Source organism: Dunckerocampus dactyliophorus, chromosome 10 (genome assembly GCF_027744805.1).
Source record: "Dunckerocampus dactyliophorus isolate RoL2022-P2 chromosome 10, RoL_Ddac_1.1, whole genome shotgun sequence".
NCBI lineage: Eukaryota > Metazoa > Chordata > Actinopteri > Syngnathiformes > Syngnathidae > Dunckerocampus > Dunckerocampus dactyliophorus.
Genome location: NC_072828.1, coordinates 5,003,032 through 5,245,000, shown reverse-complemented (window position 1 = coordinate 5,245,000; position 241,969 = coordinate 5,003,032). Strand labels below are relative to the sequence as shown.

The window sequence follows — 241,969 nt, the reverse complement described above, 5'->3', positions numbered from 1 at the left end:
CTTTTTTTAAATATTATGATAAAAATATAAATATAACAAAACAAAATAAATGTGTCATTTTTGGACAATTAGGTTGGGAAAAAGTTATGGGAATAAGGTGAAAATATTATGGGTCTAAAGTCGTAATATTATGAGAAGAAGAATATTGAAATATTGAAACAAAAAAATCTAAAAAAAGAAAAAAAAAAAAAAAGCAACAACAGCAGAAATGGAAACAGAGAGAATAAAGCCAAAATATTACAAGAAAAAAGCTAACGAGAGAAAAAAAGTCACAATTTTATGAGAATAAACACGTAACATTAGGGAGGAAAAATAATGTCATTTTTGTAGCATAGAGTAATTTTTTTTTTTTTAATCTTTAAGTTGTAATATTATGAGAAGCAAACAAAACAAAATAAAATAATTAAAAAAGAGGTGTGCACCAATGAAGTGAAATTGGAGAATTGATGATTTCTCACGGCACGGTGGCTGTGCTTGCTGTGCTGGCTTAACACACATCCAAACACAGGGAAAGTCACGTTTGTGGCGAAAAACAAAACCCACTAACCTCTCGAGGACCTGTCAGATTGTCGGTGGTCCTTACAGTGCAGGTTTTTGAGCAGCTGCATGGACTTCCCGGCCATGATGATCTGCTTGAGGACGGGCTTGAGGAAGGACACCATGGTGAGCTGCCTGTTGCCGGTGCCGGCAGCGTCGCCTCCGGAGCTGCCGCTGGCCGCGTCGTTCATTTCGCTCTCCACTGTCTCGGATATGCTGTAGAGCGTGTAGGTGGCGTACCAGAAGTCCCTGTGGTTCACCGGCACGTCTTTGTTCCTGATGGAAAGAATGTTTTTTTTAATACCATCCAGTCCAGGGGTTCCCAAATTGTTTCAACCTGGGACCCACATCTTCCGACGGTCATTTAGCCACTTTTATTGAAATCATTTTATTTAGACAATTTCTTTTTTACATTTTTTATTTTTTTTTTAAGTCCTTTTTGTTTGTTTTTGTACTCATCATTGACTCAAGTCATTTTTATTTGTAGTTTTTTTGGGGGTTTTTTACACGTTAAGTCATTTTTATTTTATTTATTATTATTTTTTACGCTTTTATTGAAGTCATTGTTGTTTTTTGTTACATTTCATTTAAGTCATTTAAAAAATATATAATTTTTACTTTCTACACTTTATTGATATTTATATTATTTTAATTACTTTTTTAAAATTTTATTTTAATTATTGGTATTATTTATTTTTATATTTTTCCTTTTTTATTTGCATTTATTTTAATCGTTTTTTACACTTTAATTCTTTTTTATTTTAATTTATTGTAATTCTTTTTTAAACTTTTATTTAAGACATTTTTGATTTTTTTTACATTATTAAGTCATTTTTATTTGTATTCATTTTTACTTTTTACACTTAAGTCATTTATATTTCTATTTATTTTTCTCTAATTGTTTTACACTTTTATTTCAATAATTTAAATGTTTGTATTTATTTTAATTTTTTTTACACTTTTATTTAAGTCATTTTTATTTCTTTTACAAAATGTATGTTTTTGGGGGGTTTTTTAATCGCCTATCATCTTTCGAAAAACACGAATAGACATAATTGCATGTCCAAAGTGCTTTTTAGAGGAATTTATTAAGGCATTTTGTCAACATAACTTGATGCATACAAATAATGCATAAAGTAAAATGAAATATCAAAAAGACCAGAAAATCTGATATTCCACTTACAGCTGTACAATGTACATATACCAAGAAGGAAGATGACTAAAATATTACTCAATTTGACGTCAAAGTACATATTTTTATGTTTTTTTTGACAAGCTGTCTGCGAGCCACTGCCGGGTCCCAACCCACCAGTTGAGAAGCCCTGATGTAGTCGCACAAATGCATTTGTTCGGTCCTACCTTTGGATAATGAACTCCTTGGCGGGGTCAAACAGGTGGCCGTGGACAATCCATTCGTCCACTATCTCCAAGTATGGTCTGACGGTCTCAGTCCACAGTGAGAAGAGTAACGCCACCTAGTGGACAATCATGCAAACTTACAAACTACAGTGTTTCTTATACGTTAATTTGTAGCGGCCCGCCACAAAAAAATTTGGACCGCACTGCCCATTTAATAATAGCACATTATACGACGTTACAACGGCACACAGTAAAAGGCAGGTGTGGCCAAACTGCGGCCCGCGGCTGTTATTATATTGTCCAGAGGCACATTCTAAAAATTATTAAAAAAAAAAAAAAAAAACAGCAAATATGAAAAAATCTGAAGGAATTTTACGAGAATAAATTCAAAATATTATAAGAAAAAAGTTGTAATCCAGTTGTAATTTTACGAGAATAACGTTGTAATATTATGAGAAAAAATATATAATAAATAATTTTAGTGGCATAAAGTTGAACTACTAAAGAAAAAGTATGTTTTTTTTAAGCCGTAATATTATGAAAAACCAACAAAACAACATTTTTGGGAAATTAGGTTGTGGAAAAAGTTATGATGTTGCAGGAATAAAGTCATTATATTATGGGAATAAAGTCATAATTACGAGAAGAAAATTTACAGGAAGAAGTTGAAATAGTAGGAAAATTTAAAATAAAAAACAGCTGCAATTTTATAAGAATAAAGTAAAAATATGGAAAGAAAAAACTCATATTCAAGCGACGGAAAAAAGTCACAATTTTATGAGAATAAACTGAGAAAAGTAATGTCATTTCAGTAGCATAGAGTTAAAATATAAAATAAAAAATACGTTATTTTTTTAAAAGTCGCAATATTATGAGAAACAAACAACAAAAAAGAAAGTTGTCATTTTTGGAAAAGGATAATATGAGAATAAAGTCAAAATATTACAGGAATGAGGTATTACATTTACAAGAAAGGTGAAATAGTTGGAAAATAAAAAAAAAAAACATCAGAAATGAATAAAAAAACAACTGTAATTTTACGAGAATAAAGTCAAACATTAAGAGAAAAAAAACATTAAAAATGTATTTAAACAAGAAAAAAAGTCGCAATTTTACGTTAAATATTATGGGTTTTTAAACTTGTAATATTATGAGGAACATTAATGTCATTTTAGTAGTATTGAGGTAAAATATTAAAATAAAACATTTTTAAAAATTGTAAAAGTCAATATAACAAACAAAACAAAATAAAGTTGTAATTTTTCAAAAACTAGGTTGGGGAAAAATGTGTTATGCTATGGAAATAAAGTCAAAGTATTATGACAATAAACATGACGAACATTTACAAAGAGTAATTTAATTAAAGCTGTCAAACAGTTAAAATTTGTAATCAGATTAATCACAGTTTTTAAATTAATTAATCATGATTAATCACCAAATCAGCAACTATGTCTGAAATATGCCCATTTTTACTGTATTTGATGAATAAAAAGATAAATGGATTATCTGCTGTGTATTTGTGTGTATTGACAGCCCCAAATGAACTGAATGTGTCAATCAAGCTAAAAGATACCACACAGGTCTACAAATCTATTTATCTAACACTAGTCTCTTTCAGTGACGCACGGTGGTCTAGTGGTTAGCATGTTGGCCACACAGTAACAGTCTGGGTTTGATTCTCCCTTGGGCATTTCTGTGTGGAGTTTGCATGTTCTCCCCGTGTGTGCGTGGGTTTTCTCCGGGTACTTTGGATCCCTCCCACATTCCAAAAAGGTTAATTGGTGACTCTAAATTGTCCATAGGTATGAATGTGAGTGTGAATGGTTGTTTGTCTATATGTGCCCTGCCATTGGCTGGCGACCAGTCCAGGGTATACCTGAAGTCAGCTGGGATAGGCTCCAGCAAGCCCCCGTGACCCTAACAGAAAATGAATGGATGGATAGTCTCTTTCACAGTAGCAGAACATTTAAATCCCACTTTGAAACGTGTTATTATGAGCAATGAGGGGTTGCGTTTCCAGCATACTTAAATGTAGCAAATATGTTTATCTATTTACACACGCACTATGAAGCCGTTTATATGATGTTCGGAGTGTCCCTGAATGCATCTCGCGTTCTTGTAATGCCAATGGGGAAGTGCCGTTCCCAGGAAGAACAGACTAGAGACGTGAGATATACACATACATATACGTGTACGTACATACTTCTGGAATTGCACTGCTGTTGATGTGTTCAGGTGAGAATGAGGTTAGAAAACAGCGTCAGATTCTGTGTGACTGTGTGGGGACGTTGTGGTCATCACAGAGACGCGTGCTTGCTCTGGTACGCGCATGTGCTAATTACACTAAAAATATGTAAATAAATGAGTTCCCGCCGTTAACGCGTTATTTCTGACAGCCCTTTTTATATTATGTTATTTAAATACTGGATATCATTTTACTATTTAAGGTGAAATATTTGAAACATTTTTAAAAACAGCAAATATGGGGAAAAAAAGAGCAAAGGTCAAAGTTATACTATACTAATACTAATACTAATAATACTTTTTCACCTCCAGTATATCACAAAGCTGCAATTCGGTCTGTTTTTTTGTTGTTGTTTTTTTTAATATACCCTGTACGTAACTTCTTAGCATACTGCTTTACAAAATATCAAAGCGGCAAAGTTGCATGCTTTCATTTTTCACGATGTGGCCCTCACTGGAAACAAGGTTTAGTAAAAGTCATAGAAACACTGCTTGTTAACACACGTCATACAAACACAGTGCAAACTCACGGTACGAATAAAAAAAACAAACATCACACCAGGCAAGACAGCAACAATGAACAACCGTTCTACATGGGTAACAACAAACACATAACTTGAAATGTAATTTACATTTTAAGTGCCCACAACACCCCTGGATGCTACAATAAAGTGAGATATTAGATGTACAATAATGTGTACATTATCTTTAAAATCAGCGCTCACTTACATGGCGCTAACCTCATCTTCTGTCGTGAAAGAAGTTTGAAAAGCTCATTCGACCATGACGGCGCCGCAACCCACCGCCACAGATAGATCGCAGTCCTGTGTGAACCACTGAGCTACAGTACGTTGTGTTGAAGCTGACGAGAAAAACTCACCGTCTGCTCGGAAGCTTCTCCGACGCTGTCGTACTCGATGATGGCTTTGTACAGCGTGTTGAGCAGGTGGGACGCCCGCACCACGTTGGGGGTCTCGGGGGGGACCTCGGCGATCCCGGTGCAGAAGACCCTGTGGAGCACTTTGATTTGAGCGAGGTGAGGGTTGAGGCGCTCCAGAACGGCCGACAGGGTCACCGTCTCGTCTGTAAAAGAACCGCATGGTATTAAAGTGATGACAGCACACCAGAGGAAGCTAATTAGTAGTAGTAGTAGCAGTAGTAGTAGTAGTAGTAGTAGTAGTAGTAGTAGTAGTAGTAGTAATAAACACAAGTGTACTTGCCTTTGCAGACGAGTCCTCTCTCGATGGTTGTAAGCTCCTCCTTGAAGCTGGTGAAGAACTTGTTGAGGGCCCACACAAAGGCCTGGTAGGTCCTAAAGGGAGGCTCCGAGCCCCTCTTGGAGGCGTGGGCGGAACAAGACCCGGCCGGGCCGACCTCCGGGCTGTGCCCCGTCACCTCGTCGATGAACCTCTGCAGCCGCGACACCGCCTGGCCGTACACGGCGATGTGCTCCAGCACGGAGCGCAGGCAGTTCTACGGCAAAACGGGAGAAGAGAATGCTCATTTTTATGCGAGACAAAGCAAATTACAGATGCACTGTTGTTTGAACGTACACCGGTGAGATGAGTTACCACCACGTTATTCCTGACTGACACTTTTCCATCGTGATGCTGGAATAAGAAGTGTTTCTTAACCCCAGACAGAAGCCTGCAACACAATTTGACGTAATAATAATTCAAGTAGCATTCAGGACAAGTGCTCCCCCTACTGTCATGAAGTGGAATCTACTTTTTACTGCGATTAAAAAAAAAGAAAAAAAGACAGCAGTAAAGGACCATTTGAAAGTTTGTACAAGCACTCCACACAACTCTAAGCAGCAATGTTAGAGGAAATGTTGGTAGCAATGACAGGGCGGCAATGTTGCAGCAGGCAATGACAGCGGCTACGTTAGCGGCAATGTTAGCGGAAATGACAGCAACAAAGTGAGTGGCAATGTCAACGGTAGGCAACGCCAGTGGCTATGTTAGTAGAAATGTTTGCGCAATGTTAGCAGCAATGGTAGCTGCAATGTCCATCCATCCATTTTCTATGCCGCTTATCATATTGGCAATGTTAGTGGCAATGACAGCGGCAATGCTAGCTGCTAGCGACTATGTTAGCGGTAATAGTAACAGTGGTACATGTATGTGCTTTAAATTTGACCCGTATTATCACCTATTTATACATGATGGTGACTTATGGTGTGTACAAGAAGATACAAAAACACACATTTCTGGAGAAAAATAATAACTTTTTGACCAAAAGTCCACAAATTTCCCTTGAATGACCAATGTGAACCCACTGTATATCCACTTTATTTTCTATAGTACCAGCCGTTGAGAAAATATAAAATAGGTGTTGACTTTTTAAAGATAGTGTATGTTGTGGATGCTAGCAAAGAGCAACACCAAGCTACTCACCACAGTGTTTCTCTGATAGCTTGTGTCTCTGTGACAAAGGCTTTTTCTTCAGGCAGATACAGGGGATCCGTGTTGTACAGGTGCTGGTCCCTGTGGAGGCGGACACTGACATTTTGCAATATTCCATCCGTGTCTTTGAAGTGTATCCTAAAACACAAAAATGTGCCGGGGTCTTACCAGACATTGAGCAGGTTGGAGTGCAAATGGAGGCTGTGGGCGAATCGAGGGCTGTGCGGCACCCAGTAGGGGGTCACCACATGCCGCTCGAGCCAGGCCCGGGCATCGGGTTCGCCCACTGCAATGACACGTGTCGTCAATCAGGGTTCATATTTGTTAGCTGGGGATTGGCTCCTACCTGTCCACGTGACTGGGACTGTCTTGCTTGCATTGTCTTTGTCCTCCTGGGGGGTTTTGTCCAGCTGGATCCCGGAGTCCTCCCTGCTGATTGGCTGATGGCCGTCCTCATCCTCGCTCTCCTCCTCAGACCACTCCTGAAGGTTCCACATGGAACAAATCCCGTAAAAACCCAAGAAGAGAACTTGATCTTATCCGTTCCAAAGCTCTATTACTGTGCACACAACATTCTTAACTGTCATACAAGTGGAAAAAACGTGGACTGAGCCATACTCTACTGAGCAGCCAGCTTTCCTGTCGCATTAAGTGCCATTTCCTGTTCTATGGTCGTCATCACGTTTCCTCTTTCGCCCTTTTGTGGCGGCATCACAACACAGCCGAACATAAATGGAGGTGTGTTTCCCCCTCAAACAACACAGTTTAATTCCCAATGGATTTAACCTCAGCGCCATTTAACTTTAATGTCCGACATTATATCACAGAAAATACATTCAAAATGAAGCATAGTGTTCATGATTGTCCTTGGGGATGAAGTCACATGAGCCATGGTTCATTTTAGGAATTGGATGAAGTTCACAAGCAGATTTCGGTAATATCTACCGTACGGACGTAGAATTTTCACCCACAATCACCCACAATCCTTATGCGAGACATGAACACTTGTTTACTTTTCTTCACTTTTCTCTTTCCTGTGCGTTCTAAAGACATAAAAAGAGCTAAAAAAGAGGCAGCTAAGAATGCATGTGATGGGAAACAACTATTCCGCCTATAAAGCCTTCTGAAAAAACCTCCAAAAAGCCTCCATCTCCATAATGTGGCCTGTGGCTACAGCAACACTCTTATTATTATCGTTCTGAACATTGTTACGCTGAACAACTACATTGCTGGCATAGTGACACCTCGCCACACCACACCTTTAACGTAGGAATTGTTAGCATCGACCGCCGCAAATCGATTGGGCTCTACTTGTTCCCCCTGGCTCATAAACACATTACATATGAATGTTGCAATTATACAAATTAGACGATTACGTGCTTATGGCATCCCACAGCCACCACAAATAGATCGCAGCCCTGTGGGAAACACCGTGATAGGGATATTACTCACAGGCGTATCTGGGAACGGGCCGCGGTCTACGTCCTCTCCCTCCATCAGATATGTGGCCCAGTCAAAGCTGTCCTCTGGCTCTGCGGAGGACGCCGTTAAAACTGAATATTTAAAAGTGAAAATGAAGATGTGCTGAAACGCCAACCTACCAGCCTCCTTCACACGGGGTCTCTCCGTAAAGTTGGTGTTGGAGGGCGAGCCCGATAAGCATAGCAGCAGTGACAGTATGCTGTAGTGGGCATCGGTCTGCAACGCAACACAATGACCGCATGTTGCTTATCAAGCCTTGTGGGATTTTCAAAGATATATATGAGCCATGTTGTTGTACCTTTGTATCGTTGGAATTAGATAAAGGTGAGTTTAGGAACTCCTCAGTCAGCCTCATCCAGCTTTCGGCTTTACTCACTTCCGAGTGGACCATGAGTTTCTCATAGATTCTGGAAAAAGATGTTTACCAAAGTTTTCTGTTACTTGTATTTATTGTATAAGGCGCACGTTCATACAGTGGATGCCAACTCAGCATTCGCAATAGGTATGGGGCCGATCCGAACCCGTATCGATATCGGGTTCTTATTCCAGCGTAATTCATGTCGATACCAACTGCCGATACCAACTGCGGAGGGTTCCAATCCATGAGCTATATCTGTGCTTTAATGTTGTCAACGTGTTGTTGTCAGCAAACGAGGCTAGAAGAACATCAGCAAATTTAGCCAAAAGAGTAGCAGCAAATGCACCTAACAGAGCATCAGCAAACGCCGCTGGAGGCCGAGCAGCAAACGTAGCCAAAACAGTATCAGTAAATGTGACCAAAAGAGCATCAGCTAACATGGCTAGAAAATGCAGCTGGACGACTATCAGCAAACACAAATACAAGAGTATCAGCAACCGTAGCTAAAAGCGCATCAGCAAACATAGCTTGAAGAATATCAGCAAACATAGCTGAAAAAGTATCAGTTTAATGTAGCTAAAATTAGCTATTTAGCTATTAAGCTATTTTTGCTAATACTCTTTTGGCTACATTTGCTGATTGTTTTCTGGGTACTTTCACTGATATTCTTCTAGCTAGGTTCGCTTATGCTGTTTTAGCTACATTTGCTGATACTCTTTTGGCCACGTTTGCTGATAGTCTTCTAGCTACATCTGCTCTTTTAGCTACATTTACTGATACTTTTTTGGCTATGTTTGCTGATATTCTTCAAGCTATGTTTGCTGATACTCTTTTGGCCACGTTTGCTAATAGTCTTTTAGGTACTGTACCTTCACTGATAGTCCTGTGGCTCTTCTGGCTATGTTTGCAGATAGTCTTCTAGCTACGTTCGCTGAGAGTCCTGTGGCATTTTTTGCTGATAGCCTTCTAGCTATGTTTGATGATGTTCTTTTAGCTACATTTGCTAATAGCCTTTTAGCTACAGTACATTCGCTGATACTCTTCTATCCGCATTTGGCAATAGTCTTCTAGCTGCGTTTTCTGATAGTCCTCTAGCTCCATTTGCTGGTATTTTTTGGCACGGTTGCAAGCAAACAAGTATTGTAATTGTATGGGTATCGGCGGCAGACAATTTTTGATCAAAAAGTTGTATTTGTGGGAAAACTCACCCATTTGCACTTTTTATCTCCAAAAATAGGCACTTTTAGGCAGAAAACCCATTTGATTTCCCCTAAGTTGGTAATAACTGACAAATATACAGTATAGTGATAAAGCATAAAAAGTCAGCATAGCACATAAGTCATTATAATACAACATACTGTGGCGAGCTTGAGTGGCATAGGAAATGGTCAGAGGCAAACTACAACTTGCTTTAAGGAAGTGCTCTTTTTATGCTAATACTTGTAGCTTAGCAAACATTCGCCACAAAAGAACAGAGGGTCATCGACTCAAACCACTATCTCACTCACTCTTTGCGTCCAACCTCAGCAGCAATGCAAAAGCCCTTTGGCCTTTGCCATCAGGAGGCCATGACGATGTTAGTCTAGTGGATGCCACCAAGGATGGCTGTGCCTGCTCTGGGGCCTTAAGAGAGACCGAATTGACAGTTTGGGCTTTTAGCTCAATGCTTTGCGCTCTCGACTCTCGGTTCGAGTCCTGAGCGTGTGCAGGTTCTACCCGGACGGGTTATGTTATAATGTGACAGGAAACGACATGAAAGTCAGATTTTTGGACAGTCTGGTCACAATCCACCAGCACAAAATGTGAATACTTGTCATGTTTCCCCCACGATCTTAAGACTTAGTGTATAAAAGACAGTCCCACTCACCCACTGACGCTACGCTGCACTTTGTGACTGTCCACATCCAGGAAACGATGGAACCTGACAGCAAAGCACACACATCAGACTTTGCTACTACTATCAGTACTCCTGCTGCTGGGAAACAAATGAGCAGATAATATAAATAAACCGTGCAATAATTGTCTCACCTGAAGTTGGACCAGGCAAATTTGAGTGCCAGCTGGAAGTTGGGCTCCTCCTCATCCTCCGCTAGACTACAAACACACCTGATCAGCTTCTTGGTCTCCCTCTCCGTCTCCTTCTCGAAGGTGCTCCAGTGAGCCATGACCAATATCTGTCAGGTTGGCCGCTAAATAACGCGCTAATATAACCAGGGTAATACCATCATGCCATAATACCACAATACCGCACCGTGCATTTCTCTTGGAGATGAGTAAATTATCTGTCTATTTATGTATTTGTTTGATTGTTTGTGTGTTTCTGTAGCCTAAGCAGCCTGAACTGCAGCACCATCTTCACCCAACAGCGCGCGACGATAGCTTCCTGAATAGGGTTGCGCATGCGCGGAACAAAACGCGGATTTAAATGCACTTTGTAGCTATTTCTTTATTGTATTTTACATGTACTGTTGATTTACACTTTTAAATTAACGCAAAATGAAATAAGAGCTACAATTATGCAATGGAAGCAGGGTCACGGCATTTTATTTACCTGTTTCCCACAATTCACTACGCGGTTACGTCACGAACAGGAAGTTATTATTCAAGCCTTTTTTGTAACCTTGCACATTTCACCCCAAATAAACATCAATTTACAACAGAGGTGTTATAGTTTGATTTTGTACCTGGTCTTTTGAATCCAAAGCTGATATGTTAAGTTTAAACTCCAGCAGCTAACGTTGCTCGGTTACAGAAGATGGCAACACTGGGCAATCTTCCCTGTAAAAAGTCTCCGGCACTTCTCTCTCATCCCAGCAACGCGATTTTAAAGAGTTTTCCATCAGATGCACAATTAAAAGCGACATGTATCACTTTAAAGTGCTCCAACATTACATTAAGTGCAACACTGAAGCGTGTGCGTGGGCAAACTTGATAGATTTGTGTGCGTGTGCGTGTTTTTTTGCAAACGGGGCGTGGCTTATTCGTCCCCACAGTCCCAGCCGCTTCACTGCCGATCGACCAGAACTTCGCTGCAGCCGTCACAGCGCTTTGACTGCAGCGACCCGTCCACAACCAAGAGATGAAGAGGAGGCTGCAAAAGAAATACTTGATTCTGATCCTCGCCTACTCGGGTCTGCTCCTGCTCATCCCGTATGTGTTCGACTTCGGAGACAAGTCGCTGCATGGCGCCAAGCTGCTGCAGCAGCAGTCCCGCTGCTCGGACCTGAAGAACGCAGTGGCGGTGCTGTGGGAGCGCGGCGACAAGGTGGACGGCGCTAACGCCACAGAGGCGCCCGGGAACAGCAGCCGGCCCCGCACGCACATCTACTTGCACGCCACCTGGAGGACCGGCTCGTCGTTCCTGGGGGAGCTCTTCAACCAGCACCCAGATGTCTTCTACCTGTACGAGCCCATGTGGCACATCTGGCAGGCTTTGTACCCGGGCGACGCGGGCAGCCTGCAGGGCGCCGTGCGCGACATGATGAGCGCCTTGTTCCGCTGCGACTTCTCCGTGCTCAAGCTCTACGCCGGCACGCAGAACCTCACCACCGCCTTCATCTTCGGCTGGAAGATGAACAAGGTTGTGTGCTCCGAGCCGCTGTGCGACGCTCACAAGCGGCACCATGTCGGTCTGGTCCAGGAGGACCGCTGCGCCAAGTGCCCCAAGCGGGACATCAGGGATCTGGAGCGGGAGTGCAAGAAGTACCCTGTGGTGGTCATTAAAGGGGTGCGTGTTTTGGACCTCAACACCCTGGTGCCCCTGATGAAGGACCCGGCCGTAAAGCTCCACATCGTGCAGCTCTTTCGGGACCCTAGGGCGGTCCACAACTCCCGCCTGAAGTCCAAGCAAGCGCTGGTGAAGGAGAGCATCCAGGTGCTGAGGAGCAAGAAGCAGAATGACAAGTACAAGCGTCTGCTGGTGCCCAACAACCGGATGAACCGGGCCGAGAACTACGTGTCCAGCGCCATGGAGCTCATCTGCGACAACTGGCTGAGCGACATGATGCTGGTGTCCAACGCGCCGCCCTGGGTGCGGAGGAGCTACCACCGCATCCGCTACGAGGACCTGGTGCTGCACCCTGCCCAGGAGCTCCAGAAACTCTACCGCTTCTCCAACCTGACCTCATCGGCGGCGCTGGAGAGCTTTGCTCTCAACATGACCCACGGCCGAGGCTACTCCTCGGACAAGCCCTTCCTCATCTCGTCCCGGGACGCCAAGGAGGCTATCTACGCCTGGAGAGAGCGTCTCAGCGTGGAGCAGATCAACCAGGTGGAGGCCTACTGCAGCGAGGTCATGAGGCAGCTGGGCTACCCGAGACACGGCGTGGACAAAACCACATGACCGTGTCACGGTGAGGAGAAAACTCTTTGCTTCCTGGTCACTTGTTGCTAGGCAGAGTTCATGGGGTACCCTTGCGCCTGCCCCAAAGGCCGCAGGCAGGCAGGCAGGCAGGCAGGCAGGCAGGCAGATGAAAGTAAGAAACTACTCGAAGGTTTACAGCCGTGTTCTTCCGTGTAGACTAGGGGTGGCCAACTAGTCAGAGACTAAGAGCCACTTATTTTTCTGTGTTACTGCAAAGAGCCACATCATACACATGGGTACACATGAACATCATATGCACGCATACACGGACCTATGCCACGGGTTCTGTCTTTTAATGGCACAATATCAAGGAGTTCTTCTTTCATCATACATTCATTTGACACAGACCGTGCAAATATTGCCAACTGAGGCTTGTCTTGTATGTCACAACCCTCATCCAATGCCACACTAAAATACTCACATGCCTGAAGGTCAGAGTGCAACTTAATATCCGATATTCTGCGTTTAACACTGTGGCGGGACAGTTGAACGTCTGATACGCTCCGTTTTAGTTTGTCGTCTCCAGGAGCCAAGATTTCAAAGGCGTCAATGAGGCATTTTTTAATGAAGTCCCCTTCGTTGTATGGCTTTTTAGCCCGTGCTATGTTCCAAGCCAGCTGATATGATGCAAGCGTTACGGTCTCCGAGTGTTTTGTAAATTTTTGGAAAAACTGCACCTGCTTTTCTGCTTGGCTTTTCAAAGCGACCAACTTGTTCTTGCGAAGTTCAGTCCCTTTTGGAAATTCCTGTTCGATGTTAGGGTGGAGTGAGCTGAAGTGACGCTGAAGATTTGAAGCTTTGAAATGCGCTAATGCTGCGTGACATATAAGGCAGATGGGCTTGCCATTACGTTCAACAAAAAAATATAAACTCTCCCACTCTGGCAAAAACGTCCTGTGTTCTTCTTCATATTTTCGTTTGGCTGTGCTTTTTTTCCCTGCCATTTCAAGAGGTAACTTGACGGAAATTGTTTACAACACAAATGATGTCACACCAAAGATGCTCTCGTCGCTCGTTTGACGTCACTCAAACAGGCTTGCATGGTCAGTGTGCCATCTAGCTGTAGGGGGAGTGAATGACAGCGCCAGCCAAGCATTTTTGACGCATGTCATGTGACAGCTCCTGAAGAGCCGCATGAAACTAGTTAAAGAGCCGCATGAGGCTCGCGAGCCGCGGGTTGGCCAGGCCAGGTGTAGACCCTTTCGCACTGTGCATTACTCACTCGTGTTCTGTCTACAATGCACCAACACAGAGCCAGACATGCCATCGCAGATGAGTCTATCCCGCTTTCATGTGGTTCTGTGTAAAAGGCACAAGCGGACAAATGCCAGATCTGCCGTTATCTGGCTCCATTTCTGACTCATGGAAGTTATGTTTTGTTTTTGCTCTCCAAGCTAAACACACCCTGAAACAACATGACACGGTTTAGGAGACGTGCTTATTAACAAACGCAAATGAATCGCTGCTCTACACTCGCAATAAACTCGGTCAATGAGAGCGGGAAGTCGTGTTCTTTGGTAGAGCGCTGCATCCTTTGGGCTTTTCAACAAAACAAGATTCAAGAGTTTTATTGTCATATGCACAGTAGAACAGGTAGTTCTGCTATGCAATGAAATTCTTGTTCTGTTCATTCTCCCAGCAGAAGGAAAGAAAGAAAAACACAAGAAAATGAATAAGAACAGAAGAAACATTAATACCAATAAAGACATTAGCTTTTTCAAAATGGGGACTTGGAAGAGCCTTCACAGCACCTTTCATGTTGCTGTAGACTTGGTCCAGGATGCTATTTGCCCTCGTGGGAAAGCCTACATGCTGCTAACATTCAGGGAGAACAGTCCCGAGGCTCTGTGTCCACAAGACGCCGAAGTCCGATCGCCCCGGCAAGCGGCAAATGTCCCCAACCGGATCGCCGAGTCCGGTAAATCCTTCGTCCAGCCAGGCCTCCGCGAACACACAGCACTCTCCGATCTCCCGTAGCTGCAATCCTACATCACGCGAACGAGGTTATTTTTCACTGAATGTCTTCAGTGGGCGTGGACTGGTATGACATTCTGGCGGTCTGATAACTTTGGGCAAAAATATCACCATTTGCCGCTTTCACAATACTCGAATTACACCTCTAAAATGTCTTATTTTGAAATATCTTTAAAGAAAAGAGAAAAAAGGTCAAGTTAAACCATATAATAGAACACGATGAAAATGGAGCACCCATCCTTTTTAATAGGGTCGCGGGGGTATGCTGGAGCCTATCCCAGCTGACTGTGGGGGCGACAGGCGGGGTACCCCCTGGACTGGTGGCCAGCCAATGGCAGGACACATATAGACAAACAACCACTCACATTCATACCTATGGACAATTTAGAGTCTCCAATTAACCTAACATGCATGTTTTTGGAATGTGGGAGGAAGCCGGAGTACCCGGAGAACATGCACAGAGATGCCCAACGGAGATTCGAACCCAGATCTTCCTGACTGTGTGGCCTGAAAGTGGAACATATGCATTTAAAATAAATCAAAAATAAGTGAAGCGGTTCGAAATAAATCATCACTAAAGCGCAAAATGCAGTTGTCTACTGCGGCTAATCCTGCAACTCAAGTCACAACACAATGAATGTTATCTTAGGAAATCCAAAAACAAAGCTAAATGCAATCAAGTGGCCCAAGAAGGTCACAAATCGTTTTTTTTACTCGTGATGTTACGTTCTTTCATCATGGCCGGTCACACTTTTTTCCACAAACTTGCGTTTCTGGGTCATGTGATTGTTGGACGTTGTTAAGTGGTTGTTGCTTGTTGATCAGTGGAGAGAAAATGGCGTTTATCCTCCGCTCCTGTCTCCTCAATCACATCTCCACATTCGGTGACCCGCGACGGGAGTAACATGTTACAGCGCGGCCGTACCGGCGCCACTCAATGCTAACAAGGCAGCTAACAACGCGTGCGGTATGTATGTCAGACATACGGTAATGCAACACATCGAAGCCCAGTTCCGACCGCGAGGAATAAGGCAGGGCGTGACCTGATATTTCCACGTAGTGGCCACGCCTAGTCGTCTTTTCTTGCAACTCGTGCCGCATTCTGAAAATATAATTGAACAAGAAAAGTAAAAAAAAAAAAAAAAAAAACAGCAAAAATGGAAAATCAGCACTCATTTTTCAAGGATAAAGACCAAATGTTAAGAGAAAAAAGTTATCACATCTAATGAGAAGAAGTTAATAATAAGAATAACAGAATAACAGTGGGGGAAAATGTCATTTCAGTAGCATAAAGTTGAAATATTCAAGAAAGAAAGACTTTTTAAAGTTCTAATATGAAAAACAAATAGTGTTGTAATATTTGGAAAATGTAGGTTGCAAAAAAAGTCAGAATATTATGGGAATAAAGTCATCATTGGAAAAAGAAAAGAACATTCACGAGAAGAACTTCGGAATGAAACAACAGCTGTAATTCTACGAGAATAAAGTCAAAATATGAAGAGAAAAAAGTTGCATTCTAGCAGAAAAAAATTGCAACGTTAGAAGAACAAGCTCTTAATTTTATGAGGAAAAATCATGTCATTGAGTTGAAATATTAAAGAAAAATAGGGTATTTTTTCAAGTTGTTATGAAGAACAAACAAAGAAAATAAAGTTCAAATTTTTGGAAAATTATGTTGGAGAAAAAGTTAATATGATGGCAATAAAGTCTAAATATTATGGGAATGATCTCATAATTACATCATTAATATTATGAGGAAAAATCATGTCAGAAAAGTGTTAATATTATGAGAAACAAACAAAACAAAATAAAGTTGTCATTTTTGGAAAATTAGGTTGGGGAAAAAGCTATGATATCATGGGAATAAAGTCAAAATATTTGGGGAATAAAGTCAAAATATTTGGGGAATTAAGTCAAAATATTTGGGGAATAAAATAAAAATATTTGGGGAATAAAGTCAAAATATTTGGGGAATAAAGTCAAAATATTTGGGGAATAAAGTCAAAATATTTGGGGAATTAAGTCAAAATATTTTTGGAATAAAGTCAAAATATTTGGGGAATAAAGTCAAAATATTTGGGGAATTAAGTCAAAATATTTGGGGAATAAAATAAAAATATTTGGGGAATAAAGTCAAAATATTTGGGGAATAAAGTCAAAATATTTTTGGAATAAAGTCAAAATATTTGGGGAATAAAGTCAAAATATGACAAGAAGAAAATTTACAAAAAAATATTTAAGAAGAAAGTTGAAATATTTGGAAAATTAAAAGAAAAAATGGGTAAAAAAAAAAAAAAAAAAAAAGGGGAAAAGAACGAAGTTGATACTAACAATGGAGTATCTTAGCGTGTCTACATGTGTTGCAACATGGGATGCCCCCGTCGTAGACCCACCACCTGCGGGAGCAAGCATAAGGGTCCGGTCGAGGGCGGGCGCCTGGGCGACCTGGGGCCTCATCTATAAAAAATAGTGCGTGGAATTCTGACTAAAAGTCTGCGTACGCCAGAAACCCAAAATGTGCGTACGGTCAAAATTACTCCGACCTGTAAAAAGTGGCGTACGCACACATTGACGCAGTTTGTGGTTCATAGACTCCACCTCGAGGACAAGTGAGCGAACGCAGCTCCGCCTCAAGTCACGCCCTTTCCACGCCTCCACTTATTCTTCTTATATTTAAACAGCTTTTATTGTGTTGGCGGGAGGCCACGAGGGTGAAGAAGCGGGCTTTCACGCAAATGGAGGTGGAAAGCCTGGAAAAAGACGCAACAGTGGCATCACAAATAAAAAAGACTTTAAAAAGCAAGTGGTCCAATATGAAGGCACATATTCCATTTTCAGTGAGCACGTTTCTACATTTTTCTTCATTGATAGCACACTCTAGATCAGGGGTGTCCAAACTATTTCCACTGAGGGCCGCATACTGAAAAATCAAAAGATGCGGGGGCCGCTTTTAAATCTTTTTTTTTTTTAAACAAACCCAAACAAAATATTGAATATAATGTGTATATACACGTGTAAGATATATTTAGTCATTTTATCAGAGACAAAGCGTAATATTATTATGAAGCGTTTCTCCTCATATTACTTTTTGGCTGTTTTTTTTTTTTATATATATTTCAATGTTCTACTTGTACAATTTTTTTCTCATCCTAATATAACTTATTCTCTTAATATTTTTGACTTTATTATCATAACATTATAGAATTTACCCAACCTAATTTTCCTAAAATTCTTTGTTTGGTTTGTTTCTTATCTTACAACTTTTTTCCCGTAATATTTCAACTTGATGCTATTTTTCTGTGAATATAATGACTTTACTCCCTGAATATTTCGTCTTTATTCTTGTAAAATGACTGCTTTTTTTCATTTTTGCGCGGTTGTTTTTTTTTTTTTTCATTTTATTGTTTAATCCTATTTTTGGAATGTGTCGAGGGCCAATAAAAAAAGCAGTAATTGGCCCCCGGGCCGCACTTTGTACACCGATGCTTTAGATGAACATAAGCTCAGCAGAATGTGTTTATTTAAAGGTGGACGGCAGGACTCGAAACGGGGACGATGAAGACATTGATGATGAGCACCGACATTGAATTGCTGTTATTCCACACGGATGTTTTCAAATAATTGAACTTCGTGGTGACGTTGACGCCATCAAGCTATTCGGTATATTCTCATGGTTTTATGAAGAACTAATGGTTTCGCTTCACCACCGTACATGTTTTTGCCATGTCTCTGAAAAGTGCGTACGTCAGCTACAAAGGCGGCGTAGCGGTGCGCACGTTCTCGCGTCAGGTTCCGTATTTACAGGTGACGCACAGTACGTGGGGAAAAAACGCCGTACGCAGCTTTTCGGCCCTGTTTTGTGTGCATGCGAGCTTTATAGATGAGAGCCCTGGTCTTTGGTGAGCACTCTCGCTTCACATAGCCGATCAGTCCGGGTCTTATAATCGGCAGCTCCAGAGGCACACCAGAGGGGCGGAGGCGGTGAGACAAGGTCCGCCTGCCCACCCTCCATCTGCCAGCAGCTCGCTTCTAGAGGCTCCGCCTGTCCGGGCCGGCGGTGACAGGCTGCTCGGTAGCCCCCGGGAGGCGTACCCCTGTCATGGACAGACGCGTACACAATGACCCCTTTCTCTGCGCCACAGTCCGAGGCCCAGGCGACTCTCTGCCAGCCAGAGTCAGGACCACACGCCCGTCCGTGCCAAGCACGGAACAATGAACACTTTATTGAAGATCTTGAAGGAGGGAGTCCAAATGTCTTCAACAGAGCTACGACAAAAACAAGCCTTTAAATCCATTCAAATTCTTTTGTTAAGCTTTAAAAGTGCTTTTAGTAAACCCGACTGGCAACCGCTTTGTGTGTCTGTAGCTTAAATGCTACGAGCTGCACTGCTAACTTTACGCTCACATTTTAACAGCAAGAGAAGAAAAAGTCAGTGCTGGAACGTACCGCTCCCACGTCTCTCGCTGACTGACTGATGGTGGAAGCGCGTTTAGTTTAAGACGTGCAGCAAAGCCTGCTCTCTGTTCACAAGCAGGGAGATGATACTGTAGACATAAACATATGTTACTGGGACAACATCATTTAAAAAGGCACTTTTGGGTGGCGGGGGACCTTTAACGTTGCGGCCACAATCCATTCTGCGGGGTTCTGTGTGAAAGGCACACGTGGATGAATGTTGGATAGATTCTTACGGCTCTGATGCTGTCATTTGGCAGGAAAAAGCCTCGAGGAGCCGATGGTGTCACCCAAAATGGAGCACATGGTCTGATGCAAAACGCAGCCCGGGGGCCTTTTGCAGCCCGTGGCACATTCTAAAAATATCATTTAACAACAACAGAAAAAAAGAACATCAAAAACAGTAATTTAAAAAAAAATAAAGTCTTAATGTTACGTGAACAAAGTTGTAATGTAAGTCGTAATTTTACGAGAATAACGATGCAATCTTATGAGGAACAACAAAGTTGAAATATGAAATAAATAAGACTGAAAGGCAAACAAAACAACAAATAAAGTTGCGTTTTTTGGAACATTAGATTCATTTTTTTTACAAGAGGAAAATTTACAAGAAGAAAGTTGAAAGAGTTGGAAAAAAAACAGCAGAAATGAGGAAAAAACAGCTGTAATTTTACAAGGATAAAGTCAAAACGTGAAGAGCAAAAAGTCGTATTCTAGCTGAAAAAAAGTTGCAATTTTACGAGGATAAGCTCTTAATATTATGAGGAAAAATCATGTCATTGAGTTTAAATATGAAAGAAAAATGGGGTATTTTTTTCCAAGTTGTAATGAAGACCAAAAAAAGAAAATAAAGTTCTAATTTTTGAAAAATTAGGTTGGGGAAAAGTTAATATTATGGAAATAAAGTCTAAATATGATGGGAATAATCTCATAATTGCCAGAAGATTTCAAAGAGTTGGAAAATAAAAATTAAAAAAAGCAGAAATGAAAAAAACAACTGTAATTTTATAAGAATAAAGTCAAAATATTAAGAAAAAAAAGCTGTATCCTACCAAAATAAAAAGTCCCAATTCAATGAGAATAAGATGTTAATATTATGAGGAAAAATAATGTCATAGTTGAAATATTGAAGAAAAAATAAGCTCAAGTCAGAATATTAATTATATTATAACAAACCAAACCACATAAAGTTGGGGGGGTTTAGGGAAAAAATGAAATTATTATGGGAATAAAATCAAATTAGGTGAAAAAGTTATAATATCATGAAAAGATCATTTACAAAAAATCTTTAAGAAAAAGTTGTAATATTTGGAAAAAATGGAAAAAAAGAAACTCAAATGGAAAAAAAGCGTGACGTTGATACTAATAACACCTCCTGCACATGACCAAGCTGAGATGCACTTCTTAGCATCCTGTGTGGCCCCCGCCAGAACACCCCTGCTCTTATTTGAAGGCACATTTGATTCCATTCCTCTTGTCTTTCTCTTCCAGGGGCCTGCAAGTCGAGACTGAGGGCATAACGGGGGACTAACAGCTGGAATGTTTCCCACTGGGAGCAGCAAGCATCGCTCAAGGGCTGTTTTTCTTCCAGCCGAGCGCAGCGGGCGAGCAGGAGTAGAAAGTGGGACACGATGGGACGTATTTTAAAGTCCTACCTGGAGCCGAGGTGGCAAACAAACACGAGGAAGGCCAGGCTGCTTCACACGTCAACGCTCGCTCTCCTCCCCTTTTTTTAGTCGCGCTAATCCCTCCCGTCCCTCTTTACAAATCGCCAGCAGGCGGGGGTGGGAGGCCTTAAAAAGCTTCTCAGGACGTTGCAAGGTGGCCGTCACCTGCCTGCATGACTCAGCAGTAATCTGCACTTAAGTGGACTCGCTAACAAGCTAACTTTGAAGGAGACTCCAGTTAAGAAGTGTTGGACCCCCTCCATCCCTCAAACCCAACCCCCTCCGTCCTGTGAGGAATGTGGACAGCTGCAGCGGCATGAAGGATACTTTTAGTCCACCCACTGAGGTCTGGGACAGACACGGTCCTTTTTCCCATGCTTTCTTTGTGGTTTATCATCATACATTTATGCACCCGGGTTAGGGGGGTGCTTTTTTAAATAAAAACAAAAAACAACAGAAGTGCACATTTGTCATATTTGTACATGAAGACACAAACTTTGAAATGACCTTAATAAAGAGTCATTGGAAACTTTCTGGTGATATTTTGTTGCCGTTTGCTGTCGTGTAACAAGCTGTACTTGGATACGCCATGCTCGCTCTGCACTAACAAACACATGCAGTTCCTCTGTGAGGATCATTACGCTAACGCTCGCCAAAGATCCTCTATGTGACACGCCACTCTCCGTTTTTATGGGCCCACTACAAAGGCGCTAGTCAAAGATCCTCTATGTGATACACCACTCTCTGTTTTTATGGGCCCACTACAAAGGTGCTAGTCAAAGATCCTCTATGTGACATGCCACTCTCTGTTTTTATGGGCCCACTACAAAGGTGCTAGTCAAAGATCCTCTATGTGATACACCACTCTCTGTTTTTATGGGCCCACTACAAAGGTGCTAGTCAAAGATCCTCTAAATCAGTGATCCCCAACCCCCGGGCCGCACAAAAAGAAAAAAAAAAAATCCATTTTTTTTTATGTTTTATTTTGAAAAGTGGCTGGATTCTCTTTGTTACAACCATCCTCCTTGACGCATGTCCATTGTGCGTGTGCTAACTTTATCTCATGCCACACAGATAGACTACTACTGTATTTTTACCATTTTTCTTTCACCTCATATTTGGTGTCAAATGCTGATACTATGTGGGAATGCATAAAGGTAAGTTTTGATGACTTATTGAGTGCTAATGTGTACATTTGTCTCAAGTTAATTCATGCTAGCGCACTGCCTTTTACCACACACGTCAAACAGCCATGTAATCATCTCTCTGGAAAAACTTGGCTGGAACTTAAACTGGTGGATGGTGGGTCAGCATTCATTTTGTGCTTTTAATGTGATGTTGTTCAAATAAGGTAAATTAGATCGCTGTCATGTACGACACGTGTCAAACGTGATCTTTGAACAGCAGGAGGGCCTAAAAAAAAGCCCAGCACTGCACTCCTGTTTTACAGAGGATCTTTGACCAGATGGCGTGCCAGTGATCATGTGTAATTCCCAACAACACTGAAAGTGCAGCTGAGAACGCGCGGCTTTGTCTTTGTTACAAAGTCGTGTTTCGATGAAGACTTGCTCTGCCAGCTCCTAGGCCCCGCCCACACCAACAGCCACCATTTTAGCTTTTGATTTACGAGCAGGGAGGAGGTTTGTACACGACTCTGTCTTTTCCATACTTACTCCATCCGAGCAAAAATGATTTGTTGACATGATGAAACTATTTGACTTCCTGTACACGTTTGCTTGTGTATGACGGTTCATTTGACATAACAGTCAAAAGTTTGAAGACACCTTGTCATCCAATAACATGAGAAAGTGTCTTCATTCTTTTGACTTTAGTCAAAAGTATGGAGACACTTTCTCTTGCAATAGCTTCAGCAAGTGTCTCCAAACATTTGACAGGTATTCTAATATTTTATCGCCTCCATTAGGGTCGCATTTTCTGCCATTTTTGTAGTTTTTTTTGTGCCTTTTCCAGAAACGTCCTTCCTCGGGCTTCTGGTGACTTAAGCAATTAGGAGTTACAACGCCCTCTGTTGCCTCGGCATGCACATGACCTGTGGATGCAACATTTTTATTTGAACGTGTTTTGCAAAAAGTGGAGCAGTTACGTGTTTGCTTTTTATGACGTGAAATTGTGCACGTTTTTACGTCCGGACTTGGAGCTTAGTATAAAAGTAGCAGTCAAAAGTATGGAGACACTTGCTCATGCTTTTGAATGAGCAAGTGTCTCCATACTTTTGAGCGGTACTGCAACTTATTAATATAATATTGTCAACTTTCGACAGGCTTGCGAAAGGTGTAGAATGGCCTTACAGGTAGCGCCCTCTGTTGCTTTGGCATGCACTTGACAGCCTGCGGATGCAACTCTTCTTTTTGTCAATACAGTTGCAGTAAAAACTGTTTTTGCTTGTCATGATCTGAAATTGCGCACACTTTTACGTCCTCACACGTGGTTCATTATAGGAGTACCAGTCAAAAGTATGGAGACACATTCCCATTCAGTAGCATGACCAAGTGTCTCAATACTTTGGACTGATACTCCAGTTGCTTTTGTTAACATATTTTCCGCCCTTTGTTTTGTCTTTTCCAGGAATGACTTTCTTCAGGCTTCTGATTGGCCAGAACAGCCTGACATTTCGGGGTTGCAGCAGGTTGTAGGTTGTTGCCTTGGCATGCACTTGACAACCATCTAATGCAAGGATTTTTTAAATTTGAAGGTGATTTTTTTTTCGTGGGGTGGAGGAATGGAAATTGTTAAAACTTAAAAAAACGTCTGCACCGTTTGCATAATGAAGTGGGGGAGGTGTTACCTCCGATTCAACTTCTTTGACCCATTTTTTCTAAATATGACAGCCAGAGAAAACGGAATTTTATCGTCCTATTACGCAAATGGCTGAAAATAACTTGTACCGCCGACCACAGCGTCCATCAAACAACGTCGTGAATGATGTGTTGGATTATCCATCTCTTTTCTATGCCGCTGAGCCCCACCAGGGTGGCGGGGGTACACCTTGGACTGGTCAATGTGGAGGATTATTAAACGTGAAATTTCTTGATATGAAATCACTATTTGTTGTGAAGGAGTGTGTTTCCACCGCTTACAAACTATAAATATGAACATACAAATCGCCATCTCGGTTGAATTCCTTTAATCCACACTCATATTGCATTTCCATTATGTTTTTTATGGTTATTTCTAGCATACAATCACGTATAGCATTTTATTTTGGAGAGCAGGAAGTGTTTCATCTCCGTGTTTGGTCACTGCAAGGACAGATAGTGTAGTCTTACACAACAGTTATCCTTTCCTGAATGTTACACAAAGCAATAACTGTAAGTATTTTTCAAAGTATTAAAAATAAAAGCTCCAAAACAAACATGATTTCAATTGTGTGACTCGCACTGATTTCCCTTTTGTTGTTTCCTGATCGGAGGCGTAACCGCTGCGACGTAATGACACGCCTCCCCAGGGCAATGGAAAACGAATCTGGTGTACAGCCTGCTGGTTCACCTCCTGCTCTGAACTAAATCTGCACCGGCACCAAAGTCCGCTGCAGTGGAAAAGGGGTAAGAGAGGAGCCTAACAGCTGGGTGGAGTAAAACAGTCATCAGACGTAACGCACTGAAAGGGGAGCAAACACAGCAGGCCATTGTTGCAATTTACATAAGCTGCTCCTCCTCCTCTTGACCCCATGGAGTTTTCTTTAAAAAAATAAAAAAAAACACATTCTTGACAACCCCCGCACTGCTCACATGCCGGCATCCTCTTGCTAAGCTGCTTCTTTTATTGCAACACAATGAACAGCGTCTGTGAAAACACGCTGATTAACATTTAGGGTGTCAGCAGGGATGTTAGCTCGATGCTAAGCAACGTAGTGTTGCATAGTGACTCACACTGCACATATACTGTATGCATATATATATATATATATATATATATATATATATATATATATATATATATATACACATACATACATATACAGTATATATATATATATATATATATATATATATATATACACTATATATGTATGTACACTGTATATATAAATATATACATCTTTATGCTACATATTTCCTTCTGTCTGAGTGAAGGACACCAAAGAAGGTCACTCAAAAAGAGTGCAAACGTCCACCTCAATTTTTCCCATTTAGCATCTCAGTAGCTCAACGCAGACACGTTTTGATCCAAAATGTAATAAGGAGAAGATAATAAGATTTTTTTTAAACTATGTTAAATGGCAATTGCTGTTTGCTGGATTGAATTTGGATAAATCCTGGTTTGACTTTGCGCATGCTTCAATATCTGCAACATCAGTTTAGAGACACTTTCTCATTTGCTAACATGACAAAGTGTCTCTAAACTTTCACTGTTATTGTAGCTGAAACAGCTAGAATCATAGAATCAAAGGTTTAGAGACACTTTCCCATTCAAAAACATGACAAAGTGTCTCTAAACTTTTGACTGCTATTGTAGCTGAGACAGCTAGGATCATAGAATCAAAAGTTTAGAGACATTTTCTCATTCGATAACATCATAACGTGTCTCTAAACTTTTGACTGCTATTGTAGCTGAAACACATGGAATCATAGAATCAAAAGTGTAGAGCCACTTGCCCATTTGATAACATGACAAAGTGTCTCTAAACCTTTGACTGCTATTGCAGCTGAGACAGCTAGGATCATAGAATCAAAAGTTTAGAGACACTTTCTCATTTGATAACATGACAAAATGTCTCTAAACTTTTGACTGCTGTTGTAGCTGAAACAGCTAGGATCATAGAACCAAAAGTTTAGAGACATTTTCCCATTTGATAACATGACAAAGTGTCTCTAAACTTGTGACTGCTATTGTAGCTGAAACAGCTAGGATCATAGAATCAAAGGTTTAGAGACACTTTCCCATTCGATAACATGACAAAGTGTCTCTAAACTTGTGACTGCTATTGCAGCTGAGACAGTTTCCCATTCAATAACATGACAAAGTGTCTTTAAACTTTTGACCGGTGCTGTATCGACAGTCAATCTCCTTGGCAGAGGTAATAAATGTGAATAATAATCTCCTAGTTGCAGAATTATTGGATGAAGTTGCATCATATTTGGCCCCTTTGATGACAAAAAAAAAGTTCCACACAAAAAGCAGACAAAGTCCCGCTCCTTGGCAGAGGTAATTCCAAATAAAAAGAGTGCGTGACAGCATAGAGGGTGACTCCTGGCGTATGAACTCCATCTTTGTCTGTGTTATTAGATGTGATCCTCAATGGGGAAAACCAAGCGTGTTCCGCGGGTGAGCAGCTCCTGCTCGCGGGAGTCCAGCTCACGCTCCAGCGCCTCCTCCGACGTGCTGACGCTCCGTTTTCCATTGGCTCCGCCGTCCGCCCCGCTCCCTCCACCGCCGGACACCCCGTTTGTGGTGATGCCGTTATCGCCGAACGTGAAGGTCAGGTCGCCGTCGTTGCGGCCCAGGTCGCAGTCCGGGTCTCTCGGCTGCTCGTGGTTCTGAAAAGGTATCCACCATGGACATTACCTTCATGCTAGTCAAAGATCCTCTATTCTACACGACAGGATTTCTCTGACGTTTAAGAACCTACTGTAAAAACTCTACTCTATATGTAAAAATGCTTGTGAACTGCAAAACTGCAAAAACTCTAGTCCAAGATTATCTTTGTATAAAAATGCTAGTCATAGATTCTCGATATGACAGGAGCACAACATAATGAGAGCTCTTTGCTGTTTTAAGGACCTACGGCAAAAATACTAGTAAAAGATCCCCTATACGACAGAAACTTTCTGACGTTTTGAAGGGCCTACTGTAAAAACAATAGCCAAAAATCCTCAAAAGGCCTGCTGGACGATAATCGTCCTACAAATTATTGTCGATAATCGATATTATTGACATTTTTGAGACTATTTTTAAATTAATTATATGGCATAATAATAGGAGTACATCGTATCAAAAGCAATAAGCTTTAATTTCTCAAATAAATTAAACAAAAAAAGACAAAAAAACCACAATGAAAATAAAATGGACTATCAGTCTCTTTTGGCAAAAATTCCACTTAAATAAAAAACACAGTCATAACAACAAACAAAAAAAATAGACCCTGTCTCTGTTAAAAAGAGTCCAATAAAAACCACACACACACACAGTTATGTCGTGTGTTGTTAAACTACGGTTTATTATGTTAGCGGAGTAAAATGCAATGTTTCTGATGGCCTTCAACACGTCTTCTTTTCAACCGTATTGAAAGGTTGCATTTCTTCCGCAATGTAGCAAGTGACACTGTCTGTGAGCGCGCACCTTTTTGCGCTGTTTCGTTTGTTTTTACTTTACTTTGGCCGGCCGAAGTAAGCGTTGACTGTTGGGACGAAGGCTCTGCTGCACCTCCACACTGGGGCTGTGGCATCCAGCTGAGAAACCATCGCTTTTGTGCCTTCATTCATATTAGCGTTTGCATGCTAACTTGCTGCTAGCACTCTGTGTATCCACTCACTAGTAGCCACGACTCCACGTTCTGGGACAAAGAGGCTGAATGGCTGACAGGAGGGTTCACTCTCTCCGTTCACTCCACTATACAACCAATGCGCACAGACACATGCAGAGTGAACCCTCTTGTCACCCAGCCTGTGCGGTAAAGAGAGACGAGGAAAACAAACACGTATGCATACACAAAATGATCAACTTCATTTTATTTTATCGTTTGATTAATCGATTTTTTGATTACCGTGACAGGCCTAGTCCTCTACATTACTGGCGCTCGCTGCTGTTTTAAGGATCGACTGCAAAAACACTAGTCAAAGATCCTCTATATGACAGGAGCATATATATATATATATAACATACAGTATATAACATATATATATATATATATATATATATATATATATATATATAAAAAAGGGAGCTCTTTGCTGTTTTAGGGACCTACATCAAAAGCTCTCGTCAAAGATCTTCTATATGACAGGAGCATTTTCATTGGGTTGTCATGTAGAGTGTTCCATTTTGGTGAGAATGTGGGTTAGGGTGTTGATTTTAGCATCCTGCGTGAAGCAGGAAGTGGCAACCGAAGGACAAATGAAGACAAACAGCACTCGGCCAATGTGACTGAGCCTTGGGGGAGGTCTGCTTGAGGCCACAGAAAATCACATGCTGCTCGAGCAGCACAAGTGCATTTCCTTTGCAACTGTGCCGTGCGAGCTTTCACGCGCTCATTGATGCGCTGACAATCAATAGGCCGCCAGTGGCTCTAGGCGGTGGGGGGTTTTGGGGGCGTGGCTGCAGAGTGTACGTAGACACTGTAACACCACTGACATGTTAGCTAAGGCTAACGCTTTGTACAGAGCGGTCACTTCGCCTGGTTCACTTTTTATAGTGTGTTCACCTGGTAGGCCTTGGGGGAGGTCAGACAGCTGGCCAGGGGTCCGCAGTAGCCAGGCAGCGTGGACGTGAGCGGAGGGCCGCTGTGTGTCAAGATGGGCTTCAGGTAACTGGACGCCATTTTAAGGACATCAGCAGACATTATGTAATACTACACAGTTTAGATGCTCAGGGCATTGAATGGATCACAACTGGACTGTTCAGGTTGTCTTAGAAGACGTTCTGCCTCTCATCCGAGCAGGTTTCAACAGTTCATGCTCAAAGACTAGGTGGGACGCACACCAGTCAGACTAGATAGGACAGCTCTAGTCTGAGAGCTGGGTGCAAGATCCAATCCATTTATCCCCTAAAGGAGGAGGCAGGTCCAGACAGAAATGGTTTCCCTCTTTTGGGGTGCCAAATGGTGGTCATTAGGATACAATGGAGTGGGGCCTCTGCCCACCAACAATGGTCGTTTGGGTGGCGTCCCCTTCTTTAGCATCCCCTTCAGATGGAATGATGGTCATGGACCCACCCGAAACCAAGATGGCTGTACCTTGTTTATTTGTTAGGGGCTAAATGACAGTCTTCTAGGAAGCAATGAAAGGACAGCATTGCAAGTGGGAGAAAGGTGGTGCCGCAGACCCCCCCTCTGTTCAGAGATGTCTTCTCAACCTTAACGTAGATGGCAGTTTGGGTTCCAGTAGGTGGTGCCAATCAAAAAGTAGGTATTGGTCAGTATGAGTGGGTTTTCTGTAAACACCACCATAGTCTGTCGTCCCTGTCGTCTCCAATGTGGACGTCACAGTCCAAAAAAGCCAACTTATTGTCTGTGACATCCTCACGTGTGAACTTGATGTTTTTGTCCATTGAGTTAATGCGCTAGGTGAAGGCTAGCGCTTCTGGGCTTCTGCATTTTTCACATTTTAAACACTCTCAAAGTTCAAATTTCATTTGAATTGAAATGATCAATCTACTACAGTAGGTTGGACACAAGAAATTATGAAGTGACTCACGCGTGACCGTGCTTCTACTCCTTGAGCCTGTTAGCTTCTTCTTCTTCTATTGTTATTGACGGTTAGCTAGCAGCTCACGCAGTTAACTAGCGACAGTACGAAGGAGATTGATTAACAATGGTCTACAGCCAATCAGGACGCAGGACACAATGGGTGGGTTCTCCCTTAGCCAGTAAGGACTGTTGTGACTCTATATGTAGCCGGCTATTGGCTACTTTGGGTTCCTGATAGGCTCCTACAGGCACGTAAAGACACTGTGACATGGGTGTACATCACCCTCTACTGGTAGCAGTAGTAAATACAATAACAGACAACAGAGCACCGATAGATGGCTCTAATAATACACCACAAGGGCGCGGAACACAATGTGCGTTCAAACACAAAACAGCGAATCTGCGAAAGCTGAACCGCGATGTAGCAAGGGAACACTGTAGTTCATAAATATAACATAACATAAATTGGCCGCACCGCTGTATAAGCCGCAGGGTTCAAAGCTTAAGAAAAAAGTAGTGGCTTATACACGAGAAATTACGGTAATATGCTCCCCTTCGGTTTCTGTTGTTATTTTTCCTAATTGCTGATTCTATCGCAGTGAACAAAATCAACTATTGGAACTTGCTGTGGTGTCATGATAAAATTCAACCCTTTAGCCAAAACTTCCTTCACCGGTTGGGTAAGATTTCTGTCTGACAAGTTCCTTAACAGGTACTGTGTAGAAAACTGTGTTTTGATGCTCGGGTGAGAGGCGAAACGTCTTCTAAGGCAACCTGAACAGTCCAGTTGCGATCCATTCAATGCCCTGAGAATACAATGACCTGGATGAATGACAATAACCACAGGCATACACTGTTTAGAGTAGTCAGTGTGCAGCTTATACAGCAGTGGAGTTTGCACTGCTTCACAATGTCACCGTCCATGTAGGAATTTATCTTTGCCCTCAGCCAACCGCAGCTCCCTAGCTGTTGGCAGCACTCATGCACCATGCTTGACAGTAGGCAAGTTGTTGTTCATTTTCCAAATATTTTGACTTTCTTCTCAAATAATCTTCGTAAATTTTATTCTCGTAATATAATGACTTCATTCCCATAATATTTTGACTTTCTTCTGGTAACATTAGAACTTGTACCTAATTTTCCAAAAATTACAACTTTATTTTGTTTTGTTTGTTTCTCATAATGTTACAACTTTTTAAAAAATGTAACCTTTTCTTTAATATTTCAACTCTAAGCTCCAAAAACGGCATTATTTTTCCTCATATAACAAGTTTATTCTTATAAAACTTCTTATTTTTTTCTTGTTAGAATTCTACTTTTTTCTCTTAGTATTTTGACTTTATTCCTGTAAAATTACAGCTGTTGTTTTTTATTTCTGCTGCTGTTTTTTTTCTTACATTTTCCTACTATTTAAACTTTCTTCTTGTGTATTTTCTTCTTGTAATTATGAAATTATTCCCATAATATTTTGAATTTATTCTCGTAACATTAGAATTTATTCCGCTACCTCATTTTCCAAAAAATACAACTTTATCTTTTTCTCATAGTATTAAAACTTTTTTTAAAAAGTCAAGTATTTTCTTTAATATTTCAACCCTATGCTACTAAAATGACATAATTTTTTCTCATATTTTTCCTCATGTTACAAGTTTATTCTTATTATAAAATTGCAACTTTTTTTTCTCGTTACATTGTGACTTTTTTCTCTTAATATTTTGACTTTATTCTCGTAAAATTACAGCTGTTTTTTTCCCCAACTGTTTCAACTTTCTTCTTGTAAATGTTCTTCCTGTAATCATGACTTTATTCCCATAGTATTTTGACTTTATATTATAACTTCTTCCGCTACCTAATTTTCCAAAAATTACAACTTTATTTGTTGTTTTGTTTTTCATATTAACTTTCATATTACCACTTAAAAAAAACACATCTTTCTTTAATATTTCAACTTTATGCTACTAAAATCACATTCTCATAAAATGATGACTTTTCCTCATAAGATGACAACTTTTTTCTCGCAATATTTTGACTTTATTCTTGTACAATCGATGCTGATTTTACAACTTTTGCTGTTGTGTTTTTTTAAATTATTTTTACAATATGCTGCGTGCAAATTAAAAAAAGCTGCGTAAAAAAGCTCCGCAAACAACCCCTGGCCACACTTTGGACACCCCTGTTTTATAGTATTGTCCCTTGACAAGGTATATTTGTCATCAAATGGCTGCTGAGGGGGTGTACTCTGCATTGTACTGCGAGACAATAGCAGTACTCAGCAGTCAATGAGCTATTCTGCACTATTCCACTACTAAGCCAGGCTAACATACAGTGAGCATGAAGCAGTACACACAAAAAAGGATACTTGTGATCAAAGGTGTACCACATCCTGAAGAGCCAAGCACTCTCCTGTTTGGTTTTACTTGGGCCTTCAGCCTGGGAGACGTCCTGCACAATGAAAATCACATTCACAAAAAGACACAGCATATTTTCAGGTGTGCTTCACTTGCATTATGGGTAATGTAGGCACTCAGATTTGGCAAAAGAAAAAAAAACTGCTTATTTAATCAACTCATTGCAATTCACATTGTCTCAGAAAGTGCAGATTTTTTTTTTATTATTACCTTAAATAAATGTAATATCCTCTTCTGTTGCCCATAATCATTTATTATAATAGAAATAATAATCCTATAGGTCACACCAAATATTATAATATAAATGATCATTTATTACAATAGAAATAAGAATTCTAGAGTATATTAAATTACAACAACTCTAATATAATCATTTATTAAACTATAAATAAATAATATTCCTAACGTTTATCTAAGTGTACAGAAAATATGAATAATAATTTATTATAATATAACTAGGAATCCTATAGTTTACATTAGATTATACCAAATATAATGTAAATAATAGCGATGCTATAATTTATAATACAAATAACAATCCTATAGTTTACATTAAATTACACCAATGATTATAATATAAATGTAAAAAAAATAGTTATTTATTAATTACATAATAAATTAATAAAATAGAATAAATGCTAAAATTATTTCATAAAAGTGTATATTGTTTAAATATACAAATATATTAAATATAGAAATATGTAAAGATATTATATATTTTTTTATGTATTATTTTTTTCTGGCAGTCACTTCCACACCGTTTTATCATGTAAATGAAATAAAAAAAAAAAAAAAACAAGACAAAGAGGTGACCTAAAATGACCTAATTTTTACGGTTATGTTCAACAGTCGTAAGTTGACGTGAAAATGTGAATGGATTATTCCTGCTAAATAATGGAGTATAATTCATTTATGGATTACGTTTACACGTTTGCACATCTTCTTTACTTTTTATTTGGATTGCTTTGTTTTTACTTATTAGCACAACCTTATGGTTATTTTGCTCATTTGTTTCTGTTTTGTAAAAAAATATATGTTTAAAACCCAGCATGAGGTTGACAGCATCCAGCAAGCTCACCACACGCATCCCAAAAAACACAAAAAAAGTCATTCTGAACGAGTGGAAACTCGACACGTCTCGTCTGTCCTCCGTTTCTCTTTTTGACAGGCGGAACTTTCTGCGCGTTTTCTTCCTGCTGACGCAGCATGTGCATGTTCCATTTGCACAAGTTTCACCTGCAGAGAAGAAAAAGAAAAAACACCCTCACCCCTTGAAGGACCTGGAAGGTGTCTGCAGACGGCTGCGGGTCCTGATCGGGCTCCACTCCCACCCTAAAATACGGGAAAGACACAGAGACACAGTCATGGTCCCATGTGGTCTCATGGCGGACATCATGGCGTCATGCTCAACTCTTGAATGGGTGCAGTATCTAACAATGTGGCTCTCTGTGTGTTTTGAAAAGCATAATTCATATTTTGCTTGAAATGCAACCCTTCTGAAAGTGTCCACAAGCCACAACTTCCTGTTTCGACAAGACAAGACAGACTTTGCAGTGCAGCAGAAATGCCGCTTTCAAGCAGACAGCAGATAGAAGGGATATTGCAGCATCACCGGAGATTACACACGACACTCATTCATTCTGGCAATACCCATAAAAGGCCACTAGGGGACAGTATCGCTCTGCAAACTTCCTCTTCCCTCCCTCGGTACGCCTTTTTGCTTTACTGTAGTTTGATGTAGTTGCATTAAACAAGACATTTATTTTCTGACACTACTGACAGTTAAAGAACGCTAAAATGTTACGTTGAACATTGCCTGCACAGTGACGGAAGGCTTTAATCCCCCGTTTCAAATTTCGTCGCTTCACTCCATCACGGTTTTTCAAGAATATATGAATGAATAAATCATTGCTTTTTCATGGTTGAATGTGACCTATAATTGGTATAAAAATGGGCATACTGAAGTAAATGCTCCATATTGTTGGCTTTAATGAAGCATTTTCAAAAATAAAAATAAATAATAAATGGCTAAATGAAGTCAAAAATAAGGCATTCAGAAGACGCATTCAAAAACGTTGTGATGACATGTAGGTTTCTACACTGGTCACTAGGTGTCAGTAATGTTACATTGGTGAGACAATAGTCACCGCAGGAAGTACCGTACAGAACAGGAAGGAAAAAAAGAACAACAAGAAGCAACCTAACAAGATACGAACGTGATAAGTGAATTTATGCCAAGTAGGATTCCTTTCTTATAAATGAAATATTTTGGTGGTTGGAGCATAAAATCTATTTATGACCTTCTAAATACAGTTTTTTTTTAATTATTAGAGCACTCTAGACATGAAATAACTTCCCTATAGTCAACTTTACATTCCTATTACCCAATATAGTAGACATAATAAGACATAAATAAGACTCGTACTAAATGTGTTCCCGAGGGGAGCTGAGTGGAGTGGGGGTGGGTCACACAGGAAGTGATGACGGGGGTTCGGGGTTGAGTTACGGACGCAACAGGGATTATTGTGCCTGTTGTGAGATCATTCAAACCTGCAATAAAAGCCTGTTGTTCCGGCGATCAAGTCTGGTGCTTGTGTGTCTCACCAAACATTACAGTAACATTACTGTACAATACTACATACTGTATCATCACAACGTCTTTGAATGCATCTTCTGAATGCCTTACATTTGTATTTTACTTCATTTAGACATTTTTATTGCTTAAAAATGCATCATTTAGGCAAAAAAATATTTTCTTAAATATGCATATTTTTGGACTAATAATGTATATACAATGTATATATAATAATGTTGCGAAGCCGCAAAATTCAAAGCGGTGTGGTGAGGGATGACTGTATTAGGTAATAGGAGTGTACTATAAGAGTGTTATTTCATGGCTAGAGGGCTCTAATAATGTTTAAAAAAACGTACTTAGAAGGTCGCAAACAGGTGTTCTTTATCTTATTTTCTCTTATTATGTCTACTATATTGGGTAATAGGAGTGTAAAGGTGACTATAGGGGTGTTATTTCATGTCTAGAGGACTCTAATGTTAAAAACCGTATTTAGAAGGTCGTAAACAGGTTTTCTATGCTACTAACTACCAAAATATTCCATTTCTAAATAAAGAATCCTACTTGGTGAAAATTGTATTATCCCGGTTGGTTCTGGAACCAATTAACTTCCATGAATGAGTGATTCCTGTCATTCAAATTGCATGATTTCCCAACGGGGAATGTGTTCTAAAATCAGAATTATTTCTTTAAATCAAGCAGCAACACATCTTTTTTTCACAGCAAAAAACAGGTATTAATAATTCCCCCCATGGTGTCCCTTACCAAAACACAGGGATTAAAATCAACACGAGTGGATTTAAAAAAAAAAAACGGGCACTTTCCATTCACATATAACCCCCGGAGCTGTCGACTGTAATCCTTCTTTTTTTGGACGCGAGCCCGAGCAGACAAGTGTGGCCTTCCATGAACTTCTTCCATGAACAATCAACAGTAAGAAATTCATGGCTTGGCTTTGTTGTTGAGGGGTTTCCATGACGACCAGCCAATAAATATCACTTTGGAATGAAAGAGCTTTTTCTCGCCGGAAGCCTGTTAGTTTGGTTTGGTTTGGTTCAAATTTATGTGAACATGCATGAAGGTTACAATGGAATACATCTCATGAATCATCCTTTCACAGTTCCACATGTCCAAAAGGAGTAGGAAGAAGCAAAGCTTATTTAATCCTACCCCCCATCCATTCCACATCCTGTACAGTACATATTATTCACTTCCTGCATCCCATGGAATAGTATTCCATATAATAATCAGTGTAATATAAATAAATAATCAAAAATAAAAACAAGCATGACAGAACAATAAGTATAATAATATATATAGAGTACAGTACATAAGACTCCTTCTTCTGCCTTGTATTTAGCAAACATCAACTGCTTGTATTGTTTTTTGAATTTGCTCATCTCTGTACATTATTTGACTTCCTTACTCAATCCGTTCCATAATTTAATTCCACATACAGAAATGCTGTGGGTTTTCAGCGTTGTTCTCGCATATAAATGTTTTAAGTTTAATTTTCCTCTAAGATCATATTTCTCTTCTCTTATAGAGAAATACTGTATGAGGTTTTTGGATAAGTTATTGTTAACTTTATGCATTATTTTAGCTGTTTGAAAATGTACTAAAATCAGCACATTTTAATATGTGCGATTTAAAAAATAGAGGGTTGCGGGGGCATGCTGGAGCCTATCCCAGCTGACTTCGGGCGACAGGTGGGGTACACCCTGGACTGGTGGCCAGCCTATGGCAGGGCACATATAGACAAACAACCATTCACACTCACATTCATACCTATGGACAATTTAGAGTCTCCAATTAACCTCACCTGCATGTTTTTGGGAATGTGGGAGGAAGCCCAGAACTGCCCAGGGGAGAATCAAACCCAGGTCTTCCCGATCTCCAGGCTGTTCCTGTATTGGCCAACATGCTAACCACTAGACCACCGTGCGGCTTCTTTCAATATCCACTCAGTTTATTTGTATTTGATCATATGTATGTTTTTCTGCTATTTCGAAATAGCATTATTTTAGTTTTACTTAAGTTCAAGGATAATCTGTTCCAGTCAAACCATGACTTTAATATAACCATTTCATCCTTGACCTTTTTATTACTTCTTGTGCGCTTTCTCCAGAACAAAAGGCAGTGGTATCATCTGCAAATAATACCAACTTTAAATCCTTTGTTACTTTACAAATGTCATTGATATACAAATTGAACAGTTTTGGTCCCAATATGGACCCCTGGGGTACTCCACATGTGATATTTAAACTTGTAGATGTGTATTCTCCTAGCTTTACAAATTGCTTCCTGTTTGGTAGATAGCTTTTAACCTAATTCAAAACTAATCCTTTTATTCTGTACCTTTCTAATTTTGTTGTTAAGATATTGTGATTAATTGTATCGAAGGCTTTTGTCAGATCCATGAATACAGCAGCTGCACATCTTCTGTTGTCCATAGCAGTGATTTCCTCCGTGATTTCCATCAGTGCCATAGAAGTTGAAATGTTAGCTCTGTATCCGTATTGACTACCTGCTAGTAATTCGTTGTTATTAATACATTTGTCCAACCAGTTATTGAATAGTTTCTCCGTAATTTTAGAAAATCAGGGTAACAAGGAAACCGGTCGGTAATTTTGTAAATTGATGTTTGTCTCCGTTTTTGAAAATTGGAACCACTTCAGCTATTTTCATTTTGGGAGGATTTTTCTGAAAAGACAAGTTACTAATCCAGTATATGTTAACGGTTCTACAATCTCATTGATGACCCTTTTCATCAGTTCCATTTCGATTCCATGACAATCAGTTGATGTTTTTGCCTTAAAATGTTTGACAACGTCAGTGATCTCCTTTTTGGTTACAACAGTGAGAAACATAGAATTCAGATTCCCAACTATGGTTTCATTCCATTCCTCCATTGTCCAGAGTTTTGGAATTTCTTCTCCCAGTTTTGGTCCAATATTTACAAAATAATTGTTGAACATTTGAAGTACCTCGTTCATATCATCCTTACTAGTGTTTCCAACCATGGAATAGTGGGGGTAGTCTGCTTTATTAATGTTATTTTTTATAATACTATTTAAGATGCCCCAAGTTGCTCTCATGTTATTTTTATTCTTATCTAGTAAATGACTAGAATATTCCCTCTTACTCGCTCTCAAGATTGTTGGCGTCTTATTTTTTATAAGTCTTATACTTTTTTTCTGCTTGAGAGACAACTTTTATACATTTTTCACTAAAATGACCAAATGCAGACACGGACATGAATAAAGGACCGTGTCTATCTATCTATCTATCTATCTATCATATTTCTTTTTCATTCACAAAATGTGATCTATTAAGACCGTTAATCTCATAGTTGTCAAGCACTTTAACATGCAACTTCCTATGAAACATCATTATTAGCATTATTAACTGTATTATTTCAGACATGAAAGAGACTTTTCCAGGGATGTATGGGCAATAAGAGCAATGTGCATTACGGTATATATATTAGCTAATAGCTGCTAAAATATATATTTGGACTACTAGATCCAAATATACTCCTCCCAAGAGGTTTATATCTCAGATACATTTCAGGATGAACCTACAGTAAATGTACTACTGCATAAACTGCATAAACTGTTGAACTTAATTTGAGCTTCTCTAATTTGAATTGCACATACTAACATTCTGTAGCAGTTGTGCATATCCCCAACTTTGTGTGAGTAGTATAAATGAATCGCTAAATTCATCAAATTTAAAAAATATAAATTCAAAATGTGGTATGTAATAAAATATCTGTTGTTGAAATATTCATTTATATAATAAAATTATACATGCATAGAAATACTATAAGATATATAATTACATGAATTATAATCAAATATTATATTGAATACATATCATTTAATATTTGATTTATGTTACATTATTATTATTATAAAAATAACATTTAAATAAATGGGTTGTGTGAAAAATAGTGATTGTGATTTGAAATGACAGAATGAAAAGTGCCATGACAGAGAGAAAGGGCCGTCGCTATCTTTGAAGGGAAGTTAACAAAAAATACTTCACCTTAAAGAAAAACTGCACTTTTTTTTTCTGCCGATCATCCACAATCCTTATGTGAGACATGACAACACGTCTTTCTCTTTTTTGTGCGTTCTACAGATAGAAAAACAGCTAAAAATGCATAATGGGACGCAACTATTCTGAAAAAACCTCCAAAAACAACAATCCACCTAATGTGACGTGTCAGTGGCAGAGCCAGAAATGTTTCATTGGGGGGCCGGAGTGAGAGCATTACTCACATAGGGGTGGCTAGAAGTTGATACCTGATTTGTCTCGAGGGCCAGTGGGGTGGCCGCCACTGCTTTTGGAGCGTCATTAGAGCAATTACTAGCTGAGCAGTGTGCCAAGGACATCCTTTCAATGCATAGTTTCTGGATTCTGCTCCCCATCATGGCGGCCAAACCCGCGCAGGGCATAATACAGAAGCGGATGCCGATCGGCACTCCTGTTTTAACTCTAGACTTTCCATGCCCACTCATGCTGCTCCGGAGAGCTTCCATTATTAACAGATGTACGGTATGTGCTGAATCACGCTTCGGGGTTTAAGTCAAAGTCAACATAGTGACAAAAATTGACCGCAACCGACCAAAGTAATGATGGAAAACGTACCTACCGCTTGCAGTTCATGCAAGACGCGCTTTTATTGACAGCTCCTCCAAACAGAAAGTTGTGTGCTGCAGTGAAATGCGTCCAAGCGGAAACGGCGGTTAGGCTGAACTAATGTTCTGCACCACGGAGCCGCGTTTGTCAAAATTGTCCCCTAGCTGTGGGCGTGGCCGCTGGGGCGGTCGGAGAGTCCGCCACTAAACACTGTTACACCGAAGAACTACTTTACTGGTGTAGTGACACCTCGCCACGCCATACCGGCTAGCTACTAGCTGGCTAGCGACTAGCTTCACCCACAATGCCTCAGGCCACTACCGAAAGGTAATGCTACATATTGGAGCTGCCGCCACTGCTGCTGTGTTTTTGTTTTTGAGTTTGGAAAAGTCAACGCTAGGTGTAGCGTATGTTGCTATGTGAAATCAATGAGCCCAGGAAGGATGCTTAAAACGACCAAAATACGGCAAAATACTCTTGAGTATTACAAGTTATCATGAATGTACCTGCTAGGTTTTTTAATAGCAGGCTTTCTAGGCAGAGTAGGTGTGTCCCATTACGTGCATTAATTAGCTGCCACTTTTTAGCCATTTTTATATCTTTAGAACGCACAGAAATGAAAAAGACGTGCGTTCGTGCCTCATATAAGGATTGTGGACAATGGGCAAAATTCCCCAAAAAAAGGGCAGTTTCCCTTTAACATCCTACTTGACATGAGGATTATTTATCGTGTTCTTATAAACATCATTATGCACACGCACACAAACACACACACACACACACACACACAGGATCTGTGTAGAATCGTAGAAGCTCGAAAAACAAAGACTGGCCTTACATGATATGAAGACAACTGCAGGGGCCTCCGAGAGGGAACACGCACACACACACTTATATAAGAGGGAGTTCCGCTGACTTCCTCTGATCCACTAATCCTGAACCCCCCCATGCCCCTCCTCCTGATGATTCCTCACAGGCCACTCTGTCTTCAGACATGCAACCTTGGAGGAACATGGAGGAAACGTCTTCTTCCTCTTTGGCAGCGAACACGCAATCAGCTGGAAAAGGCTGTCTATGCTGTGGTGTAGAAACCGTATGTACTGAAAAGTGTAGTACCGGACTACACCCATGATTCTCATATTGCTGTTGGTGAGGAAGAAAACCAATGTCAGCATGGCATCCAACATGCCCCGCCCCCTTCCATTGAAAGAAATAAGCGCTGTCCACAATCCACAGCCACTCCATGATGAAACACACAACCAGAAGACACCAGAAACCTCTTCACCCCTCCACACAGACACACAAGCTTCACCATCACCAAGAAAGTCCAACACCACTTCCTGTATTTCGTTCCCGTGCAGCACCTGATGTACTCCCACTGTCCATGTCGGCGCCGTCGCTCCCGTCTGCCCTTCGCTCTGCCACAGCATAAAAAGACATTCAGCATGCTGTACACGGACTACTCTAAAGTGTACTCCCTGCCCTGGCTCGTGGGTATTCTTATTCGGAGTCCTTCGGATGATTTGAACGCCGCGAGGTGACGGCTGTCATGAATTACTTGCGAGAGGAGCGATGGCATGACTGAAGCGTTTTGACTTTTGGATGATTTTGAGTCGTTGTATTTCTGTGATGAAATGTGTTGTTTTCACGAAGAACTTGCGAGGAGCGATCACATGACAGTCAAACCACGGATTTCGTACGCAGCAGCTTTTGCATGATTCGCTTTTGTGCAAAATCTTTCACTAAAATTTTGCCTCGGTTTTCCTATGCCCCAGTTTTAGTATGATTCGGGTTTTGTCAACAATATGTTAATGAACATTTTTGATGAAAACCTAAGCATAGGAAAACTGGGGCATACAAAAACTGAGGCATAAGTTTAGTGAACATTTTTGATGAAACCTGAATCATGCAAAAAATGGGGCATATGAAATCTGAGGCAAAACAAAGAGGTGAGGTGCATTGTTAGCTGGCTCATGCTAACTCGTTTTCTCTCGTTAGAACGCACAGAAAAGGGAAAGTAATATGTGTTCATTTTTCACATAAGGATTGTGGATGACAGGCAACATTTCAAAGAAGTGCAGTTTTCCTTTAAATTTTGCCTCGGTTTTCTTATGCCCCAGTTTTTGTAGGATTCGATTTTCTTAAAAAATATTTTGCTGAAATTTTGCCTTGGTTTTTGTATGCACCAGTTTTTGCGTAATTTGGGGTTCGTCAAAAAGATTGCCTCGGTTTTCATATTCGTGTTTGCTAAACTTTTTGTTTGTTTTTTGCCTCAGATTTCAATTTTTTGCATGATTCAGGTTTCATCAAAAATTTCCACAAAAATACGCCTCTGTTTTCATATGCCCCAGTTTTCGTATAATTCAAGTTTCAGCAAAAATGTTCACTAACATTGTGCCTCAGTTTTTGTTTGCCCCAGTTTTCCTATGCTTAGGTTTTCATCAAAAAATGTCATTACATTTTTCCATGGTTTTCGTATGTCCCCGTTTTTGTATGAGTAAAACATTTTCACTAAAATGATGCCTCGGTTTGTATATGATTTGTGTTTCAATGAAAATTTCTGTTAAATTTTGCCTTGGTTTGAGTACACCTCAGTTTTTGTATGATTCAGTTTTCATTAAAAATCCTAGATACATTTTTTTCTTGGTTTTCATATAACCCAGTTTTTGCATGTTTCAGGCTTCGTCAGAAAGATTGCCTCAGTTTTCATATTCGTGTTTTCATACTCAGGTCTCATAAAAAAATCTTTGCTAAAATTTTGCTTTGTTTTTTGTATGCTCAAGTTTTCACATGATTTGGGTTTCGTCAAAATAAAATTGGTAAGAATTTTACCATGTTTTTTGTGTGATTTATTTTTCATTGAAAACTTTTGTTAAATTTTGGCTCACATTTTGTACACCCCAGTTTTTGAATGATTCGGTTTTTCGCGAAAATGTTCACAAAAAGTTTGCCTTGGTTTTCCGTATGCCCCAGTTTTCTAAAGACTGAAATTTTGTCTGGGTTTTGTTTCAATGTTGCATGTAACAAACTAGTCTGATTGCCCTGCACGGGGGTGACCTCCGGCAAAAGCAAAAGTCTAAAAATGCACGTACGGTGATTGCAGTGTTTGTAAGACAGGAATAAAAAGGGCAAACACAAGCTCCCTGATGGAGGTAATCAGCACAGATGCAACCTAACTGTGTGTGACAGGTGAACATCTCCGACTGGGCGAAAAGCTCACGCAAACGAATATCTGATTTTATTGCGAAAATCAGGTAGCGCACATCATGCGGAAACGCAACTAGCAGGGTGGCTTACGGCTGCATTCTCCTGTTACCATGGCGACGGGTTCACTAAGGGGAGATTTTGCCAGCGCTACGCAGCGCACAATAGTTCCTCCTCAGACCGAGGCGGCATTAGTCATACTAAACAGAGCGCGCAAACACACACACACACACACACACACACACACACACATAATCGGCTTTATGGCAGCAAATAGAAGCCCTCCCTCGTGTGTGTGTGTGTGAGTGTGTGTGTGTGTGTGTGTGTGAGTGTGTGTGTGAGGTAATAATAAGAAGAGGTTGGAAGCAAAACACTACATTAGTAATCTGTTACTGCACGTTTAGCAGTGGTAGCAAAAGTTCTAAAAATGAGCGGCGTGGGAATGAGATGCAGTGAATTGCCTTCAAATATGCAGGAATTCTGGCGGAGCTCTCTGGCCCCCTCTCCTGGGCAACCAATCAGAGCCAACATGGCCTCGCCTCATTGGACGGACCAAATATTTAAACAAGTGGTGTCCAAAGTGCGGCCCGGGGGCCATTTCCGGCACGCAGCTGCTTTCTGATTGGCCCGCGGCACATTGTCAAAGTATAATTTAACAAGAAAACGAAACAAAAAAAACAGCAGCAGCAAAAATAGAAAAATCAGCAGTAATTTTACAAGAATAAAGTCAAAATATTCCAGTTGATCTAGTGAGGAAAAAGCCGTAATTTTCCAAGAGTGACATTGGAATATTATGAGGAAAAATGACATCACTTTAGTAGCATTAAGTTGAAATATTAAAGAAAAAAAATAGGTTATTTAAAAAAAAAACTTGTAAGATTATGAGAAACAAACAAAACAAAGAGTTGTAATTCTTGAAAAATAAGGTTGCAGAAAAAGTTCTAATAAAGTCGAAGTATTATGGAAATAAAGTCAGGATTACAACAAGAAAATTTTACAGAAAAGGAAACAAGCAGCTGTAATTTGATGTGAATAAAGTCAAAATGTGAAGAGAAAAAAAGTTGCATTCAAAACAAAAAATGTTATGAGAATAAACAAGTAATTATTGTAATTATTAAAAGAAAAATATGTCATTTGTTTTAAGTCATAATATTAAGAGAAACAAAAAACAACAAATAGAGTTGTAATTTTTGGAAAATTTGGTTGCAGAAAAACTAATATTATGGCAATTAAGTCAAAATTTGGAAATAAAGACATAATTGTTATTTTATTGTTGTTATTGTTCTAAAAAAAATAAAAAAAAACAGTAAAAATGCAAAAAACAGCTGTAATTCTATAAGAAGAAAGTCAATATATTAAAGAGAAAAAAATTTGTATTCTAAAAATGCCCAAGCAAAATCGATATTGGTGATACTAGCCCTGTATTTGCTTAGTATCGGATCGATCTGCTGTATCGCCTGTCATGACTGTTTATGATCAACTCAATATACTTGTTCATAAATGAAGAAAGCTATGTTTCACTCTCTCATGCACTCCGGATCATTATTAATCACTGTTGTGTATGATGACTTCTATGCTTCCGCTTAACGCCCCGTGGTGTTTCAGCGGAGAAAAGGCGAGTGAGATGTCACCTGATGTGCAGCCAAGACAACATGGGGGTGGTGCCGCCTCCAAAGACCCAGACGGTGAAGAAGACGATGAGCAGCGTGGTGGTGAAGATCATCTGGCGGGCGTAGGTGGCCGTGTCCCGGATGGCCAGGGCGAAGGCCATGGCGCCGCGCAGGCCTGCGAGCGAGGGTCACATGCCCACATCAAGATGATAACAACGGAGGCGTGGCCAGGAAGAAAGAAGCGTACCAGCAAACATCATCATGTGCTGGAAGTTCCCCTTGATCTTGTGTCTGCGGCCCAGGTTGAGCAGGAAGGAGAGCGGGTAGATGTTGAAGGCTCGGCCGATGAAGATGGCGATCTGACAGGCGGCCGGTTAAGACGTTTTTCAACAGCAATACTGACAACGATATGACGCGACACGCAGCCGAAAGGATACAAAAGCTCCCGTGATGAAGACTGGGCTGAAGACGTGGTTCTGGAAGGTGAAGAGAGCCAAGCCCATGTAGGAGAAGATGAAGTTCTCAGCCAGGAAGTGAAGGACCTCGAACAGCTGAGATCATCACACAACGGACACAACATTAGGTACACCTACCTGCCCTTACAAAGATAATAAGGCACACTTTTTTTATTGACAATATTCTTAGTCTACTTCATTTTGTCTGTCTACATGTACAGTATCTATACCAGTATAGAACTTTTTTGCAACACGAAAACATCCCTTTTTAATATTTTGGCCTCTACTGCCTGGCCACCATATTAAGCACACTTTCAGACAAACTCATGGATAATCTCAGATTTTCACCCCTAAGTGTGGTAAGCAATGTATTAGCAAATATAAATATATTAGAATAATCCTTTCTAATAAAAAACAATATAATTATAAATAAGAATGTATTTACAGTAAGTAATAAAATAATGAAATACATGTTCAAATAATTAATGACGACTGTATATTAAATTCATTTACTCAATTTATTCTGTACTTGCCATAGTAGTGTAGTTTAGAACACTAGAACTATTATACAGTACAATATTTCCAATATTACATCACATATTAACAATAATATTAAGAATAATAAGACTATATTTAACTGATAAAATAATTAAATACATCATTGTTCAAATAATGAATCCATATATTAGGATATTTACTCAATTTATTCTGTACTTGCTTGTCTTTATAAAATGTTGTAAAAAATATACTGTATATATTACATCACATAATGTATTATATAAACAAATAATAATAATCTAGCAATTACAATATTAGGAATAAGAAGGATGTATTTAATTAATAGAATATTTAAATACATGATAAATTAGGTTAAAATGCTCTATTTATTCTGTAATTGCCAGTCTTGAATAAATATTAGAAAATAATAAAAGGACAATATTTCTAATATTACATCACATATTGCATAATATTGTGTCACAAAATTGTAATAATAACAACAATAATAATAAGACCGGATTTAATTGATAAAATGATTAAATACATGATTGTTCAAATAATTAGTCAATACATCAGCTTCATTTTTAATAATAATTGATTCTGTACTTGCCAGTCTTGTAGTAGTTGTATATATAATTGTACGTATATAGTAGAATATTTCCACTATTACATTACATATTGTATAATAAAACAATAACATTAGGAGTAAGATTAAAATGGTATTTTACTAATAATGAAATACATGATTGTTGAAATAAGGAATCAATATGTGCGCAATTCATTTGGCACTTTCCAGTCTACATAAAATATTTAAAAATACAGCATATGAAACATACAATATTTCTAATGTTACATCAAATGTTATATAATATGGTAATGATATTAGGAGAAAGATGAAGAATACGATTGTATTGAATGAATAAAATAATGACATCCCATATATGAGATCGAGGTATTTAATAACGTAACACAGCTGTATGCGTGGGTGCCTGATTAGATTGTGCAGGTGCTCCCAATGCTGTGGCCATGCAGAAGAAACCACCCAAGCCATGTGAAATGTCTGGACGTGAGTGCTTTTCTTTTGCGTGACTCTCTGAAAGTCGTCTAAAAATGTCAGAATACGTAAACGCGTGTCGTTGTCTAATCTATAGACTGAACTCAACACAGGCGGTGTCCTCAGACAGTGCCGATTAAGGTCACAGCAGGCAGATCGTTGGACCATCTGGCAGCAGGGTGCTGCTACTGTTTGTCAATGATGGGGGTAGGGTGGGCGGACACGGGGCCGTCCACCCACAATGTGCAGGCTTGAGGGGGCGTTACCTGCTTGGTGCGCTTGGTGGACTCCTCAGAGAGGTTGTTGTAGGTGTAGTGGGCCTGGGTGATGCCGCAGAAGAGCACGGCCACCACACCTGCACCACAACAGGAAACACAGTAACACATGCGCTACATCGATTGGCTATTTTTTATCATCTGGTTCCCCGAGCTCACCAGTGAATCCGCAGGCCTCGGCCAGCAGGAAGGTGCTCCACGACATGAGGAAAAAGAGGGCCGTCTCCAGCAGGGGGAAGCAGTGCAGCTTGGTGAACTTGGTGACGTGGGAGCAGACGGTTCAGGAGCATCCAGCAAATAAAGCACTTATCTGAGGGATTCAACATGCTCCAAAACACATATTTTATACGGTGGCGTGAAAAAGTGTTTGCCCCCTTCCTGCTTTCTTATTTTTTTGCATGTTTGTCACACTTAAATCTTTCAGATTATCAAACAAATCTAAATATTAGTCAATAACAACACAACTCTACACAAAATGCAGTTTTTAAATGACACTTTTTCGCCTCCCGTGTGTGGCGCCCATTTTGGCCCACTCATCTTTGCAGAATTGTTGTCATTCAGCCACATTGGAGGGTTTTTCAGCATGAAGCGCCTTTTTAGGGTCATGCCACAGCATCTCAATAGGATTCAGGTCAGGACTTTGACTAGGCCACTCCAAAGTCTTCATTTTGTTTTTCTTCAGCCATTCAGAGGTGGACTTGCTGGTGTGTTTTGGATCATTGTCCTGCTGCACAACCCAAGTTGGTTTCAGCTTGAGGTCACCAACAGATGGCCGGACGTTCGCCTTTAGGATGTTTTGGTAGACAGCAGAATTCATGGTTCCATTTATCACAGCAAGTCTTCCAGGTCCTGAAGCAGCAAAAACAGCCCCAGACCATCACACTACCACCACCATATTTTACTGTTGGAATGATCTTTTTTTCCTGAAATGCGGCGTTATTTTTACGCCAGATGTAATGGGACACACACCTTCCAAAAATGTAAACTTTTGTCTCGTCAGACCACAGAGTATTTTCCCAAAGGTCTTGGGGATTATCAAGATGTTTTCTGGCAAAATTTAGACTTTTCCAGATCTCAATTATGGTATGTTTTTTAACAGGAAGGGACAATCACTTTTTCACACAGGGCCATGTAGGTTTGGATTTTTTTCCCTTATAATAAAAAGTTTCATTTAAAAAACTGTCATTTTGTGTTCAGTTGTGTTGTCACTGACTAATATTTACATTTGTTTGATGATCTGAAACATTTAAGTGTGACAAACATGAAAAAAATACACACTATACACCACTGTAGGTCCCAGAGTCAATAAAAGGATATGAGAGCGGTCACCACCCCCGTGGCGGCGCCCATCATAAAGGAGCCACTGAAAATCCCCAGGAAGACGCCCACTGACTTGAAAAAGGCTGAGGCGTCAAACATGTGCGTGTTAGCACCTCTGGGCTGGTATGCCACAATGGAGCTGAAATACAGAAAACATTTCTTCTGAAATGACAGAAAAGCATTCAAACTGGAGATAAAGTAGTTTTATATTGGTTGTAATACGTAAAAACAATATGGAACAAGTTCTTCCCTGAGTCCTGCACTGTAATGTACTTGTAGATTCAATATGCCTCACACGCAATTCATATTTCGCACTCTCGCCAGCAGAGGGAGGCACAGGACTTCATGGCTGTCCAATACTAATAGTAGGATTAAAAACGCTACTTAAAATAGGAATAATAATAATTCTACCACTACTACTACTAATAAGAATACAATAATAACAATAATAAGAATACAATAATAATTCCAATCATGTGTGGACACAGATTGGAGAACGGTACTCTTACCACTAATGTTCCCCAAATGCACAAAGCCCCATAAAAATAAAAACATTTGATAAAAAAAACTATATAAAAAATATAATTACAAAAAATGAATTATACATTTTGTCTTATATTATGTATTAGTATAATGCAGCATACATTAAATATATTTATAAAAATGACTCTCAATATACTGTACATATTTATTTGCATATTTATTTCCAGACTGGAAAAGGGTTTGTTTCTCCTGCACAAAGCTCCACAAAAAATAAAATTTATCTTGTTTAAAATTGATAAAAAAATATATGTTATATATTTAATAAGATATATTGCAGTGCATTATATATATATATATATATATATATATATATATATATATATATATATATATATATATATTTATAAAAATGAATCTTAATAAATAAAGAATAGCATATCTGTAGTGTAATTTAGAGCAAATATAAAAAAAAAAACAATATTTACAGATTAAAAACAATCTTTTTAAAACCGCAGAGAGGGTGCAGATTTTGTAAATTTGTTTTTAAATGATTTTTTTATATACACACACACACACACACACATATACTGTACTGTGTATATATATATATATATATAGAGAGAGATTTTTCAGTTTGGGGAGGCAGTGGCTGTTTAAATCTTTGCAGAAGAGGCAAAAGGGGGTCGTGGCAGGCAAAAAAAAGGGGTAAGTAAATACAAAAGTGTCTCACGAGGACAACACGATGGCCACGGCGTCGTTCATGACGCTCTCTCCAAACAGCAGCGCGTAGAGGTCACCGTCGGCGTGCAGCTCGTTAAAGATGGCCAACACCGTGACTAAAAACATTCATTAAAAAAAACACAAATAAAGCTTAACGCCTCATGCAAAAAAAAAACTATGACGTACGTGCGCATGTGCGTGAGCTGGAGGGGCGTGGCCTACTTACCTGGGTCGGTGGCGGAGATGATGGCGCCAAAGAAAAGACAGTCCGTGTAGTAGAACTTGTTGTTCAGCTGGCCCACCACTTGCATCAGTTTGACCACGCCGTACATCAGATTCCTGCAGAAGAATACACGCCAGATGATGTTTGAGCAGAAGTCAAGCACGGGCTGACTATTTGGCAAGCGGAAGGCAGTTTTAAACTAGTAACTTGCAGCTCTTTATTAAAAGTTAACTAACTGGTGATAACAAAAGTAAGTGGACGCTCACCCAATCACGAAACATGAGATGGCGGTGCCGAGGAATGCGTACGTCAGAATTGAGCCCAGATTCCGGAAGAAGTGTTTCTAAAATGGGAAACATTAAACACAATTCACTTCATGTGAAAGGGAATTTCAGCTAGTCGGCGGGGGAAGTAAATGTGTGGCTGTGTCTCAATTGGTGCGCTTGCCTACTTTGTCTTTTCAGTGCATAAGTGCGTCGGCACTGGAGTGCGGCAAAATGCAGTGCATTGTCAGTACCTGTGATGTGTGGTGAGGCTCATGGCTGTTGAGGCACTGACTACTTTTGAACTTTTTTATGTTAAAAGAGGCTGATCATTAAGAGGATAACAAAAAAAGATCATTCATTTTGGTTAAAAGAATGTCTGTCTTCTTACCTTTTATCTGGATATGAAGTACAAGCACCCTGACCTTCTTCAGAAAAAGTTCTGATACATCGGTGTAAAAGTCTGATCATCTCCAGGTGAGCTTGGGTGTACACTCATGACCAAAATTTTAAGACCAGTTGAAAAATTGCATGAATTTATATTTCCCACTGCTGGATCTCAAGAAGACTTTCAGTAGAGCTTCAAAATGCAAAAAGAAGAAATGGGAGAGAGACAAAGAAAATGTGAGCAGGTAATTTATTGCAAACTAGAAAAGCACCAGACCTCCGCAAAGCGCCATCATGCTAACTTTAGCATGCTAACACCGAGCACCATAGTGCTGAGTGTTTATATAATAGTCTGCCTATGAAAACGGCTAAAAAGGCTACTATGCTAATGTTAGCATGCTAACAATGCTAACATTAGCATGCTAACACCTAGCATGAACATGATAGCGCAATATACTGTGAAGGCTAAATGTCCCGAATGAATTGAGAATTTTGACTTTGGAACGGTTTGAATCGGTTGAGAAATGTGGAAGTAGCTAGACATCTGTAGATCAAAGGCATTTTGCATTCCGAAAAATGGAAATGGAAAAAACTGGAATTTTTGCTATGGGGAAAATGGAATGAATGTCCTTAATTTGTTGAATGCTCTGATGTTGGAACGGTCTGAATCGGTTGAGAAATGTGGAAGTAGCTCGAGCTCTTTAGATCAAAGGCATTTTGCATTCCAGAAGAAAAAATGTGGGAATGTTTGTGCTGTGGCTAATAGCATGAATGTCCTGACTTTGTTGAAGGAGTTGAGGTTGGAATGAGCTGAATCGCTTGAGAAATGTGGAAGTAGTAGTAGGCAATAGCAGTTTTACGGAAAAGTGTGAATTTTGGGAACATTTTGAATTTTTTTTCAGTATAAATATAGGTAGCATGAATGTCATGAACGTGTTGAACAGTTGGATGTTGGAATGGCTTGAATCGGTTGAGAAATGTGGCAGCAGGTTGGCGGAGGTAACGAGCATTAAAGTGAAAAAGGCTGGTCAAATGGGCTGATGAAAAGACTACAGCTCAAAAAGACCTGCTCCATTGAAGGATCATGATGGACCCCCTCCACTGTGCCGTCTGAAAACATCTCAGATGGGATCTCCTTGTCATGCCAGTAACCTTGGAAGCCATCTGGACCGTCAAGGTTCAGTTTTTTCTTGTCAGAGAATAAAACGTCTGACGGTTATTAGAATGCACTCGGCACCAGTAACAACCTTCACTTGGGCCGAGGATGGTCCCGTGTCTTGACGGACAGCCAATGGGCTCCTCCGGCTCAAGGCCGGTGACATTTTTTTGGGTCTACCACTTGACTTTTTTTTCCATAAACCTCAGGATGTTTGAAGAAGTTTCAAATGACTGTCTTACTGCGTCCAACCTCACAGCAGTGGCGCGCTGCGAGAGGCCTTGCTTATGCAGCTCAGCAATCCCACCGCCTTCAAAGAGAGGAAGCTTATTTGCCTTTGCCATCAAGAGATCATGACACAAAATCACACTCAATACACATTTTCTCACTCCCATTTCTTCTTTTTGCTCTACTTAGAATCTTAGAAGATCCAGCAGTACTTTCTCGCAATTTTTCAACTGGTCTTAAAATTTTGATCAGGAGTGTAATCTTCAGCAGAGCAAAAAAAACGCTGGCTATTCATCTCTATGGAAGAACGGCAGCGACAAGCAACTTCCAGCTCACGCATGCCTCCCCACCCCTCAGGATCAAGCGATATGACACATTTCTGTGTATTTCATTGTCCGATTAGGAGGAATAATGTCACACTTACTCTTACAAAGTAACAGGCTGTAGAAAGGCATGCTGTATAACAAATGTTCCTATAACAATTATTGGCGACATGCTGACCAACACACATTGGCAGGCGCCATGATCCAACTCGCCTTGCACTCAAGAGAGCAGGAGGGGCTTGCGCACTAAGCTGAGAAGAGACCCTCGCAAAAGTCTCACCTTAGGTTTCTTCCTCCTATTTCATTAGGAAATGTGCAAATTCAGCAATTTTTACTTAAGAAAATGTTACAAATTATTGGAATCATACAAAAAAATACATTTATTATACAGTTCAGTGGACAAATATTTATGATCATTATTTGACATGCCCCCCATCTCCCCAAACAGGTCAGTACACACGCGCATGTTGCACACTCAAAATGCTGAGTGTACAGTGATGGACGCTTACCACCCTCAATAGTCGCCATCTTGGCTACGTAGCGGAAGGGTGGTTGCAATTTACAAATAAGGAGAGAAGAAGGGATGGGCGGCATGGCTCAGGTGGTAAAGTGGTCATCGCCAAACCGGGAGGTTGCGGGTTCGATCCTCCGTCCTCCCGTGATTGTGTCAAAGCATCCTTGGGCAAGATAGTGAACCCCTAGTGGCTCCTGATACTGCGCCATCAGTAGGTAAACGTGCGAGCAGTGACAAAGCGCTCTGAGTGCCTTGGAGGTGGAAAAGCGCTATACAAGTGAAAGACATTTACCAAGAAGAAGGTAAGTAAGTGTACAACGACAGTAATGCATTTGGGACAGCACTACACTGCCAAAATGTGTGGTTTATCACTGTTAATTGGTCCCGTAAGTAGGATTTTTTTATTTATAAATGCAATATTTTGGTAGTTAGAGCATAGAAAACCTGTTTTTGACCTTCTAATCTAAAATATGCTTTTTAAGATTATTAGAGCCCTCTAGACATAAAATACATCCTTATTGCCACACTTCTATTACCCAAAATAGTAGACATGCTGTAATAAGAGAAAATAAGACATTTAAGACATAAATAAGACAATGTCTTATTGCTGTAAATGTGTGCTGGTGCTAGGGGTGCATAGGACAGGAAGTTGAGCTTTAGTTTGCAACAGTAGCCCGTGTGAGGGATTATTGTGCCTGTTGTGAGACCATTCAAAGCTGCAATAAAAGCCTGTTGTTCCGGTCATCAAGTCTGGTGCTTGTGTGTCTCACCCAACATTACAGTAACATCACTGACACCTAGTGGCCAGTGTAGAATACTGTAAATCATTACAACATCTTTGAAAGTGTCTTCTGAATGCCTTATATTTGTATTTTACTTCATTTAGCCATTTTTATGCTTAAAATGCTTAATTTAGGCAAAAAATGTCAAATTTACTTCAATACGCATATTTGTTTTACTAATAATTGGCCATAATCAACCTATTTGCTTCCGCTTTCCCTGCCTCCTCCTCTTCCTCTATGATGCCACGTCACACAGTCGCTCCCGTGTAGTTGAAACGTACCCATAGCAACGACACTGAACCCAGAGATTGCCAACAACAGGAAATGGGAGGTGTTTCAGACTGTCAATCATTCACGAACAGTGTGGGATCAGAAAGCGAACCCAGAGGTGGCCACTTAAACATTAGAAGCATCCTGCCTAAAAGGGAGCATTTACATTGTTTATTATTGGACCTAGACCTCTTATGCTTAACCGAAACCTCGCTTGATCAAAACGCACCATCACCAGCTCTGAATATTTCCGGCTGCAATATTTACAGGCAAGACAGAAAGGGACCAAGAAAAGGGGGAGGAGGGATGATTTACATAAAAACCACATTACAGTGCAGTCAAATCCAGTGGTCAAATTGTACTGATCTAGAATGCTTGGGTCTCCTTATCACCCCACATGTCATTTGTTTTTGTTGAGATCTACAGCCCCCCCCCTCCTGCAGAAAACAGCTTTTAGGAGGATTTTGAGAAGTTGTTAAAAGAAAGTCATTTCGATAAAGAAGTTATTATTATGGGGGATTTTAACATAAACTGGGAGGATAAAAAAAAGTCCAGAAAAAAGTCAAACAAATCCCAGACAAGTATGAGCGAACAAGTCATCAATGGGCCACCAAGAATAACAACCAAGACACAAATTGATCTCATATTTACCAGTAAGCCAGAAAGAACTGTAAAGTCATTTCATTTGTTAACAGGGTTATCAGACCACAACTTCATTTTAGTCACCAAAAAATGATTTCCGCATTAACCGAATCGCGGAATTGGCCAATAAAAACGGAGTTTACTGGAATTTACGAAATCTCGCGGAAGTGAAATAATGTGAATGAAACGATGTCATCCATCGTGATGAGAAGGAACGTTCGTGTGGGGAAGTATTTCCTCGGCGGACCGCTCAATCGTGGCGGGATCTCATCACAAACTCTAACTCGCCCCCTCCGGAACTAAACATGTTAAAGCGGCGGTGGAAAACCTTGGAAACTCCTCTCTGACAGAGCGTGAATGGAAGCTAGCTGGATTATCTTAGCTAATACTTAGCAAAGCATACTTGTGTGGCTGTGTGTGTGCGACTCAGGCTGTTTAATGTAAGTGAGCGTTTTACAATGCACGCTAACGATGTGCAGGCTCTGAGTTAAAGGGATAGTTTGGATTTTTTGGCATGAAGTTGTATGACATCCCCATCAGTAGTGGACTGTATCAACAGTGACTTAACCCCCATTTGGTCCCACGGGTTCCGTGATGAGGAACGTAGTTCTGCTTAGTTGCTGGGTCATTTAAGTAAAGAGTTTGGCTTCTCAAAACAATATGCGTTCAAAAGAGCAATACATTTGCATTATAAAAATGCCTCCTCAAGAAAAATCAGACCTCACTAATCGCTTGGCTTTATGTTTGTCTCCCGCCGTGTGCCTGCGCTCTGTCGCCTCTCCATTTGCTTGTATGTGATGAAGACGCTCGCAGTAGTAGTGTTCTTTACTAAGTCCAACAATACCTCCAGTGCCAAGCCAGATGTTGTTGTTTCTAGGAAAAGACTGCAGATCGTATCAGAAAACAAATATCTGGGTGTCAAAATTGACACAAAACTGTCATTTACAGTGGTGTGAAAAAGTGTTTGCCCCCTTCCTTATGTTTTTTTGCATGTTTGTCACACTTAAATGTTTCAGACCATCAAACAAATTTAAGTATAAGTCAATGACAACACAAATGAAGACAACATGCAGTTTTGAAATGAAACTTTTTATTATTAAGAGAGAAAGAAATCCAAACCTACATGGCCCTGTGTGAAAAAGTGTCTATTAGTCTGGAGGAAAAGGTTATAAAGCCATTTGTAAAGCTTAAGGACTCCAGCAAACCACAGTGAGAGCCATTATCTACAAATGGCGAAAACATGGAACAGTGGTGAACCTTCCAAGGAGTGACCAGCCAACCAAAATGACCCCAAGAGCACAGTGACGACTCATCCAAGAGGTCACAAAAGACACTACAACAACATCCAAAGAACTGCAGGCCTCACTTGCCACAGTTAAGGTCAGTGTTCATGACTCCACCAAAAAAAAGACACTGGGCACATACGGCCTGCGTGGCAGAGTTCGAAGACGAAAACCACTGCTGAATAAAAACATTAGGCTTGTCTCAGTTTTGCCAGAAAACATCTTGATGATCCCCAAGACCTTTGGGAAAATACTCTGTGGTCTGACGAAACAAAAGTTGAACTTTTTGGAAGGTGTGTGTCCCATTACATCTGGCGTAAAAATAACGCCACATTTCAGAAAAAGAACATCATACCAACAGTAAAATATGGTATATATGCTGTTTTGCCGCTTCAGGACCTGGAAGACTTTCCGTGATAAATGGAACCATGAATTCTGCTGTCTACCGAAAAATCCTGAAGGAGAATGTCCGGCCATCTGTTGGTGACCTCAAGCTGAAACCAACTTGGGTTGTGCAGCAGGACAATGATCCAAAACACACCAGCCAGTCCACCTCTGAATGGCTGAAGAAAAACAAAATGAAGACTTGGAGTGTCCTAGTCCAAGTCCTGACCTGAATCCTATTGAGATGCTGTGGCATGACCTTAAAAAGGCGCTTCATGCTGGAAAACCCTCCAATGTGGCTGAATGACAACAATTCTGCAAAGATGAGTGGGCCAAAATTCCTCCACAGCGCTGGAAGAGACTCATTGCAAGTTATCACAAACGCTTGATTGCAGTTGTTGCTGCTAAGGGTGGCCCAACCACTTATTAGGTTTAGGGGGCAATCACTTTTTAACACTGGGACATGTAGCTTTGCATTGTTTTCCTCCCTTAATAATAAAAAGTTTCATTAAAAACTTCATTTTGTGTTCAGTTGTGTTGTCTTTGACTAATATTAACATTTGTTTCATGATCTGAAACATGTAAGTGTGACAAACATGCGAAGAAATAAGAAATCGGTAAGGGGGCGAACACTTTTTCACACCACTGTAAATCACATGTAATCACACGGTGTCTAATTGAATCCGCAAACAGGCAGCAAAAATGTACGTGCACGCTGTGATCTTCCCCCATATCATCTACTGTTCACCCATTTGATCCCAGGCTAGTATTACATCTCTCAAACCCCTCCAGTCACTTCACAAATGCCCGATACATTTTTGGATAAGAAACCATACACTTCTCACCATTGTCCGATATTATGTAAACAAACTACACAGCTGGGAAAACATGGTCAAATGATCAAATCTCTGTTTTATTCATAAAATTCTAAATGGTTTATCATGTTTGCCAACAACCGAACATCTGTTCATAGCTGAACTAGAGGCGCTAAGAGGGTATAATGCATTATTCCATTAAAACAAAGTGTATTTGAACAAACACATTTCTCCATCCGAGCTGCCCGAGTGGAACCTCGTGCCCATAGTCATTTGAAATCAAAACATATATCATACATTCAAATCCAGCTGAAGAAATGGTTTATTGACATTAAGAACTGCCAGCGCTAACTACAGACTGACTGGTACTGCTGTTGTTGGTATCCTGTCATGTATGTGTTTGTGTCTTGGTACGATGTTGTTGATTGTTGGCTCATTGTGTTCCCATTATTAGATTTCATATATATTTTAGTAAATGGGATTAGGATGAGGGACTACAGATGAAAAATAGCCTTTTGGCTAATTCTGGCATATTGACAGAAATATCTATTAATACGCGCTGTCCCAGGAAATAATAAAAGAGCATGATTTATGAATTAATATATTACTTAAAAACATTGATGTGAGCGAAGCCACAAAATTCAAAGCGCGAGGTGGAAAGGGATTACTGTTGTCCAGCGGTTCCCAAACCTTTTACAGTAGTGTAACCCTTCAGACATTTGATCTGAAGCCATGGAAAATGGCTAAATAAGTAATCATCCTACATATCTTTTATTCCAGTCTGACGTTGGCATCCTTCCGTCTGAATGGTGTGAATTTGAGCTTCACTTTTTTTGTCCACTCACGATGGCTATGGTTTCCTTCATTCATTCATTCATTCATTTTCTATGCTGCTTGATCCTCACTGGGGGTGACTTTGGGCGAGAGGTGGGGTACACCCTGGACTCATAATTGTTGTTGAGTGTTAGGCACGAATTGTTTTTCATTTTTATCCACGTACCCCATTGCCATTTGTGTACGCCTGGGGGTACACGTACCACACTTTGGGGAACCTAAGCTGTAGTCCATTTGAGACAAGGCCTTGGTATTTATGCGCAGGACATTGGCGCCGGATGTGTGCTCCGAGTGTGTGTGTGTGTGTGTGTGTGTGTTGAGGGGGAGTTTGTACACAGGATCAACTAAGCTAACTTGTTTTAATCAAACAAGCACATTTGTTCATCTTTCTGTGACCTTTATTTACCCTTGCAAACACAAAACGTGTAACTGCTGAAAAGTGACAGTGGTTGTTTGAAACACAGCGCACTACAAAATGGCCGCCAAATGCCAAGCTGAAGTGGCAGAAAACGACACGACAGTAGCCAGGGAACAGAAATGTACAGAAATGGACTACATATATCAACCCCAGATGCTGAATTTCAGTGTTGGAAAGTCACACAAGAGCCAGGGTACGCTATACAAAAAAGGACTACAAATATGTCCGCCCAATGCCAAGCTGAAGTGGCAGAAAAAGACACAACAGTAGCCGGGTCACGCTGTACAATAATTGACTACATATATCGACCCCAGATGCTGGAATGAAGTGGTAGAAAGTCACACAGGAGCCAACTCAAAAGGCCAAATATTAATAGAGTGCTGAGGCATGCGCAACTTTACCGCGCTCACGTAAGCAAGCATACAGTAAGTCTGAAAGAACTGCTCACGGAGATTTTATTGGAAACATTTACAGTTCGGCTCACTCGTGCATCAATATTTGTCTTTCTACTGTCAAACACTTGCAGAGGTGTGCCAAAATAACTCTTCTTTTTACAGCAAACGGTACGGTTCATTTTTAGTGTCAAATGGTATCAAGTGTCTGACTCGTACCGTCCTACTAGCACCCTTTCATTGATGTGTGCTTGCAATGTACTGACATGCAATGTCTTGTTTCTCTTCTTTGCTTCATTCACTGCTAAGTTATACATGCAACGTATGTCAGTGAAACCTGTATAGAACTTTCTCCGACGCTCCCGCAGCTTCAAAAATCCACCAAATCGAAGACAAACTGCCGTGTTCTTTAACGGGAACACACACATCTATACCTTCACCAATCTAAACCACTTCAGTCCCCGTAGACATCCGACCCTTTGGACGGCCTCTCCATATCAGTCTCCGAAAGTCTCATCACTTTGCGTTTTAATTTTCTAGAGTATCTAGAAGGGTCTGATTACTGGCTAAATATAGCAAAATAGTCGCTACGTTGGCAACACTGATCCCTCCTGCTGTATTTTCTTATTCTCCTGCAGACCAGGTGCGTATGATGCGTGTTAACAAGCGGAGTTACACAGACAGTCCCATTATAATGTATTTATGTGACTGTAAGAATATTTAAAATTAAACAAACTTAACTAAAAAAAACATTTTTTTTATATATAATATTAAGTAAATATAAATAAAATTAAAAATAACAACTTATGTATTTATGTTACATTATTTATCTGTATTCATAAGCAACGTTCATAGACAGTCCCGTTATAATGTGTTTATGATTTATGAGCGAGGGCGAATAATAGGTAGCACCAAATCAAATAAATAGATGAATGTATGGTTTAACCCAGGGGTCACCAACACAGTGCCCGCGGCCACCAGGTAGCCCCCCCACGACCACATGAGGCGCCCGCAGGCCTGCTTTTCATTCAGGTTTTCCGTTAATAATGTGAGAACACTAGAAAGAAATGTATTCTGAAACATAAAATGTGAGTTGTGGACACCAGCATTTTATGAATGTTTTGGTAAAACAAGCATATTTGCTTTGTTTGGGTTTAAAATAAGCTCTGAAAATAAATGTTACAAAAATGAGTAGCTCTTGGTCATTTTCATTTTGTAAAAGTAGCTCTCACAATGAAAAACGTTGGTGACCCCTGGTTTAACCCATCCATCTTCTATGCCGCTTATCCTCAGTATGGTTGCATGTATGCTGGAGCCTATCCTAGCTGACTTCGGGCAAAAGGCGGATTACACTCTGAACTGGTGGCCAGCCAATGGCAGGGTACATGTAAACAAACAAGCATTCACACTCACATTCATACCTATGGACAATTTTGAGTCTCCAATTAACCTAACATGCATGTTTTTGGATGTGGGAGGAAACCGGAGTACCCGGAGAAAACCCACACACACACGGGGAGAACATGCAAACTCCACACAGAGACGGTCTCCACCCACGTCTTCCCGATCTCTTGACAGTGTGGCCAACATGCTAACCACTCGGCCACCGCTTGGTATTATAAGAAACAAACAAACAAATAATATTATAAGAAACATTCATCCATTTTCTATACCGCTTATCCTCATTAGGGTCACGGGGGTATGCTGGAGCCTATCCCAGCTGACTTTGGGCAAAAGGCGGGTTACACCCTGGACTGGTGGCCAGCCAATAGCAGGGTACATGTAAACAAACAAGCATTCCCACTCACATTCATACCTATGGACAATTTAGAGTCTCCAATTAACCTAACATGCATGTTTTTGGAATGTGGGAGGAAACCGGAGTACCCGGAGAAAACCCACGCACACACGGGGAGAACATGCAAACTCCACACAGAAATGCCCAAGGGAGATCCTGACTGTGTGGCCAACATGATTACCAGTAGTCCACCATGCGGCCTTGTATGGCTTAATTTCATTATTAATCCGTTCATTAATTAAAAATATTTACAATTAAATCAACTTAAAATAAAAAATATATTGTTTAAATATCATGATATGAAATATGTATACCGTAAATTCCGGTGTATAAGCCACTACTTTTTTCTTAACCTTTGAACCCTGCGGCTTATACAGCGGTGCAGCTAATTTATGGCTAAATTCTAATCTCATGACATCTCCTTTACTTCAGGATTACTACTAATTGTTTAAACACTGTGTCGCTCACGAGGCAGTGAGGAAACGGTAGCTCTTTCTTTGCAGGAGCCAATCACGAGCCATCAGTGCCCTCACAATGAGATTGTCCACCCATCGGAAATCGCAGGAAGGCATTTTATTTATATATATATAAAAAACAGTATAACAATATAACAGTCTGACCTAAAATATACAAATATGTACCAATACGGGTTTAAAATGAAACTCTACTCTCTGAACAACTCTTATAAAGTTTTCCCATAATGTATTACATCTGAGCAACGCATTCATTGCGACGCTGCAATGACAGCCTCTCTCTGTTGGACAGAGGCAGCATTGCAGTGCCATCCATCCATTTTCTATGCTGCTTGTCCTCCAAAGAAGTGCTTTGCTCAAACGAAATGCATTATCGGAAAAGTAAAAAAAATGTAACTCACATTGTTTGCATATTTATTAGATATACCTTTTGAGTGTTAAGTTGTTGCGTGATGAGTTTAGTGTTCTTTGTAAGATGACACTGTTAATCAAAGTAATGACCTCCTGCAATTTCCAATGGGTTGACAAGCTCGTCGTGAGTTTTTTCATAGCTCATGATTGGCTCCTGTCAAATAAAGATCTGCCTCACGGACTCGTGCAGGCCACAATATGTCATTTTATGATGTCGACACGTGCGGCTTATACACCAGTGCAGTTTAAATATGTACAAATCTGGTTTTACCTCCAAATTTAGTGGGGGCAGCTTACACACCAGAATTTACGGTATATAAATTAAATTTGAAATCAGAAATGATGTATTCATATTACAGTAGTTCCATTAAGGAGCAACTAGGAATGCTCTCATCCTTTCTTTTTGTCAAAGTAGTTTTAAAGTAGTAGTTTTAAAGTAGTAGTTTTAAAGTAGTTTTGTCTAAAGTCGTGCTACAAGTTGGACACACCTGTGCTATCATAATCCTGGACTCAATTTACACTCTTTATACAGGACACATTTCTATCACAAAAGTATTTAAATCATTTTATTTTGTTAATTGTCTTATTTTGAATTTAAAAAAATATTATTGAACAATTCATTTCTTGTGTATTCGTATTACTCTAAAACAGGCATCTAATTAAAATTAGGTTTGTGTCAAATAGCACAAAATGTTGTACTTTTGTGCTAGTCGTATAGTACTATTGGACTAAATAGTTGTACTTTTGTGCTAGTCATATAGTACTATTGGACTAAATAGTTGTACTTTTGTGCTAGTCATATAGTACTATTGGACTAAATAGTTGTACTTTTGTGCTAGTCATATAGTACTATTGGACTAAATAGTTGTACTTTTGTGCTAGTCATATAGTACTATTGGACTAAATAGTTGTACTTTTGTGCTAGTCATATAGTACTATTGGACTAAATAGTTGTACTTTTGTGCTAGTCGTATGGTACTATTGGACTAAATAGTTGTACTTTTGTGCTAGTCGTATAGTACTATTGGACTAAATAGTTGTACTTTTGTGCTAGTCGTATAGTACTATTGGACTAAATAGTTGTACTTTTGTGGTAGTCATATAGTACTATTGGACTAAATAGTTGTACTTTTGTGCTAGTCGTATGGTACTATTGGACTAAATAGTTGTACTTTTGTGCTAGTCGTATGGTACTATTGGACTAAATAGTTGTACTTTTGTGCTAGTCGTATGGTACTATTGGACTAAATAGTTGTACTTTTGTGCTAGTCATATGGTACTATTGGATTAAATAGTTATACTTTTGTGCTAGTCGTATAGTACTATTGGATTAAATAGTTGTACTTTTGTGCTAGTCGTATAGTACTATTGGACTAAATAGTTGTACTTTTGTGCTAGTCGTATAGTACTATTGGACTAAATAGTTGTACTTTTGTGCTAGTCGTATAGTACTATTGGACTAAATAGTTGTACTTTTGTGCTAGTCATATGGTACTATTGGACTAAATAGTTGTACTTTTGTGCTAGTCGTATAGTACTATTGGACTAAATAGTTGTACTTTTGTGCTAGTCATATGGTACTATTGGACTAAATAGTTGTACTTTTGTGCTAGTCGTATAGTACTATTGGACTAAATAGTTGTACTTTTGTGCTAGTCATATGGTACTATTGGACTAAATAGTTGTACTTTTGTGCTAGTCATATGGTACTATTGGACTAAATAGTTGTACTTTTGTGCTAGTCGTATGATACTATTGGACTAAATAGTTGTACTTTTGTGCTAGTCATATGGTACTATTGGACTAAATAGTTGTACTTTTGTGCTAGTCGTATAGTACTATTGGACTAAATAGTTGTACTTTTGTGCTAGTCGTATAGTACTATTGGACTAAATAGTTGTACTTTTGTGCTAGTCATATGGTACTATTGGACTAAATAGTTGTACTTTTGTGCTAGTCATATAGTACTATTGGACTAAATAGTTGTACTTTTGTGCTAGTCATATAGTACTATTGGACTAAATAGTTGTACTTTTGTGCTAGTCATATGGTACTATTGGACTAAATAGTTGTACTTTTGTGCTAGTCGTATAGTACTATTGGACTAAATAGTTGTACTTTTGTGCTAGTCATATAGTACTATTGGACTAAATAGTTGTACTTTTGTGCTAGTCGTATAGTACTATTGGACTAAATAGTTGTACTTTTGTGCTAGTCGTATGGTACTATTGGACTAAATAGTTGTACTTTTGTGCTAGTCGTATAGTACTATTGGACTAAATAGTTGTACTTTTGTGCTAGTCGTATAGTACTATTGGACTAAATAGTTGTACTTTTGTGCTAGTCGTATGGTACTATTGGACTAAATAGTTGTACTTTTGTGGTAGTCATATAGTACTATTGGACTAAATAGTTGTACTTTTGTGCTAGTCATATAGTACTATTGGACTAAATAGTTGTACTTTTGTGGTAGTTGTATAGTACTATTGGACTAAATAGTTGTACTTTTGTGCTAGTCGTATAGTACTATTGGACTAAATAGTTGTACTTTTGTGCTAGTCGTATAGTACTATTGGACTAAATAGTTGTACTTTTGTGCTAGTCGTATAGTACTATTGGACTAAATAGTTGTACTTTTGTGCTAGTCATATGGTACTATTGGACTAAATAGTTGTACTTTTGTGCTAGTCATATAGTACTATTGGACTAAATAGTTGTACTTTTGTGCTAGTCGTATGGTACTATTGGACTAAATAGTTGTACTTTTGTGCTAGTCGTATAGTACTATTGGACTAAATAGTTGTACTTTTGTGCTAGTCGTATGGTACTATTGGACTAAATAGTTGTACTTTTGTGCTAGTCGTATAGTACTATTGGACTAAATAGTTGTACTTTTGTGCTAGTCGTATGGTACTATTGGACTAAATCTTTGTACTTTTGTGGTAGTCATATAGTACTATTGGACTAAATAGTTGTACTTTTGTGCTAGTCATATAGTACTATTGGACTAAATAGTTGTACTTTTGTGGTAGTCGTATAGTACTATTGGACTAAATAGTTGTACTTTTGTGCTAGTCGTATAGTACTATTGGACTAAATAGTTGTACTTTTGTGCTAGTCGTATAGTACTATTGGATTAAATAGTTATACTTTTGTGCTAGTCGTATAGTACTATTGGATTAAATAGTTGTACTTTTGTGCTAGTCGTATAGTACTATTGGACTAAATAGTTGTACTTTTGTGCTAGTCGTATAGTACTATTGGACTAAATAGTTGTACTTTTGTGCTAGTCGTATGGTACTATTGGACTAAATAGTTGTACTTTTGTGCTAGTCATATGGTACTATTGGACTAAATAGTTGTACTTTTGTGCTAGTCGTATGGTACTATTGGACTAAATAGTTGTACTTTTGTGCTAGTCATATGGTACTATTGGACTAAATAGTTGTACTTTTGTGCTAGTCATATGGTACTATTGGACTAAATAGTTGTACTTTTGTGCTAGTCGTATAGTACTATTGGACTAAATAGTTGTACTTTTGTGCTAGTCGTATGGTACTATTGGACTAAATAGTTGTACTTTTGTGCTAGTCATATGGTACTATTGGACTAAATAGTTGTACTTTTGTGCTAGTCATATAGTACTATTGGACTAAATAGTTGTACTTTTGTGCTAGTCGTATAGTACTATTGGACTAAATAGTTGTACTTTTGTGGTAGTCATATAGTACTATTGGACTAAATAGTTGTACTTTTGTGCTAGTCGTATAGTACTATTGGACTAAATAGTTGTACTTTTGTGCTAGTCGTATGGTACTATTGGACTAAATAGTTGTACTTTTGTGCTAGTCATATGGTACTATTGGACTAAATAGTTGTACTTTTGTGCTAGTCATATGGTACTATTGGACTAAATAGTTGTACTTTTGTGCTAGTCGTATAGTACTATTGGACTAAATAGTTGTACTTTTGTGCTAGTCATATGGTACTATTGGACTAAATAGTTGTACTTTTGTGCTAGTCATATAGTACTATTGGACTAAATAGTTGTACTTTTGTGCTAGTCATATGGTACTATTGGACTAAATAGTTGTACTTTTGTGCTAGTCATATGGTACTATTGGACTAAATAGTTGTACTTTTGTGCTAGTCATATGGTACTATTGGACTAAATAGTTGTACTTTTGTGCTAGTCATATAGTACTATTGGACTAAATAGTTGTACTTTTGTGCTAGTCGTATGGTACTATTGGACTAAATAGTTGTACTTTTGTGGTAGTCATATAGTACTATTGGACTAAATAGTTGTACTTTTGTGCTAGTCATATGGTACTATTGGACTAAATAGTTGTACTTTTGTGCTAGTCATATAGTACTATTGGACTAAATAGTTGTACTTTTGTGCTAGTCATATGGTACTATTGGACTAAATAGTTGTACTTTTGTGCTAGTCATATGGTACTATTGGACTAAATAGTTGTACTTTTGTGCTAGTCGTATAGTACTATTGGACTAAATAGTTGTACTTTTGTGCTAGTCATATGGTACTATTGGACTAAATAGTTGTACTTTTGTGCTAGTCATATAGTACTATTGGACTAAATAGTTGTACTTTTGTGCTAGTCATATGGTACTATTGGACTAAATAGTTGTACTTTTGTGCTAGTCATATGGTACTATTGGACTAAATAGTTGTACTTTTGTGCTAGTCGTATAGTACTATTGGACTAAATAGTTGTACTTTTGTGCTAGTCATATGGTACTATTGGACTAAATAGTTGTACTTTTGTGCTAGTCGTATAGTACTATTGGACTAAATAGTTGTACTTTTGTGCTAGTCGTATGGTACTATTGGACTAAATAGTTGTACTTTTGTGCTAGTCATATAGTACTATTGGACTAAATAGTTGTACTTTTGTGCTAGTCATATGGTACTATTGGACTAAATAGTTGTACTTTTGTGCTAGTCATATAGTACTATTGGACTAAATAGTTGTACTTTTGTGCTAGTCATATAGTACTATTGGACTAAATAGTTGTACTTTTGTGCTAGTCATATAGTACTATTGGACTAAATAGTTGTACTTTTGTGCTAGTCATATAGTACTATTGGACTAAATAGTTGTACTTTTGTGCTAGTCATATAGTACTATTGGACTAAATAGTTGTACTTTTGTGCTAGTCATATGGTACTATTGGACTAAATAGTTGTACTTTTGTGCTAGTCATATGGTACTATTGGACTAAATAGTTGTACTTTTGTGCTAGTCATATGGTACTATTGGACTAAATAGTTGTACTTTTGTGCTAGTCATATAGTACTATTGGACTAAATAGTTGTACTTTTGTGCTAGTCATATGGTACTATTGGACTAAATAGTTGTACTTTTGTGCTAGTCGTATAGTACTATTGGACTAAATAGTTGTACTTTTGTGCTAGTCATATGGTACTATTGGACTAAATAGTTGTACTTTTGTGCTAGTCATATGGTACTATTGGACTAAATAGTTGTACTTTTGTGCTAGTCATATGGTACTATTGGACTAAATAGTTGTACTTTTGTGCTAGTCGTATAGTACTATTGGACTAAATAGTTGTACTTTTGTGCTAGTCATATGGTACTATTGGACTAAATAGTTGTACTTTTGTGCTAGTCGTATAGTACTATTGGACTAAATAGTTGTACTTTTGTGCTAGTCGTATGGTACTATTGGACTAAATAGTTGTACTTTTGTGGTAGTCATATAGTACTATTGGACTAAATAGTTGTACTTTTGTGGTAGTCATATGGTACTATTGGACTAAATAGTTGTACTTTTGTGCTAGTCATATAGTACTATTGGACTAAATAGTTGTACTTTTGTGCTAGTCATATAGTACTATTGGACTAAATAGTTGTACTTTTGTGCTAGTCATATAGTACTATTGGACTAAATAGTTGTACTTTTGTGCTAGTCATATGGTACTATTGGACTAAATAGTTGTACTTTTGTGCTAGTCATATAGTACTATTGGACTAAATAGTTGTACTTTTGTGCTAGTCATATAGTACTATTGGACTAAATAGTTGTACTTTTGTGCTAGTCATATAGTACTATTGGACTAAATAGTTGTACTTTTGTGCTAGTCATATGGTACTATTGGACTAAATAGTTGTACTTTTGTGCTAGTCATATGGTACTATTGGACTAAATAGTTGTACTTTTGTGCTAGTCATATGGTACTATTGGACTAAATAGTTGTACTTTTGTGCTAGTCGTATAGTACTATTGGACTAAATAGTTGTACTTTTGTGCTAGTCATATAGTACTATTGGACTAAATAGTTGTACTTTTGTGCTAGTCATATGGTACTATTGGACTAAATAGTTGTACTTTTGTGCTAGTCGTATAGTACTATTGGACTAAATAGTTGTACTTTTGTGCTAGTCATATGGTACTATTGGACTAAATAGTTGTACTTTTGTGCTAGTCATATGGTACTATTGGACTAAATAGTTGTACTTTTGTGCTAGTCATATGGTACTATTGGACTAAATAGTTGTACTTTTGTGCTAGTCGTATAGTACTATTGGACTAAATAGTTGTACTTTTGTGCTAGTCATATGGTACTATTGGACTAAATAGTTGTACTTTTGTGCTAGTCGTATGGTACTATTGGACTAAATAGTTGTACTTTTGTGCTAGTCATATAGTACTATTGGACTAAATAGGTCAGGTAACAAAAGGAGGCTCGAAATCCAAGACTCTCACTTTAAGTGCTCTCAGCAACTTTGCTATTAAATTAACAGTTTTGCAAAGTTTTCAGTTCATGTTCTGCTGGTTGTTGAAAAATATTAAATAAGTTAATAAATAACTAAGTCATAAAAATTGCTATTTGTCATTATAGAAAGAAATAGCAGATGCAGCAGCGGCACGACACAGTGGCGGCAGTCCCATGCAGCCCACCACCACAGCTACAGAAAATCCTAAGGTAAACCCTGGACCATACAAGTATATCACTGGTGAAACTTACAGAGGATAAATACCTTCTTTAAGGAGACTTTGGATGTGAGAGTACATTGGTGGAGCTCTAGCAGGACTTCCGGGTGAGAGAGCACTCGGCGAAGACGGTGTCTTCCACCGCTAACAAAGGCTGCTCATCTCGTCCGATGAATTCAATTATTTTTCGAGTTATTAGCTTAGCCTTCTGATTGTCACGCACATACGGCCGAGTGTCCACATGGCTGCGTTAGCTGCCGTTTGACTGATGATGACACCGTGAGCCTCGAAAACTACACCGACAAGTGCTTGTTGTTGAAATGCCCTATTAAAGCTTTTTAACGCCCCCGCAAGATAGTTCTTGTGGCATGTGTTGGTAGTTAAGTTCTACACAGCAGACATGATTGTTTTTGTGTGGCACGCCTGCGCACCGTGAAGGACAGTGGGAGGAGCACGATGCCCAAGACGTTAGTTAGGGCAAGACACTACACTGCACGCATGGATAGCTGCGGGCTGCAATAGTCCTAGCCACATTCACAGACAGTCCCATTCTAAGTGTTTATGAGCAAGGGTGAACAGGTAGCGCCAAATCTATTTGTGGCGTTTCAAATTAGTATGGAATACACTAATTATACAAAAAAAGCTTTGATTTCATAATTAATAATTAAAGCAATAATAATAATAAATGAAAGCATCCTGAACATAAAAAATATATACATTTTACATAATACTACCTCATTCAATCCCAGACATTTCTCAAAAGACAACCCCTTCAGTTTTTTTTTGACAATTTCAACTGATCTTTCAAGGCACACAGAATATTGTGTTCTATGGTTAAATAAGCATGGAACCCACCAAAAGAAAGATTAGACTCCGGTCTCTCATCAGAAAAAAAAGTTTGTTTCTACCTTTTTCTGTTCTTTAGTAATCAGCAGTAGAACTTAGGTAAGTTTCAGGAAAACGTCAGTTCCTGACTAGAAAAGGGACAACAACAGTTTTTTGTGAAAAGATACATTTCAAGCATGACTTTCACTTTGACACACGTGTGCGTACGTGCATGTCCGCACGTGCGCATGTGTTAAAATTCGCTTTGAAATGTTCATGCACTAGTTGCGTCATCACCTCTTTTTGCCTCTTGCTGAACAAAACATGAAAGACGCACAAATACGTTGTTGGTTTTGAAAGAGTAAAATATATACATATAAATTAAATCCAAAATCCAAGAGTCTGTACAGTACAGATAAATAAATAGATGATATCAGTTTCTCAAATCGAGGAGAGGGCACGAAAAACCATCTGTCCCCCAGTGGGGGCATGACAGAAAATACCTAATGGAGAACCACTGCATTATATGAACAAACAACATTCACAGACAGCCCCAGTATAATGTGTTTATGAGGGCGACCAGGTAGCGCCAAATCTATTTGTGGCGTTCCAATTATGTATGGGATACTCTGATTTTACTAAAAAATTTCAGAATTTGTTTTTCTAAAATAATTAAATCATCTTAAATATAAAAAATATTTTTACATAATATTAAATACATACAGTTTATCTATATATACTGTATATATGGTATATAGAAATTACATAAGAAATTATACATTAATGTTACGTTACATTAACTCTTTCACTGCCAAAGACGTCTATTGACGTCTTTTCAAAAAGTAACGTTGACTGCCACACGTTTATTGACGTCTTTTGCTTTTTTTGCGGGAGCTACAGATCAAAGTCTTATTCATCTTGTGTGTGAATTTCTGACTTGCAGGCAATGTATTTCTGTCCCAGTAGGAGGCAACAGTTCTCTTTTCCTCCAACCGGCAGTGACAGATTGTCGGACTGTGGGTTGAGAGAGGAAAATGGCGAAACACATGCAGAACTCGAGCAGAGACAAAAAATACAGGCAGCTAACGCTGTCACAGAGCTTGTCTGGCGGTGGATCTGCCAGTAGTGACGCGATCGCGAAAGGTAGAGGTGACATGGGAGATGTAGGTGACGTAGACACAAATGCAGTTGACAATGGCAGCCGAAGCAACAAGCTAGTGGTTAGCGTTGCTGAGCCGTGTGGCGCGACACCAGAGCCTGACACCGGAAGCAGTTCAGAGTCGGGTGACTTAGAACCCGACCCTGATTCTTCTGACGACTGGCTGCCGTCTGGATCGGTCAGCAGCAGGGATTCATCCCCACATCCAGCAGACCCCACCATCACTCTGCTTGAATTTGCTTCTCTGCAGAAAAAGCTTGTTTTCTCTGTTTTTTGGTCAAAATCAGGTGTTTTTGCTGAAACTACCCTATGTTCCACCACCAATATCTAGAGACCCAAAAAGGCTAGAAACAAACGTTTTTTTCTGATGAAAGAAGAGAGTCTAAAGTTTCTTTAGATAGTTTCAATGTTTATGTAGTCCTAAAACTCATGAAATTTGAAAGTTCAGCAAAAATGCCCAAAAGCTCTCTGCTCTGAACATGGCTGGCAGTCAATGAGTTGACAAGCAACATTTACAGACAGTCCCATTCTAATGTGTTTATGAGCAAGGGCGAACAGGTAGCGCCAAATCTATTTCTACATGTCACATGTCTCTGTAGCATACAGAAAAAGTCCAAAAATACTGTTACACCTCTAATAGCGTAATAAGTAGCGTCCCGCCTACACTCTTCTAAATGGTGCTTGTGTGTTGTATCTCACCTTCTTCAGGCTGTAACCCGCATGGAAGATGATGGGAGGAAGCAGGATGTTGAAGAAGACCTCTGGGTCAAAGGTAACCTGTGACAGCGCATGGGGAGGGGGCGGTTAGCTGTGCGGGAGGAGACGCGTCTTTCTGAGACGAGGCGTCACCTTGCGCAGCATGTCGTTCTGCTCCACGTTGTTGATGTCGCCAGAGTCGATCTCGCCCTTGAGGGTGTACTCAAAGAACTTGCCGCTGACGTTGAGCAGCAGGCTGCTGCCAGGCCCTGTCGTCAGGGAGCAGCTGGGTGGGCTTCTGCTGTGGTAGCTGGTGGCGGGGATGCCGTAACGCAGGACCACGCCCACCAGCAGACCTACAACGTGCGGCATTCAATCATAAATGAAGGACGAGAGCAAGGAAGAACACCTGACCGTACAACAGGGGTGTCCAAAGTGTGGCATTCGTAGCTTGTCTTTAATTGGCCCTCGGCGGATTCTAAAACTAAACAAGAATCATTGAAAAAAGTTGAAATGTTAATATTAATCATGCTAATAATGTTTTGTCACCCCACAGACTGTTTATTAAATATCTTCTTAGCATATCCACGCTACGTTGGTTTGTGTTCCTGTGTTCCTCACAGGACTGCAATCTACCTGTGGCACTCCATTGCAGGGAGCTGGGGATGATAGATCTGGGGTTCTCAACTGGTCTCAACGTGGGACCCACATTTTCCAATGGTCATTTAGTTGCAACTCACTTTTATCGATAAGGGACTTATTATGCTTTTCCTCTTTTCTGACCTTGAAATGTTGTTACAATGTTGTATTCCTGCATTAAACAATGCCAACGCATCAGATAATGAGGTTTGCGCATTTGGAAGTGAGACCTAAAAGCAGTTTTGGACGGCTCTGCACACTGTGTTTTATAGAGTTTTTTTTTTAAACACAGAGTTTCATTGACGTCAACGCAACCCGGACTTCCTTATATGGGCATGGGCATTGGTGTGTATGTGGTGAAGACACTCGCATCTTCTTCCGCTGTGGAACAGAGTGGCATTACGGCGAGCGTCTTCATCACATACACATGAATGCACAGGCGACAGTGCGCAGCGATACGGTGGGGGGCAAATATAACGCCGAGCGTTTTGTGAGGTCTGATTTTTTTGAGGAGGCATTTTTGTGATGCAAATGCATTACTCTCTTGAACGCATATTGTTTTGAGAAGCCAAAGTCTTTACTTAAATGACCCCAGCAACTAAGCCCCACTTTTGGGTCCCGACCCCGCCAGTTGAGAAACACTCTAATCAAATAAAAACAAGGACAAAAAAGAAAAAAAGCAAAGTGATGTGTTGTTGGTTAATAAGTGACATTTGTTGCTCTCACAGGGATGTTTGCAAGTGGAACACAAACACACAAAAACGCTAAGCCTTTCACACTACTAGTGTGTGGACAAAAGTATTAGGACGTAAACAGGAAGTGAAATGTGAAGAGCAGGTTGAGTCAGCTAGAAGAGCTCCCACCCTTTTAGGGAGACCTTCTACAATATTTTGCGTGGCTGTGGGGGTTTGTTTTGGCCATTAGTGAAGTCCGAGGTCACTGATGTCAGCCATCTTCCACACCAAACTCCTCCAAGGAGCAAACGCCCCCTTGCTTTGTGCACTGGACAATAATGGTCTTTCCCAAAGTAAAGGGTAATTACATTTTTTTCCATTATTAATATCGCTAAGAAAAGGTGTCCAAACTACGTTTGTAGCCCACAGCTGTTTCGTTAGTCGGCCCGCGACACATTCAAAAATTTTGTAGTAAAGTTGAAATATTTAAAGAAAAAAGACACTATTTTTTTAAGTTATATATTAGTCATAGTATAGTATAGTTAATATTAGAAAAATGAGATAAAAAGGTGTATTCTAACAAGAAAAAAGTCACAATTTTATGATAATAAACTTGTAATATTATGAGGAAAAATAATGTCATTTTGGTCACATGGTTAAAATATTAAAGTCGTAATATTAGTACAAACAAATAAATCAAAATAAAGCTGTCATTTTTGGAAAATTTGGTTTGCAAAAAGTTACATTATGGGAGTAAAGTCATGATATTGTGGGAATAAAGTCACGCTATTACAAAAAGAAAATTTACAGCAAGAAAGTTGAAATAGCCCGGAAATTTAAAAAATTGAACATAACAATTGTAATTTTATGAGAATAAAGTCAAAATATTAAGAGAAAAAAAGGGTGATTTTTAAAAAAGTGAATATTATGAGAAGCAGACAAAACAAAATATATATAATACGAATATAAGAATATTATGGGTATAAAGTCATAACATTCCGAAAAGAAAATTCTGAAAGATTATTTAAGAAAAACGTTTAAATATTGGGGGAAAAAAATTAAGAATTAAAAAGACCAAAAATGAGAGTAATAATTTTTCGCCTCTATATGACAAAGCTGAGATGCAGTATATATATATATATATATATATATATATATATATATATACAGTATATATATTCTTAGTACATCTACATGTGTTGCCTTACAAAATATGAAAAGTGGCAAAGTTGCATCCTTTCATTTTTCACTATGTGGCCCTCAGTGGAAAAAGTTTGGATACCATTGCTCTAACACAATGCCTTACAGTCTTCTGCTACTTCTCCAGCCAACAAACAGCCTTTCGACAAATAAAAATGGAGTATTATAAAGGTATGACAAAGGCAAGAATCATGAAATGTATGCGTCTAATGAAAGCAGCACATCAGGGTCAGCCAAGGATAAAGCTGCAGCAGACGCGGCACCTACTAGAAGCAGCCAATGAGGAGCCATTAAAGTGAATTGTGCAAATTAAAGCCAGAAGGAGGAGGAGGAGGAAGAAGGCAGTTGGTGCAAACGGTAATGGTGCTTAGAAAGTGAAAGCCTCACCGTAAATCATCGCCAGTCCGGTTTCGTGTAGGAAGCGAACCCTTCGGTGCTTGAAGAGCCATATAGTGAGGATGGTAAGGGTGAGCAGCAGAATGAAGGTCAGCAGATTGACGCTGTCCTGACGGTGACTCTCCTCGGCTTCCTTCTCCGTGGCCAGCTCCTCCAGAGCCTCGTCCTGCGCCTCGCCGGACGCCGCTGCACGATGTGGCACCCAAAGCATCGGCAACATCTTCACCACCAAAGTCGTCATCCTCGTTATCGTCATCGTCGTCGAGGACGCGGCGCTGGCTCCACTGCGCCGTCGCAGGGGGTCCATGGCCAAAGGATGCTGCGCACACACACACCGGCTCCTTACGCCATGTCACCACCGCAGAGGACTCACAGACATTCCGCCGTTCGGCTCAGCCGCTTAAAGACAGAGTGGGCGGTGTGAGGGGCGGGGCTTGTGGTGACTAAGGAGGAGGAGCCACATTTGCCAGTATGTAGACACCCACCACTGCCAGCCAACTGAGTCAATGTCATGGGGTTCTTTTTTGATGATTTTGCAATCTAGTGCGTGGTTCTCTTCAAAACAGGAAGTGGACTTTGTCTCCGGGAAGAGGAAAAGGCCCGCGGGGGGGGTGAAAGATCATGACAGGTTGCAGCCTGTTGAGCCAGCACATCATATAGCAGGGGTGTCCAAACTATTTCCAGTGGGGGCCACATGGTGAAAAATGAAAGGATGCAACTCTGCCACTTTCATATTATGTAAAGCAACGCATGTATGTATGTTAGGAAGTTATATATATTTCAAGAAAAAACTGCATCTCAGCTTTGTCATATAGGTGAAAACGCTTATTATTACTAAATAATATTATTATTTTATTATATCATTATAAATGATATTCTTCTTGTAATATTATGATGTTATTCCCGGAATATTTGGACTTTATTTCCATAATATTATATAACTTTTTCCCCAACTTAATTTTCCAAAAATGTAACTTTATTTTGTTTTGTTGTTGCTCATATTATGACTTAACAATGCCTTTCTTTAATATTTCAACTCTATGCTACTAAAACGACAGTATTCCTCATAATATTACAAATTTTACAGCTCCCACTTCTGGAGCTGACTGACAGATTGATGGCAGAGCTCAATTTTAAGATGTGTAGCGAAGCCTCTTTTTTAACGTAGCAGGCGTACACACGGGGCTGTTACGTTCTGTGTCTGTCGCTCTGCTGCCGCCTATCTGCCTTGTGGTTGCAGTGCATTCTGTCTTGCGGAGGCGGAGACTCTTGGTCACACCTGCAACCAATTACCCACCTGATCCTCTTAAGCACAGCAGCAGCTATTGTACCTCCAGCTCACCGCTCAGCCTGGCTGGTATTGTTCGTGTTGTGAGTTATCTTGTCCTGCTCCGTACTTCCACTTTTTTTCCCCCGTCAGCCTTTTGCTGTCAGTGTTTTCTGTTTATTGCCTGTTTGTGCTGTACCTTTTTACTCCCTTGGAGGACACCTTTTGTTCTTATTAAATATTTTTTGTTATCACATGGACTGTTGTTCCTCTGCGCTGGGATCTACACACTCACGTTGGCTAGCGCCAAACCTGACAGGGGCTGTTCAGAGGAAGGCGGTTTATCCCTTCATGAAGTCATGAAAAGACACAAGTTGAAAAGTGAACGTTTCAACAATGTGCCGTGGCACCGTGGTTGGGAATCACTATCCTATTGGACCATGGAGATGTGCCTAATAGTAAATAAAACATTTATGTTATCAGGTAGAAATATTTGGTCCTGCTTCTCAAACAGAGGCAACCCCAATGACCTGAAACTAGCAGAAACACGCCTCCGCTTACGCCAAACCACATTTTAGCTATTGGTGTTTTGCTTTTACGACTCTTCTATTGTGACTGACTTTCCCTGTTGATCCCCCCACGCACAAATGCACCAAACAAGTACATCTGACCTTGACTTGGGGAAAAGACGACACAGTTATTGCTGCAAGACATGGTTGCTGAGCAATGACATTTTTCTAGTTTTTCTATTCTAATTATGTGTCCCACGACTGCATTATTTGTACTTTCATTTGAATGGCATGGATTAGCTATTAGCGTGAACAAGTAGCTTAAGTTGACAGGTAATCTGATGTTTGCTTGCCATGTTATATATGATGATTGTATATGAACGTCAGCATTGTTTGACAGCGAAGGTTTCTCAACATATACAGCTTGTAACATTTACTGTATTTGTACAAGAACAGCTGCTTCTCATTTAAAGGAAACTCCCAGGGAGGCGTGGCCGACATTTGGATGAAGATGTGTTTGGAGCGAGTGGTAAATGTGAGAGTTTCAGTTGAAGCAGTGACATGAATTATATACACTGCTCAAAAAAATTAGAGGAACACTTCGAAAACACATCAGATCTAAACTGGGGGAAAAATGATCTTGAATATCTTTCCTGATAATAAGTGGGTGATGTATTAGTAACAAAATGATGCCACATCATTTGATAGAAATGAAAATGATCACCCGATAGAGGGGGGAAATCAAAGACACCCCAAAAATGAAAGTGAAAAAATGATGCAGCACACTGGTCCATTTGGCTAAAATGTCATTGTAGCAACTCAAAATGATTCTCAGTAGTTTGTGTGGCCCCCACGTGCTTGTACGCATGCCTGACAACATCGGGGCATGCTCCTAATGAGACTACGGATGGTGTCCTGGGGATCTCCTCCCAGATCTGGACCAGGGCATCACTGCGGTACCTGGACGCATGGAGGAGATTCCAGGAGACAGGTAGTTACTCCAGGAGAGCTGGACAGGGCCGTAGAAGGTCCTTCAACCCTCAGCAGGATCGGTATCTGCTCCTTTGTGCAAGGAGGAACAGGATGAGCACTGCCAGAGCCCTACAAAATGACCTCCAGCAGGCCACTGGTGTGAATGTTTCTGACCAAACAATCAGAAACAGGCTCCATGAGGGTGGCCTGAGGGCCCAACGTCCTGTAGTGGGCCCTGTGCTCACTGCCCAGCACCGTAGAGCTCGATTGGCATTTGCCATAGACCACCAGAATTGGCAACTACACCACTGGTGCCCTGTGCTCTTCCCTGATGAGAGCAAGTTCAACCTGAGCACATGCGACAGACGTGAAAGGGTCTGGAGATGCCGTGGAGAACGTTATGCTGCCTGCAACATCATTCAGCATGACCGGTTTGGTGGTGGGTCAGTGATGGTCTGGGGAGGCATATCCCTGGAAAGACGTACAGACCTCTACAGGTTAGATATTGGCACCCTGACTGCTATTAGGTATCGGGATGAAATCCTTGGACCCATTGTCAGAACCTACGCTGGTGCAGTGGGACCTGGGTTCCTCCTGGTCCACGACAATGCCCGACCTCGTGTGGCTAGTGTATGCAGGTAGTTCCTGGAGGATGAAGGAATTGATACCATTGACTGGCCCCCACGTTCACCTGACCTAAACACAATAGAACACCTCTGAGACATTATGTTTAGGTCCATCCAGCGCCACCAGGTTGCTCCTCAGACTGCCCAGGAGCTCATTGATGCCCTGGTCCAGATCTGGGAGGAGATCCCCCAGGACACCATCCACAGTCTCATTAGGAGCATGCCCCGACGTTGTCAGGCATGCGTACAAGCACGTGGGGGCCACACAAACTACTGAGAATCATTTTGAGTTGCTACAATGACATTTTAGCAAAATGGACCAGTGTGCTGCATCATTTTTTCACTTTCATTTTTGGGGTGTCTTTGATTTCCCCCCTCTATAGGGTGATCATCTTCATTTCTATCAAATTATGTGGCATCATTTTGTTACTAATACATCACCCAATTATTGTTAGGAAAGATATTCAAGATCATTTTTCCCCCAGTTTAGATCTGATGTGTTTTTGAAGTGTTCCTCTAATTTTTATGAGCAGTATATATATATATATATATACTATATACAGTACATATAATATAATAATATAGGGATTTTCTCCGGGTACTCCGGTTTCCTCCCACATTCCAAAACATACATGTTAGGTTAATTGGAGACTCTAAATTGTCCATAGTTATGAATGCGAGTGTGGATGGTTGTTTGTCTATACGTGCCCTGGGATTGGCTGGCGACTAGTCCAGGGTGTACCCTCTCGCCCGAAGTCAGGTGGGATAGGCTCCAGCACACCCCCGCGACCCTAGTGAGGAAAAGCGGCATAGAAAATGGATGGATGGATGATAATTTAGGGGAAATATATAAATGTGTACGTTGGTGTTATCGGGAAACCTAATTTCCACAGATGAATATTTATGGAAATGGGTTATTGTTAGAAGGACATTTTATACAACTGAATCATACATACAACAAATCGCGTAAATACATATACAAATTTAACTGCATTTTTAAAACTAATCGGCTTTTTTACTCACGTTCCAAGTTGTCTTTGAACGCCCCATACGCGGCACACCCACCCATCATATAAGCAGTACCTGTGATTGGCTGCTGCAACCCCATCCTCGGCGCTGATTGGTTGAGAAAACCAGAAGGGGAAACGGGAAGAAAAAAAAAGTGTCAACTAAACCTCACGCAATCTTGTACCTCGTATTAGTAACCGTAAAGCTTGCCAAAGCTTTTGCAAACAGGGCTTGTCGAGGAGGATAAAAATGGGGTGCTTTTTTTCGAAGAAATCCAAGCGAAAGTCGTCAGAAAAACAGGAGCGGACGCCGACATCGACGACTGTGGAAACTACCACAAGCAACGCTGTTCCCCTTGGCAACAACACCGATGAGGCGGCACCGAAGCAGTACAGCTGGGACAAGAGGGACAAGGTTGGGGAAATTTCTGATACATTTTTAAGATAACGTTACCTGTGGGGGTGAGTTACGCAATGCATCTCAACGCGTGTGCTTAATGTCGCTAGCTAGCACTTTGCCGACCAATTCAGTTTAACACAGAAATGGTTGGATAATGTGCAAAAAGCTCGGAGTGTTGTTTGTTTTAGTGACTCTGGGATGCATGCCAGTGACATTAACTGCTTCCATTCTCCCTGGAATGTAACTTTGGCAATAGCGAGAAAGGTACAGCCCTAATTTAAATTGCACAACGTTTAGCCTTTACCTTATCTAATGTAGCCAGCGGAAGCACCCGGGTGAGCACTATTCTTCCATGCCAGTCTTTGATATTTACACCGGAGCCATCGGCCTCTCTCTCTCACACACACTCCATGCAACATTGTTTTAATCCCATTATAGGATTACTAGTTGCACCTTGCTGCTGCCCATATTGACAGCCTTTAACCTGACCGACACTTCAACTTCCGGTTTGATGCCTTCACTTACATGTGCTACAACATTCAATACAAAGCACCGCGATTCATATCAGTCTTGTTGATAGTTGATGACTTAGGCAAATGTACATTTCCTAGCCAAGATAGTGCCACTTTTTTGGCTGACTCCCTTTAGCTTTGGTTATACTGTATAGTGGAATTAGCGATGGGAGTATTTTAGTCTTCCTCCTTGGTATATATTCATAGCACACTTATAAGTGAAATAGCTGTTTTTGTGGTCTCATTTGGTGCCATTTTAATCACGTTCCACATGACCGTTTGAACTCTTGGTTGGATTATGATATTTCTGCCATTATTTCCTGTTCCTGCTTTTATTTTGCTATGCCTGCATTACCGTTACTGTGGTTAGAGGGAGCTGGGGAGCACACCTGTCTTTGACTTGTAATTGAGGTTCTATTCCTAAATTTTCCTGGGATTGTATTACATGTTTGTTTGATGCATCGCTTTTGGCTGTCGTGCTGTTTTTTAGTTTTGGCCTCCTTTTCGTTTGCGTTTTTGTTTCCATCTCCCATGGTGAGCCTTTGCTGTACCTCTAGCTTGGTTATGTTGTTACTTTGCATGTGTTGTGCAAGCTGTAAAATGCACTTTTAATTAATATTGATGGGTAACTGAGGCCTCATGAAGCATTGCGGCACATTACCCAAACTGTATCGACACTGTGTCGGTACTGTGTCGCAGTTTTGCTCAATACTGACACCTGCTAGATCTTAAAGGGTGCGCATCGCTGCCGTGACACATCACACACAAACACTACAATGCCACATTTACCGCTTCCGGTGCTGTTCTCAGATAGTATAGTGTTACTTATTCCACCCTTGGAAGGCGAAAGGTGTGAGTTGGATCCTTTGTCTGGATACTGTGTTTGAACCACAACATCAAGAGGCCGATTTTTGGCCCAGTTGACCCCCAGTCGAGAGGCTCCACTGACATATTGATTCAATGACCTACTGTATACAACAATATTGAAATGCTTGTATTATTTTATATATTTATGGAAGTTTAAAATAGCTTTATATATTTAAAATATACAGTCAATAAATAATGAACATGTGCCGTAATGTGGAAATCAAAGTGAAAGTTGTGAATGTTATGTTGCTTATGTACAAAAAGTGGCTGCTATAGACAGGTGGCCTCTATAGACAGGTTGGCATCCAGTTTGAATGTTGACCAGTAGAGGAAAAAAAAAAGAAAAAAAAGGGAGAAAAAAATAATGTTGACCAGTAGAGGGCACTGTGGGACTGCGGATAAAAGTTGTACAGCACACTAGGCTTGTTATTATCCACCACCCACAGAACAAAGCTGTGCTAGTAATGTCTTACGCTTGTTTTTAATATTTTACTTTTTATACGGAACAGCTTGGAGATCGGGAAGACCTGGGTTTGATTCTCCCCTGGGCATTTCTGTGTGGAGTTTGCATGTTCTCCCCGTGTGCGCGTGGGTTTTCTCCGGGTACTCCGGCTTCCTCCCACATTCCAAAAACATGCAGGTGAGGTTAATTGGCGACTCTAAACTGTCCATAGGTATGAATGTGAGTGTGAATGGTTGTTTGTCTATATGTGCCCTGCGATTGGCTGGCAACCAGTCCAGGGTGTACCCCGCCTGTCGCCCGAAGTCAGCTGGGATAGGCTCCAGCATGCCCCCGCGACCCTAATGAGGAAGAAGCGGTATAGAAAATGGATGGATGGATGGACTTTTGATACGGCAGAGTGTCATTACAGCTTCAGTTCATCAGGAAGTGACGGGAAGTGACGGTGGGCGTCCCGAGCAGGAGAGCTAGGCTCAGTGCTAGCTGTGAGTTTCGAGAGAGTTGGGAAGTGTGTTTATGTTGGCGTGGATGTAAAGTCCTGCAGTTTTCTCCGCTGTTATTAAAGCGATTAAAGTGCATCGGCGACGTGAGTCTCTCCTTCCCCACAACAAGCGGCATTACAGTATTGACACACATTGTGCACATTGTCTCACACCAGGAAATAAACGGTGTCACTTGTTACAGGCATTGCCTGGACAGCTATGTAGTGGGGCTTGTTTAACCTTTGCCTTGTGGGCAAGCAGGAAGGAGAGACGATGCTGAGAGATGTGTGTGTGTTCTGAGCTGCTGTCTGGTGGCCGCGTTCAATAAATAAAGTTGGCAGAAGCAACAGGAGAAGTTTCCTTCTTTGCTTCGGAGCTGAATAACACTGACAAGTTAACGGACTAGTAGCGAACGGAAAAGAAGACGGCTTTTTTGTGTCGAATACAGAAGATGAGGACTTTGATGGATTTGTGGAAGAGGATTGATCAAAAATAACGTGAGTACATTCTAAAATACTTCAATTAAGTACAACCGAACTCAGTTTTGCTCCCGCTGCCGCATGCATGCTAGCGTATGTTTTTTTTTTTATTGTAGCGTCGCTGGGAGCACGTCCTGTTCCCAGCCTACTTTGCGGTAATGTTTTGGTGCAAATGCTCTTAAAATTACATGTTTGACCAGGAAATAGCAAGCTCAAAAGAAGACGGCTTTTTTATGTGGAACAACTGACAGTTTGTGTGGATCTTGTGAATGACTGTGACTGAGCCAGGACTCAGTAATTTAAGTCTACACACGACGGCTTCATTGATTGAAAAACGAAACTTTTTCGTGCATGAAGCTTCTACTTGAGTTGGTAATTTGGCCGCTATATGCGGTCAGATATTGACCAAGGGAGACAAAATGGGTGGTGGCTGGCCGCGTTGGACAGGTGACTGCTATACACAGGGTCTATAACATGTAAATTTGATGCGGGGAATTTTTCAGTGGCTGCTATAGGCAGGTGGCCGTTCTATACAGGTGGCCGCTAAGACAGGTTTGACTGTACTTCTGAGGAAGTATTAAAATGTTTATATACTGTATCTGTGTGTATTGATGAGGTGCTTTTCTTTAGCAGGACAATTTAGTCAAACAAATACAACATTTAACCTACAGAAAATAAAACAAATGATTTCAACTAAGAGTCACTGGAAAGCAGATAAATTGTTTCAGCTCAAGAGGAGACGAACTGTTTCAGAGGAACGGGATTAAATAAGGAAATAAAACCAAATGGCTTATTTGCCGATATAATTATATATTCAGTCTCAATGTCTCACTGGATTCAATGGAAGAATCATATGTACCAATTATGATGGATCTGATCTTGTGGAACTGAGTTATTAACGTTTACAGTTTAGTAGCGCATTGTCTGATTGATCATCAAAGTTTGTTGCCCTGCCCTGCCAACAACTCATGGGACAGCCTAAAATCCTTCGCAATACAACATCGCCCGTCTGTCTAGTATCCAGGATTTTCATTTGGGTTCATTTGGTCGAAGTGCCTAGGACTAGTTTGTTGAATACCGCCCCTGGTTTTCGCTCAATATTGCCTCCAGAAACTAAAATGGTTCTTGAAACTTTTTCATGCGTCCTGTCATGATTGACTTGTCCATAAAATTTTGTGACTATCCATGAAACTGATGGCAGGGACTAATTTTTTTTAATCTACAGTGGGCGCCACTGAGCGAGTTTTGGGAATTTGTGTTCAGGACCACTGCAATATAAATTTTTTTGCCGGGCTTGACATACTTGCTAATTTTGGTGAGTTTTCATGCATATTAAGGCCCTCAAAAATGCGAGGAAAGTTTCAGAATATATATATATAGATAGATAGATAGATAGATAGATAGAGATATATATAGATATAGATATAGATATAGATATATATATATATATATATATATATATATATAGATGAATAGTTTGTGGTGAATCGCCAGATTGACTATCAAATTGGAAAATGTGGGTCCCACCCCTGGTCTAAATCCTTTGTTTGTGGTGTTGACACAGGTTGACCCCAAAGACTACATGCTGACAGGCCTCAAGGGCGTCACGGCCGGTCGTCTCCCCGGAAAGCTGAACGGTCAACAGTTTGTCATCCAGGAGTGCGAGAACTGCGACATCTTCGTGTTCGACCACTCGGCGACCATCACAATTGACGACTGCGTCAACTGCCGCGTGGTCCTGGGCCCCGTCAGGGGCAGCGTCTTCTTCCGGGACTGCAAGGACATCAAGTGCGTGGTGGCGTGCCAGCAGTTCCGCACACGGGACTGTAAAAAGATGGAGGTGTTTTTGTGCTGTGCCACGCAGCCTATCATCGAGTCGTCCACCGGCATGAAGTTCGGCTGCTTCCAGTACTACTACCCTGAGCTGGCCTTCCACTTCAAGGACGCCGGCCTCAGCATCTTCAACAACAACTGGAGCAACATCCATGACTTCACACCCGTCTCCGGAGAGACCAACTGGAGCCTGCTGCCGGAGAGCGCTGCCGTGCTGGAGTCGGTGCCGGCCCCGGATTCCGAGTCGGACTTCAAGTCCGTGCGGATCTCGGCAGACCCGGGGCGCAGCATCGTGCCTTTGACGAAAGGAGGACGACGCAAAGACAGTGAAGAGTCGTGCCTGTTTGTTTTCTTCGCCGGAGAGTACACCACCGCCAATGCACGAAAGATGATTGATGAGGTGAGAAGACCTGCAATGAGTTTGATGGCCGCTGTCAGTCATGTATATCATAATCTGATATCCACACCAGAATAAAAGCACCAATTTAGATTTTATCATTGGTTAACATTAGTTAGGTTTAATATATCTCTTCATAAAATAAAAAATGTCCAAAGTGCTGTTTTTTTATTGGCCCGCAGCACATTATACACATATACTTATATATAAACTCCACAAAAGTGGAAAAATCAGCACTAATTTTAGAAGCATAGTGTTTAAATCTTAAATAAAAAAGACATTTATTTTTTATGTTGTAATATTATGAGAAACAAACAAAACAAGGAACAAAATTGTAATTTTTGGAAAATTAGATCGCAGAAAAAGTTCTAATGTTAGAAAAATAAAGTCAAAATATTTTAGGAATGAAGTCATAATTACGAGAAGAAAATTTAAAAGAGGAAAGTTGAAATAGTGGGGGGAAAAAAACAATAGCAGGAATGGAACAAAGAATTTTGCGAGAATAAAGTCAAAAGGGGAAAAAAGTCTCAATTTTATGAGCATAAAGTATAATACTATGTGGAAAAATACTAGTCATTTTAGTTGAAGTTTAAATATTCAAGGCATGTTGTTTTTTTAGAAGTTGGGGGGAGTAATCCGGGAATATGGGGTACCGGACCACCTAATTCAGGCGGTTCGGTTTGTTCCCTGTATGACCGGTGTCAGAGTTTGATTTGCATTGCCGGCAATAAGTTGGACCCGTTTCCAGTGAGGGTTGGCCTTTGTCACCGATTCTGTTCATTACTTTTATGGACAGAATTTCTAGGCGCAGTCAGGGCGTTGAGGGGCTCCGGTTTGGTGGCTGCAGGATTGTGTCTCTGCTTTTTGCAGATGATGTGATCCTGCTGGCTTCATTGAGCCATGACCTTCAACGCTCACTGGATCGGTTTGCAACAGAGTGTCCAAGTCGGGGTCCATAGTTCTACCTCGGAAAAGGGTGGAATGCCATCTCCGGGTCAGGGATGAGGTCCTGCCCCAGGCGGTGTAGTTTAAGTACCTCGAAGTATTGTTCGTGAGTGAGGGAAGGATGGAACGCGAGATCTACGGGCGGATTGGTGCGGCGTCTGCAGTGATGCGGACTCAGCATCGGTCCATTGTGGTGAGGAGGGAGCTGAGCCGAAAGGCAAAGCTCTCAATTTACCGGTCGATCTTTGTTTCTACCCTCACCTATGGTCATGAGCTTTGGGTAATAACCAAAAGGACAAGATTGCGGGTACAAGCGGCCGAAATGAGTTTTCTCTGTAGGGTGGCTGGGCTCTCCCTTAGAGATAAGGGGAGAAGCACTTTTTAAATACGGTAATTACTTTTTTTTTGGGCCCCCTGACAGTCAGGGGACCTTGGAATTGTCTTGACTCTTCCCCCTTATACGGCACCCCGGCCAATAGCACTCATCATAAATAAACAGAAAATTTCACAGTTAATCTATGTGATCGGTATCGGCCGATTTCACTCCTGGATGATTGGTATCAGAATCGGCAGCATAAAATGCTGTTGCAAAGTTGCATCCTTTCATTTTTCACGATGTGGCGCTTACTGGAAAAAGTTCGGACACCCATGATATACTGTAGATATCGATATGTCCAGATGTACTGTAGATATGGAGATATATAGCGATGTAGACATATATAGATGTAGATATAGAGATCTATTGTGATAGATATATAGATGGATGTAGATACAGAGATGTATCGAGAGATAGAGATATAGCACAGACAAATTAGTCAAGTGCACATAAAAATGGACTTAAGTCTTAAATAATTCCAGTCATGTTTGTGTTGCTGCCAAACATGTACGACTCAACACCGTCAACTTAATGTTGTGAGTGTACAGTATGGGATGTTTCTTATGTTTCTTTGACGCTCAATGGAACGTTCTCTTTCCACGCAGGCTACTGCCAAAGGCTTTGTGCTGATCCAGACTAAGGAAGTGTCGATGCGGCCCGAAGATGTCAAGCGTGTGTTTCAAAACAACGCTGAGGATCTGGTGGAGTGGATCACGAAAGGTCACTTCCTGGTTCCCTGTCAAAGATTCTGTGTTCCCCGCAACATACAGTAGAACCCCTGTTATGTCCACAACCTGTCTATGTCGACCAACTCCTCAAGTCCCGGTCCACCATGTCCGACATACACAGTCGACCGTGTTTGGTGACAACAAATTTGGGAGCCAGAAGAGTAGTTTCTGTGAAGAAGGCTTCTGTTTCTGTTGATGTGTGTTGCAGTGTTCAATTTTATCATTTTTGCGTATGTCTCTGGACAAAATCACAAGTAAATATGCAAGCAACTGCTGGTTTTGATTCCGGTGATACAGATGCCCGCTTAGGATTATCAGGGAGCCAGTCCGAGCGTTACATAAACGGGTACCACTGTACTGTACTGTAAGTACGGCAGAGCAAATGTAAATACAGTGGAACTTCGGTTTTCGTCATTAAGTTGTTCCAAAAGGTCTGACGAAAACCGAGGCAATCTTTCACATAGAAAATCATGTAAATCCAATTCATCCTTTCCAGACGGACAAAAATATGAACAAAATATACCTTTTATAGATAATTATTATAGTTTTACATGGAGAAAACAATGTGAAATAATTATAAATGAGGAATGGATGGAACTTACTGTTAGTGCGGACTTCCCATACATCCTGGTGAGATTGAATTCAATAGTTCTGCATCAAATTGCTGCCACTCGCAACTTTCTTTGTCCCCATGGAGGGTTATTTAGCCGCTGCACTCAATAAAAAAATGCACTGTTGGTGAGTCAGTAGTGTCAGGTGCTTAGTTTGGCCACTCCATTTCATAGAACGATACAGTACAGGGAAAACGGCCTAGTTAAGTGTACAAAGTGCACAAAAACTCACACAAAATTTCCAACAAAAATTGAGTCATGCAAAAAGTCTGGCATAGGAAAACCGAAACAAAATTTTAGCAAGATTTCTAGACAAAACCCTAATCACGTGAAAACTGAGGCAGTGACAGTTGGTTAGCAATGCGTAAGGGGGCTGTATTATGGTAAACGTTCTGAGAAATGGCCTGTATTTTGCACACTAAATCAGCAGGTGGTGCCGTTGATTCAATTTAAGGCTGCCAGGACGATTTTCATTTTATTATTGTTTATTATACACGCTATGAGACGCAACGAACTGAGTGTGTATGCATATTTGGGGTATGATTGCCAGGGTCACTAATTCATAAGTGCTGTAATAAAGCATCCTCTTCACATGTATTGATCGACATGATCACAATTGTCTGTCACAAGAAAGTCAGTGGATCATAGTTAAATATTAACAAAGGAAAGCATGTCGGAAACAGCTGGAATCGAACCCGTGACCCAAAGTTTAAAAAACTGCCACGGAAAAGTACAGTTTTTGGGGGGGGAATTTTGCCCATCATCCATAATCCTTATATGAGACATGAACACACGTCTTTCTTTTTTCTTTGCGTTCTAAAGATGTAAAAAGGGCTAAAAAGAGGCAGGTAAACATAATGGGACACACCTATGACAACGTGTAACACTTACAGTATTTTGCCGTATTTTGGTCCTTTTAAGCATTAGCGGGACTTCCTTCGCGGGTGAATTGATTTCACATAACAACATAGAAAGGAACGCTACACCTAGCGTTGACTTTTCCAAACTCAAAAACAAAAACAGAGCAGCAGTGGCGGCAGCGCAAATATGTAGCGTTACCTTTTGGTAGTGGCCTGAGGCATTGTGAGCGCGAGCCAGCTAATAGCTAACCAGTGTGGTGTGGCGAGGTGTCAGTACGCCAGTAATGTAGTTCTTAGGCGTAACAATGTTGGTAACAATAATAACATGTCGCTGTAGCAGCCGCAGTGTGGCCTAGTGGTTAGCATGTTTGTTACACAGTCAGGAGATCAGGAAATTCTGTGTTCGAATCCACGTTGGGCATCTCTGTGTGGAGTTTGCATGTTCTCCGGGTACTCCGGTTTCCTCCCACATTCCAAAAACATGCATGTTAGGTTAATTGGAGACTCTAAATTGTCCATAGGTATGAATGTGAGTGTGAATGCTTGTTTGTCTATATGTGCCCTGCCATTGGCTGGCGGCATAGAAGATGGATAGATGGATGTCGCTGTAGCTTGCAGGTGTGTGTTGTTGGTGGTTTTTGGAGGTTTTTGCAGAAGGCTTTATAGACTGAATACGTGCGTTCCATTACGTACATTCTCAGTTGCCTCTTTTTAATCTGTTTTATATCTTTGGAACGCACAAAAAAGAGAAAGATGTGTGTTCATGTCAGGATTGTGGATGACTGGCAATTTTTTTTAAAAAGCGCAGTTTTTCTTTAAATTGCGGCCTGCATCACTACATACATACATACATACATACATACATACTATACATACTATACATACTATACAGCGAGGTTATTACATTAGCGACATCAACACTTTCACTTAACATCTTACTTCACTTATGACTTGTTCTGGTCTGGATTCATTAGTTACACTTATGACTACACCCCCAAACATACACACTCAGTTCACAAGTCCTGTTGGCCTTGAATGGAATCAACAGCGCCACCTGCTGTTGTGGTGTGAAAATTCACAGAACGTTTACCGGCTTCCATGTGTAAAACGAGTGCTTTTTTGTGGGATTGCAAGGTGGACGATTGGCGACAACAATCACATGACAGCGCTAAGATAGTGACAAAAATCACGTGATAGCATTAAGATTGTGACAATAGTCACGTGTAGTTGTAGAACTGTTTTTTGTACCTGAAGGATATTTTTTGTAATTGAAGAAGTATGTCTCTTTTTGTATGTGTAAAACATACTGTGTTTGTTTCCCAGACAGGATGTATTTGTTTGATAGGTACGTTTATTGTTTGCAGAACAAAATGCATTAATTTATCAACGATGTTTTGAATTTGCAAACCACACTGAGTGTTTGTGAATCATCCTGTTTCATGTGTTTTGGCATGATTTCAACGCCATACTTAATTTAAAACTGAGTCTTGTTTGTGGTGAAAATTTTTGACAATGTACCATGGTTAGCGTGCTTCTAGGTTTGCATATTTTTCGGTTTACGCTCAAAATTTGCACAAAAATGTTGCCTGGGTTCGCTTACATTTCCGGGGTTAGTGTGCAAAATGGCACACGTCTTGTCATGCTGTTAACATACTGAGTCCAACTGTGGTCTTAATGTGTTTTTATCACAAAACGTCCCTGTCAGTGTTGTGTTCGCACGGACACCGGAACCGGAAGTCACTGTGCGATGATGTCATCAGCGGTTGACTGTAGTTCTTTGCTAACTAACACATTTACACCGCAAGTATCAAAAACTTATTGTTTTCTGTCGTCACCCCTGAAGGTCCCGTCATCGCCCTGGAGCTGAATGGTGACGGCGTGGTGGAAGCCTGCAAGAACATCGCCAGTGAGGTGTTCAGCGGCACAAAGGTGAGTCCGGTGCTCTTCTCTCTGTTGTCGCATGCCGCCTCTGCCAGGGATGTTCAATAATATTGGCTGATATTGGTATAAAAATGAGATATCGGTTCATATCGGCATGGAGCTTTTCTGCCGATATCAATATCAATATCATCGGCGCACACAGCATCCACACAGCATCAATCTTGCTTGTTCAGTATTTCCGTGGTTTTGCGTATGGACGGTAAATGTGCAATTTGCAATGTTTGTAAAGTAAGTAAGGCGTTGGCCTTGAATACCTGTTGTAATCTAATATCACACCTCAAGAAGAATCACTCGGGAGAGCAACGGGAGATGTGGTGAATGAGCTCAGTTTGTCCAAAATGCGGCTGTTTTTTGTTTTTTTTTTAATGGCCTGCAGCACATTAAGAAAACAAACAAAAAAAGTAATAATTACCTAATTAAAGTATTAAGAGAAAAAAGTTGGAATTTTACACAAATGACATAATATTATGAGGAAAATAATTTATTCATTTTAGTAGCAGTTTAAATATGAAAGAAAAAGAGAACGAAACAACGAACAAAGTTGTAATATTTGGAAAATTAGGTTGGGGGAAAAGTCATGTTACACAAAGTCAAAATATTATGGGAATAAAGTCATGGTTATGAAAAGAAAATTTACAAGAAGAAAGTTTCAATAGTTTCATTCTAATGAGAAAAAAAAGTTGTACTTTTATGAGAATACACTGAATAGTAGGTGGAAAAATTTCAGTCATTTCAGTAGCATAGAGCCGAAATGTTAAAGAAAAAAACACGTTATTTTTTAAAATTATTATTATATTATTAATATCATTAGAAACAAACAAAACGAAGACTAAAGTTGTCATTTTTGGAAAATTAGGTTAGGGGAAAAGTCATAATACAGGATAAAAGTCGAAATATCATGGGAATAAAGTCATAATTACGAGACGAACATTTACAAGAAGAACGGTGTAATAGCTGTGGAAAAAAACTAAACAAAAAAAGCTGTAATTTTATAAGAATAAAGTCAAAACATTAAGAGAAAAAAGTTTTATTCTAATGGAAAAAAGACAGAATTTTACGAGAATGAACTCGGAATATTAGCTGGAAAAATAATGTCATTTTAGTAGCATAGATTTGAAATGTTACAGAAAAAAATAAGACTTTTTTTTAAGTTGCAATATTATCAGAAACAAACTAAAGAAATAAAGATGTAATTTTTGGAAAATTAGGTTTGAGGAAAAAGTCGTAATATTACAGGAATAAAATCCAAATATTACGGGAATAAAGTCATAATTATGAGAAGAAAATTTACAAGAAGAAAGTTGCAATAATTGGAAAATGTTAAAACACAACAAAGGAGAAATGGAAAAAACAGCTGAAATTTAACGAGAATAAACTTGGAATATTAGGTGGGAAAAATGTAATTTTAGTAGCAAAGAGTTGAAATGTTAAAGGAAAATATATATACATAGTCGTAATATTATTGGAAATAAAACGAGAATAAATAGTTAAGTATAGAATAAATAGTTAAGTAATAGTTTTAGTAATAAATAGTTGGAAATTAAAAAAAAAAACAGCAGAAATGAGAAACTGCAGTAATTTTACAAGAATAAAGTCAAATATTAAGAAGAAAAAGTCGTGTTCTAATGACAAATTTTGCAAGAATAAACTCGTAATATAATGACAAAAAATAATGTAATTTAAGTAGAATACTGTAGAGTTGAAATATTAAAGAAAAAATACTTTTTTATAACAAACAAAGCAAACTAAAGTTGTAATTTTTGGAAAATTATGTTGAGGAAAAAGTAATAATATTACTGGAATAAAGTGAAAATATTATGGGAATATTTATGAAACTTTACCAGAAGTAAGTTGCAATCGTTGGAAAATGTAAAAAAACAACAACAACAGGAAAAATATATAAAAAAAGAGCAAAGACCACATTTAATATTAGTAATGCACTTTTTCACCTACTGTATATCACAAAGCTGACATGCAGTTTTTTCTTGTACATAATATCAAAGTGGTACATGGCCCTCGCTGGATAAAGTCTGGACACCCCTGGTTTATAATGTCTCTCGTTGTTTCATACTTTGTTTCTATACGGACGTTTGTGCCACATACTGTAGACATGTGCAGCTTTCCAAATGGCATCGTTGCCAGCAGTATTGAATTGGATTCTTACGTGTGAACTTATTAAGACTAAGCTGTCTGTCTTGTTGATAAAAGGAGAACATGATATTTTATTATTGGTCAGGATTTTTTGAATGACTATTTTGTTGAGGCAAAATGTTTCAAATAATCATGGCACATTTTTTATCGCTTCTATTGCATAATGCAGCATTTGTCTTATTTTGCACAAGCAGTGTTCATTTGTGAAATGCATGACAGTGATAGAGAAGCATCACGTGTTCATTCACTACACAAGATATCACATTAGTTTGGTATCGCCTTTGAAGTGCTGGGCAGTATCGGAAAGAAAGCCAATACCGAGCATCTCCAGCCTCAGCATATTCAAGTTTTCTTTTTGTCCTTTTGTCTTTAACCCCTGCAGGTGTTTGTCTCGGACAACAAGAACACATCTTGTCGAGACGTGGACAGCTTCTTCAACTTCGCCGACATGCAGATGGGCTTGTGATTGATTGGCGCTGATGATGCAGTCGGGTCCGTCAATGTTTGGACAGCTGCTCTTTTCTCTCTATTTTTTGCACCGCTACAATCAGTGTGGACCACCCACCTGCTACTTTGTTAAAGAACTTTTCTTTTCTTTTTTTTTTTTATCACAAAGCACAGTCCAAACGTTTATGGGCCTGACTGGTGTTGCAATCATAAACCTGCTAATTGAGATTAATGCTAGCAGAATTTGCTGTTATTAGTTGTTGACATGCTGTGGATATTTATACTGTACATGAATGTATTTGCTTCTATCAAATGTGAACGTAGAGCTCTCAGGGTGCGTTCACACTTGTCACGTTTTGCTTCGGTTAAAACAAACTACTCTGGTGCGTTTGCTCCGCTGGTACGGTTCCCTGTGGTCCCTGTGTGCGAGCGCCATCCTCCCAACCTGGGCGTCACTTGGGCACGAACATGAGTCGGACCATTGTTAAAAAGACAGAAATAACAAATACGTACGAGGAAATACTGTACATCGGCAGTGCTGTCGCTCTGCCCTCGCCCTCTGTAGGTGTGAGATAATGCTCTTTAAAAGTATATTTCACAAGCTTTTGGTGAAATCTAAGATGGTTAAAAAAAGCGTTATATAAAAATAACCTGCATATTCAACTAAGACAATGTCACTTTTGATAGGGAAGATTTGAATTGCGTCACGAAAGCTCTTTAAAAGTATATTTCACAAGCTTTTGGTGAATTCTAAGATGGTAAAAATAGCGTTATATAAAAATAACCTGCATATTCAACTAAGCCATTTTGATAGGGAAGATTTGAATTACATCACGAAAGCTCTTTAAAAGTATATTTTACAAGCTTTTGGTGAAATCTAAGATGGTAAAAATAGCATTATATAAAAATAACCTGCATATTCAACTAAGCCAATGGCATTTTGATAGGGAAGATTTGAGTTACGTCACGAAAGCTCTTTAAAAGTATATTTTACAAGCTTTTTGTGAATTCTCACCCGGTAAAAATAGCAGAATATGAAAACAGCCTATGAATTCAACCCAGCAGACGACATTTTTATTTGGTATATTTGAGTTACATTGCAAAAAATGTCACGAAAGCTCTTTAAATGTGTATTTCAGAAACGCGTCGAGAAATCTGTGGAGGTAAAAATAGAATATAAAATTAACCTACGTATTGAAAATTGACGGCATTTTTGTTTGGAATTTACGTCCGGCAGCAAATACCGAAAGCTCTTTAAGTATGTTTTACAAGCTTTTTGTGAAATCTAACATGGTAAATATAGCAAAAATATTTTTAAAAAGCTACATATTCAACTCAGCAGATTTCATTTTGGTTTGGAATATTTGAATTATGTTGTGTAACAAGTCACCAAAGCTTATTAAAAGTATATTATACAAGCTCTTGTGAAATATTAAATGAAAAAAAAAGCTGAATATGAAAATATCCTACGTACTCGACCAAATAGATGCCATTTTAATATGGAATGTCTGAGTTACGTTGCGTAATGTGTCATAAAAATCCTTTTAAAGCATATTTTTAGAAGCTTTTCATTAACTCTAAGATGCTAAAATGTAGTACAATATAAAAATAACCTAAGTCTTCAACATAGACGGCATTTTGGTTTGGAATATCCAAGTTATGTCATGTCATGTCTTCAAAGCTCTTTCAAAGTATGTTTTAGAAGCTTTTTGTGAAATCTAAGATGGTAAAGATAGCAAAATCTAAAAATAAGCTACATGTTCAACCCAACAGATGGCATTTTGGTTCAGAATGTTCCATATGTCAGAAAGCTCCTTTAAAAGTATATTTTAAAGGCTATTTAAAGGCTATTTTAAAAAAAGCAGGATATGAAAACATCCTACGTACTCAGCCAAGTGGATAGAATTTTGATATGGAATATCGCAAAACTCTTCAAGTATATTTTTGACGCTTTTTGTGAACTCTAAGATGGTAGATGCAGCAGAATATAATGTCAAAATAACCTACGTATTCAACATAGACGCTATTTTGGTTTGGAACTTTTGAGTTATGTTGCGAAATAAGTCACAAAAGTTCTTTAAAAGTATATTTTACAAGCTGTTTGGGAAATCTGAGCAGGTAAAAAAATAGAAAATGAAAATAACCCACGACAGTTATGCCATGTAATATGGATGAAAGCTGTCCAATCAAGTTCCGACAGTACTTTATGCGTATGTTCTTTGCTGCACAGCCTTTGGTCACATGACAAAGATAGAGGTGTGAGCGCCAAGCCAACTGCACCAAAGTGTCCACAGAGTAGATTTTTTTTTAAATTGTTCCAAACCACAAGTGTGAACGCAGCCCAAGTGTCCTTTGGACTCTCAGTTGTTCTTCACTGCCTGAAAGCTCGGGAGCACAAGAACGACAACAATATTATTTATGTAGAAAACTTGTGTCATGTGTGTGATTTAGCTGTGCATATTGTTGGAGGCATTGCGCCGTGTAGGCGATGAGTGCTAACATATTTCAATAAGACGGCCAAAGAGCACGTGCGCATAATGCCGTGCACCTTTGCTGTTTCTTCACCAAAACAGAGAAATAAACATATGTGCTGTTTCTTTTTTAATATATGGCCATCATGTGATCAGTCTTTTTTATTATTGTGTCAAATGTGTTTTGTATGCTTTACTGAATGTTTTTATAGCCAGACCAATTGGTGTTCAATTTTTAGTAAAAGTTTACAGATGTGGCATTTGTCTTTGTTTTCCTTGCACGCTTGCTCTTAGATTGAAGATTCAAGAGTTTTATTGTCATATGCATAGTAAAACGGACAGTTATACTAAGCAATGAAATTCTTATTCTGTTCATTCTCCCAAGAAAAGAAAGAAGAACACAAGAAAAAGAATAAGAACATAAGAAACATATGTACGTTATATCTGATATCTGGGCCTTCCATCCATCTTTTTCTATGCCGCTTATCCTCATTAGGGTCGCGGGTATGCTGGAGCCTATCCCAGCTGACTTCAGTCGGGGTACACCCTGGACTGGTGGCCAGCCAATGGCAGGGCACATATAGACAAACAACCATTCCCACTCACATTCATACCTATGGACAATTTAGAGTCTCCAATTAACCTAACATGCATGTTTTTGGAATGTGGGAGGAAACTGGAGTACCCGGAGAAAAAAATCTGGTCCTTAAATATGTTAAATGATCGCAAGATCACGTGTATGCCTGCTTGTGAAAGGTGTGCGGGGAGGGGCAGAAAAGAAACGTGCATTTGTGTAGATCAGGGGTGTAGATCAGAGCAGCCGTGAGCCCATTTGTGCCCTTCGGCAATTTTTAAAAATATACCTAATTAAAAAAAAAATGTTAAAAGCAGCAAAAAATTGACAAGAATAAAGTCAAAATATGAAAGTTGTTATGTAATGAGGAAAATTCATAGTTTTATGAGAATAATGTTGTAATATAAGGAAAATATACTTTTAGTAGCATAAAGCTATTAAAGCATACAGCTATTAAATTAAGACTTTGTTTAAAGTCATATGAAAAGCAAACGATGAATAAAATTGTAATTTTTGGAAAATTAGGTTGGGGAAAAAGTCATAATATTACAGAAATACAGTCACAATATTATGGGAATAAAATTCCAAGAAGAAAATTTACATCAATAAAGATGAAATTACTGGAATTAAAAAAAACAAAAACAGATGCAATTTTACCAGCGTAAAGCCAAAATATTAAGACAAAACAGTTGTATTCCAACAAGCAAAAAAAGTCTCAATTTTACAAGAATGAACTCATATGATGAGGAAAAATAATGTCGTTTTAGTAGCATAGAGTTGACATATTAAGAAAAAAAATGTTCTTTTAAAAGCCATTTTATGATCAAACAAAAAGTTGTAATTTTTGGAAAATTTGGTTGGGGAAAAATGTTAGAATATGGGAATAAAGTCAAACATCTATGGGACTATACGTTATGGAAAAAAATAGCTGTAATTTTACGAGAAATTAGAAAAAAATCCCAATTTTACAAGAATAAACTAAAATAATGTCATTTTAGTAGCATAGAGTTGAAATACTAAAGAAAAAAATGTTCCTTTAAAAGCCATATTATGATCAAGAGAACAAAATAAATATGAATACTGTATATGTTATGGAAAAAACACTTAATTTTAAGAGAAATTAGAAATAAAAATTACATTTTTACGAGATTAAACTTGCAATATTATGAGGAAAAAATATCATTTTAGTAGCACAGAAATGAAAGACTAAAGAAAAAATCTTTAAACGTCATAATATATAAAAAAAAATAAATGAAGTTGTCATTTCTGGATAATGAGGTTGGGGAAAACTTTATAATATTATGGGAAAAAAATCAAGAAGAAGATTATTTAAGAAGAAAGTTGAAATATTTGGAACATTTGAAAAAACAACAACAAAAATGGTGGAAAAAAGAGCAAAGTGTGACGCGGAGTGCGCAGGAAAACAGTTTATAATGGATCCCCAGATGCAGAAGACAAAAGAAGTTGTAGGACAGGCTTTAATAGTCTCTGTTACCAGTAAGAACAAAAAACAACGGTGCGATAAGAAAAAATCAAAAGGGCACCGCGACAAAAAGGGAATAACTGTACCCGGCTTGAAGGAGCTACGGGACATGTAGCAGGACTGCTCGGGAGATGACCTTGGAAGCGTGGTGTAGCATAGAGATCCGGAGGAATAGCTGAGTGCCGAAAACAGCAACAGGTGAGTATAAGTAGGTTAGTTAATGATGAGCAGCTGCAGCACATCCCGCAGCTCCGCCCCAGGCAGGAGGGACCAGGGTCTGAGTGCAAAACATCAGCATGAGTAAATGCACCATAAACAGAGTAACAGTCAACAATGGCCCAAACATACCAGTAATGTCACAGCAAGGTGTGACACAAAGAGTGAAGTTGAGACTAAAGGGCTTTTCCATCTACAGTATATGGCAAAACTGAGATGTTGTTTTTTTCTCAACATATACTGTATATACGGTAACTTTTAGCATATGCGTTACAAATCAAAGTGGCAAAGTTGCATCCTTTCGTTTTTCACTATGTGGCCACTCACTGGAAAAACGTTTGGACACCCATGGTGTAGATGAAATCAGTGGTGTAAGGGTGTAAGGGTGTAAAGGGTGTAGCACCAAATTCTAAGCCTCCTGAAGGGCCCCTCACCGGGAGTACTTCCAGATTCCCACTATACTTTGAGGCATTTGTTGTGTAAAAAGCTGCTTAATGTACACATTTGGAGTTAACATCCAGTAGTTCTTGTTTGTGATCCTCCACCAGTAGTAGTAGTTGTCATGTGTGTGTTGTGTGTTGCGTTGGCGCCCTGATTGCAGTCGGGGCGCACTTCTGTGTTTGTCTTAATTTGATTAAAGCAACTCGACTTTCACAGACATATTTATCTTAACATTTGACGTTGTTTTTCCTTTTGTAACTGACATTTTTACAGTTAAAAAGTACAGTATATAGTCAAAACTCTGTTTTAGCTTTTCAGTCTACAGTTCTTGTCTTGATCACGCAAACAGGATTCCAGTGGACGACATATCTCCTCCTGAGACTCAAGGTTCTCTGCAGTGGACATGTGTTCGCGTTTGTTTAGAGGACGCTGGTTTGGTACGATAGGCTATGCATTCTGGGATAGCTGACATGTACAGCTAAACTTTGTCAAATCGCTATCATTAGCTGACTGCTCTGTTTTGTTTGTGATTAAAAAAAAAAAAAGCGACAGAAAAAAAAGTTCATTTGTATTTGTAAACATATTTGTTTTGCTTTTTTGTTTTTGCTCACCTTTTGTCTCCCACATCGTGGCCATAAAAATGAATCGCATCATTTATGCAACCAACCATCGAGTTTTTGAAGTGTGGCACAGTCTCCCTTCAGAAAATACAAGTTTATGTAAAGCATCATATATTTGTATAAGATTGTCTTTCAGGGAGAAACCACATTTGAATTGGGTACATCTGAGAGACGTTCAGGTAAATCTGTTCACTCGCCCATTCCACCTGTCGCAAATTGTAACGCCTAACTCCAGCACCCAAATCAAACGCACCCATGCTGGCTGGCGTGAAGTGATGGGAATTTCTGCTCTTTTATCGAAGCTGGTTCGTTTGGCTCGACCCTCTTAACAGATTTGACTTCCCAATGGCTCAAGAGATTTTTGTTTCTTTGTTTGTTGCTTAAATTGAGTTATTACCAAAAAGAGGCATCTCAATTAAACCAAAATGTCCAATCTGATCGTGTGTATTGTTTGTAAAGTATTTACAGTGAAACAACACAACATCAATAACACATTACTTTGCAACATTTACATTACGAAAAGTGCAAAACTAGAAGAAAACTGTATCGCTACTCTTTAGTACAGATTGGCATTCACAAACACAAAGTGCCTCAGCTATTGTTGCCTGCTGCTTATTTCCCTCACTTTTCCAGTGTCTAAATGTGTAAAAAAGTTCTCCCTTTCTCCTGTTTGTGTAGCTTTATTTTGATCAATCATGTACCGCTTTCACAGAAAAAGACGACAAAAACGACGGTTCACTTCAAAGATCTGGCTCTACCAGTCGAATCGTTCGCGAAAGCTCCATCACTCCTTGAGTGAAACCGGCGGAGTTTAGGATCCTGCCGGACACATGGTACAATAGCGCCGTTGTGCAGAGTTGGTGGGCCGACTGCAAGCCTGAAGAAGCTCACTGTGGCGGGACATAAAACGCAATTTAATCCATTGGCAGGCTTAAATCGTACTTTTTGTCTGGGTGTGCTCTGGTGCTCGGTGCCGGGCGGCGCACGATTGGGATAAAGCGGACAGAAAAGGCCTGGACGTGAAGGTAAAATGGTGGCACTGGGAACAATATGCCCGTGTGTTTCCGTGGGGCTCGGTGTGGCAGGATGTGCCCCGTGGATAAGATGGTCTATCCGGCCCTTTTACGACGATCTTCACTATGGGTGTGCATTAGTCAGGTTAAACACCTCGCAGGACGCGTCATTTACGTTAGTCGGCGGTTAATGGATGTTGCCTTTTTGTCTCCCTTTAAAGGCTCCACGGTAGGAAGTGACATGTTGCTGCGGTGGTGGCGCCATGTTTGATTTTCGCCTGTAGGCCTCGGCTGAGTCTGCTCCCGTGTGGATTTGGCGCCAAGGCTCTTCACAGGGGCAGGCCACTTTTAAGAAGTGTTTGTGTTTCACACTTTTTAAAAGTGTCGTCTATTAGTAGAAATATCAGTGTCGCATGCACGGTGCGAATACTCGATGTATGGCGAGGAGAGAAACTACAGTTTTGGTCATTGTTTCCCATCTTCAACAGCGGGTTGAGTGTGACGTCACTTCCGGGTATACTCAGCCCGCAGTCCCCGTTTCTGTAGTAGTTTCTCAACGACAAAGCATTGCAACGTTATTTACATGTCCCGTATATGATTGTTGAATTCATGTTTAAACGTTATACCAATTCTAATTTTTGATTGACACAATATGACTTTTTCCTGTGGTTGTGGTGTGCAGCAGTGTACACCCACAAACATCACTACAGTATTCCCTCGTTTATTGCGGGATAGGTTCCCAAAATAGCCCACGATAAGTGATATCCACGAAGTAGCCTACTTCATTTTTTTACAATTATTATTATTATATATATTTTAAGGCTGTAAAACCCCTCACCATACACTTTTCTCAGACAGGCATTAACATTTGTCACATTTCTCTCTTGTTTAAACACTCTCAAAGAAGTTCAAACCTTTGTTTGAATTTTAATGATCAACCTACAGGTCAGACACAAGAAATGATTAAGTCACTCACGCATATTTCATTTATGTGACCATGTCTTTTTGTCCTGACGCCGTTCCGCTGTACTGTTTTTCTATCCTAACATATTGCTGCAATATCCCGCCTGTTGCAATCCTCCTCCTTCGAACCAAAGATTAATTTACAAGCTAGCAAGCTAGCAATGGCACAGGAGACACGGCAGGGTGGCACGAACTAAGGAGGTTGATTGACAATGGTCTACAGCCAGTCAGGACGCAGAAAACAAAGGGCAGAGAAGGGAAGAGAGACACTCAACTTCCCACAGTGCAATTCTTCTTAAAGGGCCGGGCTTGGCCTGCAACAGCATTCATACGCTTAAATAATAATTTAAAAAAAAATATCACTATGGGGCTGCACAGTGGACAAGTGTTAATGCTGGTGGCAACCCACCACGAATAAAGTTGAGGCGCCACAAAGATTTGGTGCCCTCGCGCGGCATCACATTACACTGTAACGAGTGAACACGCAACAATGAACTACACTTCAATGCGGGTAACGATGACGATGTGCTAGTCCCATAGTGCCCGCAAGGCATGCTGGGTACTCCAACTCCTTTCGACACAATATAGTGAGACAATGGCATGATCTGCAGGCCTGTGGAAAACACTGTTCTTTGTACAAAGGTTTACCCCCACCTCTTGCTCACAGTCAGCTGGGATAGGCTCCAGCTCACATGTGATGCAAATGAGGACAAGCGCTGCTATAGGAAATGGATGAAACTGTCACCATCATATATGAACTGAGCGCACAGAGGTTTGGTGTGGAAACCCTCATGTCAACAACAGATGTTATCAAGCTGCTCTTGCTGACTTAAAAATAGCTTGTCGCTGTTGGAGTGCGTGTTACTTGAAATTTCTGTTGTGCATGTTTACAACAAGCAGTGTTGGTTGTTTTGTCTTTGTTTTTTGTTATTGTTTTTTTTACCTTGACGTGAAATGACGTCCAAGTGTACCCACCTCCGTAATCTTAACTGTCCTCTCCTCATGGGGAATGTCAGGCATGTCCTGCTTGTTGAAACAACACACCGCATACAGGGGTAGTCTCCGTCCCCGGTGCCTTGATGTGAATTTTCAGCGGATCCTCCGGTTCCTTGAAAAATTGTGTCCCTGAGAACGTGATTCTTGAAAATAGGAGAATGCAGGATTTAGCCACAAACATTTGCTTAAAATTTAAATGTGTGTCTTACTTTGTCATGCTCTACTACATCGGGGGGTCCAAAGTTCAGCCTGGTGGCCATTTGCTACTAAAAAAAAAAAAAACAGCAAAAATTTAAAAATCTGCAATCATTTTACACGAATTGGAAATATTCAGGGAAAAAGTTGTGATTTTACGAGAATAACATCGCAATACTATGAGGAAAAATAACGTCATTTTCGGAGCATAAAGTTGGGGGGGGAAATTAAGTCGTAATATGAGAAACAAAAATGAATAAAGTTGAAATTTTTGGAAAATTTGGTTGTGGAAAAAGTTATAATGCTACGGCAATAAAGTGAAAATATGGGAATAAAGTCATAATTACAAGACTAAAATTCACAATAAGAAAGTTCAGAAAAAAATAACAGAAAATGGGGGGAACAGCTGTAATTTTAAGAGAAAATGAAGAAAAAATGTCATTCTAACAAGAACAGCGCAATTTTACAAGCATAAACTCGTAATATAAAAAATAGAAAAATAATGTCAATGTCATTGAGTTGAAATATTGAAGACATTTTTTTATGTTGTAATATGACAAAGTTGTAATTTTTGGAAAATTAGGTTGGGGAAAAGTTAGAATATGGGAATAAAGTCAATATTATGGGAACAAAGCATAACATTACAAAAAGAACATTTACAGAGATGATTTAAACAGAAAGTTAAAATGTTTGGAAAATTAAAAAAAAAAAAACCCAGCAGCAACCATGGGGATGGGGAAAGCAAAGTGTTAAGTTGATACTAATAACAGGCTTTTTACCTATAAAGTATCACAAAGCTTAAAATATATGTATAACTTCTTAGCATATTTACAAAATATCTAAGTGGCAAAGTTGCATCCTTTCATTTTTCACTATGTGGCTTGCTGGAAAAAGTTAGGATGCCCCTGTACTAGATTTATGGTGCTAATGTGTCATCTCTTATTCGCAGGGATCAAATTAAGTGCTGAAGTGTCAATCAGAGAAAGCTACTAGCATGCTTAGCTGGAGCTTTATGGTGAGTAAGTAGCAGGATGCTGTGTTGTGTTTTAAAGTGAGTCCTTCAACCTCGTCTTCTCTGCAGGATGTGACAGGATGAAACGCCTCAGGACCCCCAGCAGCAGCGACACCTCTGACAATGAGAGTGAGCTACCACCTTTTTTGTGACAAAATTAAAGGATTCAACTGCTTATTAGTATTCAACTATATATTCTAATATAAAAACTGGAGGATGCCTTGTGGGATATATTGTGGTTGTCTAACATCCCGTACACTTAGCTGTACCTGAGCCAGTTTACTTGTGCGTCCAGGTCCCTCAACGTCCTTCTGCTCGTCCAACAAGTATGGCAGCAAACCGGGAACCCCCGCTCCAGACCCGAGGAAACCGGCAGAAGTGAGTTCCGGCTTCTCTGCGTTCGCTGGCAGTGCCGGGCTGGTATGTAACTGTAAGTGTGTCTTGTAGGTGTTCCGAAAAGACCTGATCAGCGCCATGAAACTGCCCGACTCCCACCACGTCCCCTCAGAGGACTACTACCTGCTGGCCGACTCCTGGAAGCAGGAGTGGGAGAAAGGGGTCCAGGTTCTGGCCAGTCCAGACACCATTCCGCAGGCGTCGGTCAGGTACTGCTGTTCGATGCCATACCACACTGTTGTTTTTAGCTGGTACTGACAAAAGTAGCAGGTGATTGAACGGCGACTTGTCTCATTTGTGGGCGTGTCCTCTACATACAGGATCATAGCTGAGAAGTCCAAAGAGGTTCTGTACAGCCACCAGAGGAAGTACATTCAGTGCTCTGGCCAGGAGACGGCAGAACCAGGTTATGTCAACATCAAGGAGCTGGCGGAGGCCATGTGTCGCTACGACCTGGATGACGTGGACCTGTACTGGCTGCAGAGCCTCAACACAGAGCTGCTGCGCATGGGTGAGGAACACCAACGTACACCACTTCTAACCAAGTTAAAAAAAGTTAAGGACAAGTGGCCTCACCCAAAAAGCTAGACTCGTCATAAATTAAAACGCAAACAATGTTTACATGGATCAAAGATCCTCTGGCAGGAGGACCCAGCAGTTTTTAGGGACATACTGCAAAAATGATTGTCGGATGTCCTCTCTATATGAGGGGACTTACGACAAAAACACAAGTCAAAGATCTGCTATATGCCAGCAACGCTCTGTGAGCAATTTTTACAGAGCTCATGCATAAACACTAGTCAAATATTGTCTGAGAGAAGCACTGGGCTTTTTAAGGATCTACGGCAAAAATGCGGTCAAAGATGAGTGTGACAGGAGCGCTCTGCTGTTTTTAAGTACCTACGGGGAAATACGTGTCAAATTGGGTCGTCTAAATGAGAGGAGGACTAACTACAAAAACACTAGTCAAAGCTCCTCTACGTGCTAGCAGCACTCTGCTAGCAGTTTTAAAGGAGCTACTGCAAAAACACTAGTCAAAGACCCTCTATATGAGCACGCGCTCTGCTGCCTAAGCATATATGGCAAAAAAAAATGGTAGTCAAAGACCCTTGTTAAAGAGGAGGACTTACTACAAAAACCACTAGTCAAAGATCACTATCACAGAAGCGCTCTGCTGTTTTTAATGACCTATGGCAAAAACACTAGTCAAAGATCCTCTATATGAGGACTTACTACAAAAACACGAGTCAAAAATCCTTTATATGAGAGGATCGCTCTGCTGTTTAGGGAGCTCCTTTATATGACAAGAGTGATCTGCTGTTTTTCAGGATCTATGGCAAAAGCACTAGTCAAAGATATGAGAAGACCACCCTCCTGCTTTTGGACCTATGGCAAAAATGCTTGTCAAAGATCCTCTGTATGACAACAGAGCGTTTTTGACCTACTTTAAAAGTACAGGTCAGAGATCCTCGATGATAGGAGTGCTTTGGTGTTTTTAGGAATCTGCTGCAAAAATGTTGAGTGTTCCCAAACTTTGAGCTCAACTCGCAGGCCGGTTCAATGTCATTCATGTGCCGGATTTGGGTCGAGGGCTGCCAGTTGTATAACCCTGACCCGTGTACAACCTCAGAAAGATTTGGTGTGATGTGGTCCCGCTGTGCCCCCGCCCCCCAGGGGAGGAGCCCGTAGACGAGCTGACGATGGAGCGTACCATGGAGGCACTGGAGGGCCGGTGTCACGACAGCATGAAGCACGCCATCGAGACGGTGGAAGGTTTGGGCATAGAGTATGACGAGGACGTGGTGTGCGACGTGTGCCGCTCGCCCGACAGTGAAGAGGGCAACGACATGGTGTTCTGTGACAAGTGCAATATCTGCGTGCACCAGGTAGGTGGACTCGGCGGGCACACTCGCGTTCGGGTCGACGTCACACACTGACACTTTGTCCTCAGGCCTGTTACGGCATTGTCAAAGTTCCGGTGGGAAACTGGCTGTGCCGCACGTGCGTCCTTGGCATCGACCCGCAGTGCCTCCTGTGCCCCAAAAAGGGCGGGGCCATGAAGGCAACAAGGGCAGGCACCAAGTGGGCGCACGTCAGCTGCGCCCTGTGGATCCCTGAGGCAAGTCTCCCGCCTTCTCGCCATGTCAAAAAGCTTATCATCCCACCACTCATCCTCCCCTTTGCCCACATAGGTCAGCATCGCCTGTCCTGAAAGGATGGAGCCCATCACCAAAGTGTCGCACATTCCACCCAGCCGCTGGTCGCTCATCTGCAGTGTGTGCAAGGTCAAGACGGGCGCGTGCATCCAGGTAAGTCAATCATGTTTCACTTCTTAATTTTTTTACTGTACATTTGAACACAAATTTTAGACATTTTTTCAACTGAATAGAAACGGCCTTGTTGAAACCAAAAAATGGCAAATGCTGAGGCTCACAATAACCTTAGCTCAAGTAAGCGCCACTACTGATTCTTGTTAATTGCACCCTCTGCTGTTGATAAGCTTAATAATGCTCAGATATTATTGACACAGTTGCCTGGGTTACGTTCCCAGAACCCCCACAGATGACATAAAAGAACAGACTGCTACAAAAAAAGGCCTAAAAATGACAATTTGTGATACTCTTTAATAGGGTGTAAATGCGGTGTCCAAACTGCGGCCTTGGGGCCATTAGTACCTGTGGCAGATTTTAAGAATATAAATTAACAAGAATTAAAAAAAATAAAAAAATTCTTGAAATGTGACTTTTTAGTATTTGTTGGTATACAAAATATCAAGGTGGCCCTTGCATCCTTTGATTTTTCAGTATGTGGCCCTCAGTGGAAACAGTTTGGACACCCCTGTTTTAATAACAGAGAGGCATATTATAGAGTTTAATTGCATTTTAAATTGAGTGTACACAGTAAGAAACAATTCGATGTGGTTCCCACAGATTTTTGGTCAAAAATAATTTTCCCCCACAGAAAACAATGTAATGCATCCTAAGTCGGTAATAATTTATGTGAAATTGCAGGTCAAATGTACAGCATACATGTACCACTGTTAAAAATGATAATGTTTGTGTTGAGATGTGGCACTTTGTTCGGCGATCATTGACCGCACCGTCATTGTAAGATGCAAAAGTGAAACGTAAATATAACTGCAACTTGACTCCCATTCCATCTGTTCATGGATCATCTTATTATTCATTAGCGGGGAGTACCTATACAGTTTATGCTTTCAATTGCATTTAAGAGTGTGAGGCATATTGAATCAATATTATATTCTATACTACAGGTGTCGCAAGATTAAAACGTGACGAGATTTCTCGTTTTGCGAGAACAGGGCAGCCAGAAGCCAACCAATGCTGTGAATTTTGGCATGGCTACTATGAATGATAATACAGTAATATGGAAGTGGCAGTGTGAAAGGCATTATTGTTTACTGCTGTTTACCATGCACATGACAATAAAACTCTCTTGAATCTTGAATCTCTTGAATTATTGGAAGCACACATAAAGTACTTTAGGCACACCTTTCAATTGAACCTACCTTGGTGTTCACATCGTCGGCGAGTGACGTGTGGATGCTTTTTCCATTGGAGTTAAGCAGCTGCTTGCTACTTGTTGATGTCCAAGCAGAAGCCAAATCAAAATTCTACATTTGATCAATTTTCCTTTTTCCTTTTAGATTTGTCAGATCAACCCACGTAGATGTTCGGACTTGTCTGCACCCTTAATCACAGAGCGCTTCTATTGACACTCAATGCATTTGGATAAGTGACAACTTTCAAGCACCGGTTCTGTTTCATAGCATACCTTGTACCGTATTTTCATGACCATAAAGCGCACCGTATTAAAAGGCGCAGTCTCAGTTACAGCTGCTATTTTTGTATTTAACACATACACAAGGCGCATCGTATTATAGGGCGCAGGTATGCACGGTATCGTGTCGCTCAGAAGTCAGTGAGGAAGCGACAATGCTTTATTACTTTAGATAAATTAAGAAGAGAACTCTCATTCAGTTTCAAACCCACTTGAAATCAGGATGGTCATCACTCAACACAACAGTCTCAGTCATGGTGCACAACTAAAAACATCACACGGCAACGCAAAAACAGACAAGACACTACCGCTATTTTTGCAGAACAATAACTAACAACTATGTAGCTCAAACATGTAACTTTAAGAGCATTTGCACCAAAACAGTACCGCAAAGCACTCTGGGGAACAGGAAGTGCTCCCAGCAACGCTACAATACACTAGCATGCATGCTGTTGTATGTTTTTAAAAAGCCAGCGAGAGCAAAACTGAGTTGGGTTGTACTTTATTGAAGTATTTAACAATGTACTCACATTATTTTTGATAAATCCTCATCCACAAATCCATCAAAGTCCTCATCTTTTGTATGCCAAATGAACAGCGGGGCAAGTTCTCCATCAAACACCTGTCGTCATTGTCAGTCAGTCTCGTTGCCATGCGGCGCCTCAGAAATGATGCTGGCTTTTGTGAAAGCTCGAACAGTGCATCAGACACGTTAGCCCAAGCATTCACAATCCATTAGTGAAGCTGTGTTCGCTAGCTGTCATTCAGCACTCCCACGTTGCTCGCAACTTCACTTTAAACGTGTTTACATCCATTCACAAATAGTGGCGAAACTCACACGGCGTTGCCTCCCAGTGTTAGTGAAGCTGTGTTCACTAGCTGTCATCTTTCGCTCCCATGCCGCTCGCAACTTCACTTTAAACGCCATGTTTACACCGATGTCCAGCTGTTGGAGTTCCTTCGTCAAGCCTCCCGGAATGATGTTAAGCTCCAAGTTCATTTGCTGCACTTGTGACGTGTGTGAAAAAAACATCCGGTCTCTTTCCGTACACGTCACTCAGCCACTCAGCCATTTTCTCCTCGTTCTTCCAGCCCCTTTGATTGGTCCGGCTGGAAACTTTTCTTCCTCTTAAAAACCACTACACGTAGCAGGTTCTGTCCATTACCATGGCAACCAAGCACAACAGTAAAAGCTGACTTCTTGTGCCCCGTTGTGTGTGATGTGGGAAGTGAACGGCACGTCGTCCATGTTGGTGATGTAGTTGGGTAGTAGTTGTCTGCAATGTTTTTACTGCGGTAGGAGCGGAAGATGGTCAGCTTTCCTTGTAATCCGCTGGATGTTGCTGCACCACGGTCATCCTTGCCCGGATGGATAGATGGCGCCATTTCATAAAATATACTTATATAACTACAGGGGCATGCCTTTAGCGTCCTCAGTCACGTCCACGTCCCTTTCCTCTATACAAGCAGCGTGTCGGCAGGAGACACTCCCAGTCAGTCGAGCGGAGCGCTCATAAAAGTCCCACAGCAACACTTACAGATTTTGGAACTCGGTACACACATACGGCACTTCGCATTATAAGGCCCATTTTGGACAAAATTTAAGACTTTTAAGTGCGCCTTATGGTCGTGAAAATACGGTACATAGAAGAGATCCATGTTGACAGTTAAGCGACACGGTCGCTACATTTAAAGGGTAAGAGTGCCCATTTAGGTGTTTCTTGCATCATGCATTTATGCGGTAATTAAAGACAAGCCATTAACAAAAGTGAAGCATCAGCCGAGCAAGCGCGCTCGCTTCTTGGCAGAACAGGCATGGGTGTCCACAAAGTGTGCCGCAGGGGCCATCTGTGGAACGTGGCTCATTGCAGAAATAAAATAAACAAAGAAACACAGAGCAAAAAGGCAAAATGTAACTAGAAAAGGCTGAAATGTTGATAATAATAATAACTGATAAAAACACCAACATTGTCTTTCAATATATGTATAATGGATGATGGATTAGTTGTTTTTTTTGTTATTATTACTGAAAGTACAGCTGGATAGACCTGACATACAGTAAGTACACAAGGAAAACAGTGAGCAAAATTATATATTTACAGTTATGTATTATCATAACAGTGGTTTATTTGGTCTCAAAAAATGTTGACCATATCTTTGATCATCAATTTGTGGGACAATAAACATTTCAAAACGCAGCTGCATTGTTTTTTTGACTCTGTTAAATAAAAAAGGTTTCGTCCAGTCATATTTTTTCATTGTACTTTTCTTTAAGTTCATGTTAAAATCTCGTTCTCATGGACCCAATCGTCTCGCCTCGTGAGTTACATGTCTCTTGACACCCCTATTCCATACTATAGTGATCATATTCTCCTTTTCACTTTTATTGTGGCAGCATCCGGACTAACACACTTCCTGCCTCCTTCCCTGCTCTCAGTGCTCGGTGAAGAACTGCACCACACCGTTCCATGTGACATGCGCCTTCGAGCACAGCCTGGAGATGAAGACCATCCTGGACGAAGGCGACGAGGTCAAGTTCAAGTCCTACTGCCTCAAGCACAGCAAGCCAAAAGCAGGCGAAGCGGGCCTGAGCCCGGCACGCTCCAAGGCACCCTGTGACTCTGTCAAGGTGGGCCAGCGGGCTCAGCGGCTACAGGAGCTGGAGGAAGGGTTCTACGCGCTGGTCCAACCGGACGAGGTGTCGCGGGCTGTCGGACTCTCGCAACGCCTGGTGGACTTCATCTACCAGTACTGGAAGATGAAGAGGAAGAGCAACTTCAACAGAGCCCTGCTGGCGCCCAAAGAGGATGAGGAAAACCTGGTCCTGCAGCCCCAGGAGGACAGCATCCACACGCGCATGCGCATGTTCATGCACTTGCGCCAGGACCTGGAGAGGGTCTGTACTGACCTTCCAAAGTTAACTGTTGAAGTAGTTTTTCATTGACATAAAGCTGAGCTGCATTGTTTCATCATTTGTTGTGCCGTGATGCAGGTTAGGAACCTCTGCTACATGGTGAGTCGCCGTGAGAAGCTGAAGCTGCTGCAGAGCAAAGCCCAGGAGCAGATGTTCAACTTGCACGTAACCCTCATGAGCCAGGAGATCTCCGCTGGTGAGCCGTGTGGTGTTGTCGTCGTACTTGTATTCTTGACTCTTTGCTCATGTTGTGTTACTGTCTCCCAAGGTCTTGCTGCTTCCTTCCCAGTGGAGTGTCTCCTCTTCCGTCCTACTCCCAGGATCACCCTGAAGCTAAAAATGCCCAAATCCTCCACTTTAGCACACGGGAACGGCAGTTCCAAATGCGCCAACGGGCCTCTGTGCCCGGATAACAGCGGTAACGTTTCAGAGCGTGCAAGTGAGGGTGTGGGTCAGGGGAAGCCTCAGCTGCACGGACACGCCCGCAGGGAGGAGCGCACCAACGGCCGCCTGACGGGCTCGGTGTTGGCCATCAAGCCGACGGGGAAACCGCTGGCCCTGCACGCCGCGCTCCACGGCCACTCGTCCAACGGCAGAGCTGAGCAAGAGCGAGCGTCCAAAAACGGCCTCCTGGCGAAGCTGGTGGCTCAGAAGGACAGTTCGTGTCAGACTCCTGGTGAGCCAGACGCTCCCAAGCAGACTTTGGACAAAGGGGCTTTTGGTAAGTCTGCCATGGAGCACTTTGGCAGGTCCTTCAAGGAGGCCACCATGAACTTGGTACGGACCACAGAAGACCTGCGGGCGTCTGACAAGCTGACCCGGAAGGAGAGACTCTGGCCAAAGCCTGTGTCGGAACACAAAGCCAACAACATGCGTTTGTACCATGACAGTGACGGCTACTGCCCCGACCTGGAGCTCAGTGACTCCGAGCCCGAGGCAAAGGGGAAGCACCGACGCCACGCTGGGCCGCCTCTGCCACCAGACACGGCGAGGAGAAGAGGGGGCGGCCAGAAGGGTGCCGGGCGCGGGAAGCAGTCACTGGGCGCCACACACCGCGTGCAGAGGTGACAGCAAATTCTGTTGACCGGTCAAAGTTAGCTTAACTTTTTTTTTTTTTTTGTACTTCGCACAACTTTATACTGAACAACCCTGTCCCTTCCTCACACAGGATTGGTTAGAAATAACTGTGGCCTCCATTTTAACTGCCAGCATCTTTCTTGCAGGTCTTGGACTTTTTTTCCTTTTTTAAAAAAAAAAAAAAAAAAGTTACCTTTCATGTCTATCCGGCTTCTCAGGGCATTGAATCGATCGCATCCGGACTGTTCAGGTTGTCTCAGATGTTTCGCCTCTCATCCGAGCAGGCTTCATCAGTTCATGCTCAAAGACTAGATAGGACAGCTCCAGTCCGAGGGAATTGTGCAAGAAGCGGCAGAGGCACGTGCACACGAGCAGTTATACTCTTGTGTGGTGCACAACATTGTCGTTCAGACACAATGGATACACTCAAATGACTATCATGAACAAGCAGACGCCCCACTCAGTTGTCTCTTACCGACTGTTGTTTTGCAGACTAAACAAGACAGCTCTAGTCTGAGGGGATGGTGCAGGATGCAGCATATTTGGCAGTCGTACAATATACATTGGCGTGTCAACTACAGTCGTTTGAGTGTATATCCATTGTGTCTGAACGGCTGTCGGAGTGTATCCACTGTATCTTGACAGTTGTCTTGCACCACAAAACAGTGGAACCGTTTGTGTTTGGGCGTGTCTCTCTCTACATTACAGGATGAATACTTTTGAATCCTGCACTATCCCCTCAGACTAGAGCTGTCCTATCTAGTCTTTGCTGCTCAGATGAGACTGAAACGTCTCCTAGGACAATCTAAACAGTCCAGTTGGGATCAGTTCAGTGCCGTGACAATACAATGACAAGGATGAATGAGAATATTCACAGACCTCCCAGAAAAACGGTAGTTAAACTAGGAATCGGATGCATGAAAAATGTAACTTGGCTAGTTACTGTGGTTGTCTTATTGTTGCTGTAGCAACAACACAAAGGGGAATGTGCCAAATCAATATCTGTGCAACTGGGACAGGACGATGGCCATCCTAATGCAGTTCTGGACCACTAACATTTAAACAGGACCAGTTCTGTGTGTGAGGGTCACGTTGGCAATGCCGTTGGTTTTGTCGCAGTCTGACTGAATCAGTCGGCTCATGTTGGCTGTCTGATTCAGTCTTTCGTCACCCTGATTTGATAATAAATAAGCAAATGGAGACTGTTTGCGTGTTGTAGTGTTTTTAACAATGCAAATACAATAGTAGCTCTCAAAATATTAGAAACAGATCACAGTTCTTTGGCAACATTCATAAAAATACTAAATTGATACCTCTGACAGTGTTGAGAGTTTTCCATCATTGCAAAGGCAGACTTTAGCTCTTTAGATTGTACAGGTGTGCCTAATTGAAGGCGCCACATTACAAAACACATAAATTATGTGAAGGTAGTGCCATTAAACAGAAAAAAACTTTGCTATTAATGATAGGATATATTTAAATGGGACGATAGAGGACAGTATTGCTACACTTTGCCTTTCTATTGTATGACTGACGGTTTAAAGACAAGAGTGTCAAAACTTTTGGACCTAGGGCTGCATAGGATTAAAGGATGCGGAGGCCAACTTTGATACATTTTGTACATTAAAGACCCTAAAGGCAATCCAGTGTAGGTTAATATATGCTAAAACATCTGAGCTTTGTGTTACAGGTTACAAAGCAATTAGTTAATGTAATTTACTAATATTTACGTTTCCATTCAAATATGAGGGCAGTGGCATAAATCATTTTTAATATTCATCCACTCATCTGTGTAATTCCTTTGATTCCAATATTTTTTTAACATCTTATGTAAAATATCTGAATTTGCAAGTTACAGGTCAGAAACCAGATGTGAGGCAGTGGTGTGGTGAGCCGAGTCGCCTCTCTGAATGCCTTGCAAACTGGATTGCGTGGCCCCTATATGTTTGTAGAACGAATTGCACATCATGATTGTACAGTGGCCCAAAAGTGCCCCCCCCCCAGTCCACACTTTGGAACCCCCTGTTTTAAAGGTTCTCTCCTGAAGCCTCTACAATGTCAACCAGTTTATTTATTGTAGAAAGAAGTGATCAGATTCGTAATGAAAATAGTGATTTGTGTGTATTGACTGTGCACATTGTGATCAATACTTACGCCACCCAGACACGTATGAAGATGAATGGAACGCTGCCAGGCATCGTCATTATCTGCTGACTGATTTACTGAAGCATGTGCTGTGCAAAGAAACACGTAGAAAAAGCGATTTAAAGGTCAGCACGTTCGTAGGTCATCACTATTTAGTGCTGCTTCAGAGTTTATCGACAACTTCATCCCTCAAAAATTGCACTTCAGCGCTAATGTCAACACGAACGCGACTTACTCACATACGGGGGGGTTCCATTGCCAGTGACTACAAATTAAATTAAAATACTGCTTAAGACAAGTGAAAACTATTTCATTCACCGGTTGGGTGTATTTTTTGTTTTTCCCTCCGTTCCATAGCTGGCAGGCCACTTCCGGGTTCCTCGTGGATGACGGCAGACGTTACGCAGGGCGGATGGCGTCATTTTCGACTAAGGTGGACTCAACCATTTCATTACGTGACTCAAACGGCGGAAAGTAAAACATTCTTTAATCAGTAAGCTTAACAGCGCCCAAAATGTAATGGGTTCATGTTTGGGATGCCACCCGTATACAAACTATCCTCAATTAAGTAGGTTTCTTTGTTATATTCTTGCTAAACACCCTAATGGAAAATGAATGGCACTTTCCGTTCCGTGAAGTCAATTATTGAAAAAAAAACGTGAACGCGAATAGACTTGCACATTGTTATTAATTAGTAAAGGTAACATTTACCCAAGTATGAGCCATTATCTTTCTACTGTTCTGCCCATTTTAAGCAGAACATAATGCATTTGGGACTTTTACCTTTGACCACGTCTACATCATAATCGGGTCGTGACTACAATGGCACGCCTTTCATGAACCAAGAAGTAGTATGATAGCCAACGAACAAATATGAGGCGTTAATATATCAATTTTTCACCACTTTTTCTTTAATGGCTCAGCCTTAGCATAGGTCTTCGCCCTTACTGAGTGACATTCTGTGGTCATTATAAAATAATACCTTAAATGCCGCAACTATAGCCGGGGTGTTTATTTTGCTAAATCGGAAGCTAACCAACTTAACATTTTAAATATAATAATCATTTGGAGTGCCTGAGAAAGTAGAAAGGCAAACATCCTGTCTTTGTCAAAATAGTAATTGATGAACAAGTGTAGTACACAACACAACAGTAACAGAAGCAATGTTGTAATGGCGGCTGTGAGTCAGCATTAATAGCGCTGACGAGTTGAACAACTGTAAGACAAGTGTAACATGCATGACTTTCCCATCGACACCTGAGTAGCTACATTTTAAAACATTAGGAGGTTGCCTATAGCCACAGCTGCTAATGACTGTGTTTTTTTACTTAGGGCTAATTAGAGAGCCCGACACTTATTTGTTTTTGTAGGCCTTGCAAACAATGGGAGACTCTGCGGTTATTTGAATAAAGGCATTAATTAGAGATTTATGGTAATATATTATTACAGCTAAAATGAAAATGATATTATTATTAATAACAAAATAAACATGATAATATTCCATCCTTCTTCCTGTCTACTTCCTCTTATCCTCCTCCCTCCCTGAAACACTCCCCCCACCTCTCTCGTGCTCTCTCTTCCGTGACTGCCTACACTCATTCCCCCTCCTTCCCCCGCCCACTCGCCTTCACACGCCTCAGAGCATTCGTCGCTTTCTGCCGGGCCCGTCGACCACCCAAGCACCCGGTCCCTCCGCCTCGTCACATGTGGACCATCCGTGGTAGGATGTGCCGAGCAGGTGCACCACCGATCAGCTGGAGAGGGGCCACGCGTCCTTGGCTCATGTTTTATGCACGGCGTCTCTACATTTGATGACTGGGAACATGGCGACAGGAGAGTGAGCAAGTAAGCGTACAATCATGTGTCATTTGCACTCACAAAGCCTCGTTACTGCATGATACATGCGTGTTGCACAGTATTATGTCAGCAGACAGGGGACAGAGCCTGGGGGCGCTGCCCATGGAGAGCTGGATGACTCACATGCCGCCCGCCCTGTGGGACACTCCGTTGTACCACCTGGCCATCCCAGGTAGGCTTCACACACTAGTGCACACATGGCCGCCTCATGACCAGACAAGGATGTGTCTCCTCCTCATGTAGGCAGCCATAATGCAATCACATACTGTCTGGATATGAACCACACATCCCCCGTCGACCTCGCGCAGCCCGACATGCTTCAAAAACTGGACCGCTACATGAAGCCCCTCATTCGACCCTTCCTGTACAAGTGGGCCATAACGCAGGTGAGCCCTCACCTTTACGTTCATCAAAATAATCCTGAAAAACTTTGTGTCACCGCAAGGCTTTGGTTAATCATGTTTTGCTAGGCAGAGTTCAGAGGGCCCAATCATAACTGCCCCAAAAGCCAATTAAAAAACTGTCCTACACAAGCCACGCCCACTGGGGTGTTTGAGTATCAAACTAGGTGCTGACAGGAGCAGGAAGTCATCTTTTAAACTGAACAAACAACTTTAAAGATCCTCTATTACGCATAAGTGGCTTTTGAATGATGTAACAGAAGAAGGCGATCAAACACTCGCTTTACAAGTTGCGTCTTGAAGGAATAACCTCCTTCCTCATGGACATACCGCCTCTGATGCGCCCCTAGATAGATGAGCCTGCCGTGTACAGTATATGCCCACCACTTTGTAGAGACAAACAAAACAGGCTTCACTATACATCTTAAAATAAACGAATGCAGGGTTAGTGTGCAGTCGAATTTTGTGGCTTCATGCTATCAGTTTTTCAAAAATTTCTAATAAATCATGCACTTTTGTGGGTGAATACGGCCTATTATTAGTCAAAAAACATTGATATTTAAGCAAATGTTGCATCTTTTTCGCCTAAGTTAAGCATTTTTAAGTATAAAAATGCCTACATGAACTAAAATACCTGTACAATAAGGCATTCAAAAGCTGGACGAATGCAGAGTTCAAAGACACTGTGATGATATGTAGTATTCTACACTGGTCACTAGGTGTCAGTAATGTTACTGTAATGTTGGTTGAGACACACAAGCACCAGACTTGATCGCCGGAAGAACAGGCTTTTACTGCGGGTTTGAATGATCTCCCAACAGGCACAAAAAATCCCTAATAAAAAGACAGGCTACTGTTGCGGCAGTAAACCACGCCGTAGGGAGCACGTTATAGTAACACACACGAGCACCAGTCTTAAAGGAAAACATTTTTTGGAATTTTGCCCATCATCGACAATCCTTATGTGAAACATGAGCACACGTCTTTCCCTTTTCTGCGCGTTCAAAAGAGCGAAAAACAGCATTAGGGAGCTCCAACAAGGTTTTATTGTTTTATATACATACTGTGACCATGCAGTAACAGGTACATTCATGATAATATATAATACTTAGATACTTAAGAGTATTTTGATCATTTTAAATATGACCAGAACTTCTTTCCAGGGCGCATTGTTTTCACAGAGCCCATTGATAGGAACTAACACTACTTCACTTCTTATACACGGAGAATGAGCTGCAGGTTTTAGAAGCTGAGCCCGCAATGAGAGAGAGCAGATGGGGGGCCAAGTCATTACACCGGCATGACTTGGTGGTTTAAATGTGGAGCTTCCCAAGCCATGCCAACAGAAATGGAGTGTTTCTGCTGCACTGAGTGGCATGCGGTGTTACCATCGATGGATAGGCTTTGTGTGTATGGCGAGGAGGACATTACTTCAAGAGCTCGCATCACAACAAATTAAGAATTGTTAGTGCTAACAAACCCTGCGTGATAGAAACCTTTTTCCACCTACCCAAAATAAACTCAAAAAGAGGCCCCAGACCAGCTGGACCAGACGGACAACTGCCCATCGAGTAAGTCATCATGATATTGATTGTGATACATGGAGCTCATAGCACACGATATCACAACGCACTCCATCTAGATATGTACAAACAAAACATGGAATGTGGGTTTTACAGATAATTTGGTTGTCTATTCGTAGTTGTTCATATGCTTGTTCTTGTATCCAAGTCAGTACAAATCGCATTGTTTTGGAGTGGGCTTGCTACATCTCGCCAGTGGCGTGAGGTGCTCCATCACTACGCCATAAAAATAGTTCTTCATGTTAGCTGCTACAATAACAATGTTACTGTAGCTTGGTTTACATACAGGTCCGTTATGTAAATAGAACATTGTTGGCTTGTTGGAGTTTTTTTTAGGGCTTTATGGTTGAAGGTGTGTCCCGTTATGTGCATTGTTAGCTCCCACATGCTAGCTGTTTTTTAGCTGTTTTTCTCTTTTTAGAATGCACAGAAAAGAGAGACGCGTGGTCATGATTCACATAAGGATTGTTGATGATGGGAAAAATTTCCCCCCAAAAATTTCAGTTTTCCTTAAACGTCTTATTTTCTCTTATTATGTCTACTATATTGGGTAACAGGAGTGTAAAGCTTACTACAGGGGTGTTATTTCATGTCTAGAGGGCTCTAATGATGTTAAAAAGTGTATTTAGAAGGTCGTAAACAGGTTTTGTATTATCTAACTAGGAAACTATTTCATTTATAAATAAGGAATCCTACTTCGCTGATCTTCACTTACTGTATCACAGTCGCGTCTGGAAGCAGTTTGCCACGATAAACGAGGGATTACTGTATATCAAGTACACAATAGCGTGTATCATGTTTGGAGTAGTTTCTTCAGTATGTGTGATTGTGACTTGCTGTTCCTGTCCGTGTTTTAGTTTAGTAGTTTTTTGTTTTTTTTTACAATTGGCTTATGGGGCAGTGAGGCTTGAGCCCTATGAATTTTCCCTACAGACAAAGTACCACTTGTGACCAAGAAAAATAATTTTGCTGCTGCCTACGCTAGCTCCAGTGTATTTCAGATGTGAACTTTTGCATTGGATCGCTCACATTGAAATTGAAGTTTTCCTGTACTTACCTATGTGTCATTATTAGTAGTAGTCCTACATTAAGATGTAAATGTATTGGTTGTGCGTTGACAGGAGTACTCTGTGAGGCAGCAGCTAAACTGCGGGGTCAGATACTGTGACCTGAGAATCGCACACCGGCCCAACGACCGCTCCACTGACCTCTACTTCTACCATGGCGTTTACACCACGCTCACTGTGGAGGTACGCAACGAAGGACGATGAACATGAAAAAGGTCTTTTAGTAGAGAAATGTTGGTGCTTTTATGGCTATTACAATATAATAATAATAAAATAAAAATAATCCATCCATCCATACATTTTGTATTACTTATCCGAGGTCAGGTCACAGGGGCAGCAGCCTAATTAGGGAAGCCCAGACTTCCCTCTCCCCAGCCACTTCGTCTAGCTGAGGATTTCCCAGGCCAGTTGAAAGACATAGTCTCTCCCGTGTGTCCTGGGTCTTCCCCAAGGCCTTCTACTGGTTGGACATGTCCTGAACACCTCCCTAGGGAGTCGTCCGGGTGGCATCCTGACCAGATGCCCAAGCCCACCTCATCTGGCTCCTCTCAATGCGAAGGAGCAGCGGTTCTACTGCAAGCTTCTCCCGGATGACAGTGCTTCTGACCTTATCTCTAAGGGAGAGAGAGCCCAGCCACCCTACGGACAAAACTCATTTCGGCCGCTTGTACCTGCAATCTTGTCCTTTCGGTCATTACACGACGCTCATGACCATAGGTGAGGATGGGAACCTAGATGGACCAGTAAATTGAGAGCTTTGCCTTTCAGCTCAGCTCCTTCTTCACCACAACGGACCAATGCAGAGTCTGCATCAGTGCAGTCGCCGCACCAATCCGCCTGTCGATCTCACATTGCATCCTTCCCTCACTCGCGAGCAAGACTCTGTGGTACTTAAACTCCACCACTTGGGGCAGGATTTCATCCCCGACCCGGAGATGACACTCCACCATTTTCCAGGCAAGGACCATAGACTCGGACTTAGATGTGCTGATTGTCATCCCAGCCGCTTCACACTCGGTTGCGAACCGATCCAGTGAGAGTTGAAGGTCACTGCTCGAAGAAGCCAGCAAGACCACATCATCTGCACAAAGCAGAGACCCGATCCTGCAGCCACCAAACCGGGACCCCTCAACACCCTGGCTGCACCTAGAAATTCTGTTCATAAAAGTAATGAACAGACTCTGTGACAAAAGACAGCCCTGGCGGAGTCCAACCCTCACTAGAAATGGGTCCGACTTATTGCTGGCAATGCGAATCAAACTCCGACACCGGTCATACAGGGAACGAACCCCCTGAATTAGCTCTACTAATGCTAGCTCTACTAATTAGCTCTATTCCCGGAATACTCCCCACAGAATTCCACAGAATTCCTCGAGGAACAAGGTCAAATGTGTAAAACACATGTAGACTGGTTGGGCAAACTCCCATGCACCTCAAGGACCCTGTCGAGAGTGTAGAGCTGGTCCACAGATCCACACCCAGGACAAAAACCACACTGCTCCTCCTGAATCCGAGATTCAACTATCCGGCGGATGCTTCTCTCCGGGACACCTGAATAGACCTTACCAGGAAGGTTGAGGACTGTGATCCCAGGATAGTTGGAACACACCCTCCTGGCCCCCTTCTTAAGAAAAGGGGCTCACCACATCGGTCTGCCTTTCCAGAGGCACTGTCCCCATTGTCCACGTGATGCTGCAGAGTCGTGTCAACCAAGACAGGCCCACAGCATCCAGGGCCTTAAGGAAGTCCGGGGGAATCTCATCCACCCCCGGGGCGCTGCCACCTTTTTAACAACCTCAGCCCAGAGATAGGAGAGCCACCTTGGAGTCCCAGGCGCTACTTCCTCATTGGAATACACGTTGGTGGACCGAGGAGGTCTTTGAAGTATTCCTTCCATCGGTCCACAACATCTCGAGTCGAGGTCAGCAGCACACCAACACGGTGTTGACTGTGCACTGCTTCCCTCTCCTGAGACGGTGCATGGTGGTCCAGAATCTCTTCGAAGCTGTCTGGAAGTTGTTCTCCATGGCTTCTTCGAACTCCTCCCATGTCCAAGTTTTTGCCTCAGCTCCTGCCAGATCCGCAGACCGCTTGGCGTACCGGTACCTGTCGGCTGCCTCCAGAATCCCATGGGCCAGAAAGACCCATAGGACTCCTTCTTCAGCATGACGGCATCCCTCACGACTGGTTTCCACCAACGGGTTCTGGGATTACCGCCACGTCAGGCACTGACCACCTTACAGCCACAGCTACGATCAGCCGCCTCGACAATGGAGGCACGGAACATCGCCCATTTGGACTCAGTGTACGCCGCTTCCCGAAGCTATGGTCGAAGCTAAAATTAAAATAATAAAATATTATAATTAAAATATTATTGTATGTACACTATATTATCCAAATGTTTATATAAATACTGTAGATATATAAATTACGGATTGTTGATAAATTAGTATTAACTATAAATAATTATATACAATGTAATTATGTATACATCCATCCATTTTCTATGTCCCTTTTCCTCACTTGGTTTGCGGAGGTATGCTGGAGTCTATCCCAGCTGACTTGGGTGAAAGGCGGGATACACCCTGGACTGGTGGCCAGCCAATGGCAGGGCACATATAGACAAACAAGCATTCACACTCACATTCATACCTATGGACAATTTAGAGTCTCCAATTAACCTAACATGCATGTTTTTGGAATGTGGGAGGAAACCGGAGTACCCGGAGAAAACCCACACACACACGGGGAGAACATGCAAACTCCATACAGAAATGCCCAAGGGAGATTCAAAGTCAGACCTTGGCGATCTATAATGTAATTGAAATATTATAATTAAAGTATTACAACTAAAATGATCAAATATTACAATTATAAAAACATATATTTATATTTTCTTTTGTGCGCAACTTCATAATCCAAATTCCCAAGCAAGCAAGCTGAAGCCAATTTACGCTAATTGCTGACTTTTAGTGGCACCACCTACTTCTTTGTGTCCTCCTCATAGACGGTTCGAGCAACGGAGGATGATAAACATTGAGAATGTTTTTTTAGTAGAGAAATGTTGGTACCTTTATGGCTAATATAATATTATAATAATAGAATTAAAATAACAAAAATTATAATTGTATGTACTGTATTATATAAATTATATATATTTATATTGGATACATTATTTTTATTATATATACATTATTATGTTAATTAGATCAAATATTTAATTAGGCTATTATAAAACATTAGAATTACAATGATCAAATATTGTAATTCTAAAAATACCATATAATATCATGTTTATGGTTGCTTTTGTGTACAAGTTGATCATTCAAATTTCCAAGCAAGCAGGCTGAAGCCAATTTACACAAAATGATTATGATTGTCTTTTAGTGCCCCCACCTACTTCTTCGTGTCCTCTTCACAGGCGGTTCTGGGCGAGATCCGAGAGTGGCTGGACGCTCATCCCAAAGAGGTGGTCATCCTGTCCTTCAGCCACTTCCTGGACGTCAGCAGCGAGCTCCACAAGCTGCTCTTGGCCAGCATACGCACCATCTTCGCCTCCAAACTCTGTCCCAAAACGGTACTCCCTTCACGCTTGATATTGTATCTGCTACGTATGATTGACACTGTCAGAGAGCTAACGTGTAACAACATGGTTATTATTGTGTGTAATAACGAAGTGGCCTCTTCACTTGTTCCAGGAAGCGCTAACCCTCAGAAAGCTGTGGTCCACGGGCCACCAGGTGATTGTGTCGTACGAACACATCATCGCCAGCCGCCACCGCTACCTCTGGACTCACATTCCGTACTGGTGGGCCAACAAGTGCAAGGCAGAGGACCTCATAGAGGCCTTCGAACACAGGAAGCAGCGTGGCAGACCAGGTGATAGCAATGAAGCTAATACAGTGCACTTTAACACACAAAATGTATACAAAATAGCATGTACAAATCCATTTTTTAAAAATCTGTTATGGAGAAAATATGAAGAATGCTTATCTTAAAACAAATACTTTTACTTTCATGAGATTGTTTTTTGCGGTGGTACTCCAAATGTGTCAGATTGCAATGGCATTTGTCATGCACGGCCCCTCTTCAAGCCACCCCACACATTTTCTATTTGTTTTAGGACTTTTGTTCATAAAAAAATAAAAATACATATTTTGTTTTCAATGAAATTGTCAATATTTTAAAAAAGATTTTACATGTATTGTGCTCTTTTTTTAATCAGAAAAAATGCTATTTTAAAAGGGCTGTGCTAAAATACATTTGTAAAACTATAAATAAATGTTAAAAATATTTATTTAAAAAATAGAAACATAACCAAAAAGATGTTCCAAAACACATGAAAAATAAATACATGAATGATATAAAAATATATATAATAATATAAAAATATATGTAAATAATACAAATAAAATAAAAGTCAGTACCTACTGTATTTCTGTTTTACTCCCTCATATTTATATCCTATTTAAACTGTGTTTCTGCCTTTCCAGGAGGGTTTGTCGTCACATTTAAAAGGGCTGTGTTCAAATACATTCAAAACGTTTTTTAAAAATGTTTTAAATATATACATACGTGCAGCATAAAAGTAAAATGAATGTTTAAAAAAAAGTTATAATAAAAATATGGAAATAAATAAAAAAAAACAAAATCAAGAAAATGTCAGTACCGTACATACTTTTTGTTTCAGTTTTATTCACTCATATTTCTGTTTGTGGTCATTTGTTTTATTTGCTTTTGTGCAATGAAAAGTTTGATTTAAATATGCAAAATATGCAAATATGTACTTGCATTTTTTTTTTTAAATAAAAAATATTTGTTATTATAATCCATCCATTTTCTATGCCACTTGTCTGTCAAGTCTTGGCATGTTGTTACGGCTGGTGACGACCCTAAGATGCAGAGATGAGACCCGGTGCAGGTAAAAAAATTTTTTTTTGCAGCAGTAAGGGAGGTCCAGCACTTGACAGGCATAAAGACGAAATAATGCATAATGCACCAACAACTCAAAGACGCCAAAGGCTGAATGAAATAATCAAACATGAAATGAGATGCAGGCACGAAGGAGCAGGAAAGTAAAGGCGAATGGAAACTGAACGGAAGAGAACAGGAAGTAAATAAAAAATAAGAGCATTTAACCGGAACTAATGTATATATAACATGGGATAATAAACAGACTGTCAGGCAGACAAACACTCAGGGCGTGACTTCAGGCAAGAGGCGGGGTACACCCTGAACCTGTCGCCAGCCAATGGCAGGACACATATAGACAAACCATTGTAATTATAAAGTCATTTGTAAAGTCATTTGTTTTTGTGCAATGAAACGTTTCATTCAAATATGTAAAATATACAAATATATATTTAAAAAATGTAAACCTTTTTTATAAAATGGAAATATTATTACAAATATAGAAATAAAACAAAAAGCCCCAAAATAAAATAAATACTTTAATACTTTATATCTGTGTTTTATTCACTAATATTTATGTCCATATCCTGGATGTTTTTGCCTCTCCAGGAGGGTTTTTTGTCACCGGAATAAACTTGACGGAGGACCTCAAGTACATCTGCACGCATCCAACAGAGTCCCTTAAAGACTTGGTGATGTCCGGCAACCCCAAGCTTCTAAACTGGGTCAATAAGCAGACGCCTGGCAGCAAGGCGGACTCCCTCAACATCATCGCCGGCGACTTCATCAGCGAGAGCCACTTCGCACAAACTGTTGTTGCGCTCAACGACAAACTACTGCAAGTCCACTAAATAATATATGCATTAGCTGACAAAACAAATGGGAACTGAATCACGAAGCATGACATACCGTATGACTTAAAAAAATACTTGAAATATTCATTCGTACTTTCTACAATGTTACTTACACTTACTGTATATGCAAAGAGGTGACCAAAGCAATAACAAGACAGGAAATGTCGCCTTAGCGTTGGCATGTTTTTACACACAGTTATAAGCACAAACTATACGTAAGTGAGGCACTCTTGCTCTTTTTACTGCATGGTGCAAATGCTGTTGGCATGATTTTCACTCTTCTACCGTCTGACTTTGACGCTGCACCACTGTGCCTATAGAAATGGGCCTCTTTCAATAAAAACGGTCATGTGATCTTAGAAGAGTAGTGGAGTAGTCATGCGCAAAAGATTTGATGCTGTGGAGAGTCGATTCCCATCGAGTGAGAGACAGCTTTCCTTTTGCACACCGTGATGGCAGGGGCGGAAATTTGTATTGATGGACACACCATGAGGCCAATCACACGTGAGGATGCAGGCGCATACCATGATGTGAAAGTAGAGAGAGAATCTTGTCAAAAACGGCAGGAGGAAGGAGGAATCAGCCCATCTAAGAAGAGAATGAAGTCAAACTATTAAGAGAAAGTTGTAATCTAACAAGAAAAAAAAGTCATAATTATGAGAAGGACATTTACAAGAAGAAAGTTGAAATGGATGGAAAATTTAAATAAAACAACAACAGCAGAAATGGAGAAAACAGCTGTAATTTTACTAAAAGTCCAAATATTACGAGAGAAAAGTCACAATATTACGAGAATAAACTCGAAAATATAATTAAAATAATGTGATTTTAGTAGCATAGAGCTGAAATATAAAAAAATATAAAAACATTTTTTTTTTGAAAGTCGTAATATGATAAACAACAAAATGAAGGTGTCATTTTTGGTAAATGAGGTTGGGGAGCAAAGTTATAATTTAAAGGGAATAAAGTCATAATATTACAAGAAGAAAATTTACAATGATTATTTAAGAAGAAACAATAGCAAAAAAATGTTTTAAAAAGCAAAAAGCCAAGTTCATGCTATTAATACACTTTTTCATCTACAGTATGACAAATCTGAGATGTACTTTTTTCTTGAAATATATATAACTTTTTAGCATATCTACATGTATTGCATTACAAAATACAAAGTGGCTCTTGGCATCCTTTCATTTTTCACAAAGTAGCTCTTGGTTGGAAAAGTTTGGACACCCTTGGCTGGGAGACAAAAGAGTCAGTAGACTCTCAGAAAAGAGCCGAACTTCCCATCATAGGGATAGCGGCAATCACCGGACATCAAGAGTTGTGTCGCCTCGCCCCATACAGTTATTAGAAAAAATACATGTAAGTCATTATATGTAGTTTATTTCGACAAGTAAAAGTAATTATTGGCTTTGTGTTAGTTTTGAAAAACAATTAGCAAAAAAAATCGTTTTTGAGAGAGGAAGCGGTGAAACGACCGATGGAATACTTAAAAAAGACATTGAGTAAACAGGAACAGTCGTGTGCTGGCGTTACACTATTGTTAATGTTTTTTGTATTTTTTACGTCTACATCTGAGCATCGTCGCGTTTTCCCTTTTAAAAGCACAAAGGTTTATTTTCCGTAATCGACCACCTAGCTAGCAAACGACCGAGCAGCTGAGCGAGCGGGAGTGAACTATCTCCCCTCCCATTCATCTTTGTCACTTCAAGTGCGCATGCGCAAAAAAACCCAAACACCCAGCTGCAGGTGGAGCGGTTGCTGAGCTGTTCAAACTATCACTAACTTCCTGTTTGTCCTGCGTACGCGAGCCTTTGAAATGGATTAAATAATCGAACAGTATCGATTGAATGATGACGACAGAAAGTCTCTCAGGATTGTGAGTTTTTAGGCTTGTGACCTACCGAAGCAGAGGGGCAGACATGGATCACTGGGCTCAGGACTGGATGGCAGCATTGCCTGAGGAGCTATGGGACGTCCCGCTGAACCACCTGGCCATACCCGGTACCTCATTATTCTGTTAAAAAAACAAGCAATTCCGGCAATACAACTACAAACATGACAATACACATCGAATGTGTTTTTACAATGCATACGTATTTCTATTTGCGTTCTTTGTTCACGTGTAAATCTGGATTTTTGCATGCCTAAGAATTGGAGTGGGTGGCTTCACGTCTTTTGCATGTCTGTCAGCACAAACCGGTTGCATCAGTTCAACATGTCAGACTTAAAAGCTTCACATTGTTTTCTTTGCACTGTATTGTCATTGATTTTTCTGTTGTTTCCCCCCACCAGGGAGTCATGACACCATGAGCTACTGTCTGGACATCAACTCCCCCCTGGTGAGGTCAGAGTCCGACCTCTTCAGGATCTTGGATGGACTTTGTTGCTGCTTCACCAGACCCACCATCTTCAAGTGGGCCACCACACAGGTACGTCAGGCTTGGAATCTCCCGAGGCAATTGTTCAACATAGAAGACGACAATGAAATATCTATACGTGTGTTGTTCTACAGATCTACACATAGCTAAATATTTGTTATTTCTGATACAATCAAATGCACATATAACAAATACTTGTTTGTTTTTATACATAAGCACATTATAAATATTTTGTATATTTACTGTTTGTATCCAACTATATAATTTAATGTATCATTAAAAAATAGTATATAACATGTATTTTATTTGGTTAAAAACATACATGTGCGTTAATTTAACTGATAAATGGATAAGTAATCATCCTACATATTTTTTATTCCTGTCTGACGCTGGAACCCTTCCCTCTGAATGGGCTGAATTTGAGCTTCACTTTTCTCTTCCACTCACGATGCTTTAAATCTGCACATTCATTTAATACCAAATCGGAGGGGAAAGTCAAACAATCATGATAAGGCAGTATCCGAAATACATCCAACCAACGATAAAGCCTCATTTTCGGAGGAATCCCCACTGACAGTGTTGTCACGGCTGCACCGTGCGGAGAATGGAACGCCAGTAATGTCAATTAAATCTTCAAGATTAAACTCTCTTACTGCACAAAATAATCATCAAGCCTACTTAGTTGTTCATGTAATGCACACAGAGCAATGAACAACAAGGACTGAACAAGTCTGTCTTCTTTCTGCTTCCTTCTCCTCGCCGTGTGAGGAGTTCAGGCGCACTCGTAATTGTGAATGCTCATTTTTATTCACGTACCCGCATCACAATTGGCGTACCCCACTTTGGGAACCTAGGCCGTAAATATTATTAATGAAATATACACTATTTATTTGATAAAACATACATACCTGTATGTAATGAAGTTTGAAATGGTTTGAATACCATATGCAGTATTATATAGTGATTTATTTAGTGGCATTACTTATGATGTCATAAGACTTCCATCGACTAGGTCAGGGCTATCCAAAGCCTGCAGCTGTTTTTTTTATTAGCCCATGGCATTCTAAACAGATCATTTAACAAGAAAACTAAAAAAAACCCCAACAATAATAGCAAAAATACAAAAATCAGCAATCGTTTTACAAGAATAAAGTCAAAATATTAGGAGAAAAAAGTTCTTATCTAAATGAGAAATGTCGTAATTTTACGAGAATGACGTCAAAAGATTATTAGGAAAAATTTGAGTAGCATAAAGTTGAAATATTAAAGAAGCAAAATGGAAAAATCAGCAATCATTTTGCAAAAATAATATTTATATATATTTTAAAGAGATTATATGAGAAAGTAACAAAACAAAATGAAGTTGCAATTTTTGGAAAATCAAGTTTGGGGTAAAATATATAATTAGGGCTGATAATTAGGGCTGTCAAATGATTAAAGAATGTAATCAGATTAATCACTGTTTTTAAGTTAATCATGATTAATCACTATTAGCAACCATGTTTGAAATATGCCCATTTTTACTGTATTTAATGAATAAAAAGATAGATTGTATACCGTGTATTTGTGTGTATTAACAGCCCCAAATGAACTGAATATGTCAATCAAGCTAAAAGATACCACACAAGTCTACAAATCTATGTTGAACACTAGTCTCTTTAATCGTAGCAGAACATTTGAATCACACTTTAAACCGCTATAAGGCAGTGAAGGGTTGCGTTCAAAGACATCACGTCATTTAAGTTAAATGCACTTGTTTCCGGTGTATTTTCCAGCATACTTGTACATCTAAATTAAGCGTTACAAAGTGACTGAGAAGAATATCCGCTTCATGTTTTTCTTTATCTTCCTGCTTATTTACACACACACACAAAGCCATTTTTGTGTGTCCCTGAATGCATCTCACAGTTGTACATACAGTATATGGTGTTGGAATTGTACTTCTGTTGTGTTCAGGTCAGAATAAAGTTCGAAAACAGCTTCAGACTCTGTTTGACTGTGTCGGGACGCTCCACTGCGATCCCGCCTGCCGTTTGAACAGAGATGAGCGCTTGCTCTGGCACGCATGCGTTAATTACAGTAAAAAATTGTAAGTAATTAATGAAATAAATGAGTTAAAGCGTTATTTTTGACAGCCCTCGTTATAATATAATGGGAATCAAGTCATGAGAAGAAAATGAGCAAGATTATTTAAGAAGAAAGTTGAAATATTTGGAAAATTTAAAAAAAAAACTGCAAAAATGAAAAAATCTGCAGTAATTTTACAAGAATAAAATCAAAGTAAGGAGACAAATTGGTAATTTTAAGAGAATAATGTCAAAAGACTATGAGGAAAAATAACATTTTAGTAGCATAAAGTTGAATATTAAAGAAAAAAGACGTTAAGTTGTAATATTATGAAAAACAAACAGAACAAGAATTGGAAATTTGGTTGTGGAAAAAGTTATGTTCCGAGAATCAAGTAAATATATTACGGAAGTAACGTCATCATTGCGAGAACATTTACAAGAAGGAAGTTGAAAAAAACAGAAATGAATTTAGTTTTTTATGTATTCTAACAAGACATTTTTAAAATGAGAATAAACTTGTACTATTATGAGGAAAAATAATGTCATTTTAGTAGCATAGAGTTGAAATATTAAAGGAAAAATATTCATGTGAGAAAATAACAAAACTAAATAAAGTAGCAATTTTTGCAAAATCAGGTTTGGGGTAAAAAGGTATAATATAATAGGAATACAGTCATCATATTATGAGGAGGAAATTAACACGTTTAAGAAGAAAGTTGAAATATATGGAATTTTTAAAAAAACCCAGCAAAAATGGAAAAAAATGGCTCAAAGAGCAAAGTTGATACTAATAATAGGCTTTTTCCACTTACAGGGTGGACCAATAAATGTTACCACTTTTTAATCATACACAAGTTGTTGAAATGTGAACTTATTCAAAAATTGTATTCACAGATTTGTAACAGAAACATCAAATTAACATTTGATACCAAAAGTTTGTCTCCTGCTTTCTGCACAGTTCAGTAACTGGTGACATGCTCAATCCACGCTCCTCTTCGTGGATTACAGCTGCAACACGCACATTGAAGTTTGTGATGACGTCGCCACACATTTCAAGAGGGGTTCTCGGAATTTCCTGACGGATGTTGGTCTTCAGGGCCTCAGTGGTCTGTGGGTTGTTGCAGTACACTCTCTCCTTCAGGTATCCTCACAGAATGTGTGGCAATGTCATCACAAACTTCAATGTGCGCGTTGCAGCTGTAATCCACAGAAGAGGAGCGTGGATTGAACATGTCATCACTTTGAGTGGAAAACCTTTGGTGTCAAATGTTTGTTACAAATCTGTAAATACAATTTTTGAGTAAGTTCTCATTTCAAAAACTTGTGTGATTAAAAAGTGGTACCATTTCATTGGCCGACCATGTGTATGACAAAGCTGAGATGCACTTCTTTCTTGAAATACACAGAATAGAACTTCTTAATTTACAAAAGATCAACGTGGCAAAGTTGCATGCTTTCATTTTTCACCATGTGGCCCCCCCCGGAGAAACATTTGGACACCCAGTGGTCTAGATCAATGGCATTAATAATACATGGGAATTAATACGCAGTATGTTGTATATAATGTCCATCATAAAAATGTATAATATGTACAAGTTGCATGAGAACGTGTATGTTACTGTAATGATATCATGAATGATATTAAGAGCAGCTGCCATCAAATGAAAGATGGGACTTCCAGTATCATGGACTTTAAAGAAGGTTGTATTTCTTGCCTTTTATCATGTATCTTTGAAGTTGAACGTCCTGTTCTGTGTCCATCATCACATTTGTTGTGTGGTGCAACAGGACCGCTGCATCGAGGAGCAGCTGTCGATGGGCATTCGCTACTTCGACCTCCGCGTGGCGCGCAAGCCCAACGACTCGTCCACATGCTTGCACTTCACGCACATCCTGTACACGCACGTCACAGTCCTGGTGAGCGCAAACGCCAGCCGGTCTGAGGGACTTGCAGATGTACTGTAATCGAAGCTTCTTGTCGTCGTTCGGTCAGGACACGCTGTCGTCTGTGGCCGTCTGGCTGGACTCCCACCCCAAGGAGATCGTCATCCTGGCCTGCAGACACTTTGAGGGCATCGACGATGAATTCCACGAGTCGTTCATAGTCCTCCTCAAGAAGCTCTTTGGCCCTAAGCTGTGTCGGCGGGACGTGAGTGCAGGCTGCCGTACACGACGGAAGCCACTGAAAAGAAAATTAAGCATCACCATCATCCACACAGGAAGCGCACCTGAGCTTAAGGAGTCTGTGGGCGTCGGGTCGCCAGGTGCTCCTGTCCTACGACGACGCGGACGTGGCGTCCAGACACACTCAGCTGCTCCCTGGCATCCCCTACTGGTGGGCCAACCAACGCACAGCCCACGGTGCCATCAGCTACCTGGAGTGGAACAAACAGCTTGGACGTCCACGTGAGGCCAAAAAATGACTTCTGACAATGTCTCGTCCTGTCCTGTCCTGTCCTGTCCTGTCCACAATAACATACCATGAAGAAAAGATATTTCAATACATTTGAAAAAGTCACTTCAAGCAATTCTCCTGATTTTCTGGAAATGTCCCACCAATATCACCAATAATCATCATTCTGGTTCATTCCCTGAAAAACTATTTCCTCAAATTCCACAGCTTAACTTTCCTTTCTGGATTTTTTTTTTTTTTTTACTAAAAATAAATAACATAAATTCATGCATTAACTAAAATAAGAAATACAACTATTTCCCGATTTTTTTAAGTTATTCCGTATATATTTGATTTTAATTAGATCATTCTCTAAAAATGACTAGAAATGAAAAAATAATTCTGTGATTTCCGTCACGTGGGTCCAATTTTGAATATTCCCAAAATTCCGCAGTGTAATATTTTTTATATTGATTTCTAAAAAATATAATATATGTAAATAACATGTAAATAATACAAAAATTAAAATTAAACTGTATTGTACATAACATGTAAATAATAAAAAATTAAAATTAAACTGTATTGTACATAACATGTAAATAATAAAAAATTTAAATTAAACTGACCAGTATTGTATTGTAGTGTAATATTTGCCATTCCCACCCTTTTGCAAGTTTGACTCATACCTGTTTCAATACTAAAATGAGGTTAAAATGATAAAACAATGTAAAATTAAATTGCACTGTAATGTATTAATGAAGTGAAGTAAAAATATTTCTAGAAGTATTTTTCATTGCATTTATTTTACTTAAATTTAATCATTCCCTAAAAATTATTCTAAATGATTTCCATAAAGCGGGTCCAATCTGTAATATTTGCCGTTGCCATCCTTTTGCAAGTTTATTATTCATACCTGTGTCATGGGAGAAAACGAGATTATTATAAGAAAATTAAAATAATTAAAAATGCCAAATTCCATTGTATTGTAATGTGTTAATGAAATGACAAACTAAAATTTGTATTTTTCTATTCCATATACAGTATTTTATTTATTTTAATGAAATCATTCTCTAAAAATTATTCTAAGAAATAAGAAAATAGAAGTGATTTCCATGACATGGGTCCAATTTTTCAACTTCTACTACACGGATTTCACTTAACACTGGTATCTTTTGGAGCCGAGCCCCTGCATTAAACGAGGGAACACTGTATACTGTATGTTACACTTCCTTGGCCCCTTATTGGATTTGATTAGCGGTGATAGTGCCACCTACAGGAGACACAAAGTATCAGTGTATTGTCTGCACATTTACTGAGACTGTATTGTGAATGCATTGCTACAGTGTTTAATATACAATATTATCATAGTGTGATGCCAGCAGATAAGCAGAGTTATTAATGCTTGTAAATACTTCATGTTGTTTCTCAGGGGGCTTCTTTGTGACGGGCCTGAACCTGACAGCAGACAGGAAGTACATCGTGACCAACCCCAAGCAGTCGCTGCGCACGCTCACCTTCACCCAGTGGGACCACCTGAGCAAGTGGCTGCAGGACCAGAGACCCGGGTCCGGCCGCTCCGACCTCAACATCATCGCGGGCGACTTTGTGGGCCCGCTTCCTCTGTGCTCGCTGGTCATCGGCCTCAACAGGAAACTGCTGCCCAACAAAAACTCTCGCATGGAAAATTCGTATTAATGGACGCTTCATTAGGTACACCTGCACCTGTCATGACAGGAACCACAGAGCTACAACATGTGAATAAATAATTACGAAAATAGAATAAAATATTTCAAAAACTGATTTCAAAACAAAGAAAGAAAAAGAATGCATAAATAATAAAATGTTAAACTAATGAATAAATGATAAAATATTAAAAATAATGAATAAATCAAATATATTTTAAAAAGTTAATCAAATGAAAAGACTGCATAGATAAAATATGTAGAAACTAATGAAATACAATATTTAAAATAATGAATAAATAAATAAAATATAATACAAAAAATTATGACCAAAATACAAAGAGTGACTAAAATGTCAAAACATAATGGATCTAAATATAAAAAATAGTAAGTAAAATAACATTGAAAATAATGAATAAATGAAATAAAATATTGAAACTGATGAAAAAAATCAATTAAAAGTAAATAAAAGGCTGCACGGTGGTCTAGTGGTTAGCATGGGTTCGAATCTCTGTTGGGCATTTCTGTGTGGAGTTTGCATGTTCTCCGGGTACTCCGCTTTCCTCCCACATTCCAAAAACATGCATGTTAGGTTAATTGGAGACTCTAAATTGTCCATAGGTATGAATGTGAGTGTGAATGCTTGTTTGTCTGTATGTGCCCTGCCATTGGCTGGCCACCAGTCCAGGGTGTACCCCCCCCCCCCCCCCCCCCCCTCGCCCGAATTCAGATGGGATAGGCTCCAGCATACCCCCGACCCAAATGAGGATTAAGTGGCATAGAAAATGAATGAATAAAATATTAAAAATAGTAAAATTTACAAATATTAAATACATACATAATTAATCCATAAATTTGTAAAATGTTTTAAAATTAAATATTTAAAACTAATGAATAAAATGATAAATATTTTAAAAGTGGGCAAAAACAGATGTCTTTAAAAATCCAGGAGTGCTGAGATTGACTTGGTGATGACGTGAACAATACAACTAACGGGTTTAGGACATATTTATTTATTCATTGTTGTGCTTGGTGCGCTGAACAACTAGCACACCACATCACTGTTCACAAACTGTTCTGAATACTGAAAGCTTAGAAACGGCTGTGAGTGAGATGCAGGTAATAATATATGGAAATATATCAGAAATACAGCTGGGATCTTGATGGGCTGTGACCAGCGAGTGTGTGGAACTCCTTTTTATTTGACAATATTCCAAATCCTCGCTACATTCTTTGAAGCTACTGTGTCACACTGATGGCGAAATAAACGTGTGAAATACGTTGTTTGCTGAAGAAACAAGAACGTTTGCTACCCGTCCACAAAATACTTCTTGTATCGTCCGTAAGCAGCGCCACTGATGATGACCTTGACCACCGCCGAGCCCTCGTCCGCGTCCACGCTCACGTCCTGCACGGCGGCCTCCTTGTACAGCCAGCTACCAAAACCCATCCCCGGTTAAAGACACCTTTAATGACACCGACATCGACGCGGCCACCTTACGTAACGTGCGGCCGGCGCTCACCTGAGCTGAGGTGTGCTGAGTTTCACCTTCAGGCTGAGGACGTGCATCCCCGTGGAGGCCACGATACGCTCCGCCACCACATCCTGCAGCGCCTCCAGGCCGCGCTCCTCCAGAGCGGAGATGGGCAAAACGTCGGCCTCCGTCACCTCGTAGCTGAAAAGAAACAGGCATCGGGCACATAAACCAGACATAAATAAAAGGACTGACTGGAGGACGGACGGCGCGCTCTTACTTGTCCAGGAGGTCTATTTTATTGTGGACTTCGATCATGGAGCTCATGAGGCGGTCGGGCACCCGAAGGTTCTTCAAGACGTTCAACACGTTGGCCTTCTGATTGGTCGTCTCCGGATGGCTGATGTCTCTGACGTGGATCAGCAGGTCCTGGAGGTCGCAAAAACACCCAGATGCTTCAAAACGGGACCTTCTATGCAAGGAAAACAAGGAGAAACACAGAAGCACAGACCACCACCATGCACCCCACTGGGCATCTTCCAGTCATCGTGTTATTGAATAATTAAGCAAAAAAGCCAAAAGTTGTTTATTTTTCTTTGTTTTTTAAATTCATTATTATTCATATAATTATTTATGAATAGTTATTTAATAATAAAGCAAAAATAATACTATTAATACTAATCACATAAATGACCTTTTCTGTTTAATAATTAGTATATAAGTATTTTCTTAATTTGTTTTATACATTTAGATTTTTTTAAATATCTTCTCTACAGGTATATGCAATGTTGTAAAATGTATTTGAAGAATTTATTATACTGATTCTAATCCTCCAAGAGGAAATGTAATTATTTTCTACCGTAAATAAATAGCGGTAAAAAAAATAATAATCGCACAATGCCAAACATTTTTTGTTTAATATTTGGTTATTAAGATACAATTGTTTTTGTCATTACTTTTACACATTATTATTATTATCTTATATGTATTTTTTATATACATTTTGGTAAAACAAAATTCTAAAATGATTACATTTCTCAATACAGTCATATCCAATGTTCTAAATGTTTTTTAATATCCTGATTAGAATCCCTCAAGGGGAAATTCAATTATTTTCTATGTTAAATAAATACTGGTAAAAATTAATACTAATTGCACAACGGCCAATATCTTTTGTTTAATTTTTACTATATCGTTATTGTCATAATTTGTTTTATACATTTAGATTTTTTTAAAGACATTAAGAGATGATATTTGTCAATACAGGCATATCTGTGTTCTAAATGTGTAATTTACTGTACGTTTTCTAATTTATTATACTGATTATAACCCCCAAGGGGAAATTCCATTATTTTTATTTTTATTTAGCAAATAAATACTGGTAAAAAATAATACCACTTGCACAATGAGCAGCAGTTTGTGGTTTAATATAGAATTCTTTTCCTAATTTGTTTTGTATGTTTTGAATAACCAAATGTCATTATATTGTCACTACAGGCATATCCAATGTTGTGAATGTGGAGTTTTTTAGTTGTTTTTTTTTCAATTGATTATACTGATTATAGTCTCTCAAGGAGAAAATGAGTAATTTTCTGTAGTAAATAAAGCGTTCATCAGAATGCTGCAGGTCAGTGATTCTCAACTAGTTGGCGGGACCCAAATTGTGCCACGGATCCATAAGTTCAAATAGAAAAACAACGCGACTCGTCACTTTTGCAAGGTCGTTGCTACTTAGAAAGAAGCGTCACACACCTACCGAGTGTTTAATGTCTTCCAGTGTGGCGGAAAAGGAGTCGATGAGCCGGTGCGGCAGCTGCGACAGGAAGCCGATGGTGTCCACGTACAGCGCTGTCATGCGGCTGGGCAGCTGGCCCGCGTGGACCGTCACGTCCAGCGTGGCGAAGAGCTGATTTTTGGGCTGGAGGTGGCTGTCGCCCGTCAGCGCTTTGATCAGAGTGGTTTTACCTGGAAAGACAAATCATGAAGAGCATCTGAAAGAGAGCGACAGGGCCGTACCAAGCGTCTGCACACACTCACCGCAGTTGGTGTATCCTAACACAGACACCAGAGGGAACTCCTTGTGTTTCCTCCGAGAGCGAAGCAGGTGCCTCCTCCTCTTCAGCTTTTCCAGGGCAGAGCGGATCTTCATCTCTCGCTCCTTCAAAAGCCTCTGCTGGACTTCCATCTGCGTCTCACCTGCACAGGCCGCGAAGAGGATGAGGAGGTTGCGTATCCGGTGGCGTCATAACAAATGTTACCTGAGCCTCCGATGTATCTGGAGCCTCCGCCCTGCTGATCCAAGTTCATGAATTCATTCTTCACACGCGACCTGGAAGGACAGGGTAAAGATATCGCCTGATGTCATTTATTAGGACTAAACAGGCCGCTATTGATAACACCCTACAAGTCCCAGCATGCATCGCAATAGCGGCTGTTTGTCACAATGTGCTATTTTTATCACATAAATTAGTTTCAAAAACACATTACCGTTTTTGAAAAGTGTGCAAAACTTTTTTCGTGAAGCGCGTCCCAAGTCGCCTGACTACGGCAGCTTTCGAGGGTCAAAACATGTTCAGCGAATGGCCCATTTGCATGAGCTGAACCTTTTTGGGCTCCTTTTAATCCAGTTTAAGTGCTGTTGCACAAAACAGCTGTGGAATTTACCAATATGAAACACACATTTACCGTGTTTACGTGTTTCCATGCTGTAGTATGTATTAAAACAGGTATTTTAGACGTTATATACCACCTGACTACGTACGTTCATTAAAAAACACGGCAAAGTATCTAAATGAAATGATGTCTGGACTGCAGCAAATTCAATAACACATGTGTGGTTGTTTTATGGTCCAAGAGTTACCTCAGCAGGGGAATCTCAGCCAGAGATATCTGCAGCTTGGCCTCTTTGGTTCTGGCGTTGCAGCGGAAAATGTGGAGGACCACGGAGTATCTGTCCAACACTTTGACCCCCCAGGCCTCCTCAAGCTCCCTCTGAGTGCACGACACGGTCAGGCTAGCCTCAGCGCGCCACACTTTCCACAATGAGGTGATCTTACCTCAGACAATGGAGAGAGACGCTCCACGTTGACAAAAACTGCAGTGACGCCTGCTGTCTGTCTGATCTTCTCTACAGGGGGACACAAGCCTTGGGACAAGTCCTCAAAACACGTCAACCAACGTAACAAATTACCTGTAAGAGTCTGGAAGTTGCCTTTGCCGAAAATCATCTTCTTCTCTGGAGTCTTGGTGGAGAGGATGAGCTTGTCCACCACCGTCCACTTGTCCAGCGTGTTGATGAGCCCCACGGCCTCAGCCATCATCAGCTCCGCTGGAGAGGAAGGTCATGTGACCACAGCATCACCTTATTGGTTCCAATATGTTTTGGCCATATCGAGTGTTGTAGAAGCGTGTACAGTAATCGTGTGTCTTTAACGGTGGAAACGTGCATGTTTTAATGGATGCATCCATTAGTGGCACAAGTGCATGTATGTATCGTTTTGATTACCAGTAGTCAGGTATTGCTTCCTGCTCCCCCACTTGACATCGGGGTGCACCACAAAAACACGGTGGTGCCCCCCTGGGATGGTTGTGTTTGGCTGCACCTGCTGGAACAGCTCCTCCACCTCCTGGTCCTCCATAAAGTCCTCCTCCTCATCCTCCTCCTCTACTTGGTTTGTGAATCGTCCAGTGAAGCCGTCTGTGTGCCTAAGGGTGCAGCCAAAGAGGGCAAACGCTCTGCTGCACTGCGGGATAAAGGAACCTCTCGGCCGAGGAAGGCAGCTCATCATCGCGGGGCCGGCCATTGAAGCTCCTCTCAGGGTGTTGTTGAGCGTGCAGGCTCGGTGCAGCATGTGGATCTTTCTCAACGTTGCCATGTTGGGAAGCAGCCTGTCAATCATGTGTTCTAAATAAACGAACTTGCATCCAAAATGTAGCATTTCTTCCTCCCCATACTTCTTCACGTGAGCCTATAGATTGGACCACTCATGGTGCTCAACCACGACCACCAACTCGATGATATTTCACTTTTATCGATGTCTTTGTATCATTGTTTATCAAGTTTGACTCTACCTGATACAACACTGACTTTATGGCGAACTCTAATAATTTCATCCAACATCTGGCCTTGCAGGCAATACGTTCTTTCACTAAACGCTACGCCTTTTCACCAATCTTTGCCTATCGGGTCAAAATGATCATTTGCTGCGGAAAAAACGTTGATATGTTAGATCTTAGGGTGGTTTCGTAGTGCCCGTAGCTATGAGAACAGAGCCTGCAAGACATAACTCGTGAAGTAGAATGCGGTGGTTTTACACACGTTTAATATGTCGCTTCCTTGTGCGTCACGTCCGGTGTCGTTTTTTGTTTCCTAGTTTTTCCTAGTTTAAAAACATCCAGCGAAGTCACATGGCATAAAATCATACGTGATTAATGTTCATTTAATTTAATTATTTAATTTAAAAAATATAAATGATCTCTATTGTCCTGGTTTCCCTACGATAGCTAATGCTTAGACTGTCATTGTGCTTCAAATTCACTTTCGGTATTGATACAATTCAGCGAAGTCACAATACACACGCAACTAAAATCATTTACATTCATTAATTTCACAACATAACAGAACATTATAAATTATGTAAATTATCTCGATTGCAGTCGTTTCTCTGCGATAGCTCGTGTAGACTGCCCTCTAAAGGATAACTTATGTCATTGCGCTTCAAAGCTAGGTTCAATTTCACTATGTTTTCAATGTTGTTTCAATTATACAGCAGCTGGGTTCCTGTCTTTCATAAATCCATTATAAATATATAATATTTATATAATATATATAAAATATATACTGCTCACAAAAATTACAGGAACACTTCGAAAACACATCAGATCTAAACTGGGGTAAAAATTATCTTGAATATCTTTCCTGATAATAAGTGGGTGATGTATTAGTAACAAAATGATGCCACATCATTTGATAGAAATGAAAATGATCACCCTATAGAGGGGGGAAATCAAAGACACCCCAAAAATGAAAGTGAAAAAATTATGCAGCATTTTGCCAAAATGTCATTGCAGCAACTCAAAATGATTCTCAGTAGTTTGTGTGGCCCCCACGTGCTTGTACGCATGCCTGACAACGTCGGGGCATGCTCCTAATGAGACTACGGATGGTGTCCTGGGGATCTCCTCCCAGATCTGGACCAGGGCATCCATGAGCTCCTGGACAGTCTGAGGAGCAACCTGGCGGCGCCGGATGGACCTATGCCTCCCCAGACCATCACTGACCCACCACCAAACCGGTCATGCTGAATGATGTTGCAGGCAGCATAACGTTCTCCACGCCATCTCCAGACCCTTTCACGTCTGTCGCATGTGCTCAGGTTGAACTTGCTCTCATCAGGGAAGAGCACAGGGCACCAGTGGTGTAGTTGCCAATTCTGGTGGTCGATGGCAAATGCCAATCGAGCTCTACGGTGCTGGGCAGTGAGCACAGGGCCCACTACAGGACGTCAGGCCCTCAGGCCACCCTCATGGAGCCTGTTTCTGATTGTTTGGTCAGAAACATTCACACCAGTGGCCTGCTGGAGGTCATTTTGTAGGGCTCTGGCAGTGCTCATCCTGTTCCTCCTTGCACAAAGGAGCAGATACCGATCCTGCTGAGGGTTGAAGGACCTTCTACGGCCCTGTCCAGCTCTCCTGGAGTAACTAACTAAATTATGTGGCATCATTTTGTTACTAATACATCACCCACTTATTATCAGGAAAGATATTCAAGATCATTTTTCCCCCAGTTTAGATCTGATGTGTTTTCCAAGTGTTCCTTTAATTTTTGTGAGCAGTGTATATTAAATATATATATAATAATACAAATACTAATTACTACTCATTTTCAGTATAATTTTGACTGGTCATGTTGGACTACATTTGTTTACAGTACGGTTACTTTATGTGGAAATGATAAGAATTTTACATGAATCAATATTATACATGAACAATTATTTCATTATAAAATACATTTAATATCTATATGGATGGATATGGATATGGATGTATATGTAAATAAATTATTTTAATTACATTCATTTTGTTTTATCTAAAAAAAATATATATATATATATAAGTATTAATATATATTATAATATAATATATATGTGGATAGTTAATACAATATAGAGATTATTATAATAGATATAATACATATACTGTATAATAAAAATAAATGTATCTATTATATTAATACAAATATTAGTTATAATACCATATTAAAAATTATCATATATAATATATACAAATACTAGTGTATGATAGAGCTAATGTCTTCAATAATTATTATATATATAATCATGTATATATTTTATGTGGAAATGATAATTTTACATGCCACTAAACTGTGTAATACTGTTATCATATAGTTATTTGTTATTATACGAATCATTATTTAATTCTATATTTTGTTTGATGTTTATTTTTGTACATAATTCATTTTTTTCATCTAAATAAAAAACACGTATTATATAACACATATTACATATACTGTAATGTTATAGAATATATTAAAACATTAATTTGACTTTAAAAATGATATATCATTCATATTAAATTAAAAATAAATGTAGCTAATTATTCATATATAATTTATTCTATGAATAAAATGCATTTATAAATAAAATAATTGAATTCTAATGATTGTAAACTGCATGACAAACGTGTTGAGTCATGTGCAACATGCAGTGAATACAGATTTTGCACCGTGAATAAATATACTGTACAGTATATTGTCCTCGTGAAGCGCACACATCATTGCAACCAATGAAGGTACACTACACCGTGTATTTGCCTTTCATGCATCACATGGTGGCATTGCTCACCTGAGAAGGTGAAACATTGTGACTCTCGAGTGACTGCGGGCCGCGTGGGCGTGGGCGAGGTGGAAGAAGTCAAACAGGTTGGACCAAACTCCTCCGTGGCTCACAAGAAGCGGATGTCAGACGACAGGAAGTGAGTGAATTCCCCCGCGTCGTACTTTGCAATACTCCAGCCTCGGATCAAACTACATGTCAACCGGGACGCGTGGCAGCAGGTTTTGAGGGCCAACAAGACACGACATGACCCCGGCATTCCTTCAGGGTGAACACGGGACTTGGAGGAGCGGACACGAACAAGGAGAACGTGACATCCCAATGAAGTGTTTAACGTGCTCTTTAGACAAGAAAAGGATTTACATTGGAGCTTTTTAGCACGGGGGAGGGGGGCCCGGCCAGGCGGCGATGCTTGGGCCACTTTGGCCAACAGGACTGCTGCTCAGCTTCTTCACTATCTGCACCACTTTGGGTAAGAAGTCCCCCTTCAGGGGGACCATGCGTGACATCACCGGATACCTCCACCAGGGAGGTTTTGCTTTCATCAGCATACGTTCTGTCTGTGGGTTTTTATACATGTTGGCAAGTTTACAACTCTATGCTAGTAAAACGGCTCTTTTTCCTCCTAATATTACAAGTTTATTCTTGCAAATACATGACGTCCTTCTCTTTTGTTTTCATTAAATTACAGCTGTTTTTTTTTATTTCTGCTATTGTTTTTTCAATTTATTTCCCAACTATTTAAACTTCCTTGTTATACATTTTATTTTTATGTATTTGTTCCCGTAATATAATTTTTCCCCAATCTAATTTTCCCAAAATTTCAACTTTGTTTTATTTCTTATGACAACTTACAAAAATAACTTTTTTCTTTAAGATTTCAACTGTATGCTAGTAAAATGTATTTTTCCTTCTAATATTTAATTTAATATTATCTAATATTAAGTTTATTCTTGTAAATTTATGACGTCTTTCTCTTAATATTTTGACTTTATCCTTGTAAAACTACAGCTGTTTTTTTCAACGGGCAATGGTCTTAATTATGACTTTACTGCCATATTATTATACTCCAACTTTTCCTCTAACCAAATGTTCCAAAAATTACAATTTTATTTGTCGTTTGTGATTATATTAGGAGTACAAAAAAAAAATCTTTTAATATTTCAACTTTATGCTACTAAAATGTTTTCTTCATATTACAATGTTGTACTCGTAAAATTGCAACTTTTTTCCAAAATACTGACGATTTTTCCATTTTAGTTATTTCGCTTTATTATTGCAAAATTACGACTTTTCCCCTCATGAGAATACAACTTTATTGTCATGTTCAGCCATAGGCCGCAGAGGTGGATCCCAAAATGCAGAGGCGAGGCAATCAGGGTTACAAAACTTGTTACATAAAGTGTCCACAAAGTGGAAAAACACAAAAACGACAAAAGAAAAACAAAGTACAAAGAAAAATACACTCGGACATAGTCGCAGGGAAAATATAACTCGCAAAAAGGACGCTGCTAAGCACGGAAACAAAGCAGGAAAAAATACAAAAATATGAACTGGAACTGCTGCTGCCGGCAAAAAACTAGCAGAAACTGCAAACTCGAAACTGTGCCTTAAACTGGGCAGGAATGATACGCCAAGTAACCCCGGCTGGAAGAAGCCAAGCAGGGAACTACGCAGGTACTCACAGAACTACAGGCAAGGAATTGGCCAGGAAGCAGAACACACTGAGTAACAAGAGGTTCTGGAGGACGTCTGGTAACAATCTGGCACCGAATGCAGGTCAGACAGCAGCTTAAGAAGGAAGGTCATTGGACACAGGTGTGCTCATTTGGTCCTCGCGGACGGATCAGAGGTGTGCTGCAACACATGGCCGACAGAGGGCAGCAGAGCAGCACACAGAACATGACATTGATTCTCTTCATATTTGGACTTTAGTTTCAGAAAAGTAAAGCTGTTTTTATTTATTATTATTTTATTTCTGCTATTGTTTTTTTTAAACTATATATAACTTCGTTATAAATTTTTATTTAGGATTTATTCCCGTAATATTTGAATTTTTTTCCACAACCTAATTTTCCAAAAAAATCAACTTTGTTATGTTTGTTTCTCATAATATTACAACTTAAAAAAAAACGGCATTTTTCTTTAAGATTTCAGCTTTATGCTCCTAAAATGACATTATTTTCTCCCATAATATTACGAGTTTATTCTCTTACAATGGCGACTGTTTTTCTCGTTAGAGTGCAACATTTTTCTCTAAATATTTTTGGACTTTATTCTTGTCCATTTTTGCTGCTGTTGTTGTTTTTTAGTTTTCGTCTTAAATTCTATTTTTAGAACGTACACACCTGTCCTAATGAATTAGTCTGACGAGTCATGACGAGTGTCTAAAAAGCAGACAAAAGGAAGGGCCAAGCAATGTAAAGTTGCTGGGAAAAGTAAGCTAATGTCTTTTCACAAACACCACCATTAGCAACTTTAGCGCAGCTATGTGAGCTTCAGCGCTAACGTGGCATTTTAACACGCAAGGCATTTGCTGAGGGATAAATAAATGTTAAATGTTAAGATAGCTAGCTAGCTAGCTATCAAAAGCTGACCCTGTTGCTGTCGTCCCGTGACGCCGCAGACGCCGAGTGTGTGCTGGGCGTGGTCGGCCAGCCTCTCTCCCTGCCTTGCTTCTACCCCGACGCCGTGACCTTTGACAGCGCCTCCGTGGAGTGGTGGAGGAATGACGAGGTGGTGCTCAGGTCCACGTGGATAGGAGAGGGGCACGAGGAGTACGAGGTCCGCGACAGTGTGACCATGTCAGCGGACGCTCGCACGACGGGGAACTTCAACCTGGAGCTGTCTATGGTGGACCCCCAGGAGGACAACACGTCATACAGTCTCCTCTTCACCTCTCCGGGGAGTCCCAGCGTGCAGGTGTGCACGCTGTGTCTCAGGGTCGCAGGTCAGTGTCCACGGAACACAAAATTGCAATTCCTTTAGCAAGTGTGTCTATTAGTGCTTTACAAAATAATTCTGTAATTTATGTCTTTAAAAAATGAAATATAAAAAATATGCAATTGTAAAAAGAATTAAATAAAATATAATAATAGAAAATATGATTTCTTTACATTTTTAGGATTTTATTGACATATTTTAGCTCAGATTCTGACCGGGAACATCAGCGGCACAAATATATTTTTCAACTGAAAATGTACTATATATTTGTATATTTGTTAATAAATCAAGTCATTTAGTTTAGTTCTTAAATATATATTTGCATTATTTATCTAGAATGAACTGTCTTATCATTAAATGTTCTAATTAATTTAAAATACAAACCGCATATATACATATATATATATATATATATATATACTGTACAGTATAGTGTTTGTAAATCAAATAATTTTGTTTTTTGTGTTTATTTCTTATCGTTTTAATTAGACATTGTTGAAATAAAATATATATTTATGTATGTATCTATTTATTTACAAATCAAGTTATTTCGCATTTAATACATATATAATTTATCTATTAAAAGATAAAAGGAGACATTATTTCAATTGAAAATCTAAAATACATTTAACAATTTCAATTAGAATATAATAATCATACAAATATATCATAATTAATAATAGTATATACAGGTTGAGATGGTATTTCCTGCTGGACATTTTGCCTGTCGCACCTCCTCCAGTGCACTTTGGGTCAGATGCAGGGTCGTCAGCTGGTGCCACCTTTCACTGATGTTTCGCCCCCTAGCCAGTACATCTCCAGGTGGGGGGGGCAAGTGGCATCTTGGGACGTCTCCCTACCACTCCCTGCATCTGACCCGATGGGGTGTCTGACCCCATCTACTATCTTTCCTCCTTAACCACAACCAGTAGCTTGCTTTTTCTGCCCTATGCTAGCTCCTTGGTTGCTCGCTGTAGTCTTGCCCCTGTTGTTCCAAGAGCGCGGAGAAGCTGGATCGCTGACCTGCCAACGAAGCCCCTGCACCCGACCTCCACTGGGTGGATGGATGCTGCCCACCCTGCCTCTTTGCACTCTGCTGCCAGCTCGGTGTACTTGAGCCGCTTGGTCTCGTGTGCAGATGGTATTCCCTCTTCCCACGGTTAACTCAATGATGAGGACCCGCTTGGCAGCTGTGGACCACATCACCATGTCTGGTCTTTGGGTTGATTGCACAATCTCGCTTGGGAAGATGAGCTGCCTGTCCAGGTCGACATGCATCTCCCACGCCTTCCCAGGGGTTAGCAATGATCTTGCCTGACTGCCCTGAGGCTTTTGCTGGGTCTGCCCTGGTCGTACGAAGGAGATGCTAGTCGTTTGGCTGCCTGCTGTTGAGTTAGCAGCTCTTCTTCTCGTCTCCAGGTGCTCTGCCAGCTTCGTAAGCACTTGATTGTGCCGCCATCTGAGACGTCCTTGTGACAGTGCCACCTTGCATGATGCCAGGATGTGTTGGAGGCCTGCTTTGTCACTTTCACACAGCGGGCACCTGTCCTCACTCCCAAAGCATGTGGAGAGGTTCTGAGGGCACGGGAGGGTGTCGTACGCTGCCCTGACCATGAAGCTGAGCCGTGCCTGTGGGGCTTGCCCGATGTCTTGCCAGGTTATGACCCTGTGGATGGTGTCCTCCCACCTGGTCCATGCCCCTTGCGTGCCCTGCCTTCCAAAGAGTCCTGCGTTGGAGAAGCAGCGAGGGAGACCCAACCACTTCCTTATGTACAGTAGGTGTTTGCAGTGCTGTCGAGCCTGCTGACCGTGGTGGATGGAATCTCGCAGACTTTAAGTGGCCACATCCCACGCTGGAATAGTGTGAACTGGTAGCACCACAGTTTGAACTTCCCGGGGAGATGGCTGCTATCAATCCTGGCCAGGCCGTACCCGGCTGCTGTTGTACCCACTTGCCCAGCTGCCTGACAGAGAGGTCAGCAGTGTATTCTCTTCCGAGGCTTCTAATAGGCTGCTCTGACAACAGGGGTATCCTCTCCCCACCCTACCATGAACACCGTCCTATCGGTCCTTACTCCTCTCCTGATTGACAGGCTCCGGGACTTGGCTGTCTTTCTCTTCAGTCTTGCCCACTGCGTAAGCTCATCCAGGCGGGTAACAATTATATTCATTATTGGCATTTTATGAGACATTCAATTGAAATGATGGTAAGTATTTACTTTGATTTATTCATTTATGTCATGAATACGTGTGCCTGGACTTTGTGGCTGAAAAAAAAGTTGGAGTGAGAGCTCCCTGTTCTCCCTGCAGCTCCTTTCAGCCCGCCCGTGCTGCACTGGGAGGCTCCAGGGGAGGAGGACGACGAGAGCGTCTTCTTGTGCCACTCTGCCGGCGGTTTCCCGGAGCCCGCCGTGCACTGGCTGGTGGACGGCGGCGCCCCGGTGGCCCCCGGCGGCTCCGTGAGGACCCTGGTGGGGCTGCTGCCCGGCTCCCGTCTCTACAACGTCACCAGCTACTTGACCATCAACATTTCGGACGCCAACGTCTCGTGCATCATCGAGAACCCGCCCATGAATGAAACCTTGACCTCCACCACCCGTGAGTGAGATCTCACCTGGTGGGCGGGGCTGAGGCGGTCACGTGTGTCGACTATAACGCTTGCCTGCTTGTGATGCGCAGACGCCGTGTGGAGCGGCCCGGTGGTGAGTCGAGCCACGGAGGCAATGTGGATGTTTAGCACCGCCCTCTGCGTGGTGGTGGGCATCATGGTGGCGGTGGGCCTGGGCTACCAGATCCACCTGGACCGGCTGAGTAAGAAGAAGAAGATGGAACACCTCAGAAGGAGCAGCAGAGGTACGCGCTATCATTCTTAGCGATGTTTAAGCTCATACAAATAGTCTGTTCCAGGGTCAAACTGCAGCCATTCATTCAATGATTCACTTTCACTCAACTGTCAGAAGACGTCAACCACGCTAAACATCTCCCGTTCTTAACCCTCTTAAATCTCTCCATGGCTGATGACGTTTTTGATGAGGTTTTGTGTGACTTGAGGACTTTTTTTTTCCACACAGAAAGCTTTGGTTTGGTTCACTCCTGAATTTTGTTTCAGGAATTTTTTTTGAATTCATGTTTTTTATTTCTTGATTTTATATATCTATACTGTGTGTGTGTGTGTATACAGTGTATATGTATACAGTATGTGTGTGTGTGTATATATATATATATATATATATATATATATATATATACACACACACACACACATATACTGTATATATATACACACATATACTGTATATATATATATATATATACTGTATACACACATACTGTATATATACACACACATATACTGTATATATACTGTACATACACATATACTGTATATACACACACATATACTGTATATATACTGTACATACACATATACTGTATATACACACACATATACTGTATATACACACACATATACTGTATATACACACACATATACTTTATATATACACACATATACTGTATATACACACACATACACATATAAATACCATACCCTTGCTAATTCTTGTGATTTTTCCATTTCGTAGTGAAAAGCATGCATTTTTGCATGCAAGTTTGTGAATCGGTTGCGGGTGAATTACAACTGAAATCATGTCAACATACAAAATTCAAGGAAATCTTCATTTCAGGGGTATTTTATTGATGGATTCCCAAAAAATGCCATGTTCAAAATGATTCATACCCTCGTCCATTGTCTTCCTTCAATAGTCAACAGCGTAGCCTTTGTTCTTTATCTCTGCTTCGAGACGCTTCCTGCGTGTCTCCTGTGGGATGTTGGCCATTCTTCCTCGGCAAAAGCCTCAAGATGGGTCAGTTGGTCGGTTTCCGAGCCATCACTCTGGTCTTCAAGTGATGCCACGAGTTTTTGATGGGATTTAGGTCAGGACTTTGACGTGGCCATTCCAGGACGTTGACATCATTGTCCTTGAACCATTTCTTCACTACCTTGGCGGTGTGTTTAGGGTCCTTGTCTTGCTGGTACTTCCAGTTGTGGAGTTTCTCAGCAGATTGCTTCACATTTCAAGGATCCTGATGTATTCCTCCTCTTTCATGATTCCTTGGAGCTTGACGAGATTCCCTGTGTCACTGGAGGATATGATGTTTCCACCACCGCACTTGACCTTGGGTACAGTGTTCTTTGGCCTGTAGGCTTCTCCTTTCTTCCTCCACACATATTGAGCATCCATATGGCCAAATAACCCCAACTTTGTCTCATCAGACCACAGATTAGTTGACCAGCTGGGATCTTGCTCCAGATGACGTCTAGAACAGGTCAGGCGAGCTTCCAGATGTTTTTTCTTGAGCAGTGGCGTCTTCCAAGGTCTACGTCCATGGAGACCTCCTCGGTGCAGGACTTGCTCGATGGTGGACCGTGACACATTTGTCCCTCCCTGGTCTAGTGTTTTAATTAAAACACTGGGCCTTGGTTGTGGTCTGTGGGTTCTTGTTGACCTCTCGGCAGATTTTCCTGGCAAGTTTGGGTGACACCTTACGCTTCCTGCCACGCCCACTGCGGTTAGTAGCAGTGTTGAACCTCTTGTGCTTGTTGGTGATGCTCTGAACGCTTGCCTCAGGGACATCGTACTGCTTAAATGGCCTTGGAAGCCTTTCCTTCACTGTGGGCACATAAAGGAGCCTGACGCAGTTCCTCACTGAGCTCCTTCTTCTTGACTGTGATGGCCAGAACTTGAGAATGACCTGAACACTTTTCCCCTATTGATACTCTTCTGGAAAGAAGTCTTATTTAGTTTTTAGATCAGCGTTTAGCATTTGGTCAACAATATTAAGGTTTTTTGTTCCATTGTGACACCTTGAAGTAACTTCTGGAGAACATTTTTTAAAAATATTGTCAGGGGTATGAATCATTTTTAACACGGCATTTTTGGGGAATACATCAATAAAATATCAATGAAGTAAAGATCTGAATGAATGAAATATTCTTCTGAAATACTTTTGTCTTTACATAGTTTAATGTGCTGGCAACAAAATCACACAAAAATGATCCATGGAAATCAAATGTATGAACCCATGGAGGTCTGGGTTTGGAGTCACGCTCAACATTGAAGTAGAAAAACACACCAGCTGTTGTTTATTCCATCTGCTCATCAGATTGTGAGGTTGATTGTCAATCTGTGTTGCTTCCTAAGTGGACAGTTTCAATAACGGCACAGCACTTTTGACTGAATGTCAATTGAGTGTTCCCTTTTTATTCTTTAGCAGTGATGAGGTTTTAAGTAGAGCTACAATATGCAAAAACAAGAAGGGGGAGTGAAACAAAAAGCATTTTGTAAAAGTAATTTATTGAAAACAACAAACTGAAATAGGCTGTTTATCAGCTGATCAAAAGTTTAAGACCACAGGCTATAAAAGCCAAAATCTGCTCAAAATGTTCATTTTCTGTCAGGCATTCACACTGTCATGCACTCCTGATGGTAAAGCTAAGAAGCTTTCTCTTTTTGAACGTGGTTGGATTGTGGAGCTGCATAAGCAAGGCTTCTCCCAGCGTGCCATTGCTGCTGAGGTTGGGTGCAGTAAATTAGTCATTCTACATTTTTTAAAAGATCCTGAGCATTATGGAACAAAAAAGTCAAGTGGTAGAATACAAAACATCACACCTGCACTGAGCCGAAGGATCCAATTGGCTGTCCATCAAGACACAGGGTGGTCTTCCACCCAAATTAAGGCCCTTACTGGTGCCGACTGCAGCGCAATAACCATCAGACGGCATCTGCGGGAAAAGGGTTTAAAAAACAAAAAAGGAATTCAAAGACCTCATCTCCTTCAACGCCACAAAACTGCCTGTTTAGACTTTGCCAGGGGGCATCAAACATGGGACATTGAAAGGTGGAAAAAAGTTTTATTCTCTGATGAGAAAAAATGTAACCTTGACGGTCCAGATGGCTTCCAAGGTTACTGGCATGACAAGGAGATCCCACCTGAGATGTTTTCTACCCGGCACAGTGGAGGAGGGGTCCATCATGGTCTGGGGTGCTTTTTCATTCAGTGGAACACTGGAGCTTGAGGTGGTGCAGGGTCGTCAAACGGCGGCCGCTTACGTGCAGATGTTGCGGCGGGCATCCCTCATGACTGAGAGCCCTCGTCCGTGTGGTAACAGCTGGCTTTTTCAACAGGACAACGCTGCAGTTCACAATGCTGGCTTGACCAAGGACTTCTTCAGGGAGAATAACATCACTCTTTTGGACCATCCTGCATGTACCCCTCATTTCAATCCCATAGAGAACATTTGGGGATGGATGGCAAGGGAAGTTTATAAAAATGGCCATCAGTTCCAGACAGTTGATGCCCTTGGTGAAGCCATCTTCACCACTTGGAGCAATGTTCCCACTAGCCTCCTGGAAACACTCGCATCAAGCATGCCCAAACCCATTTTTGAAGTGATTAACAAGAACGGTGGAGCTACTCATTACTGAGTCCTACTGAGAACATTTTTTGTTCTGGTTTGGAGAGTTTTTGGTTATTTTTTGAGCGATGGTCCTAAAGTTTTGATCAACTGATAAACAGCCTATTTCAGTTTAATTGTTGTTTTCAATAAATTACTTTTTCAAAATGTTTTTTGTCTCACTCCCCCTTCTTATTTTTGCATATTGTAGCTCTCCTTAAAACCTCATTAAAATCCAAATGTGCAAAATGCAAATTCTAGCAATTTTTCAACAGGTCTTAAGATTTGGATCAGGAGTATATATATATATATATATTTATGTACATTTTGCAGTGTTGGATCTTAAGGAGGTTCTTAGTAGAGCTTCAAAATGCAACAAGAAGAAATGAGAGTGAGATAAAAAACGTGAGTAAGCAATTTATTGCAACCAAGCATTGAAGTGAAATAGGCTGTTCATCAGCGGATCAAAAGTTTAAGGGCACAGCCTTTAAAAGGCAAAATGTTGGATAGAATGTGATTTAGTGTCAGTATTCACACTGTCACACCTTCTCTCTTTGAAGGTGGTGGGATTGTCGAGCTGCATAAGCAAGGCCTCTCGCAGCGCGACATTGCTGCTGAGGTTGAACGCAGTAAGACAGTCATTTTAACGAGGGAAAGGCTTCTTGAGACGTCATCTGTACTTCTGTGAAGAAGGTGTCGGACGTTTCGCTCCTCATCTGAAGAGCTTCGTCAGCGAACTAATAAATGCTGGTAGCCTAGGCCTTAAATACAGTAAGAGTGGGCGGAATAGGTGTGCCAACACTCTCCTCCTATTGGTTCCTTACACTAAGACTGGGAGGAGTTGTGGTCTAATCCTCTCCTGCCATTAGCACCTCCGATAAAAGGGAAGTGTCGCTCCCTGAATTGGGTATGAACGACTCTGATACTGGCTCGTTAGCATCTATTGTTCTGGCTCGGCCCTGGCTTCACCTCATTTGCAAGACTAAGAGCTGTGGGTTTTGGTCTCAGTAACCTGCTGAACACAGGGTCCAAATTAAACATCAAACCACCATTCCGATTCAATGATGGGTTCTGTTGTTTGACAAAAATAGCTTCCTTTACTCCTCTTTCAAACCATCTGTTTTCTTTGGCCAAAATCTTTACCTGGCTGTCCTGAAAAGAGTGATTGGTAGCTTTAAGGTGTAGATGTACTGCTGATTGAGGACCACTAGAATTGTCCCTGCGATGTTGATAAAGCCTTTTTTGGAGCATTTGCTTAGTTTCCCCAATGTAGTGCTCTTTGCATTCCTCATCTTTACAGTGGATGGAATAGACCACATTGCTCTGTTTTTGGTTTGGAGCCTTGTCTTTAGGATGCACAAATTTTTGTCTCAGGGTATTTACTGGTTTAAAATAGGTTGGAATTTTGTGTTGCCATAAGATTCTCTGGAGTTTTTCGGAGACCCCCGCTACATAAGGGACTACCACTCCTTTCCTTTTTGCTTCTGTGGGCTTTTGGGTTTCTTTCCCTACTTTCTTCTTTTGACATTTGTTAAAAGCCCACCGCGGGTACCCACAGGTTGAGAGCGCTCTCTGGACATCTGACATCCTTTTTCCTTCCCTCAGCACTAGTTGGTATTTGTTCCGCTCTGTTGGAGGGTCCTAATAACCCCTAGTTTATGTTGTAGTGGATGGTTTGATTCAAAAAGCAGGTATTGGTCAGTGTGTGTGGCCTTTCTAAAGACCTCTGTAAGTAGCTGTCTGTCCTCTCCTATAATTACCTTGCAGTCTAAGAAGGCTAGTTGGTTCTCTTTAGTGTCCTCGCGAGTAAATTTGATATTGGTGTCCACCGCATTGATGTGATCTGTGAAAGACTGAATTTCCTGTTTTTTGATTATGACAAAGTGTCATCCACGTATCTAAACCAGTGCCTTGGTTTTGTCCCTGAGAAGGATGTGAGAGCCTGTTTCTCCATCTCTTCCATGTACAGAGTCATTCATACCCAACTACAGGGAGCTACACTTCCCTTTTATCGGAGGTGCTAATGGCAGGAGAGGATTAGACCACAACTCCTCCCAGTCTTAGTGTAAGGAACCAATAGGAGGAGGGTGTTGGCACACCAATTCCGCCCACTCTTCCTGTATTTAAGGCCTAGGCTACCAGCACTTATTAGTTCGCTGACGAAGCTCTTCGGATGAGGAGCGAAACGTCTGACACCTTCTTCACAGAAGTACAGATGACGTCTCAAGAAGCCTTTCCCTCGATGGACAACTCCTGTACGACTGAGAGCCTACACAGACAGTCATTTTAAACTTCTTTAAACATCCTGAGGTTTATGGAACAAAAAAGGCAAGTAGTAGACCCAAGATATTTACCAGAGGATGCCATTGGCTGTCCGTCAAGACACGGGACCATCCTCGGCCCAAATGAAGGTTGCCACTGGTGCCGAGTGCAGTCCAATAATCATGAGATGGCAGAGAAGGCTTTTAAGAGGAAAAAACATCCTCACAGGCCTCGTTTCCTTCAACACCACAAAATTGCACATTTGGAATTTGCAGGAGAGACATGGGACAATGAAAGGTGGAAGAAGGTTTTACTCTCTGATGATAAAAAAATGTAACCTTGACGGTCCTGATGACTTTCAATGTTACTAGCATGACAAGGAGATCCCACCTGAGATGTTGTCCACCGGCACAGAGGAGGGGGCGCCATCATGATCCTTCAGTGGAACAATGGAGCTTCAGGCTGTGCAAGGGAGTCACATGGCAGCTGGCTATGTGCAAATGTTGCAGAGGGCATCCCTCATGACTGAAGGCCCTCGTCTGTGTGGGAATGACTGGCTTTTTCAACAGGACAACACTGCACTTCACAATACCACCTGACAAAGGACTTCTTCCAGAGGAATAAGCTCACTCTTTTGGACCATCCTACGTGTTCCCCTGATCTAAATCCAACTGTGAACATTTGGGCATGGATGGCAAGGGACTTTTAAAAAAATGGACGTCAGTTCCAAACAGTGGATGCCCTCCGTGAAGCCAACATTCCCGCTAGCCTCCTGGAAACACTGGCATCAAGCATTCCCACCCATTTTTCAGCCGATTAAGAAGAATGTCACAACTACTCATTACCAACTCCTTTTTTCAATTTTTTATTTCTATTTTACGGGCTGGGGGTTCAAGTTTTTTGGAGCTAAGGTCTTATCAGCTCATAATAAGCTGATAAATTGCTTACTCAAATTGTATTTTGTCTCACTCCCATTTCTTCTTTTTGCATTTTGAAGCTCTACGTAGGACCTCCTTAAGATCCAAGATTTTTTTTTTTTGTATTTTGTTCATTTCCTGAATAAAAGTGGTTCAGGACCGTTCTTTGTGGTCAAACAAGTGTAAAAAGAAGTTAAGCAGTGTTAACAAATCAATAAACATAATAAAATATGTCAACTTTGGTACCAAATGACAAATTTGAACATGTTGAGGCTGCTCCTTATTTTGGAACGAGTCTTGCTAACAAAAAAAAGCACAAACACAAGGTCAGAATTTTGAGATAAGTCAGAGAGGTCGATGAAAATTTGATGCGATTGTGTGCAACTTTTTTTCTGCCAGCAAACTTTGGTTGCCTCTGAATTTGAAGTGGCCCCGGCACATTCTCCGTGGTCAAACAAGTGTGAAAAGGAGTTAATAAATACGCTGCACAGCATGAACCACTACTTTGTTTCCTTCAGAACACAACAGGACACGTCAGGAGACGGAGGAAACGGTGATGATGAGCATGCAGTCGTGGGAGACGAACGTTTAGACCGACGCAAATGCAGCTGCATGTTTGGAAGTTTAACACGCAGCAGGCCCGAGGCCAACCTCCCCACCCCCGCAACCCCGATTTACGACCTCATCCGAGGCTGTTTTCATGGGTGGAGGTTTGTTTGTGTGCAATTTCCTGTTTCAACCTATTGATTTTTGTTAAAGTATTTTCTCCCATTGTCAACATTTCCATACATACGTATCTTGTACAATGTAATGGCTGCAGCACTCCTCCTGTATATAAAATGTTAAACTAGGGGTGTCCCAAGTGCAGCATCAGGCACATTGTAAAAATAGGATTTTCCAGGAAAACTAAAAAAAAAAAAAAAGGAAAAATCAGCAAGAATAAAGTCAAAATGCTAAACAAAAAAAAAATTACTCTAATGAGAAAAAGTCGTAATTTTATAAGAATAAAAAAACTTTGTAAAAAGATAGAAAACAAGCAATAAAGCTGTCATTTTTGGAAAATTAGGTTGTGGAAAAAGTTAGAATGTTACGAGCACGAAGTCAAATATTATGGGAATAAAGTCATAATTACGGGAAGTTAAGAGAAATTAAGAGAGCTGAAATGATTTGGGGAAAAAAAGATATGGGAAAAAAAAAAGAACACATTTTTAGAAAAAGTCTCAATATATTTAAAGAAAAAAGTTTGATTCGTATGCAAAAAAATTTAGAATTTTAGAAGAAGAAAGATGTAATATGATGAGGAAAAATCTTTTGTCATTTTAGCAGCACAGAGTTGAAATATTAAAGAAAAAATTCCTTATTTTATAAAAGTCAGAATATTCTGAGAAACTACAAAACAAAATAAAGTATTTTTTGGAAAATTTGGTGCAATTTGCAAGAAAAAAATTGAAATAGTTGGAAAATAAATAATTTAAAAAACCCAGAAGCATAAATGAAAAAAACGCTTTCATTTTACCAGAACAGTCAAAATATTAACCAAAAAAAACATAAAGAGAAAAGAGAAAAAAGTTGCAGTTTTACAAGAATAAATTCGTTCTACTATGAGGAAAAATAATGTCTTTTTGGCGGAACACAGTTTAAATATTAAAGAAAAAAAAAGTTTATATTGTTATATTTTGAGAAACAAAACAAAATAAAGCTGTCATTTTTGGAAAATGAGGTTGGGGAAAAGTGATCATTTTATGAGATGAAAATTCACAGACTGTTTAATAAGAAAGTTGGAATATTTGGAACATATAAAAAAAAGGGGGGGGGGGAATGAAGTTGTAATCCTAATAGGTTTTTCCACCAATATGACAAAGCTGAGATGCAGCTTGTTCTTGAAATATATTTAACATGTTAGCATATCTACATGTGCTGCTTTACTAAATATCCAAGTGGCAAAGTTGCATTTTTCACTATGTGGCCCTCGCTGGTAAACATGTGGACACCCGGCCCTGTCCTGAACACTTTAAAAGGAGCTTTCCTGCATACACACGGTCAGAGGATGCCATGTCATGCCAGATTTGATCTGCATCTGATCCAGAATACTGAATAGTCATAAAAAAAGTCATATACAAAAATAACATTTCTTAAGTGCAATTCAAGAAGAAAGTTGAAATACTTGAAAAATGTAAAAAAAAAAAAAAAACCAGAAAAATGGGAAAAAAGAGAGCAAAGAGTAAAGTTGATAGTAATAATTCCAATTCATTCTATGTCAGTTTTTTTTCTTGAAATATATATGACTTGTTAACATACGTACGTGTTGCTTTACAAAATAGTGTCATCCTTTCATTTTTCACTATGTGGCCGTCGCTGGAAAAACATTTGGACAGCCCTGCTTTGGAGTGCTTTAAAAGGCTTTCTGAGGTTTAATAAAAGACGTCCACATGGAAAAAGTGGTCAAAGTTTATTCCACTTTGCTTCTTTCTATTACTGAATCCACAAATTATATTTACATGATATCATGAATGAAGTGATATCGCTTCATTCTTGGCGGTAGGCATCAGAAGCCACATGCCTGCTTCCAGTTAAAGGAGGCAAGATGAGGCGTGCACTTTCATCTCCGCGCATCCTGAGCAGACGTCACGGCGTAGAGGTCGTGGCGGCGCTGGGCAGTGATGGGGATCTGCTGTCGCACGTCAGCCAAGAACTGCAGGTCTGAGATCAGCGTATCAGTCTCCGCTTTGCTTTTTAAAAATAAATGTATATATTTTTGGGAGCGTCAACGTTGAATCTCACCGATATCTGCGTAGATGACGGCCTCCTCGGCGCCGGCCTTGGAGATAACTTCTCCCCTGAAAGCAGACGTTTGCGTGGTTGGACGTGTGTCGCATCACGCGGGCGCATGTGTCTAATATTCCGGTTTTCGTCTTGATTGGTGTGGACAGTGGATGAAACACGAGTTACGACACCTACAGGACGCAAGAGGAACAGCACGCTGGCTTCTCCAGGTGTTCCTTTCATGACCACCTGAAGGAAAAAGCACCTTCCTCTACCACCTCTGACCAGCCCACCGTTTCACAAAGGACATCTTCAGGGGGAAAAAAAAGACAGGCTTTGCTACACACCTTTAAAAAAGTTGAAAGGCTCGTATGAAAATTGGCCATTTCTTTTTCAATAAAGCCCTTGATGGCGAGGTGTGTAGAAGAGGAGCTTGGCATGTATGCCCACACTATTTACCACTATTTGGTCCCATTATAACCACATCTTTTTCAAACAACGGAACCCTGGCATATGAATAGGCAATACTTGGAAGCCACCAAAGCCCACCACTGTGTTGTGGGTATAAAAAAAAAAAAGCAGGCTTCACTACACGTCTAAAAAAAAAAAAAGTTTAAAAATGATAACTATGAAAATTTGCCAGCATTAACATTTAGATTTTTAAAAATTGATTGTGCCCCTCCATTGCGAGGCGTATGGAACAGGAGGTTTGCATGCATGCCCCCACTATTTGGTCCCATTATAACCACATCTTTTTGAAATACTGTAACTTGGACAGTATTATTATTATTATTTTAATCCATCAGTGATTTGATTTGTGGCAAGTTGTGAAGAAGAGACTATTTGCATACACTATTTACCCTCAGGACATGATAACCATCCATTTTTAAATCATGGAACCCTGACATATTATAATGCCTAACCATGAATAATGAATACCTGTAAGCCTACGATGCTCAATACTTGACGGAGGACAGAGTTGCTAAAAAAAAAAAGACAGGTTTCGCTACACATCTTAAAATAAATCTCTGCCAACTGTCGGGAGCTGAAAGTTTGACCATTTAGCTTTTCTTCAGCAAATATGCTAACCTAGCATGATGTTAGAGTGCCATGTTAGCATTCACATGCTGTAGCTATGCCAGCGTGACCGAACAGCTAACATTTGTGTCCTCCTGTCCCGCTCTTTAGAGTTACGTCGTTGTACGTGATAAATGGTGTCCATTATGTTGGATTATTATTATTATTATTATCATCATCATCATCATCAAGATGTGCTGGGTCTCACCAGGGGTTCACCACGCTGCTGTGACCCCAGGCCACGTAGGAGGCGCTCTCGTCTCTGGCGGGTGACGCCGTGGCCACGTACACCTGGTTGTCCAGCGCCCTGCGGAGGAAGCGACAGCGCTCCAACAAAACCTGCAGTCTGTCGGAGTTCTTAAAAACAACCAAAAACACACAATCACAGCCTCACCTGCCCCTCTGCAGGAGCTCCCAGTGGGCGGGGCCTGTGGTCATGTTGAAGGCTCCTGGGTAGACCAGCAGCTGACACCCTGAGGACCAAAGAAGACTCAACGTGTTCTCCAACATATCCAGCAGATGGCACTGCTTTGCTTTCTTTCATTAGTGTTAAATACTCCATAACCACCGAGGGCCACATACTGAAAAATGAAAGGATGGAAGGGATATTTGGATATTTTCTAACGCATGCTAAGAAGTTATATTGTGTATATTTCAAGAAAAAAGTGCCTCACAGCTTTGTCATATAGGTGGAAAAGCCTATTATTCATATCAACTTCGCTCTTTTCTCTTTTTTCCCCATTTTTGCTAGTGTTTTTTTTAATTTTCAGCTTAAATAGTTTTCGTAAATCATCTTTTCATGATATTATGACTTTATTCCCATAATATTATAACTTTTTCCTCCAACTTAATTCCCCAGAATTACACCTTCATTTTGTTTTGTACGACTTTTAAAAAAATAACTTTTTTTCTTTAATATTTCAACTCTATGCCACTAAAACGACATTGTTTTTCCTCACAGAGTTTATTCTGGTAAAATTGCAACTTTTTGTTGTTGTTAGAATACGACTTTTTTCTTTTAATATTTTGACTTTATTCTAATAAAATGTTTTTTCTATTTGTAACGTTTTTTGTTTTTTTCAGTTTCCCAACAATTTCAGCTTTCTTTTTAGCAATTTTATTCTCGGAATTATGACTTTATTCCCATAATGTTTTGACGTTATTCTTTTTCCCCGAAACCTTATTTTCCAAAAATGACAACTTTATTTGTTGTTTTGTTTCTTTCTCTTAATATGAAGACTTTAAAAAAATAACTTTTTTCTTTAATATTTCAACTTCATGCTACTAAAATGATGTCATTTTTCCTCATAATATTACACGGTTATTTTATTGCTAATAAGCCTTTTACTATCAACATCACTCTTTTTCACATTTTTAGTTTTTTTAATTTTCCAAATATCTCAACTTTCTTCTTAAATAATCTTGGTCAGTTTTCTTTTTATAATATTATGACTTTACACCCCATAATATTTGGACTTTATTCCCATCATGTTATGACTTTTTCCCCAACCTAATTTTCCAAAAATGACACCTAGATTTTCTTTTGTTTCTCATTGCGACTTTTAAGAAAAGAACAATTTTTCTTGAATATTTCAACTCAATTCACTATGTCACTATGCATTCTTTACTTGTGTATCTTGCTTGCTGCTGTAACAAGTGAATTTTCCCTGCTGTGGGATAAATAAAGTACTACTACTACTAACTCTGTGACAGTGTAAAATGACAGTTTATCCTAATATAAAGAGTTCATTCTCAACGTTTTTAAAACTAGTTTCTCCTAATATTTTGACTTTATTTTCGTAAAAATTCCAGCTGTTTTTTCCATGCCTGCTGTTCTTTTTTTTTTTAATTTTCCAACTATTTCAACTTCAATTCCTCCCATTTTTTTTCGTAATTATGACTTTATTTCCATAATATAGTATATATTTGTTCTTATTATATGTATTTAATTAACAAAGGAAAGAAAAAAGAAACAACCCCAACTCCACCCCAGTCCAGCTCCACAACACCCAAAGAGATAAAAATCCAGACAAAACAATCGAAAATCTCATAAAATTTGGACTTTATTCTTGCAGCAACTTTTTCCGCAACCTAATTTTCCAAAACTCCCAACTTTGTTTGTTTCTCATAATATTAGGACTTTTAAAAAAAGAATGACTTTTTGGTTTCATATTTCATCTCTATGTGACTAAAATTACGTTATTTTTCCTCCTAATATTTTGACGTCGTTTTTGTAAAACTGCAACTTTTTTTCTCATATTATTGTGATTTTATTCTTGTAAAAGTTTTCTTGTTATTTTACATTTTCTGAATGTCCCGCGGGCCAATTAAAAAGAACTAACCACATGCCTCACATGGCCCCACCCCTGCTCTATAGTCATTCTACATGACGACTGCCTTAAAGATGAAGTCCATGCTTTTTCTTTGGCTTTATGAATGATGGCAAATAGGAAACATTTTTAAAAACATGACGGTAACCGAAGAAACGTGTCACTGCCCTGGCTGCTCGGTACAACATGGCACAAAGTGAATGAACCGCAATCACAAAAGTGACCTTCTTGTCAATCAGTATGTGCGGCTCACACAAGCCAAGGTCTTTCATGATGAAGTCTGCCGAGCAACGAGGGATCAACACAAGCACGTGAAGTGAGCAGGAAAGAAGAATCCACACGTGAGCCACTCACCCTTCCTGCTGTAGAGCTGTGCCAGCTCGGCAAACCTCATGTCGTAACAGATCCCCACTCCCACCTTGCAGAAGGCTACATAGGTAAGCCAACACAGACGCCGTTAACAACACGGCAGGCCGGCAAACATCGGAAACAGCAGACGTGTTCGAAACGACACTCACGTGTGTCAAACACGGACAAGGTGCTGCCGGGGCTCAGCGTCTCCGACTCCTGGAAGCGGATCTTCTCTGGAATGTCGATGTCAAAGAGGTGGATCTTGAAGAGGGGACAAAAAAAAAAAAGAAAATAAAAAGAGGACTCCGTCTACGACTGAGTGTGACAAATGTGAAATGAGTGTGTTGTACCTTCCTGTGTTTGACAAGGAGCTTTCCATCAGGCCCAAACACAAGACAGCTGTTGTACAACTTGCCAGCATCCTCCTCAGGGATGGAGCCTGGACCACAAGCAGTAGCAGTCCGCTTTAGTGTTTCACTTTGTATTGCAACTTTTTAATCATCGTATAATATGTGTTTCCTGGCTTTTCAATTATTATTTGTTTAACTTGTATCATAATATTTCCTATTTACAATTTGATTTATTCATTGGTCCGATAAATTATTGTGCAACCCTAATGTAAATTTATATGAATATATATTAAAAACTATGTTGGTTTCCAAAAAAGAATTAATTAACACATGATTGCTGTTTCGTGGTTGACCTTTAGTCAATAATATGCATATTTAAGTAAATTGTACATATTTTTTTTCCAAAATTAAGCACTTTCAAGCATAAAAATGTCAAATGTAAATGAAGTAAAATACAAATAGAGTGTAAGCCATCAAGACCATCATACAAGGTGAGGATGTAGTATTCTACATTGGTCACTAGATGTCAGTAATTGCTCGGTGAGACGAGCACCAGACTTGATCGCCGGAACAACAGGCTTTTATTGCAGGTTAAATGATCTCACAACAGGCACAGTAATAACGACGTAAAAATAATCAACATCATAATCACAATCATAAAAATAAACACACATTACTGTTGCAGCTATAGCCCACAACAAAGCTAAAACTCAACTCTGAACCTCAGACGTCACTTCCTGTCAGCCACCGATTCTCCTCCGCTACACGATAAACTGTCTTAAAGTGCTTATTTTCTCTGATTATATACACAATACAAGAAATATGAATGTAAATGTGACTACCTCGCATAACGTAAACCTCCTTTTACGTAAATTCCACTGAACGTAAAGAATTTATGTAAAGTTTTTGCATCGTATTATGAAAGAACTTCCATATAACGTAAAGCGTCAAGTCGGTGCAAGTTCAGAAATTTGATTTGTTTAGCGCTTGGTGACACCTTCTGACGCTTCACGCTCTCATTGGCTGATTATAGGGGCATCGCCTCCGCTCTCATCTCATTGGCTGATTATCAGGGCACCGCCTACGCTCTTATCTCATTGGTTGACTTATCCAGTGCGTCCGTGTGTTTGTGTGAGAGACATGCTGCTCCCTTTAATTTCCTTTCCTCTTCGTAGTCGCCCTTAAACTAACTTAAACAATTAAGTTAAGTTACAAATTAAAAGTTTGCACACAGCATTATCGTGTAGTGCGTGTGTGTTTGTCTGTGAGACCAGCTGACTCTTACACTCTTTGAGTCGCGTTTCGACTCAGGCTAGTCCTCCTCCTCCTTCCTGCCTCCACTTGCGCTCCTGATCAAGACATCTCGTGAACGGTAGGATTGTTTTTGTTTTTCACTTTTATTCATTTACAGTAATCTTATTTATTACCTTATTTTATATTGGAATGTTACTCTACTATGTTTATGCTAACGTTTTCTTATATTTTCCCACCATATTTGGTGGACTTTGAAGATTTTGAAGTGCCAAAGGGGTGAGTTTGGGAAGATCTTGGAACGGATTAGGCTATTTACATGTATTTTACGCTTCGTATAACATAAAAACCCTATAACAGGGGTGTCAAACTCGATTTCATTGAGGGCCACATCGCAGTTATGGCTGCCTTCACTTGTAACTGTTAATATATAAGAATATAAATATAACCTCATGATATTATTACACAATTGCCCGTGCATTTGATTATTATATTTTTTACTAACAAAGTGATTAATAGCTTGCTTTGAATTGAGAAGTGAAGTGCAAATGTCAGGATGACTAGCAGACATTCAGGGATTTATTTTTGACAACAAAAAATGCTTGGAATATCTGATCAGATAATATTAAAGTTTAGAAAAACTCATCAAAATGAAAGAATAAATACATTTAAAAGGAAAAAGATTAAGTGCATTATTGACACACATTATTCCCAGGCTTTTGCGGGCCACATAAAATGATGTGGCGGGCCACATCTGGCCCCCGGGCCTTGAGTGTGACACCTGTGCCCTATATAAAGGTTCTCGGAACGGATTATTTACGTTGTAGGGGCGTCTACTGTATAAGGGTGCTATTCCATGTCTACACGCCTCCTTCTCCTGCTTCCTAAATTCACTTCCGGTCGGGTCTAGACCCGATTGACCGCAATAAACGAAGATTTACTCTTGTACTTGACATATAACTGTAGTACAAAAACAGAAGTATCAATTCGATAATTGATGTGAAGTGAGCTTTCAGCTTCTCACCTCCTACCAGATAGATGCTGTTGTCCTTGGCAGCCTGGGACAGAACCTCAGCGGACTCTCCTGGAATCCTCTCAGCGTAGGAAGCGAAGAATCCAGTTCCATAAGGTGAATTGAAGCATTCCTGCGAGGCATGATTCGGCTCCTTCAGGCACATGTTGTCCGTGTTTAGAAGATTGTTACTTTGATTGTTCCTCACCGGCAGAAGCACCACTTTGCTGCCTTGCCCCGCCGCCTCGTTGATGAGCTTCCTGGCCCGGTTCAGGTTGTCCGCCTTGACGCTGCTCACCTGCAGCTGGATGACGGCCAGGCGGAACTCTGCAAGAGACAAAAAGACGCCATTGATGTTTATTACTGTTTGTTGGAGGGAAGAACAGCGTAGAAGTTAAAAGTAGCAAGATGACAGTCGGCTACACATTTGTGTAAAACATACCTAAATAAGTTGTAAGAAAAACACCTACTGGACATTGCCTTTGTAAGTGCAGACATGTATGCGACTATTTTATCATGACTTGTATATACGCTAACCACAGAGTATCCCATACCGGATAGCTTCAAAAGAGCTCTTCAAAATAAAAGTTGGGAGCTCAATCCGCTTGGACTAGTTTCACTTTTTGACCATTATTACGGTCTCAAACCGTATTAAATACATAAAAATCCCCCAAAAATCTCTTTCATACATTGAGTGGTTACGTGTTTGCTTATGTAAAGAGAATTACCTTTAAACTGAAACGTGAAAGGAAGTCTCGTTCAAGGGGGGCGGGACTGTGTCCGCCAATCGCGTTTCTGTGCGAGATTTGGAGTTTCCTAATTGGTGACTTAAATCAATCGCCATTACTGTATAATTAGGGGTGTTCAAGTTGCCCCTGAGTCAGTTTGTGACTTTTTTATTGGCACATTCTGAAAATATAATTTAACAAACAACAACAAAAAAACCGTTAAAAAACAGCAGCAGCAAAAATGGAAAAATCAGCAGTACTTTTACAAGAATAAAGTCAAAATGTTAAGAGAAAAAAGTTGTAATCTAGCAAAAAAGAATTGTACATTAATAATGTAATATAAGAACATTTAATATTTAAAAAGTAATGTTTTAAAGTAATAATATGATGACAAAAAAACCAAAGTTATAATTTATGGAAAATTAGGTTGAGTATGGGAATAAAGTCAAAATATTATGGAATAAAGTCATAATTACAAGAAAATTTACAAGAAGAAAGATGAAATAGTTGGAAAATGTAAAAAAAAAAAAAAAATCCAGAAATGGGCAAAACAGCAGCAGCAAAAATTGAATATTCAGCAGTAATTTTACAAGAATAAAGTCAAAATATTAAGAAAAAAACGTTGTAATGTAATGAGAAAAAGTTGGAATTTTACAAGAACAACTTTATGAGGAAAAATAACGTCATTTCAGTAGCATAAAGCTGAAATATTAAAGACAAAAGACTTTTTTAAAGTCACAATATTTTGAGAAACAAATATGGAAGATTAGGTTTAAAAAAAAGTTATGTTATGGGAATAAAATAAAAATATTATGGGTATCAAGTAATATTATGAAAAGAAACTTTAAGAAGAAAGCTGAAATATTTGGAAAATTTAAAAAATAGCAAAAATTGGGAAAAAGAGCAAATTTCATACTAATAACATGCTTTTTCACCTATATCACAAAGCTGAGATGCAGTTGGGGTTTTTTTAATACAGTGGTGTGGAAAACCCCTTCTTGATTTCTTTTTTTTTTTTTGCACTTGTTGTTTCAGATCATCAAACAAATTTAAATATTAGTCAATGACAACACAACTGAACACAAAATGCAGTTTTTAAATGAAACTTATTAAGGGAGAAAAAAATGCAGAGCTACATGTCCCAGTGTTAAAGAGTGATTGCCCCCTAAACCTAATAACTGGTTGGGCCACCCTTAGCAGCAACAACTGCAATCAAGTGTTTGTGATAACTTGCAATGAGTCTCTTCCAGCGCTGTGGAGGAATTTTGGCCCACTCATCTTTGCAGAATTGTTGTCATTCAGCCACATTGGAGGGTTTTCCAGCATGAAGCGCCTTTTTAAGGTCATGCCACAGCATCTCAATAGGATTCAGGTCAGGACTTTGACTAGGACACTCCAAAGTCTTCATTTGTTTTTCTTCAGCCATTCAGAGGTGGACTTGCTGGTGTGTTTTGGATCATTGTTCTGCTGCAGAACCCAAGTTGGTTTCAGCTTGAGGTCACCAACAGATGTCCGGAAATTCTCCTTCAGGATTTTTTGGTAGACAGCAGAATTCACTGTTCCATTTATCACAGCAAGTCTTCCAGGTCCTGAAGCAGCAAAACAGCCCAGACCATCACACTACCACCACCATATTTTACTGTTTGTATGATGTTCTTTTTCTGAAATGTAGCGTTACCTTTATGCCAGATGTAATGGGACACACACCTTCCAAACAGTTCAACTTTTGTCTCGTCAGACCACAGAGTATTTTCCCAAAGGTCCTGGGGTCATCATGCTAAATGGTCTTTCACTTGTATAGAGCTTTTCCACCTCCAAGGAACTCAAAGCGCTTTGACAGTGTGAGCACATTTATCTACTGGTGACGCAGCATCAGGAGCAACTGGGGTTCAATATCTTGCCCAAGGTTACTTTGACATGATCATGGGAGGACGGAGGATTGAATCCCGCAACCTTCAAATTGGAAAACGACCACCCTACCACCTGAGCCATGCCACCCAAAATTGAGGCAAGCCTTGACGTTTTTTGTTCAGCAATGGTTTGGGTCTTGGAACTCTGCCATGGCTGTTTTGCCTAGTGTCTTTCTTATGGTGGAGTCATGAACACTGACATTAACTGAGGCAAGTGAGGCTTGCAGTTATTTGGATGTTGTTTTGGATGAGTCGTCACTGCGCTCTTTGGGTCATTTTGTTTGGCCGACCACTCCTGGAAGGTTCACCACTGTTCCATGTTTTAGCCAGAGGGCGTCTGGCTGAACAGCGGCTCACCACGCTTTTTCTATCCGCTTTGAGGCTCCAGGCAGCTCGGCCTGACTTTCTGCTTTGCCTCGGTGGGACTTTGCCATTTTTCCACCCTTTTTTCTCATTTCATCCAGGGACACAGCGGCTCTCCACAGACTTTACAGCGGCCCCTGGGCTCCAGGCAGCTCTGCATGAGGTTCTGCCTAGCTCCATTGACACTTTGCCATTTTTTCACTCTTTTTCTCATTTCATCCAGGGCAAAAGCGGCTCTCACAGACTTTAGAACCGCCCCTGGCCTCCAGGCAGCTCGGCCTGAATTCCTGCTTTGCCTCGGTGGGACTTTGTCATTTTTTCACCCTTTTTCTCATTTCATCCAGGGACACAGCGGCCCCTGGGCTCCAGGAAGCTCGGCATGAGGTTCTGCCTTGCTCCATTGACACTTTGCCATTTTTTCACCCTTTTTCTCATTTCATCCAGGGCAACAGCGGCTCTCACAGACTTTAGAACCGCCCCTGGCCTCCAGGCAGCTCGGCCTGGCTTTCTGCTTCACCTCGGTGGGACTTTGCCATTTTTCCACCCTTTTTCTCATTTCATCCAGGGAAACAGCGGCTCTCACAGACTTTAGAACTGCCCCTGGCCTCCAGGCAGCTCGGCCTGAATTCCTGCTTTGCCTCCGTCGGACTTTGTCATTTTTTTTCACCCTTTTTCTCATTTCATCCAGGGACACAGCGGCTCTCCACAGACTTTACAGCGGCCCCTGGGCTCCAGGAAGCTCGGCATGAGTTTCTGCCTTGCTCCCTTGACACTTTGCCATTTTTTCACCCTTTTTCTCATTTCATCCAGGGACACAGCGGCTCTCCACAGACATTACAGCGGCTCCTGGGCTCCAGGAAGCTCGGCATGAGCCACTGTGGTTCGCTGGAGTCCCAAAGCTTTAGAAATGGTTTTATAACCTTTTACACTTGAACTCCGGTGGGGGTCACTTTTACACACAGGGCTATGCAAGTTTTGATTTTTCTTCTCCCTTAATAAAAACTTTCATTTCAAAAATGCATTTCAGTTGTGTTGTCATTGACTAATATTTACATTTGTTTGATGATCTGAAACATTTAAGTGTGACAAACATGCACAGAAATAAGAAATCAGGAAAGGGCAAACACTTTTTCACGCCACTGTACTGTATATGTAACTTCTTAGAATATCTACGTGTGTTGCTTTACAAGATATCAAAGTGGCAAAGTTGCATTCTTTCATTTTTCACTATGTGGGCCCTGCTGGAAAAGTGTTTGGACACCCCTGCTTAAACACTATTATGTAGATTAAATGAAGGTGTGGGAGTTTTTTGCATAAATAAAAACAGTGACTCAAACACAAGTAACAAATATTAAGCTATGTCAACATTTGTAATCCAACTGCCATTGCTGCAGTCATATCACTTTCATTTATTAAAACCAGGAAAATGCTTACAAAATAATAGCGGTACATACAGTAAGGTGCGATGTTTTTGTCATTCCACCCCCCCGACTAGTGGTACCATCCTAAGCCAGTGATGTTTATTTAACCAGTACAAATGTTTGTTTTTTTTCCAGCCTGCTGAAATACTGAAAGTATCACCAATTTACAACAGAACGCATTGGTAACACTGGAATGCTGTGAAAGGTCGGAGTTATTGCTTAGGCTCTTTAATCGACAACAGACCGGACTGATGATCAACCAAGTCTACATAAAATGTGCTGCAAAAGCCAATTATTAACCTGTCTTTCATAAGCGGGACAAAAGGAGGACACTGTCAGATTGAAGCTACATCATTGCAACAAGGTGAGGTTATTTCAGCATGGCTAAATGCAAACAAAGGCAAATAAGTCATCTCCTGACAGAATGAAAGTCTCACTGCAAATCTCTTAACTCAAGATATGCTTTGTATAACAGCATTGAGCAGTATATACTACAGTATGTACACATTAAACAATTCCTACTTAAGGCTGCCTGCTGGACAATTCCAACTTATTCAAAAGGCTTTTTTTTTTTTTTTAAAGGAAACTCACCACAGGCAAAGTAATACAAACCCTGTGAAGCCACAGTGCCTTCAAATGTCCAGTTGGGGTGGGGCCCGGGGGTAAAAGTGATATTGTAAACATTTTCCTCATGACTTGATGGTGTCAAGGGCTAACCCTCACTCTCCTGGTGTTTTTTTTTTTTTTTTTTTTTTTGCTTGTAATCTACAGGAACCAAAAGGAACTGGACTAATTCTGCAGTCTATAATTGCTTACAGTGGATGCTTACATCCCATCCACGCCGCTTAAATAAAAAGATGAAAACGTGACAGGAGTGAAACACTGTTAAACATGAAACCCTTTTAAAACTGGTCAGTTGGTACACCACGTTAAGGCCAGAGGGGAGCATCCAAAGTGGAATTATACTGTCATGTTTTCTGTTTTCATCATTAACCAAGAAAAACAAAATATAGGATATCCAATATATATATATATATATTTATATATTACAGATTTCATAACTTAGCGTAAGAGGGCCGTGGCATGTCCATGGGAGTCTGTCACACGGCCCCTTCCACTGTTTGTGCAGTCAGCAGTGTGGCGCCCAAGCCCGTAACACCGCACCGCGTCAGTTTGGAGAAGATTCCAGCTGTATGTGTTGGGAATGCCGGGCCGTGCGTCCGTGTTCCTTTTTAGGAGCTCTCCAGTGCATCCAGGACTTTCATGATCTGCTGCTTGATCACCTTGGTGGCGTCCCCCGCGTTGGGTATCAAATACCTGCGAGGAGGGAACACGGTTCGTTGTATGTTCAGTGTCCAATGTTGCAGCAATGCTGTAGTGAGCATACACCACACCTGACCACGAGATTGAACCACAGTAGTGGAGTATACTTTATGTCGCATTGGTCAAGAAATGCATCATCGAGAAGAAAATAAGTTGCATTTAGCTGTATTTGTGATGGCGACATCTTTTTTTTTTTTTTTGGTGTAGAGTGTCATGCCACTGCTCCTAACATGAAATTGAAAAGAGACGATGACGAAGCCAGAGCGAAGGGGAAATGTGTCCAAATGTTTTTCCAGCGAGGACCACACAATGAAAAAAAAATCAAAGGATGCAACTTTGCCCCTTTATTTTGTAAAGATATGCTAAGAAGTGATATGTTTCAAGAAAAACTGCATATCAGCCTTGTAATATAGGCAAAAAAATCCTATTATTAGTATCATCTTTACTCTTTTTTTCTCCCCATTTTTGCTGTTTTTATTTTACAAAAATTTCAACTTTCTTCAATAATCTTTGTCAATTTTCTTTTTGTAACATTATTACTTCATTCCCATAATTTTGACTTTATGCCCCATATTATTTTCCTTTTCCTTATTTTCCCCAACCTAATTTTTCCAAAAATTACAACTTTGTTTGTTTGTCGTAATATTAGGACTTTTAAAATGACATTTTAATATTATGATGTTACTATTGTAAAATCACTGCTGATTTTTCAATTTTTTTAAATGTATTTATTTTTTAAGTTTTCTTGTTCAATTTTATTTTTATATTATGCAGCGGGCAGCACTGTGGACACCCCTGATATAAGGTATTCCGTACAGTAGATGGCATCGTAACCTGGTTGCACATTAGAATGCATCTATTTATCAATATAGTGACATATCAGACGTGCAGCGGGCGCTGACATGCGGCCCAGGAAAAATCACAAATGCTTTGAATTGCTCATGCATGTTACAAGGCGCACGTACGGGCTTCTGCCAATGCAGGAAATTAAACCAAAAAAATGAGGATGGTCTTCTAGTGCAGACCTGCTGAACAGTTACAAGTGGAACCGTACCGTTCCACCGCTGAGATCTCCACTCCGGCCGAGTTGTTGCTTCCAAACTTGAAGGTGATGAGCTCTGGGTGCTTCTTTTTGGATGTGATCTTCACCACGGTGCTCAGCGCTTGCCTGGACTGGATGTAAGCCAAGCCTTTCCTGGCGGCGATCTCCCGCAGGCAGTACATGTGAGTTGCCGTGATGAGCAAGTGGCTGGAATTCAAAAGAACAGTGAGTCCCGATAATTATCGTGCACCCCTACTTAAAATGCATGTCTTTCATTGGCAGACCTGGGGAACATGTGACCGGTTTCTTTGACCTCGTTGCACGGGATGTGATGCTTCACGTCTGGTTTGTTGATCCACGTCTGGATGTTGACAATCTCCTTCCTGTCGTCATCCGACATGGACGAGCTGTCAATCTCATCTGTAGGAAAAGCAGAATCTCCCGTCATCAAACACTCATCCAAACGTGCAGAGTGGCTCTGAAAGAGGGCTTCTTCACCTGTGTCGTACTCTTCTTCATCGCCGATACTGAAAACGGGCTTCACCCCCCGGTAAGGTTTGCCCACTCGGTCGCTGCTGCTGACATGTCTGCAAGGCAAAAGACAACATCAGCGGGCGGAAGCCAACATAAGCGTTTGCTATTTCATGCACACAGCAAACCGACTGCAATGGCTGATGAAGACCTCAGAGCTGGAGGAACAAATGAAAAGCTCGACGTGAAAAGCCCTCAGCTTAACACAGAGGTTCAATGACTTAGTTGGGTTTTTTTGTGAGGAAAACCTGGTGTTTTTCTCTGAAAATAGGCTTTTTTCCTGCAGAAAACACACCTCATTCACCCCAAGTTGGTAATCATTTCTATACACATGATAACACAGCATAACATGCACAGCGTAATAATGGCTAGAGCAGGGGTTCCCATTACGTCCATCGCGAGCTACCCGTCTATCACGAAGGTAGTGTTGGTCCATCACATAAACGTCACTTTGTAGATGTCATATGTCATCAGTCTGCTGACATTAAGCTCCCCACCTGATTCATGGCTAACAAAGTGGTGAACAGATGTGTCAAGCTACACACAGAGATGCAACTTTGGTCTTTATTATTCCAATTAGGGATAAAGTAACTCAGCGGTAGGATGCGTATATCTATCACAAAAGTTAGCCGTTTTGTTTTCTACACTTACACACTTTTCTACACTTCCGCCTGTTAAACTTTTATTTCATGATGCATTGGAAAATGTTCCCATTGCTGAAACCTTTTTAATGTTGCCTTCACTTTGGCTGCATTGTCTTTTGCATAATCAATTGCATTTCTTGTATATCTGTAATGTTTGATAGCAAATGCTAACCGCATGTAAGACATGAAGTGTGTGTCTAATGAACACTATTTAGCTATTATGACTGACATACTGTATTACTGCTACTCAGGTTATGTACAGTACATAACTACTGATAAATTATGTGTAATCATCTTGATTGCCATATTGAATTGAACTGTGAATTATTGAATGATAAAGCTCAGGGGAAGTTATGACAGTCCGTTAACATCATAGGCAGGAGAAAAAAAAGGAGCGATTGATTTGCTCACCTGGACAGTACGGTAGTGGCAGTTTTAAAAAGAAATGATTGGTTATTGGAGCTATTTCTAATGTATGGGATTTCTCATGTATGTGTCAAATTAATGGTTATAATTTTAATATCGGTCCGATAATTATCGCGCACCGCTAGTTTGTGGTCATTTCGCAAGGATCTGCAGTATTAGTATTAATAGTCGGGATGAGCAGAAGAATAGACTATGAATCATTTGGTTGATGATGGGAACTGATTGTGGAATACTGTCATTTCTTGTGTGGAAATTGACACAAAATGTGCATTACTTGGCTGCAACCAGCAGAGGTACTGCTGATTAGGTCCCCTCTGGGCCCACTTTATCCCAACTCCAGTTGAACTGTGTTATTCCACTGCCAAACCTTTCAAGTTCCAAGAGTCCACAGTTTACATCAATGCTACGGCAATACCGGAGGAAGTATTTGAGCAACTGTTGGTGAAATAACCCAACATCAAACTGGGCTGAAAAAGTTAGGAAGGTGATGTAGAGCAACAAAGATGAAATGGAAGGACAGGCTGTTTACTGTGATGTGCTTGGCCAAGCAAACGGTCAATCTCTTTCTTCTACATGTCAGACAACTGAACTAGAAAAAAGGCAACGGTAGAAAGGCCTGTGAGGATGAATCAATGGCGCCCTTCACAAGCCTACCAGCGACTTGAGCACAATGTTGTGGTGTTAGTGAAAGCATGACTAGTGTGTGTGCGTGCGTGCGTGTGTGAGAGAGGGTTATTCGAGGCATGGATGCTACTACAGAAGGGCATGCGTTAATGTGACAGCAGAACAGCCATGTTGGCATGCTATTGCTAACAAACCAGGTAGCCAGCGCTTACCTATCAGGAATCACCTTGTCTGGCCAGGGCAGATTGAAAGATATTCTACAAGGTACAAGGTACGGTGAATATATAAAGTGTTGCCGAGGGAAAATAGAAAATATGTAACTTTACAGATTGAGGAATGTAGTTGGCACTAACACTGAGGCAAGGGTGTCCAAATTTTATAGTGAAAAGTATACAACTTGGCTACTTTCAAGAAAACTGCATGTAAGCTTAGTGATACAGGGGAGAAAGATTATCATTAGCATGACCTTTACCCCCACCCCCACCCCACCCCCCCCAATTTGGCTGTTGTGCTTTTTTTTCTTCTCCAAATTATTGAACTTTCTTAATATAATAATAATAATAATAGAATAATAACAATAATACCATAACTTCCCCCCAACCTAATTTTCCAAAAATGACAACTTTATTTAGTTTTTTCTCATAATATTACAGTGTTAAAAAATATTTATAATATTATGTCAGCTCTTTGCTACTAAAATGATATTATCCATCCACCCATTTTCTGTACCGTTTGTCCTCACTGGGTTCACGAGTAAGCTGGAGCCTATCCCAGCTGTCTTTTCGGGCGAGAGGCGAGGTACACCCTGGACTGGTCAAAATGACGTTATTTCGTCTCTAAATATTTTGACTTTATCTTCATAAAATTACAGATGTTTTTCCCCATTTCTGCATTCTTAATTTTAATTGACTATTCCAACTTTGGTCTTGTAATTTCTTCTTGTAATCATGCCTTTATTTCCATAATATTTTGGCTTTATTTTCATAACATAACTTTCTGTGCAACCTAATTTGAACTTTATTTGTTGTTCTGTCTTCTATAATATTACACCTTTAAAAAAACATTTCTCTTTAATATTTCAACTTTATGCTACAAAAATGACTACTACGCTACAAAAAAATGTTAATCACTTAAAATTAAAATTAGATAACTTTGTTCTGTAAATATTTTGATTTTACTCCCTTTGACTTCTCTTTTTACAGTTTTTTTTTAAGTTTTCTTGTTAAATTATATTTTTACAATGTGCCACGGGCCAATTAAAAATATTTAAATTTTCTTCAAAAATAATCTTCGTCAATATATTATACAGTAGTACCTCGCATAACGTAAACCTCCTTTTACGTAAATTCCACTGAAAATAAAGAATTTATGTAAAGTTTTTGCATCGTATTACGGAAGAAATTCCATATAACGTAAAGCGTCAAGTCGGTGCAAGCGACAGAGAGACAAACAGACTACACTTGGTGATGCCTTCTGACGCATCACGCTCTCATCTCATTGGCTAATTATCCAGCGCGTCCGTGTGTTTGTGTGAGAGACATGCTGCTCCCTTCAACTCTCTTCCTCATCGTAGTCGCCCTTAAGCTAGTTTGCACGCATTGAAATCTCTTCTTAATTTTTTTACTTTTCTTTGTGTTAAAATGACCGTAGTCATGGGCCCTAAACCAAGTGTAAGGGAGAAGAAAAAAAGCGAAAAGATGTCGATAGAAACCAAGCAGGAAATTATACTCCTGCCTCCACTTGCGCTCCTGATCAAGACATCTCGTGAACGGTAAGATTGTTTTTGTTTTTTAGTTTTATTCATTTACAGTAATCTTATTTATTACCTTATTTTATATTGGAATGTTACTCTACTATGTTTATGCTAACGTTTTGTAATATTTTCCCACCATATTTGGTGGACTTTGAATACTTTGAAGGGCCAAAGGGGTGAGTTTGGGAAGATCTTGGAACGGATTAGGCTATTTACATGTATTTTACACTTCGTATAACATACACAACCCTATAACAACACTTGCTGTAACAGGTGAATTTCCCTGCTGTGGGATTAATAAAGTACTACTACTACTACTACTACTACTACTAACATAAAGGTTCTCGGAACGGATTATTTACGTTGTAGGGGCATCTACTGTATTATAAATATTATGACTTTATTTCCATAATATTTAATATTCCCCTATTATATCTTTCTCCCTAATTTTCCAAAATAGTGACTGAAAGGACAAAATCGCCGGTACAAGCCGTCAAAAGAAGTTTTCTACGTAGGGTGGCTGTACTCTCCCTTAGAGATAAGGCAAGAAGCACTGTCATCCGGGAGAAACTCAGAGTAGAAGCGCTGCTCCTCCGCATTGAGAGGAGCCCCAGGAGGTGGCTATTTTGACTTTATTCTTATAAAATTACTGCCAAGTTTTCTTGTTAAATTATATTTTTAGAATGTTTTTTCTGGCCCACTGCACAAACAGCCACGGACCGCAAATGGGGCCCCGTGCTGCACTTTGGACACCCCTGTTGTAACAAAACATTCTATCCACTTTGAAGGCAACATTCTCACCTGTCTACAGGGGTGGACGTGTTCTCAATGAAGCTGATCATCTTCTCTTTCACGTTCACCGACTTGGACTTGAGAGCGAAGGTCATCTTGTTGACCAAAGACTTGACACCTTTGGTGTCGCTCAGAGAGTCTCCCTGGATTGGACAGAGTGACAGAGTGGACACGTCACCTTCCTCCATTTCAGTTATGAAAAGTCTACAAAAACGTACGTCTGCCGAGCTGAGGCTGCTGTGAGAACCCGACGTGCTGACAATCCAGTGGATGTAGGACGAGTCCAAGCCTTCCACGTTCATGTCCACCAGGTGCTGCTGCAGGGCTGGAGGGACCAAACACAAGCATCAACAAATCAGGATGCTATATCACATCCAAACTTTCAAAGACTTTTTTCTTTATGCATTTTAGCCTCGTGTCCACAAACTGTTTTAGGTCATAAATGATGGACTTTGCTTTCAGATTTGTGCCTTTTGTCATCACTGTTGTTATTGTGCCTCTTCTGCAACCATCTTTCTTTAGGTTTCTAATAGGCCAAAATGGCATCAAAGTGTTAGGATCTACACAGAAGCGCCAAAAATCCAAACCAACAAGAGGTCATCAAATCAAACACCTCCCTCACTCACGGTGCAACAAACACAAACAAGTAACACGTGCAACATACAATGCAACAGCACCACACAGACTTTGCGGGCATCAAAATGAATGTTTCTAGACAAATAACAAAACAATATTATTTCATACTCATTTATAACCCGTTCTCAGCCTGTTTTTGTGTAATTTGCCATTTTATGCAAATTGACAGCTCCATACGTCCATTTTCTATATAGACTCTCTTCAGGGTGTGTAAGCGTGAACATTGTTACTCACCCATGAATCCCCCTTTGGCGATGCTGACGTACTCTTTGTTTTTCTGCAACACAAATCCTTTATTGAGCAAAGTGCAGCATGGACGTGGATTTCACACCCCTTTTGTGAGTCTCTCACCTGCAGGAAGTGGGCCAGCACCATGTTCATGTACATGTCCTCTTCCTCTCGGCCGCTTCCCATGAAGCATAGGTGCTCTCCGCTGGCGATGGAGCCCGACTCCAGAGACTGCTTCTGGGTCTCCAGGAGGGACTTCACCGAAAGGGCGAACTCTGACGGGTTCTGTAGCATCTGTAAAGACTTATGAATGTTACACGGCTCTCACATTCATCAGGAGAGAACACTCACAAGTGGGGATGTCCCCATCCAATATTGATATGGGATATATCAGGCCGATATGAGCAAAACAAAAAAACAATATCAGCCTGCACTTCAAATCTCTAATACTGGCACTCCGCCCCACCACGTCTACCCAGTAGCGACCAGACAGGGCCCATGTGATCACAACAACAGTGTTTGCTTGCATGTTAAGAAAGTTACAAAAATTACAATGTGTTTTGTTTATCATAATATTGTGACTTAACAAAAACATTATTTAATATTTAATCTTTATTGGATTGGATTGAAAATGACATTATTTTTCCCTAAATTCTTGCTGTTTTAAAAAAATTTTTTAGTTTAGTTTAGTAATTATATTTTTAGAATGTGCCACAGGCCAATTAAAAAAAAATTAAAAAAACAGCCAGGGCCGCAAATGGGCAGCAGGCCACACTTTGGACACCCCTGTCTTATTGGGACACCCCTACTCACAAGGTCAGAATCCAGATGGAAGGCTGTGGACAGATGCCCGGCGTTGTACTGCTCAGCCGGCCTGCAATCCACCACAAAGAAGCGCACCCCATCCTGAGGAGACAAGTCTGATATAAGCACACGTGAGCTCCTGCTGCTTATGCGTGTAGAACCTCAAAGAGTTCCAAGCTTGGTGACCTGCTGCAGCTGGTTGGCCTGCAGGATTTCAGGGACAGACACGGGGAGGCACAACGCCTGACTCAAGTCGATGTCCTCCTCTTTCAGAGCCACCAGGCTGCTACCAAACAGGTTCTGGTTCATCTGGAAAGACAGAAAAAGTATCACTCAGCATCAAGGCTTGCCAGCGAGCAAGCATGGGCAGTAAATCTATAAGAAGAGGAGCCCAACCTTCCTGAGCGACAAAGGGGTTTTACTCTGGTAGTACTGTGCCAGAGAAAATAGATCCTCGATGTCTTCAGCCTCCAGCAGGGATGGAGATTCTTCCAGCATTTCTATGAGAGACAATGCGGTGCTTTCACATGACACCCAGTCAAGACATACAGGTGGTCCTTGGGCTACCACTGAGTTCCGTTCCTTGTGCAAGTCCGATCTTATACCTAAATCAGTTTCCCATGTATTCATGGCCCACCACAGTTACATTTGGACTGCCACAAAAAAACTGCCTTGCTTGTCTCTTCTCTATGAGCTTATGATGATGTTTATTTACACTTCCATGCTGATGGCTTTCCTTTTCTTTGGGGCACTGCCGCTTGGGAGACATAGTGAAGCGTAAAACGCAGAATGTATTCTTCCACCTGGCACGTGCTGCAATTACTGATCCAGCGAGTCTCGTGTTTAGGAACCAAAACCGGGAAACAGAACCACCGGGGTTTACTGAACTAGCGTGAAGACAACTTACTGATGATGTCCTCTTTGTTGTCTCCTTCTCTCGCAAGGACAGCCTCTCTAAGGGAAGAAAATCAACAAAGATTACATTTAGTAGTGATGGGTCCAGCGACACAGATGCGCCGATGCGTGCGCCAAGCTCCCAGGGCAAACCCTGTGTCGGTGCGCATACCGCTTTAAGATAGTCACGTGACCAATGCCGGAACTGTGTCGACACGGCAGTCGCGTGCCAAACTGTGTTTATAAGGAAGCGCATCTGTCAATAGGATGGAAGCGTAAAACGAGCATCGAGTTATTGACGCGTTCTTTGCTTGGCGAATATTGCGGTCGGTTATATCGATCTCCTCATTTTACCCACTTCTTGTCATATTTTCCAAATATTCTGTTCTAGTGAAATTATTTTCAAAATAACTCTTAGTTTATTATTCATATTATTTTTTTGCAGGTAAAATGTCGCATTTGTGCGGCAGTTTCTATGCACACCAGCATCTTCTGTGCCTTGCGAACGCATATTCTCCAAAGCAGGAGAAACTGCGTCAAAGAAACGAAATAGACTGAATTACAAAACACTGGAGAAGCTCATTCTTTTGAATAAAAATCTTTCAACAATGAGTCAATTGTCATTGTCATTCACAGCACTTTCACTGAGGTTTTGACATTATGACAAATGTTCACTTAATTTATCAAATGTGTCTCAAATATCAAAGAGGATTTTTAATTAAATTACATATATGAAACAAGAAAATGTGAATGCAAATACGTAAATGACGCTATTGGATACAATAGGTCATCAAATCAGTGTCAGTTGAGTCTGTCGACTATGTTTTCTGCAGGGATTTTTTAAGTCCACCAGGTGTCAGTATTCAGCAACACAGTGTCAACACAGTGTCAACACAGTGTCAATAGAGTGTGTCACTGTGATGCCTCATCCACCCATCACTAACATTTAGTATATTACATTATGTTTATATTCATTATTCAAATGAATTATTACGATTAATTATATTAATATACATACAATTAAAACAGTTATTATAATGTACAATAATTATAGACTAGAATATAACAATTTAATATCATGAAATAAATTCAAATAAATAAACAACCACAATTATATTTAAAACTAACATAAATTCAAATAAAAAATAAAATAATATAATAAAAAATTTAATATAATATCATATAATAATATTGTGGTGGCCGCTTCGTCCCACGGTCTCTTTGACCCCAACCAATAATGTATACACCAGCATGTCACAACAGCAGTGACTCGAGGATTCAAACCGGGAACCTCCTGAGCCATGCTGCTCAGATATAACATAACAAATAAGGATTTTCTATGGCAGGAAAGAGTTGGGCCTCCGGAAAACCTACTTGGCATTGACGAGGATGACTAGCATGAGGAAGAAGACAAGGAAAGGGTCAGCCTGCTGGAGGTAGGAGTCCCACAGCGCCTGGGTGACCTCGGGTGTGCAGTGGCTGGAGAACAGGCTGCCCAGCTGTGAAGGAAAGCGGAGTCATGATCGTTCATAACCAGAGTGTGCCGGAGAGACGCAGGAATTCCAGGAATTCAAACACACCCAATTGATGGCGTACGAGTCAGGCGTGATCTTTTTGGTATCCAAAAAGGAGCAGAGTTCTGGCTCGTGATACTGCAGAAGTAGTCTGTACAGGTGGAAAGGGTGGCCCTTGGGCACACATTCACTAGAAAAAAAGTTAGTTGCATGCTAATTTATGTCTGGACGGTGTGAGGAGGCTGATGAGGAGAGCGCTCTGCCTGCTCACCGTGGGATGTGCTTGTTCATGACAGCGTAGAAGCAGTTGTACAGGTCGCTCCGTGGCAGCCGAAGACCCAGCAGCGGCTTGAGGAGGTGTGGCCAGCTCAGCTCCGAGGTGAAGCTGATGTTGCGCGACTTGCAGTAGAACGTGATGACCACCTCCACGTCAGACACCATGTCTGTCCTCTCTGCCTCCGATGCGTCCAGCTGGTCTGAACGTGGGCAGCAAACAAATATAGAAACAAATATTACAATGTCTCCCTTTTCCGCCTTAAATGAAAAGATTGAAAGTTCTTTTATGCAAAAGTGACTTTTTCATTATGTAAAATGTGATAAATATCTCTCATCTCCCTCACATGTTTGCGCCACTTTTGAGAGAAGAGGCGCTCAAACACTCTTTTTTAAATTTTAATTATTTTTATGATTGAACTGTTGTCCCACTGGGGTTCCCAGGGACTTCTTTTTTTGTCCTTTCAGGTAAATTTTTGCTCATAATTTTGGTTGTGTTACTCTGTATGCAATGAGTTTCCCCAAGAAGGCTTCTTTCATGAAAAATCATCAAATTTAAATTTGTTCATAGGTCAACCAGAAAACGGGGTCAAATTTTTAACATAAAAATGACAAATTGGATTTTTCAACAAAATGAAACCCTGAAATTAGAAAACGCATGATTGTGTAATGCATTGAAAAATTGTGGTTATAATGGAAGTCAACTGGTCTTTTATATCCTTTAGGGACCTCAAAGGGTAGTAAATTCTAAATTTGACATGTCAAAAACAAAAAGGAAAAAATCACCCGAGGGTTAAAACAAATTAAAAGCAGGCTTCGCTACACATCTTCAAACGGCGCTCTGCTTCTGTTGTAGTGAAGAGAGCTGAGTCCGAAGACAAAGCCCTCAATTTACCGGTCGACCTACTGTACTTACGTTCGTACCCTCACCGATGGTCATGAGCTTTGAGTAGTGACCGAAAAGACAAGATCGCGGGTACAAGCGGCTGAAGTGAGTTTTCTCCGCAGGGTGGCTGGGCTCTCCCTTAGAGATAAGGTGAGAAGCACTGTCATCCAGGAGAGACTCGGAGTAGAACCGCTACTCCTCCGCATTGAGAGGAGCCAGATGAGGTGGCTTGGGCATCTGGTCAGGATGCCTCCTGGACGCCTCCCTGGGGAGGTGTTCAGGGCAAGTCCGACCGGTAGAAGGCCTCGGGGAAGACCCAGGACACGTTGGACGGACTATGTCTCCCAACTGGCCTGGGAACGCCTCGAGATCCGCCGGGAGGAGTTGGACGAAGTGGCCGGGGAGAGGGAAGTCTGGGCCTCCCTGCTTAGGCTGCTGCCCCTGCGACTCAATCTGGGATCAGCGGTACAAGATGGATGGAACTTCGTAGCATATGCTTCAAAATATCAAAGTCGCCCTTGCAACCATTCATTTTTCACCATGTGGCCCTCGCTGGAAAACACCTCTGATATAACCGGTCATTAGGGCTGGGCAATATGGACCAAAACTCATATCCCGAAATATTTAGGTTGAATATCGATATGCAACATATATCCCAATATGAGTGAGTTTAGACAAAATCAAAGCCAAATATGCGTGTCAAGTTGTTTTATTAAAATAAATACTTCACAAGAAAGTTTTTTTGGAGTTTTAAATCTTCAAGAAAGATGCACATCTTGCAAAATCTTCAAGTAAAAATAAAGTAGGACATTCTCTTTTTGAAAGAAATATAGAAAAAGTCAAATATAATCTTTTTCATAACAAACTTTTTGCTATGCTCACATCGTCAAATCTTAAAATGTCAGCAACTCAAAAATACTTTACATTCAACAGTAGTATTTTTTAGGTAAACATTTTTAGAAATCACAAGCACATCCTTATTTTGTACCAGGGACACCAACCTGTCAACTGCATCAGGCTTAGCAACTGTCTAACTTCCTTGTACATTTGTGGTAGAGCTTGTCGTGCTAAATAATTTTAACTGCGAAGCTCGCTGGCCATCGCAAGTCCATCGTTTTCAGCAATTTTTTAAAGCCGTTTTTTCCACTCTTGCAACGGGGACCATATCTTTAGCAATGTGATAGGACACCTCTTTGTGATGTGGCAGGAGTTGTGCCGCCAGCACGCAGCTTCACACATTCCTCATATTGAAGTTTGTGCCAAGTTTTAAGGTGGTAAAGAACATTTTTTGTTATGCTCTGAATTCTAAGTACCTCCACATTACTGAGTTACAACGGAGAATTAGGGCACATTCTGACTAATTCTTCCACCACAGCCGCTGTCGCTTCGACTGAGCTGCCGGGCTTCTGCTCCACCCCGGCGCCAGGAGCGCACACACAGTGCAGAGGGATGAGGGAGATACAGTGTGAATCCAGTCTCTCTATGAACGATATGATTGTTTTTGATATCGTGCTTAAAGTAAATGTTGCTATATTAATAATACCAATATATTGCCCAGCCCTATTGGTCATATTTGCATGTAGCATTTTTATGTGGTGTGTGTGTTACATTGTTTTTGTTTTGGCAGGCTTATTGGCGCTTTTGTGGGATGGAAAAAACAGAAATGAACTAAAACCTGTTAGAGACAAACAGCTTAATAGCATTAAAGCTATAGACACACTCCAAACTATACTAAAAGCATATTTAAAGTGCTCATCACGTTCATCTTGTTATTTCTGTCATGAAAAAGAACATTGAAAAGCATCCTTCCTGTGTTGGATGTGTGCTCAAACGTTTAAATATTTATTATTTTTTTAATAGTTTCCGTCACTTCTTCCGTGCTTGGAGGAGGCGAGGCGGGTGACGTCAGATCCGGACAGCCCCGCCCAAAACGTAAGCTCGGCTACAACACATTCTCTGACATTATACTCCACTTCTCTGTGAATTTCTGTTGTTTGTTATATATTTATTTATATTATGCCCGCTTGTGTTGAAGGCTTTTGCTGGAACACTTGAGGATACGTGGTCAGCATTTACACATTTCTAAAAGACACCATTCGCCTCGTCCGATGCATCAACAAACTTGGTGGGACAAATGTTACTGCCCCGCAGATGGAAATAAAAAGTCAAAAACCTACCGACTATTGGACTGTCGGAAGGCGTGCCAAGGTGGCAGTAAGCCAATTTACATTTCTTCTGCTAATATGCTCCATAGTAACCAGCCTAGTGCTGGCCGATAATGCAGTGCTAATTTCTATCTGGCTTGGTCTGACGTGCTAGCTAGACGGCAAAAGGGTCATCTTTGATTGCAGCGTCACTACAAATCTTGGAATTATATTGGTTTTCATGGCAGGGGCTCATTCATGGGGGCTCATTCCATGGCTAAAAAAGCAGTGATGCTGGTCTTTTATTTTGCAGTGTGCATACAGCTGTTAGTGCCACTTCCTGGCAGTCAAAAAAACATACTTGTGGCCATTTTGTGTGTGTGATATATCATGGTTATCACAGCATAATATCAGTGAATGTTATTGTGTTATTGTTGTGAATATGTCACTTTTTTTTTAACTATGAACTATGAAGTCACAGCAAAGCCATGTCACAACCAAGATGGCGTCGGTTCAGAAACCTCCCCTGCGGGTGTGTCAAAATCACCACTTCATTTCGCTCTTATTTCACAGTTGTTTATTTATCTATAACAGCAGTATGACAAAAACGTTTGAGTACTTTCATTTTGTTGTTTTATTCAAACTTTTTTTCGTGTCATGAGCACTTCAAACTGTTCCCATTCCAACGCACTTCCAATACACCACTGTGGGACCTCTGAACCTTATTTAAAATGAGTGAGAAATGCTATAATGGGAGACTTCCCATATATTTGCAATTCCTAACCAGTTAAGGTAACGATAACCCCACACGTCCCATTAGTTGCTCACCAATCAGCTGCTGACTGCGGTTGTGAATGAGCGTCTGTTCAGGTAAATCCAGGATACCATCCCAGGGAGACAGACTGTCTCCTTTGCCGGACACATTCAGAGCGATCTGGCGACACAACATGAGCGATCGCCGAGTGACATCATCGTTCTTTTGCTGCTTATACGCCATGATTGCCTTGCCAGTCTTACCTTCCACATCTTCGCTCTTTGTTGAGCTGAATTCTCCTGTACCTGGATGATGCCTTTCTCCGTCTCCATGTCAGAACCGCCCGAGTCCGGAGCCTCAGCTAGATCCTGGTCCCTGAGAGTATGTATGAGATTTGTCAAAAAGTTACACAAAGAGATACACTCCTGACAATGACACTTGGCCCGGCAATGAGATACTCAAATGATACTGAAGTTTACTCAAAGATGCCTTATCATTTCAATAAGGCCTTTGCGGTTTCATTCTATCGTAGTTTTTCTAAAAATCTATTAATTAATAAATCATGCTATTTTGTGGTTGTCAGTCCAAAAAATATGCATATTTAAGTAAATGTTACATATTTTTTGCCTAAATTAAAAGGAAAATTGCACTTTATTTTGCCCATCATCCACAGTCCTTATGTGAGAGATGAACACATATGTCTCTCTTTTCTGTGCGTTCTAAAAATATAAAAACAAATAAAATGACGCAGCTACGAACGCACGTAATGGGAATCACCTATTCTGCCTATCAAGCCTTCTGAGCCTAAAGCCTTTACATATAATGTGACATGCATATTAACCAAGCTACAGTGACATTGTTATTATTATTATTATTAACATTGTTTTGCTGAAGAACTACTTTACTGGCATACTCACACCTTGCCACACCACACTGGCTAGCCACTAGCCGGCTAGTGACTATAGCTTCACCACAAACTTGCCCGCAGCGCGTCAGCACCGTGCTCACAGTGCCTTGGGCCACTACTGAAAGGTAATGCTACAAATTGGAGCTGCCGCTACTGCTGCTGTGTTTTTGTTTTGGAAAGGTTAAAAGAAGACCCGAACACGTTAAATGAATTTCCAAAGTACCGTTCAATATTAACAAACGGAATATTTTTGTAGTTAGACCACTGAAAACCTGTTTATTACTTTCTAAATACGTGTTTTACCATTATCAGAGCCCTGTAGACATGAAATAACACCCCTATAGTAATTTTTACACTCCTATTATTCTTGGTTTATATCACATTGCGCAGGCTACAATATCACTGTAAGGACATAACAGACGGCCGCTGCAAGCATAGCAAGCTACTGAGCTACTGTAGCTAGTTAGCCTCTCCAATTTACTTCTTTAATTCTAAACTTAAAGTGTTTGGAGTGGTGAAGAAGGACAAAGAAGCCCAAAACTTACCACTTCCACAGGGAATGAGGAGAACCTTTTTCCCCCCCCCACTCGATCTCAACCATGGCATGTTGGCTCTGCTCTGCTAGCTCAGTAGCCAGTCTTCATGCAGTGTGAAAGGTAATGTAATCTAACGTCATGTCTCATAACACTACTGATGTCTAGTGACCAGAATACTACATACAACTTGTCTTTCAATATGTTTTACTAATAATAGGCAATAGTCTACCACAAAACAGTGATCATTTATTAAATTTTTTTTAACGCAATATTGTGAGGGAGCGATATTTCAACCGTGAGACAGTTTACAGTCGTCCCTCATTTATCGTGGTTAATTGGTACCGGACTCAACCGTGATATGTGAATTTCCACAAAGTGGGATTCCCTATAAATAAATCAAATATTCTTGTAGTTATGGCATAGAAAACCTGTTCTCAATCAATCAATATTTACAATCTTGTAAATATGGTTTTTAACACTATTAGGGATCTCAAGACATGAAATTACACTCATATTCACCTTTGCATTTACATTACCCCATATAGTAGAGTGCAATAAAATGCCTGCAATAAAATGCCTTTTCTGGCGATCACGTCTGGTCCTTGTCTCACCACACAGCGACACCTAGTGGCCAATGTACAATACTTCAGTCACAAGTAGAATTGTATTTGTATCATTCAGCCATTTTTATGCGTGAAAATTCTTAATTTAGGCCAACAGTAGCTAAAATTTGCTTAAATAGGCATGTTTTATTTTGTTTTTTATGAATAGGCCGTATTCAACCACAAAATATCGATCATTTATTAATTACTTGGTGAAAACCCGTGATAGAGGGCGTGATGTTGGACTAAGTCTTATACGACAGTAAGGCTTTCAGAAGTCGTTGTAATATGTGTATTGTACACTCATAAATAGGTAGATAGATACTTTATTGATCTCCAAGAGAAATTCAGTCAGTAATATTACTGTAATGTTTGATTGACTTGATCGCAAGGCTGACTTCAACTCTGAATCCCCGACCTCACTTCCTGTCCGTTCCCCGGTCTGCCTAGAGGGCATGAAATAACAAACAGGTCGCAAACAGGTTTTCTATGCTCTACCTACAAAAATATTCAATTTATCAATAAAGAATCCTATTTTGCAAAAATGTACTTATCACGGTCAGGTCTGGAACCAATTACCGCACTTTCACAACCATAAGGCGCACTTACAAGTCTTACACTTTCTCCAAAATGGATGGGGTGCCTTATGTGTGCACCGAGTTTCAAAATCTGTTAATGTTGTGTGACTTTGATGAGCGCTCTGCTCTGCCTGACTGACTGGAAGCATTTCCTGCCGACAGGCTGCTTATATAGACGAAAAAGGGACGTGACTGAGAACAGCAAAGCAAAGGCTGACGTGACTGAGGACAGCATGCGTACGTTAAAGGGGGAAGGGTTGGCGTGAAAGAGGACGCTAAAGGCACGCTCCCCATAGGTAGTACATAGTGTCAGTATGTGCATTGTGCAAAACAACATCGGTTTGGCTAAGGACCCTCGAAAATGCCACCTACAAAGAGACAGGCTTATGAAGCACAGTTAAAACTGGCTATCGGTTAGGGTGAGGAACATGGGAATCGAGCAGCCGCAAGAGAATTCAAGATCAACGAAACGGTGGCATCTATCCATCCGGGCAAGGACTACCGTGGCGCAGCAACTCCTACTGCAGTAAAAAAAAAAAAAATTGCCGATAAACACATGCAGCCCAACCACATCACCAACATGGACGACGTGCCGCTCACTTTCGACATCCCGGTGAACCACAAAGAAGGGGACCAGCACGGTAGCAATACACACAACGGGGCACTTTGACTGTTTGTGCTTGGTTGCCATGGTAATGGACAGAAACTTTTTAAGACGACGACGCATTGCCTAAAGAAAAGTTTCTTAAAGTTACATGTTTGAGCTACATAGTTGTTAGTTATTGTTCTACCGCACAAATAGCGGTAGTGTCTTGTCTGTTTTTGTCTACCTGCTGCGTTGCTGTGCGATGTTTTTAGTTGTACACCATGGCTGCTGTGTTGAGTGATGACCTTCCCCGATTTCCAGTGGGTTTAATAAGCTGTATGAGAGGTCTGTTCTTAATCTGCCCAAAGAAATAAAGCACTATCGCTTCGTCACTGACTCTTGAGCGCCCATATGTTTGCCCATACCTGCGCCCAATAATACGGTGTGCCTTATTCCATCCATCCATTTTCTATACCGCTTCTCCTCTTTCGGGTCGCGGGGGCATGCTGGAGCCTAACCAAGCTGACATCGGGCGACAGGCGGGGTACACCCTGGACTGGTTGCCAGCCAATCGCAGGGCACATACAGTATAGACAAACAACCATTCACACTCACATTCATACCTATGGACAATTTAGAGTCTCCAATTAACCTAACATGCATGTTTTTGGATGTGGGAGGAAACCGGAGTACCTGGAGAAAACCCACGCATGGTGGTCTAGTGGTTAGCATGTTGACCAACACAGTAACAGCCTGGAGATTGGGAAGATCTGGGTTCGATTTTCCCTTGGGCATTTCTGTGTGGAGTTTGCATGTTCTCCCCGTGCGGTGTGCCTTATATATATGTTAATTACAGGAATAGCACCCGCAACTGAGACTGCGCCTTATGGTCGCGAAAATACGGTAACTGCCATTAACAAGTGATTGTTGTGAAATAAAATACTATCTATAACCAAAGACACAAATTCCAATAGAAGAAGGTTCAAAAACCAGGGATTACATCACATGCAACAAAGTGCCCTAATGTGGATCGATTGAAAAAAAAATGAAAAATTTTCATCACATTAAAAAAAACAAAAAAAAACAGCATATGTTCGGGGGAAAACAGGGCATTTGGTCACCCGAAATATGACTTATTTGCGGTGTGTGTCAGGAGTGCAACAGGTGTCAATCAAAATTAATGTCCTCCTCCCCATTAATATCTTTAACACACATTCCAGATTGCAGGAAGAGGATGATGGTAGCAAGCTGTAAGACGATCTTTGCATTTTGATTGATTGATTGATTGATTGCTCACTCTGACGAACAAACAGAGGCCATTGTTAATGCAATACAGTTGGGTCTAATCTCAGCTATCTGGCTGAGTTATAGCCCATTGTTAGCCTGCTAGCTACTAGCTAGCTGGATGGATGGATGGATGGCGAACCGGACCTGAATACATGATTGTGAATACGACGGCACGGAGATATTCCACAATAGCCATTTTATGAACTAGTGTCTGTGTATGGACTCTGTCACGAGTTAACTCATGCAGCCAGTTATCACCAGCTGACTAAGTGGCGACGAGTACAGACAGGAAAACAACATTAATGTGACAGAAATCGAAGCGGATTACCGACACAAACTCATCTTCGGTTTCTCCACATCCGATTTCGTTAAGCGAGGCGGGTAAAAATCATTGTCAGTGCGAGGGAATACAGCGTCGTTGTTACCACAATAGCAAATTGTCTCACCGACTGCCCTGTAGCGTTTCCTCTGCCGCATCCGCCATTATTGTGTTGACGACTGAGACACGTCAAATGCCGTCAACGCGGCACAAGTCTCGCGACAGGTTGTCAAAAGCCAAGGGCGGACTCACGGGCGGGTTCACTCATAGACATATATAAACACCGCACCGAGTGCTGAGCCGTACGTCAACGTCGCTGCCATATTGGATGTGTTAAGGCTTCGCTGTAAATGAATACAAGTAAGTGTACTTACTTTCATAAAGCGTCTTTCTACAAATAAGTTTAAGTTAATGCCCCTAGTTTATACATTCACACAAGCACTAATATACTTGGGAAACAGTTAGGCACCAAAACAATGTATTTGATCTTCTCAGATGGATAACAACTTTATTCATAGAAGCAACGCACATAGACAGATGCAGAGTGAACCTTCTTGTCATCCAGCGTGTGTGGCACAGAGAGACGAGCAAACGAAACACACACGCATACATGCACATGTCATAATTATCGACCTGGTTATGTTTTTTTAGCGTTCGATTATTGTGACAGGCCTAAGTAGGACTACATTCCACACTTTTCAATCCAAACTGAGCAGCTGCATTTTCAATGGTCCATCCAAAGCCCCTACATTTTAGTTTTTGTCTGAATTCCCATCCATCTGCCAGCACACTTCCGTGCCATTCCACCCCTGAACCCTTTTACTTTGACCAGTACACGAGAGGTAATTTCATTCGCCTTAAACTTAAGGGCAACTCTCCAGCTTCAACTAAAAATGCATTTGTAGGACTCGTTTTAACTGCCCCAATACTAATCCTTACAGCGCTGTACTGTACTTTGTCCATTTTCTCCAGAGGGGCATTAGACGCAGCTCCATATACAAAACACCCAGTCTATACAGTACTTTCCCTGATCAAGGCCCTGTATATGCCCTACAGTTAGTCGTAGCGTGAAACTGACTTCATGAGGTTTAGCATCTTCTTGCAATTTGTTTCCATCTTACTGACATATATATGTCTTCCAGGGGCACATTTCATCAAACCACAGTCCAAGATGTTTGAATTGTTTTACTCTCTCCATTTTTTTGTCCATATATTGTAATGTTGACATCACCTGTTTTCTGTTTCATACCTAACCATCCTGGTTATGTTTTTGTTTGTGTTCAAAATAACTAAATGGATTTGGATGAAATTTTCAGGAATTGACGCAATTGGCATATGGAAGAAGTCATTAAGTTTTGGGGGTGATCTGTCTGGATCCAGGAATTTTTTTAAAGGATTCTTTAACATTGCGAGATCTTGGGCATTTGTGCATATAACTCCCAAAAAATGGTCAGAGCACTTAGAAAAAAAATACAGGTTCTACAAAATATCAAAGACTGATCCAGATAATGGAAAAATTCCGGATACTTTGATCCAGAATATGAAAAAAATAGGGGACCTTTGGAATTTGTTCTCATAGGAAGACAAGAAATGAAGCTCTAAACATGCAACAAACACCTTTATATACTGTGTAACCAAGACACTGGAATCTGGAGTGTGCAAACGGATTTGTTGTATCTTCAAAAGCTATGGAGCTAGATCCAGAAGAAAGCCGCCATTACAGAAAGTGCATTTTTTTTTAAATAGCCACTGAACTAATTGTGATGTTTTGGAGTGCTGCAGCCGCACGGTGGTCTAGTGGTTTGCATGTTGGCCACACGGTAACAGTCTGGAGATCGGAAAGACCTGGGTTTCATTCTCCCTTGGGCATTTCTGTGTGGAGTTTGCATGTTCTCCCCGTGTGTGGGGGGGTTTTCTCCGGGTACTCCGGTTTCCTCCCACATTCCAAAAGCATGCATGTTAGGTTAATTGGAGACTCTAAATTGTCCATAGGTATGAATGTGAGTGGAAATGGTTGTTTGTCTATATGTGCCCTGTCATTGGCTGGCCACCAGTCCAGGGTGTACCCCGCCTGTCGCCCGAAGTCAGCTGCCCCTGTGACCCTAATGAGAAGCGGCATAGAAAATGGATGGATGGAGTGCTGCACTTCCTGCCGGGGGAAAGTTGCAGCCATGTGGAGTGGTACACAGGTGGAGTTTGCCATTGCAATCAGTGGAGGTTAAAAGCCCAGCGTCGTCTCAGGTACGGCGCTGGTTCATTGTTACATCTCTCTACGCTCGTGCTGTCACATGAATGTTTCTCTGCCCTGTTGCTACTGCCGAGGACTACAGTGTGTTTTTTTCAGAGCCTTTTTCCCACTTTGTTGCTTTTTGTTGTTTATCCCTGCACAAGTACTGCACCTGCTATATTAAAGGACTTTTACTTTCCACCACTGTCTCTGTGCAAACTGGGGGTCAAGAACTCGACAGCTCCACAGATCGTGATACTAATATTGATATCATGAATCCAATTGCTAATGGTATGTTTTCATGGTCAAGGACTCTCAATATGTACATAAAATAAATGTAGGACTACTATTTATGTTGTAACACAAAATGGGGGGAACTATGGCGCTTGGCGGAGGTCTGCGCTCTCCGAGTGCTTTTCTAGTTTTACTTGGCCCCGGCTGCACAGTTTCACTCTGCTCTGCACCAACAGGCAACCGCAGTTAAGAGCAGGGTGGAAGATTACTTCTGGTGAATGTAGATATTTAACTTTTACTACCAAATACAAGAGATTTTCTGACGATATTTAAAAATAAAAAAATCACAACCAGACAGCAAAATTATTTGACCTATTTACTGGCCTTGGAATTGACCTAACTTTTCCCACCTTTAGGGCGCCCCTGGGTCAAGCATGATTGCTTGGGCTCAAAGTGAACAAGGGAAGGTGCGTTCCATTTAATATTTCCACTCTCCCTTGGCTCTGCAAGTGGCCTCCGTATGATGTCGGCAATGATGTCATATCAAGTGCCGAGGAGAAGTCAATGAGGACAATTCATACTGCTATTGGAACGCAGCCTAAAAGTCATGCTCGTGTGTCTTGCTGCAATTGTGTTCCAGTGCCAGGGGAGAGGAGTGGAGAACAGACAGGAAGTGACACCAGGGTTTCAGAGTTGACTTTTAGCTTGCCGTGGGTTACGGCTGCGAGATCATTCACACCTGCAATAAAAGCCTGTTGTTCCGGTGATCAAGTCTGGTGCTTGTGTGTCTCATCCAACATTACTGACACCAAGTGACCAGTGCACAACACTTCATAGTACAACATGTCTTCTGAATGGCTTATATTTGTGTTTTAGTTCATTTCGCCATTTTCATGCTTGAAAATGCTTAATTTAGGCAAATATCATGTAACATTTGCTCCAATATGCCTATTTCTTGACAGGCTGTATTCATCCACAAAACAGCATGATTATTGAAAAAGTGATAGTGAAGTCGTGAAATTGCCAGGGGTTTATATGCTAAACATATTTTTCAAACAGTATGTACTTGAAGAAAGAAGTGTTACTCAATGCTAAGTACAAGTACGGGAATTCAAGACATCCTTCCAGGAATCATAACTTTATTAGGATTCAATTTCACTTTGGTCACCATACATATTGATGAAGAATGTCACGTGGAATTTGTCAGTCAAAAGTTTGTAATGTGAGGTTTGTGCCTGTCTGTAAAATCAAGAGGATGTCAAATGCATGATTTGGTTCTTGGGTACAAGTAATGGTAAAAAAAATAAAAAAAAAATTAAACCATACTGTGTAGCGGCTAATTTTCTTCTGTGTGCATAGGCTACATGAGAACCAAATCATACACTTGCATAAGAAGAGCTTGTGAGGGCTGCATGTAGGCTACAAACAAAGTCTCAGGTTGTGAGAGAAGTAAAGAAAGCAGGGCTGCCCCTGGAGAACATGAAATGAAAAAGAAATTGTACTAGAGCACTGAAATTGTGTTAGCAATGTATCCGCTTTCTAAGGGCCGTTCAACATTTGCAAAAGCTTTTAAGACAAAAAAACTTGTTTCCTTATTTGGGTCAGTCTGATACTGAAGGTTCTCCTAGTGTTGCATTGCATTTACATTTATTTAGAAAGTTGAGAACATGCTGCACAAAAAAAATATATATATAAAAAAAAAACAGGCAATCCCATGTTTAAAAAAAAAAAAAAAAAAAAAAACACTTCCTGGTTCCGACGCTAAATTCCACAGAGGCCCTTTATCCATGAATCAACCCCAGCATTACAAACACAGACATTACACGGACTAGACCTTACTTTTACATGTGGAACTGATATGGTAAAGGTAGCATCATCGTGGGACGTGTCAAAGTATGGTCTTCAAACTTTACAGCCATAAGATATGGAAGGAGCCTGTTCCCACCACTGAAAGAAAAAAAATATCCCAATGCTAAATCATGAGATAAAATGTCATAATTATGACATTAAAAAGTCATAATTACAAGATTAAAAAGGTGGAATGATGACATATCAACTCCACGCGCTGCCTTCTTCACTGGAGCCTTTGTCACATGGCACGATGCACATGCGCAGTTTGACATCTTATCTCATAATTACGACTTTCCTTGACTTCTCGTAATTTCAATTTCTCATACTTTCGACTTTTCACCCAATAATTATGACTTTTTATCTCATTTTTATCTCGCAATTTCGACTATCTCGCAATTATGACTTCTTGTAATTATGACTTTTATCTCGTAATTTCAACTTTTTATCTCATAATTATGACTCTTAATTATGACATTTTATCTGATAATTATGACCTACAACTGGGATATTTTTTTTCCTTTCAGTGGTGGAAACAGGCGTCCATGATAAGACCATTCCCGTCTTTGTGAAAAGTAAGTATGCATTCCGAACACAATGCTGCATATATTTCCAAGCTTCATCATATCATTATGCTTTTTCAATCTTACAATCCAGCGCTCCCCCCCCCCCATTGAAACAAACCAATGCGAGTCAAGACAGTTGCATGTTTAACACATTTAGGTTCAGCAAAGGATCACCCGGGCTGGCAGGCGTCTGGAGTTACAGCGTCGGGGGTTTGAGCCCGTACTTCCTGGCGACCTCCGTCTGGGCGTATGCGGCGTCACATAGCGAGTACAAGTGGGCCATCTCCATCTCTGATTTGGCTAGGTTGATGGACTTGTTGAACATCTCTATCGCTTTGTCCAGATTGCCCCTGGAAAGAATTTATGCAGGTTCATTTATTTATCAGGCACGCACGCACGCACGGAGACACGCAGACACTTGGTTCAATCTCACCTTTGAACTTCGATGGTTCCCATTGTTTCATAGGCAAAATCACACTTGTTGTCAATCTCAATGGCCTTGCTGATGAGGTCCAGACCCAAGTCCAGGTCTTGCTTCCACTGAAGCTGTAATAACCTGCACACACATAAATACTCAGCAGTTCAGATCCAATTTAAAACTACTGCATTTTCCCCAAGTGTATGTCGCACCTGTAGTTTTTTTTTCTTAATAGTTGAGTGAATTTTCTGGGATTTCCGAGCATATTTCCGAGCATACTGAAATGCAGCAAATTGTACTTGCGCAATTAGAGTTACAAAGTGAGTGATAAGAATATCCACTTATTGTTTTTCTTCATCTTTCCGTTTATTTAGATGCATATAAAGATGATCTTGTGATGTTCGAAGTGTCCCTGAATGCATCTCGCGGTCGTGAAAAGACAACGAGGAAGTGTTGTTCCGACGACAAAGGGACAAAAGGCGCGTTTGTGAGTTGGAAATACATGTACAGACCCTTTCCAAAAAATTAGAATGTCATGGAAAAGTTGTTTGATTTCCATAATTCCATTCAAAAAGTTAAACTTTCATAGATTATAGATTCAGGGCCCACAATTTAAACGATTTCAAGTGTTTATTTGTTTATTTTTACGTAATTTGGGCTTCCAGCTCATAAAACCCACGAAAACAGGAATTTAAAAAATTAGAATACTGTGAAGAAATCAGCCCAAATGTTGCAGGGCATGAATGTTTTAAACTGAGTGTCACACACTAATCATCTACTAAACTCAAATCACCTGCACAGGCTTCCCCAGGTGTCCTTAAATTGCTTCAGTTTGGTTCAATTGTCTCAGTTGGGTTCAATATGGGGAAGACTGCAGACATGACAACTGGCCAGAAGACCATCATTGACACCCTCCATAGGATGGGTAAGCCACAAAAGTTCATAGCTAAGGAGGCTGATTGTTCACAGAGTGCTGTGTCCAAGCATATCAATGGAAAGTCTAGAGGAAGGGCAAAATGTGGCAGGAGAAGATGCACCAGCAAAAGAGATGACCGTGGGCTTCAGCGGATTATCAAACAGGGAAGATTCAGGAATCTGGCAGAGATCCAGAAAGAGTGCAATGAGGCGGGAGTCACAGCTTCAAAAACCACCACATTCAGACGCATCCGGGAGATGGGCTACAACTGTGGGGTTCCTCAGGTCAAGCCACTTGTGAACCTGAGCCAACGTAGGAAGCGTCTCCACTGGGCCAAGGAGAAGAAGGACTGGACTGTTGGCCAGTGGTCCAAGGTCCTCTTTTCCGATGAAAGTAAAGTGTGCCTTTCATTTGGGAATCAAGGTCCAAGGGTTTGGAGGAAGATGGGTGACAGAATCCAAGCTGCCTGAGGTCCAGTGTGAAATATCCACAGTCCGTCATGATTTGGGGTGCAATGTCTGGTGCAGGTGTTGGTAAACTCTTTCTTAAATCCAAGGTCACCGCAACAGTCTACCAGAATGTTTTAGAGGGCTTCATGATTCCTTCTGCTGAGGATCTGTATGGAGATGCAGATTTCATCTTCCAGCAGGACCTGGCCCCTGCCCATACCGCCAGAAGCACCAAAACCTGGTTTGATGCCCATGCCATCACAGTGCTTGACTGGCCAGCCAACTCAGCGGACCTAAACCCCATTGAGAATCTATGGGGTATTCTCAAGAGGAAAATGAGGGGCACCAGACCCAACAACAAAGAAGAGCTGACAGCAAGCATCAAGGAAATCTGGGCTTCCATAACTCCCAGGCAATGCCACAGGCTGATTGCTTCAATGCCACGTGGCATCGAGGCAGTGATTAAGGCAAAGGGATTCCCAACCAAGTATTGAAGATTGACATATCGTTTTGAAAGTACCATATTTTGATTGATTTGATGTGATCCTAATTTCTTTCTTTTTTTTCTTGCAAAAACTGAGAAGTAAATGGTGATTTCTTCACAGTATTGTAATTTTTTGAATTCCTGTTTTCGTGGGTTTTATGAGCTGGAAGCCCAAATTACATAAAAATAAACAAACACTTGAAATCGTTTAAATTGTGGGCCCTGAATCTATAATCTATGAAAGTTTAAGTTTTTGAATGGAATTATGGAAATTAAATATTTTTTCCATGACATTCTAATTTTTTGGAAAGGGTCTGTATGTTGCTGGAATTGTACCGCTCAGGTTACATGACAGTGACTTTGTGGGGAACTACACTGTGCTGCTGTCTGTTGTCATCACAGTGACATGTGGCTTGTCATAAAGCGTATGCGTTAATTATGCTAACAAATTTAACCTATTCATGAAATAAATTAGTTACCGCCATTAAGGCTCTATTTTTGACAGCCCTCATCAAAATATATATGAGTGCTGCACAATAAATATTGGACCGGCAATTGAGGAATTATGACAGGGTGTCCAAAGTGCGTCCCGCGGCACATTAAAAAAAAAAAGATTTAAACAAGGGGGGAAAAAAACCCCAGCAAGAAATGAAAAATGATCAGTAATTTTACAAGAATTACATCCAAATATTAAAAGAAAAAAGTTGTAACCTAACGTGAAAAATTTGTAATGAGAATAACAACATTAAGGGGGAAAATAACATCATTTTAGTGGCATAAAGTTGAAATATTAAATAAAAACATTACAGAATTTACTATGTTTTTGAAATTATATATTTTCTAAGTGGGCCGCACGGTGGCCTAGTGTTTAGCATGTTGGCCACACAGTCCACAGTCCAGATTTTGCATGTTCTCCCCGTGCGTGTGTGGGTTTTCTCCGGGTACTCCGGTTTCCTCCCACATTCCAAAAACATGCATGTTAGGTTAATTGGAGACTCTAAATTGTCCATAGGTATGAATGTGAGTGTGAATGCTTGTTTGTCTATATGTGCCCTGCCATTGGCTGGCCACCAGTCCAGGGCGTACCCCGCCTCTCTGGATGGATATTTTTGTAATTGGTGTAATTTTTGGAAAATGAGGTTGTGAAAAAAAGTTTGTTACAAGAAGAAACTCAAAATATGTGAATGAAGTCTCAATTGTGACAAGAAAAGAAGAAAAACAAGAAAAAGAAAAAAATAGGTGAAAGAGCTGATGCCAATATGCAACTCTATGCTGGTAAAATGACATTTTTCCTATTATATACTGTACAACAAGTTTATTGTCATAAAATTTCAGCTTTTTTCTGTTAACACTGACTTTATTCTTGTAAAACTACATCTGTTTTGTTCATTTCTGTTGCTCTTTTTTTAAATTTCTAACTCTTTCAACTTTCTTATTGTAAATTTTCTTCTCGTAATTGTGAGTTTATTCCCGTAATATTTTTACTTTATTCTCATAACGTTAACTTTTTCTTAAACCTAATTCTTCACAACTTAATTCAGTGTTTTTGTTTCTCAAAATATCACAAAAAAAGTATTTCTTTTAGGGGTGCCCAGTAATCGCCAATATCAAGGAATTATGACTTTATCCCGATAAATCCAATAACATTAAAAGTAGCTTGGATAACCGATAATTAAAAAAAAAAAATGCTCCAATGAGGCGAGATTACCCACACTGTGCGGATGAGCAAATCAAGCACTCTTATTTTCTCCTGCCTGTGACTTTAATAGCTTGTCGTAACTTCCCCTGAGCTCACTTGTAAACAAACATTCACTTTTAGAGGAAGACATTTTGCATGCTAGTTCTACCAAATGCTCCACGATGAGGAGGGAAAAATACCCCATAGCACACAGAAAAAACCTTGTCAATGCAAGTGCAGAGGTTTGCCAGAGACCTCAGTGGCGTCACACCAGCTACTCAGAGGGTGTGCCCAAATGTAGTGCACGTTGCCGGGCCACGCTCTATACTCTGGTTCTCGTGATAGTAGTGATGTGGTAGTAGTAATGTCATCATATTAGGACAACAGGTACAGTAGGTCAAATCCTAATTTGCTCCTGTCCTTCTTACCTCCAGGTGTGCACAAACGACAGTTAATTCAAAATTATAAAAAGATACAAAGAATCGGTATATCGGTCTTGTGAAGCTGAAAGTCATCGGTATCTGTATGGGGGAAAACAAAAAAAAAAGATATCCTGCATCCTCTACTAGTACTTTCTTTAATATTTCAACTTTATGTGGCTAAAATAACATTAAATTTCCTCATATTACGTTATTGTGACTTTTTCTTGTTAGAACTTTTTTCTCTTAATATTTTGACTTTGTTGTAAAATGACTGCTGATTTTTTCCCTTTTTTTCTTGTAGAATTAGATTTTTAGAATGTGGCGTGTGCCAATAAAAGAACAGCAGCGGATAGGATAGGATAGGATAGGATATTGCCTCTTTTGACCGTTGCCCATAAAAACTTATGAAATGATGGTGTCCTATAAGTGCATGACTGGCAGCGTAAGAGATACACGTCTCACCCTTTGTGTACATATGTAGTAGCGTTGTCTGGTTCCAGTTCAATACACTTGTCGTACATCTCATCTGCTTTTCCAAACTGCTGCTGATCCGTCAAAGCCTGAAAAGCAGCCCAGGTGTTATGACACCATGCAGCAGCGGGACACAAAGGACAAGCTCGTTCCTACCTGAGCGTAGAGTGCGTAGCCCTCGGCGCACTTGGGGAACCTTCTGATCACGTCCTCAAAGCCGTCCATGGCGATCTGGACTTGCGACGTGTTGTTGCCGGTGTATGCTTGTCTATACTGAAAGGCACAAAAGCACCTCGTCTCATGGTTCCAAATGCCGATGAAAAATCCTGACAGACTTACAAGGGCGAAACATTTCTGCGCCTGGGCGAGAGCAGAGTCGGGCCTTAGAAGGATGCACTCGTCAAAGTCTCCCACCGCCTCATCCACCTGGTCCAGCAGGATCTTCAGCTGCGGGGCAAATGGCAGGGAGGCTTCCAATCACATGACATCTCTCCTACAAGAGCTTTCCAACAGCAGGCTACGTACCTGCCCCCTGTGGTGATACACGTCAGGGTTGCGCGTGTCGATCTCTGCCGCCATGTTGAAGTCTTGCGTGGAGAGCTGTGGCTGCTGCTGCTGCATGTACATGCTGCCACGCTTGATGAGTGCGTTGGCTCGCAGCTGCGGACGACAAAGAACACATCACAGCCGTTTGAGGCCATTTTGGTACTTGAAGGCACCATCCTAGAAATACAGGTAGGTTCTTAAGTTGTTTTTTAGACATTGAATCTAATGCATTTGATTTTTGTAAACTAATATTTTTAACACGATTTTATGCTGAAAATTTCATTGAATAAAAATGTGTAAGCAAAATGCATGTGTTTAAAAAAAACAAAAACAACCACTTTCCTCTTTTGACAATCAGTTTATAAAATTTCAGTGCAAATAAATTTGATGTTTAAAAACCACACAGACTGAATTCATCGATCCTGTCTCGCAGCCAGCCAATGAAGTGTACAGTCACATGACACTATTACAAAAAATGGAAGTGTACAGTCGTCCCTTGCAATATCGAGGTTCAATTATCGCTCCCTCGCGATTTTCAGAAATTAATTAATTAAATAAATACTGGCTGTTTCGCGGTAGTCTTAGGTCTATTAGTAAAAACTAGGGACTACCGATGAGTATCGTGCGTGATTGCCATAAATGCCTTTCAGCGCCGATCACCTGTGGCTAGCATTATTGCAGCCGCAGTGACCCTTTCGTGCGGTGTAGTGTCTTGCTCTAACTAACGTCTTGGGCAGCATCCTCCCACTTTCCTGTGTTAGGACCAACCCTTTTTCAGGGCAAGTTCTACACGAATTCTTAATACTATGAGAGCAAGAAATAAGTTTAACAATTTCATCTTCTATTGGAGTGAAGACAAATGCTAGTGCACTGGAGGAAGACAGCTACTTCAAACTAAAGCCCTCACAAGTGGTTTGCCAATTCCTCCCCATTTGCATATTTCTCTATCTTGGGCTGGGCGATTTTTGATATTAAAATATTATTCCTATCGATAGACTGGATTTGCGCTGTTCTTTGTATGTTGATGCGGATGTCTCACTCCTGTGAGTGTCAGCGCTCCTGAGGAGGGTGTCCTGCCCCGCCTTTCTCTGTGCATAAATCTAGTTACTTTTTCTGGCATCATTGGAGAGTTTTCAGGTTTTTGGGGACTTCAAAGTGAAAATATGTATTGTTGGGCAGTTTGTGTGTTGTCACTGAGCAGCAGCGGTTGCTCCCGAGACGTCCACACCGCCCCCAAAGCAGTCATAAGCTGTCCGTGCAGCCGTCAGCTCCCACTGCACACTGCAAAGTGAAGATCCATGCATCCTCGATGCCACCGGGGTGGGTCTCGCCATGTTTTACAGAACGGGATCTAAAAGGTAAATGTTTCTTAATCTTCATTAAATGACTGCTCATTACACGCAAGCCTCATTGGGACTCAGTCACCTACCTGTCAGTGTGTCAGAACGTGTGATGCAAAAAGGATGTGTGATAAATAAATAAACAACTAGTCCTAACTAAAAGATAAAAGGTAGAGGCGAGTCTGGATGTAATTACTACTCGGTCCGGACTTTGAGCGGCGCCAACCATGATAAAATATGGAAAGATTGACAGATTTTTTTTTGTTTGTTTTAGTGAGATAAAATGTAGCTAACTTTTGAGGAAAAGTCCTACATTTGATACAATAGCATGTTTGTGCCTCTTTTTCAGCACATTTACAACGAGATCAAGTTCCTTGATCAACAACTCCTCTTTCCACGCCAGAGGAGTGGTGCCATTGTGTGGATGTATCTGTAAACTTCCCCTGGCGCCATGTCTTTCCACAGCAAACTAGTTGAGGCCGACTCAACTGCGCCTCTGCTGGTTGCAGCTAAGTTGTGCACCCCATTTGACCTCACTTCATTAGCATTGAGGAAAACTTCTAAATGATAATTAAAGCCGTCCAGTTGTTCTCACTGTGATACCATTAAAGAGCCGTACCTTGACGTTGGCCTCCTGCATGTTGATGACCCGGTCCAAATCGGGCTGAGCGGCAGTCGCATTGCCAATCAGCAGGTAGAAGGTGGCGCGCAGCAGCAACGCCTCGGCGGTGTATCGACCCGCCGAATCCACCTCCTTGGTGCACTCGCTGATGATCTTGTCGTAGTTCTCCTCCTCCATGTACTGCTTTGCCTTCAGGTAGCCGGAGCTGAGGAGGGCGCAGTGGACCGAATGAGCAAACACCCGACCATAAAGATGACATTACGGGTCAGATATTGTCAGACCTGGCGGTGACCTCGGCTGCCTCGCCCTCCTTGTCCTTGTCCTCGTCTTTCTTCTCGCCCTTCTGCAGGGGCTGTGAAATGATGTCATCAGTGAAAGAACCAAAGTAGGACTTGATGAACTGGGGAGAAGGCATCATCGGCTCACGGTTCTGCAAGAGCGTGGAAAAATGGTTGCATTCACACAAACAGAATGCAAAAGCATGGTTGTAGATGACCACGGTGTATTACTCCCCGTGACATCTCTAAGGAGGGCCACATAGTGAAAAATGAAAGGATGCAACTTTGCCACTTTGATATGTTGTAAAGACAAATCTGCAACTCACCTGTGTCATATACTGTAGGCGAAAAAGCCTATTATTAGTATCAGCTTTGCTTTCCCCCCCCCCCCCCCCTCCCCGCCCCCACACCCCCCACATTTTTGAGGTTTAAAAAGTTTTTTTTTTTTTTTTTTTACTTTTTCTTCTTAATTCTTGTACATTTATTTTCGGAACATTATGACTTTATTTACATAGTTCGACTTTATTCCCATATTATAACCCCAACCTAATTTTCCAAAAATGACTACTTAATTTTGTGTTGTCACAATATAAAAATGTTTTTTTGTAATATTTCAACTTTATTCTGTTAAAATGACACTATTTTAACTCATAATATTGTTGTATTGTTGTAGTTGTACTCTAACTTTCTTTCTTGTTAGAATACAACTTTTTTCTCAATATTTTGACTTTATTCTCATAAATTTACAGCTGTTTTTTTCCATTTCTGCTGGGGTTTTTTTGGTCAAATTTCAACTATCTATTGGTAATTTGTCTTCTTGTCATTATGACTATTTCCAAAATATTTTGACATTGTTGTAATAATAAAATACGAAATTTTCCAAATATTACTACATTTTCCAAAAATTGTTTTATTTTGTGTCTCATAATGTTTAAAAAAAAAAAAAACTACGCTATAAATATTACATTTTTCCTCATAATATTACGAGTTTATTCTTGTAAATTGTGACTTTTTTCTTGTTAGAATAGGACTTTTTTTTCTCTTAATATTTTTTCTCTTAATATTTTGACTTTATTCTCATAAAATTAAAGCAGTTTTCTATTTCAAATTTCTTCTGGTAAATTTTCTTCTCAATTCTGACTTTATTCCCATTATATTTTGACATTATTCTCAGAACATACTGTAACATTTTGCACATTTTTTCTTAGTATTTCCACTCTATGCATCTAAAATGACATTTTTCCTCATAATACTGTGAGTTTATTCTCGTAAAATTGCAAATTATTTCTCCTAATATTTTGACTTTATTCTTGTAAAATTATTGCTTTTTTCTCCACTGACGTCAATGCTCTGCTCTGCTCTGTTCACCGTGTTAGCATGTATAGCTCCCAGGAAATGTTGGTTCGGGTGTGCCTAAAGAGGCAAGGATCAGGCAGAAGTGGTTGGAGTTGCTGATTACCGGCCAGCAAGGGAAACATTTGCTCATCTGCCAACTTTCCTTCATATGGGACTGTTTTGCGAACAGGGGCCAATACGAAGCTGGACTATCCGCCTAAGTGTTGCTGAAGTCTGATGCATTTCCAACGTTGGTGCAGGGGAGTTAAAGGAGCTAAATGCTGCTTACCAACGCTGTACTACAGCAAAACGAACGGGCAGCACCACATCCACTCACCAAGCTAAAGTTTTAAAAAAAAAAGGTCTTTTTGAGGTGGACTGGCTGTCGCAAATGAGAAAGTGCTGCTCTAAGACAGTTTTCTGAGTGAAAAGTGAGGACTAAATGAGTGGATTAACCGTGCATGTGGTACTGGCATGCTTTTGTTATGGTGGTCGGACTTACCAAATACAGGAAGTGTTACACAGAGTTTGAGCGAGTGATGCCGAAGGGACCGGGAGGGGGTGTTTTTTTATTCGGTTGAGATTATTATTATTATTTTTTTTATTTATATAAAAGTTAACACATACAGCAAATGTGGCATCACTTTCAAGTACATTTCCAGAATGAAACAGTGCCAGAACAGGCTGCTGCAAAACAAAAAGGAAATAAAAGTATGCATAATTAACAAAATAAATGGTAAAAAAGAAAAGAAATGGAAAATGAAATGATACACTAGGTGTTTCTTACAAGATTCAGATCGTGAATTGGATGAGATAGTTCCACGGCTTGTTTGTTTGAGGTGGGCAAAAAAGAAAGCTACATTGTGTAATAATCCTTGCTGACTAGGCCTGTCACGATAACAAATTTTGCTGGTTGATAATTGAGCTATAAATTATTGACGATAATCGATAATTTAGACCTTTTTTTTAAAACACCGTATTATCATTTAAGTTTATCATTCAATGATCACTGTCTCATGTCACATTTGAGCCACTAGATGGTACTCAAGTGTAGTGTATCTGTGTGAGGCACAGAAGATCCCTACTACAGTATAGCACTTACGAATCGCGGGGTGTCACCACATCACTTACCCTGGGTATTGCGACCTCACGCCACCCGGCACTATACATTCACTTTGCGGATCAAACGCCCCAGCACATCCACACTGGAACTGTGGCATTCGGCTTAGAAATGATCACTTTTGTGCTTTCATTCATATTAGCATTTGCTTGCTAACTGCCTGCTAGCACTCAGTGTATTCAGTCACTATGTAGCAAGGCCCTGCCTCCACGTACTGTGACAAAGACACTGAATAGCTAACAGGAGGCTCACCCTTTCCCTTAATTGGACTATACAACCAATGCGCTCAGACACACGCAGAGTGAACCCTAATCCAGCCTGTGCTACAGCAAGACCAGTAAATGCATACGTACATGTCGCACATATCAATTTATCGAGGCGTGAAAATTATCGACCTCGTTTTTTTTCCCTATCGTTCGATTAATCGTTTTATCGATTATTGTCACAGGCCTATTGCTATTGCTGACCTTTTGAACCCACTAATATACAAAATACTACACGATGGAAGATGGACTACCTCAAGCTCTCAGGTTTTGGACAGGTGTGATTGTACCAGGGTGCACGTCTGAAGGCGCGCACAGCGATCGATGCTCAGGTTGTTTGTGTGTATGCTCAGGCACTTGAAATATTAGCGGGAATATTGGATACGACTTTTATATTTTATAAATTTATATTTTGACTTTCTCGTAAATTACAGCTTTTTTTTATTACATTTCTGTTAGCTTTTTTAAAAATTAATTTTCCATCCATTTTCTATGCCGCTTCTCCTCATTAGGGTCGCTGGTTTATTAATTTTCTTCTAGCAAATTTTCTTCCCGTAATTATGACTTTATTTTGACATTATTCTTGTAACATAACTTTTTCCACAACCTAATTTTCCAAAAATTACAACTTTAATCACTGTTTTACTTGTCTCTCATATTACGACTTTAAAAAAATATTTTTCCTTTAATACGTCAACTTGATGTTACTGAAATGACGTTATTTTTCCTCATCATTATTACATTATTCTGAAAAATACGACTTTTTTCTCTGAATACTCTCACTATTATTGGAAAAATTGCTGCCGATTTTGTAATTTTTGCTGATTTTTTAGTTTTCTTGTTAAATTCTATTTTTAGAACATGCTGCACTTTGGACAGTGCTGTTCTACATTGTTCCATGCATTTCAGTCAACAAACAAGGATGTCCTAATATTTTCCCCTGAGGGCCACACACTGAAAAGGGATGCTGGTGCCATTTAGTCATTTTTAATTTAATTTAATTTCTAAAACCAACTGCGGTAGCCATACTAAAAATGATATGCAGCAAGATTTAGCGGTAACTTTTAAGTATTTGCTTTTACTTGCCACTATCTGCTCACATTTACTTTATAATGACCGTTCTGAATGCTTGTCCTTCCAACTCCATCCAGTAGATGGCGACGTAACCGCATATAGTTGGATGCACTGCAACTTGCATGAGGAAGAAGCTCTTCCATTTGCAAGCTATAGCCAGCTAACTTGACAACACAGCGAACAGATGGTCATCAAAAAGAATGGCAGTAAACAAACACATAACAGGCAGGTTAACACACAACAACAATGAACTGCCATTGTATGTGGGTAACAATGACAACGTGCTAACAACAAACACATAACATTGTTATTTGCAAGTGCCTGCAAGGCATGCTGGGTACACCAGTGGTAACTCAAGTGTCTTTAAATTAGTGCACACTTACAGGGAGCCCAGAACACATCAGAGAGGGTTTTTTGTGTGTTACAAGGCGCCCCCATGTGTGTGAAACCATAATCCTACATCTCTAGTTCATAAACTTCCTGTTCTGTAGTCCATAACATCCAACAGAGTTATAATACCTTGTATTTCTCTTTGGCCTTCTCCTTTCCCAGCTGCTTGAGCACCTTGTCTGCCAGCAACATGCTCTGCTGGTTCTGGAAGGCTTCCAGGATGCACACCGCTGTCACATCTGGTGAAGTCAAAAGCATCCCAACAACCATAAATATGGCACTTTCCTCATCTTCCTGTATTCACGATGAAGGGTGAAATAATACAGACACCAGAAGTTTACCTTCCAGGCACTCCTTCTTGTTGTCCAGCTTCTCCAGCGCTTTGGCCCGCCTGAAGAGAGCTTTGACGTAGCGGGGATTGAGCTCCACTGCCTGAGAGCAGTCCTGTACCACTTCTGTCCAATTATTCTGCAACCAAAGCCAGAAAAGATTGGACAACTGCGTGAAAGTAGGAAAAGATTGACAACATGCGCACTATTTCAAGAGGCAACAATATTAGTACAACATTAGGTCCGGCTCTCCTAATGATTCTTTGCTCCAAACCTGCTGCTCATAGGCGGCCGCTCTGTTCTGGTAAAACGTTGACAGGTCACCCTTTTGTTCAGTGGGGCAAAGGGCGATGGCTTCTGTGTAGCACTGGATGGCGTTCTCGTACTTGGCTGCTTTGAAGTACTTGTTTCCTTTGTTCTTTGCTGCTTGGGCCCGATCCAAAGGACTCTATAGAGCGAGAGAGAAGCAGTACAATTACGGTCAACAAAGGGACTCGGCCTGCAAACAGTTCAGCACTCAGCCGGGCAAGCTTTTGGAGCCAGAGTTGAACAAAAAATATGGCACCAGTTCAGCACCCCTGTGGAGCCCCTTCTCATAATTATGACTGCATCCTCGGGATGTCCCAATTTTTTGGCTTCCGATTCGACCTTTTTTTTTTTTTTTTTTTTTTAAATAAGCTTTTGTTATAAACATGATTTTGTGGAATAGCATATGGTTATGAAAACAGCTCTTCAAAGCATTAAAAATAATGCAACCAAAGTACTTTTTTATTACACAGCATGTCCAACAATATTGTTCGGCTTTTGTAAGAACTCTCTGTGAGTCAGGTCCCTAATCCAATAAAAGTCCATCCAATAAAAATAAAATTAGAAAAAATGGCTGTGCAAAATAGTTTTAGGGTAGGACTAATCACTTGACATGGTTATTGATCAATTTGTGGTTTGATTTAGAATATATGACTTTTTTTTAACAAAACTCTATGAAAATGCCCCCCCCCTCCCAATTCTGTTTTAATTTTTTACAATTCAATTTTTTACTTTTTATTTTACCAGAGTGTGTGTGCTATTTGGGTTAGTGAATGAAATACAAAAATCCTTCCATTTATTGATGCAATACATCATTGGCCCATTTTGTCCAGTCATTGAGAAATGGATGTACAGTAGCTTAGCTAACTTTTCTGATAGGATGTCAGCCTCAGCACATATTGCTACAAAATCTTCAACAAACTGTAATGCCCATTCTTGTGATTAAGGAAGACCGAGTCACAGATGTCATTCATATCACGTTATTAATGTAAGATATTTTTATGACACCCTTATTTTGTTTACACAATTAGACAAATGTGACAAAGAGCGGTGTTATTTTGAAGGCCGAAAGTGTGCTGTGTGTGTTGAGATTGGCAATTGACGGTTGATACGAGCTGGGTGCAAGAATGAACGTGCCTCTAGTCTTTTTTCGCTCAGAACCTGCACGTCGTCAGTGGGCATTGTAAAATAGTCCTTACATTATAAAATGGTCCTTACATTAAAGTGGTAAAACACAACACAGTGAAAATATACTCATCCAGCCTCGGTATATATTTTTTTAAATAGTATTTTTTCTTTAATATTTCAACTTTATGCTACTAGAATGATGTCATTTTTTCATCATAGTATTAAGTTCTAATAATAATTATTAAGTTATAATATTAAGTTATGATCAATAAATTATACATTTTTCTCATTACAATTTTTTTCTCTTGACATTTTGATTTTACTCCAAGTCCGAGTCCATGGTTCTCGCCCGGAAAAGGGTGGAATGCCATCTCCGGGTCGGGGATGAGATCCTGCCCCAAGTGGCGGAGTTTAGGTACCTTGGGGTCTTGTTCACGAGTGAGGGAAGGATGCAACGCGAGATCGACAAGCGAATTGGTGCGTCGTCTGCAGTGATGCGGACTCTACATCGGTCTGTTGCGGTGAAGAGAGAGCTAAGCCAAAAGGCAAAGCTCTCAATTTACCGGTTGATCTACGTTCCTACCCTCACCCATGGTCATGAGCTTTGGGTAATGACCGAAAGGACAAGATCGTGGGTACAAGCTGCCAAAATCCGTAGGGTGGCTGGGCTCTCCCAACTGGCGTGAGAACGCCTCTGGATCCGCTGGACAAAGTGGCCGGGGAGAGGAAAATCTGGGCCTCCCTGCTTAGGTTGTTGCCCCTGCGACCCGATCTCGGCTAAGCGGTAGAAGATGGATGGGTGGATGGATTTTGATTTTATTCTTAAAATTACTGCTGATTTTTCCATTTCCATTTTTTACTTTTCTATGCTGCTCACTAGGGTCATGGGGTATGCTGCAGCCTATTCCAGCTGTCTTTGGGCAAGAGGCAGATTACACCCTGGACTGGTCGTCAACCAATGGCAGGGCACATATAGACAAACAACCATTCACACTCACATTCATACCTATGGACAATTTAGAGTCGCCAATTAACCTAACATGGGAGGAAACCAGAGTAACAGGAGAAAACCCAGGCACGCATGGGGGGAACATGCAAACTCCACACAGACATGCCCAAGCGGAGATTGGAACCCAGGTCTTCCCGATCTCATGACTGTGTGGCCATTCAGCAACCCACCGTGTGGCCTTTTTTTAAAAAACAACTTTCCTGTTAAATTATATTATTAGAATGTGGCGTGGGACAATGGAAAAAAAAAAAAAAGCCACGAGGCCTCAAATAGCCTACAGGCCGCACTTTGTACACCCCTGGTCTAAATAACAAGCATAACAATGTCTGAATGAACTAAAATTCATATAGAAGACATTCAGAAAACACACTGAAAGACACGTGCTATGTAGTCTTCTACACTGGTCACTAGGTGTCAGTAATGTTAACACTGCTGAGACAATAGCCACCGCAGGAAAAACTGTCTAGAAACCAGAACAACAAGAAGAAACTTATGTCTTATGTTGTCTTGTTATGTCTGCTATAATGGCTAATAGGGGCGTAAAAGAGTGTTATGTCATGTCTAGAGGGCTCTAATAATGTTAAAAACTGTATTTAGATGGACGTAAACAGGCTTTATATACTCTTACTATCAAAATATTCCATTTATAAATAAGGAATCCTACTTCATGGAAATTCAATCACCACAGCCGGGTCTGGACCTATTGACCGCCATAAACGAGGAATTACTGTATGGATCATTCTTAATGTGGCGTCACCAGAGGCAGTAATATTGGAAACAGATCATTACTGTTGCCGTCGTCATAATACTACAGCGGATCCACGGTGTTTCTGTGGCCCGCCACAACTGGATTTGGACAGCGCAGGTTGGCGCTACCTGTTGGTATGTGAAATGTGGCTTCAGGGGCGTGGTTCTGGTCCTGCTCCACTAATAAAGTGCCTTCAAATAACGTGTTGTGATTTGGCGCTATAGAAATAAAATGAAATATAAATAAATAAAATGAAAACTGTGTGCACTCTGGAACCACAACATTTGGAAGACTTGGAATAAAATGAGATGAGGTGCAATAAAAGGTACTATTTTGATTTGCAGTGTGTTCATTATTGTGGTTGCTGCTTGCTACGATTAACTGCATCATACTGAGAGCTCTTTCTAGTCGTTTGGTTGCCTGGTGCTTCACTTTCAATGAAGAAACAACCAAAACGGGAAGACTTTTGTCCTGACTTTGTAATTTTGTCCTGTCAATTAAGTTTCTCATGAGTGCATGTAACTGCATTAAAGCTCATTAGAGCTTAATGAGGCGCAGACGCGAGCACCGCGACTAATTAGCAACGCTAGTTCTTTGGTAAGGTTAGCTTAGCATTAGCACATGGCCGAGGTTTAATCCAGAAATGGTAAGACCGGCACAGCATGGCCTCCCTAGTCTGCTGAAGGTAGCTGTCACTGGCAGGTGCCCTTGGCTGCACGCCGCCTCAACGGCAATGACACATGCAGGCGAGGCAAGGGCCGCGCCCACACGGAGCAAATTGTGTTCAAAGCCAGGCTGTTTATGATCGTGTATCATGTTGAATCGAAATGGAAGGGTTGTCAGGTACCATGTTCTCCGGCTCTCGGTTGGCCCGAGAGGCGCTGTCTTGGCCCTGCTCCGGACTGGCGCTTCCTTCAGGTGTTATCCGCTCCCCGCTGCCTTTCCCTCGCCTCTCCTTCGTCCTCCTGCGATTCCATAAGTACACAGCGCCGACTCCCAGCACGATAGGAGTGCCCACCAGCAGAGCCAGCTGCCAACGTGGTAGTCCGCTGCCGGACTGTGGCTCGATCGGCTTGGAGGCAGCCATGACGAGCAACCAAGGATCGGCTAGTTAGCAGCACCACTGCGCCAGGCAGCGCGAGACCACTGTGGCTTCTTCCGCTTCCTGTGCTGCGCGAGGTCACGCGTGCGCAGCTAGAAACCATGGGCTATTGAATGACGGTAGCTGTAGTTATTATGGACTTCATTTGTCTACTCTAGTCTACTCTAGTCTACTCTAGTCTACTCTAAACACGTTTTCTTGGAACAGTCGGGTCCATTTTGATTTTGTTCATTCTGATTTGTCGCTACCTGTTTTCCCTAACTCATAAACACATTATGATGGGACTGTTTGTGAATATAGCTTGTCATTCTTGGATTTTATTTCCCAATTTTATTGATATTATTGAAGTATTTCTGATACTATTCTGTTCAACTTGCATGCGACAGAATTCCGTAACAAAAAAGACATTGTTTTTACTCCGAATTTGTATGTTTCCCATTTTTAAAGTACCGGTTTGTGAGTGGTTTAAGCACCAGCGCCAATTCAAAGTACCTATATGGCACTGGTATCAAATAATATGTAAACAATAGGCAATTCCAGTCAATAATATTCACAGTCCCATACCTCTTCAGACAAAAAAAAACAAACTACAATAAGCACACAATATCTGAATTATTCCTCGCCTGTTTATACAGTAAATAAATTATTCTATACATTATTATTATATTTCAATTAATTGTATGTATTTATTTTATTAAATGAATTATTTTAAATTTCTTCACACAGAACAATTAGCTCCTTACGTCTGCACTGTAGTCCCTGCAGGTGCTGTTCACGTGATGAGGTGTTCAAGCACACTGTGTCACTTTGTAACGCACTGAGTGTTAGGCTATGGGACACCAGTGGAGTCATACTGTTTTGAATTTTTATTCACATACCCCCATGACAATTTGCGCACCGCTGGGAGTACGCGTACCTCACTTTGCAAACCTAGGGCATACAGCAGGGATTCTCAACTATTGGGTTGGAACCCAAAAGCCGGCTGCAGACAGCCAGTCAAAAAATTACATTGAAGTATTACAAATACATTAACAATAAAAACAATACAAAATAAATATAAAATAAAAATGACTAAATAAAATGAAAAATAGATAATAATAAATGCATTAAATTAAAAATAGTCGGCTAGCCCATTAGACAATTTAGGCAAATGCTAAGGGGGACCATGGCCTCTAGAGGATGAAATAAATTGGGAAAAAAATTCACCTTCAACATAATTATGTGTATTAACCTTTAAAAAGATGACATACTGTAAGCGAGTTTTTAAAAAAACAATTTGCTTGGTTTGTCTTGAATAAAATTGGCTCGTGACTAGTGATGCTCCGATGGATCGGCCACCGATTAGTATTATAGCTGATTTCTGTAAAAAAAAAATACGTGATCAGCACATGCTGATAAATGCCTTTCAAAGCCGATCACAAAAAACAATCGCTGTGACTTTTTACAACAGTGATATTTTGTTTCCAAAACAACAAACAAGCAATGGAGCACGTTTTTGTCCCATGGGGAAGTGGATAATGAGCCGCACGGTGTACTAGTAATTAGCATGTTGGCCACACAATCAGGAGATCGGGAATATCGGGGTTCAAATCTCCGTTGGGCATCTCTGTGTGGAGTTTGCATTTTCTCCCCGTACGTGTGTGCGTTTACTGCGGGTACTCCGGTTTCCTCCCACATCCCAAAAACATGCATGTTAGGTTAATTGGAGACTCTAAATTGTACATAGGTATGAATGTGAGTGTGAATGGTTGTTTGTCTATGTGTGCCCTGCCATTGACTGGCGACCAGTCCAGGGTGTACCCCGCCTCTCGCCCAAAGTCAGCTGGGATAAGCTCCAGCATATCTGCGACCCTAGCGAGGATAAGCGGCATAGAAGATGGATGGATGGATGGGAAGTGGATATTACGTCCATCAGGTATGTACTAACAGAACAATTTTGCTCTCTTGTTGTCATTATACTAATCATGTCGTGTCTTCCAAACACTATTTGTGTGTTGTTGTTTCATGAACATTACCTATTTGCCAGGGCCCCTTGGAATTGTCTAATGGCGGCCATGGCCAATAGCACATAAATTAACTGAAAAATGTACAGTTAATCCATCTGATTGGTGTCGGTATCGGCTGATCTCACTCATGGATGATGGGTATCAGAATCGGCAGCATAAAACCCTGATCAGAGCATCCCTCATCGCGACTCAATGACCTTTGAAAAACTTGAGTCCCACTTTGAGACCACTGGAGATCCCCCAGTATAGAGGATCTTTGACATACTTTTTGCAGTAGGCGCTTTAAAACAGCAGAATGTTCCGGTCATATTAAAGATCTATGACGTCTGTGTTGGATGATTCTTTTTAATTTATGGCTGTCTTAATTTCATTTGATTTTTTTAAATTAATAGTCATTAGCTTCAGATTATAGGTTAGCATTGTGTGTGGAGTGTATTTGAGTCTTTGCCAAATACACTCTCTGTTTTACTCTCTGTCCCATTTCGGAGCCGAGCGCCGGTCTGTCTGGACGGTTTGCCGGAGCCACTCAATTTTAGCCCGCGGCCGTCTGTCCTGAAACCTACCAGCGCTCTCCGTTTTTTTCAACCTCAACTGTAGTGACGTTGTTAGGAGGAAATACATGCGATGAGGGTTTCACGCGTTCACGTGTGGCTGTGATGATGCTCGTCAGGCCTGTATCAAGGGGGCGCTGTATCCAAACTAGCTGCAATGCTTTTATTGTTGTTTTTTTAATGGAACTCGTAGGTTGGTGAGTGAAAATGATTTTTGGCCATAAAGCACTTTGCTGTTTTCAAAAGAATCAATTGTATGCTGATACAGTAGCTTGATTTTAAAAGCCGCAAAAAATCGATTTTGACACAAAAACCGCGACATGTGATAAGACAAAATAACCCTTGCACGTGTGGCTTGTGAACCATGGTGAACCTTCCCAGGAGTGGCCGGCCAACCAAAATGACTATTCATCTAAGAGGTCACAAAAGACCCCACAACAACAGCCAAAGAACCACAAGCCTCACTTGCCTCAGTTAAGGTCAGTGTTCATGACTCCACCATAAGAAAGACACTGGGCAAGAACGGCCTGCATGGCAGAATTCCAAGACGAAGACCCTTGCTGAACAAAAACAACATTAGGCTTGTCTCAATTTTGCCAGAAAACATCTTGATGATCCCCAAGACCTTTGGGAAAATACCCTGTGGTATGACGAGACAAAAGGTAAACGTTTTGGTAGGTGTGTGTCCCATTACATCTGGCATAAAGGTAACGCCACATTTCGGAAAAAGAACATCATAGCAGCAGTCAAATATGGTGGTGGTAGTGTGATGGTCTGGGGCTGTTTGCTGCTTCAGAACCTGGAAGACTTGCTGTGATAAATGGAACCATGAATTTTTCTGTCTACCAAAAATCCTTAAGGAGAATGTCTGGTCATCTGTTGGTGACCTCAAGCTGAAACCAACTTGGGTTCTGCAGCAGAACAATGATCCAAAACACACCAGCAAGTCCACCTCTGAATGGCTGAAGAAAAACAAAATGAAGACTTTGGAGTGTCCTAGTCAAAGTCCTGACCTGAACCCTATTGAGATGCTGTGGCATGACCTTAAAAAGGCGCTTCATGCTGGAAAACCCTCCAATGTGGCTGAATGACAACAATTCTGCAAAGATGAGTGGGCCAAAATTCCTCCACAGCGCTGGAAGAGACTCATTGCAAGTTATCACAAACGCTTGATTGCAGTTGTTGCTGCTAAGGGTGGCCCAACCACTTATTAGGTTTAGGGAGCAATCACTTTTTCACACAGGGCCATGTAGATTTGGATTAGATTTCTCCCTTAATAACAAGAAGTTTCATTTAAAAACTGCATTTTGTGTTCAGTTGTGTTGTCATTGACTAATATTTAAATTAGTTTGATGATCTGAAACATTTAAGTGTGAGAAACATGCAAAAAAAAAAAATCAGGAAGGGGCAAACATTTTTTCACACCACTGTAGTATTGGCATGTAGTGGCATGAAAGGAATGATCCTTTTTGTCAGTCATACAATCTCTTGTCTCGGTGGGTGTCGGCAGGGCCGCTAGCATACACACAGAGCGCAGAGGAGTGTAACATAGTACAAATTATATTAGTAGATTGCAATATGTTGTCATATTTTTTTAGATTTGTTTTTTGCACTTTTCTTAAAAGTAAAGTAAAAATTTTGTCTTGTCTCGTTCTTGTAGACGCAATCTCGTGTATCTTGTATCGTGACACCCTTACTAGATAGAACAAACAACGACAACAGCAAAAATGGAAAATCATTTTACAAGAATAAAGTACAAATATTAACAGAAAAAAGTCATAAACGAAGAAAAGTCAATTTTACCAGAATAATGTAATATTATGAGAAAAAATAACATCATTGTAGTAACACAAAGTTGAAATATAATTTTTTTTTTCATTGTCATAATATGTCATAATATACAAAACAAGGAATAAGATTGTAATTTTTGGAAAATTAGGTTGATGAAAAGTAATATTACAGGAATAAAGGAATATTTACAAGAGGAAAATGTCCAAGAAGAAAGTTAAAATTGTTGGGAAAAAAAAAACCTCAGAAGAAATGGAAAGTAGTAATTTTACAAGAATAAAGTCAAACTATTAAGAGAAAAAATTTGTATTCTAATGAGAAAAAAAGCCGCAATTTACTAGAATAAACTCAAAATATTATCAGGAAAAATAATGTTATTTTACAAGCACTGAATTCAAATGTCACAGAAACAAGTAAAAAAGAAAACCTTAATATTATGAGAAACCAAAAATGGGAAATTAGGTTGGGGAAAAAGTCAGATGGTAATAAAGTCAAAATGTTAGGGGAGTAAAGTTATAATTATGAGAAGAACATTTACAAGAAGAAAGCTGAAAAAAAACAACAGCAGAAAAAAACAGCTGTAATTTTACAAGAATTAAGTCAAAATATTAAGAGGAAAAAGTCATATTCTAAAGAGATTTTTTTTTATTTTAGTAGCACAGAGTTGAAATATTATATATTAAAAAACGCGATATAGCGAGGGAGTCATGATTGAACCGTGATATTGCGAGGGACGACTATAATAGACTTTTTCACCTATATGACAAAGCTGAGAGGAAGTTTTGTTTTATAATATATGTAACTTCCTAGCATATCTTGTCAAAATATGAATGTGGCAAAGTTGCATCCTTTCATTTTTCATTTCATTTTCGTTTGGACACCCCTGAGATAGAGTGCATAAAAATGCTGGCTGAAATGTGCTGTCCTATATACTGTAACAGCAGCCCGAGGCAACGAGCAGACAGGGAAAGACTGCACTCCATAATTATTGACAGCTTTTGATGTGCTCATGGAAAGTATGGGCACAGTGGATTTGCCTCAGGCTGGTGATTGGAATGGAAAGACTAAAAAGGCATCCACATCACCAAGTCGCGCCAAAATACTGTCCCTTCCTCCCCCGGCTCGCCTTCATTCGTTTCTACCAGCTGCCAGGTTAAATAGATTAAAAGGAATTCCTCTTATTCAAAGGTGTGCACAAGAGAGGATATTTTGGGATCAGCCTGGAATAACTCAGCAGAAGCTAATTGACGCTAGTTTGCTCTGTGGAGTGGAGCAGCACAAAGAGTCACTCAGTGGGTCAGACCCCCCAGCAGCATCCCCTCGCCGCCATGTCACTTCGCCTCCTGCCTGCCATCATAATGGACAACGATGACGACGACGACGGCAACTTCACCAAGTGGATGAGCAGCTACTGGGGTCACGGGGCGGAAGGCGGACAGTCCCGGGACAGGAAGCGCAGCTTTAAAAGACCCGCACAGACCAAAGTGGACCGAAGAGCATCACTTCCCACCGTGGTAAGAAAACATCACGTCTGCGACTGTGTGTGCGCTCTCTCATCTAAATAAATACTAAACCAGTCATTTTCAACTGGGACTAAAATGGTACAAAAATAATGTGCTTTTATTCCAAACTGGACAAGTGTCAAACTGCTACAGGTCGCAACAACGCTCTGCGGTGCTATTTGAAAGCCGCATTCATAGAAGACTAACAGCTAGCTTTAAAACAGTGGGTGATCAAAACAGATGCGGCAACCCAACAAGTCAACATAAATGGAACACACAACCCAGCTGAACCACATGGACTATGCGTGTATCAAAACAAGGCTTAAACACTATACAGTACATGCAAAACTATACAACTATACAACAACATGTGTTACAGTAATTCCTCACCACTTTAATAAAACATTGCTATTTTGGGGTTGAATACAGCCTATTATTAGCGAAAAATATGCAATTTATTTTGGCTAAATGAAGCATGTTCAAGTATAAAAATGACTAAATGAAGCAAAATACAAATATAAGGCATTCAGAAGACACATTCAAAGACGTCGTGGTGATATGTAATGTTCTACACTGGTCACTGGGTGATATAGCCACCGCAAAAAGTACTATGCAGAGCAGGAAGTTAAAAAAGAAGAACAACAAGGGACTCTCCCACTGCTAAGGATGTGTGAGTCTATGTCAAGGTCCAAACATTTTCCAGCGAGGACCACATAGTGAAAAATGAAAGGATGCAACTTTGCCACTTTGATATGTTGTAAAGCAACGCATGTACTATAGATATGCTGAGAAGTTGTAAATATTTCAGCTTTGTCACATAGGTGAAAAAGCCTCCTATTGGTATCAACTTTGCTCTTTTTTTCCCATTTTTGCTGTTGTTTTTTCCAAATGTTTCTTCAGAAATAATCCTCTGATTTTTCTTCTCGTAATATTCGGACTTTATTCCCATAATATTTTGACTTTATTCCTATAATATTAAAACTTTTTCCCAGCCTAATTTTCCAAAAATTTCTACTTTATTTTGTTTGGTTTGTTTCTCATAAAACAACTTTAAAAAATTTGGTTTATTTTATGTTTCAACTCCATGCTACTAAAATGACATTTTTCCTCATTATATGATGAGTTTATTCTTGTAAAATTACCAAAAAAAATTCATTATTGATAGTATATTTATTTCATATTTTGACATTATTTTCATAAAATTACTGCTGTTTTTCTCATATTTGCTGTTGTTGTTTTTTAATTCCCGACTATTTCAACTTTCTTCTTATACATTTTCTTCTTGTAAATTATGACTTTATTCCCGTAATGTTTTGACTTTATTCTTGTAATATTCTAACTTTTTCCGCAATACTTTTCCAGAAATGACAAATGTAGCATTGTTTTGTTTGTTTCTCATGATATTATGACTTAAATGACACCTTTCTTTACTATTTCAACTTTTTGCAACTAAAAAGACCTCAGAATATTGCAACGTTATTCTCATAAAATTACTCTTTTTTCTCGTTAGATTACAATTTTTTTGTCTTAATATTTTGACTTTATTCTTGTAAAATCACTGCTGTTTTTTTTCTTCTTTTTTTGAAGATTTCTTGTTAATTTAAGGGCTGATAAAAACAGCCACGGGCCGCACTTTTGACACCCCTGTTGTAAATAATCAAAGTCAAGGGGTTAATAAGTTTTAACTTCATGTTTACTTAAAAATATTAGCATATTACCTCCATTTAGACACAACAAACCTTTAAAGCCATGATCTTCACAGGTGTCTTTCTTTGGGGGTTGTGTAATGTCGTGCTTGACTAAAACGATGATTTCTTTGTCAGTCACAATTAGACGCCATGAAGCTGAACCGGCTGCACGCGGCCACGATGGCGCCAGCCCCCAGCCACCTGAAGAGCAGGGAGGAAAAGGGTGAGGTCAGGCCCCACCAGAGAGCTCGCAGGGCCTCCTCGGATGGCAACGGACGGCCCAAGTCGGCCGCCCCGGAGAACCGCATCTGCACCATCCCGGAACTGACGGAATCCTTTGAGAAGAGACTCTGTCTGCGGGATAAACGCACAATATCTCTGGTGAGCACAAGACAAGTACTGTGGAACCTCTGTGGTTGGACAAAAAGACCCTTGTTTGAGTTAGGGTTAGGGTTAGGTTGACGGATAAGTTGGAGGTTACGGTTTGGGGTTTGATTATTGTTAGGAGTTCAGGATTAGGTTGGGGTTAGTGTTTATTTTTAGGATTAGGGTTTGGTTAGGGTTCAGATTTAGGGTTAGGTTAGGGTTAGAGGCTAGGTTGAGGTAAGTGATTCGACCACTTTGGTGGATGGTTTTGAATGGAGGAGTATAACACACTTGGTAGGATTCCAAAAGATATGTCCTACCAGAGTCCAAAAAAAGAGTCCAGGAGTACCCAGATTCTGAGAGTACTCAGAGTCCAAGATTCCCAAAGTAGCCAGAATCCAAAAAAGAGTCCAAGAGTACTCAGAGTCCAAAACAAAATTCAGAGAGTACCCAGAGTCCAAAGCAAGAGTTCGAGAATACCCAGAGCCCAAAAAATAGAGCCTGAGAGCACCCAGAGTCCACAGCAAGTGTCCGAGTACCTAGAGTCCAAGAGTATCCTGAGTCCAAATCAAAATTCCAAGAGTAGTCAGAGTCCAAAGCAAGACCCTACGAGTACCCAGAGTCCACAAAATACAGTTTGAGAGTACCTAGAGTCCAAAACAAAAGTTTGAGTATCCAGAGTCCAAGAGTACTCAGAGTCCAAAACAAGATTCAGAGATTAGTTCAAAAAACAGTCTGAAAGTACCCAGAGTCTGAGCGTACCCAGAGGACAAAACAAGGGTCACAGAGTACCCGGAGTCCAAAAAAAGTCAGCGCATTACTGGAGTCCAAAGAAAAATCTGAAAATATCTTTTGTTCAAGAGATTTTTTTGAAGAGGACAAACCTTTTGGTCTAAATTACAGACTAGGGTTACAGGTTAGGATTATGTGGTAGTGGCTAGGTTAAGGTTAGGGATTAGGTTAGGTTTATGGGCTAGGTCAGGTTAGGGTTACAGGATCAGGCTCCAATAAATTCAGATTTGGAAACTGTAGGGTTTCAGGCAGGATTTGGCATTTTACCATTATTGAATGGTAGTGTAAAGTGTAAAAATAAAATAACAGCTAATTTCAACGCGAGTTTGAGATATGCCTCACAGGTTTCACTTTGTACCAGCTGCCGTAAAAGTGTAAAAAGAAGTTCAACAGTGTTAATAGTGAAAGGTAAAAGAAACACAAGAACTTACTGTAACTTTGGTAGCAAAAGAATTCTTGGAGAAAAAGTCTTGGATGTTTTCTAAATGCAAAATATGTTGATGTTAACATTTGAATGAAATAGCGTATTAGGCAAACTTTGGTGGAATTTTGAAATGTTCCACTTTGAGGCCTCCATAGCAGTGTATGTGCTCTGCATCCACTTCAAAATCCCATAAATGCAGTTTATAGATTGCAGATGAGCAAACGTAAACACGTGCGTCTGTTACACTGGACATTTATTCGTTATTGGGACGGTCTTTTCCAGAACGATGATGACAAGGTGTGTGTGGTCTGCCATGAGAACATGTGCAAAAGTGGAGGAGCGGTTCAAGAACTGCACTGTGCACACGCGTTCCATAAGGAGGTACAACTACAAGTATTATTATTATTACTATTACCGCATGATTATCACTTTGAATGTAGTCACTCCCGCTGCATCAGGGGTCACCAACGTTTTTTCTTGCGAGAGCTATTTTAGAAAATGAAAATGGCCACGGGCTACTCATTTTTGTAGAAGTGATTTTCATACCTTTACAAAGCAAATATGCTTGTTTTACCAAAACATTCTCAAGATGCTGGTATCCACAACTCACATTTTATGTTTCAGAATGCATTTCTTTCTAGTGTTCTCACATTATTAACTGAAAACCTGAATGAAAAGCAGGCCTGCGGGTGCCTCATGTGGACGTGGGGGGCTACCTGGTGCCCGTGGGCACTGTGTTGGTGACCCCTGCTCTACATGTTTCCTCTAGACCTATACCTATACCTATACTATGATGAGTCCTGGTATGAAAACATGTGAGTCTTTCCTTAACATGCATGACGAGTCCTGGTATGAATACATGTGAGTCATTCCTGGTGTGAAAATATGGCAGTCATTACTTCACCTGATGATGAGTCCTGGTGTGAAAACATGGGAGTTGATGAGTCCTCCTTTGAACAAAATGTAGTCATTTCTTGACCTGCATGATGAGTCCTGGTGTGAAAATGTGAATCGGTGAGTCCTGGTATAAAAACATGTTCGTCATTCCTTCACCTGCATGATGAGTCCTGGTGTGCAAACACGTGAAACAATGAGTCCTGCTATGAAAACATGCGAGTCATTCCTTCACCTCCATGATGAGTCCTGGTGTGCAAACACGTGAAACGATGAGTCCTGGTATGAAAACATGTGAGTCATTCCTTCACCTCCATGATGAGTCCTGGTGTGAAAACACGTGAAACGATGAGTCCTGGTATGAAAACATGTGAGTCATTCCTTCACCTGCATGATGAGTCCTGGTTTGAACACATCCGATTCGATGAGTCCTGGTGTGAACACATGTAAGTGTATGAGTCTTGGTATGAAAACAACGCTCACTGCTGCGGTTCATTATGTCCGTGCATTTGGTCCGAGCAGTGTCGACCACGCAGCAGCAGCAACAGCAGTGAGGCGGCGGCGGCGTGCCTGGTGCAAAGACTCTTGAGCGGGAGGAGGAGGTCGGCGGACGAGCCCATCACCACGGAGGAGCAGCAGCACACGTTCCGCCGCCAGCTGTCCCTGCGGAGACATCGCTGATGTCACTATGTGGGAGGTGTCGACACTATTTTGGGGCCACCTCCTGGACTCTTGTTGATATATAATATATGTTATTTCATGACACTCTCATTTTTACGACTAATATTAGGGCCACATTGAAAAAAAAAAAGAGATCTTGAGCATAAGGTGGTAAATTTATGCGAATAAAGTCATAAATTTATGAGAAAAAAAGTCGTAATATTACAAGAATAATGTCGTAAATTTAAGACAAAGTCGTAACTTTTCAGAAAAAGATTCGTAATATTACAAGAATAAAGTCGTAAATTTACAAGAATAGGGGCCACACGGTGGTCTAGTGGTTAGCACGTTGGCCAATACAGGAACAGCCTGGAGATCGGGAAGACCTGGGTTCGATTCTCTCCTGTGTGGAGTTTGCATGTTCTCCCCGTGTGCGCGTGGGTTTTCTCCGGGCACTCCGGCTTCCTCCCACATTCCCAAAAACATGCAGGTGAGGTTAATTGGCGACTCTAAATTGTCCATAGGTATGAATGTGAGTGTGAATGGTTGTTTGTCTATAATATTACGATTGGCTGGCGACCAGTCCAGGGTGTACCCCGCCTGTCGCCCGAAGTCAGCTGGGATAGGGTCCAGCATGCCCCCGCGACCCTAATGAGGATGAAGCGGTATAGAAAATGGATGGATGGATGGATTTACAAGAATAAAGTCAGTCGTTATATAATGTGTCATCGTGTCATACGTGCTAGAGGGAAAATAGAGCATAGCTCTTCAGGAAGGAAGGAAACTTCAGGCAAGCTTTTATTTATAACGTGGCAGCAAAACAGAGTAGTTGAGCACAAACAGATTAGCATGTCTAGCCCTTCTCACTTCCGCCTTCCTTACCCTGCCCCCTCCACATGCCCAAGGCAAAGGTCACATAAACCTCCCCTTCTCATAACTGTTTCAGGCAATGCTTGTTATGACGGAGTATTAAAATAATCTGAGATTTTGAGAATAAAGTCATAAATTTACCAGAATAAAGTTGTAAATTTACGAGAAAAAACTTGTAACTTTGTTGCAGGCATTGCATTGCTGGCACGTTATAAATAAAAGCTTGCCTGAAGTTCCCTTCCTTCCTGAAGAGCTCTGGTCTATTTGCCCTCTGACACGTATGACACGATGACACGTAGTCTTATGATTTTATTCTAGTAAATGTATTACTTTTCTTCTCCTCAATTTACGTCTTTATTCTCCTAATATTATGGCTTTTTTTCTTGTAAATTTTCGACTTTCTTCTCATAAATGTACATTTTGGATTATTATTTGGGCTGTTTTTTTTCTTCGGACTGAGGTTATGTTGAATGTTGAAGTGAAGACATGAATGCATGAAGTTATGTACTTTATATGTGATACAATTCACTCAAGCAGTTATCCTCCCGTTTCTTTGGTTATGTTGTTGTTTCACATAATGCAAGAAAGTGTGCTTATTGCACGTGACTGTACCTGTACTGTAATTTTACATTCTTTCAAGTGTGCAACCCAACCTAAATCTATGATCACAATGATGATAATTCCAACTTTTTTCAGTGCATGGAGCAGTGGCTGTGGAAGAAACAACGTCCCACGTGTAACGTCAATTTGTCCATGCCCACTGATATGCTAATATGTTGGTAGGTGTACCCAACAAACTGGGTTATGTTTGTATAATAATTCATTTAGTATCTCATACAAAATATTAATTCACTTGTGTTATGTATATGTCATTTATATTTTTGAAAAATAAATACCATTGGATTAGTAAAAAGGGTTCCTCCATTCATTTTAAAGTAGACGTCGCCTCCATCTCTTTTTTGAGCACTACAAAATGGATAGCTCTCTTTCACACTAATCCAACTAAAGGAAGAGAAGAGATTTTTCCTGTTGTTGTGTACGTGATACTTGGCTCGTCCCTACTCGGTTCATCTCGGTTCGACTCGGTTGTACCACAGCTATCGTTTTTTTCCTCCATAAGCGTGCTCTCCAGGCGGAGTGAAAGTGTGCACACGTGGACACCTGAGATTGACGTGGGCTTCAGCCAATAGAGGCGGGTAAGATGACGTCAGCCGACAGATTTAACCAATGGGGTGGCTTCTAGCCGACCCGTGAAGAGATGAGGGGAAAAATGGGGGGAGAAAAACGGTTTGGAGCCGAGAAGGAGACAGACTTGTTTACGTCACAGGATAAACTACCTTTTTAACCTTTATTTATGTGATGAAACAATCAAGATGCTCTGATTTTCTTGCTTGACTTTAAGTTTTTTAAATCTCCACAAAGTATTGTACTTGGGTAAGTAAGAGGCCCCGTCTTTTTGAAAAAGTATTTAAAGTGTGTGTTTTTACAACGGTTTGCTAGTAAAGAAACACCTTTATACTTTGTGCTTTAACATTCTGCTCAGCTATTGGTACAAATTGCACATACCGCAGCGAACTAACAACTTTTAGTCGTATTTAGACAATAACTCCACTTACAAAACATGTAGCAGAAGCATTTTAAATCATGTGTGGCCTTGTGTGCGTGTGTGTCTTCCCGTTAGCTTTACTGGTGATGTACTCTATGTCTGACAATGCAACAAAAGTCGTTAAAAGCATATTTAGACCTCTAAAAAAAAAGGATGCAGTGACGTCATAAGAATAAACCTAAGCGTTCAAGTATATCACAATGCACCGAAAGTAGTCATTTGCATGATTTTAAAAGATGCACGCGTGTGTAAAAACACGTTTACATTGCAGTGGTTGAACTGGCATTTCATTTCATGGTGGTAATTGGTAGTTAAGTTACAATGTTCTTCATGAGAGACAACACAAGCAATCCAGGGTAGATCAATACACTCCTGATCAAAATCTTGAGACCAGTTGAAAAATTGCTAAAATTTGCATTTTGCCAGTTTGGATCTTAATGAGGTTTTAATGTAAGTAGCTAGTAGAGCTACAATATACAAAAATAAGAAGGGGGAGTGAGACAATTTCAAAAAGCATTTTCAAAAAGTTATTGATTGAAAATAACAATTCAGCTGAACTAGACTGTTCATCAGCTGATCAAAAGTTTAAGACCACAGGCTATAAAAGCCAAAATCTGCTCAAAGTGTTCATTTTCTGTCAGGAATTCACACTGTCATGCCCTCCTGATGGTAAAGCTAAGAAGCTTTCTCTTTTTCAACGTGGTTGGATTGTGGAGCTGCATAAGCAAGGCTTCTCCCAGCGTGCCATTGCTGCTGAGGTTGGGTGCAGTAAATTAGTCATTCTACATTTTTTAAAAGATCCTGAGCATTATGGAATAAAAAAGTCAAGTGGTACACCCAAAAAAAAAACCCATCACACCTGCACTGAGCCGGAGGATCCAATTGGCTGTCCATCAAGACACAGGGTGGTCTTCCACCCACATTAAGGCCCTTACTGGTGCCGACTGCAGCGCAATAACCATCATACGGCATCTGCGGGAAAAGGGTTTAAAAAACAAAAAAGGAATTCAAAGACCTCGTCTCCTTCAACGCCACAAAACTGCCCGTTTAGACTTTGCCAGGGAGCATCAAACATGGGACATTGAAAGGTGGAAAAAAGTTTTATTCTCTGATGAGAAAAAATGTAACCTTGACGGTCCAGATGGCTTCCAACGTTACTGGCATGACAAGGAGATCCCACCTGAGATGTTTTCTACCCGGCACAGTGGAGGGGGGTCCATCATGATCTGGGGTGCTTTTTCATTCAGTGGAACACTGGAGCTTTAGGTGGTGCAGGGTCGTCAAACGGTGGCCGCTTACCTGCAGATGTTGCAGCGGGCACCCCTCATGACTGAGGGCCCTCGTCTGTGTGGTAACAGCTGGCTTTTTCAACAGGACAACGCTGCAGTTCACAATGCTGGCTTGACCAAGGACTTCTTCAGGGAGAATAACATCACTCTTTTGGACCATCCTGCATGTTCCCTTCGGCAATGTTCCCACTGGAGCATTAGCCTCCTGGAAACACTCGCATCAAGCATGCCCAAAGCAATTTTTGAAGTGATTAACAAGAACGGTGGAGCTACTCATTACTGAGTCCTACTGAGAACATTTTTTGTTCTGGTTTGGAGAGTTTTTTGTTATTTTTGGAGCAATGGTCTTTAACTTTTGGTCAGCTGATATTGCTCTACTTAAAACCTCATTAAGATCCAAATGTGCAAAATGAAAATTCTAGCAATTTTTCAACTGGTCTTAACATTTTGATCAGGAGTATATGCTAAGCTAACTAAATAAAATATTTTAACTTTGTGTTTTGTAATTAGTGTAACATCTAATGATGATGATAATAATAATAATAATAATGATGATAATAATAATAATGATAATAATAAAAATAACTCATTTAAATAATTCAATGCTAAATGATCCATCCGTTTTCTCTGCTGCTCCTCATTAGGGTCGCGGGGGCATGTTGGAGCCTATCCCAGCTGACTTTGGGCTACAGGCGGGGTACACCCTGGACTGGTGACCAGCCAATGGCAGGGCACATATAGACAAACAAGCATTCACACTCACATTCATACCTATGGACAATTTAGAGTCTCCAATTAACCTAACATGCATGTTTTTGGAATGTGGGAGGAGACTGGAGGACTCCCACAGAAATGCCCAACGGAGTATTGTGCCCAACCACCGTGTGGCCTCAATTCTTAATGATAAAATAGCTAAATAAAACATTAATATTAATTGTATTTATATTTTATAATTATATTTTATATTCATATGCAATATATGTTACATATTTTATATTTATATACAGTCATTTATATAAATATATAATTCTGATATTAATTGTATTGAGAATTATTTAAATTAATATTAAATATTAATGTTACTTTGATGTTACATTTTCAGGATATGCAAGCTATAAATGAACTAACTGGATAAAACACCTTATACAGTATGTGGCCATGTGGTTTGTATGGCCACACAGTCAGGAGAAGATCTGGGTTTGAATCTCTGTTGGGCATTTCAGTGTGGAGTTTGCATGTTCTCCCCGTGCGTGCGCCGGTTTTTGTCCGGGTGCTCCGGTTTCCTCCCACATCCCAAAAACATGCATGTTAGGTTAATTGGAGACTCTAAATTGTCCATAGGTGTGAATGATTGTTTGTTTATATGTGCCCTGCGATTGGCTGGTGACCAGCAGAGTGACAGACACAGGACATGACATTAATATTGACATTAATTTTATTTATATGTATTTACATGAATGTAAATTTAATATTTCATTAATTTCATTCATATGAATCTAAGTTTATTAATATTTATGTTATTTTCATTTATTTAGGTTATTATTAATATAAGTTATATTTATTTATATTGATACAAAATTAATATGAATATTAAATAGTAATATTAAACTTTTTTTTAAATTAAATGATTGTTACATTTTCAGAATATGCAAGCTATACACTGTATGCAAAGCTAACTGAATAAAGCATGTTAGCTGCATGTTATAATAGCTGACAAATTAGTGGACCATACAATAACATACAGCATCAATTCAATCGCAAATATTGAAATAGATTATAATCAAATAATAACTAAATAAATAATATTATCTTTATTGTATCAATGTTAATTTAATATTATCATTCATAATTAATTAATCTTACTTTTATTTATGTATATTAATGTATCATACCATTAACACATTACATGAATCTTAATTGTATTTATACTCATGAATTAAAATAATTAGACATATTAAGTAATATTACATAATAAAAAATAATGATTATTAAATTTTCCAAATATGCGAAAGGCCAATAAAAAAAATGAAAGCAGCAGGCCGTAAATGGCCCCAGTGTCACACTTTGTACACCCGTAATTACTATTACCCCTTACCCTATTACAATTAATGAGCAATACATTTAATTTACACTTTTATGTCCTGCCTCAACGGATGGGAGATGATTGTCTGGTTGCCGTGGCGACCAGAGTGTTTGTGCTCATCCTGAAGAGGATGCAAAAAAAGAGCGAGCATCTACTTGTGTTTGAACATCCTCCTTTAACAAAGGTGACCTTTGTTGCCGGGCAGACTATGTTCATGTGCCATTTGGTGTGTTTGCAGACCTTTGTTTTTAATCTTGATAACGTAAAAATAGAGCCATAGCGGGCTTTGAAGCTTGCTTTGATGTGAGCACCTACCTACTGTTGACCATTTTTCTTTCACTGACACCCACTGGTGCAGTTTAAATGTTGACTAATCCTCACTGTTCTATTTCATTATGAAGCACATCATCACTATTATATCATAAAGCAGTCACCAATGTTCACACAGTGAAGCAACTTCACAGTGAAGTGAAGCGTCTTCCTGCTTCTGTGCACTCATGATTTTCTGATTGCTGTGTTTAAGTCAATTGCGGCCACTCCCACACGTCCTCCTCCTGCCTGCATGCACAGTGGAAACACAATGAAGCCAATGAAAGCCTGCTAATACTTGTATCAACCATCTGAGCATGCTTGCCAGCTGGATGAAGAGCAGCCTTGCTGGTGTGGGGTTGAATTGAGTGTTGAATTTTGTGCAATCCAGTCAATCCCTGCATATTCGTCATGTAGAATTTGCACCTGTGCCAATTTGAGCGAAATAAAAAAGAAATTGTTTTTTAATTTTTTTAAATTGTCTCTAAAAATGAGGTGTTATTTTTCATTAATTAAAGGAACAAAAAGCAACTCCAACTCAAACCCAATCCCAGCTTTACAACACGTTTTGGAACTAGAAATAGAAGACATACAATACAAAACTAATAATTTTAAAAGCAAAAACAAACAACAATAAGTAAATAAAAAAAAGTACATACAAAGTAATTACAATAACAATACAGTATGTATCATCAATATTATTATTATTATTATTAGCATGAATATTACAATATGAAATATATGACAATATAAAATACTTTGTATTAAATTTGTATTTTGTATTGTATTTGTATTAATTAATAGGGGTTTCACAAGATCTCGTCTCACAAGATCTCGTCTCACAAGATCTTGCAAGATTCCTCGTTCAGAAAGAAAAGTCTCAAGGGAACTAGGCCTGGGACAATAATAATTAGTGAATCACACAATGAAACTGAACTTGAACTTGAACTCAATGTATTGCCATGTGCATGTGGGACTGTTTTCCTCTTCTCCTGCCGCCAAACAGGCAGGAAGAGGTTTCACCCTGTGCATTGGATTCAGCACCTTGGCGCGTGTGTTTCATACAACAACTGTCATGCCGTTGTTCTATGACAGAGTGTGCCCTTTTGTCAGTCATACAGTCTCGTAATCTCGGAGGGTGGAGGTGGGGCCGGTAGCATACACACAGAGTGCAGAAGAGTGGAGCCTCGTGAGAAGCAATGCAATGTAACGTAGTAGAAATGAAATGAGTACATTGCAATATATTGTCATGTATTTTTTAATGTATTTTTTTCATTCTACTTTTCTTAAAAGTTATGTTAAAATCTCGTCAAGGCTCGTTGTCATACACCCAATCTATTTGCGGTGGGCTGCCATAAATACATTGGAAATGTAAATTACAAATGAATGCATGGGAAGCACTGAGTACAGTGCTCCCTCGCTCTTTTGCGGTTCACCTTTCTCGGATTGGCTGTTTCACAGAATTTTTTTTAGTGTTTCTTATTTTTCAATTACAGCGTATGAACGCTGTTACAGGCCAAGCCTGGCCCTTTAAGAAAAATTGCATTTCAGGAAGTTGAGTTTCTCTCTTCCCTCGTCTGTCTGCATCGCCTATTGTTTTCTGCATCCTGATTGGCTTAGACCATTGTCAATCAATCTCTTTTGTGCCGCTTTGCGTGTCTCCTGTGTCATCGATAGCTTGCATGCGTGCTAGCTCGAAAATGAATTTTGGGTTCGAAGGACTGCAGCAATATGTTTAACAAGGATACAAAAATGCTATAGCACAGCGGAACGGCGCCAGGACGAAAAATACGCGTGAGTGACTTTGTATTGTATTGTACTTTATTTATCCCACAGCGGGGAAATTCACTTGTTACAGCAGCAAGCAAGATACGCAAGTAAAGAATACAGTGTAAAGAATGCATAGTGACTACAACATGGTTCAGGTGGTGCAGGTGTTGTAGAGCCTGACAGCGGTCGGTATGAAGGACCTGCGGAACCTCTCCTTCTTACACCGTGGGTGTAACAGTCTGCTGCTGAAGGAGCTGCTAAGGGAACCCACAGTGTCATGTAGGGGGTGAGAGGTGTTGTCCATGATGGATGTCAGCTTAGCCAACATCCTTCTCTCCCCCACTTCCTCCACGGAGTCCAGAGGACCGTCCAGGACAGAGCTCGCTCTCCTGATCAGCCTATTGATCCTGCTCCTGTCTCTTTCCGTGCTGCCCCATCTCCAGCAGCCCACAGCATAGAAGATGGCTGAGGCCACCACAGAGTCATAGAAGGTCCGTAAAAGAGTCCTGCACACACCAAAGGACCTCAGTCTCCTCAGCAGGTGGAGGCGACTCTGGCCCTTCTTGTAGAGGGCGTGGGTGTTGACGGACCAGTCCAGTTTGTTGTTAAGGTGAACACCCAGGAATTTGTAGCTGTCTACCAACTGTCTACGGCTTAATCCTTTCTTGTGTCCTACCTGGAGGTTGATCATGAAAATTCAAACAAAAGTTTGAACTTCTTTGAGAGTGTTTAAACAAGAGAGAAATGTGAGAAAATGTTAATGCCGGCCTGAGAAGAGTGTAGTGAAAAGTGAAGTGGAGGGTGAGGGACAGCCTCAAAACATATACGGTATAAACATATACATGTATAATCATTGTAAAAAAATGAAGTTGGCTACTTCACCAATTTCACTTATTGTGGGCTATTTTGTGAACCTATACCACGTGATAAGCGAGGGAACACTGTGTAAAGTATTATAGTAATAATGTCTCTTTTCAGTGCAATATTTCAAAATGTGGTACCTGTAAGGATGGTGGTCTTCCTATCAGGCGCTAATGGAGATGTTTCCTCTCTTCATTCATAGGTCGTCATCATGGGGAGCTTCAAGGGCCATGCGCTACCTGGAAGTTTCTTCCTGCTGGGCGGACTCTGGTGGACGGCAAAGTTCTCGCTGTGGCACGCCACTCGTAAGAACAAGAACATCGGCTCCACGCGGCTCACAAGCCGAGTGTCCCAGCGGCACCTGGAAGTCGTGGAAAGCACCATCATCCTCTTTTTCTCGTTAGCTGGTGAGACTTGATGCCGCCGCGACAGCAACAGCTCTATGATGACCTGTAATGATGTCTTTTATTGTGAAGGGATGCTAGCGGAGCAGTTCCTGGCGGATGGGCCGTGCCTCAAGCTGTACGATTTTGCAGAGAACCACTGGAAAGATCTGATGAACTGGCAGCACGCCACCATGTATCTCTTCTTTGGCCTGGCTGGAGCCGTGTCCCTGCTTGTCCACACCACGGAGGCCACGCCCCTCGCACTCGATAGGCTCATGATGGCGCTTGCCTTCTTTAATGAGGGTAAGACCAGGAACATAGTTATCTCTGATGGTCTGGTCAGGGCCACTTACACTACATTTGTTGTTTTCCTCTTTATGATGCATTTTTTTGACTGATGCAACTTATACTTTGGCGTACGGTCACTTAGGGTTTGACTGATATGGATTTTTTGGGGTAAGAGATGTAATTGAAATTCAGTACATGCCGGCGATGCAACCTTAAAAGATGTATGCCGTATTTTTGTCCAAAAAGACACTATGAAGTGCGTGTTGGCAATTTGCAATACCTGATGGGGCCATTAGAGGGCCCTGAAAACACATAGAACATCATTCAATGAATGACGAGGGATTTCAGTTCACATTTCAACAACATTTTACAAGTTTTTGCAGTACCAGAACAGGCCCAGTAACTGGTCAGGCCCTATCATTCATTTCTAAAATAAAAATATTACCTGCATTTTATTAGTGACAAGTAAGTGTTAACTTATTTGGCCAATTTTTGTCTGATCCCTGATTATTCTCTAATCGGCCGATGAATTGAAAATATATTTTTTTGAAAATACATTTTCAAAATATTTATTTTAAAATTTTAATTTAATTTTCGACCCACCCAGTCTGCATCATCCCATGACCAGCGCAGCGCTTCATTGACAGCGTTTAGACATGAAGTAAGGAGAAAGTTGTTTATTATTTGTGTGCGTTATATGAACAATTAAGTGAGTTCATTTACGGTATATGTGTTTCATACAGTACATTATAGCGATCTAATTTATCTTATCTCTGGAGTTTTTCCAGAGAGATTTCCACAGGTAAAAGGCAGTGTGCTAGCATGAATTAACTTGAGACAAGTGTCCACATTAGCACTCAATAAGTCATCAAAACTTACCTTTATGCATTCCCACATAGTATCAGCATTTGACACCAAATATGAGGTGAAAGAAAAATGGTAAAAATACAGTAGTAGTCTATCTGTGTGGCAAGACAAAGTTAGCACACGCACAATGGACATGCGTCAAGTGAGACGGATGTAACAGACACAATCTAGCCACTTTTCAAAATAAAACATCATGTAAATAATTTTTTATTTCTGTGCGGCCCGGTACCGGGGGTTGGGGATCACTGCTCTACAGTATGTGCAAGGAGGCGGGACTTAAAGAGAACCACAAGTCAAAGTGAATCGTATAAATGCATGCTGACTCCATTGAAATCCTGCCTGGATGCTTATTTCAGGTCCCAAAAATTGGACATATTCAGGGAAAAGAGGAAGCCACTTGAGGGTAGTTTTGGCATAGACCTGCAGAAAATACTTGAATTCCAGTCCTGCAAATGGAAAACCTGGTGTTTTTTTCCACAGGGTTTCTCTTCCTCTACCACCTCCACGGCAGAACAATGCTGGACGTCCACTTGCATATGCTCCTGCTCTATGCCATTTTTGGCGGGGCGGTGGTCTCCTTCCTGGAGGTCTTCCACAGAGGCAACATCGTCCTGGAGTTGCTGCGCTGCGCCCTGACGCTGCTGCAGGGTAGCTGGTTCTGGCAGGTACGTCCCAGCGCGCCGTCGGAGCTGCGTTTCATTGCTAAGCAACGCCTGACTCCATTTTCTTCCCTCAGATTGGCTTTGTGCTGTACCCCCCCAGTGGTTTCCAGTGGGACCCCAAGGACCACAGCAACGTGATGTTCATCACTATGTGCTACTCCTGGCACCTCGCCATCGCCATGTTCATTGTGGGCGGACTCTACTGTGTTGTCAGCTGGTGAGAATCTATGTTCATCCCATAATGAGCACTCTTGTAGCTTGCAGCCTCTAAAGCACATGTGTCAAACTCGTGCCCTGGAGGGCCGAGACGCTGCAGGTTTTCTCTCCAACCAGTTTCTTCAGCAGCTGATTTAATTGATGAGCTCTTTCCCTCAAACTGAAGGTGTTGATCATTAAAATCACCTGCTTTAGTGACCGGCTGGAAAGAAAACCTGCAGTGTCTCGGCCCTCCATGGCACGAGTTTGACACCCCTGCTCTAAAGTCACAACTATGGCTGTACCAGGTGCTGTATTGGAATGAACGGAGAGAGTGAACCCTCCTCTCATCCATTCAGCCTCTTTGTCCCTGTACGTGGAGGCGGGGCTACTCGTGAGTGCTAGGAGCAAGTTAGCCTTGTGAGCAAGCATACTGTACGCTAACATGAATGAAAGCACTAAAGCGATGGTTTCTAAGGCCAATGCACAGCTCCAGGGTGAGAATATGTCAGTTTCAAACTAAATGAACAAGGTGAGCGCAAGAACACTGACGAACCGATATGTCACATTTGTTGGAAAGTTTGACCAACTTGTATGCACACCTCAAACACAACCATCCTGTCCAGTTTTCCCAAGTGGGAAAAAAACTACCGCTGGAGGTGCAGCGGAGCCTTTATCCCGACAGTCAATGCTCAATGATGCGTTTAGTAGGCTTTCGGCGAATGCTGGGACTGGGACCCCAAGATGCGTGAGCCGAGGAGGTGTAACACTATTTATTACACACACACAGGTGGAGCAGCAAAAAAGATACAAAGCAAAAGGCAAGGTAAAAGTCCAACACAAAACCACCCGGAATGCTCACGGGGAAAAAGGCACAAACAAAGGGAGCTACCAAAAACACGGCAGAGAAAATAACAAAAGACAAAACTCAAAAGCGCTGCTGAGAACCAAGCAGGCGAGGCTAACTCAGGAAGGTACGCACACTGCTGGAAAAAACACTTAGCAGGGGTACAGCACCAGCACCAGATGGGGTGCAGGTGCGTCAATTAGTTCATGGGTGGCAGGAGCGGTGCGCTGCAACACAAAGCAGAGAGGGGCAGCGACACAGCGCACTGAACGTGACAGCGTTTGGACGGCAAAGTAAATGTAAACAAATCAGCGCAAAATGGTGCGCTCACAGTGTCGTTCGTTAAGTCTTCCTGTTAAGGAATAATCCTCAATGTTCGTTATTTATTCAAGATTACAGAGACTTTATACTCCCATCCATCCATTTTCTATGCCGCTTCTCCTCATTAGGGTCGCGGGGGTATGCTGGAGCCTATCCCAGCTGACTTTGAGCGACAGGCGGGGTACACCCTGGACTGGTGGCCAGCCAATGGCAGGGCACATATAGACAAACAAGCATTCACACTCACATTCATACCTATGGACAATTTAGAGTTTCCATTTAATCTAACATGCATGTTTTTGGAATGTGGGAGGAAACTGGCGTACCCGGAGAGAAATGCCCAACGGAGATTCGAACCCAGGTCTTCCCGATCTCCTGACTGTGACTGTGTGGCCAACATCCTAACCCACTAGACCGCCGTGCGGCCTCGTACTCGCATTATTATGCCACATGATTAATGAAAAAATTTTGTCAATTATATCGATTATCAACCATAATCACCATGTCACACTATGCCTGAAATATGCGCATTTTTACTGTATTTTATTGAAAGAAAGAGAAATGACAGGGAAGGATTAACACTGTATATATTTGTATGTATTAACAGCGCCAAATTAACTGAAAATTTGATTCAAGTTAAGAGATGGCACACGTGTCTGAAAATCTATTTACGTAACATGGGTTTCTTTAATAGCAGAATATTTGAATAAGACTTTAACGGTGTTATTATGACCAATGAGGGGTTGCATTCAAAGACACCACGTCATTTAAGTTGAATTCACATGTTTTGAGTGAATTTTGTGGGATTTCCGGCACACTTAAATGCAGCAAATTGTACTTCTGCATTATACGTACATAAAAAAGCTGTTGTTGTTGTTCGCAGTGGTTGTGAATGCATCTCATGGTCTGTCTAGTGACAATGAGGAAGTGTCATTGCAATGACGAATGGACTAGAGGCGTGTTTGGAGTTGGAGATACCGTACATACACTATATGGTGTTGGAAATGCACTGCTGTTGATGTGTTCAGGTCAGAATAAAGTTATAAAAGAGCGTGTGACCCTGTGTGTGACCCTACACTGTGCCGCCGTCTGTCATCATGTCGTCATAACACAGAACTTGCCGTGGTTAATGACGCAAACATTTTTTGACTTAATTAATGAAATAAATGAGTTACCGCCATTAACACGCTATTTTTAACAGTCCTACATTAAACATGAATGTTAAGGGACAAACAGATGTTTACATGATACATACACAGTGGCCGAGTGGTTAGCATGTTGGCCACACAGTCAGGAGATCGGAAAGACGTGGGTTCGAATCTCCGTTGGGCATCTCTGTGTGGAGTTTGCATGTTCTCCCCGTGCGTGTGGGGTTTTTCTCCGGGTACTCCGGTTTCCTCCCACATTCCAAAAACATGCATGTTAGGTTAATTGGAGACTCTAAATTGTCCATAGGTATGAATGTGAGTGTGAATGCTTGTTTGTCTATATGTGTATATGTACCCCCGCGACCCTAATGAGGATAAGCGGCATAGAAAATGGATGGATGTACGTAAAGGGACAGACGCATGTTTACATGATACATGCATGTGAAGGGACAGACAGATGTTTACATGATACAGTACGTGGACATGAAGGGACAGACACATGTTTACATTGTACAGTACAAGTATGTGAAGGGACAGACAGGCGTTTAAATTTACACAAGGTGTGTGTGTGAATGGACAGACAGATGTTTACATTGTGTGTTTGCATGAATGGACAGACAAGTGTTTATTTACATTGTGTGTATTAATTATCGAGCGTGTGTGTGTGTGAACAGAGAGAAGGTTGTGTGATGCGACAAACAAACAGGGGTCCTTTCCTTACAGCGATTCTTTGTCTTTTGCAGCATGGTTCGCTCCAGATTAAAGAACACGCCGCCGGTGGAAATGGGGCTGCTGAAGCGCCGGGACAAGGAGGGCGAGTCGGAAGACGAGGCATTATGAAGCGGATGCTTGTTTGGCTACGTCTTTTCCATCCAGGGGTTTCGGCTGTATGGGCGGCGTGTGTCGGTGAGGTGCACCCCCCTCCCCATGAAAACAGGGAAGAAAAGGGATAATTTAAAAGTGTGTCTCTACCTCATCAGCTGCCTTTAGCCTGTACTCTCAGGGTCCATCCCTACTTACTAATACTTTGTTAATTGTCCGCTAGCTACTAGCACATACAGTATTTTTTGGAGGTTCATCCTTCTAAAGGCGAGGTCCAATGGCACCACCTTGTGGTGACATAAATTACAACTGCCGTGCCAAATTGGACCAATTTTTATATCAAGTGCTTCGATCGTCTTTGACGGATGACTTGAGTATTTGTCTGTATTGTTTACGACGCTTCGTGCTTGTATTTGTCTCACAGAAAAGAACAATTAATGTGTCTACAAAGTGTTCGGATGATTGACGCCCCCTGCTGGATGTTGGATTTATTAGTCACATGCACTTTACCAGCAGCTCAAGTTGTTTTGTTACATTGATAGCGCCAATAAAGATAAATATGTTGCTATTCTGTTCAAATGGGGTTGTTTTTTATTGGCCCTTGGTACATTTTAAAAACACAATCAAAAAAGAAAACAACAAAAACAAGAATAAAAATGCAAGTCCAAATATACTATATTTGGACTTGCTTTTTTATTGTTGACTGTCTTATTCTTCTATATTTAATATAGATTGTAATAATACTAAAAAATAAGACTTTATCACCGACAACACTAGTGTTTACAAGGTACACAGAGAGGAAGTACTGTCTGATATTTATCTGTCAAGTCATTGTTTATCATATATTTTGTATTCATTCATTTATTATACAATATTTCTGTCCGTATTTACTCCTATGTTGTATCTATTACTTGTGCTTTCTCGCCCTATTAGAAAATGCTAATATTTAAACACTGGAAGTGAACAAACGATCAGTAATTGTTGAGACATGCAGACTTTTCATTGTTTAATGTATCTTTTAATTAAAATAATATAAAGATATATTTAGATGACAATAATAATACACTTAAAACTATAATATAATAAAAGTTGAAACATATTTGTTGATTTCCACATTTACCCTTACATGACGCAAGACTGCAGTTCCACGACTGCCGAGTGCCAACACAACTCACCTCCCACGGCAACACCAGTGTCACATTTCGCCTCAGAGTGACACCTCCGTCCAGTCTCTCAGGTGAGTAGAAGGCTGAGTGACGTCATCCACCTGGCCAAGGAAGCTCAACATCGGTGCCTTGCCAAAGTAGGTATACCTGACAAAGTGTATCCCCTTCCGCGGGAGCGCGCACGAGTGCGGAGGGGGCGGAGCTGAGGTTCCCAGACGCGATATTATTTTAGTTAATCAAAAAACAAAACCCCGCTATAATTGTCAGCTTTATTTCTAGAATCATGTGGATTATTCTGTAGGCATTTGCCATCATATATGGAAAAGCTTGTGAATTTGGAGTAGTTTCGTTAAACCCAGCAGAAGTTAGGGGGATACAAAATACACTCAACAAAAATATAAACGCAACACTTTTGTTTTTGCTCCCATTTTTTATGAGATGAAGTCAAATGATCTAAAATGTTTTCCACATACACAATATCACCATTTCTCTCAAATATTGTTCACAAATCCGTCTAAATCTGCGATGGTGAGCACTTGCTAAAATAATCCATCCCACCTCACAGGTGTGCCATATCAAGATACTGATGAGACACCATGATTAATGCACAGGTGTGCCTTAGACTGCCCACAATAAAAGGCCACTGGCATTGTGCTGTGTAATAAAACTGCACATTTTAGAGTGGCCTTTTATTGTCGGGATGTCATGGAGGCGAAAAACATGCTCCACCAGTAGTTGAGCAGTCTCGAGGGCAGGAGGCCACCTAGGCAGCGCAATGAAGCCATCTTAGAGAAGCGGTCGACCACATTGAGGATGACGGTATTGCCTCTAGAGGACGGGAGAACAGTGATGAAGTCCAGAGCGATGTGGGACCAAGGGCGGGCGGGGATGGGTAGCGGCAGGTGGACGGTGGGAGGGCTTGTTCCTGGTTCAGACAGAGCAGGCTGCAACAAACTTCTTCACGTCAGCCGAGACGGGGGGCCACCAGAGTCTTTGGGTCACCAGGATTTGGGTGCGTCTGGCACCCGGATGGCAAGCTACCCTGGATGCGTGACCCCACTTGAGTACCTCTGGCCTGAGTTCAGCAGTGACGAACAGTCTGCCGGCAGGGTATTCCTCCGGCACCTCTGCTCCCTCAGCTGCCTCCCACACCCTCCCACTGGAGCGCCCCCAGCACCCGCGCTACAGCTATGATGGTTGTCGGTGCTTTATCCTCCTCAGCCGGGCCCTAGACCTGGGACAGGGCGTCGGGCTTGCTGTTCCGGGAGCCGGGCCTGTATGTGATCGAGAAGTTGAACCTTGTCAGAAACAGTGACCAGCGGGCTTGACAGGAATTGAGTCTCTGAGCCGATCTTATGTATGCAAAATTCCTATGATTTGTTACCACCAGGAAGGGCAAGGCCGCGCCCTCCAGCCAGTGCCTCCACTCCCACAGCGCAAGCACAATGGCCAGCAATTCCCGATTACCCACGTCATAATTGGTCTCAGCGGAGGTGAGGCGACGGGAGAAGAAGGCACAGGGGTGGAGCTTCTGGTCGACCGGGGAGCGCTGTGACAGGACCGCTCCCACTCTTGTGTCCGACGCATCGACCTCTACAAAAAATTGGGCAGAAGGATTACGATGGGCGAGTACTGGGGCGGAAGTAAACAATTGCTGAAGGCTGACAAATGCCTCCTCGGCCTCTGGGGTGCAAACAAATGGCACCTTAGCTGATGTTAGCCTTGTGAGAGGTTCCGCCTTGCTACTATAATTGCGAATGAAGCATCTGTAAAAATGCAATTGCTTTTTTGTTGTAGGAGAAGGCCATTCGACCACCGCCTGGACCTTGGTGGGAACGGCTCTTGGCCCTTCTCCACGATCTACCCCAGGAAAGATACGGACGAGGAGTGAAATTCACACTTGTCAGCCTTCACATAAAGTCGGTTCTCAAGGACCAGACGGACATGCCGGATGTGCTCCTTGAGGTCTCTGGAAAAGATAAGGATGACATCCAAGGAGCAAGGACGCCAGGTAAACAAAGCAGAATACGTTTATCATGTCCCTGAGGACATCGTTAATGAGGTTTTGGAACACGGCGGGTGCGTTAGTCAAACTGAAGGGCATAACCCGGCACTCGAAGTGCCCCAGAGGAGTATTAAACGCAGTCTTCCACTCATCCCCCTCCCTGATGCGGACCAAGTGGTAAGCGTTACGTAAATCGAGTTTGGAAAAAACCCGGGCGTTATGAAGGGACGAAAAGGCAGAGTCCATAAGCGGCAGCGAATGGCGGTTGCGCACCGCGATTTTATTCAGACCCTTGTAGTCGATGCAGGGCCGCAGCGACTTATCTTTCTTACTGACCAAGAAAAATTGTCTAACGAAGACGACGACGGGCAGATATATCCGGCGGCTAAAGACGAGGACATGTACAGTGTTCCCTTTCGCCTGCTGTTCGGGTGCCAACACGTTGTACAAACGAGCGTTGGGTAAAGGTGCGCTGGGTAACAGCTTTATGGCACAGTAGTAAGGACGGTGGGGGGGTAGCACCTGGGCCCTGTCCTTGCTAAAAAACACCCTGAGATCGATCGGAACCCCAGAAAGGTCTATCCTCTCGGCAGGCGAATGAGTGATGGGAGAGGCCGGCACGGCTGAGCGTAGGCAATTGCCATGACAAAAGGCGCTCCAATTCTCAATCCGGGCGCTACCCCAGTTCACTACAGGGTTGTGTAGACGCAGCCAAGTGAGATCTAATACCACAGGTGCGCATTGTGAGCTCAACTCTAGCTAGTCCAAATCTCTCCACAAACCCAGAGATCCAAAAAGCTGTCATCCTCCCCCGAGTCAATCAAAGCTGATATCTGAATGTTTCTCACCAGCTGGCTCTGGTGAGAAAGGGCCGAGCGGAAGCGTTCTGCCTCTGCGGGGTCCGTGCTGTTGGCCAGATTGTTCTGTTGTGCACGGCTAGGCCGGAGTATAAATCTCAGCAGGCACCGTGGAAGCACGGGTTGGTTGACCAGGGTGAAGACTCAAAACCAAAAACTAGCAAGGTGGACCAGTCGGGATGCGCTACGGCGTGGAAGGTACGAGGTGTGCTGAAGAGAAACAAGGTACAATCTGGCAACTACAGAGTTCAAGGGTCGAGCTTAAATACATGATATGCTGGCGTGCGCCGGTAGCTCCGCCCAGCCGGCAAGGTGGCTCACTGCAAGACAAGGTAGAGAGGCGGCAGCAACAAGACAGGCACAGAACATGAAAGCCGCCATTGGGATTTCAGTTCATTTTGGGTGCGAATTGTCACTTTGTCAGCAAATGCAGTGCAATTCAGGTTGGGGGAGGGGGGGTCACCAAAGTGGTGTACAGGCAAAAACCAAATAAAGTTGCAATAGCTGCTCCATCTCCTGCGGCCTTCTTAAACTTGCTGAGTGTTCCTAATCTTATGGTCGCCATTGGGTTTTTATTGTTTTTAATATTTTATTCATTCATTTTTGACGCCACTTAATCCTCATTTTTATGCTGGAGCCAATGGCAGGGCACATATAGACAAACAAGCATTCCCACTCACATTCATACCTATGGACAATTTAGAGTCTCCAATTAACCTAACATGCATGTTTTTGGAATGTGGGAGGAAACCGGAGTACCCGGAGAAAACCCACACACACACGGGGAGAACATGCAAACTCCACACAGAAATGCCCCAGGAAGAATCGAACCCAGGTCTTCCCGATCTCCAGACTGTGACTGTGTGGCCAACATGCTAACCACTAGACCACCGCGCGGACCACAAATGAACTTAATTCTATTTTTTTAATTTAAAATTGGCCATCACTTCAACAAAATAATTTTACTATTTTATCTCGGCCATCACATTTCTAAATCTAGACAGCATAATAATTACATCCGGACCCGCCTCCAACCTGCAGCGCTTATCTTGCAGGTAGGACTACTTGTTTAACTCATCAGGCATCATCCTCAGGTCACACCTTCTGACACCCTGACAGGTAACTGACTTGAGTCCGAATGAGGCTTGAGTTTAATGAGCAGTCATGTCATGAAGAGTAAGAAACATTGGCATTTTAGAGCCCACTCTGTAAAACATGCGAAGCAAAATTATTAGTTGGTGTATGTTTTAGAGGAGAGACGAGGTTCTCCGTCGGTAGATTTATCTCCAACTCAGAGCTAAAGGTAATAGATTAAACGCTAGTAATATTAGTAGCTAGTTTCTTATTACTTTTTGGCTACTTTGTTCATTTGCACAACACTCTGATCAGCAATAACACATTTTTGAAATGTGTTTTATAACATTTATGGCTCATTTAAACAACTTGACTATACTTGCATAGTATTACAAGTTTTAATGTATGTATGATCACATATATGACGATGTAATAAAACAATGTAGCATCCTGCACAGTATCAAGCAGGTGGAATGACGACGTGCAGGAAGCCAGAGGAGGTTTGGAGGCTGTCAGTGATGTTCCGTGGTGGTAACACGTGTCTGCCATTGTTTTCTTCCATCAAGTCATATGTGCTAAACTTTTGGAGTTGTCATGCTTACCTTTTAGTTCAAAAGTGGAAAATTTTACCTAATCAGTCAGATGTTTTTTTTTTGTAACATTTTACAATAAGATACACAAAATTACGACTATCGCACTTCCAAGTGTTGACAATTTTGAATAATCATATGATGAAATACATGCAAAACAAAGACATAATCGATGTGTCTGCGACACGTGATGTTGTGATGAGTGAGAAAAAAAAGCGATACAGTACAGTGTATAGTCAAACCTCGCTTTTTGTACGTGTGATTTGACAAAAAATCCAAAATTTTCCGCGTTTTTTGTACAATATTACACGTAAGAATCTAGTCTGCTTGCGCTGTCCTGTATCCTTTGGCAAACTTAACAAACCACCCTCAGTGTCTGTGACTCACAGTGCATGCATTTCATTGAGTCTAAATAACCCCCGTGGGCCCAAAGGACATCGATAAACGCTGACAAACACTACTGAATTCAAGAAATAACTCATCGCAAAGAATGAAGATGGTGTCCGTTTGTCCCTATCTTTGTTATCATGAGGTCAAGTATCGCAAATTGTATGATATCGTGAGGCACCCTGAGATTCCCAGCCCTAGCTGTACATTTGGAATGAAGAAACCACAGGCACTTTCTATTTCATTCTCCTTCAAATGTGTCTTCCTACTTCACTGAGTGGAAGTCTGCATTCAAACTATCCTTCGTGGTCCATCATATCCCAAGATTCGCACTTCCGTCCAGTCCTTAAAAAATGTCAACATTATGTTGCAAAGCGGGGAGAAAGAGTAATAATTATTATTTATTTATACAAGCAGTTTGGTGTGTGGAGCCTTTGTAAAGTCTTGAATCTTTCTACGACATAGAAAGTTTGATCTTACTCCCATGAATATGTAAGGACATAAAACGTCTACACATATTACGTACAGAAATGGAACAAGATGAAGTCCTTATTTGTGTTTGTGTGCATCACGTACGTGTTTTATTGGGAAATTCTGTGTGTTATGAATGTTTGTGCTTGTGTTCATGCGATCTTGTGTTTACATTTCTGTCTTTGGAGCAGTCTTGGAGGAAATGCACGGGCTCACAAGCTCATTCATTAAATGGACAACAAAAACAAATAGAGTATGTACAAGTTCAGATGAAAGTTTGGCAAACAAAATGATGTTTTCATCTGCTGTATTCATTGCAAAGATTTAGGAATGGGAGGATATTTATTGACAGCACACTATTATTAAACATGTACTTCAAATATGGTGTGAGTTCTGGGGCATCATGTGGACTGGTGCATGTTTCCACTGTCTTCACATCATCCATGAATTGGGTCTGCAGGGATGATCTGCACTGCCGTATCACTAACCCTTGTCAAAGAAAATACTCTTTCTCAATAAAGGAACCAACCAACTTGGCGATTTTGTCAGGTGGTCTGGTGACATTCCAACCCCCCGTTATGACATATTTTCTCAAAAGCAGCAAATCTAGTGACTTTTTCTGGCGTCGTTGGGGAGTTTTCTGGTATGTGGGGACTCAAAAGTGAAAGCACGTATTGTTCTGCATATTGTGTTTTCACTGAGCAACAGCAGGTGCTGTTGACAGTTCCGCCCCGCACAAAGGTGGTCACAAGTGTACTGCGTTACCACAGCTAACTGCCTGGATAAAAGAGGAGGGTGTGTAAATTCCGAGGATTTGAGTATAATTTTATACTCTTTTTCAATATCCACTCAGTTTATTTGTATTTGGTCGTATGTATCCCTTCTGCTATTTCCAAATAGCATAATTTTAGTTTTACTTAAGTTCAAGGATAATCTGTTCCAGTCAAACCATGACTTTAATATAACCATTTCATCCTTGACCTTTTTAATGAGTTCTTGTGTGCTTTCACCAGAACAAAAAGCGCTGGTATCATCCGCGAATAAAACCAACTTTAAATCCTTTGTTACTTTACAAATGTCGTTGACATCCAAATTGAACAGTTTTGGTCCAAGAATGGACCCCTGGGGTACTCCACACGTGGTGTATAAATTCCCAGATGTGTATTCTCCTAGCTTTACAAATTGTTTCCTTTTTGCTAGGTAGCTTTTAACCTAATTCAAAACTAATCCTCTGATTCCGTACCTTTCTAATTTTGAAATTAAGATATTGTGATTAATTGTATCAAAGGCTTTTGTCAGATCCATAAATACAGCTGCTGCACATCTTCTGTTGTCTATGGCAGTAGTGATTTCCTCCGTGATTTCCACCAGTGCCATAGAAGTTGAAATGTTGGCTCTGTAACCATAGTGACTGCCTGCTAGTAATTTATTCTTATTAATCAATTTGTCCAACCTATTATTAAATAGCTTCTCCATAATTTTAGAAAATTGAGGTAACAAAGAAACTGGTCGATAATTTGTAAATTGATGTTTGTCTCCATTTTAAAAAATTGGAACCACCTTGGCTGTTTTCATAGTTTTACAATCATAGTTTTACTTGCAGAAAACAATTAAAAATGCATATAAATATGTATAAATGATGAATGAAAGGCATAAATGAACATTTAAGGTTACTTTTACCTTCACTGAAGACTTGATTGTTGGCGATGTGGCAACAAGATCAACACGGATACCATCTTTGTGTATTGTTGCACCCCTAGTGAATATATACCTGGACATTATCACATATACTGTATAGATTCAAAATAGTTCATGTGAACGTTGATGATCAGCAATGACCCAATCACATGTCTTGTATTTTCAGAGTGGTGTGGAATGAAGGGGGTGTGGTATTGACTGAGTTTACTCCTTTGGAGGAGGTAAGCATCCCTAATTTCCGTATTAGTTTCTCTTTTTTCAGCCAATGATAGCAAAACCACATTTGATACAACTTCATGTTTCATCTTTAAGGTGTAGGTCTTTGTCAGGGGCGTCAAACTCGTTTTCACCGTGGGCCACATCCCAGTTATGGCCACTTTTTATAATTCTATTTTAGAATTTTGTTAATTAATTATTACATTAATAACTAATAAAAAAATAGTTATTTTAAATTGGATTTGACAACAAAAAAGTAAGGTTTTCTGTCAATATTGATAACAAATACATGATTTCAAAAATATATTTTTTAAAGCTGTTTTTGTTGGTAATATTAATTTTGTTTTTCCTTTAATATATATTTTTAATGTATTGTAAATGTAATGGTAAATGTTTATTAAATTATTGTAAAAATATGTCTTAAATACTACATTTTTTATATTATTGTACAAATATTTTTTATATATTAACATTTTTACTAATTTAATATTTTTATATAAAGTAAAAAAATATAAAAATTAGCATACAGCATACATATAAAAATACAATAATATAAATATAATTTTACAATAGTAGAAAAGTAAAATAATGAAAAATAAAGCTTAAAAAAGTAAAAACAAAATTAATATTAATAACAAAATTACAATATATATACAAATATATTTTTTCACATAATATTAACATAAGTGTCCTTTTGACATGCATTGTTTCAAGGCTTTCGCGGGCCACATAAAATGATACGGCGGACCAAATTTGGCCCCCGGGCCTTGAGTTTGACACCAACGGTCTACGTTGACCTTTGAAAATCATTCATTTTCTGTACCGCTTGTCCTCCTCAGGGTTACGGGCCGGTGCCTATCCCAGCTGGCTTTGGGCGAGAGGTGGAGGTCATCCCGGCCTGATCCCGACTGTGAGGCAGACATGCTAACCACTACTCCACCATGCTGCACCTTCCAAGATGAATCATTGCATCATCATCATCATCACTCGGTGGAGAAGCTGTGATTACGATACTAAGATTTCATGATGAAACCTACTCTTTGACAAGCACAAAATGATTTGAAAATGAATGTTCTTTATTGAATAATATGGTATTATTTCTATGACTTCAGGTCGTCTTTGATGCTTATGTCCTTTATTGTGTATTTTATCTACAGTACTCATTGATGTGTTGAAGCTATTTGAATAGACATGATGAAGAGACATCTACTTGTAGGTCAAGTCCATCTTCTCCTGGAAGGGTCGCGTAGGTTGTTGTGCACAGAAAGGGACCTTGAACATGCACACAACTACACAAGAAATACAAAACAAATACACAACAGTGTATTTCTATATTCTATGTATTTGATATGATCTCAAGTTAGTTTTTATTTCGCTCTGTAACACATTCAGCTCAGTCAGTGTGTTCTCTTTTATGTAAATGTAGACAAGAATGACAGACTCCTTGAGTGTGTACTTGTGTTACATAGAAATGTTGAAAGTGTACCAATTACATACTGCACATGTTTTCTATGATGTAATGTTAACACTAATGATGTGAATCCAGTAAACACAAATTGCAAACATAACTTGTCAAATGACTTTGAGGATAGTTTTCTTATCAAATGCTCTATATGTACATGTGATTTTTAAATTTAGGAGCTTTCTTGTATAATGTCATTAGAAATCACAGGCACATATTATTTTTCTGAATGAAACTGAATGAAACTGCTCCAAATTCCCAAGTTTTTCCATATATGATGGCTAATACCTACAGAATAATCCACATGATTCTAGAAATAAAGCTGACAATTATGGCGGGGGGGGGGTGCATTTCATATTCAAGATTCAAGAGTTTTATTGTCATATGCACAGTAAAACAGGCAGTTCTGCTATGCAATGAAATTCTTGTTCTGTTCATTCTCCCAAAACAAGAAAGAAAACACAAGAAAATGAATAAGAACATCAGAAACATAAATACCAATAAATTAAGCAACAACAACAGAAGAAACATTAATACAAATAAATCAATAAAGTGCTATGAGTGTGTGCGTGTGTTGGGTGTGGCGTGTGTGAGTGCTTCGTTGAGAAGCCTGATGGCCTGTGGGTAAAAGCTGTTTGCCAGCCTTGTGGTCCTGGACTTCAAACTCCTGTAGCGTCTGCCTGACGGTAGGAGTGTGAATAATGAGTGTTGTGGACGTGTGCTGTCTTTGATGAGGTTGTGTGTTCTGCGTAGGACTCTAGATTTATAAATGTCTTGCAGTGAGGGGAGGGCTGCCCCAACAATGTTCTGTGAGGTCTTGATCACCTGCTGGAGTGCCTTCCTATCACGTGTTGTACAGTTACCGTACCAAACAGTGATGGAGGCGGTAAGGACACTTTCCATAGTGCATCTGTAGAAGCAAATCGGGATTGTGGTGGACATGCCAAATTTCCTCAGTCTTCTCAGGAAGTACAGTCTCCTTTGGGACTTCTTCATAATTTGTTCGGTGTTGTGAGACCAGGTGAGGTCCTCGCTGATGTGTGTGCCAAGGAACTTGAAGGTTTTCACCCTCTCCACCTCAGTCTCATCAATAAACAGGGGTCTATGCGGCTCCTTTTCCCTTGTTCTTGGGTCGATGATCATCTCTTTAGTCTTATCTGTATTGAGAAGGAGATTGTTATCATGACAC

At 40.5% G+C, this 241,969-nt stretch overlaps 13 protein-coding genes and 2 long non-coding RNA genes across 26 annotated transcripts in view; 9 read left to right on the top strand and 6 right to left on the bottom strand.

The window, feature by feature from the left end:
- The window catches only part of tubgcp5 (tubulin, gamma complex associated protein 5), a 22,258-nt gene extending 9,916 nt beyond the window's left edge, over nt 1-12,342 (bottom strand). Inside the window, exons 1-13 of the mRNA XM_054790967.1 lie at nt 10,417-12,342; nt 10,256-10,309; nt 8,329-8,437; nt 8,150-8,246; nt 8,001-8,080; nt 6,895-7,030; nt 6,717-6,834; nt 6,540-6,629; nt 5,694-5,787; nt 5,361-5,613; nt 5,021-5,223; nt 1,897-2,012; nt 548-813 (exon numbers count right to left, since the gene is read on the bottom strand). Coding sequence (XP_054646942.1) covers nt 548-813; nt 1,897-2,012; nt 5,021-5,223; nt 5,361-5,613; nt 5,694-5,787; nt 6,540-6,629; nt 6,717-6,834; nt 6,895-7,030; nt 8,001-8,080; nt 8,150-8,246; nt 8,329-8,437; nt 10,256-10,309; nt 10,417-10,553 — 1,753 coding nt within the window. The 5' untranslated portion in view covers nt 10,554-12,342. The remainder of the gene's footprint in view (nt 1-547; nt 814-1,896; nt 2,013-5,020; nt 5,224-5,360; nt 5,614-5,693; nt 5,788-6,539; nt 6,630-6,716; nt 6,835-6,894; nt 7,031-8,000; nt 8,081-8,149; nt 8,247-8,328; nt 8,438-10,255; nt 10,310-10,416) is intronic.
- chst7 (carbohydrate (N-acetylglucosamine 6-O) sulfotransferase 7) lies at nt 11,395-21,809 on the top strand. The gene is made up of 2 exons (XM_054790968.1): nt 11,395-12,740; nt 20,673-21,809. Exon 1 carries the CDS (start codon nt 11,468-11,470, stop codon nt 12,728-12,730), a length of 1,263 nt encoding a protein of 420 aa, XP_054646943.1. The 5' UTR covers nt 11,395-11,467; the 3' UTR covers nt 12,731-12,740; nt 20,673-21,809.
- Nucleotides 21,810-23,959: 2,150 nt separating this feature from the next.
- slc9a7 (solute carrier family 9 member 7) lies at nt 23,960-73,412 on the bottom strand. 2 transcript variants are annotated; one of them, XM_054790971.1, is made up of 17 exons: nt 72,617-73,412; nt 69,870-70,072; nt 69,720-69,797; nt 48,949-49,025; nt 48,686-48,798; nt 48,470-48,575; nt 47,254-47,395; nt 46,096-46,201; nt 45,928-46,016; nt 44,092-44,205; nt 43,902-44,013; nt 43,676-43,829; nt 40,205-40,258; nt 32,890-32,953; nt 31,573-31,655; nt 28,230-28,335; nt 23,960-26,346 (listed from the first exon to the last, which is right to left on the bottom strand). In XM_054790971.1, exons 1-17 carry the CDS (start codon nt 72,930-72,932, stop codon nt 26,092-26,094), a joined length of 2,172 nt encoding a protein of 723 aa, XP_054646946.1. In that variant the 5' UTR covers nt 72,933-73,412; the 3' UTR covers nt 23,960-26,091. The 2 variants fall into 2 exon arrangements, with proteins under 2 accessions (XP_054646946.1, XP_054646947.1); XM_054790972.1 differs by lacking the exon at nt 40,205-40,258 and having other exon boundaries at nt 72,617-73,378.
- On the top strand, nt 53,445-55,402 carry LOC129189355 (uncharacterized). The gene is made up of 3 exons (XR_008572790.1): nt 53,445-54,627; nt 54,737-54,823; nt 54,927-55,402. It is a non-coding gene; the product is annotated as an uncharacterized LOC129189355 (long non-coding RNA).
- Nucleotides 73,413-77,146: 3,734 nt separating the features above from the next.
- rp2 (RP2 activator of ARL3 GTPase) lies at nt 77,147-93,223 on the top strand. Of its 2 annotated transcripts, none has more exons than XM_054790969.1 (5): nt 77,147-77,421; nt 81,771-82,439; nt 84,363-84,477; nt 87,800-87,885; nt 90,431-93,223. In XM_054790969.1, the coding sequence occupies exons 1-5, from the start codon at nt 77,257-77,259 to the stop codon at nt 90,512-90,514; spliced, it is 1,119 nt and encodes a 372-aa protein (XP_054646944.1). In that variant the 5' UTR covers nt 77,147-77,256; the 3' UTR covers nt 90,515-93,223. The 2 variants fall into 2 exon arrangements, with proteins under 2 accessions (XP_054646944.1, XP_054646945.1); XM_054790970.1 differs by lacking the exon at nt 77,147-77,421 and adding an exon at nt 77,434-80,224.
- Nucleotides 93,224-97,114: 3,891 nt separating this feature from the next.
- jade3 (jade family PHD finger 3) lies at nt 97,115-112,845 on the top strand. 3 transcript variants are annotated; one of them, XM_054788672.1, is made up of 14 exons: nt 97,115-97,325; nt 100,417-100,482; nt 100,549-100,608; nt 100,775-100,857; nt 100,927-101,084; nt 101,196-101,386; nt 102,550-102,761; nt 102,827-102,994; nt 103,068-103,184; nt 107,114-107,572; nt 107,669-107,786; nt 107,859-108,654; nt 112,453-112,657; nt 112,729-112,845. In XM_054788672.1, exons 3-13 carry the CDS (start codon nt 100,560-100,562, stop codon nt 112,622-112,624), a joined length of 2,523 nt encoding a protein of 840 aa, XP_054644647.1. In that variant the 5' UTR covers nt 97,115-97,325; nt 100,417-100,482; nt 100,549-100,559; the 3' UTR covers nt 112,625-112,657; nt 112,729-112,845. The 3 variants fall into 3 exon arrangements, with proteins under 3 accessions (XP_054644647.1, XP_054644648.1, XP_054644649.1); XM_054788673.1 differs by lacking the exons at nt 112,453-112,657; nt 112,729-112,845 and adding an exon at nt 111,170-112,409 and having other exon boundaries at nt 97,116-97,325; XM_054788674.1 differs by lacking the exons at nt 112,453-112,657; nt 112,729-112,845 and having other exon boundaries at nt 97,117-97,325; nt 107,859-108,722.
- Nucleotides 112,846-121,492: 8,647 nt separating this feature from the next.
- On the top strand, nt 121,493-133,456 carry LOC129188340 (PI-PLC X domain-containing protein 1-like). Of its 2 annotated transcripts, XM_054788682.1 has the most exons (6): nt 121,493-123,489; nt 123,781-123,917; nt 127,724-127,852; nt 127,929-128,084; nt 128,155-128,341; nt 129,757-133,456. In XM_054788682.1, exons 1-6 carry the CDS (start codon nt 123,408-123,410, stop codon nt 130,020-130,022), a joined length of 957 nt encoding a protein of 318 aa, XP_054644657.1. In that variant the 5' UTR covers nt 121,493-123,407; the 3' UTR covers nt 130,023-133,456. The 2 variants fall into 2 exon arrangements, with proteins under 2 accessions (XP_054644657.1, XP_054644656.1); XM_054788681.1 differs by having other exon boundaries at nt 127,929-128,341.
- gtpbp6 (GTP binding protein 6 (putative)) lies at nt 130,722-136,181 on the bottom strand. Of its 4 annotated transcripts, XM_054788678.1 has the most exons (10): nt 134,990-136,171; nt 134,675-134,812; nt 134,541-134,611; nt 134,345-134,475; nt 133,743-133,813; nt 133,522-133,680; nt 133,241-133,449; nt 131,765-131,913; nt 131,533-131,685; nt 130,722-131,445 (listed from the first exon to the last, which is right to left on the bottom strand). In XM_054788678.1, exons 1-10 carry the CDS (start codon nt 135,420-135,422, stop codon nt 131,319-131,321), a joined length of 1,641 nt encoding a protein of 546 aa, XP_054644653.1. In that variant the 5' UTR covers nt 135,423-136,171; the 3' UTR covers nt 130,722-131,318. The 4 variants fall into 4 exon arrangements, with proteins under 4 accessions (XP_054644653.1, XP_054644650.1, XP_054644654.1 ...); XM_054788675.1 differs by having other exon boundaries at nt 134,541-134,812; nt 134,990-136,172; XM_054788679.1 differs by lacking the exon at nt 130,722-131,445 and having other exon boundaries at nt 131,536-131,685; nt 133,237-133,449; nt 134,541-134,812; nt 134,990-136,178.
- Nucleotides 136,182-138,436: 2,255 nt separating this feature from the next.
- LOC129188341 (ICOS ligand-like) lies at nt 138,437-152,134 on the top strand. The gene is made up of 5 exons (XM_054788683.1): nt 138,437-138,810; nt 140,965-141,288; nt 143,592-143,879; nt 143,961-144,134; nt 151,436-152,134. Exons 1-5 carry the CDS (start codon nt 138,747-138,749, stop codon nt 151,507-151,509), a joined length of 924 nt encoding a protein of 307 aa, XP_054644658.1. The 5' UTR covers nt 138,437-138,746; the 3' UTR covers nt 151,510-152,134.
- On the bottom strand, nt 143,940-160,597 carry nit2 (nitrilase family, member 2). 2 transcript variants are annotated; one of them, XM_054788684.1, is made up of 10 exons: nt 160,522-160,597; nt 160,260-160,378; nt 160,064-160,184; nt 157,789-157,877; nt 157,606-157,699; nt 157,442-157,516; nt 155,152-155,230; nt 154,966-155,064; nt 153,699-153,754; nt 152,526-153,617 (listed from the first exon to the last, which is right to left on the bottom strand). In XM_054788684.1, the coding sequence occupies exons 1-10, from the start codon at nt 160,547-160,549 to the stop codon at nt 153,517-153,519; spliced, it is 861 nt and encodes a 286-aa protein (XP_054644659.1). In that variant the 5' UTR covers nt 160,550-160,597; the 3' UTR covers nt 152,526-153,516. The 2 variants fall into 2 exon arrangements, with proteins under 2 accessions (XP_054644660.1, XP_054644659.1); XM_054788685.1 differs by lacking the exons at nt 152,526-153,617; nt 153,699-153,754 and adding an exon at nt 143,940-144,088.
- Nucleotides 160,598-164,409: 3,812 nt separating this feature from the next.
- tbc1d23 (TBC1 domain family, member 23) lies at nt 164,410-184,779 on the bottom strand. Of its 2 annotated transcripts, XM_054789272.1 has the most exons (19): nt 184,684-184,779; nt 180,005-180,116; nt 179,816-179,921; nt 175,956-176,160; nt 175,751-175,874; nt 175,545-175,669; nt 174,184-174,230; nt 173,673-173,776; nt 173,463-173,585; nt 173,286-173,378; nt 172,596-172,766; nt 172,479-172,521; nt 171,827-171,933; nt 171,618-171,751; nt 169,276-169,320; nt 167,337-167,425; nt 167,123-167,258; nt 166,851-167,045; nt 164,410-165,790 (listed from the first exon to the last, which is right to left on the bottom strand). In XM_054789272.1, the coding sequence occupies exons 1-19, from the start codon at nt 184,719-184,721 to the stop codon at nt 165,706-165,708; spliced, it is 2,082 nt and encodes a 693-aa protein (XP_054645247.1). In that variant the 5' UTR covers nt 184,722-184,779; the 3' UTR covers nt 164,410-165,705. The 2 variants fall into 2 exon arrangements, with proteins under 2 accessions (XP_054645247.1, XP_054645248.1); XM_054789273.1 differs by lacking the exon at nt 169,276-169,320 and having other exon boundaries at nt 184,684-184,778.
- A 77-nt stretch (nt 184,780-184,856) lies between these two features.
- On the top strand, nt 184,857-188,783 carry LOC129188561 (uncharacterized). Its single transcript, XR_008572665.1, has 2 exons — nt 184,857-184,916; nt 187,434-188,783. It is a non-coding gene; the product is annotated as an uncharacterized LOC129188561 (long non-coding RNA).
- tomm70a (translocase of outer mitochondrial membrane 70 homolog A (S. cerevisiae)) lies at nt 188,140-205,894 on the bottom strand. The gene is made up of 12 exons (XM_054789274.1): nt 205,605-205,894; nt 201,841-202,014; nt 201,579-201,705; nt 201,367-201,476; nt 197,059-197,207; nt 196,775-196,982; nt 194,795-194,929; nt 194,609-194,716; nt 194,426-194,542; nt 194,261-194,358; nt 189,865-189,987; nt 188,140-189,781 (listed from the first exon to the last, which is right to left on the bottom strand). The coding sequence occupies exons 1-12, from the start codon at nt 205,842-205,844 to the stop codon at nt 189,628-189,630; spliced, it is 1,743 nt and encodes a 580-aa protein (XP_054645249.1). The 5' UTR covers nt 205,845-205,894; the 3' UTR covers nt 188,140-189,627.
- A 5,378-nt stretch (nt 205,895-211,272) lies between these two features.
- Nucleotides 211,273-218,313, top strand: lnp1 (leukemia NUP98 fusion partner 1). 2 transcript variants are annotated; one of them, XR_008572777.1, is made up of 4 exons: nt 211,273-211,718; nt 213,530-213,775; nt 215,259-216,316; nt 216,393-216,541. XR_008572777.1 is itself a non-coding variant. In XM_054790833.1 (4 exons), exons 1-4 carry the CDS (start codon nt 211,533-211,535, stop codon nt 216,549-216,551), a joined length of 690 nt encoding a protein of 229 aa, XP_054646808.1. In that variant the 5' UTR covers nt 211,274-211,532; the 3' UTR covers nt 216,552-218,313. The 2 variants fall into 2 exon arrangements, 1 of the variants encoding a protein (XP_054646808.1); XM_054790833.1 differs by having other exon boundaries at nt 211,274-211,718; nt 215,259-215,357; nt 216,393-218,313.
- Nucleotides 218,314-218,669: 356 nt separating this feature from the next.
- On the top strand, nt 218,670-231,418 carry tmem45a (transmembrane protein 45a). The gene is made up of 6 exons (XM_054790048.1): nt 218,670-218,834; nt 225,521-225,725; nt 225,795-226,007; nt 227,340-227,524; nt 227,596-227,738; nt 230,776-231,418. Exons 2-6 carry the CDS (start codon nt 225,530-225,532, stop codon nt 230,870-230,872), a joined length of 834 nt encoding a protein of 277 aa, XP_054646023.1. The 5' UTR covers nt 218,670-218,834; nt 225,521-225,529; the 3' UTR covers nt 230,873-231,418.
- The last annotated feature ends 10,551 nt before the right edge of the window (nt 231,419-241,969 follow it).

Bases quoted from the DNA above. Each gene is read 5' to 3' on its own strand.
- chst7 (XM_054790968.1), top strand. From the start codon at position 11,468: ATGAAGAGGAGGCTGCAAAAGAAATACTTGATTCTGATCCTCGCCTAC.
- slc9a7 (XM_054790971.1), bottom strand. From the start codon at position 72,932: ATGGACCCCCTGCGACGGCGCAGTGGAGCCAGCGCCGCGTCCTCGACG. The intron at 46,202-47,253 runs ATATCCTTTTAT...GTCTGCTCCCAC, and splicing joins CGGGGGTGGTGACCGCTCTC to GTCACCAAGTTCACCAAGCT. The intron at 46,017-46,095 runs GTGAGCTCGGGG...GTTGTGGTGCAG, and splicing joins CGAGGCCTGCGGATTCACTG to GTGTGGTGGCCGTGCTCTTC.
- rp2 (XM_054790969.1), top strand. From the start codon at position 77,257: ATGGGGTGCTTTTTTTCGAAGAAATCCAAGCGAAAGTCGTCAGAAAAA. The intron at 82,440-84,362 runs GTGAGAAGACCT...CTTTCCACGCAG, and splicing joins CACGAAAGATGATTGATGAG to GCTACTGCCAAAGGCTTTGT. The intron at 87,886-90,430 runs GTGAGTCCGGTG...TAACCCCTGCAG, and splicing joins AGGTGTTCAGCGGCACAAAG to GTGTTTGTCTCGGACAACAA.
- jade3 (XM_054788672.1), top strand. From the start codon at position 100,560: ATGAAACGCCTCAGGACCCCCAGCAGCAGCGACACCTCTGACAATGAG. The intron at 100,858-100,926 runs GTGAGTTCCGGC...TGTGTCTTGTAG, and splicing joins ACCCGAGGAAACCGGCAGAA to GTGTTCCGAAAAGACCTGAT. The intron at 101,387-102,549 runs GTGAGGAACACC...CCCGCCCCCCAG, and splicing joins CACAGAGCTGCTGCGCATGG to GGGAGGAGCCCGTAGACGAG.
- LOC129188340 (XM_054788681.1), top strand. From the start codon at position 123,408: ATGGATCACTGGGCTCAGGACTGGATGGCAGCATTGCCTGAGGAGCTA. The intron at 123,490-123,780 runs GTACCTCATTAT...TCCCCCCACCAG, and splicing joins GAACCACCTGGCCATACCCG to GGAGTCATGACACCATGAGC. The intron at 123,918-127,723 runs GTACGTCAGGCT...GTGGTGCAACAG, and splicing joins TCAAGTGGGCCACCACACAG to GACCGCTGCATCGAGGAGCA.
- gtpbp6 (XM_054788675.1), bottom strand. From the start codon at position 135,422: ATGCTACATTTTGGATGCAAGTTCGTTTATTTAGAACACATGATTGAC. The intron at 134,813-134,989 runs GTAATCAAAACG...CTTCCTCTCCAG, and splicing joins GAAGCAATACCTGACTACTG to CGGAGCTGATGATGGCTGAG. The intron at 133,814-134,344 runs GTAACTCTTGGA...CTGTCCTTCCAG, and splicing joins GCTGAGATTCCCCTGCTGAG to GTCGCGTGTGAAGAATGAAT.
- LOC129188341 (XM_054788683.1), top strand. From the start codon at position 138,747: ATGCTTGGGCCACTTTGGCCAACAGGACTGCTGCTCAGCTTCTTCACT. The intron at 138,811-140,964 runs GTAAGAAGTCCC...GTGACGCCGCAG, and splicing joins CACTATCTGCACCACTTTGG to ACGCCGAGTGTGTGCTGGGC. The intron at 141,289-143,591 runs GTCAGTGTCCAC...TTCTCCCTGCAG, and splicing joins GCTGTGTCTCAGGGTCGCAG to CTCCTTTCAGCCCGCCCGTG.
- nit2 (XM_054788684.1), bottom strand. From the start codon at position 160,549: ATGTCTGCACTTACAAAGGCAATGTCCA. The intron at 160,185-160,259 runs GTGAGGAACAAT...CATGCCTCGCAG, and splicing joins GCAAAGTGGTGCTTCTGCCG to GAATGCTTCAATTCACCTTA. The intron at 155,231-157,441 runs GTGAGTGGCTCA...TTTGGTCCTCAG, and splicing joins ACAGCTCTACAGCAGGAAGG to GGTGTCAGCTGCTGGTCTAC.
- tbc1d23 (XM_054789272.1), bottom strand. From the start codon at position 184,721: ATGGCGGATGCGGCAGAGGAAACGCTACAGGGCAGTCG. The intron at 173,586-173,672 runs GTTGGGCTCCTC...CTGTCTTTCCAG, and splicing joins CCCCTTTGTCGCTCAGGAAG to ATGAACCAGAACCTGTTTGG. The intron at 172,767-173,285 runs GTGAGTAGGGGT...AAGTCTTTACAG, and splicing joins TCCATCTGGATTCTGACCTT to ATGCTACAGAACCCGTCAGA.
- tomm70a (XM_054789274.1), bottom strand. From the start codon at position 205,844: ATGGCTGCCTCCAAGCCGATCGAGCCACAGTCCGGCAGCGGACTACCA. The intron at 197,208-201,366 runs GTATTATAACTC...ACGCTCTTGCAG, and splicing joins AGGCCAAAGAGAAATACAAG to AACCGTGAGCCGATGATGCC. The intron at 196,983-197,058 runs GTCTGACAATAT...CGCCCTCCTCAG, and splicing joins GCAGCCGAGGTCACCGCCAG to CTCCGGCTACCTGAAGGCAA.
- lnp1 (XM_054790833.1), top strand. From the start codon at position 211,533: ATGTCACTTCGCCTCCTGCCTGCCATCATAATGGACAACGATGACGAC. The intron at 213,776-215,258 runs GTGAGCACAAGA...GGTCTTTTCCAG, and splicing joins ATAAACGCACAATATCTCTG to AACGATGATGACAAGGTGTG. The intron at 215,358-216,392 runs GTACAACTACAA...TGGTCCGAGCAG, and splicing joins CACACGCGTTCCATAAGGAG to TGTCGACCACGCAGCAGCAG.
- tmem45a (XM_054790048.1), top strand. From the start codon at position 225,530: ATGGGGAGCTTCAAGGGCCATGCGCTACCTGGAAGTTTCTTCCTGCTG. The intron at 226,008-227,339 runs GTAAGACCAGGA...TTTTTTCCACAG, and splicing joins GCTTGCCTTCTTTAATGAGG to GGTTTCTCTTCCTCTACCAC. The intron at 227,739-230,775 runs GTGAGAATCTAT...TGTCTTTTGCAG, and splicing joins CTCTACTGTGTTGTCAGCTG to CATGGTTCGCTCCAGATTAA.